The sequence below is a fragment of the Sturnira hondurensis genome, unplaced genomic scaffold (assembly GCF_014824575.4).
Source record: "Sturnira hondurensis isolate 20B ecotype Veracruz unplaced genomic scaffold, ASM1482457v3 Scaffold0015596, whole genome shotgun sequence".
Lineage (NCBI taxonomy): Eukaryota > Metazoa > Chordata > Mammalia > Chiroptera > Phyllostomidae > Sturnira > Sturnira hondurensis.
The window spans coordinates 24,463,585-24,748,353 of NW_028088227.1; the positions used below are offsets into that span (position 1 = coordinate 24,463,585).

At 53.1% G+C, this 284,769-nt stretch overlaps 5 protein-coding genes across 11 annotated transcripts in view; 3 read left to right on the forward strand and 2 right to left on the reverse strand.

The window, feature by feature from the left end:
• POFUT2 (protein O-fucosyltransferase 2) overlaps nucleotides 1-2,199 on the forward strand; it is a 14,684-nt gene extending 12,485 nt beyond the window's left edge. The window contains exon 9 of the mRNA XM_037065218.1: nucleotides 1,030-2,199. Coding sequence (XP_036921113.1) covers nucleotides 1,030-1,183 — 154 coding nt within the window. The 3' untranslated portion in view covers nucleotides 1,184-2,199. The remainder of the gene's footprint in view (nucleotides 1-1,029) is intronic.
• Nucleotides 2,200-19,746: 17,547 nt separating this feature from the next.
• Nucleotides 19,747-124,721, reverse strand: ADARB1 (adenosine deaminase RNA specific B1). 7 transcript variants are annotated; one of them, XM_037065220.1, is made up of 11 exons: nucleotides 124,615-124,721; nucleotides 81,625-81,777; nucleotides 54,013-54,087; nucleotides 49,492-50,426; nucleotides 45,983-46,097; nucleotides 43,682-43,850; nucleotides 42,899-43,047; nucleotides 41,667-41,835; nucleotides 32,525-32,706; nucleotides 24,266-24,444; nucleotides 19,747-23,485 (listed from the first exon to the last, which is right to left on the reverse strand). In XM_037065220.1, the coding sequence occupies exons 3-11, from the start codon at nucleotides 54,038-54,040 to the stop codon at nucleotides 23,306-23,308; spliced, it is 2,106 nt and encodes a 701-aa protein (XP_036921115.1). In that variant the 5' UTR covers nucleotides 54,041-54,087; nucleotides 81,625-81,777; nucleotides 124,615-124,721; the 3' UTR covers nucleotides 19,747-23,305. The 7 variants fall into 7 exon arrangements, 6 of the variants coding, with proteins under 6 accessions (XP_036921115.1, XP_036921116.1, XP_036921117.1 ...); XM_037065221.1 differs by lacking the exon at nucleotides 124,615-124,721 and adding an exon at nucleotides 93,677-93,910; XM_037065222.1 differs by lacking the exons at nucleotides 81,625-81,777; nucleotides 124,615-124,721 and adding an exon at nucleotides 81,541-81,598.
• Nucleotides 124,722-192,205: 67,484 nt separating this feature from the next.
• Nucleotides 192,206-224,464, reverse strand: SLX9 (SLX9 ribosome biogenesis factor). Its single transcript, XM_037065226.1, has 6 exons — nucleotides 224,193-224,464; nucleotides 220,522-220,630; nucleotides 206,376-206,444; nucleotides 194,656-194,806; nucleotides 193,540-193,608; nucleotides 192,206-192,510 (listed from the first exon to the last, which is right to left on the reverse strand). The coding sequence occupies exons 1-6, from the start codon at nucleotides 224,328-224,330 to the stop codon at nucleotides 192,387-192,389; spliced, it is 660 nt and encodes a 219-aa protein (XP_036921121.1). The 5' UTR covers nucleotides 224,331-224,464; the 3' UTR covers nucleotides 192,206-192,386.
• Nucleotides 224,465-234,782: 10,318 nt separating this feature from the next.
• Nucleotides 234,783-261,370, forward strand: ITGB2 (integrin subunit beta 2). Its single transcript, XM_037065227.1, has 16 exons — nucleotides 234,783-234,940; nucleotides 245,436-245,496; nucleotides 245,764-245,852; nucleotides 248,366-248,546; nucleotides 248,761-248,931; nucleotides 249,619-249,860; nucleotides 250,858-251,013; nucleotides 252,586-252,681; nucleotides 254,916-255,005; nucleotides 255,899-256,039; nucleotides 257,355-257,542; nucleotides 257,628-257,872; nucleotides 258,031-258,250; nucleotides 258,656-258,885; nucleotides 260,596-260,762; nucleotides 260,978-261,370. The coding sequence occupies exons 2-16, from the start codon at nucleotides 245,439-245,441 to the stop codon at nucleotides 261,038-261,040; spliced, it is 2,337 nt and encodes a 778-aa protein (XP_036921122.1). The 5' UTR covers nucleotides 234,783-234,940; nucleotides 245,436-245,438; the 3' UTR covers nucleotides 261,041-261,370.
• A 1,566-nt stretch (nucleotides 261,371-262,936) lies between these two features.
• PTTG1IP (PTTG1 interacting protein) overlaps nucleotides 262,937-284,769 on the forward strand; it is a 24,298-nt gene continuing 2,465 nt past the window's right edge. The window contains exons 1-5 of the mRNA XM_037065228.1: nucleotides 262,937-263,121; nucleotides 270,258-270,310; nucleotides 277,030-277,138; nucleotides 280,855-281,029; nucleotides 282,030-282,076. Coding sequence (XP_036921123.1) covers nucleotides 263,007-263,121; nucleotides 270,258-270,310; nucleotides 277,030-277,138; nucleotides 280,855-281,029; nucleotides 282,030-282,076 — 499 coding nt within the window. The 5' untranslated portion in view covers nucleotides 262,937-263,006. The remainder of the gene's footprint in view (nucleotides 263,122-270,257; nucleotides 270,311-277,029; nucleotides 277,139-280,854; nucleotides 281,030-282,029; nucleotides 282,077-284,769) is intronic.

Below are 284,769 nucleotides of genomic sequence, written 5' to 3' on the forward strand. Positions count from 1 at the left end.
CTGCTTTACCCAAAGCCACCCCTCTACCTGACGTTGTCAGAAGAGGGCCAGTGCGGCCCACCCCCATTCCCAGTGCTGCCTGCCAGGAGCAGCCCCTCCTGGGTCAAGTCCTTGGAGACTGGGCCCAGGATGTGCTGAGTCGGAAAGCGCTCGCCCGTCTGCCCAAGGGAGAGTGGGTCCTGGGTCTCCCTGTGGGTCCCTCTGAGGACTCCTCTGCCCGTTGGTGCTGGGAGGAGGTCAGAAAGAACACTGCGGTAAAGTGGAAATTAAAAGTGGAGTAGCGAGATTTCCTTCTGTCCTTGGGGTTCTCAGACCCCTGGGTGGCTGTGCGTGTCTGGCTTTCGTGGGTCGGCACGTGCATCTGTCCTTGGGCGTGCTGGGTGCTGTAGGAAAGGCCCAGGGACGCCCTTCTCCAGGGCAGGAGGCCCTTTTCCTCTGCTGGGCAGGTGGCGTTGTGGGGCGGGCTCCACCCCGGCAGGGATGGGGCTGGGTTGGGGCTGAGAGACTCGGCCTGTACCTTGGCCAGCCCCCTCCCCTCAGGCTTCTGAGCCAGAGCCTGACAGCCCTGTCTCCTCAGCCCCCAGAGTTCTGTGGATGTTTTGCACTTAGTGCTTCCGCCCCCTGCCTTCCACAGACCCAAACCTGGAGGACGCCTTGCAGGGCCAACTCTGTGCCTTTGTCCCCAGACAGCCATGTTGGAGGGCGCTGGCGGCTGCAGGTGATTTCTTCCCAGCACCCCAGCCTTGCTAGTGGTTCTGAGCCCACGCCTGTTGGAGCCAGAATCTAGCAGGTGTTTCGAGTCTGCCCCCTGCGGGGCTGTCTGTCTCCTGAGCACCCAAGACTCAGCCAGGTCCCACCAGCCTAGCCTGTGGGCTCCTCCAGCTTCTGCTCCATCCTGCCAGCCCTGGCCACTTGGCCGTGATGGCAGCCACAGAGTGCCAGGACCTGAGGGCTGGGCAGGTGTCTGAGGGTCTTTGGGCACATGACCAGTTCCATGCAACTCTGGTGACCCCCGCTGTTGCTTTGCAGGTTCTTCATTGGCACCTCTGTCTCCACGTTCTCCTTTCGGATTCATGAGGAAAGAGAGATCCTAGGGCTGGACCCCAAGACCACGTACAACCGCTTCTGTGGGGACCAGGAGAAGGTGTGCGAGCAGCCCACGCACTGGAAGATAGCGTACTAAGCTGGCGCCTTGGGGGCCCCATGCCTTGCACCCGTTTTACACACAGTGTACTTACTGGCTTCCCATAAGGACACAAGTCACCGTGGGGTCGCTCCTGCCCCTGGCCAGCAGCTAGACAGGCAAACCATCAGGACTCAGGGTCTCAGGCCCAAAGGCCACACATGTGGGCACAGTGCGCCACCTCGCAAGCCACAGTGTGTGCCACGCTGCCCCCGTGGAGGGGCAGAGGCCCTTGGAGGGCTGTCAAGGCCCTTGGATTTGGTGTGACTTGGGTCTGCGGGTCAGTCATTGTAACTCCTGTTCCGGCCCCCAGAGCAGAGCCCTTGGTTCTGCCCTTTTGTCCTGAGTGTGACCTCATGTGAGCTGGAAGGAGGTGAACCGCTGCCTGGCAGAGCCAGGGTGGGGGCTGTGAGGTGATCCCTCCCTCTCAGAGTGCTAGAAAGTTCCACGGCAGGTCTTGAGTGATTTGGCCTGGTCATGCAGAAACTAGTCCATCTTCACACCGTTGTCCAGGTGGCTGCCTGTGCATTGCGACTGTCACTGCAACACTCGTGGACGGGGTGGCAGCACTTGTCCGAGAAGCCCCCCCCCCTTGCTGGCAGGGGTGCGACTGGGCGGGGCCTGGCAGGCAAGCTGCTGTCCTCAGGCTCCGCCCTTCCCCAGGAGCCGGTTTCAAGGCCTCAGCCTGCTGCCACTGGTGGGCACGCCCCCAGGCACATGGGTCGGCCCCACCCTGTCCCTTCTAACTGGGAACCCTGACTAAAGGGACACCTGGGCAAACAGCGGTGGACAGCGAGCACATGCCGTCTGAAGGGTGGGCACACGGGACCCTTCTGCTGAGCCTGGCAGCTGGGACATGATGGGGTCGAGGCCCACGGCCTGGGTGCTCTGTCTCCTTCCCAAGCTTCTGAAGTCTGCCCTGAACACTCACAGGGGTCCAGAGGTGTCAGCTGTGCAGGGTGAAATGATGAAATATTTATTCTATCTCCATTTGTATGTTCAAATATTAATAAAATAAATTTTCTAGAAAGCTGGAATCCTGAGGTACTCCCTCAGGGCTGCTGGGAGGGCCCTGCCATCTGTACCCCCCTTTTTTCTGCTGTCTGCACCTCGCCGACAAATTCCCCTCTGGCACCCTGCTCCCATCCCCCGACCTGGGGCCTCGGTGCCAGGTGGTCCACACACTGGGTTGGCAGAGGATAGACTTCTGGGAGCCTGAGAGTGAGCATTCTGATGGTGGGGACATGGGAACGCAAGTTAGAACTGGGAGTGGGGGCTGCTGGGAGGGAAACCTGCGCTCCAGGGGAAGGGTCACAAGCACCACCCGTTAGAGGGTGTTGCACACAAAGAACCAACTCTGCCTGCAGGGCCGGCTGGCGCAGGATGAGCACACAGGCCCCTGCTCCAGGTGGGGGGTGGGGGTGTCAGAGCTCCAAGAGGGTGGATGAGGCCGGTCACTGTACCTGTGCTGTGACGTCTGCGACAAGACAGCCGTGCCTGGATCTTCTGGTGGAGAGGCTTTGAGGAGCAGGAACAGTTGGGCAAAGGCCTTGAAGGCTGGGTCAGGCAGCAGCAAGCAGCTCCTGGCAGCCCAGGCAGTGATGCATGGGGCAGCATGGGGCAGCATGGGGCAGGGAGGCGGTCATGGATCCCCAGGCCAGCAGAAAGGGGGCTGGCCAGGAAGCAGAGGAAGGGGCCAGAGAGGGACAGGAAGGTCACCAGGAGTCCCCACAGGGTCCAAGCCAAGCTGGACTCTGGTGAGAGACGTTGGACAAGTTCAGCCACTCCCTCTGCAGGAGGGGAGGGCAAGGAGGCTCAGATGCCCCAGGTCCTGGATCCACGGTGGTTTCCTGAGCCAGGGGTCGGAGCAAACTGAGGGGCCTCATGAGACTCTCCAGCCCACAGCCCCTCAGTTCACCCCTTTTCCTGGGACACTTGGAGGCTGCGACTCCCACCAGGAGGAGGGAGCCTTGGCAAGGGGGCAGAGCCCTTCCCACCTCCCCTGTGGCACCATCCCCTTCCCTGCTTCCCCCCCCTCCCCAGGCAGCGCCTCCTCCCACTGATCCTGACAAACGCACTAATCATCCATTTTCAACAATTTCCATCTAATCTTTGAAAAACAAAGGTGGGCCACTGAATGCAGACATTGGAACTTTGGAGGCCTCATCTCTGCTGGCCCTGGACCTGCTGGCTGGGTTGAATGACATCACAGAGAAGGGCCTGCACTTTGGGGGTTTGATATTCTAATCATTTGGTGACCTCGAAAGAAGTCAGCAGCTCTAGTGAGGGGGCCTGACCTCAGAGATAAAGGTTCCCTCCGCCCAGGTGAGCCCTACCCTCCTGCCTTCCCTGTTCTCTGTAATCAAACCGGGTCCTTGTTCAGGGAGGCAGTGACACAGCCAATTAACTCTGGATGCACTGTGACCAGGGATGAGAGAAACCCAGCACTCAGCCATCCTGTACAACCACGCAGGGAGCTAATAACCAAACTGGTGGCCCTGGGCCCCGAGGAGCATCCTGTGTGCATGAGGATGCGGTGCTGGGCTGGGAGCTCCCGTCCACATGCTGACCCCATGAGGCCTCTGGAAGCTCCAGGACAACCAACTCAGGGGAAAGAGCCAGGGACTGAGCTACTCCCCAAGTGAACGGCTCTGCGGCAGGATGGAGTCCCTGGCCCTCAAGATGCCCAAGAGAAGGCCAGACACCCACACAGCTAGGGTTGTGGGCAGCCGTGCCTGGGCCTTCTCCAGCGACGGGTTCTCTGGTTTTGGACACCCAGCTCTTTTCAAATCTATGCGTCAGTCAAGAGAACAGAAACCTGACCGAGCTGCTCAACAGTCACTGAGCGCACACACAACTCCCCCGGCTCAAGAGCCAGGCTGACCACCTTCAGGCACAGCTGGATTTAGAGGTGTGAACTGCATGGCTGGGACCAGATTCATGCTCACCTTTGCTCTGCTGTCTCCTGGTGAGCCCCATTCCTGGAAGGTCTGTCATCCCAGTGACAAGATGGATACCCTCGGCAACAGCGACTCTCTCTCGTGTCCCATCTCTAAGTCCAGCAGGTGAGAGCGTCACCGTCTGGACAAATAGTAGGAGCCAGTCATGTCTGACTCCAAACGTGTCCTGGGCACTGTCTGTGGAGTGAGGCCCCCTCCCAGGCGAGGCAGCAGAGCAGGGGAGGGGAGTTCCCCCTGGCTGAACAGCTGAGCTCTGCACCTCAGGGTGCAGTACTGGGACCCCCGCTCAGTACTTGTGGGGTCCCATCACATGTCTGAGGACCCTGGCAGCCCTTTCCACACCTCTGCCCCCCACCCACACAAGCACATCCGGGCTCTAACCAGAGTGGAGACCCTTCAGGACCCTATTTCCTACCTTCCAGACCAGTCACAGTGGGTGGGACTCACCCAGGCACCAGAGCACCCTGACATCAGGCTGGGAGCAGTTGAAGACAGTTTTGTGTCCCAAGCACTTTCTTGGCATTTGACACTCTCGTGAGAAACGTGAGCAGCCCGGCAAACAAATCACCAGCAGAAAGGGAAGGGCTCAATTGCTGCTGTGTCACAGAACCAGCGGCCCCTGAGCTGTAGAGACACCCCCACACACGCCTGGAACCCATCCTGTGGGGTCAGTGGAGCAGGAACCCACAGCCCTGGCGGACCGCTGCCTCTCCCTGCGCCTACCCACGCATGCAGGTGATTTCCCCGGCTTTCTCATTTGGGAAAGCTGAGGCTCTGAGAACTAAAATTAGGTAATCCGTGTGCATGGGTGAACAAGCTCACATGGTGTGGCTTTGGAGCCCACGGGAGCTGCCTGAGGTCAGAGCACGCAGGCAGGTGCGAGGCCGGTGCGCCTGCAGTTACAGGTCCTGCAGCAGCCAGCACAGGTGGAGGCAGCGGGGCTGGGGCAAGTTCCAACCGGGATCTCCACATCCCCAGACTGAGCACATTAGAGGAAAAATGCAGACACCTGCGAGTAAATAAGGGCAAGAAAAATGTAACTGATTAGGACGTTGCTCAGGTGACATTATTTTTCTTTCCTGATGTCTGACGGTATGCTTACAACGTGCGCAGTGAGCAAGTAACACAAAGAAAACAGCGCCTTCTTGTGCATCAGAACAGGCCTTCCTGCTGACAGACTCAGCCCCACACAGTAAGAAGTTACCCCCCCAGCCCCTTTCTGGGTCCCCTTGTGCAGGGCACAAGCTGCCTCGGTACAAGCCGCTGTCCTGCAGAGCCAAAGTGGGGTGGGGCTCGGCCTCCACTCCCCGCCCACAGGCTCCTGCCCGAGGCTGCTGAAGCGGCATTCGATTTCATGCAACTCCCTAAACTAACATCACAGATTATTTAAGATTAGTTTTGAAGACTTCCAGCCAAGATGGAGGCGTAGGTAGACACAGTGCGCCTCCTTGCACAACCAAAACAAGGGCAACAACAAATTTAAAAACAAAAAACAACCAGAACTGCCAGAAAATCGAACTGTATGGAAGTCCTACAACTAAGGAGTTAAAGAAGAAACACTCACCCAGACCAGTGGGAGGGGTGGAAATGAGCAGCTGGGCGGAGAGGATTCAAGGGAAGGTGGCGGCTTGTGGACCCTGTGGTCCTACATTCACATGCAGATAAACCAGGAGGAACAACTGGGGAGTGAAACAGACCCCACAAACCAGGGTTCCGGCGCAAGGAAATAAAGCCTCAAAGCCTCTGACCGAATAAACCTGTGGGGTTTGTGGTGGTGGGAGAGACTTCCAGCCTCATAGGAGCATTTGTTGGAGAGACCCACAGGGTCCTAGAACATACACAAACCCACCCACCTGGGCATCAGCACCAGAAGGGCCCAGTTTGCTTGTGGGTAGTGGGGGAAGTGACTGAAGTCCGGTAGAGAGCTGAACAAGTGACACTGTTCCCTCTTAGACCCCTCCCCCACATGCAGCATCACAGTGCAGCCCCATGGGTGGCCCCGCCCTGGTGAACACCTAAGGGTTCACCCCTTACTACGTAACTGGTGCACCAAGCCAAAAAACCTGGACCCAGTGAAAGAACAGATCAAAGCTCCAGAAAAAACACAACTAAGTGAAGAAGAGATAGCCAACCTGTCAGAGGCACAGTTCAAAACACCGGTAATCAGGATGCTCACAGAATTTGTTGAATTTGGCCACAAATTAGAGGAAAACATGAAGGCTATGCTAAGTGAAATAAAGGAAAATGTACAAGAAACCAACAGTGTTGGGAAGGGAACTGGAGCTTGAATTAACAGTGTGGGGCAGAAGGAAGAAACATTCAGCCAGAATGGAATGAAGAAACAAGATTTCAAAAAAAAAAATGAGGAGAGGCTTAGGAACCTCCAGGACATCTTTAAACATTCCAACATCCAAATCATAGAGGTGCCAGAAGGAAAAGAGGAAGAGCAAGAAATTGAAAACTTATTTGAACAAATAATGAAGGAGCACTTCCCCAATCTGAAAAAGGACATAGATTTTCAGGAAGTCCAGGAAGCACAGAGTCCCAAAGAAGCTGGACCCAAGGAGGAACACACCAAGGCACATCATCATTAGCCAAGATTAAAATGAAGGAGAGAATCCTAGAAGCAGCAAGAGATAAGGGGACAGTCACCTACAAAGGAGTGCCTATAAGACTGTCAGCTGATTTCTCAAAAGAGACCTTGCAGGCAAGAAGGGACTAGAAGGAAGTAATTGAAGTCGTGAAAGGCAAAGACCTACATCCAAGAATACTCTATCCAGCAAAGCTCTCATTTAGAATGGAAGGGCAGATAAAGTGCTTCCCAGATAAGTCAAGTTAAATGAGTTCATCATCACCAAGCCCTTATTATATGAAATGTTAAAAGGACTTATCTAAGAAAAAGAAGATAAAAAACAGAAGCAGTAAAATGACAACAAACTCACAACTATCAACAACCGAACCTAAAAAAATGAAATAAGCAAACAACTAGAAAAGGAACAGATTTACAGAAATGGAGATCACATGGAGGGTTATCAGAGGGGAGGTGGAGGGGGGAGAATGGGGGAAAAGGTACAGGGAATAAGAAGCATAAATGGTAGCTACAAAATAGGGGGAGGGTAAGAATAGTATAGGAATTATAGAAGCCAAAGAACTTATATATACGACCCATGAACATGAACTAAGGGCGGGGAGGGAGGGAATGCAGGTGGGAGGGGTACACAGGGCAGAGGGGGATAAAGGGGGGGGGGAAATAGGACAACTGTAATAGCGTAATCAATGAAATATATTTTTTAAAAGATTAATTTTATTTTTAGTGAAATGACTTTGGGTGCTTTAAGCCCCCAAAGAAGAGAAAAATATCAGCTTTCCCGGTGTATTTGTGACTCGGGTGGCACTTCTAAGGGGGGAGGAGGGGCTGGACAGGTCTGTGCCACACCCCACGGGGGTTTGGTGGGAGAGGTGTGGGCTTTGGGTCTCCAGCAAGGTCACTAATGTTGTGTGAGGCAGACCCTCAGATGACCTGTGACTGCTCTGTGGCCCATCTGGCTCAGCACCAAGGAGGTTTCCCAAGAACTGTCCCCTCCCCCCACTGCGTTCCGTGGTGGAGCCCTTAGGAGGGTGGCATCACCTTCTCGTAGTTTCTTCTGTATGGCCTGATGGTCCCTCGTACCGCCTCCACACCTCATGGTACCCTGCTTTTGAGAGTGGGCCAGGCCGGGCCTCCTGCTGACAAGAGGGCCTCGTGAAAGTGGCAGGCGTTTCTGCCACACCGGGTCCCAGAAGACCCTGACCTCTCTCTGCCTCTGTCCCCCTGTCTTTCCCTTTTCCCCTCCCCCTTTCTCCCCCTCGCTCCCCTGCTGCACCTGGCTGGCCGCCCCATGGAGAGGCCCAGCTGGGGAGGAGCGCAGGCTGGTCATCCGCTCACAAGGAGCTGAGTCCCCAGTCCAACCGCTGGGAGGACTTGAAACCCAGCAACCTCCCCTGAGTCACTGGACCAGATCCTGCCCGGGGACCTGAGTTGGCCTGGCCCAGCGACCACCCCGAAGGCGGGTCCTGATGCCCAGGTCCTGGCCCACAGATGCTGGCTTGATCCCTAAATTTTGGGGTGTGCAGCAGTAGACACTTAACACACTGTGCTCACTTGCTGGACAAGAACAGTGATAAAATGTGGGAAAATGTGGGCATCCTAGGCAGCTGTGCCCCAGGGCACTTTGGGGTGCAGCGGCAGATGGCCTCNGAAACCCAGCAACCTCCACTGAGTCACTGGACCAGATCCTGCCCGGGGACCTGAGTTGGCCTGGCCCAGCGACCACCCCAAAGGCGGGTCCTGATGCCCAGGTCCTGGCCCACAGATGCTGGCTTGATCCCTAAATTTTGGGGTGTGCAGCAGTAGACACTTAACACACTGTGCTCACTTGCTGGACAAGAACAGTGATAAAATGTGGGAAAATGTGGGCATCCTAGGCAGCTGTGCCCCAGGGCACTTTGGGGTGCAGCGGCAGATGGCCTCCAGCCTCTTCTCCAGTGCTCAGGTTGAGGGGTGCATAGGAGGCTGTGGATGTAAACCCGGATCTGCTGCTGGCCATCCAGCATGACCTGGGACCTATGTCCTGAGCCAGGTGACCATATTCTGTCCCTGCCCCCCAACCACACATAAAGCTCAAGTTCACTGGGCTTGACCTGGAGACAAACAAGCTCTTCCCTGCGGGAGTGACAGCTGGCAGCCCTGTAGGCCTTGCCACTCAGGGCAATGCATCGTCCGCCCTGGAGCCCAGAGTGTTCTTGGGGCTCCCACCCTGGCGGGCAGCAGGGAGCCCCCAGGAGCCCCTCACTGCTGTGCGGTCAGAACTGGCCCTGAGCCTGACCAGCCTGGTGCTGTCTGGGTTGCTCATTCTGTGCCCTGTCCCCTGTCCTGGTGAGGCAGGGGGAGCCCCAGCCATGGAGCCTGAAGGTGACACAGAGGCCACTCTCATGGAGCAGAGTTTGGGCCACATGCGGAGACACGTGAGAGAAACCACGGGTGGGAGCAGAGGAGGGCCCTCTGCCAGAAGGAGGGCCAGCTGTCCCCAGGGAGGGCCGGCCCAGCAGCCCCCCAAAGTCAGCAGACGGTCTGCGGACTCGGTAACCGGGTTTCCGCATCCCGGGGGGTGAGTGGCTGTGAAGTCGCACCATGCTGCTGGCTCCCGGTGCCATCTGTCCCCCAGGCCATCCTATCGCTCCTCGAGGCCACATTAGCTGACTAATGAAGGCTGATGCTGCGAGAAATGGCCCGTGACAAATTAAATCTCTCATTTCTATTAAGAGGCCTTTTTAGGACAAACCAGGTCGGCTTCATGTCCCTCATGGCTGGGCCTGGGCAGCCTTGGCTCTGCGCACAATGGACAAATACGTGAATACCATGGTATCATCCACCTGTCCTCCCGAGTAGGCAGGAGAGATCCCCTGACACTGTCAGCCCACCTTTGGGAGGCAGCAATGGGCCCCCCGTGGCTAGCACTTGGTAGAGCAGGCACCCCCGATGACACGCAGGCACGATGTCCCCTCACCAAGTTCCATGGTGTCTAGCACAGGTTGGACCAGGGGTCTGGGCTCGAGTGCCCCTTCCACTGCCCTCCAGGACCCTTGGCTTCCTGGGGGTGTCGAGGACCAACAAGTAAGGACAGGAGTGATGCAGTGTCAGCGACATGGCGCTAAGTCAGGGAAGGACTCAGGAGCCTCTGGAGACCGTGGTTTGTAGAACAAGTGATATTTTGCTGTCAGGACGAATACGGAGTGGGGAAGACACCCAGAGAGGAGACAGCTGTTTGCTGCCCATGCCCAGAGAGAAGAGGGTGGACCTGGAAAGATGGCGAAGCCATTCTGGTCCTCTGTGAACATGGGGGCAGGGGGTGGCTGGCCTGGGAAGGGCAAGAGGAGGGAGGGAGCTGTCTGAGACAGTGGCTAAAACCTGAAGGTACCCAGTGAATAGTCTGGGGACTCTTGGACACAGGCTGAGCCTGGGAGAGGTTACGGGGAGCCCCAGAGGCCAGAGATGACAGAGAAATAGGCGTCATCCAGGAGTCACGCAGGATGCAGCTCTGACCCTGAAGGCCAAGCCATGGGCTTTCCTGGGTTGACAAGGTGCAGGCAGGGAGCCAGGTCACTGGAAAGGGGAAGGGATGTGAGTTCCGTGAGCCTTGCTCTGGGTCAAGGGGCAAAGAAAAGAAGAAGCTCCACACCACCCCGTCTCGCTGAACCTCTAACCCCAAGCTGTCCTCATGAGGGTTTAGGGTTCAAAGTATACATGTGCACACACACACACACACAAACACACACACACACACAAAACACTATTCCCAGTGGCACCTCAGGTCCTGGCGAAAAGGCAGGCAGACCCTCTGGAGGAGCCCACCCACCCTCGATCCCCAGAATTCCCAACCAGCAAGCCTGAATCCCCAGCACGGAACCCACAGGCAGGTGAGGGCCGGCGCCCAGGTGCACGAGTAGGCCCAGACACCTGGGGCAGAGTCACACTCTGCAGATGCACAGATAATGGGGACAGGATGGAAGGTGACTGACTGGCATCTTCACAGAAATGAAAGAGGGTGTTGAAGTACGACAAAGGACCAAGACACTATCAAAAATGAAATACAACGTCTGGAAATGAAAAATGGTTGAAATTAGAGATGCAACGTTCAGATAGCAGATTCAACACCCCCGCAAAACCCACGGGTGAACTGAGTGCTAAGTGAGATGATCGCCCCCATTAGGGAGCACAGGAAGCCAGAAAGAAGATGAAGGGGACGTGAAGGGACATGGGGAGAACGCATGGGCCTCGTTGCTCTCACAGGGGTCCCAGGGGAGAGGCCGGAGCTCGTTAGGGCAGGCTGTGCTGGGGGAGGTGTGAGCGATGGGGGTTCCCAGACGTCGATTCTAGCATTCCGAAGGCCCAGTGAACCCCTGCAGCCAAAATCACAAAAGACCCTGGAGAGTGACTGGGAAACTGCCCAAGCACAAAGACAGAGGAGGCCCTACGAGTCCCCGAGAGTCGGGGTGACTGCTCTGATGATCCACAGAACCACGGGACGCGAGCTAGCGCCTGCGCAGCTGCGGAGGCTGCACGTGGGAGTGATCGGGACAAACCTGGAGCCAGCGACGGTTGGCCTGGACTTCTGTCACTAACAGAACTCTCTCAAGAATCAGAGCACAGTACAGATTTTTCCAGGCAAAGGAAAACCATAAGCAGATCTCACTGCAGGAGGTGGTGAACCTTAAAGGAGAACCAGAATAAAGACAGAAAATAATTGCAAAGATGCAAAAAGAGAAACAGAGGCGAGGAAACCACAGCCAATAGGGATATGAAACAGACTCTAAGCAGTAACAATAATGGCATCTACTTCGTGGGTTGAAACGGGGTGGGACAAGCCGTGGGCAGTGGCCATGGGCAGCCCTGGGCAGGTGTGTGCAGTGATAAGGATCTCAAACACCACAGGACATTAGGCAAGGATCAAGAGATTGAACTGCTTCAGACCTTTTAAGGTAAATAGTTGATTAAAAATTCAGATCCCCACCCCACATGACAGCAATAGAGTCTAACTCTCCAAGTAGTTTGAAGGGCAGAGAGTGGAATGAGGGAAAAAATTGTAAATCAAACAAAAGGCAAGAAAGGAGAAAAAACGTGGGAGAAGGAGACTCAAGCAAACATAATATAAAAAGGTAGAAGAAAACCTGCGCACATCGGATCCCCGTGCCTGTGAGCAGATGCAGCGTCCGACCGAAAGACACGATTAGTCCGATTTCCTGGAGTGGAGTCAGATGCCGCCTGCAGAGACCGAACACGCAGCCGGGGGCAGCAGAGAGCGGGGGGCCTGTCCTGCCCCGAGTGCGAGTCTCCAGGTCCCTCTGTGGATGATGCCGTGAGCCCAGCAGTGATCGCAGGCTTTCAGAGCCACGAGGGCGGTGGGTCCTCACACAAGTCAGGCTTTAAGCAGCAGGGTTTCGGTAGGTCAGAAGTCCTTGTCACGATGTCCACGTGGCTCTCACATCTTCCAGACTCGCAACAGCGCGTGGTTCCCCCCGCGTGTCGACGCTCCACCTCCCCTCCTGCCTCTGTGCTTGGGGACCCAGGTGACACCACTAGCACCCCCCAAAGAGCCCAGGACAGCCTCCTGTTTCAGATTAGGTGCTCACCTACTTACCTCTGCTCTGTCCCTTTTGCCATGAAGGTCACGTATTCCTGGGCATCTCCCTCCTAGCCGCCGATCTTGGCCTGGAGGCTGCCGGCCACACCTGGGGCCTGACAAGTGGTTCCCGACAGTTTCCAGAGGGACAGACCTGGACCACTGCCCCGTGTCAGGTTCTCACCCAGGGGAGTCATGGACCTTCCCCTGTAGGGGGCGGTGACACCAGCTTGGGGGTTTTGTCCTAAATACATAGCAAAACATGATTTCCAAGCAGGGTTCCCTCCTTCCACCATCAAAGCGCACCCTCGTCAGTGGCATGTGTTCTTGGTGCCATGCTGGCGGCCAGGGCACTGGGGGGAGTGCTGTGCTCCTGCCTGGCCCCCTTTGCCGCTCCGGCATGGCATGCACACCAGGGAGAAGTGGCTCCGCACACCCGCCTGCCAGGCAGGTGTGGGCCGACTTGCTGACGTCTGTCACAGCTCTCTGATGGAGAGGCTAGCGCTGGACACGCAGCACGGGGCCCAGGGAACACGGTCGTCACCCCGACGGGTCCACGCTGAGTGCCAGCTGCACACTGGAGCTGCGTGCATCTCCAAGCCTGGATTCTGGACCTCTCTGTTGTCATGAGGATGAGAACCCACGGAAGGCACTTCCCGGGTGCCAGGAGCTTAGAAAAGAGCTCAGTCAGTGTCGGCGAGTGGGTATTATTATCACAAATAATCAATCACCTGAAGCTAAGCTTTTCGACAAGTCCATGGTGGTAAAAGGGAAAATCACGGTCACTCACTGACTAAGGTGACAGACCCAGCGGGCGACGTCCGTCCTGCCCAGCAGCCACATGAATCTGCTTCTTCCTCTTGTGAGGTCCCTCATCCGCCCAAGCACAGGGAGTGTTTGTGAATGTCTGCGTGGCCCGAAAGTCTTGATTCTTTCTGAACCAACTCGAACACAGCCCCTTGGTGAATAGCGCTTATGACTATTGTTGTCGTCAGTTTTGCTAACGTGCCGCCCAAGTCCTGAAGAGGTGACCCCAGCAGTCCTGTAGGCAGGGACTTAGCTGGGGAAAACACCTCGCCCGAAGCGAAGCCACGGACGTAACCATGGCAGCGTAATCGGAATAAAAAGGAGGGTCAGACTGAGGGCGGAAGAGTGGGGAGGCATCAGGGAGACCGCGGCACTTTCCTCATCACCTAGACAGCAGGCAGTGTGGAGATGCCATGGAGTCACGGGGCACAGAGGCGGGTGTTTGGGTTGAAATAAAGGGAAAAGGAACATGTCAGAATAGGATAAACCACCTTTAGAACGTGAGTCGGTGTGTGGAGCACGTGGGTGGCTTGTGAAAAGGAGCTGACTTTTAGCTCGCTCTTCAATATTTCTGGTTTCTTATTTCGAAAATCTCAGGCTTTCCCACGATCCCATCGTCACGTGCGGTGATGCCTCCGTGAGATAATTCTCAGCACTAAGAAGTCCCACGCAGTTGGAGGGGCGAGGACTCTCCAGGGCACTGACTCTGCCCCCACGACCCCTCGGGGCTCCCCCACAGAGGCGTGTGTGGCACAGGAGCCCAGCAGCCTCCGTGACCAGCTCCTGCCCACGCAGAGCCAGAGAGGACTCAAGAAAGGCAAACTCACAACGTCGGCCTGAAAAAGCAAGCAGGAAGGCAGAAACTCTGCCACCTGCAGCGTCACACAATTAACTCTGGCTCCGGAGAGAAATAAGTGGGGCTGCAGCCATGCTTGCCGCCCCATTACCCCCACCATTAGAGCCCACGGCCCATCCCCAGTCCCTTAAATAACAGATTCCCCCGCACTCATCCACCCCGAGGTCCACTGAGCGCTGCCAGGAATTGGCTCTGCTGGTTAGCTTCCCCAGAGTTCCGGCTTGTTGGTCAGACAGGACCGAGGAGGCCCACCGCACCCCGCTCATTTGTCGTCTCGAAATGTCCCTGCACGGAGGATCAGCGGGTGCACATGGGGCCTGAGGAGGGGCCTGGTCTACTCCAGTTCCAGCGTCTCCATTTGTGCCTCCTGCTCTCCCCGCTTCAGTACACATACCTGAAGGTCCTGCTGCTTCACCTGGACAAGGTCCTCCCAGGGGAGGGGTGACCATCTGGCCACACCACCCAGGTTCACATCCACTGGATGCTGGTTCCATGGCCCAGTGTGACTTCTTCGAGCGACAGGCATTATGAATGCAGCGTGCCGGTGCCCTTTCTCCTGCTTTCGACTGCCCGGTGTTTTAGAGCATTGGTGATCGGTCATGAAGAAGAGGGTTCCTGTGGCCTTTTGAGGGCAGGGATGGAGGCGGATGGGGTGTGTGGAGGGTGCACCCCAGGACACTGCTGAGTGCCACTGTGAAGGCCTGAGCTTGGCCCGGGGAGAGCCAGGGTCAGGGAAGGTCTGAAAACCTGCTGGGGATGGGCCTACACCTGCCACCAAAGCCAGCTGCCCACTGCTTCCTCTGACCACCATTGGGGCCACAGGCTGTAGCTGGGGGCCGACAGCCCACCACTCTCAAAGGGACAGAGCCTATGACCCCTCCTCTGCCCCATGACCTCCACCCGGAGCTTTATGTGACTTTATCCTGGGGTGTCAGGGCCAGGGCTGGGGAGATTGGGTGGGAGATTTTGAGGGAAGTAGGGGCGTGGGGGTTGGGAACACAATCAGCGTGTGCTGCTTCCAAAAATGTGAGGTTTTAGATTACCCAGAAATCAATGACCTGTAACGGTGTCGACGCCCCAGCCCAGCAGTTGTGCCCTGGCCGCGCGCAGGGGCCAGCGCACAGATGGGTATCTGCACAAACCCCCTGCACCTCCTGCTCTTCCTGCCCCTCTTCAGACACCGTGGCTGCCAGGCAGACCAGCGCACGCCCCTCCTGCCGCAGCTGGACCTGGGGAGACGCTGCTCTGCAGCACAGAGGACGGGGGAACCCACAGTGGCTGTGATGAGCCCAGGGATGCAGCCCAGGGCAGCTGATTTTGTGGGCAAACGCTGATCAGTGGAAGGCAGGCACCAAGAAGGGGTCAGGCAGACACAGCTCCCCTCCCCCTCCCTCCCTCGGGCTCCCCAGGCGTCCTTTTCTCCCAGCAGCCTGTCCTGAGAAGTCTTATGTGCCCAGTGGATGCAGCTGCCAAACTGGGTGATTCCAGCTCCTCCCGAAGCAGCAGCGGGCTCAGCGAGACTCCCCTGGCGCCGAGCACACCCCTTCCTGTGTCACTTCGCCGTCCCCCACTCTCTCTCGTCCCTGCCTCAGCCTCTGTTTCCTGGGGAACCCTGGCTGCGACACGTCTGCACCACAGGGACGGGGGAAGGGGAACAGCTGTGGGACTTCCCTTTCTTACGGATGGCAGATCGGACGCCCCAAACGACTCTTCTGAAGACAATAATTGGGGAGCTGAATTAAAAGAACACTTACAAAATATATCACTAATCTTTCATGAAAACAAAGAAGTTGCAAAACCCTAAACAGGGGAAAATCAGAACTCCCAGGAGGCAACGAGGTAAAAACCAGCTTTCAGAGGAGGGCGGTTCTCCAGTGCTCTGTGGATCATGAGTTACTCTGACAACACACGGGCTCGGGGAGAGGAGATGAGGCCTCGGGTTTTCCCGAGGTGGGAAATGCGGGCGCGGACACGTCATGGAGCTGAGACCTCACATAATGAGCGGAAACCCGCACACAGAAGTTGACAGACGCACAAAAAATGTTCCTGCCTCGGCCCTGACATTGGGGAAGGAAAACACAAACTCCCCTGAGAATTCGTAAACCGAAGAAACTCAATGAAGTTGCTGATTTAAACTCCCGCTAACTGTGTGGTCCCAATTTTAAGCTGATTGCTTACAAAAATGGGCCCATACTGGTGGCATCTCCCAGCAGCAAATGCAAATATTTTTGGGAAAAAAGTCAAGTCAAAAACTCAAAGAATTTCAACCAACTACACATCCAAAGCAGACACAGGTTGATGTTCAAAAGTCATAAGAACAAAGGAAACCAGCCACTATAAAATCCAGTCGCTAAATAACAATTCTATGTGGCTGAAGAGAGAAACAGTGAACTGGAAAACATATCCAAAGAAATTACACCAGATCTCCATCCAGAGAAACAAAGAGACAGGAAACGTAAACGGTGCTAAACCGCAGAGGATGAAAATAGAGAATCAGCTGTGTGTATAATAATATTTTTGAAGGGAGTGATGGAATAGAGTCAACATTTCAAGAGACAATGGCTGAGAATTTTTCAGGTAGTTTAAAGATGCCTGGAAGATCCAATGAGCTCAATACATCAAAAGGAAAATAAATAAGAATAAATTTATATGTACATGTGAAAGAGAAGAAACCAAGGCAAAGAGAAGATGAGGCCTGTTGGTGCCCCGCACGCCTGTACGAGCCTGGGGACAGGGATCCCAGGACCGTTGGGTTTGGTGGACAGCCCATACTGGCTACCCAGGTGTGAGGTGACCAACCTCACTGCAGACAGAGCCTGAGCAAAGGCCCCGGGGCACCAGGAGGCATAGGGCTGCCATGGGCTCCAGTGTCCCCATGAACCCTGGCCCCGCACCCCACAAGATGCATGTCCCCCGTCACCACCAAGAATCCATGCCTCCTCCCCTCCCCAAGCCCAATGTCCTTGCACCCCACATGCCCTGTGGGTCTTTCCAGCCCCTTTCCCTGCTCGCCCCACCCCTACACCACACACCCAACCCCGGAGCCTCCTGAGCCCTCCTCCTCCGACCGTGTCACATTGGGTCACCCGCTACCTGAGTGTCCATTCCCCTGTTGCCTGTACTGTCTGAAATCCCCAGAGAAAATGAGAGTTACCCCCTCAAGGTGGGATCTGGAAACACTCCAGAGACAAGCACGGCCATGACCACAGGACCTGCATGTCTTCTTCTTATGAGGACATTTCCCTGGGGTTTTGGCTACTGGCTCAGGCGGTGTGTAGGAGGAAGGTAAGACCTCAGTGCCCTGGGAGCCTGGGGTTGGGGCTCACAGTCACTCCTCATCCCTTGGGTCCCGTGTCACCCTCTGCTGCTGCAGGAGGAGACAAGTTCACAGTCCTGGGGGGTGGGATCAGGCAGGGGAAGCAACTGCCAGAGGCTGACTGACCCCCAGACTTGGCCCCGTGCCCCCACAGGGCCTTGGAAGGGCCCCGATGTTGCTCGGGAAGACACCTGCACCTAGTGGGTGCTGGTACCTGCTAGACCCCAGGTCCCCACCCCCCATATCCACATATCTGAGCATGTAAGGTTGTCAATTTTATGGATATGAGGATGCAGCACGCACTTCATAGATAATAATAACACATCAGACATGCTATCAATTCCACAGAGCTACTGGGTCCCAGAGTGGCTCCGTCGTTCCGTGGGATGCTGGTGTCCACAGCCAGCGCAGGGCGGAGCCCAACGGACCACTGTGCCCTCAGAGCAGCGTTGGGGCACGCGTCACCCGCCTCAGGTGCTGGCAAAGCCACAGGACGCGTGTTGGAGCTGTGCTGGGCCCACGGGGGACTCTCTTCCTCCCCTGGGTGGTAGTTTTCCGATGTAAGAACGTTATCAAGTTTTCGTGACATTCACAATGTCGTCGGGAGACAATCACAGCAACAGATCGGGCCTGAGCAGGCATCTGTGGGGTGCCAAGACTGCTTCCCGGGTGCTGTCGTGAGGGTGCCGCAGACAGGGAGAGGGCGCCCAGCACTGGGTGGCCCTCACACAATGACACAGAAGGCAGGAAGTACAGCAGGATGAGTGGAAGTGATGAGTTCTGAGCATTCACTCATTATGTTTGTTAATATAATTGTGAGTTTGTGTAATGTGATTTTAAACAATGACTGCGCCTGGCTACTGCTCCCAAATTTCCGGAACTTCAGCCTCAGCGCCCTACATTGCTGCTGGACAGAGCCCCCCTCCGCCACTGCCCTCTGCCTTTACTGATATTTTTTAAAATCCTCACCCGAGGACATGCTTATTGATTTTTAGAGAGAGGGGAAGGGAGGGAGAGACAGAAAGGGAGAAAAATATCGATGTGAGAGAGAAACATCGGGTGGCTGCCTCCCCCAACCCCCCACATGCACCCTGACCAGGGACCAAATCTGCAACCTAGGCACGTGCCCTGCCTGACCAGGGGCAATCAAACCCAAAGCTTTCAGTTTACAGGACGATGCTCAACCCACTGAGCCACACCAGCCAGGGCTGATATTATTAACTAATATTCAGTGTTTAATGTTACATTTTAGTTAACAATTATTAAATAATTTAATGATTTATCCCATAATTTGTCTTCCAGCCTCCAAACCTCCCCGGAGAAGCCGTTCCTTCCCTCCCAAGGTTCCCCTGCACATCGGTCCGTCCGGCATGTTCATCTCGGTCCTTCCCCAGGAGAACTAGAGCTCCTCGAGGGTGGGGTCTCTGTCGGGCTCGGAGATCCACTGCAGGGCAGACGTGGACAGCTGCGCCCCGACAGGAAGTCTGGGCGCCACCGAAGACACCACGGAACCTGGACTAAACCCGTAAGATGCTGCCCGCCCTGCCGCCGACTATTCTCTGACGCCTAAGTTGTTCTTTTAATGCAACATGTTTTCGTTTTTCTGTCACTTTTATTGTGTGAGAAGAAAGAACAGATTCAAAATGGACACAACAGAGAAAATTATTTGCCTGTGATGGGACTGCTTTTTATTTGCATGGGGCTTTGGACTTTCCATAACATTTTCACGTCTGCTTTTCATTTAATTGTGGATACACTGATAAATACGTAAGTAAAAGAAAAGAGAAATAAACCAAAAATCACTCCAAATCCCATCTTCCAGGCACTGTGACCAGACTCGGCCCCCACCGCTCCCTGCCCTGGGCGGGCACACCTGCCTGGTGCGTCCATGCCTCCTCATGACCACAGGATCCTCACAAACGCCGCCCCGTGGCCGGGCCCCCTTGGTTTGCTGTGAGTTGGTCCTAAACAACACGGCTTTAGCTTGCCACTTGGTACCTGTGTTTCTTCCCCAGGCCCGAATGCCCTGTCGACCTGGCCCTCCCTGGGCGCAGAACTTGTCCGCCGGGTCCTCCCTGGGTCCAAATGCCCAGTCCTCCTGGTTCACGGTGTTGTTGGTGTTTACATTTTTCCTGTGTCCCCCCACCCCCTCCATGTCATCCTCATGTGTCCTACAGGTAACTGGCCGTATGTCATCATCCCTCTTTGTGGAAGGGACCCAGCAGGGGCAGCCCTCACTGTTCTCTGCACACCTTATATCTGGGAGCTGCTGACATGCTCAGGAAAATGGTGGAAAAGCCAAGAATCTGAGGGGGGAGGGGACCCAGAAAGCCTGTCCCCAGATGGGGAAGTGTGGGTACAGCACAGCTGACTGGACCAGACGGCGACTGACCCTGGGCCTGGCCTGTCGGTGGACCAAGGAGAGCAGGAACCAGGAGGGAGAGAAACTCTCAGCAACACCGTGGTAGTGAAATGCCTTGTTTTATTGAGGACACTGCAAACCCTTTGTCTACATGACAGCGTCTCATGCTCCGTCCCACTGGTCTCGGTGCGCGAGGAGCTCATGCGGGCGGTGACGTGTGGTATATACATCAATATACATACAAGGACACTGGGGAGTGTGTCTTAGCGACGGTTTCCTGGCTGAATGACATTCACAAAGAGTGTCCGAATTCTGAAGTCAGATTAAAAGCATACAACCTCAAGTCTGGAGAAGCCAACGGCTTTCAGGGCCCACCCCACCAACATTCCAGGGATCGTGCCATTCACGGTCACGTCCAGAAGGACACCCTCAGTCCCTCCTGCCCCTCAGCCCGCACTGGAGCCCCAACAGTGAGCAGGGAAGTGCAGCCCACGTCGCCAGAACAGGATGCCAAGTCACAGTCAGGTCGGGCCCTGACCTCTCCCCACCCTCCCATCGTGTGGACATACTGTGTGCTGTAGGCTGGCTTCAGGCCATGGAGAGGGGCCACAGGACACGCCTGGGACAAGGACACACAAAACTGGACACGCACAGTCACAAGGACTCTGCCCTTCCCCATTTATACAGTTGGGGTGGTGAAAAGAAATCTTTTGAGAGATCTCACGGAATTTACAGATGGAAAAGCCAATTTTCTTTCTCTTGCTGGATCAAATGTTATGCCTGGGTCGGACCTTATGTTTTGGTGTGAATATTTTAGAAATGAGAAGATGCACCCGTGTTGTATTTTGATTTTGGTTCTCACGAGGAAAGGAGCTCGCTGCCTCCCCACAGCAGTCCCTGGCCTGGTGCTCAGACTGGTGCTGGGCAGGGTGAGAGCCGGCCCCTCGGAGAGACTGCCTAGCACCCTGCACAGGTAGCACTGCCTTTACAAAGTGGTTCTACAGCCTGCAGAGCAGTGACAGTATATGAATAAAATAAATTCCAGAGAAATCACCTTGTGAGATGTTGGCTTGGACATTGTAAAACAATTGTTTTGATCACAATAAAAATCTCCAAAATAGAAAAAGATGATGAAATGAATGAAGACCCAGAATCAAAACTGCAGTTCTTTGGTGTCCTTGCCTGAGAGGAGGTGAAAGCTGACCCGAGTAGGGGGCAGGGATGAGCCACGTGGCTAGGACGATGTCCCCCGACCTGGGCCCGACCTGGGAGAGCCTGGCTCATGTTCCAAATGTGCCACCCCAGCTGAGCCTTCTCTTCACTCCACCTTCCCGCCAGCAGGACGGCTGCCCAGTGGCCTGGAGTGGACAGTGACCGGCTTTCCCAAGGAGCTGACACTCCGGGGTGGCTGACACAAGACAGCGGAACCCCTCCTGACCCTCACTCGTCAAGGGTCCTCACACTTAACATTTTGCTCAAAAAGCCAAGTCCCTGGTTGTCGCAACTTTTCTGTGACATCTCTGTAGTCCAGGTGGAGGACATCAGGGGCAGACTAACGCCCGAGGACACGGGGCTGTGTGCCTAATGCACGGTGAGCTCAGGAAGAAGGGGCGGGTTAAAGTGCTGGGTCTCCTGCAGGAGTGGGTCAGCCCTCCCTGTCCTGCTCTCAGATGAGTGTTCCGGCCGCCCTGCCCAGAGGCAGACTGTCCTGTGCAGGCCCCCTGGCCAACCCCTGCCCCGGCCTCCTGCCCTCCTCCCAGCAACCACGGGTCAGACCTGGGAGCTTTCAGAGCACAGCCCTGCCCTGGCTGGTCTCACACTTGGCCCAGGAAAGGTGCACAGCTCAGGAGCCACGGGGAACACACACAGTAGGGCATCCGTTCACCTGGGGCTGGAGAGAGACTCACGCTGACTTCAACCATCCCCAGTGGAAGGGAAGGCCAGGCACACGGGACAGTACATGTCTATGGAATGGATTTCCACTGGGCTTTGTCATCAAAATCCATCTTTTTTAAAAACTAAGTCCATCTCCCAATCCCCATTAGAAAAAATACCATTTTTAGAGAAGAATAAAAACACAGGGCCTCTCACGATGTTCTTCTGGGCACAGGAAAGCCTGCTCTGGGGAGGGGCCGGAAGCCCCAGACTCCCTTCCTGTGATGCGGAAGGGATGCCAGTGCGTGGCACCCAGACCGTAGTCCACAGGGACGGGGCCCTGAGACTGCCCTCTCACCGGCTCAGGATGAGCAACTGCCCCGCGTGAGCGGGAGGCCGGGGCAGGCGGTGCCCGTCCCAGAACCTGGTAGGTCCCAGGCCTGAGTGACCTGTCCCCAGGACACACGCCCTGAGATGTGACCACCACAGGCTCCAAACTCTGCTCTTGCTCCTCACGTCCTGGGCCTGCAAGGACACGGGACACCAGGTATACACCTTGATGCTGCACAGGCGACACCCTGGACTTTGCTGCAGGGTGCAGTGTGCCTGTGTCTGCCCATGGCACAGTGGTACCCTGCGCAGCCATAAATCAGCCAGGGCTGGAGTGTTCTCTCCATCTGCTCTGCTCTGGCCCTGAGTGGAAGCGACAGGTAGCTGGTCCAGGTCTCCAGGCACAGGCTGGGCGGCGCCCAGGCCTCGACCTGCCTGATCCCCTTGCTCAGCTGCCCTGGGCCATCCTGTGTGCTGTGGGGTATTGGGCAAAGCCCCTGGGTCCCCCCCAGATACAGCAGCACCCCCCTGCCATGACTACGCTCACAGCCTGTCATGTTGCCAGCTTTCAGCCTGAATACTGATTTTTTCAAACATGTCTTTGATAAAGCTGGAAAGAATTTAGAAATAAGTCTAAGTGGTGTTTTCCAAAATGAACATCTATGACTTAATTCTCATTTGGTCCCATGAAGACCTCTGGATGGTCACTCAGGTCCATCGGGCCCCCAGGGAGGAGCGGGGGTCAGGCTGACTGTTGTGCGGTAGCCCGATGCACGCCCGCTAGGCCCCAAGGTTAAATACTGTTTCAGAACCCAAAGGAATGCCACACTTATATCTGGTTATTTAGAAGTAACCAAGAAAAGTTGTCTGTGATGTGATTCTGTGAGGGAAACAGAAGCTTCTGGAAGAATGGAGGCTACAGGGACCTGGCCAGACACCGTGGGGCCACCTCCGCAGCTGCCAAGGACCCGCCTGCAGGGGGCAGTGTTGGGAAGTGTGGATATGGGGACTTTAGGTTTCTTTGTCCTACCCCTGCTTTCTCTTTTCCTGCACACACACATATATATATATATATAAATGGTTTTTTGCAATTAAAATAATGTGGCATAAGGGTGACCTGACATAATTACTTCTTATTTTATAAATCATGTTCCTAGCTCTGAATAAATTATTTATTCAAGAATTTCACACAAAGTAGTTGCTATTTCCTAAGCTTCAGGAAGCCCTACTCAGTAGAACTCGATTTCTATCGTAAACTGAGATTGAACGCTGTCACCAGCAACTGGACAGGGACAGGGTGCTGTGGAGGTGCCGGAGGGGGCCTCCGGCCCGGCCAGCCCACCCCGCCCTGGCTGCGCACCTGCCCCGGCTGTGTGCCCACCCCCGCTGCAGACAGGAGGTTCTGGAGACAGGCCCGACACTCGGCACCCCCAGGTCCCCCCACCCCCCGCCGGTGGTCAGGGTGTGAGAGAGAACTGGTCCTGCTCCGTGGGCTTCTCCACCCAGGCGCCCAGCCCCGCCTTGATGAACGCCCGGAACAGGCAGGCCTTGGCCGCCTGGTACTCCTTCGCCACCAGCTTGGACTCATGGTACATATTGGGTTTGGTGACCCTGGAGCGCAGTAAGTGGGAGGGGACCTGTGTGAAGACAAAGAACAAGTACAACCATTTAAGAAGTAACAGTAGAAGCTAAAGCTCAAGACCATGGTCAAAAATGATAATTAGTCCTGGGCTGGCTTATGGGGGTGGGGCCCCCACATGCAGAGGCCTCCCGCAGAGGGACTGTCCTCAAACAGAGTGGCCTGGGCGCCCCGTCCGAGGGGCTGTGCTCCCACCCCAAGGAGCAGCCTTGAGGACACACAGGCAATACTCCTGGCCACCTGCAAACAGTTGAGTCTAATGTCCACTCCCAACATTGTAGCTATTCGGAAACCACGGTGTCGTGTACTGGTGATCACTGGGGCACCACCCCACGCCCGCTGGCTACCTCATGTGTGCGCTGCTGCAACTTGTCTATTCCTCCACGTCCAGTTCAAGGCCAGCTTCATAACAAACGATACAGACTTGACTCATAAGTCAATGAAAAATAGTAATATATTGATTTACTACATGAGGTTTTATTTGGTGAAAAGGGGGCCCTGCTGCTGCTACTGCGGAGAGGTCTGAAATCCTTCCTGGCTTAACCGAGCCCAGCAATGCCTGTCCTCTGGGCGCCTGCGCTTTGAGGTGACAGAAGGTCCTGGCAGGAAGGGTAGGTAGGGACACACTGCCTCTGAGGCTGAGCCGCTTTAAATTTGAAAGACCAGGGCTGGACTTTGGGCTGCACGGCACCAGAAGGAGCAGGTCTGGAAGGGCCGTGTGGATGGTGGCGGGGCTGCGACAGGGACAAGCGTGGGGGTGGGGCGGGCGCCTCAGTACCTTGCCGTGCACACGCATCCAGCGACAGTACAACGCGTGCTTACACAGGCGTGACGCTCGGCCCAGCTCATCCTTGCCCGTCGTGGCGTTGATGACCTCGACGGCCGCGTCGCCCACCGTCCAGTTGACGCTGAAGTTGGGTGCCTTCCCCGGCTGCCGTGCTTCTGCGTTGCTGATGCCTGGAGGGGAGGGACGAGCGAGGTGATGCAGAGGCCTTCATGACAAGGACCAGGCGGATTCGCACCGGTCCAGTGCCACCTCCTGCTGCCCAGAAATGCGCTGTCTGTTGAGAGGTGGGTGGAAGGCCCACAGAGCCGAGAACTGTGTGACCTCACAACACTTCTAACTCACTCGGGCAACAGGTCGGGAAAGCGGGGCGGCCCCTTCAGGACGGCAAGCCACACGTCTGACCTCAGGCCCTGACGCCGCGGCCACCCTCTTGCACACCCGACACCCAAGATGCAAGGTCCAACCTCTTCCCATGTTTTCTTACTGCATTTCAACACTTTCTGGAACCCAATGCTTCCCTTATTTTTGTGCATCCGCTCCAGGCCACGATTCTGCTTGGCGTGCCTGCGAGTCCAGGTGCCACGCAGGCTAAGAGCAGCTCAGCCTGGTTTCCTCTCTGACAGGGGAGGTACCGACGAGTTCCACGCCCACGCGGCCGGCGCCCCTGCCTTTTCTACTCTCGCTTTGTAGCACGTCCAGTTTTGGAGCAAAGTGACTTGGACAGGCAGCAAGTCTGGATTCAATGAGTCAGGGCCACTTTGGAGCCGAGTCGTGTGACAGACTTGAGAGGACAAAGTGTTAATTCATCACCAAGTCTGGCACTCAAGGGAGAGCCCCAGCATCGAATGGGGTCTCTGTCCCGACTTCAGGCAATCACTCTAAACCACACCGCTACGAGGCGGGGTCACCAGTGAGACGGAACAGTAGGATCGACTGGCTCCCAAGGAGGCGGAGGCTGAGAAGTCCCACATCCTGCCCTGTGTGAGCCGGGGACACAGGGCAGCCTGTGGTGGAGCTCTGCCCGAGTCCCCAGGCTGAGAACTGGGGGCCGGCAGTGTGAGTCCCAGCCAGCAGGGGACTGTGAGAAGAGGTGGCCCAGCTTTGTCAGCCAGCCAGGAAAAAGGGGGGGAGCTCTGCATGTGCCGGCCTTGGTGGCCCATGGGTGCTTGGGCGAGCACCCACCCCGGGAGGCAGTTTGCTTTACGGAGTGTGCCCGCCGGGTGCTGACCTCCTCTGCAGACACCCCTAGCTCCCCCAGAGAGAACGCGTGTTCTGGGCGCCGTGGCCGGTCAGGAGGACGGTGAAAACTGGCCATCGCAGGCCTCAGCTTCCTGTGGTTCGAACTCAACCCCTCCTCTCCTGAACGGCTCTCTGGGCATCCTGGAGTTTCTGTCCCCTTAGTACCCGTCGTCCTCTCACCGTTTAAAGACCCCTCAGCCCCTCAGACTGTGGTGAGAACACGCGCACTTTCTTCCCAGTTGTCCCGTCATTGCACCAGGTTTACTCCTTCGGATCCCACGGTTTCCCTTCTCAGATGCCCGCCTCACTTTGCTAGAGCATCTGGGTATTTTTTCCCTCCAAAAGTATACACTAGAGATAGATCCTCTGAATCCCTGAATAGAATCCGATCATCGTCCCTTTATGCCTGACCGCTATCTGATTAGACAGAAAATGCTACACTAAACACAGCTTCCCCTCGGATGGAAGTCACTCGTCACTCGGCACGGCTCCTGTGCGCTGCGGAGCACCACGCTCTGGAGGCCCACAGAGAGGGGACAGGAAGGGACCTCTCACACACCGATTCTGCTCGGCACTTGGTCTCAGGTACTCAGTGGAACTGCGTCGTTCACAAGTGGTCAGTGCTCGTACTATGTCACAGTCCTTGTGAGTCTGGACTGCTGTGTGATCAGGTCATTGTCAAGGGTCACTGCTGAATGACACTCCAGCCTCAGAGCTATCACACTGTGCACTACAACCAGAAAAGGTCAATTAACTGCCTGAAAAAGTAAGGCACTAACAGTACAAATATTGTTTGTATTTTAAGCTAAATAAGTGGAAAAATGAAGAAAATAAGGCAGAAAGAAAACAGCTAGCTTGGGCCTCCAACGCTAACCACACGCTTTTTCTGGGGGAGACTTATCCCCAACGGTCAGGAGAGCACCCTTCTCCGAGTCCCAGGGGCAGACACCCCCGAGGGGCCTGACACCGAGAGGACTGGGGTAAGGAGCCAATCACAGGCACAGTGGTGCAGAAACCAGGGAGAGCAGGACCCACAAGGCCTCAAACGAGAGTCTCTGTTGCTGTGAATCACGGGAGCCAAAACTCCCAGAACAAAAACACAGGGGAACCGAACTGGCCTAAGGCAGGTACAAAGCCCGCACTCTGCTCTTCCCATTCGGACTTCCCTCGCACAGGCATTCTCCACGAGCGCCTCCCCCATGATGGGCAATCAAAGCGAATTATATGCGTAATGATTACTGACGGACACTCAGGCCACCGTGGCTTCCTGCTACAGAAGTTCTCTGTCATGTGTTTATTGACCCTGAAAATGTGTCATTTACACTCTCTATTGAAAGTGACCTCTATCCTGCAAACAGAGACCTGAGCAGGAGCTAAAGCATAAGGACCCTGGTGTGCAGCACCTGACAGCGATGGTGACACTGGCCATCCGCCCGGGCCTCCCAGACCCTCAGCGTCTCTGGCCCCTCGGGCCCCCAAAGCTGTGAAACCACCTGCCACTGAAGCCAGGAGCAGAGCGCCCTCCAGACCTCCACCCCGATTTCCGCCAAGGACTGCAAGCCCTGAGCTGAGGAGGGAAGTGACTGGACCCCGTCCGGCGGTGAGCGGCGGCAGGGACCGGGCAGCAGGGACCGGGCAGCAGGCTGCGCCCTCGCTCTCTCGGCCTCCCCGCCGCTTCGCCAGGCCCAGACAGGTGCCAAGGGCTCTGCACAGGGGACCACTGGCCAAATAAGACTTCCTTCGAAGCTGAAACCCTGGGGTTTTGAAACACAATGTCGGGAAGGAGCCTGAGTCTTGGTCCAGAAAGTGAAGGGTGCGCTACTGGCCACCTGGCCTGGAGAACCCTGTGTCATGAGGAAGCAGGGCATCCAGCAGGGCCCTCACCCAGCCTGCACGGCCAAGACCACACAGGACTGGGTGCATTTAACCGGAAGTCCCTACCTGGCTGACAACACCCCTGGGGTGACAGAAGAGGGGAGTGCGTATGCCCTGGACGTGGTTTGCAGACAAATCCCAGCACAACAACTGTTACTGCTGAGAAAATCAGTCCAATAGGTAACGCCCCTTTATCATCAAAGACGCCTCTACAGAATGTTCAAATGAACAAACACAGGCAAACCACATCCTAGAACCTGAGTCTACAGGCAGTTTAAGGTCTTTTGGGCCAAAAAGTTTGGCCAGCCCAGCAGTTTTTTTTCCGTTCAGTTTTTTCCGTAAAATAAGAGACACGTTTTTCATTTTCACCAATAACTTTACTGATTTGGAAATATTTTGAGTATATCAGCTGTCTCTCACATAGCAGAATATTGATTGTTTCCAATTACTGTCTCAATTTGATCACTATCAAGTTTAACTGGTCTTCCTGACCGTGGGCATCGTCCAGTTGAGCACGAAACTTTGCAAACCACTTGACGTGTTCGATCAGTCACAGCACCTCCTCCATCCACTGCACAAATCTTTTTTTTGCATCTCGGTTGCATTTTTAGCTTTCTTGAAATAATAAAGCATAATATGCCAAAAAAGTTTTTTATTTTCTTCCATCTTCAATGTTAAAATAGCTACACAAAAATTCACCAGTTTCGATAATTTTTTTAATGTACGCCAATATGACAGCTGTCACAACACAATCTACCAACAGTTTTTTGAACAAAGTTAAAGACAGCTAAGTGCTACCAGAGCCATCTTACGGAAAAAAACCGAACGAACTTTTTGGTCAGCCCTCTATTTTCTAGGGCTCCAGCCACCAGGAAGTTCTTCCCTGGGACACAGGAGACGTGAAAGCCCAGACAGCGGGTCCTCGCAGAATGAAGACGCCAAGCAGGTGGGGGCTGCGAGTGTGTGGCTGTGACACACGCCAGCAGGTCCAGGACACTGACCGACCTGGACAGCAACTGCCCCTGTGAGCAGAATGCCCGTGTGTGGCTGTGACCGGGAAGGTCAGCTTCCTCAGAGAGCGGGGCAGACAGAAGGGATGGCAAAGGACACGTGACACAGGAGAAACTGGACCAAGACTTGCAAACAAGATGCTGCAAAAGCAGGAGCACGAGACGAAAACGGGAGAAAGTCTCTCCGACCTGGAGGCGAGGTGGTCCAGGGGGAAGCATTCAGAGGAGTCGGGGGAAGGGGAGAAATGCAGCCCCACTCCTGGCCTTACTCTGGGGAAAGTCTGAATTTTAAGGGAAAAAGATAAATTTAATACTACCAGAGAGAAAACAAAATGGGAATCTTTCGGAAGCAGAGAAGATTGAGGTGGCTCTGAGCCCAAGAGATCAGGGAGGGTGATGGCAGCTTCTGGGGGAGCACCCGGCTCGGCTGCTGCAGACCCCAGATGCCGGGTGAGGGTGGCACAGGGGTGGGGGCACCGCCCGGGGGGGCCCTTCTAAGTCCACCAAAACAGCCACCCCCTCTGTCCCAGCCAACTGACCCTGAACGCATAGCGACTGGGGAAGAACCGTGGCCCCGTACGTCTGTCCAAACTATCACTGACAGTCCTGTGGGGAAAGCGTTTGGGAGGACTTTCTAAACCGCAAGGTGATGCCGCCAGAATTCACGAGGATGAGGTGGGAAGACAGGACGGGGAAGCCTTCCTGGGCGTCCAGCTCCTCTCAGGCCGGGGTTGTTATCAATACCGATTAATGCTTGATACTGAATTTTTAAAGTGCTCATTTGTTTAAAAATTAAGGGGCAACACTGGGTAAAAAAGAAGTGAGATTCAGAATTCCCCAACCACAGGTCCAGGAAGAGAAAAAGCCACTGTAATCCAGACAACAAAGGGGCAGGAAAAAATCGGTGGGAAGGTTAAACAGAAGACAGGCACGATGAAAGGAAGGTTTTGTACCGTGGGCCGAACCTGGTCCACTCCGCCCCGCCCCGCCCCTCCAACATCGCTCTGTTCAAGGAGGGCCTGTGGTACGACTCCTGCTTCTAAACACAGGAAAAGGGTCCCCGCCATTTGGGGGCCCACTCCTGCCTGGAAAACACACACCTTCTCTCATCCTCATTCATATTTACAGTCCCCCCTCTTCCCCGTGTAAGGAAGGCTTTGTGATGCAGACACAAGCGTCCGAGTTTTACCAACTGCTAAAAATGGGGACATGGCTTTCCTCGGCAGGGGCACGTGGCTTCTCTCTGGTGCCAGCAAGGGCTCCCTGCCCCGTCTTCCCAGAGATCCTGCAGCTCAGACGGCTTCGTTAGGATGCGCTCCCCGTGCCGCCCTGTTGGTCAGTATTTTGTGGCCAGGGTGGCAGTAAAACCAGCTCTGGGGGAGCCGCCCCTGTGGCCCCAGGGCAGCCTGCCTGTCACCAGGCCCTGGGACAGTCGAGACCCCTGGCCTTGCTTCTGGACTTCTCTGCAGCACCTGGACAGCAAACGGGGCCTGTTGAGAATCAGGCTTGGGGACCAACAGATGGGAATCAGAGGCTGGAGCTGCTCTGAAACCAGCGGGCACAGATGTGAAAGTGACCTGGGCAGAAGACGCCAGCGCGTCTGCAGGGCTTCCACTTCCCGAGTGCCAGGGAAGGGAGGGCGGGTGTGCGCGGCAAAGGCCCACACGGCCGCAGCTCCCCTCCACGGGCCTCTCTTAAAGTGAGACCTGCTTTTCATGCTGAGGTAACATGAAACCCCTGATTTGGCCTAGACAGCTTTTTAAAAATAGTCCAACACTACATTTTTTATTAAAGGCCTATCTGATTTGCTTGGTTTTTAGGTGATCTTGTTTTAGTTGATTTAGTTATCCTCTGGGCTGAATTTGCGACCCTTCTTGCCCTTCCTAGGACCCTGCGGTTCTCTGGGCAACACTGTGCATCGTTCCCATTCTAACATGGATGCGACTTCTGTGACGGAACAGCCCGACGAGCATGGGGCCAATTGTGGTGAACATGTGTGCATGCTGCGGAGGCACAGGCGGAGGACTGAAGGGGCCAACCCCCGTGTCCCGGCCACAGGAGTGTGACCTCCCACATTGAGACACCTGGGTTCTCCCACCAGATCCTCGCACTCGATTCCCTCTGTCTGTGAGGACAGTGGATTTCCACGGCCCGGGCAGCCCCCCTGCAGCCCACCCACGAGGGAGGGCCTCTCTGCCTCTCCACCTCCCTTGCCCCCCCCCCGCCCCTGCTGCCCCATCCTGCTGCGTTGCCCCCTGAGGACCTCACAGGAGTGCCCTGCATGTAGGTGTCTTCCCCAAACCAACCTGCTGTGCCAATTTGAGCTCTCTTCAAGGAAAAACAACAGCAAAACCCCACTGTTTCCAAAACAAAGCATCTATCCAAGGTAAAAGACCTCAAACAGTTTGCATTTCAAAATAGACTGTGAAGCCGTAAGCTGCCAGCCCCTGGCTCAGCAATTGAGAAGCACTCTGCTCCCTGGACCTTGAGCGCTGCCCCGTCCTTCATAGAATTCTAACACTCGCCCAGAGGACCACGGAGGGCACCTGGTCTGTCCCCGTCACTAGGCACAGGGAGAAACTGAGGCACGACGCTTTCGGCTCGGACTTAGGCTCTGGCTGCCTGCCACGTGGGATCAGCGCAGCCCGACTGACCGTGGGGCTGGGGGCTCCAGGCTTTGGGGTTTGCGGTGATACAGGGACAGGAGAATAAAGGGCGGGCCCTTCTACTTGGCTATTTACCTCCTCCTGTTAAAAAACGCGCAGAACGCGGGCCGATGACTGAGGTCTCTCTTGCAAAGGCCACTTTCAGCACCTTTTTATAGCCATCCGTGCGCCTCACAGACATCGGATGGTAAAGATAATCTGACTTTTATAAATGAACTCACGTTCCAGTGTCTTAGAACATTCCTTCAGCAAAATGACCCTGTCCCCTCGGCCTCCCGCCATGGGCGTGGTCCCAATGGCACCCCTCTGCTGAGCGGCCCCCACAGCCACGCACGTCACGCAGTGTTCTAAGTGTCTACGAATCTCAGAGACAGGTGACAGCTGAGGTTAGACAAAGCCCTCAGGTGCAGAATACGGACAGTAAACAGGGAGAACCATTTTCTGACTCACAGGACACCCATACGTCCACACACAGCCAGACACGGACACTCTGCAGATTCCAGGACGTGCTGTGGGTATGGCTGCTGCCGTTTCAACTTCCCACAGTCGAGTTTATCACACTCCACCCTTCTCCTTAGCAAGCAAGGGTCAAGGTCAGGGAGCTGGAAGACCCGATCTGGGACAGCCTGGTTTTCTCCACGTGCTCTCGGAGGTGAGCTGTGCCTCCGGGAAGCCTGGCTGCCCACGTGCTGCGGCCAGAGCACGTGCACACTGGGACTTGTGGTTAGTTCAGGGTTGTGAGTTTAGTTCTGAGTTTAAAAAATAAGTGAAATGATGTTTCCAATGGGATACAAGTACCTTAATTGTGTCCTTTAAAATAAGGGTGAACTGAGAAGTTAGGACACTTGAATTCAAAAGCTCTTGTTCACTTTGCAGTTAGCCACTGAAATTCTAAAAGAAAAACAACAAACTGGTAACAATGGGTACCCAGGGCAGGTGCAAAATGTCCCTGACACACAGTTTGTCACTGTCCCCACGGTCACATCCCTGACACATGGGCCTGTCAAGGGCACATTTCAATTACATGACCAACCTCCTGATAGCAAACTGGGCTGGAGGACCCAGGGCAGGCCACCAGCTGCACAGGGGCTGGCTCTACAGTGGCAGCTGGTCACCGTGCCCACGCATCCTGGTGGCCTGGCCCAGCTTGACCTCAGACAGCCAATGAGCATGTATGATTTCCACAGCATCTGTCAGTCTCTCCATAGAGACAGGAGGACACACCCACACGAAGGCCACACCCAGGCTGCCCATCCTTTCCCAGTGGTGAGAGCGAACCTTGCAACGGTGGGACTCACTGAGCAGCCCTCCCAGGCCATGGGATGGCCCCTCCCTCCCTCCCTCCCTCCAGAGCGGCTCCTCCACAGGCAGCTTCCCTGGGGGGTTTTCACTCACACGACCTGCACCCCACACAGGACGTCTGTCTGAGAGGGATGAGCGTGCACTCGGGGGGTACTTGCCGCTGAGCAGAGGCTTGTTGAGGGTGTACAGAGCGGGCAGGTCTTCTATGTTCGAGATCCGCTGGTACATGGCTCTGGAGAGGTGGTCCCCGTGGTAGAGGCTGCCCAGGATGATGCTGGAGAAGTAGATGGGCTCCACGAAGATGCTGAGCAGGGAGCCCTGGATGCCCACCACGTTCCACCTGCAGGCAGAGGGACACGCCTCAGCGGGGGCTCCACGCCTGTTGCAGCCCTGACGCCCACCTGCCCCGTGCATAGATGCCCTGTTAATTCTGCGCAATGCTGGCCAATTAAAAAGAGAGGACCTAGAAATAACCGACTTAGCAGTTTAGAATGTTTAAGAGAAAAATTGACTTAAACATCACTTTAGCTGTGGAATGACTTTTTGCCACAACACACTTACTGAAGGTTAGTTCTAACAGTATCCTTGAGGCACATTTCTTGTGAGAAAAATCAAAAGGGAAAGTAAATATTTTATCATTTCCAATAAAAATGATCGCTCTGGAGTCTCTGAGGACAGTAAACTGTCCTTTTCCTCTCCTTTGACCAAATCTTGGAGTCAAGCTCCATTTAGCATGTGGAGGCAAGAGCCAGCCACGCCTGGCAGGGCAGGGCACTCTCCCTGCCACTGGCCAGTCCCCAGGCGTGGCAGTGGGGACCCTGCTCACAGCGCTGGGAGAGGCGGTGGCTACTGGGCTTTGCTAAACCAGCCGTTCCCGACACTGATGACCCCGGCGTTTGTTCGAGCTTGACTCACACTGCCCCTCAGACACGCCGCCGCCCTCACTCTCTCCAGCCCCACAAACAGAGGAGGGACACTACACGGCCTGGGGAGTCCGCGCCCCGTGGGGCGTCTGCACCCTGGCCCCCTCGGCACCAGGCACCGAGCCCACAGGGCAGAGACGACACAGCCTGCATGTTCCTGGAGCTCGGTGGCTATTTGGATGTGGACAAGCCGTGAAAAGGTGAACACGTGAACTGAGAATTAAAACTTGAGATGAAATCAATTTGGTGGGGAGCGAGGTCCTATGAAAAAGCAGAAGAGGGGTGCTGACTGCAGGGAGGGCTCTGAGAGGGTGGCCCTGAACTCAGCCCCTGGGGGGCAGGTGAGGCAGAGGCAGGTGGCCCACCCAGACCCAGGGTGGCAGGTGGGCGGGGGACAGGACAAGGGAGAGGGCAGGGCCAGGCAGCCCCTCAGGGTATACAGGCTCCTGAAGGCCTTTTAAGAAGGCGGTGGCGCCACCTGGTTTAATGGAGGTGTTTTCCCGAGAGGGTCTGACCCAGTGCTTTTTGGGAAGCATCCTATCAGCAGTGTGGGAAGGTTTGGTGGGATGACTGGGGGGTGGCCGCAAGGGAGCCGCCTCTGTAGTGCTGGTCAGAGGTGGGGGGCAGCGAAATGAGGCTGATTCACAAACAATAGTGCTCCCCCCTGTCCACTCTCAGCATTGGCCACCAGCTGCCCAATCTCTGGCCTTGGTGGAGAGTGGGAGGTGGTGCTGGGTGGTCAGAGCTGTGAATGAACAGCGTCTGCATGAGCCCTGCCGTAAGTCCCGGTCCACCTAGCTCAAGCCAAATTCAGTCACACTCTCCTCCTCGTCCCTGTCACTGGCCAGTGGCCAGCAAACCTGAGAGATCTCCTTTCAGAATGGACCCAGGAGCCACCCACAACTTCATCCTCTCCCACAGTCCCCAGCCCTGTACCCTCCCCTACAGCAGCCACCTGACCTGCAAAAACACAGGCCACACCAGGTCACGCCTTTGCACGAAAACCCCCATACTCCATCTTCATTCCCACAGCCGCCAGCCTGTCTGTCCCGCCCCCTCCCCCTTCCCCCGCCAGCCCAGCCACAGCACCTCCCATGTTCGGGCCATCAGGGCCTTTGATGCCCCCTTGAGGTACTATCTTCAGGTCCTTCATCCCAGCACACAGTCCCCTGATGGCTCCTGGCCACAGTCTCCCCACCTTGGACTCTGCAGAAAGTCCCTGGGACCCTGTCCCAGGCTCCTCCTGTGCCAACTTCCTGCATTACCCGCAGGCCTTCTTTTTATTACCTGTCCCCCACCCACCCTGCCAGTAAGAAAGCTCCTGGAGGGAGGGACTGGTTGTCTGTGGCACCCACTGCTCTGCTCCAACACTCACACCGTGTACCTCGTACACACAGGTCAAGAAATACGTGCTCAGCCGACAAACCCTGCAATCCCTACAACGCGTTCCTCCCGCCCCCTCAAACAAAAACAGAAACACGGTTTCCTATTGTACAAGAGAAAGCACGCCATGCCTGGATGCCTACCAAAGCCACAGGGCACCCTTCTACGCAAATTCAGAGTGCATGTGTGGATGTAGGCCGCCCTTCGGCTGAATCCAGCCTCGCGGGCTCACTTTAAAAGAGTGATTGAGCTCCGCTTGTTTCAAGTCATTAGTTCCGAACACACACTTGGAAAGAGAATTCCAGGAGCTTCTGACTGCTCTGCAGAGGGCCCGCTGGGAAGCAGTGTGCACACCCGCCACCACTGCTGACAGGCTCCCACCAAAGGGCCTTACAAAGGGCAGCAAGGGCCAGACTTCATTCACCAGGGGTAAAAACGCCCAGTGAGGGCCGGGGGGCTCTGTGGCAGCCAAGGGCCTTGTACTGCTGAATCAGGCTCCACACTGTTGAATGCTCCCAGTGAGCCTGTGCGAAGATGGGGAATTTGGCACAGACGGCCGAAGCCCCCTCCCTGGGAAGGCTGCAGGGTCCACAGCAGTTTGCCATGACACTCACCGGGGGGCAGAACTGCACGGGTGCTGAGGAGTGTTCCCTCAGCCCTGCCGGGCTCGCTACCAGGCCTCTCTCTCCTTCATCTTCCTTATGCCGTTTCCTAGCGGACAGGGTCCAGAGTGCTGCCACGTGGGAATGTCCCTGGATCCGTCAAGGGCCTGGCTCCGCCCTTAGAGGCTGAGTACATCAGCAGCCGGTGGCCAGTCAGACCAGAGTCACAGGGCAGCTCCAACCCAGCACAGTCTCCACGGCCACTGGCCCAGAACATCAGGACTGGGTCAGCTGCCCCAACATTTGTCCCTGCCTCCAACCTGGGACCACCCAGAGAGAGCCCGGATGCCCCCCACCAGAGGAGGCCTCACTTCTGGCTAGCCGACCCACAGACTCCGTGCAACACACATGAGCCGAGCCCCCTCCCTAACTAGAGCTGCACCCCCCACTCACCCACATAGAGGGGGCAGGCCCCCTGCTACAGCAGCTCTGAATGAATAAGCTGTCTGCCCTCAGGCAGGCAGTCTCTGCTCCCTCCCACAGTGCACAGGGGCCAAGGTCACCAGGTCTGAGACCCTGGTGCCTTCCCACAGCCCAGTTGACGCAACTCACCATGAGATGGTCAACCCACTCTCACCCACGCCGCCTGGGGGGGTGGTAGCTGCCTTCAGCCAAATGGCCCACCCAGCTGGTGACCCCAGCAGTAGCGCTGCACCTCCTTCCCTTTCCCCTCCCCCTGGCCGTCACCGCCAAGCCTGCCCTCTGCCGCTGCCCCCATTTCCTGCCCCTCAGGCAGGGACATACGGGACACTGCTCTGTCCCTCTGTAAGAGACACAGGACATCTCGCCCAGCACCTGTCCACAGCCTCTCATCCGTGACAGCCACTCAGGAGGCTGTTCATTTCACTCCCTCAGGACAGGACAGGAGGGCTGCGGACGGCAGGCAGAGTTCTGGCCGCCAACGCTGCTTCTGGGCCATGGCCGTTCTGTTGTCTGGCCATGGCCATGGCCATCTGTTGGTTGATAGCAAATAGTAAGCCCTTTTCAACCTCACCTGGGTTTATGCAAATGAGGTGACTCTAGGAGGATGGGGGCCAGTTGCAAGGGGAACTCACCATGGAATCAGAGCAGGGGGAGAGGAAATGGGATCGGGTTGATCACTAATGACCAATGACCCACTCAGCTGTGGCTGTGTGACAGCAATCTGCCCAAAGCCCGACCCAAGGGGCCGGGGAGCTTCCGGAGCACAGGAAGAGCCCTGCATCCCATCCCCCAGGCACCTCTTCCACAGGCCTGTTCCTGACTCGAGTCCTTTACAACAAAATGGTAAATTAAGTTACTGTACTCCCAGAGTTCTAGGAGCCATCCTAGCCATGCCATCGAGCCTGAAGAGGGTCAAGGGAACCAGGATCTGCAGCCCAGTCAGACAGAAGTGGGCGCCTACGCAGTCTCACGGGACTGCGCCATAGCCTGTGGGCCTGCGCTGACCCCAGCGCCATCAGAATCGGCCTGGCTTGTAGAACTGGAGAGCTGTGTGGCGCAGGACCCATATGCCTGGTGCTGGAGGGGCTGGGAGGAGCAGGCCATGGCCATGGTCGCCGTGTTTCCCTTCTAGGGGCAACCTTCCCCCTTTCATCCTGGCTCGTCCTGGCTTTTCCCTCTGATGCCGCGCCGGCAGGATGCAGTGGGAGGCGCAGAGCATGGGTCGCACATCTGAGTTTGACTTGCGTCCATGTGTGACCCTCATTGCACTGAGAAACAGGGCCCCCAGCCAAGCCCCTGCCGGCAACACCCCTGTGTGACGAGCGTGGGGGCCTGCTTTATAATCCGGGTTACCTACTGCTTACGCAAATCTGAAACTCTTCCCAATACTGGCTTTTCTCTCAACTCTTTCTATGGCAGTTTTGGCAAATAAGTTTTAAAATTTAAGTTTAGTCCCATTTATTCACGTTTTCTTCGTAATTTGGCTTTCTGTGCCTGCAAAGTGGAAGCCATAAAAACTGCCAGGCACCACTCTTTACCCAGGTCCTTACTCACCGGGAACGTACCTCTGCAGCTGACAGAGGGCTCGTCTTTGTTCATATGGACAGTTTGTCCGCCAGTTCATCTCCCTGGTGAGCCCCGACTGCAGCAGAGGCTGCGGCTGCTGCCCCTCAGTCTCTTCCTTCTTTTGAGCAAGAGCCTCAACCCCGCTATTCCGGACGGCACCCTGTGCGCAGAGCGGGGGGCTTGCCCACCGCCCCCCAACCCCCACCGCCTGTCCTTCCCCATCCCACTACTGGGGACCAGACCTGGTGCTTGCGGACTTGGCCCCGTCGGGAGACCCTGAGGACAGCAGACACACGCCACATGGCACGGGAAGGAGGGACCGGGCCTCTGGGTGACGGTGCACTCACCACAGCAGCTCTGGACACCCAGCTTTCGCACTGAGTCTTCTGTGAGGGAGACGTAAACCTGCATGTCGTTTACGTTCCTCTCAGACGCGGGCAAACGTCACCCTAAGTGGTGTGTCACGCACCAACAGGCCTCCTTCTGGACCCGCGTTCGTGCCACCACCCTCTGCCAAGGGCCACCCTGTGTTCCACAGGCACTTTTCCACCTGAGGGTTGGGATCAGGTTTCCAGGTGCCATGAAGGATGGCGAGACTTTGAGCAAAACTACATTCAAGTTTCGGATGTGGAAGGAATTGACGGAGTTATTCGGAATGCACCGCTGGCTTGGTTTGCTACACTTGAGATCACGTGTGTACGTACGTTTGATAACTGAGGACAGCTCGTCACCTGGTTTCCCTTACTGTCCTTGTCTGGTTCAGACGTAGAGGTGCTGGTCACCCCACAGCATGTGCTGGGACCCACCTTTCCCTACTGTTCCAACCTCTAGAGAGGACCTTACGGGGCAGGGACTACTGGCCCCCAGGGGTGTGGAGACCTCATGTGGGGCCCAGCCGGGTGGGCAGTTTCCTCTCCCTATACCTGCCTCCTTTTTCTGAATTCTTCAATATTTCCTCCCCGCTCAGACTGGTAATATTGAAGAATATTTTTGGGGGTGACTGGTTTCATTTTTTAATGACTATAATTCTATTCCAAATTTCTACCTATGCTTCAGGCAGTTTTAGAAATGTACACCTCTCTGAAAACTTAAAATTTCATCTGAGTTTGGCAATACTGGCAATGAAGTTGCCAATTGTCTAATTCTCCGTTACAGGCACCTGCAGCCTAATTCAGCCTCCACTGGTCTTGCCGTTCTCCCATCGTGGTTCTTGGCCAAGGCTGCCAGAGCTCCGTCGATTCCACTCCCCTGTCCAGAGACTGGCCCTGGTCGCCACTCCTGGCTGGTATCTCGGCTTCCTCCTTTCTCCTCAGTTGGGTTTGTTCTGTTGTTCTCTTTCTAGCCAACCCACTGCTGCGGCGCTTTTGTCACTCACTGATGGTCACTGTCTAGGCTCCACTGTGACCCCCTTCTCCTGTGAGTCCCCGAGGTGTCACTGACATGCAACATGCCGCACACAGTGGAGCAAAAGACGCAGTGAGTCTGCCATCTGGACACACCCAGGAGACCATCACCCCAAACTCTCCTCACACCTTGTCCCATTCCTTCTTTACTGTCCCTTCTTACTCTGGTCCCCACCCCAGGCCACCGCTGGTCTGCTTTCTGTCACTGCAGATGGGTTTGCGTGTTCTAGACATGTGCATGAGTGGGACCACACAGTGAGTGCTTTTTTGGGGTCTGGTTTCTTTCCCTCTAGGATAACTGTTTTGGGATTTGTCCACGTCATCTGTGTATCAGATGATGAGGAGGATGAGGAGGAGGATCTGTCTGAGTGGCACCCCCCGCATGGGGCAGCCGTCATTTGTTCAGCCCCGAACCACTGGGGCCACTTGGACCGATTCAGGTTTTGGACATCGCAAAGAAAGTCGGACACGGGTCACTATACATCTGCCCAAATCCATGGGATGCACGCCACCATGAGTGACCTTGATGTAAACTGTGGGTGTGGGGTGGTTATCCTGTGTCAGTGCAAACTCACCGACTGTCACGGTCTCTCTGTGGGGAGCAGGTGGTCGCAGAAGGTCGTGTATGTGTGGGGGGTGGATAGAGAGGACACGGAAATCCCTGTGCCTCCGTCTTAATTTTGTTGTGCATCTAAGACTGGTCACAAAACATCTTTAAAAATGTGTAAGACGGTAATTTTACATCGTGTGTTTTACCACAGTAAAAAGAAATCCATGGTGTTTCTCTACACCAGCAATAATCACACAGAATGCAGAGCAGCTAACGAGGTAATCATCACACTAACAACACAGAGAGCCTGAAGTTCTAGGAATTAATCTGTCAAAAACTGCCTAACATCTTTGTGAAAAACTGTACATCACATAAAGGAAAAAGTTTAAATATGGAGAGATACACAATATTCATGGATGGACTGATTTAACTTTATGCCAATTCTTTCCAAATCAATCAGTAACTTCAATGTAGTTCCCTATGAAATGTCAGCGAGACAACCGAGACATCTGACAAGCTGACTCTGAAACATGTACGGAAGGACAGAGGTTCCCAAAGAGCTACCAGAGGTCTGAAAAAACAAAAAAGGGGTAGAGAATGACAGTCTTACCTGACCAGACCTTGAAACATATCAAAATGCCAGAAAAACTAGGGAATGTGTGCAATGACGGCGAACTGCAGGCTGAGACAGAGCTGCGGGTCTGGGGACAGGCCCAGCCTCGTGGGGGCTCAGCGCACAACCAAGGTGCCTTCGCAGATCCGCGAGCAAATACAGATCGTTCAGTGGGTGGGGCTGGGAAAACGGGCCCACTGAATCAGAACAAGAAAGCGAAATTATTCCTGACAATGCAAATGTATTAAAGGCCTATGTGTGAAAGTCAAATGATAAAGGTCTTAGAAAGAAGTACAGGAGGGTATTTTTATGCCCTTAATTTGAGAAGGAACTTCTTAGGTAAGATCCTAAAAGTGAAGATCACGGGTGACACATTCATGGATGAAATTACAACCAAATTAGGGGTTTCTATTGAATAAAAGATGGCACAAAATCAAGAAGGACTCGGAGAAGACACTGAATCACCTCCAACTGCTAAGGATTACAGCACGAACTAAAAAAGGAACTTCTGCAACCCAGATGAAAAAACATGCAATCCAAAAGCCAAACGATGGGGTGTAAATGGGGGAAATTCAGAGGAGCAAGACGGGCAGCTGAGATGTGCAACGCTCCTTGTGGGAAGAGAAACGTAAACTAAAACCACGAGACACTGGTTAGAAACACAGGGGAGCTGACCTCACGTGCGCTGAGGTCAGTGCAGCTGGTGGGACTGTCTGGGCACGCCCGCTAGCACGGTGTGACGGTCAACCCGTAGCCAACCTCTGGGGCGCAAGGCCTCTAAGGCGCTGCATGTAGGGGGCTTCAAGGCTGCACAGGGAAGGGAGTTTGAGGAAATCCTCATATCCACCATGAGGACACGGACACGACGTAGCCATAACTGGGGCATACTAGTAACCCACCGGCTGCTCACGACCGCATCAGGAAGAGTCCCCCCGACACGGGGGTGAGTGAAAATACAAGGCGCCAGGCTGCGTGTCCCTGAGCTTCCCCGCTGGAGGCCAGTGGAGAAAGTCACGACAAAGGCTTGTGAACAACCGAGATGTGTGCACACACGTGTGTCAGCCCTGACAGCTGTTGGGGGGGCGCGCAGCCAGGAGTCCACTCCCAACGGGCCATGGGGAGTTCGGAGGGGGAGGAGATTCTCATTCTACATGCTTCTCTATCCTTTCACTTTTTTCAAATAAACGTTCGTTGAAAGATAAAGAACTATGGGAACGGAGGCCAGCATCTGAAGGAATGGGGTTTTCTGAACATGGATGCAGGCTCCTGAAAGAATGGCGCTCCCTGGGGGTGCAAACTCCATGGTGCCTGCAGTGCCCGCCCTGGACCTGCCCACCAGCAGCAGTGTTTGGAGCAAAACGCCTGTGATGGGCGCCAGGTTGTTTGTAAAGGGAAATGCCAGCTACCCAAACACTAACTCAATGGTGGATGTGAGCATCACAGTCTCACCTACGACGAACGAAGAACTGCGCCTTCTCTGGGAAACAATTGTTTTAAAATGTTGTCACAGCGCAACATGTCAGTTCACCCTGGAAGCCACATGTAACAGTAATAACCAAGGGCAAGGGGCAGCCTGGAGCCTCCTGGGTAAAGCCCACCTCCATCCCTCGAAGGGTCCTGGAGCCCCTCTAGAGTCTTAACGAATGCCGGGGAACACTGGGGACAAGACCCAACTGATCTGAAAGCCAGCAGGGCTGACTGGCACACTGAGAAGGGCCTGGGCACGAGCAGGGGTGAGCGGTGCAGAGGGCGAGCCGAGGGTCCCGGGGGCCCTTACCGTGCCATCTTGTCGCTGCAGGACATGGTGAGCAGCCTCTCCCCCTGCAGCACCCCGTCCCAGGTCTGGATGCTCGCGTTCGAGCGCACTGGGATGGTGCCCTCCCCGGACTCTATCTTCGTCCGCAGCTGTCCTCTGGCTTTGCGGTTCGGGTGTCTGTCTGCTGGTTCTGAGAGAAATGGGAGAAGGAAACCGTCTGTTTCACTCACTGAGAAACACAGCGGACTCCACCCCGCGGGTTTACAACGCAGTTTACGTCTGTGCACACGGCTGTATTCTGTATCCACGGGACCTATGCGGGGCGTAAGTATACGAGGTTGGACAGGAAGGATGTAACACAAGCCAAGTTCACCGAAGTGGCCTTGTGAGGGGTTGGGAGGAAAGAGGGCTTCTTTTTATTGACCAAAGTGATCGGTTTCTATCATTAAAAAGCAGTGGAAGCAAATAGGATAGCAAAGTGCTAACATTTGTTAATTCTTGGTGTTGGATATCTGAGTGTTTATTATATTTCCTCATTTTTAAAAATTTATTAAATTTCCCAAAACCCCCCACAGGGGTGCAGAAATAAGCTCACAGGAAGTACGTGCCAACATCCACAGTGATTGCCTCTGGGTCATATGAACCTGGGTGACTAAATTTTCCTTCTTATTTTAAAAATATTTACCAACTTCTGACAGTGGGGATGTGCTGCTTCTATAATCGAGGAACAACGTAATCAAATGTTCCATTTGCAATAAATAATGTTTAAGCTTGGGAGAAGAGATGAAGGCACCAACTCGCGCAAAACCAAAAAGAACTGACACGAGCGCAGAGACGGGTGGGGAAGTGGGATAGGACGGGGCCTCCTTTTTCATTGGTCAAACGTTGGGAGTCCCAGCCGAATGCTCCAATTACACAGTGATTAAGTTAAAACCCATCGGAAATATGGAAGAAGATGTACATCGCTGATTTAGAGACACATTATCCAAATTCAAGTGCTGAAAGCAAATCCGATCTGATATCCTCACTCCATTCCAATTTCTTAGTTTATGAGAGTCAACATTTTTCATACAATAAAACTTTCTAATTAATTATTCATTGAAAAGTAAAACCTTATGCTTTTATATATTCCTCAGATCCACAATTAAGGCTGACATTAAAAAAAGGATACTAATGTAAGTTTATTGTTTTGTCTGTTGCTACACGGCCATGACGTTTGAAACACTGCCGACTGCCAGGAAACCTGGTCGCACCTTCCAGGATTGGTTCGTGTGGAGAGAAAATCCTGGCGTCCCCACAGGGAGAGGTGCTGATGTACAGATGGAACTGGACACTGTCCTTCAGCTTGAAGCCTCCCCGCTCAGACTTCTGGAAGATGGACTTCTTCTGATCATCTTTGTTACTGAAAGGAAGCAAGTCACAAAATAAACTTTCTAGCTGTGTGTGGTCAAAATCCAGTCTCTCCCAGCTCACTGCGATTTCAAAGGACCACGTTTTCAAAGGGGTACAGAGAAGCTTGGGCTGGGATCTTTACTTTACATGCTTATGATAATTCACACAATTCCTGTCTGCTCAACAATGGGCATGTCATTGAAATGCCAGTGTTTCTCCTTTCTTTCCCATTGATGACTCCAAACAGTGACCATGTGCAGAGATGGCTTTGTAGAGAAAAGCAGTTCAGACACATGACGGGCTGACTTTAGGCATGGTGACCAGAATAAAATGACCACGTTTACCAGGCAGTGGAGTTCTGTTGATGTCTGATTGTGTGAAACACAGCACAGAGTCACGCACAGATCTGACATCTGTGATGCTGTGTGTGTGCATGTACACACGTGTGCATGTAATTGTGTGCGCGCTAATTCAGCCAACTCTATTTGTAGCTGGAGCATCATGGGAAAATGGGGTCCAACCTTGCTGTTGCCAACAGAGCTACCATTTTGAGAATTTTCCAGTGAACGTTTTGCGGTGTTTTCTGATGCGGGGGGAACACTTTTTAAAACAGCTTCCTCTACTTACTTACTTACTAGACTTACTTTAGGTAAAGCTCAAGCTGTGTGTAAAGGAATCTAAGCAAGGACCTCCGAGATATGATCTCTGCGTGGCAGTCATTCAAAGCAAGGCCACGGTCACTCATGTACTCGCCGTTAATACATTTCGTTCCCGTGGAAACACATATCACCTTGGCATCTTTAACGTCTGTGCCTGGAAAACAAGAGAGACCGTTTCTCTAAGTCACCGTCCCACACCCACCTGCACCCCCAGGGCCTGAGTGTCCCCCACGAGGGTGCCTTGAAGGGCAGTCAGCTCCTGTTCACAGCTGCCCCTGCCCCCGCAACTGCAGGCCTCCCAGGGGACGAGCACTGAGAGACTCCTGGACGTCAACTGTCCTCACGATTCAGTGTGAAGGCTCTAAACTTAAGCAAGTTGTTTCCTCTGGAATGGAATAGTTTTTTCTTGAACAGTCCATGTTGGACACAAATAGGAAGTGCTATGTGAAAGTAGACTAAATGGTCTAGTTCTTGACATTGAACTTAACGTGGAGCACTACAGAGGCACTGAGGAAGGGACGAGGGGAAAACAAGTCCCTCACGACATGCAGTTGGGAGTCCGGGGCACCATCTCACTGTGCTGCCGGGAAACCCTCCACCCCCAGGAGCCTCCAGAAGAGTGAGTCTGTCAACAGACCACCTACTGCGGACTCACTGCCAAGGCNTAGGAAGTGCTATGTGAAAGTAGACTAAATGGTCTAGTTCTTGACATTGAACTTAACGTGGAGCACTAGAGGCACTGAGGAAGGGACGAGGGGAAAACAAGTCCCTCACGACATGCAGTTGGGAGTCCGGGGCACCATCTCACTGTGCTGCCGGGAAACCCTCCACCCCCAGGAGCCTCCAGAAGAGCGAGTCTGTCAACAGACCACCTACTGCGGACTCACTGCCAAGGCCCTGACCGCCACGGGCATAAACTGCACTACCAGCAGCCACAGAACGGCAGGGCACCCCGAGGCGGGCAGTGAGCTGGGTGTACCAGGTGAGGTATTCTCGCTCCCTTCCCATGATCTGAAGGTACATACTACCTCTGCCTCCATTTTGCAGAGCAGGAAGCTCAGGCAGAGGGGTCAATAACCTTCCCAAGGTCATTCAGTGAGCGAGGCCACCTGAGGTCAGAACCCCGAGCCCAGGGCTGCCCAGTCCTGCCTGCAGACGTAAACTGCAGCTCTGAGCAGCCTCCGAAGGAGGCTTCATGCTGAGGTGCAAGTGCTGCCCTGAGGTCAGCTGCGTCTTCCAAGGTGGCGGGAAGAGCTGGGGCACAGCACATACCGCGTCCGTGTCTGTGGAGGAGCCACAGAGCCTGGTGGGAACTGCTGTCTCAGCCACTCACTGTTCAGTTATATAAGTTGCACGAGTAAGGGGAAAAGAGGGAGGAGAACAGAGGCGCCAACATTGCAGAACACCTGAAACCCACACTACGGATCAAAGCTCTGCACCCTGCCCCAGACACAAGCTCAGCCGTGCCAACGCCCACACAACATGGCTGCAATGTAAGAGTCGTCACGCTTCTCCCGTGCATGGGGGCCCAATGCGCAGATTACAGAAGGGGGTCCTCTCCCCACTGGGTCAGAGAACTACCTCCAGAGGGGCGGGCATTGCAGCCACCTCCACTAGAGCAGGGCTTTGCTCCCTGCCATCGGACACAGACCTGCCATTCCGGGCCCCTCACTCCCTGGCCTCCAGGGCCTGTTTCCTGCACACGCTGTGCATGCTGCCAGCAGAGAGGGGCCCATGTGACAGACAGTGGGGGTCCTTTCTCCATGTCCCTGCCTGCCCCACTGCGGGGGTCCAGGCACCAGTCAGGTGGAGGCTTCCTGTTCCTGGGACTCGCCCATGGAGATGCAGCAGGAGGCCCCACTCCTGGGTGTGGGGCGGGGTCCTGGGGAACGGCCAGACAAGCTGAGCTGGTGGCCCCTGCCACCTCAGACCGTGCTTTCTTCACCACAGACTGGTGACTCAAGCTAGAGCACCCCCTCCCCCACAGTCACACAGAAACCCGCCTGGCAGCACCAGCAGTAACTGCCAGTCCAGATGCGCCCTACTTTCCGGTGCGGCAGGAATCAATGTCTCCTGCAGTTCTCTAAGCAGCTCCAGACCAGGGCTGTGGGAATCCAGTACTAACAGACTGCTTCCCCGAACAAAAAGAACTCAGGTTGAAAGGATGGATGTTTGGAAAATATGTAAGTACGGCTCCCACACTTGCAGGTGGCAGACATTCTGAAGAAGGACGACAAAACGATTTTGCTGTCAGAGTCAGAGATCTGTACAGGGCAAGATGTTTACCTGTCGTCATGACGATTCCAGCAAGAACCTTCCTGCGCGCATGCGGGGAGGAGAAGTTGTCCGTCAGGTCCCCAAACTTATCCAGAACCAGGCGGGCCACAGCGTCCGCTAACACCTGAGGACCACAGAGGGGGTTAGGTGCCTGCACCTGCCTGCAAACGCCAACACGAGCTCTCCCTTCAGAGGGTAACGGCACTGATGGCTCCTCTTCTGGAGAGTCCATCCCACAGCGAAGCTGGCAAATGAGTGCGTGCGTGCATTTGCTCCAAAACATTCAATGGAAACACACACCCACGGAGCATGCAAAGGCCATGGATGGAATCTTTCGACAGCGTCTGGAGGACGTGGACGGCCTGGGCGTGGGTGTGTGAGGCACCCCCTGCTGCCCCTCCCATCTCCACAAGGCACTGGCCCCAGACTCTGATGAGGACGCTGAGGTGTAGGGTGGCTACAGTGCCTTCCTGGGATCATCTGCCTCTCCACTCCAATGCTCTGAGAGTGTCCAGCTCAGGCTGGCAAGGCCGGGAGCCCACTCTTGGGTGAGCCACCCGGTGTCTGGGGCAGGAGAAAGGGGCAGTTAGAAGCACGATCCAACTAAAGAATCATAAGCTTTGGGCAGCGCCTCCCCCTTGAAGGTCCCCGCCCATCAGGTGCCTCGTTATTTCAACACCGGAGGCAAACCACCCCGGCTCAGTCGTGCTCTCGGAATCCAGCACTGACCAGAGCCTGCAGGGCAGCGGTCACTGGATCGAGTGACAGCAGGACACTCCGGGAAAGGTGCTCAGTGAGGCCTGGAACACTGTGGCTGGTGTGTGACCAGCCCGACAGCACCTGTGCTACGAGTAGAGCTCCAGAAGCTGACCTCTCTGTTAGGTTTGGGGCGGGTCTACTTTTATGACTCACGATTTATCGTGATAATGTGGACCCTTTGAGTCCCAGGAAGTGGTGCATAACCATGCGCGTGTAAGAGCCACACTGGACCTACACGCCCTCAATCTCACACTTGCCTTGATAATCAAATGGCCCAATCTAGTGTCCCCTCCTTGGCTCTTAATACAACACTCTCAAAATGAATAAGAAAGGCACTCATCCTAAATGATGACTTGTTTGGGAAAAGCACAGTTGTCAGGAAATTTTGCTCCCGTCACTGCGCCAGCAAATTCCAGTGAGCCCCAGGGGGAGTGGGCTGAAGGGCCAGGCGGGGCCCCAGGGCCTCACCTGCACCTGGCAGAGGCCTCGATGCTGCAGAAGTGAGCCCAGAGCCCAGAGAAGACCACAGACAGAAGGCGGGGGTGCAGCCACACACAGCGAGGGTACCAAAGACAAAGGACGACACTTTCCAACTCACACAGAAGGAAACACAACGAGACATTAAAGACAGAGCGTGTAAAAGTCTCTTTTCATAACAGTTAGGCGTATCCGCACATTTTCAGAGAAAAACACAAGAGTCGCATCCGAGTTCAGATGGAGGTTGGGCACTTCCGCACACACCTACTTACTTGTTCGATGCCACTGTTTGCACACGGACAGTAATTCCACCCCCTTAACGAGGTTACTACCTCACTCTCTATGGGTAATGAAACCCCTCTCCCTCCAAATGTGGTGGTGGAGATGATGACAAGGCCATGTGCTCCTAAACCACACCCCCACACCCCCACAGGCCCCTGGCACCCCCTCCTGCAGTGACACTCAGGCGGAGAGGCGCTGCGGCTTGGCTGGGCCACTGCACTAACGTGTACTGCTCACAAGGTGTTTCGTACTCGCCATGTGGTCAATGGCGCCCAGTTTTTAAACTCTCTAGTGCCACTGTGAAAACCGTGAAGGGAAAGGATCCCACGATCAGTGACGATCAGTGACATCTGACCTAAGCAGCTCCACTTCCTCAGGCCTCACAGGCCAGGGAGCACAGAAGTCCTGAAACTGCCACTCAGCACCTGCAGAACCTGCAAGTGGTGTGGGCGGGGCTGGCGCTAGGGCGGCCCCTCCCCCTACGCCCTTCCCCGCAGGACTCCCACACATGCCCTCCCCACAGATGCTGCGCAGGCCCAGCCCCCCCAGGCCAGGGGCTCTGGTCACCTCCGCTCCACTGAGCCCAGCCTGGGGGTGGGGCTGCGAGTGCACACGTGTGCACATGTGCACACTCACAGACCCCTCTGCCTCCCCTCTGCCGGGTTCCCCATCTGTACTGCACAAGCTGGCACCTGGGAGGCAGAGCACTCAGTAGGCTTCGTTCTCTTACCCACGGCCCTGCTCCCATTTGGGGAACAGAGGTCAAGTCAGGTGTTGTTCTGAATTCAAGCTGACATAGTTCAGCAAATAGTAAACCTGAAAACTAAAAAAAACACTTGGGAATGAGCGCCACTGATCTGTAAGACTACAAATGGCCTAAGAGCAAGAGGTCAAGATTGGACGCAATTATTCGGTTCATAAAAAAACAGCACGGTACTACTTCCTAAGGGCGCTGCATGACGTTGCTTTAAAAATAAAATAAATTTCCTCCTCTTCCTTGGTGGTCTCCGGGGGCATCTGCACCCAGGTCACTCCAACTGGTTCGAAGGAGAAAACAGGCTGACATTTGAGGTCTTTCTGAGAGAATACAGACCATCCTGCCTATCAATACCAAGTCCTTCATCTTTCTGATCAAACCGCTACATATTTTGTTCATACTGAATAGTGCTTTGACAAGAAGAGATAAGCAGACAAGAAGGACAGGTTTTCTCCCTGAAAGACTGGTTTTTACAGCAGACCAGAGAATTTAGAATTTCTAAGAAAAGAAGCAATAAACATGCAGAGGTATAGGATTTGGAGAGGATACTACATGTACCTTCCCCTTTAGCTTCCTCCTCCACATACACCGATCTGGGCCCCCCTGAACATTTCCCTGTGTTCACCCTGATATTAGCGGTGTGGGGGTCCAAGACCAAACGTAAGAGTGGCTGTCCACTCTGGCCAGGCAGGAGGGAGCCTGTATGAATCTCAAGTGATGAATGCCAGGCACAGAGAGACCCAGATGCCTGGTGGGCCTGGAGCACTTGCTACACTCTGACACGTGCTCCCTACTGCCATGGGCTCGGGAACGTGGCCACCAGCCAGTCCTGCTGCAGCCCAGAGCCCCGCCACCCCTAGGTTTCAGGAGCTGACAGGCCAACTCGCTGCTCTCGCACCCCCAATCCCAGTGGGACTTCAGAAAAGCCCCCGGGCTGGGGCAGGTTTCGTGTCTGGAACACCTGGGTTGCCACAGGGAGGGGACCGTGGTCTGCCTTTCCGGGTGAAGCTCAGCACGGACCGGGCTGACCGCACTGCCCTCGCACCCCCGCCCTGTGCTGCGACAGCCTCAGGCCGGCTGCTCAGGGACAACATGGCCAGCACCATCTAGGAGAGCCTGTGCAGCAGCCACACCTACTGGTCACTGTGGTGAGGACAGTGGCGGAGGATGGAAAGTTAACAGTGGCAATGAAACCGAGTTCTGTCTAACAGCATGACTGGGTCGTGACCGAACTTTTCCTCACCTGGGGCAAGTGCAACTGGAGGCCCTCACTGAGGATAGGCTGGCGAGAGGGCGTCTGATCCAGGTGCAGATTGAAAATGCTGGCCAGGGCAGACTGCGCGGCCCGGGCCTTGGCGAGCTTTTTGTTCCTTCCTGAGCCTTCGAAGAACTGGCCGTCCACGACCACGGACATGACAAAGTTCTTGGCGTGGCTCTCCCCGCTCTCCGAGAGGAAGTCGTACTTCAGACCCGGGCGCAGCTCGTTCAGGATCATCACGGGGTTCTTCCCGCTGGGCAGCGGGAATGGTGGGAGGGCCGGGAGGGGAGGCTGGACAAGGCTGGCGGGCACTGGGGACGCGGACAAGCTGAGGTCCCCGCTGGAGCTGAAGGAGTCGTCGCCATTGGAGCCCATGTAAAATGGCACTTCTGACCTGTCTGGCGTCTCGAAGCCATTGAAGAGCGTGTCGGGGAAGTCGGCCTGGTCGGAGGTGAAGTCCGTGTTGGCGGACAGGCCCCGCCCCATGGCCAGGTGGGCCTCGGAGGCGTTGGGGAACTGGACGAAAGAGCGCAAGGCCTTCTCGGCTGCGTGCAGCTTGGCCTTCTTCTTGGTGGGGCCAGAGCCCTCGAACACCTGCCCGTTCACCTCCACGGACATGACGAAGAGAGGTGCATGCACGGGCCCCGTCTGGGACAGCAGTGAGTACTGCAGGCCGGGCTTGATCTCGTTCAGCTGCATCAGCGCGTTCTTGGGCAGGGCTGGCCCCGGCGCCCTCCTCCTCTTCTTCAGGCGGAACTTGGCATGCCCATTGCTGCCCTCGTCCAGGGGCCGCTTCCTGCTGGCGGTGCTGCCGCCCCCGTTGGGGAGCAGGCAGCCATCAGCCAGCCCCGGCGTGCTGCCGTCCCCAGGGGGCCCGCGGCCCACGCTGCCGCTGTCCTTAGCCTCTGTGCTGCTGGAACCTGCGGTGCCCAGAAAGAGCAACTTACAACGCCTTCGTTGCAGGATCTTGTAAATGCAAAATTTATGGATTCCTTTATCTCTCTTTGTAACTGGGTAAGTGATGTGTGTCTTATGTTGTCCCTGCTGCCTGTCCAGGAGGGGCTTCGTCTTTAACCCCCAACTCGGGGCCTGGACTGACCTGGGCCAGTCGACACCTCACTGAACAACGACTCCTACCATCTCTATTTATTGTCACCAACTGCTTTTGCACTAACAGGTGAATTTTAAAATCACTTTTATGAGAATATTCTGGAGCATCGAAGTGTGGCATGATAGATGTGTCCAGAAGACCTCACATGAGTCAGGCCAGCCTTGGTTCTGACAAGTGCTGAGTTAGCCAGGCACTTCCCCCTCCAGGGGCACTTACTCTCTCAGTCGGCTCTGAACTGCGGCCTCTCGCAGAGGAGGAAACGTGTTTAAAAGCAGCATTTACAGGCTGATTGATTTTCTAGGCTCAAAATATTCGGTCAGTTTGTGCAGTTATTTGATTTAGTTCATGAACCAATCTTAGAAATCTGCTTATGTAATTATGTAAAGTACCCTGGCTACTTAAAAATGATTTCTGAAGGATATAGCTTCACTCCTAGTATTCATTTAAATTTTTTTACTATATGCGGGGACTGATTTACCTCTGAATCCTCAATATATTCCACAATAGAAAAAAAATGTGTAAGAGCAAGATGTAAATTGAAGCTGCAGGAAGGCTATAACTTCGAAACTAAAGCTAGAAATTTTGTCTTTTAAACATTTTTTAAAGCAAACCTTGATGGATTTACGAATGACTTGGTTGTTCAACCTTTTAAAGGCAGCTTATATTTATGATTAATAAAGATAATTTAGTCCCCTATAAGTTCATGGCCAAATAAATACAATTTTCATTCCAAAAAGGGGTGTAGGAAGCACTTACTCTCCCCTTCATGTTTACCAAGCTTTTTGAAAAAGAACAGTAACCGACTCCCATCTCCGCGGCTTGGCCCCCGGGGCCACCTGGCGCGTGAAGCGCGGGAGTGTTGATCGTAGGCCGTCTAGGTGTGGACGTGGTGGAATTTAAAGGCCTGCAACTAGCTTCAACTAGCTTCCGAAACCCACACTGTGTCTTGTGAGTAGTCAAAGTAGCTTTTACAACGTAAACCAACTTAGAGGTGCCCAGTGTAGTGGCTGGAGTCTATTTCGACAGCATAATATAAAATCAGACTCTCATCACGCTGAGCAAACCTCATCGGCTCTACCCACGGGAGGCCTTAACGTGACAGAAAGTCTGGGCCGTCGGCTGCCAACGCCACAGTGGATTTCCTGTGCATTTCCTCAGCTGTCGGCATTCAGCCCGGAGGTAAAGAATGGCCCTGGCTCAAACACGGCCCATGGGAGACCAGACGCTGGTGGGCAGCAGAGATCAAGACGGGTACGCTTTCTCTGCAGACGGCCCTGCTCCCGGGTCATGACACACACACACCACTTCCCCCAGTTGACAAAGCTGACGGAATAGACACTAAATTTTCATTTATAACATCCTCCAGCAAAAGCTCGATAGGTTACTCCTTTCGGTGCTCAGAGGGAACAAAAGGTGAGAAGGGCAGGGCAAGACAGGTTAGATGAACGGACGGCGAGGACGTCACACAGGTGGCTGCTGACACGCCGGTGCGTCTGCCAAACAGAACTAGCGATACAGACAATCAGCTCATCGTAAATACATTCTGACAGGCACTTAACCAAATATTTATGTCCTCAAACAACCAAATGCTTCCCTTTAAGAAATTAAAATAATCGGTATTGGATTGACAATCTTGTGATTATAGGGAAAGTACACTTTTTTATAACATAGTTCATAGAAATTCTAAGTTCTCATTTGCTTCCGAAGCACTGAAATACTACTTGTATTCTATCTCATTAAAAATGCTACCAAATAAAGAGAAAACAGTAAAAGTGGAGGAAGACCTCCCCACTACCACACTTCTTCCTAGTCACTTTCTCTTCACATACCATGCTACTTTGGTTCATGAGTGTAACTGTTAATCATGATAACATTTTTTGTCGCTTTCATTGCTAAGTTTCAGCACTTAAACCGGCAGCTTATCTGTATAGAAAAATTACTCAGAAGAATTCTTTATCTAAATTAGCACAGGATAAGTCTGGAGACAGGTATACAATCTGCACTCTGTGACATTTCCACCCAAACCAGATGACTGCTGCCGAGGTGACAGCCCCCAGTCCGCACAGAAAGGAGGCTGGGGGACACGTGCACACACGCTCTTCACGGGGAACAGTGCGCAGGCGGAACTGGAGACGGCAGGTGGAACGGGCCGGTAAAAACAGAGGGCTGGTTCCAGAGGACGTCAAGAGTAGGCTATGATGGCGACCAGGCAGCTGGAGGCTATGCACAGGTCGGCAGGAGGACAGGCACAGTGCCATGTGCTTCTGCAACACGACTGGCCAGTTTCTCATGCTGGTGTCCATCCCAGCGGCACTGACTCCAGCCAGAGAGAGCACCTACTGAGCATTTCCCATGACTAAGAACCAGCCCCCCATCCCATCCATGACTGAACTCATGGAGCAGCCTGTGTGCAAGGCAGGCCGTTCTGCCGCATGAACCTCTGGGTTCCCTGTGTAACCGAGCCAACTCCAAGGCCTCAGATGGTCGGTTTGGGTGAAGCCACAGAGGAAGGGACTGCGCTGTGCTCTGGTCACAGATGACCACTCTTACTGAAATGTCACTCATCATTTAGACCTGCATGTTCTCTCTCGGCAGCAACCGAACACCAACAGGTAGGAGAGGCCATAGGCACATGTGCCGGGAAAAGGATATCTTCGTAGCAACTGCCCTGCTACAAGCTCCTGACATCTGTGGGCACATTTAAGCCTTATTTAAATGCACTGCTCTCTGGGTTTACAGATAAAACAGAAGAGAAGTGCATTCACTGGACTTTTCACAGACAGCAGCGTGGAGAGGAGGAGCTGGCACAGCCCTGAACCTCTCCGTCACCTCCGTCCCTCCACCCTGGAGAGGACAATGTGGGAAGGAAAAGGGCCCACGGTGTTTCAGGCCACACAGGTCCCAAGGCTCACAAAAGTCTGAGAACTTACACTCAGCGGATTCCCATGAGTCATTCCCCTCACAATGTGGGAGAACCCACTGTATTTGAACAGAAAATGCATGCACTGTTATTTCAGATGGCCAGGTACTTAAATCCATCTCAAAGATCATTTTAGATTTGCATGGAATGATCTGTCACCGTGACAACCAGGCTGTGACTAAGCATGAAGCACACAGCTTTATGAGACGTGTGCCTAGAGGCACACCACCCTCCCAGTTAAGGGTGCCATGGCCAGGACGATGACCAGGAGTAAGAACCCTACACGCGTGGCTGCGAGGGAGAGGCCCACAGTAAAGAGAGCATGTATCACAAATTGAAAACATGCCACTGCTTGGAGCCCGTATCACAGGAAGACTGCCCTCCCCCAAACTGGCGCTTTGAAATGAAGTCCCAGAAACACCAGGGCTAATGGAAAACCAGCTACTTCAGACTACATGGCAGGCCTAGGTCTTACTCAGCTGTTCTTCATCTTCTAGATCCATGGCAAAGTGCTTGGGAGGCTTTCTTGACTGGCGGAGACTGCTTCTGTCTGAAAGACAGCAAGAAAGTCACACTTAGTGCGTCCATCACACGTGCAACGTGGGGTGAGTCTCCTGTGCAGAAACGCCAACACAGCTGCACACGAAAAAGGACGCATGAAACAAGGGCAGTCCGTCTGCGGCCAGGATAGGATGTGCGGGTGCTCCCGCCCTGTCAGCATGGCTCACCACGGGGCCCCCACGGGCTCTGCCGCAGGCAGGGGTGGCCTTGACTGCAGGAGCCAGGGCCCTGGGGAGCTCCACACCAGGGAGAAAGGCGACAGTGTTCACATCTCGATCTCTCCTGGACAAGGGACGAAGGTCACATTGCAGCGGACGGCCAAGGAGCCCAAAGAGGACTCTGGCCCGCCTGCCATCCAGTCTTTGCCCTGGCCAACTTCCGGTTTGGGTCCGAAAGTAAAGCTGCAAAGAAAAAGAAGTGCCCACGGTGTTTCACTTCATCATTCCTGTTTCCTCTTGAGTCGCATCTCAAATGGATGAATATAAAAAGCATGGAATTGTTAAAATCTCATTGTACTTTTTAGCCAAGAGTAATATTATTTTATTAGTAGAAAAAATAACAGGAAATCCTCAGAAACAATTACTCCAATGATCTAATTCTTAACAAACTTCAGAGTTTCCTTTTCCTAAATAGTAAGGCTATGCTTTGCAAAATTTTACCAATATGCAATCTATAATTAATGATCCCATCAAACTGTAATTGATGAAAAAGAAGACTTGCAAATTTTGTAGCCACATGTTGCTTTGTATACAAATAAAATTGATATTACAAATCACTAAAATGAAAATTCATTATTAAGAAGATGGCGACTAAAATGTGCTAAAGCATGCATTTATCTTATAAACATCTCTCTCATGCATCAAATGTCTAAAATATATATCGTTTTCATGACAACCATTTGTTAATAGTGTTGAATCTCACTGTATATCTGGTAAATTTGTTGCTAAAAGTTCAATGAGTTTCTATTTAGAATCCATTATTCAAGAGAGTATTCCAGATAGTTTTAAAAGCATTATTACTTTATGTTCATTAATTATATATGTATATGTTTTCTGGAAACCTACTCTGTGCAAAGCACAGTGGGGACATGACAAGGACTTGAAATGAATCAGACAGATCCTGTGGTGGAGAAATTAAAATATAACCGCCACCTGGAGAGCTGATTATAACCAGGAATTCTTGTTAATTATCTTAGGTGTGGAACTGGGACCTACCTTCTAGTAATACTAAAGTATTCAGAGATAAAATGGCAATATCTGGGATGTATTATTGTATCATAATCCGGGGGGGGGGAAGCGGATGGTGTAGAGCTGAAACCGAGGGCTGGCCATTGCTCAGGCTGGCTGGCGGCAGGTGGGCTCATTAGGCAATGCTGGATTTGAATGTGTTTTACAATTCCCATTACTGAACATTTGTATTTATTTACTTATTTTTAGAGAGAGGGGAAGGGAGGGAGAAAGAGAGAGAACATTGATAACAGAGAGAAACATGGATCGGTTGGCTCTGGTACATGCCCTGACCGAGGACTAAATCCACAACCCAAGCATGTGCCCTGACTGGGAATCAAACTGGTGACCTTTCAGTTTGTGGGAAGATGCCTAACCCACTGACCCACACTGGTCAGGGACCATTACAGAAAGTTTTAATAAGGAGCGATTTCCTTGAGGTCTAGAATGGGAGGTACGAAGTGGCAGGCCTGTGAGACTACTGCACGCCCTCGGCAAGACACAGGTGCTCCGAGGGCCTCTGAGCTGCGGGACAGGTCGGAAGACAGGCAGGTGGTGGTGATGCTGAGCCTGAAGGAGAGGGTGGGCAGGTGCACCATGACGACAGGAGACAGGGGTGTGTAGGGAAAAAACCTGGAGGCTGTGTGAGAAAACCAAACTGTCAATTCGGGAAACAACACAATTGTTCTAATCACTCTGCTGACCCCTGGTTCCGAAACAGGCAGCAAGGACTTGTGCAGGGGGGAGGGGGGTGCAGACGTCCTCCTCCCTTCCCCCCTCAGTACAACTGAAGACCCTGACACCACGAATAAAGGTGAAAGGAGAAAGGCAGACCTGCTGGGACCCGAGGGATGACACAGCATGGGTCCCTTGGTCTTCTGCGTCATGACCCCAGACTTGGAGCTGAAGGAGCCAGCAACCTGGAAACATCAATGGGCACAAACCAAAACACCCCAGCAAATGCTGGTCTCTCTGGCAAAGAACCGGGAGAGGTCCCTCCCGTAGGACAGGAAGTAACAGAACAACCTTACCCAGCCACACCCCCACCCTCCCATTCTGCAAGGCAGCATCAGGGAGAACTCACAGGGGGCTGGACTTCCACCCCCACCTGTATCATGGCAGTGAGGCGACCCTTCCAGCTGCCCTGGGGCATCAGAGGAGGCCCAGTGGAGTTAGGACTGTCCCCCACCCCCCACCTAGCAGTGTCGATAGAGCCATGGAGGGGTAGCAGAGGCCTGGTGGGGCACCTGAGTTGGCGTTCCCCCTCCCCTAACAGAGCAGCATGAGTGAAAACCATCTAACACAAAGGTTAAAGTAAGATGCAGAGCCTTGTAACATAACATGTGCAAGGTTTCAATCGAAAGTCATACCAACAGCCAAGAAGACCTCAAATTGCACGAAAAAAGGCAATGGACAGATGCCAACCCGGGGAGTCGGGAGTGGCCTCAAGCAGCCATCAGGAAGAGCGGGGAGGACCCGCTGTGCCCGACAGCCACACGCACTGGGCAGCGTTCGTCACCAAGACAGCACGGTATTGCGAGGGACACACAGATGGAGCCCAGCAGACAGAGCCCAGGGACAGGCCCACACGGCCCGGCTGGGGGCAGCTGGCAACAGATGGCGCTGCAGCCACCAGGCAGGGAGTCTCACGCCAGCTCCAACCTGCACTCGAGAGGGGCCAGGGGCTGGAGTGTGAAACGTGCACGATCAAACCTGGATGGGACTCACAGGAGGACACCCTGGGGGCCAGGGGCTCAGCTGGTGTCGCCCAGGTAGAGTAGACACCAAAAGCACAAACTGTAGTCTAAATTGGCTTTGCTGATGAATTGGACCTCATCAAAAGCAGGCATCTTTGCTCTGCTAAAGACCCTGCTAAGGAGATGAAAAGACAAGCTACCGACTGGGAAAATAGCTAAAAACCACACATTCCACAAATGGAACACACAAGGAATTCTCCCAACTCAACAGTAAGACAAATAATCCAACTAGAAAATGGGCGTAGGACATGAAGAGACATTTCACTGAAGAGGATATTCAGATGGAAGAAAAGCCCATGAAAAGTGGTCAGTATCGTCAGCCAGCAGGGAAACAGAGCTTACAGCCCTGTGAGCCACCGTGGCGTGCCACGAGCGGCCGGAGCGAGAAGCATGACAACCCCGAACGCCGGCCAGGGAGCAGAAAACCTGGGTCCCTCCTGCGCTGCCGGTGGGGATGTAAATGGTGTGGCCTCTCTGGAAAGTTTGGGAGTTTTTTAAAAAACTAAACACTGGTGTTTAACCCAGAGAAATGAAGACTTAAGTTCACATAAAAAAATGTGCATGAATGTTTATAGCAGTGTCATTCACAACAGCCCCAAACTGGAAACAACCCAGGCACCCTGCAACAGGTGAGTGGTCGAACGCCCCACAGTCCATCCACGCTGAGGAACATGACTCGAACCTCTGGAAAAGGACCAAACCTCTGACACTCACAGCCATTTGGGTGAATCTCCATAGATGAGGCTGCAGGAAAAAGGTCCCAGGACTGGGGCTGCAGTCCAGAAGTCACCTACTGCGTGGTCCCCTTACATGGCATTCTTGAAATGGGAGAAGAGAACAGGTGAGTGGCTGCCAGGTGTCAGAGGGTAAGGGTGTGGCTAGAAAAGCACGGGAGAGTAACCCAGGTGGTAACAGAATGTTCTGGACCACAACTGTACCCAGGTCTGCATTCTGACTGACGCCGTGCTGTGTCAAGCAAACATGGTTCTCTCTGCATTATTTCTTAGGGCCACGCACAGATCGACATGACCTCCAAAGAGAAAGTTTAATTAGAAGCAGGCAAAAGGCACAGATACACAGCAGGTAATCAGTGAGGGCTGTGCCGAGCAAGCTGGCATGCCTGGAGGTCAGAGGTGAGGAAGAACACGCTGCCCGTGACAATGACAGTGAGTCTGAGCCCGGGGAGGAGCCGGCCCTAATGGAGCTCACCCAATTTGCGGAGTGCCTTGTTTTCCTGCTCTTACATATTAAAATTCTTAAAAGGACACGGAAATGTCTCACAGTGGGAAATTATCAAACCGCGCACAGCGGCAGGCGGGCCGTGCGCAGGGAGAACGGAGGCCTGAAAGCTCCTGCTGATCAGGGTCCCACCTCCCACAAATGCCAACTCTCGTACCAAAGGTTATAAAACAAAGCAAAACAGCAAGTGCCTGCACTGTAGAGCACTTCACACAACCGCTTTGCTCTCATTCCGAAAGCACTGCTTACAGCCTGAACTATAAACACACCAGGTTTAAAACCCCATCGAGAACCCAACATGGAACAAAGTTCCAGGAATGACCAATTAAAGAAAAGCTTTATTTGGTAGCAATATTCAAACAATTTCTTCACTTTTCAGCATGCTCATAAAGCCAGAAGAAGTAAGCTAAACTTGGGAGGCAGCCAAGTATGAAAAAAGCCACTAAACCTGGCCTCAGAAGACCTGAGGTTGATGTTTAACTTGATTGCAGTTCCAGTTACAACTTTTCTTTTTTAATCGAACTGAACAAGTGGATTCTAAGGTTGACATGGAAGAACAGACAGGTGTGAGTGTCTGGGGAAAACGCCGGTGGAAGGAGTGACGAGGTGGGGCCAGCACTCCCAACCACAGCTGATGGGCCCTGACACCCAGACAGTGCACGGGCCCGCGGACTGAGGACACAAAGGCCTGACCTGGACCGTAGCACGTTCAGAATCACACTGTTTGGATGAAGGTGCCTCCAGGTCAGTGACACCAGGAGGCACCTGTAACGAACCGGATGGGGGATGTGGGACCACAAGGAAGAAGATGAGGCTGGTCCACAGTGTCACTCATTAGCACATTAGTGCCACTTCAGTTCTCCACGGGTCACTTTTCAAGTTACAGGATTCACTGGCGATATTTTTTTCATTAAGTGGGCAGTGGGTACCTGTTACCTGCTGTGTTATTCTTTCTACCTATGTAGGTGCTTCTGTTGTAAAGTGAAGTATAAACATTAAGACAAAGATCGTGTCCCCCGACTTCCGACTGTGCTCCTTCGGTCTGCGGAGGAGGACCTGCACCCAGCGCCCTCTTTCCACTCCGCCCCTTCCTTTCGTGAAAAAAGATATTCTGGAATAAAATATAAAGAACATGAATTGTTTATGGTAAGGTGCATCAGAACTTGAATACTGTCTATTGTGCTGGTGAAACGTACTATCTTTAGGAATTCACTAAAATTTTACAGATTAAAAAGTGTTGAAGACAAACAGTCACCTTGATTAAAATTACTAGCAATTACTACTAGATTTAATCCATGTTAGTCTCAAAAAGTGGTCTTGAGAAACATTTTACATATTTTTATACTTGTTACATGTTTTATTTTTAATAGCCAACACTGCAAATTTTTAAAAAGAAGTGTTAAATGGAGACAATTACTGTTGATTCTTTAGTATAAATCAAACAACACGCTAAAGGCTAGATTAACCCTGTAGCTACAGTGAAACACTGAGTGATGATGTGATTATTTATTTAGCAAAGGCAACTGAAGTACAGAATCCTTACTTTATTTAAAAGAAAATAATCCAATTCAGTATTATTTATTTATTTATGTAAATTTCTTTAAAAAATTTTTATAAAGATTTTATTTATTTATCTTTCGAGGGGAAGGGAAGGAGAGAGGGAGAGAAATATCAATGTACAGTTGCCTCTTGTGCATCCCCTGCTGGGAACTGGCTTGCAACCCAGGCATGTGCCCCGACTGGGAATCGAACCACAATTCTTTGGTTCGCAGGCCTGAGCTCAATCCACTGAGCTATACCAGCCAGGGCCGATTCAGTATTATTTGAACAAATTATCACTAAAGCATTCACAGCTATCAATTTATTATATTTTACAATGAAATAGTTTCTTTTCAAGGAAACCATCCAAGTAATGGGTGTTCAGTTTGCTTGCCCATTAGGGGTTTGTGCACCAGCCAGAGCAGACCATATGCAGCAAATAAAGTACGTGCACCACTTTTAGCAAAAATGTTTCTTCCAGTGAAATGCAACATACGATAACTAAAATAAGCATAGCTGTCAACAAGAAACTCCTGAAACTAACAAGCAATTGTAGCAAGATTGCAGAATACAAGGGAAATATAAAAAGGTGCATTGCTTTCCTATATAAGAGCAGTGAACAAGTGGACTTTGAAAGGAAAATGTCAGACTGCTTACATTAGCATCCCAAAAGTTCAATACTTAGAAATCAAACAAAACATGTAAAGACCCACACGAGGAAAACTACGAAACACCGATGAGAGAAATGAAAGAAATGCAGAGACATCCACGTTCATGGACGGGAAGACTCAACGTGGTCCAGATGTCAGTTCTTCCCAAGTCGGCCCACAGACTCAGGGCCATCTCCATCAAAATCCCAGCGAGTTACTCTGTGGCTGTCGACAGCAGATTCTGAAGTACCTGGTGGAGAGGCCAAGACCAGCAGAGCCGACAAGACATCTGCAAGAGTCACCTGCTGAGCACGATTCTGATTACGTCTCCCCAGCAGCCATGACGGCTCTTTCATGTGGGCTACGAATGCCCTGCTGGACTCACCTGTGCCTGTGGCCCACCAGCCGACTGCTGTCAGGATGGCAGACGGGAGCCAGGGTGACGACAGTCCTGGAGGAGCCCACTCCAGTTTCTAGCTATGTGGCACTGGGTGCAGTTCTCAAGGGCCATGAGCCATGCTTCCATCAGTAACGTCTCAGGGGCTGGGGGGCTGCAGGGCTGCGGAGGTAGGGGGCATGGGGGTGGGGAGCCCCTGCATACAGCAAGCGCACCTGAGCACCAGCTGCCAGTGTGACTGTAGTGCGGAGCAGGGCCAGCACGGGCAGCTGCACGCTTCTCCACGTCCCTGGTCATGGGTGGCTGTTCCTGATAAATCAAAACTCCAGACTCGGCGGATGGGACAAAAAACCAACACTGACTGAAAACCTAGAGGGTGCAACCCCAGGAAGCAAACGCAGGCTAACTAATTCTGCCCAGTTGTTTGAAGCTTCAGTCCCACGGAGGATATTAGAAACCTTGGTACTTATAACTCAGGAGAATTAAAGTGATTCTTAAAGAAGTACACTTCCAAAATCACGTTTCAACTTGTTCTCTGGCCGCTCCCCTTCCCAGTGCACATGGCTGGTGGGCTCTGCACAGAACAACGTGAGGACAACGAACCAGAGTTTCGTCTGCGGACATACACACAATGGGGAGGACCAAACTCGGCACATTCTCTCTGAGCAGAAGGCCTGCCGAAAGACTAGGAACCAAAGGACTAGGAACCAAAGGACTAGGAACCAAAAGACTAGGTGGCAAACAAAAGTCCTCTTACTTCTGATAAAAGCCCACAATACTATGAGTTTGAGTCACATCCAGGAAGATGTTGAGTAACACTCCAGACGCATGAAATCTAAAATCTTCTGCATATATTTAATTAACTACACTGAGCACCAAATAGAACCGAGCTATTGGGAAGGTTCACAAAGCATGATCAGCATGTCTCTCTCTCTCACACTCACACACACACACACACACACACACACACTTGAGACAACTGGAAGCTGTGCAGTCAGGTCTGGACATGCCGTGAGCGGCACAGATTCGGACACAATAGTGAACAGACTGATACAGCAACAGAGAGAGCGAAAACACAGAAAGCAACTTCTTTGGGTTAAAACCACCGACAGAACTGGGCTTTGTGCCTGAGCCCCGACCCTTCACTCCCGCCTCCTCGCTCTGCTCCCTGTGGGAATGACTCGGGTCTCAAAGTGGAAGACAGCCCCCCAGTCCAGGATGCTCTCTCCGGTCAACTCTGACCCAGGCCACTGGATGAAGGACCACGTGTTCCCCTGCACACCTCAAGGGCTCTGGACACCCCCGTGTCAGAAGGCAGCACCTTCTAGAAGAGCCTGGCCCCAGGCACCCGGCGACCTCCCCGTGCCCTATCTGAACGTGAGTTGTGTTTCAACAGCCAACTATAGTTGACAGCAGAAAGACGGTATCCAACTTAAAAAATTGGTAAACGAATGTGAACAAAATTGCTAAAAATATAAACGCAAAGGGGCTTCAATAAGCTCACTGCCTAGTAAGCAGACAGAACTGTCAGCTGTCAGACTGACAGAGCTGAGTCGCAGGTTCATCCCCCACGGGAGGCGCTGTGCTCCTCCTGGTGTGGGGGGCACCGCTTCCAGGCCTGGCCCACAGCCTCCTGTAAACGGGCGGGGGCAGTGGGGTGCAGTGGTATTCTCCCTCACCTCCCTTCCACTGAGTGGTGTGGGCCACCGCAGGGTGACTCCAGAACAAAAGACCTGGTCCCTGAGTGATCACAAGAGCCTGCCCTGTCAGCAAGCTGGGCTTGCTTCTTACTCAGTCACTGCCCATCCTGTCCTGTCCCCTCCCCCTCCTCGTGCCTGTGCACGTAAATCCACACGTAAATCCACACGTGTGTGCGTGCTCTCTCTTCTTGCTGCACCTCCTGCCCCAGCACAGCAGGCTGGGCGATATCCACCTTCAGAACCAGACCCAGATTTGCTTACCCTTTCCACTGTCGACCTGGAGGGCTTTGCCCCCCTGGGACACATCTCCAGCAGAGGGAGCTTGTCCCAGGGAGCAGGGTCCTCAGCTGTGCTGTGAACCCATCCCAACCTGGGTCTCCTGTTTATAACCTGTTGTTTCCAGGGGTTGAGGGAGGCCAGCAACTTCCCTGACTCGTGCTCCTCCGGACAGACATGGCACCCTCCCTTCCTGCCAGGGACTGGGAAGACCTCCTCTTCCCTGATGTTACACAGCATGGAAGCAAGACTTCATCGCCACAACTTCGACACACAGCTCCACGCATGCATCTCTCTACTGGCACTCCAGGGGGCCCATTCCAAAGCGAATCCCAAATCTGAAAGCTGGGGCTGCCCCTCTGCTGTGGCAATCCCGTCCCCACCCCCATCCCGTGCATGCCCAAACCCCCGGTGCCAGCACACAGAAAGCTCCAGTGGGTACTTGTTGGATGAATAGACGGATGGACGAATGCTGGATGGGTAGATGGGCGAATGGGGCAGGTGAATGAACAAATGGATGGGTAAGTGGATGGATGGAGAGATACACGACCTCCCATCCTATACGTCCAGCACGTGACCATGCTCTGCACCTCACAAGGAGGCATCTCTCGGCAACATGAGACCAGGGAGAAAGCTGGCACGACAGTTGCCGGCTCCCTCAGGTGCCACCTGCGCTGCCCCACGGCCAGCCGCATCCCCCCACTCTCCAGAGAGCAGACAGCACGCCACCTTCGGTGCCCGCCCTCCCGCCGCACTCAGAGGCAGCACACCCCCACGGGTCTGCAATGCTGCAAAGGGTCCCCCACCACATTCACTTCCCTATCCTGGAAACCGGGGGATTCCAGCCTCAGACTGCAGCCCAGTCCAGAGTTGGTGCCCAGGTGATGGTGGTCTTCACAAGGTACACGGAATGACTGGGCACACTGGGCACAGCAAGGGGCATGGGAATGACTGTCCCACCAGGGACAGAGTGCCCCAGGGAGTGCCACACAGGAGCTCAGTTACACAACAGTGGCGGGGGGAGCGCCTTTGCATGTTGCCCACCACTCTCCCCTCCCACATTCTCTAACCACAACAGTGGAGGAGCAGGCAGCTGCCCCTGGACAGGCTGGACCAGGGAAGGCGGCTGGGTGGGGTCTGAGCATCCCTGGCAGCGTGACCTGGCCCACCCGCAGGCCCACCCGCAGGTGCACCTCGGGTCTCCGCTGGCGGTATCTGCCAGGGCAGCACTGTCGCTGATAGAGGGCCTGGCCAGTGCCTGGCTTGTACACTGTTCTCTGTCAACCGTAACTTCCTGGTGACTCTGCTGCTCCACCTGAGTCTCACCCACAGTCCACAGTGGAAGGGCTGGCTGCGTGGATAACTCAGGGTTGAGGGAAGTCCCCGACAACCCACTGCCACCGAAGCAGACAGTGACCTGCCGCTGCACTGTCCTTGGCCCGTGAGAATCGTGGGAAGGCTCACACCACGCCGGTCTGCGAAAAGCTCAGAGCACATGATGTGCGGCACCCTGAAGTTATACAATTAAAAGACTACACTCCACACCTCATAACAGCGTGCCACGCTGGTATAAACAGGATGGCCAGTCGTGATAAACTGCTTTTTATCAGTGTTGAAGGCATTTTTGTTAAGCACACAGTATAGATAAGAACAGGCACCGACAGACGACGCTGCACTGTTTTAACAGGTCTCACTAAACTGCACTCAGACGTGTCCAGTGAACACAATCTTCGATGCACAGGCTCAACTGCTACACCTTGTAACTCTCACCAAGTGTCACAAAAAGGCAACATACTTGAGAAAGGCTTACTTTCGGAGGCAGAAATTTTGAACCCTTTTTCTTCTCATGGCATACATAAAGTAATTACTAAAACTCTTTAGCACACCAAAAATATATATTTTTTTCCTATTTGACAGAAAACTAGGCACAACTGAGAATCACTCACACTGGTCGGCTACTGCTGTGTTGGCTCTTGTCATTTTTTCACTTGACCGTCTAGGGGAAAGGAGGTCAGTGCCCCTGACTAAATGGTCGGGAATCACACATTTTAAAAATCCTTGAGGCACCCCCGTGTACCACAGCACACCGGTTAAAACCCGCCTAAACCTGCCGTTCCGGAGCACTGGAAGACATTTTCAGCCTGTCTACAGGAGAGGGACGCAAACCACTTGAATTACAGTGAGTTCCGAAAGGACAGTGACAGAGTTTTCCTTGTAACACTCAATACCTTCTCCAACATAAATATTTAGTGATGAGGGATGAACTAAAAAAAGTGGTGGCCATTCTAAATTTAGGGAATTTGACCAAAATTTCTAGTAGTTCTGCTTTTGCCCATCTTATCTTCTGCTGCTTGCCTTGGTGGTGTCCTGCTTTTTAATGCCTAATGGAGGAACCAAAACTCATCGACGCTGCAGCCAGAGATGAGAGTTGGAGCTGAATCCCAGGGACTGCTGTGAAAGGTGCACAAAAACCCAGGGGCGGGGGGCTGGGGCCCCAACACCCACGTCCCTTCCAGAAGCACCTTTCGTCCTGGGCTCACAGTGAGCACGGTGCCCACAAAGGTCTCGGGGTCGTGATGCTGTCACCACTCCCAGACACAGGTCCCACCGGGCACAGTCTTCTCTGTTATATTTAGCAAGATGCTATTTTCCTAAGATTGCTGACTCTGAAACAGATTTCTTTTCAGGAAGTCACTCTAAAAACTGGGGCTCATTTTTATTTCCTGAGGGCTGACAGTCTCCTGCCACTGAACATCCCAGTGTTCAGTCCTGTCAGGTGGCGGGTACATGACACCCCCGAACGAGGCTCACCCCCTACACCGCTGCAGCCCCTCAGCCAAGCCCCTCCGCACCCAGCACGGTTTCAGTGAGTTACTGTATTCTATACACATACGGCAAACTCACAGCACCTTTTAAAGCAGCAATTTGCCCCCCAAAGCCAGCAGTGTATAATTTTTATAGTCATGGACAACTTTTCAGTCTAGTGTCAAGAAAATACAATCAATTTTAATGTCTTAAAACATTAAGTTGAATTAAAAGTCTGAAATTACCTGAAGTGTTGAATGTAAAGAACTCACTGTCCGTGTTTTTGGAAGGAAAATGTTTTAACAATGGTTGCCACAGTCTCATTTTCTTCAGCAGGAGGAATTTTTTTATCGTTAGAAAAGTCATCAATGAACAGTGGCAGCCAAGGGCAAACCGTTATAAAGCAAAGCTACAAACTTTTACAGTTTCACAAATACCTTCTAAAAAATACCTTAAACTTGGAAGCCAAAATGATTTGTATTCATGTTTATAGACACGATTTTAAGTCTGCCTAAAATTTAAGCCAGGCTGTCTAAAATTCTAGAAAATGCCAACAGAGGAGAAGCACTTTAAAAGGGAAAATAGGAACTTAACTAGCAGCGATGCTGATCCCCGAGGCTGCAACCTCACAAAAGCATTCTCGCACTGCATTTAAAATCCAAAACTTCACATTCTAGAATAAAAGCGAACCCATCACCTCTCCTCTCCGAGCGTTTCTTGCGCCTCCTTTTATAGCGACGTCCCATGATGCTGAAGAAGGTCCCCATGGAGAAAGCCCCAGTGCCGAGGGAGGCCATCCAGCCGAGCCAACGCCAGCCGCCAGCCTGAGCTCATTCCGTGTCCCTCTCGTGTGACTCGCCTCAGCAGCGCTGCCGAAGCGACAGCGGCCAGCCTCCTGCCGGCACGTGGGGCCGCTCCTCCTCAGTTGGGGCTCATTCATCAACCTCAGAATCAGGGCGCTCGCTCCAACACCACCCACAGGGACATGTGACAGTTAACCCTTCAGGGCTGTCCTGGGCACAACACCAGGAGCAGAGAGGAAAGATATGCTGGGGATGCTTCCAGGGAAACAGGAGTCTCCCGAGTCCCGTCCAAGTGAAGAGCCCCCGTCATCTTTACTAGAGACAGTGCCTGAAATGATGACGTGAAAGTATCAGTGAGCGAGCACCACTCACCAAGTAACTGGCAGCAGACACAGCTGCCGCACCCCGCACAGTGACCAGCCAGTGCCCAGAGGCGCTGCTGAGAGCGAGGGAGCCGATGAGGACTCGCATGGGCCTGTGTCCACCCGCCCCCCTGCCCCGGGTCGCCTCCGCCCACCTTTGTCCCCAGGAGCCAGTCTCACGGCTGGCCCTTCACCACAGCACAGGACGTGGCCCCCACCACATGCTGCGCTCGGGGCGAAGGCAGACCTGGCCCCTCTACACGGGCCACCGAGCTTGGGGCATGACAGCACAGCCAGTGGGACCAGCCGGCAGCAGGGCCTGCATACCACACCCACACATGCATGCACATGTGCACATGCACACCCATGAACACACACACATGCTCACATGCACGCTCACACGTGCACACACCTCACAGCACCTGGTAACTGCAGCTTGGGCTCCAGCACTCAGGCACAGCGCAGCCCACGGTGCTCACACCCCCTGGCCCAGATAGACGCTCTCCCTTTGGTCAGGGGCCAGATGAGTGTTTTAGACTTTGTAGCCATATGTCTCTATTGCTTACAGATTCAACAAGGCTGGCATGGCCTTGGGTTGGGAGGGGAGACAAGCTTCTGGCAAAGACTGCCACTGTGTCCAGATGGACTCCTTCAGGATGCAAAAAAACGCCTTCTGGCCCTGGCTGGTGTAGCTCAGTGGATTGAGCACAAGCCTGTGAACCAGAGGATCACGGTTCGATTCCCAGTCAGGGCACATGCCTGGGTTGCAGGCTGGTTCTCTGCAGGCCAGTTTCCAGCAAAGGACACACGAAAGGCAACCATACATTGATGCTTCTCTCCCTCTCTCCTTCCCCTCTAAAGATTAATAAATAAATAAAATTTAAAAAACCCGCCTTCTTTCTTATAGCATCTGAGCTTGTGACCTGGGCCCAGGGGGGACAGCAACACTCCACAGTGCCAGGACAGAGCTGTGCTGTGAGTCCTGCAGACCATCCCATGAAGCCCCCAGGTGGTCAGCCCTGGTAGGACAGAGCCCCGGGGCTACACTCAGGGAAGAGGAGGAGGCAGATGCCAGGACACAGTGGAGCCCTGCATCAGGCTCCTGCAAGACACCGAAGGGATCTGGGGGCAGGACAAAGAAACAGAGGCCTAAGGAGGCAGGGAGGGGAGCAGGCGCACAGTCCCGGGACGTCAGGTCCCGGTGGGGAGGGCAGGACCAACACCACAGGTGGGCAGAGCTCCCTGGGCTCTGCGGCCATGGGCACACCCTGCCCCCTTCTGCTGCTTCTGTGCTTTTACTGTGCCCCCAAAGGCTTGGCCTGAAGTATCCACGGCACCCCATTTTGGTAAAAGCAGCACTTGAACAACATCAGATAATGCCTCCTCTCTGCCTCCTGACATACCACGCTTTCCACTATGTCCCCAACAGAGGATTTCAAAGGCAACCACGGGAATCAGAACCAGGAAACCAAAAGGAAACTGCTGAAAAGGAAACCATAAATGTTCCCACTTACTTCAAATGAGAAACAAGAAAACCTATTTTAGAATAGAGTCACTTACTGCATTTAAAAACTGTGTCTGGGGATCTCCATGGGTTTCTTTATTACTTACTCCCTTGCCATGTATCAGAGCAAGTCATGTCCCTGACTGGGAACGTGGCCCCGCACTGCGCCTATCCAGGCAGGAGACAGAGGGGGCGCCGGGAGCTGAGCTCTGCAGCGGTGGGCGAGCTGGCTCACTGGGAAGGGTCAGGGCCTCTGGCCTCTAAGGAGACATAGGCTGGACCATGCAGCCAGCAAGACTGGTCCCAGGGGCCCCTAACGGGGACCGAACCCAGGAAGAACAGTATGAGGAACGGAGCCGGAACCCCCCAGAGCGCTCTTCTCCAGGAGAAAGAGTTGTACCTCCAGAGTCCCGTGCAGCCCAGAGCAAAACAAAGGAGGATGTAAAAAAAAGGGTGGGTGTTGAAAAGCTGTCTGGGCGCTGGATTCTGTATGATGAAAGGATTCTGGGGAAATAATGCCTCAAGAAGTCAGAGAAAAATAAGGAACATTCCCCAGCTGCTGGAGACACTACCGTTTCTGAAAAAATAACGTCTCTTGGCATTAGAGTTTCGTTTGGGTTTGGTTCCTCCAGGAGGCTGGGCTTGGTCTCTAGTTCAGGCCATTTGGAAAGAGGTGGCGAAGAGGCCAGGCCGCCCCCGGGGGCTGGCTGTGCTCTCTGCACCCCTGGCCCCACGGGGGCAGCCCTGGGTGAGGCCACCACCAACGGAGACCCAGTTGCTGAGGTGACTCACAGCTTTCCTATCCGCCTTCTTGAAATGAGAAGATTATAATTTCTCCACCTCCTTCATAACCCTGTCCTAAAAGAAACAGAACATTTGACATCAAGACATATCACAATTTATAACCAGTGTATTCATAAAAAGAAAAACTTGCAAAGTGTATGTAAACCTGGTAAGTCAAGGAGGAGTGAGGATGGCTGCCTGGACTGACTCAAGGGCACCTGCCGCAGCAGCGGAAAGTCAGCCATGCTGGCTGCGTGCTGGCCTGTCACACGACTAACAAAACCTGATCATGTGCAGCGCTTCTTAGGAATCCATCCGATGAGATGGTGCTTGAGTGAAAATACACTTCACGAGAGATTCTGTCAGGTAACCCAGGGATCACAGCCGACGTTGCAGAAGACACACCGGCAAGTCTTCATGACAGGAGGCCCTCTGCCGGGTCGTCTGCTGGTGGGTCTGTCCTGGGCGACGTGCCCCAGTCACCAGTGGAGGCCCTGTGCCAGCTGTGCCTTCTGAGAGTCCACCCCTCACAGGCAGATCACGTTGGTTACATTTCCCTTTCCTTGGTGCTCTACCATTGGGGGCCTTGTCGTCCTGGAGGGACTGCCCCTCCCAGGCTAGCCATTCTTAGGGACAGCAGAGGGCCCGGCCAGCAGTGGGTCGTGGGTCCTTCTCCTTATCTACCTTTCATGCCCCATGCTGACGTTTCCCCTGCCCTAAATCAACCTGGGCCCACTACTGGGCACCGAGGGGCCACCTTTATTGCTCAAAGACCACCAGAATCACTCAAACCGGCCAATCCTGAGCGTCTACCCTGCCCTGCTTTTCCTGAAGGAGCCCCAACTAATGCATCTAGTCTAGGCCTTCCCCTCACTCCTTTCTGCCTCCTGACCACACCCGGTGCTCCCTATGTGGTGTGGTGGGCCCCTCCTGCAGGGACATGCAAGTGACAAAGTCTTCTTCCAGTGGCTTTGGCCTCTCCCTGGTGCCACTCAGGCACTTCCTTTAGAGCTATGGCGCCGGGGCCCCAACGAGAGTTCGGTGCGGATCTGAAGACCCGCTGGGTCTGAGGATGCCAAGTCAGACCCCTCGGGTTCTGGTTAACTGAAGGGCACGCAGCCGCACGCAGAGATGAGCTCGTTTCCAACCACGCCCTGCAATTCTGCTTGGTATGAGCTCACCTTAATAAGTCAGATAAGCATGCCAGTTACATGTACTTTGCTTTCATCCCACTAAGTGATCGTCTCTTTTTCTCCTCATCGAGTGACACAACCCAAGGCACAGTAGACCTTCCAAACATAATAAATGCCGTATTTCTTGCTTTCTTGAAAATCAGAGCAATTCGGATCTCGTAGCAGGACGAGGCTCGCAGACAGCCCGTCCGCAGCATCCGCTCTGACCGCAGGTGTTGACCTCAGTCACTCCATGGAAGTCACCAGAGCGGAGGCCCCGTCCTAACCCTGCACCCATCACCATCTTCCCCTCCCCCCTTCCCAGCCTCGCTCCTACCTGCAGGCCTATTTCAGAGACACGTAAAAATAGAACGCCTGCATTCAGGAAAGTCGAGGGACACGCAGCAGAACGGCAAGGATTTAACGCAGCGGATCTGGCTTCTAGGACCATTAAATTGACAGTTTATAACGGAAAAAAATACTTTAATGCTCTTTTTTCCCACTTTAGAAGTATATCAATTTCCGACTTCAGCTGTCATGTCTTTGCAAGTTAATAACTACTGAATTCTAGGAGGATGTCATAAATAGCCACATGCCATTTAGCATCTGACAATCCTGGTATCTAATTAATTTTATTTTTATCTATGTCCTCAGAGTAAAGATTCCAAAATTTAATGTTCCTAGAATATTAATTTAGGATAAAATTCTTAAAAACTATTTTTCCACTCTCACCAGAAGAAAAAAAAAGCTTATTCCATTAAAATTCTAAACTCTGAGTCAGTTATTCATTAATTATTTACATGTAATCCACACATGGGAAACTGTAACAATACCTAATTTAATACTAAAGTAGCCCAGCCCTGGCCGGGTGGTTCGGTGGTTGGCATGTGGTCCCATGCACCAAAAGCTTGCAGGTTCAATCCCCAGTCAGGGCACACAGCTAAGTTGTGGGTTCGATCCCCAGGTGGGGTACGTACGGGGAGAGGGGACAATCAGTTGATGATTTTCTGCCTCATCAATGTCTCTCTCTCCAAATCAATAAACATATCTTCTTGTGAGGATTAAAAATAATAATAAAATAAAACACCCCAGAAGTACCTGTTAATAAGACACAGAGCAAACATTCATTCATCCAACTAACAGTGACCGAGCCCCACCAGGTGCCAGGCTGGCTGCGAGGGCTTGGGATGCGTCGGTGAGCGAAGGGCAGTGAGGTCTCTTTGCAGGAGGCCCCATGCTAACGAGGGTATGAAGGACAACCATCTGTGTCTGAGCAATGACATGACCCGGTCACATGTCTGAGGAGGTGGGTGCAACAGGGGGAGTGCTGGGCAGGAGGCGGGGGCAGGGGGCTTTGCGTTTTGAGGGGAGCCGTGATGGAACCAGACAAAGGCGGTGAGACAGCAACTCCGACACCAGGAAGAGCATTCTTAGAACACAGAAGGGCCAAGAGCCTGAGCAGCGCCCAGCAGCCCCAGGAACAGCTGGGAGGCCAGGCAAAGGCAAAGGCAAAGGCAAAGGCTGGGAGGTCCTGCAGGGGCTGGTTGGTGGGGCTTCCTGGGCCAGTGCCAGGACATCGTGATGGTCACTCTGCACAGGAGTTTTAGGTTGGTTCTGGCCTCAGGTCCCTGGGGAAGAATAGCTATGGGGACAGGGCTGAGGAAGGCAGACTGGTCAGGAATGGCTAACCAGGCAGGGACAGAGCCCGGTGGGTCAGAGCACCGAAGGCAGCAGGGAAGGTGAGAAATAAGATGACTCTGGGTGTGTTCTAACAGCTCCCCGATGGCATAGGTGTGGGCAGGAGAGGACGGACAGCCCTGGCTTAGGGGCTGAGAGGCTGAAGGACGGAGCTGCTGAAACAGGAACTGCCAGTGCGCTGGGGAGTCAGGGGCTGGGTGTGCCATCTGCTGTTGGAGATGTCTGTGAATCGCCAAAACAAGACACTGGTAGACCCGGACCTGAGTGTGGACGGCACAAGGAAGCTCTGGGCTGGGGAGGACGTGTGAGACTCATCCCCCGCACAGAGGTGAGAGGGAGGAGATTCCCAAGTGACGGGCACAGACAGAGCTGGGCACAGACAGAGCCGGGCGTGCACGGGGAAGTGCACTGCTGCTGGGAAGCTGGGAAGGGAAAGCCGGGCAGGGAAAGCCGGGCAGGGTGCCTGTGAGGGAGCAGCCGCTGGGGCAGTGTGTGGTGTGAGTGTACTACGTGGCCTGCCAACCACGACGCGTGCACTGGCTTCCTCAGTCTCTATAAGGGGAGGCTGAGACGGCCGCACAAGGGGCAGCCCAGACACGGCTACCACTCGTCTTACAGCCTCGGGTCTCCGTGAGCGGGGCCTCGTTGTGCACCACCGGGCGGCTGTGCCGCGGCCAGGAGAACAGCCCCGTGGTAGCCAGCACAGACCCAGGGCAGGCGCTCCTGGTGGAACATCGCTCTGCCTCCCACCGGCTGGGGGACCTGGAAAAAGTTCCTGTCCTCATGACCCCCAATTCCTCTTCAGTACAACACGGTGACAGTCACAGCACAAACCTCAGGCTTGTGGGGAGAGTCACGTGAGGACACAGTAGCCACCTGGGCTCTAGCTGTGGTCACAGCATCAGCACCAGCACTTCATGAAGGTGAGCCCGACAGCCAGAGAGGCGAGGTGGCTTGTCCAAGGTCATGTCCAAGGTCACGCCCCAGGCCAGCAGCAGAATGCTACGGAATCCAGGGCCCTCCACAGCCCTCCCTCTCCTACAGGGCTGCCCGATGAATACACAACTACTCAGGTGTATTTTTTTTAGTGTGTTAAGATTCCTCACAACTTTTAAAGTCAAAATAACATGTGTATTTCTTTAAATAAACACGTTTCTGTTTTCCATATTAAAATGATTTCAAATATACAGGCTAAGTCTAGTTTTCAGCTTACTTGCAACATTTCTCCAATCAAGATCACAAATTTGATTAGGCTTACTTCACTCTTTTAAGGTGACTTTACCAAGGAATTTTGGATTACAGTCAAAATCTACATTTCTCAAATAAGTATAGCAGGTATCGGATTTAGGGAAAAAAAGAAGGGGGACAAAAGGCTCTTAATTTGAAGGCCCTATAATTAGTTCCAATAGCCTAAAGTGACCTAAAGTGAGAAAACAGTCACACACTATGGCAGACAGGTGGCTGAGGTGGCCCAGAGACAGCTATGGTGGCCACTGATAGCTCAGGGGCCCACAGATGGCTCAGGGGGCCCACAGATGGCTCAGGGGGCCCACAGATGGCTCAGGTGGCCCACAGATGGCTCAGGGGCCCACAGATGGCTCAGGGGGCCCACAGATGGCTCAGGGGGCCCACAGATGGTTCAGGGGCCCACAGATGGTTCAGGGGGCACACAGATGGCTCAGGGGGCCCACAGATGGTTCAGGGACCCACAGATGGTTCAGGGGCCCACAGATGGCTCAGGGGGCACACAGATGGCTCAGGGGGCCCACAGATGGTTCAGGGGCCCACAGATGGTTCAGGGGCCCACAGATGGCTCAGGGGGCACACAGATGGCTCAGGGGGCCCACAGATGGCTCAGGGGGCCCACAGATGGTTCAGGGGCATGCAGATGGATGCTGGCAATGGAGGACAACTCAGATCTGTGAGGCTGTGGGCTACACAGGGAGAGCTCTGGTTCCTACTAATGGACTGAGGGGAAATCTGGAAAAATACTATTAAAAGTCTGGCCATAATAAGGGAGACAAATCAGAATAGGAAAAAAAGGCCTNGATGGTTCAGGGGCCCACAGATGGCTCAGGGGCCCACAGATGGCTCAGGGGGCCCACAGATGGTTCAGGGGGCCCACAGATGGTTCAGGGGCCCACAGATGGCTCAGGGGGCCCACAGATGGCTCAGGGGGTCCACAGATGGCTCAGGGGCCCACAGATGGCTCAGGGGGCCCACAGATGGCTCAGGGGGCCCACAGATGGTTCAGGGGGCCCACAGATGGCTCAGAGGGCACACAGATGGTTCAGGGGCCCACAGATGGTTCAGGGGGCCCACAGATGGCTCAGGGGGCACACAGATGGTTCAGGGGCATGCAGATAGATGCTGGCAATGGAGGACAACTCAGATCTGTGAGGCTGTGGGCTACACAGGGAGAGCTCTGGTTCCTACTAATGGACTGAGGGGAAATCTGGAAAAATACTATTAAAAGTCTGGCCATAATAAGGGAGACAAATCAGAATAGGAAAAAAAGGCCTGAACATAAATTTCGAACTAAACTAAATTGATAGCCACAGTTTAAATGGGTACTTCTTTCAGGATTAATTTTGAATCATCCTTTAAAAACAATGTTTACTACAACTGACTATTAAAAACAGAATAGAACATAAACCTTTTCAAATGCAAAGTAAAACCAGCTGGTCCTTCAAAGATGACAACGTAGTTTTTGCTCATTCTAGAGCAGAAAACCTTTGGGTGACTTCTTCTACTGTAAATAATCCCAGGGGGCGTTTAATGGAAAATGTGCAGATTAAAGAAACAGGACAAACACATGTCTGCGCAGGGATGTGCACACAGGATAAACACATGTCTGTGTAGGGATGTGCAAAGAGAACAAACACATGTTTGTACAGGGATGTGCAAACAGGGCAAACACATGTCTGTACAGGGATGTGCAAACAGGGCAAACACATGTCTGTACAGGGATGTGCAAAGAGAACACACACGTCTGTACAGGGATGTGCAAACAGGGCAAGATGGTCGGTTGGGTTCAAACAAAAACTGAAACAAGACTAACTGGAGAAAAGAGTGAGCTGACAGGAACCAGGACAACATGGACGGACCGCCCTGGTGGGGATGAGGCACAGCGTGGGTCTAAAGGCCAGAACACTACAACGGGAGGGGCAGAAGAAACTGGAGGGCCAGGACAGAAGAAACTCCCCCCAAATCGAAGTCTGAATGTGCCACCAACTGGACACTCGTGTGCACCAAATAGGGGACAAAAAGCACGAAAATGCAGTTTTCTCAGCAATATCACCAAAATGGAATCCCAAGTGCATCTAGACTAAAGCATGACTGGGGAGTTCAAGTCCGGCAGGCGGACAGCATGGACTCAGACCAAGTTCTAGGAGAAGGAGAGCATGACGACCAACTGGGTCCCCACAGGCTGTTCTGCAGCTCCAAGGAGTGTGCTCACCCACCCCCCCACCCCTGGCCGGGCCACAAAATGCAGGGGCCTGGAGTGCTGCGTCCCATCTCCACAGACCCAAGTGCAACAGCGTGACCTTGAGTTGCACCCCACTCCCAGATCTCTATCCCCCAAACCAAACTGCCCAGAGCCTGGGGAAGGGTGCAGGAATGGGGGACAAGCACCCTGAGGCTCCCAGGCGAGCTGGGTACTGCCCTGGGCCAGCCCGGCGAAGGGGGGTCTGTGGCAGGTCCCTCGCTTGGTTTGGCAAGAGAAAGCTCCACTGGCCATGGTTCCCCTTCCCTCTAAAGCGCCAGCCTCCCGGGCCCTGGCGGGCAGAATCTGGGCGAAGACTTTAGCCCCTGGCTTACACCATGCGTCTTGGCAGCTGCTCAGCCAGCTGCAACCATCTAGGACCCTGTTCCCACACTGCTGCTCGGTCAGGCTAAGAAGACAGGTGGGGGAGGGGGCAGAAGACAAAAGCAGGGATATGGTTCGAGGCCAGTGAGGGGTAACAGATGCAGGGTGAGAGTTCACAGAAGACAGACTTTAAAACTTCAATATTTATATTATTCCTTTGCTTTATAGTGGCAGCAAAGACCAAACACATATACAAATTTTAGTTAATTTTCAAACTGTATACTTAAACTTGGCCACCTTATTATACACTAATTAAAACTGGCAGCCTGTCATGGCATATTTATAACTTGTCAGTGTAGGCTATTTGCCTTTTATCTTAATTATTTTTTATTTGAAGTGCTAAGCTGAAATAGAAGAACCATAAAATGTGACACGTAAACTATATAAGCAGAAGTAATAATTTTTCCTTTTTATTGAATTTTTGGGGTGACAAAGGTTAACAAAATCACACAGGTGTCAGGTGCACAGTTCTACAACACACCTGCTGTGAACCACGCCGTGTGTTCACCAGCCCGAGTCAAGGTAATAATTTCTGAAAAAGTGGAACAGATGTATGAATTGTTCCTTTCAATTCCATAATGCAGTCAGCCCCCTCCAGAGACTTCATTTATTACAATTAAATTTAAAAATTATCTGATAAAATTTCATTCACAAATGAGCTCAGTCACTGAACTAAACCAGCTGCCAGTGTCAGATGGGCCCTTCAAAACGGTGCGAATACAGCCAGTGAGCAAGCGCTTTCTGAAGGAACCTGGTATCTGGGTTGCTCAGAAACACAGAGTGCGGGTGTTTCCTTAGAGCGACCTCCTCATCCTCTTAACTCGGTCCCACAGCGCCACCTACTGTCTGAAGTTGTCCTCTCGAGTGCCCCAAAGACAGGCTCTCCCCGCTGAGCCTGCTGTGAGCTTGGGCCTGTCCCCATCTCGGGGCCTGGGTGTTCTGTCCAGCCCACACAACGTCCAGGCAAATCAACATCAGGCAGGCCACTCTGGACGTGGGACAAGAGGGCACATGCGTGGGCAAGAGGGCAATTCTGGGATGAAACAGACGTGTGCTACCGGCAAACATCTGCCAGAATACATGAATCCGTACACTTAAAAAGGGCGAGTTTTATAATTTATTGTGTGTAAATAATACCATCAAAAATCCAGCTTGAAAAACAAAAATCCCAGAACAAAACCATGAGCAAACCATAGCCTCAATCTGAAATGAACTAGACCAACACAGATCTGAAGGAAAATGAAGGAATGTATATTCCAAAAGCAGAAGGAAAAAGCTACAAAAGACTGGGGAGAAAGTAAAGAGCAGGTGGTCTTCTCTCAAGTGAGAAAGCAGAGGCCTAGCACGAATATTCATGGTCACAGGTAAAGCAGATTCATGCTCGTTGTCACCGTGGCTGCTGTCACTGCACCAATGAGGAGACTGGTCAGCTGGCCTGGGACATGGTGCTCATGGGGAGGGCCAGGCCTGCAGCCATTCTCCCTCTCTGCTCCACCACCCAGGCAACGTGAGGACACAGGAGAAGACAAAACTGAACCAGAAGGCATGATCCCATGACAACGGAAATCACATGTGAGTGACTCTTGGCAAGCGAGGGCGCTAAAAGGAAAGTCGTGCTGATGGGCTCCTCTGCCCGAAGAGGTGTCCTGGTGTGGGACACAGAGGAGGAACTATGATCGCATGCGTCCCACCTGGTTCTGTGATGACAAACTGTTACGGATCACGGCAGTAACACAGATGCCGTTTGTGGGTCTGAAACTGATTGAACTCTGGGTACAAAATAAAATGAAGTGTTCTACTTTGATAACATGAAAAGAAGCAGAAAAACAAACCTGAGGGAAACGGAACAGTGCAGGGGGAGAAGAGGTGACGAGCACGGTGGGGCAAGTGCTCCCACATGACCAACAGGGTAGGGAGCCGGGAGATGTCTGAGGTCCAGGGGATGAGGACAGGTAAGCATGCACAGTCCTGAGATAACCAGCAGAGGAATGAGGCTGCCTGTCCTGGCTGGCTGACCCAGTGACCCGCCTCTTTTGTGACTACAGCTGGATGACCAACACAGTTCTGGCCAGTGAGATGTAAGTGAATATATAATGGAGGCTTCCTGAATGCTCCAATAAAAAGGACAAACATGGGCTGCACTGTCTCTTCCTTCCCAGTTGTTCCTGCCTTGAATGTAGATGTGATGACTGGAGCTGTGGCAGCAACACTGCAACCATGAGGGAATAGTTACGAGAATTGCAGAGACACTGGCCCAGACTCCTAACGTGGTTGTGCTCTGATTTAACACTAGTAAAAATCTACTTTTGCATTACCTACAGTGAAACAAATAAACAAATCCCCGATTGTTTAAAATGTGACTGTAGGGCATGTTTTCCATTGCTTTCAGCTAAAAGGACTCCTAACTGACACAGGAGCAGATGGGAGAAAAGGAGAAGTATAAATGAGCTAAATCCTCCTCTATCTGAACTGAAAGTCAACAGATAATGTCTAAAACTTACAAATCAAAAAGTATGTTATCTGGAAACGAGAAGCATGAAAGGGACTGCTGTCTGTGAACCTACATCCACTCCTCCCTTCTTCGGAGAGGCAGCACACCCGCATTTCTGGTCACCTTACAAGCAGTCACGGTCACACATCTAAAGGTAGATCCACTGGGATGAAAACAGAAGTGTCCCATGACAGCTCCTGGGAACCTTCTGAAGAACAGCACGCATGTGGCTTTGTGATACTCTCTCCAGCACACGTCCCGACTGTGCATGAGTTCACACGTCACAGGTGGAACACCAGGACAGAAGGAGTGCGGGGCACTCACTGCCGGAACGCCACTCCAGCCCCGTCTGCTAAGCAGACAGCACTGTGAGGGGCAGCCTCTTCTCTGCCCCATGCCGTGCCTCTGATCCCTATAGCCGGTCCCAACACGGACCAATCCAGAAACACAAAGAGCCACGACCCTTTAAAACCAACCAGCAAGGCCTCTAAGGGAGGTAAGGGCTCGGGACCATTGCTATTTACCAAAGGCCCTTCTAAATTATGGGATTTGTCTGACTTTGAAGGTGTCACTTTAATAAAAATGAAAATAAAACATAGGTCTGGTCTCTCCCCTCACCCCCCCACACCCACCCAAGGCCTCTCCCCTCCACGCCCCCTCCCACAGCCACAGCCCCTCCCTGGCCCACCAGGCTACTGAAGGCACCTCCTGACCCTGTTCCGCAGCCGCTACTATCCCGTGCTCACCTCCCCATGAGACCACCTGGATGATACAGGCTCATCTTTCAAGACTGGGTTCCACCTCACCCCACGAAGTTCACCACCCTGCCTCCAGAACAAGCCACCTGTCTCCCCACTGCTGACACAGCGTGAGCAGACACCACATCCCTGAGCCCACCAGACTGTCCATGTTGAGGCCAAAGACTATGTCTGCCTGGGAAGTGCCGGTGGAAGAAGAGACCTCTACCCCTTCCTCTAGCGGCTTCAAGAGTGTGGATCTCCCACCACAAGGTGAGGATGTGACGGAGGGGCCACATCGAATGCTCACGCCCACACCTGCAGGTCATGTGGCTGTGCAGCTGGGCAGGTGTGCTGCAGCCAGTGGTGGTACATGTCTGCTGGGCATGGCTGGGCTGGGCTGGGCTGACGGGGTGGTCGGGCCATCTTCCAGAACTCTCTATTGCACACCAGGGGCACAGGAACCGTCTGTGAGAGGGCACTCCTGTGTTTCCACAAACCCCTTCTGCAGAGGAAGCCTGCGGAGAAACTGAGAGGCAGCAAGGGCGGACGGAGGATGCCAGACTTCCCTGCACCCACAAACCACTCTCCTTGTTTTTCACCCATCCGCCTGAGGTTTCTGCACCCATCACCTTATTTTCAGTGGTGACCAGACACAAAACAGCTAGAAGAAAATTACCAACAGACTCCTAAGAACAACACATGGATGGTTTGCACCGAACACTTTAAAGGCAATTGAGTTGCTGTGCCCCCTGCTGTTCCATGTCAACTAGCTTCCCAGGCCTGTGACCACCAGCAGGTGGCTGTGTGTCCCCAATGCCCTTAGGGCCGGAGAAGAGGAGACAGGCCAGGCCCCACATCTCATCACAGTGGTGACCCCTCCTGGGTCCTCGCTCCAATGCCTCTTCCTCAGAGAATCCCCACCCCTCCTTCCCCTGGTCTCTCTCCTGGGCAACACCATCCCATGGTGACAGTTGCGACTGTTCTCTGCCCACCAGCTGTTCTAACCCCGGTCCTGAGGCCTGGTCAGTGCTTGCCACAGGCGCTCGGCACGCGTGTCGGACAAAGTGAAGGGTAGGTCCAGGGTGCTGCATCGGCCTTTCCTGTAGGTCGAGACAGGCCCCCTGGACTGCAGTTCCTAGCGGGACAAACGCCAAAGCTCTGAACCCACTCCAGCAGACGCACCTCCATCTACCTGTACCTTCCCACGTCACCTTCCCTGCATCGGTGTGTCTGCAGCCCACCTGGGACATGCCCCCTGTCTCAGCTTGGGTGGAGGCCCCAAGCTAGACAAGAGTGTTTAGGGCCCCCCCCTTGAAAAACAGGTGCCCCCCACGTACACTGAACACACCAGGAGACTTCGAACCCTGCTCTGTGGTCCCTACGTTGGCACCCACATGAGGCAGATGAAAGGAGGCCAGAGCAGAACCACCAGGACCCTGGTGCTGGCCTCCCTACAAAGAGCCCTCCACCTGCCACCCTCCCCACAGCCCTGCAGGTAGCGTGGAGTCAGGAGCAGACATGACTCATCACGTCGTCACTGTAGCCCTCGCCTGTGCTTTCTCAGCATGTGCTTCAGACACGGCTTTGGCCTAAGGACTTTTTCTATGGCTATAAGGACAACTCATTCGTGCAGAAGTATATGAACACTTCATTTCTCCAAAGCACGTTTACCCTGCATAAAAGTACCTGCTCCTCCACATAACTCATTGGTTCGTGTCTGAGGCCTGCTACATGGAGGTGGTCACAACCACACTTCACTCAGCAGCACTGTCCCCTTCAGGCCCACGCCAGCCCCAGGATCCCAGCCTTCGATAAAGAGAGTTACAGAGGAGCTCATTTCATATGACCGATCAAGGTACAAGAAGATCTGTGGCTGAAAATGAACTCCACCCCAGGGCACAAGGCCGGGACAAAGTAACCTCACAGGTGCCCCTCACAATCTCACTGCCAGGGTACCAGAGAAAGAGCATTAGCAGAGGATGGAGCAGACTTCTTTCACAGGTCTCCCTGGGAACCAGTTCCCCCACATTCCTGGCATTTACAGGCTCAGAAACCAGCGGGGCCTTTCCAGGCACAAACTCAACCCTGCCAGAGGTCAGATGGGGGCTTATCTTCACCCCCCACATTTGCCTCAGCTTCTCTCAAAAGCAGATGCTGAATCACGGAATAGTCAGCAAAGGTAAGTACTTAAAGAAGTTTCCTAATCACCTCTAAGGAAATGACTTACGGTAAAAGGCTGGAAGGAGGCACCAACTCCCTCCACCCTGAGGCCAGAGGCAGCACCAGCTGCAGAGCCCCAGGAGGGCAGCAGTGCTCAGGCCTGCAGGGCGGCGGCGGTGGTGGGCGGGGGAGGGGGGGCACTTGTGAGCCATCGCAACAGAATCCACGGCGACAGTAACCTCTGCCGGGGGTGATTCAACAAAACTCACTTTAGAGGGCACGACGGGTTTACATTGGACAGAATTCACTGTTCACCAGGCAAACGTTAGCAGTGCTTGCAGGTTCTCGCCTACCCTGGAATCAGCTCAGCTCCTGGGTCCACTGGGGTCTGAGGGCCAGGCCTCCGTGGACGAGTGCAGGACTGAGGTCATCAGAACATATGCGTGGCCAGTGTGTTTCTTCAGCTGCTTCTCCAGGTCTCCACGCCCAACCTGAGAGACTTCACTCTGTGTAATAAAAAGATTTACATTATTCAGATTAATTTAACTCAGTATTAGATGCTTTTCACCCTTTCAGAGGTGAACTCGGATAATAAAGAATTAAAAATCTCTCTAAATACAAGTTTAAATAATTTTTAATGTATTCCTATGTTTTTTAAGGCTGATCCACAATAATTGATCACATCTTTATCCCACCTGCCAGGACAGGCAGATGCAGCGGGAACACCCACAATGCATTTCTGCTCCCAACACACGAGAGCCAACAGGCACCAAGCACAGGCCAAGGAATGTGCCCCCAGGCCAGGCCTGTGCGAGCTTCACTTCTGCAATGTGAGTGTGCGCGTGAGTGCAGACAGAACCGCACAGGCCCAGGCCTCTCCCGACCTCTGCTGCCCAGGCCGAAGAGCCCAGGGCCACGCACACCCCAGCACAGGGCCGGGACACTACGTCTGCAGGTCATTCCCTATCTGCGTAAGGACGGTTTCAACCAGCGAGTCACTAAGGAGAACGTTTCCACAGGCTCATATACTTCCAAAACCTGTGTAAGTGTTACGACTCTTTTCTCTTCAATAAACTAACTGACGTCCTGATGAAGGGAAGTCCTCTGGGCACTAACGTGGGTTGCAGGAGCCAGTGAGTGGTCACTGGGGACTGAAGCTGGAGTGCAGCTGAGGTGCATCTGAGAGGGCAGGAGCACCTGCTGTGCACAGTCCAGTCACCAGGACGTTCCCCCGGGCCAGAGCCCCTGACACAATCCCAGCCCTCATGGGTGGAACCGACCCGTTTCAAGGCCCTTCCACATCTCCCAGCTCTGACTGCTTGGACTCACCCACGCCGTGTGCCAGGGCTCTGCTAGGGCCATCCCAGTGGTGATGGGACTGAGGAGTTGCCACACAGTTAACCCCATGACAACTGACAAGGGCCACCTGCCGGCCACCTGCCGGCCACCTGTGGTAGACAAGAGGAGCACTCACACTCCACAGGAACAGAGGGTGACAAGAGTGTGAGAAAAGTCAGAGCAGTGGAGGCTGTAACCTTGCAAACGAGAGTCAGAGAGAAACTGTGGAGGAAGCGACACAGGGGCCGGAGGCTGGTCAGTCAGCGACTGAGCGCTGTGGTCCTGCCGCCCTCTCGACTTGCCCGGATCTGCCAGGTGAAACTGGCCCTAAAAACAGCCCCCTTAGAACCTGAAAAGGGGGACGCAGAGGTAGGGTGGGACAAGCAGAAAGCCCCAAGAGCTGGGCAGCTCTGTGGCCCCCAGCTCCTGACACACTCAGGTGGGCGACCCAGCCCCGCACCTTTCCAGAGCCTTCTTCTGCTGAATGCTCCCCAGTTCAGGACATCTCCCCCTGAAAATAGTGTGACCCCAACTTAGTCAAACTGGAGAGGCTTCTACAATAGGTTCCCAGTTGACGATCTCCTGACACAAGGAGTTTCAAATGCCAGGGCCATGCTGGTTAAAACAGGGGCCATGTAAGACTGCACACGCCTAGCACTAATAGCAAGCATAGAACTAGTTGTGTTAAAATAGATGTATCACTCAGCACCGGGTGGACTGATTGGCTGTGCCAGTAATAATCATATTAAGTGAAGCAACTGTGTTTCCTTTTAAGTGATATTTATCATTATAATTTAATTAGATTGGAATTAAGGCTTCACTCTGCCAAAAAATAAGTGCTCTCATTTCCTACCTTGCCGCTGCATGAATCCATTACATGGGTGTGCAGTTAAACAAAGATTTCAACGGGGCAGATTCTCTGATGCTTAGAGACACCGATTATTCCAAGATACAGAGACTTGATATGCTCAAGACAAGTGAACAACAGGTAAATAATCAATGAGTGGAAGGTAGCTAAGACAAAGAAGCCTACTTCCTAATTTCTCACAGTGGCTTCTACTTCAAGTGCTTAATTAGTACGAAGAATAGGTACCCACCGCGGAAGGATGGAAGCCGGCGGGCAGCAGCGAGGGGATGCAAGTGGGGCCAGAGTCACCGAGCCTTGGGGCACAGGGGGGTAGGCAGGTGCCCCTTGGCTGAGATGCTGGGTGAGAGGGAGGATGGAAGGCCTCTCAGCAGAAGGTGACAGGAACAAACTCTGCCTAAGAGAGAAAACCTAGTCTGTTTTCAGGAAGACAGCTCTGACGGCCAGGGGGTTGGGACCAGAGGCTGGGAAGAAGTTTGGGTGGCAGAGCGGGAGGGCACAGGGATGGCAGGGACTGGCAACATCAGGCGTATCTCGGGGGGTGTGAAGGGCTGGACTTGGTGGCTAACAGTCCGAGTGGAGAAATGAAACCAAGCCTGGGCAACTCCAAGGACCCCAGCTCCGTGCTGGGGGTGATGGGATGTGACGGCCAACGTGAGAAAGTCAGAAACAGGGAACTGCGGAAGAGGGCGATTTTCAACTGTCCTGACTATAAAGACCTCCAAAGCACATGAGCTGTTGTCATTGCTGCTTCAGCTTCGACAATGGCAGCACCTGCCCTGGTTAATGGAAGGCAGGACTGTGAGGCGTTGGCAGGGGACGGTGAGACCCCAACTGGGCAGAGAGAAAAAGCTGCCAACCTAGAATTCTAGACCCCACAAAAGCCTCTTTGCAATGACAAGTAGGATGATTCCAGCCGAGAAACTTTGCTAGCAGCAGACCCTCACTAGGGGAAGTCCTAAAAGACACAGAAGGAAAGTGACCCTGGAGAGTCAGAACAGAAGAGAATGAAGATGAGAGCAAGTGGCGTGTGGGCGTGCAGACCTCACAGACCGTTTGGGGGGAGGGAGGGGACACCCCTAGCACGAGGCCGGACCGCCTAGAGAGGAGGCCGGCCAACGATGTTCAGGGATTACAAATTAGTGGTCAGCGTCTCTTATGAGCAGAGACACAAAAACTTAAATCTAATGCTGTATAAAAGACAGGCCTTCACAGCCAGGTTAAACATGTACACCCAAGACTGCACAGTTGGCTGAGTGTTTGGGAATAATCACTGTGCTCTACCGAGAGCGGCTTTTCCCGTTCAAGAGTGCTCTAACTTAGACTCCTCGATAATCCAAGTTGGTATTTTCCCTAAATCTCCATTTGTACAACGAACCCGACACAGTTTTTAAAGAAGTTCATTCCACCTCTGAGAAGTAACTGTAAATGGGGAACATAAAGGAGCTGATGAATTGAAATGTTTTTGCCACTCATGGAAATAGAGACCAAGTGCATAAAGTGACTACACCTTCCTTCCTTGCGGGGGAGAAGGCAATCCAGCTTAGAAGGTGCACCAGAGCGTGGGGGCGACCGGGTACGGTGCCCTTCGAAGGTTCTAGCACGGCCATCAGGGAGTTACCGTAAGTAGAGCCAAAGGGTAAGGCAAGAGGGCACCCCTGGCCGCTGCAGCCCCTGGGAGTTTGTTTCCACAGAGGGAAGGCCACCTGGTGAGGGCCATGGGGACAGAAACAGCTGCGCTCCAGCCGTAACCGGGGCAGGTGTTCACTGAGGGGTCGTGGAGTCCACGAAAACAGTAAAATTACACACGATATGGTGCTGATGCGCCCAGGGCACCCGTCTGGTGAAAATGTAATAGCTTCACTCAGATGCTCAGAAAAGTCTCTGGCCTCCACCGGTTTAGCAGAGAAGCCCAAAGCCAGCCCCCCAGGGGCTGTGAGCTAACCCCGAACTCAGCCCTTCCTTTCCCTGGCGCTTAACCAACAAGAGTTCACAGCCTTTCTTTTTCCAATACAACTACAGCTACTCAATGGTAGCCTATCAAGTGAATTATCAAGGGGCACGAAAATTCAGAATTCACAAACCAGACCTGGGGTGTTACTGGAGTTGACAGGTCTAATTCCGTCCCAAGAAGTGTGGCTTCCACACTCGGCAGCGGAGTCGGCCCCGCGCTCGCTTGCACGGCGAGGCCACGGACCCGCAGCTGCTAAAAGGATAGTGCCTCACCAACAACTGCTTTTGTTGATCGTGGATTTCAGCCACCACCGTTCTTACTTGTATAATTATGTTAGTTTTGTTTCATCATTGACACTAGTTTAATATGGGCTGTTTGTGGGCACAGTGATGAAAATTTCATCTCTTTGTGAACCACAGTTTTTCAATACGTAAACTTAATAGTATCATAAACAGTATCATAAATCATCTCCACACTTACTGCCAAATAGATATACAGAACCGCCCCACCCCCGCCCACTTTCTGTGGGGAACTGACATTTCATTTACCAGCACTGAGCTGGCTCAGGGAACGTGTGACTTAACTAACTTGCAACGCACTATCGAGGGAAGAGTAAAAACACTACCCGAGCTCTTTCTAAGTTTACGGGGCACCCGGATGTGCTATCACTGACTTGCACTCCCTGACGGCTGGAGTTTGCTGCCCACCAAGCAGACCGCCAATTCTCTCCAGCAGCTACTTGAAATGGTGGGGCCCAGGGGCGCCCTCGGCAGTGGGACTTTGGGGGACTGCAGTGTGCTCACCGCGCAGACTAAGATGCACGCATTCTAACTAGTGAGGTGGTTATGTCACATAAAATCAGCTTTTTTAATCTTCACCTGAGAGTACATTTATTGATTTTAGAGAGAGAAGGAGAGAAACATCGATCAGTTGCCTCCCATACACACCCCACAGGGGATCGAACCCGCAACCTAGGTATGTACCGTGATTAAACCAGCAAACTTTTGGAGTGCACGATGATGCTGCAGTCAACTGAGCCACCCAGCCTGGGCTGAAGTCAGAATTTTTAACAAAACTTTCTTCCGCTATGAAAGGAAAACGGTAAAATGCAACAGCCAGTCCCGCGATGAGGGAGGCGCCATCTGCGCTGATGTACACACGTGATGAAAAGGGTTTGTCGCAGAGTGATGACAGGTCAGACCCGTGCACGATGCAGGAGGCCCGGCTGCGTACCAGACACCGCACGGGCGCACCAGAATCCTGTCTGTGTCACCGACATCCCATTTACAGAACATGCACCGATTCGTGTGCGCCCGTCCGTGGTTTGCCTGTGCATCCCCCCCACACAGCACTTCCATGGCCCCGAAGCTGGCCTGGAAAGTGAGCGCAGGTATCCCAAGAACGAGCCAGCGTGCCCAGAGACGGTGCCCTGGAAGCGGAGAGGGGCTGCAAGCGCTGGAATAAAGATGGAGGGCCCTGGAGGGAGAAACCCAGGAGCTATGACATGCTGCCTGCTCCTTGAGGTGTCCTCGGGACATGGACAGGAAACACCGCCCATGAAGCCTGTGCTGAAGTGCTACCAAACAGTAGAAGTCAAAAGACAGACTGCTCCTCCAGGTGCCATCGTCCTGGGTTCCTTTGTACCACATCTGTCCCAGGACCTGGAGGGGTCTGTGGAAGCGTGGACAGGAGCTGCAGTCTATTGGGTGGGGTTGTACATGAGGGGAGGTCCCCCCCCAAACCAAAATTATCTTCTGGAGGGCGGGCCCCTTGAAGGACAGGCTTCCCCACTAGGTGTGTTTTCTAGGAACCCATCTGCATCAGTGCACCAGCGGGCACTGTTGTGAGAGGCTGCGTTCAGCCTCAGTGAATTTTTTAAAAGACTCTTTCAACACATTTGCCCATGTCTCGACAGGTGATTTACGAGTGCACCCGCCCACACCAGTTCCACAGTTTTTGACCAAAAATGGCAAGATCCCTGTGCCCCACCGTCCCTACTCACCAGATCTCGCCCCAGTGACTTTCTTTGTTTCCCCAGATTAAAAAAGCCCTGAAAGGGAAACAGTTTGCTGAGGGCAGGAACACTAAAGGCATCAAAGTCAACAAGTTCAAAAACTGTTCTGTGCAGTGGAAAAACCCCTCGATAGGTGCACTGTGTCAGATGCAGGGCACTTTGAAGGTGACTAAAGTTAAACATGCAGGAATAAATACACAGCTTTTTATAGATAAGCCCGTTTCCATGGGGCGCCCCCTCACACACAGAAAAAAGACTCGAAGGATGCACACAACACGTCCCCGGCGCTCGCTGTGAGGCGACGGAGCGCCCAGGGCCTCCCCCTTCCCAGCTGTGCACCTGCGCCGCGCACACAGTCCCTGCCGAGCCCATTTTGTTCCTGAACAAAATGGAAAATTTCTGAGTTTTTAAAAAACTCAGAAATGGAAGACGTGCTTTTGAGTTGAGGCAGAGCACAGATGCTGGGGAGAGAGCCTCTGCCCAGACACAGGCCTGCCAGGTGCCCCCCCTCTCCGCCCCTTAGACGAGGCTGATTCCCAGGCTGATCCCCTTTATAAGGTAAAAACCCAGCTCAGTCAGCAGCTGCTCCTGTGCTGATGCCCGAGAGGAGCCTTGTCCTGGGGACACTGACTGATGCAGGAGAGGACACCTCAACCAGCAGCCCTCAAAGCATTCACCTTTCCTGCCCAGTGCCCACCTCACGCAAAGGGTTTGGTCTCCACCAGCAAAAATGCACATTCCTTATGCAAAGGGTGATAACGGTGAAATCACTTAATGACCAAATACGTATCACTTAAGCTTTGGGCTTTGCATAAAAGAATAAAGTCCCCTGAAGGACAAGTCGGCATCCCCAGTATTTAACTGGGCGAGGCCCTGGCCCCAGACTGCGGGGAGGGCCGGGCCGCGGCACTGTGTTACATAACAGCACTGCAGACCACACAGCAGCCTTTCAGAGCAGGCGAGTAATTCCTTACCTGCGTTACAGACAAAAGCAGAAAAAGCACATGACTTCTGCAAGAATTCTTGGGCTTCACGGATCAAAATTTTTAAAAAATGTCTCAACCACGAAACTTACATAGTAAATGTTGAAAACCCAGGGTGCAGGAGCAGGTGGGGGGATCACAATGAAAGCATCCTCACAGGACACTAGGACCTCAGCCGTGACCTGACTGCAAGGTAAACGGCACACCAGCAGTGGGGCTGGACTGTCGGTGGTCTCTGGCTCTTGCTGGTCAGGCACTGGCTGGCTGACGCTGAGCTACGGCAAAGCTGTGAACAGCCCTGGCTACCAAAGGCCCGACAAGGACAACGTGTGCACAGGGCTTCAATCCATGACAGCGGGCACCCCAAGACCATGCACCTCGTCTCCTGCTCACCAACAGATGAGGTCAACCCCAAAGCAGGGGTTTTTGTGTTTCTGGGATGAAGAAATGGAACCGAGTCCCAAATACTGTTTGTCCCCAGATGATGGGTCACATTAACCCCTTCGTGGACCTTTACAAAACTAGCCTGTGAGCTGGTAGAGGGCTTTAGAAGTGGGAGAATCGCCCCCCACAAACGAGCACCCTGCTGTGTTGTTCCCCACAGAAGCTCACAGGCCCACTCCCTGGAGAGCCAGCGCACCAGCCTCTAAGCAGAACAGTGTGACCATCTCCCCAGGTTAGGGACAAAGCCCCTGAGTTGACCATTGTGCCCAAGGCCTCCTCCTGGAAACCTGGGTTAGTAACAGAGCCACCCACACGGGGCTGCACCGAGGACTGAATAGAACAATCCAGGCGAAGGAGTCTGCGCAGCCCCCAGCACAGAGCAAGAGCTCAGCAAATGCTGGCTGCGCCGGTGGCAACGGGATGCACCCGGGGCAACCAGGGGAGAAGACTGACCCCCACGCCAATACGACCAAGTCACTGCGCTGACTGGAGAGCCCAGGTATGCGCTTAACCAACAAAAATTAAGTGATGCTGAATAGCCCGTCAGTTTTTTATTTCTTTATTTCTAGAGAGGGGAAAGGAGGGAGAAAGGGAGCGAAATATCGATCGGTTGTCTCTGTCCATGCCCCAGCTGGGGATCAAACCCACAACCTAGGCATGTGCTCTGACCAGGAATTGAACCGATGACCTTTCCCTAAGCCACGCCAGTCAAGGCCTGAATAGTCATCGTCTTCTTCTTTTTTAAAAGATTTTATTTGTTTTTAGAGAAAGGGGAAAGGAGGGAGAAAAAGGGAGAAAAACATCAATGTGTGAGAGAAAACATCGATCGGTTGCCTCCTGCACACCCCCAGCTGGGGACCTGGCCCGCAACCCAGGCCTGTGTCCTGACTGGCAACCAGTGACTTTTCGGTTTTCGGGAAGAGGCCCAACGCACTGAGCCACACCAGCCAGGGCCTGGACAGCTTGACGTTTGTTCCAGCACTGTCCTACTGAAGTCCCACCGTCCTACTGTCACCCTTGTTTTCCCCACGTGCTCCATCTCCTCCAGGGGGACCTCGCAAACGCAGCCTGTGGGCTCTCCACCCACTGCCCAGTCCAGACCGCCCTCTGCCCGGTGAGGAGAGGTGGCCGCGTCCTCCCACCTCTGAATAAAATGAGCGTCATCCAGAGATGAATCCTGGGGTCACCTGTGACCTCCACGGAGAAGTGTCAACAACGATCAACTGATCAATCGTCAATCAATTTATCTGTCACGGGTCCAGCAATGAGAGAGGTGATATTCTTGTCCTCCTGACACACCCGATGAGTGCGCTGCCTTCCTCCTGTTATTCTTGCATCACCCGTGTGTTTGACCTCAAAGGCCGTCAGCCTTTTAAGGGCAGGGAGCAAGAAAACCTCCAAGTGCCCTCAGGCCCAAGCCACTGCCTAAAAAGAACGCGCCCACGAAGCACCTCTGGGGTCTGGAGCCCCCCAATCCCACACTCACTGAAAGAGCGCTGGATGCCACCACCCGTTAGACCCTGGCTCTCCTCAACATTTAAAAATCTCTGCTGCTCTGGCAGTGTTTAGAGTACTCTTAACTAACTATTTATCTTCCTTTATGTGGTGTCTGTATGTGACTGACTAACCATAACAGTGGGTTGCTTACAAGAATAAAAGCCTGCTGTGACTTCCAACTCGAAGTCCTTGAAAAATGTATAAAGCGGTTCACTAAACATTCTTTGCACATGTCCAGGAAGGGCTAACGGGGCTGTAGCTGTGCCGATGGCCAGGAGCTCACTCGAACAGCGTCTAACATTAAGGACCTCTTGCTCGGCGGCTCCTGCGGCGGGGCCCCCTAAGTCGGCATGCTGCGCTGCTCAGCTGCGCTGCTCAGAACCCCGCCTGCCCTGGGCCGCTTCCAGGCAGAATCAGAACAGTCGTAAGAGGCAACGTTCTGAAGGCACTTCCTCCGCTCGGCACCCGCTACAGAGCAGCAAGGGAAGGGCTGAGGGCACAGTGAGTAACACTCTACAAAATATTTTTCAGTTTTATCATCGCATTTTACTCCCCCAAAGAGCCCCAGGGAAGGCAAGTAGATTCTGTTTTTTCAAAGATGAATAAAACTAAACAGAGTCAAAAGACGAGGCGTGAAATACTTAGACATTCTGCTCCCCCTCCAGCCATCTCCCCACGCCCCAGGGAGCCCCGTCCAGCAGTGCCACAGGGGACGCACAAGAGAGCCCTCTGCCCTGTGGCCCAAGGGACACATTCTGCCCCTTACCACTCATAGTTCCTCCTTCACTCTCCCCAGATGGTCTCAGACTTCGGGATCATAACACCAGGGTCATGACCCAGTCTGCCTAGGACATCCAGTTTTCCTTGTTGTCTGACAGCAACTAGTAATGACAGACCTTTCTGCTCTCAAAAGTGTCCCCTTCAAGCAGTAAATTACAGGGTCACCTACTTTAACACAGCCTGTGTCCCCAAACTGGACGAGAGAGGGTCTGCCAAGGCGGCTGGCTCCTCATCTCCCTACCTCACACCAGGCAGGTCACCCCAGAGGAATGTGGGCCACCCACAGCCCAGCCCCTTATTTCTGTCTGGCTGCCCTGAGAACAGAACCGTCTCTCACAGAGCAGCTCTTCCCAGGCACTAATGGCAGAGAAGAGCTGGCACCCCATCCCCGCCCAGATGCCCGGGAGCAAGCAGAGAAGAGACTGTGGGAGACTCAGCGGGTGGGGAAGAGGCTGCCCAAAGCGTCCACGTGTCTCCAGGGAACTTGCCACACACGTCCATTAAGGTTATGAAGTATTTATCCCTTTTTAAAAACAAAATGAAAGAGGTAACCCCAGAGAAGTCACCTGTGATAGAATTCAGAAATGAGACAATTTCTTTAACTTACAAGGGGAAAAGCGGTTTTTTAAGAAAACAAAAGACGCACGTGTGGCCTGAGGTGCTGCAGACAGCACCGCCCCATACCCATTTCTTCCCTGGGGCCCAGGCTCTAAGCTGGGCACTTTAAAAGGCACTTCCAAATAGGAAGTCCAAGTGGTCCCTAACGTAACAGGAAGCGCTTGATCATCAGCAGTCGGGGAAATGAAAACTGGAACTGCAGAGAAACACTGCAGAGCACCCACAGAATGGCAAAGCTTAGGACGCCAATCAGAGCCCATCTGGAGGGGCGCCCACAGCACCCGGGGGCCCCGGCCTGGCACTGCCCACTGGTGTGGAGGTACACATGCCTGCGGCCTGAAGGCCCGCACTTTTTCATCCAAGGTTGTGTATCAGAACGGCCATGGTGGTTTTACTCACATTGCCCAGATGCCCAAATATCCATCAGCAGACTGAATAAATGCACAGTGCGATCAAGCAGTGGAATACTACCCAGCGGTAACATAAACTCTGACCCTCCAGGGGGGCTCACAGACACCATGTTGAACTAAAGAAAACACAGAAAAATGCATTCTTACAACACACGTGTATACAGTTCAAACCTACGGAGCAGGCAGGCAGGCCCACCGCCCCTGGCGCACCACAGATAGGAGCTCAGAGGACAAACCCATGGGCTCTAGCCCCCCGCCCGTGTGGGGGCCCAGGGACAGAGGTGCTGTTTCCAGCCTGGGCAGAGGTCCCGCAGAAGCCGGCTTTGTGCCAGCCCACTGAGCTGCACACTTGAGCTCTGCACACTTCTCAGTGTGCACTGCTCCCCAATGAGGTTAAACACGGAAGCCCACAAGTCCCTGCTGCTGAGCGGGAAGGGGCAAGAGCCAGAGCAGGAGGGGCCTGGAGATGCAGCACCGTCACCTCCAGAGGCTGCTCGGGAAAGAGCGTCACGAGAACCAGGATGGGGACAGAGGTCTCAGCACAGGAGCTTCCAGAAGAATAAAGCCTGGGAGGTGCACGGCTTGCTCTGGAGAATGAGGCCGGAGAGCAATCTGCTGTCGTAACGCTGTCCGCAAGATGCGATTGAACATGCTTATTTGTTACCTTTGAAAGTAATGGCAAAAAATTAATTACCTACTCGGAGTAAATGAACCCCGATAGCAACTGTAACTAGAAGCATCGAAGGCGCAGTGAACGCCAGCACCTCCAACCACAGGGATGGGCAGGTGCTTACAAATACCTGAATCAGTCCTCAAGCTGCTACAGGCGGGCAGTTAAATCTCCCACAAATTAAAATAGACTCCTGTCAGTGACGAGTACTTCGTTCAGTTACTGAAGGAGAAAAAAAATCAAACAGTGAACAAGTCCTGCCCACTCTCGCCTCACCCGGCTCACCGACAAACGCTCTGCACAAGCCCCCTGCCCCAGGTCCCTGCTTGGGAAACCAGCCGAGCCGTCTGGAAAACACGGCCATCCTTGGGACAGATGGGTACTGTTTTCTAGAATGGCTGAAAAGGGAATTAGTGGGCATTTTATAGAATAAACAGATTAACATTTTAAAGTTTGTTTCATGAACCGAAAATGTCAGCCACGCTGCCCCGAGGTTAATCCCACCTTGTAGAGAGTCTGTTATTAAAAGTGACTTCTTGTCAAGGAAGAAAATTATGCAAAAAAATCTCACATTTTCCTTTCAAAATCTGAAATAGAAAAGGTCAAGTAAAAATAAACACAAAGCCAACTAATTTGAGCTTCTCCCTGCACTAATAGAGCAGAAAGTTAAAAATAAGAGGCCTGGACTCCTCAGAAAAAGGGTTGCAGGACAGAAATATGTGCTCACATTTGACTTCCAAGCAGCTAATTATAACCGTCTACAGCTGCTCTCAGCGCTCCACTAAATATTATCTATAGAGACAGAAAAACAGAGAAAAACTGCTCACAGTACCTCTGGGAACTACAGATTGACAGACAACTTCACACACGAGTTCTTTCTTCACTTCTACTGTGGAAGTGCAGGGATAACTTCACGAGGAAATGAGCTGTTTTTGCATGAGCAGGTTTGAGTTGGCTTTTCTGCCGCTTGTCGCCAAAGGCATGCTGAGCGTCACCCCAACACTGGTCTGGCAAGCAAATCTGGCAACAGCCAAAAGGCGCCCTGCTGGGCCAAAAACACGGTGTTCGCCCCCGGACTCTGCACCAGCGTGTCCATGCCAGGAGGGAGCCCAGCCCAGTGGCGAGCAGGAGTGCAGTCCTCACGTGTGTGCACACGTGCCCACACCCACACCTGCAAGCACACACACGTGCACAGTGGGAGCAGCACAGACCAGTGACTCACACGTGACCTCTAGAGCCCACGTGCCTGGCTGGCCCTGGTGAGCCCTGTGCTGTCTCGGGAAGCTGCTCAGGCTTTTTGCCCCAGTTCACGCAGCGATAAACCAGAGCAGGAGGCCAGCAATGCCCATTCCCTATGGCTGGAGAGTGGACGGGCTGGCAGGTACACAGCTGCACCAAATGGCAGCCTGCGTGCCAGCTGCATGCCTGTGCATGCCTGAGGTTGCAACCCCAAGACCGCCACAGAGGTTACTGGACAGCTGAGATGACTACTGTTTTCTTTTTCTTGTGTCTTTTGTCTGAATTTTTCACACTGACACACACAGTTTCACAACAGAAAGAGAGCAGTGGGGGAATCGATGCTACACGTGGGAAAGGCAGGAGGGGAGCCAGGGGACTGCACCGCCCTGCCCGACCTGTGTTCTCGCCTCCCATCGGTGTCACCCCCAACTTCTTCCTGGCCCTGTGAGGTCCCTTACCACAGCCACCACTGCAGCCATGCAGCTGTGCAAATGGATTTCTATTTTGTTTCATTGTAAACAGACATGCATGGCTAATGGCACCACTTTAAATGTTTCTTTAATTCTTTTTTTAAAAAGGTATTTTTTAAAACATTCTATTTATTTAGTTTTAGAGAGGTAGGGAAGGAGAAAGAGGGGGAGAGAAACATCAACGTGTGGTTGCCTCTCACGTGTCCCCTACTGGGGACCTGGCCTACAACCCAGGCATGTGCTCTGACTGGGAATCGAACCAGTGACCCTTTGCTTCACAGGCCTGTGCTCAATCCACTGAACTACACCAGCCAGGGCTAAATGTTCCTTTAATTCTTAAAGCAGCTTGGGGAGGTAGCTATGGTCTTAGGGTACCACACAGGTCTGCAGTCTCCTCGCAGGGCCACCTCCCAGTAAGGCGAGGCGACCTCTGGTCTCCACACCATCCCCCAAATGCAATGAGGCCTGGAAGCCTCACACACAGAGAGCAGGAAGATGCTCATCAGGGGGAGAATGACCCTCCTGACCGACTTGTGCCAGCACAGCATTTAAAGCACAGGACTACTCATGCCAGGGTGGCACAGCCCTGAGGGCCTACACAACCAGACCCAGGGCAGTCCAGGGCGCCCCAGCAGCAGGATGAGCACCTAAATGGGCAGGACATCCTTTAAATGGTGTAAGTGCCACAGCAGAGGGAGGAGACAGGCTGGCGCTCGCCAGCTGGGCCCCTGATACAGTGACAGGCTTTCTCTCACACAAAAATGCTCCTAACGGGTCTGGTCAGCAGAAGAGGGGCTCAGGGGGCCGAGTGCGTGGGACTTCACAGGTAAAGGGGGACCCGGTAGTTAGCGAGCAAACCTCCCTTGGTGCAGTATCAGGCCCCAGTGGGCGCTGGGCACTAGCTGCACCTGACGCTGTCCCACTGCTGAGACCTCCCTGAGGCAAGGCTGTCCCCCACCCACGTGAGAACCAAGGCCTCGGGAGCCCACCGGCACTGGCAGGACCAACATGGGGCCTCCTGCCCAAGGCCTGCGAGCAGCATCAGCTCATCTGTTTCATTGTCCCCTGTACCATTGTCATCTCTGCGTAGAAGCCACTGGAGCAGAGCAAAGACTGTATTCTTAAGTCCACATGAGGAACCATGAAAAATCAGTTTGTAAATCAAATCAAGTCAGCCTCTGCCAGCGCCCGGCCCAGAGAACACAGCGTACTGTCAGCAGGGGGTGTCTGCTGAGATGTGGCAGCTGGGGGCCAGGCCTGCGGCGCCGGGACAGAAGGTTCTGGCACAGTCCTGAGCATGAAGCTGGCTCTGCTGCCTCCATCCCCTTGTCTGTGTGTCTCCTCATCTCCGTCTGACTTTCAGTTCAGATGCCATGGACAGACTTGCCCAAGTGAGGCCAACACTCTACAGCCATGTACACAGCTCACCTTCCACCAAGGGCCCAGCTGGTGGATGGCCTGGTGACAGTGATCGTATGGGCAGCATCAACAGACCACCGCCCTCCCCCGGAACTTCCTCCCCTCTCAGACACCAAGAGCGAGACCCAGAGTGACCACCCAGCTGCCCGAAGAGAACAGGCAGCGGAGGAGAAACCCCTAGATCTGATAGGCCCAGGTGTGGGTGAGGCGTGGGGTTCAGAGGGAAGACAAGCAGCCTGGAGTGTCCACGGGAGCCCTCATGTTCGAGGGCACCCACTGCTGTGCACATAGGTTCCCAAGTGCCACTGACTCCACAGGATCAGCACCCAGGACCTAGGAGAAGTGGGGGCAGAGCTGTCATCGCATCATTGTCCAGGCCATTTCAGAGGGCACTGCGAGTGAGCTCTGAGTACACAACCATGAACTCCAGTGGTCTGGAGAGCTGAAAAGGCCCCACCGCCTGCTTCTAACGCATCCTTTCCAACTAAGCACGTGCAGTAGGGACAGCTCTGAAAGAACTCTGACGCCTGAGTTTCTGCCCGTCTGATGCCTGAGAACTGGTGTCTCGGGGAAGGGCTGTGTGCATGTGTGCATGCACGTGCCCCGTCCGCTCATACCCTTTCTCTGTCTTCCTACAGGACCTAGGTCTTCACACCTGCCTCCCACCCTGTGATTTTTTAAATATTTATGATATGTTGCAAAAAGTTTTTTTCTCACAATTGATCTTTCTGTCTTCTGACCTTACTTACAATGTTTTGTTGTTTTGTTTTTGATCAGATAGTTTTCCATTGTTGCAGTATTTTTTAAAAATATTTTATTTATTTTTAGACAGAGGGGAAGAGAGGGTGAAAGAGAGGGAGAGAAACATCATGCGCCCCCAACTGGGGACCTGGCCTGCAACCCAAGCATGTGCCCTCACTGGGAATCAAACCAGCGACCCTTTGGTTCGCAGGGTGGCACTCAATCCACTGCCCCACACCAGGCAGGGCTGCAGTACTTTTTAAAGTAGTCAAATTTGACCGTTTTTCCTTTTGTTGAGCCTGAATTTTGAGTCACACTTTTAAAAGCCTTCCCTGACACCTGGATGGTTCCGCCTTTTGCACTTGGCTCTCCGACCCATCTGGGGCACGCGGCCTCACGTGCTGGAAGGTGGAAATCTAATGGCTGCCCCCCATGACTCCGCTGTCCCAAATCCTTATGAAGAAGCCCATCTTGACCCGGGACTTGAGGGGCCACCTGAACCATGCCCGTACCAGAACTCCACCTGGCCCGGGCTCATTCTGAGCTCCCTGTTCATTGCGAGTGACTGCCTGGGCATCATCACTGCGCCGCGTCACTGCAGACTTCATTTACTGCAAGCTTCACTGTCCGCGGGCCGTCTCCATTCCCAGCCCATCCTCTTCTGAGTTTTCTAGGACTCCCACATGCTTGTTTTCTATGTCGATTTTATAATCTACACCTTCGGTCCAAGAGAAAAAAATGACTTGTGTTTGTATTTTTAAGGAATGGCATTACATTTGTGAGTTAATTTGGAGAAAACTGCCACCTTAAAGACGCTACCACACCCTAACCAGGAACAGGCATATCCTCCTGCTGGAGGCCACCTTTGTGTCTTTCTCGGGAATTCCTTCAGGATCGCCTTCACCTCTGTGTAGAACACCCCTTACTGTGATCGCCCCGAGTGCACTATCTCTATAGTTGTTGCTGGGAACGAGGCCGTCACCTTCACGGTGTCTCCCGGTTATTTGTCGTGCACACGACCCTTACTCAGGGTGTTCACATGTTCATTCTGAACTTCTGCCACCATCTGAGTGGTTTTCGTCACTGACCCTCTGGCTGTGACCTCCCATGGGGCGGACACTGTCAGGCAGCATGGACGCAGGGCACCCCCATGGCAGGCAGGCCCCTGGACAGCACTGCGACTGGGGGAGGGGGGCGCTGGGCCCATAGCAAACCAAGACCATTTACCTCTTTGAGCCAGAACTGTATATCTTTGTTTTTGCTCACTGTTTCCCCAGCCTGTCCGGTGGGAACTTTAGGGTCCTCTTTTATCGTTTTTAATCAAACCACACGCCTGTGTTTTGTGCAGCTTCTGCTCCTGGCCCTTCCCCGAGGCCTGCGAGGCCAACACCACTCTTGCTCCGGGAGTCCAGCTTGGCGGGGGGGGGGGGGGGGGGGGGGGGGGGGGGGGGNGGGGGGAGGGGGTGGTGGTGCGCGGGGGGGATGACAGGCAGCACCCAGAAACGGGCTCTGCCACGTTTGTTCCAACAAAGTCTCCTTCAGCCTCTGGGTCTCATGTAAACCTCTGAGAAGACTCCTCTCGCCATAAACAACAAAACTTCCACCTACAACAAGTGGGGTGACTGACATTCATGGGCCCCCAAGAAAAGATTTTTAGACACCTAAATGTGACTGTTTGGTAGAGTTTGAAGTGGATAGAAAACACATTTCTAAATCCTACGTCGTTACGGCGGCACCCCAGCAGTCGCACGTCCTGCCCAGCACATCTCACATGTGCATCACCTCCACTCGCATGTGACCCCACCTTGCCGACCTCTGGCTTGGGGTGCCTTCCCCTAGAAGGACCTGAACCCGCCACAGACAGCACTAAGCACAGCTTGTAAAAGTAAGGTAGGCTAAACTACTTTTATGTTGCTAGGAAAATTTACTTTTTATCGATCTGTTGTTTTGACTAACTCTCCAGCCACTCCTAGGAGAGGACAAGACAAGGGGCAACAACACCGAAGGCCTGGGGCTTCCCACACACGGGAAACGCACCCCAGGCATCGTGGCACTCACGTCGCTGCAGCCCTCTCGTCTCCAGTGCGTGTCGTTAGGGTGGCTTTAGAGAAATGACAACGCACATGTTTGGAATAAGAAGCTAATGTGACTGCATGTGCACTTAATGTATCATGGAACATTAAACACAACTACAGCCCACACTGAACACAGACAGCTTTGGTAAGTGCCGTGAAGGGGCTGTAAACCTGCTGGCAACACAGCCCAGTGGAGAAAGGAACCGGTAAAAACCTCCCAAGGAAGTTAATAAGCCTGTTGTTACAGGATACAATTGCAATAAAGACAAAGAAAGGAATTAATACTGCTGTGGAAAAAGGGGGGAAAAAAACCAAAACAAAAGCAAACAGCTTTGAAAGCCTGGAATCCTACTGATAACACTTGAGAATCTAAGAACGACTTCGTCAACAGGTTGAGGAGCAAAGAACCCCAACACGAAATGGCATCGAGGCCGCGCTTTTCCCACAGAGGGATTTCTGCTCAGGCCGCCGAGAGTCCTCCACAGTCGCCTTACGGAACAAAGACACGGGTATCACCGGAAAAAGAGACTGAAAGAGCAAAGCAGCCGACTCGAGTCAACATTCCTACACAGGGCCTACTATAAAAAGCAAGTCGCCCAACGAGTTCAGAAGCCCTGGGCAGTGGCGAGCTTCATGCGCTTCTGACCACAGGTGAATGCCATTTCCAGGTCCTGTGTGTTCCCATGGCCCTCTCTGTTTCCATTAAAAAGGCCGGCTCCCACCCCGGCCAAGCGGCTCAGTTGGTTGGAACACAGTCCCACACACCGGAGGGTTGCAGGTTCAGTTCCTGGTCAGGGCCCACGCCCAGGCTGTGGGCTTGATCCCCAGTGGGGCACGTGGGGGAGGAGCTGATCCATGTTTCTCTTTCTTTCTTCCTTTCTCTCTCTCTCTCCCGCCACTCCTTTTCTCTCCCTCTAAAATCAGCAAATACATCTTCAGGTGAGGGGTTTTTTTTGTTTGTTTGTTTTTAAAAGGCCAGCTCTTGAAACACTTGGACATATTGGAATGAATGAAGTTTTAATTTGTATGATGTTTGAAATAATTCAGCATTTCCTTAAAGCTAATCCTCATGGGCTGTCTCATTTAATTTGCCCTGATCAGCGCAGCTCAGTTGGTTGGGCATCATGCCACAAAGTGAAAGGTCACCAGTTCGATTCCCAGTCAGGGCACCTGCCTGGGTTGTGGGGTTCGGTCCCTGGTTGAGGCACATACGAGAGGCAACGGATGGATGTGTCTCTCACACTGATGTTTCTCTCCCTCTTTTTCCCTCCCTTCCTCTCTCTCCAAAAATAAATAAATAAAATCTTTTAAAATTAAAAAAATAATAGACATTTAATTTCTTGCGATCTGAGAACCACAATACTGCAGGACAGCGGACGGGCAACCGGTTGGGAGCAGCTGACAATAACGGAGGGACCGAGCGGTGCGCCCCTCATCAGACGTCAAAGTCCGCAGTGACACCAAACACTCCTCTAAAACAATCTCAACAGCGCGGTCAGATATGAGAAACACAGGGGGGGATGGTGCATCTAAGACGGGACAGAAGAGTCACTGGGGAAGGCAAGCCACCCTCACCCACCTCGCCCTTCCCTTTCCTCGCACGGACAGGACCGTTAGGAGTCTCCTTGGCTCTGCCCTGCTCCCCAACTCCATGCTCACAATGTGTGAGTCTCCCTGGGGAGCATTTCCCCTGAGGGGAAACACCAACTGTGTGTTCATGTCACACAACACAGGAGGCCCCTGTGGCCAGAGCCACCCCAGAGAGACCCAGGGGAGAGTGGGTGCGGCGCGGCTCCGGGAGGCCTCCCGGGCCAGCTGCCAGGGCAGCAGCTGCCATCCGTAACCTCACACCCCGACAAGGCACAGTCCTTGCTCCCCAAAACACCCACTTGTCACTTCTGATGCTTCCTCTGTTTTGAGCCCTTGGCAATGTCCCCTGTGACCCTGCATTGGACTTGGCCAAAACGGACAACCTTGACTTTGCTCCAGTTAACTGCTGACAAGCGTGGAGGGAGTTTGACCACAGAGCTCTCGGAGACCCCTCTCCTTGGAAACACCTCCACTCCCAGTCCATCCCTCCATGTCCCCTCACGTCCCCAAGTGGCAGTCATGATGGTCCCTGCCCTGACCCAGCTGTGCCTTCATTGTCCCATCTTCCCTCTCCTTTCTGCAGCCTGACTCTCCCCAGGGGTCCAAGGCAATAAGGAGGCATAGTGGTCAAGGGCCCCTCTCCTCTGGCCTGGCTCCCCCCTGCACCACCGAATGGCACCTAACTCTTCACAGAGGGGGCTGCACCCACATACAGTGACCCGTTAAACCCCAACTAAATGCATCCTCAACGCAGCCTCCTCTCAGCTGCATCGCTAAGATGTCCATGGCCACCCTGCACGGGAGGCCAGGGAGGGAGGCACGGATGGAGATGGCGGTAGTCCCAACTGACTGGAGTTAAAAGGCCCCACTTTGAAAAAGTGTATGAACACGTGTGACCTAGTGACGATGCTGCCCAGGAGGGACCCTTGCCGGTGAAGTCCGTGGAGATCCCCAGTCACAAAGACCTTGACCTCGCCCAGGAGGGCTTGCTGGCAACGTGAGCCTTGCTCACTGAGAAACCAAAAGATGCACCCTTTTTGGGGCAACATGCCAAGGCAACAAAGCTACACAGAACACCAAGAGAACCACCAACACGGATGTCGGGATGGCACTTAGGGCAGGGGATGAGGACACGTAAGGGGCTTCTGAGGCATTAATAGCTTATAAAAAACACTCTTGTTTAAAATAGACCTTAGCCCTGGCTGGTGTGGCTCAGTGGATTGAACACTGGCCTGTGAACCAAAGGATCACCAGTTCAATTCCCAGTCAGGGCACATGCCTGGGTTATGGGCCAGGTCCTGAATTGGGGGCATGTGAGAGGCAACCACACATTGATGTTTCTCTCCCTCTTTCTCCCTCCCTTCCCCTCTCTATAAAAATAATAAAATATTTTTAAAAATACTATTTCTGAGAACCATTTTATATTTTATAAAAACTGAAACGACAGCACAGAGATTTCCCACATACCCACATTCAGTTTGCCCAGTTAACGTCTTATGTTAGCATGGTACACCTGCCACGATTAATGAACGCACTATTATTAACTAAGCTGACAGGCTATAGTGCAACCAGATTTCCTCAGATTTCACTTACTGTCCCTTTTCCATCCCAGGACACCACTCGGTCATCATGTCCCCTCAGCTCTCCTGTGGGCTGCACAGCTTCTGACTTTCCTTCGTGACCCTGATGACCTCGGCAGTTTGGAGGAGGGCCAGTCAGGCACGCTGCAGGAGGCCCCTGCACCGGGATCAGCACGATGCTGCCTCATGATGGACTGGGGACACGGGGTCTGGGAGGGGGGCCACAGAGGCAAGTGTCACGGCATCACATCCCAAGAGTGCCTTTACCGACAGGACCTGTCACCGCTGGCAGTGGCCGCGGTTCCCAGGAGGAGGTGTGTCTGTCATTCCGCACTCCCCATTAAGGGCCAAGTTACCCTTCGAAGTCTAGCACAAGAAGTGTTACACACTCACAAATCCTCAGGGAAACATTAAGAAAAAATGATTGGGTGATGTCCCAGGTACACGAGAAACACTTTTCACAATTTCTAGCATTTTTACAGCAAGGCCTCCGGGTGTGTACTTCAGAAGGAGTCACCTAGGGCCACGGAACCCGGGGTACAGGGAAGGGTGGGCATCAGAGGCCCCTGAGCCCAGAGCCACTGGGCAGGCCCTGGGTGGGCAGTACTTGTTTTGTTGGGGACATGATGTCCCTGGATTGGGGTCCATCATTTGTGTCCCACACAAAGACACCCAACCTGATCTACGAGCCTAAAATGCTAAGAATAACCTGGCCTTGTCCCCAATCCCCAGGCAAAGGCACGAGGCTCCAGGACAAGGTGGCAGCTCCTGACCTCCTGAGAGACCCCATTCAGGAGGCACTCTGCCAGGAGCCAGCCCCGCGCATCCCAGCACTCGGTGTCCACAGACACCGTCACGAGGCTTCACAGTCAGCCCTCATGGTAATGAGGTTGGTATACCCAGTTTGCAGATGGATGTACTAAACTGAGGCCTGGGTTAAATCACACGGCTGCAGAGAGGCAGGGCCAGGATGACTCAAAGCCAACCATCTGGTTCCAGAGACCAAACCACCACGTCCTCGGCTGCATCTCCACAGAAGACAAGCGTACACTTCCCCAAGCAGGGGGGGCAGGGCCATCTCTGCGGCACAGTCACCTGACAGAAGAGCAGCACAGGGAAGGCACGAGGTGGGAACAGGCAAGGCAGGTGCAGGAGCCCAGGAGGTCGGGAGCTGTATCCACGCAGACTGGGGTCAGAGGGAGGAGGCTGTGGCCTGGAGCACCTGTGGGAGGTGGTCAGGGCGGCTAGAGACAGGTGAGAGAGAGCCCGATTGAGCAGGGTGCTGATGGCTTAGGGGGAGTGAGTTTTATTTCAGGCAAAGGTGAGCAAGCCCAGGGGTAAGACAGTGACCTCTGGTGTGTCGTGGAGGCGCTAAAACACGAGGGAAGATCCAGGGCCGGCTGCAAGAGCGTCTGTGGAGGCCAAAGGAGGGGTGGCGCTGGGCTGCGGGGCAGCAGGGGCAGCCCGGCCTCCAGGGGGAGGGCGAACTCGGGACAGCAGGCACAAAGTGTGCTGGGGACTGGATGTGACAGTGACGAGCCCAGGACGACTGCCAGGTTTCTAGCAGACGGGGGTGCTGGTGACATTCGCTGCCACAAGGAAGGGTACAAAATTTAGGGAAATGAAGTGGTTGTTTCCAGATGTTCTGCTGGGACACAGGGGAGATGTCAGCCCAGAGAGGGGGTGCAGCATGTGGCCTGCAGGCCTGGGCCCGAAGCGCCAAGGGAGCTGGAAAGGGAAAAGCAAAAGCCAGTGACCTGTCCAGATGCCTGCACTGCCACAGTCTGGGGGCAGACTCAGGCAGCAAAGGTGCAAGTCAGACCTACGGCTCCATCCCTCTGGCCACTGTGCTGGTTCCCTGCAAAGCACTGTCCTCCATCCTGCTGCCCAGGCCACCACCCAGGTCAAGGGCACCGCCCTGACGTCCAAAGTCCCCGCCTGCCTTCACTCTTCACTCTCCTCCTGAAGTCTTGCTCTTTCGCCCTGTGCAGAGAATGCAGCTCAGTCACTCTCCCCTGTAGAGGGAGCCCAGGTCACTGCAGGAGGGACAGCAGGGCCTGCCCAGCCAGTCTCCTGCTCTCCTGGTCTTCCTTGGGCCCACCCACAGCAACCACACACTCAGGTCTCTGCACAAAAGAGGCCTGTCCCTGCCAAGGCTTGTCCCCAGGTGCATACGTAAGTCTAATTTGCCATAACAGACTAGCAGGTCCCTATGGCCACAGACAGCCCAGTCTCTGCCTATTCTTATTTAAAACGGGGCCTGCCCCCACTCTCCACCCCCCTGCCTGTGCTGTGTGGGGCTCTCTCCAGTGCTCCAGAACCTGGGACACTAAGACGTGGCTGCTAAATAAAGCCCCCCGCCCCACACCAACACTGTTAAAGCCTCCGCAATGGCATGCAAGAGCCCCTGCAGATGTGGCCATGGGGGGCCCGTTCGGCCCTGCCCACCACACACCTCACCTTCCTCACACAGCCTGATGCTGTGGAACACAGACCCTGTCCAGACGTCCTGGTGGCCATGTGGCATTCGTCCAGAGAATGAAACAGAAGCTAGGGGTTTCCTGAAACACTTTCCCGATGGAGACACCACCCCTTCCTGCTTCCCCTCCTTTCTGGAACATCGGGCTAGAGTCGGGACAGCTGCCACCATACCCAAAGGGACAGCACAAGGATGACCAGCAGAGTAGACACAGGGTCTGGAAGCCACTGCTACAGCCCCAGACTGCCCACTGCTTAGTACAAGGCCGCAGGAGTCGAAAGACAGCCACACCAGCCAGGAGTCCTGCTACAAGGCAACCCCGAATCAGACCCAGATGGGGAGGATGCCTGGGCACGGGTCCTGCAGACAGGGTGGCCACAGGCCTGGAGCCCCGCAGTGACCAGGCCTGCCCAGGCTTTCAAACACTCAGGTGCCAGGGAGGAGGGCAGACAACACAGGGCCACATAAGGGCTCCTTAACCTGGGGACATGGACAAGAATGACACAGGGAGGCAGGGAGAGACAGCCTGCCCAAGAAGACAGCATCTGATGGCTGAATGAACACCTGAGGGTGACTCTGACCCGAACCCAGGACCGACAGACACCAACCCGGGGTGGGGGAGGGGCTGTACAGAGCAGCAAACAGAGAACCCAGAGGGGACAGGCCAGAGAGGGGCTGTGACCTTTCTCCTGAGGAAATTCACTTCTCCCGTTGTGATGGGAAGTCACTGAAGGGGTCAAGCAGGGGATGTGCCCTAGAAAGATGACTCAGTGACCACACAAAAGGGGGACCACCTGGGAGCAAGTCTGGATCAGGGGAAGCCAGTGAGGACCCCTGGGTACAGGGGGTTCTGCAGAGAAGACCGGAACCCACGAGGGGGGGAGGAGCTGGCAGCCTCACCCAACACTGGAGTGAGGGTGGGAGAGGGGGGTGAGGATGGCTGTGGCCATGCAGGAAGCAGGGATGGAGCGATGGGGGGCGGGGGGACACGAGAGCAGCTTTGAGCTGGCGCTCGCTGTACCATGTCTGGGGCTAGGGCTGCAGAACAAACTGGTGGGAGAGGCCTGGGCACCCAGAGGGCAGGCAGCAGCCTTTGGGCTAAGAACAGGCAAGGTGGGGAGAAGGAGGGGGAAAACAAAGCCCGGCCCTAAGGTGCCTCATGGGGCAGATAAGTTGTGTACCTAGAGTTAGAGCCAGGGGAGCAGAGACTCATTAAGTCTGGACAGTCTTTTAAAAATCAGGAGGCCTTGCTCAAGGCCTCCCCACCAGGGCCTCACTGCCCTGACCAGAGTCCCGGGGCCGAGCAGGGCCACCCATACCCTGCAGACCAGCTGCCTGGCCACCCCCCCCCCCCCCCAGCTGCAGGACACCAAGGCCAGGCCAAGAGACGGTGGGTTTTCTGGGATGCAGCTGTGTAGAGGCAATGACAGGCTTCAGCCTCAGGCTGTGAACCCCCTGCACCATCACCCACGGGACGGGAACTCATTGCAGAGCTGCAGAACAGAGTGCAATGGGTGGCAGGAAAGTGCTGCAGATGGCACTGCAGGCTCGGCACCCGGGATGCCAGCTTCTCTCTTCCCTCGTCCAAGATGTCAGTGAGCACTTCTGGAAACCTGTCGACAGGAGCACTGAGCTGACCTGAAACGGCCACAGCTGGTCCTGAGGCCGAGCGCTGGGAGGGACAGCTGCCCAGAACATGCCCTGGAGAGTCGGGAGAGCACAGCCCCCTGGTGGCCCCTCAGGGCCTACCCCCCAGGGGCGTGAGTGTGTGGCCCCTGGGGGAGCGTGCTGTGCTGCTTCCTTCCTCCCGAGATTATCTGGAGCCTTGATTTCCTGGTTTTCCCTGTGACGACCGTGTAAATACTGTGTGTTGGGGGTGGGGGTGGGGGGAGCTGAGACTCATCCAAAGGGTTTCAACAGCCTAGGAACAGATGGCCCCGCTGACCCCCAGAGAAAAGGACAAAGATTTCTTCGGCGTTCGAAAGCAGATGTGACACTAATATTGACATCTTTGGGACCTAGGACCTGTCTTTGAAAAGTAGAAAATACAAATGTGTGGTGGTGAATCACACCTATTTTATAGGGTTGGAAGGCTCTACCTACTAAAACAGCTTTTAAATAATCACTCGGGTAAAGAGTTTGATTTAAGCCGTTAGGGGCCCCACTGACTTGCTCTGCCTCACTCGCTCTGTGTTTCGGTACAGTCCCTAACTGGTTCATTACTCCCACATTTGGAGAAAGATGTTCCGTTTCTTGCTCTTCCGTGATACTATTAGCATCAGTCTGACCTATAAATCTAAGTGCAGATCAATAAGATGTATTATTTTTTTTAATCCAACAGGAGCACAGCAATGGAAAAGTGAGTTTGACAGGGCTCCTGAATGCTAAGATATAAAGCAGGGGTTTCACACTCCTTTTCACTGGGGGCTGCAACAGCCTCACGGATGCCTTCGAAGGGCTGAGAATTTAATTTTAGGACTGTATACCTGTCATTACTCCTTAACTAGGGGCAAGGAGCTCGGCCCTGCCGCTGGGTAGAAACGAGGTGCCAGACAGATAAAACGAGGTAGAGGCCAGATCCGGCTCTCGGGCCTTGTGTTCGCCACCCATGATGTAAAGGTAATTTTTGAGGATTCAACCCTTAGACTGACTTGATCCTATAATTATTACTTCCAAAGGTCAAGTTCCAAGGTATAACTATACCGTAAAAAAAAAAAATAATGTGCATTCCCATTAAATCTTTTTGATGTTATTATTTATGCCCCTCTCCCAGCCAGTTGCAACGTGGCCAGAAGAGTTAAGGGGGCCAGCTGAGGCGAATTCACCAGGAGAGGACAGGGGCTGCCTGGTCCCCGAAGGGCCTTAGAAGTCTCTCTCCATCCTCAGAGCCTACAGGGACCTGGCTGGTAAAAAGGGAGTTGGGCAGGATCCGAATTAGAAAAGGGAGTGTGCTGGTGGCTTTGGATCTCGGCTGAGGGCCAGGGCTCACCTTCTGGACCGACGGACCCCCGCAGAGTGAACCGTGCTTCCGCCAAAGGCTCCCCTCTGCAGACGGCTGACCTGGGCCTGGGAGCCAAGCCCCACTCAGGCTGCTGTTCACATACTCTGTTCTCCCACAGTCTCCTCCGGGAATGAGGAAGGCCGATCTCTGTGGTCTTTCAAATTGTCTGAATAAATCAGAACCATTTTCTCTTATTAAAATAAAACACTGACTTCTAAATTAAAGACGTTAACTTTGCGCAGGATTTAAAGAGCAGAAATCCAAATCTGTTTGGCGGAGACACGAGCAGATGGGTTCCTGAGGCCCGCTGGCCTGCATCCACACTTCCCAGCTACCCTCCACGACACTCCGCCTGGTCCTCCAGCTCCTCCCCCCCACCCCAGGCAGACCCACCACTCTCCTGGGACCACGATGCCCTGCACAGTGGGGACCTGAGTCCCATCTCCTCCGCCTGACTCCAAAGCACACCGCAAAGACATAACTGTGCTGTTCAGTTATGAACATAACTTGGGGAGCTGGCTCCGGCCCCTCGGAGCCACCAAGCTGCCAGAAGGCAGAGCCCCATGCATCCTAGAGCCGTCTGGAGCCAGACGGAGACATGCTGGTGGGGAGCAGCCCGGAACTGCCCTGGCAGACCATACGCTCATCCACGGCTCCTCCTTAGGTGACAGTCCACGCATTGGAAGGAGGGTCACTTCACCGAACGCTTCCAGTCACTCTGCTCTCACACCCTCTCAAAGCACTAGCCTTTCCTAATGTAAAAGCCACCAGTCCCAATTCCTCTGCCTTTTCCTCATGAAAATTTGGTCGAAGCAGAAATACAGTTAAGCTAAACATCAGCTAGTATAGAAGCAGGAAATTTCAGAATTGAAGCAGTGGGAAAAACTGGGCTTATTTCAGGTTGACTTAAGAGAATGCCGGGAAAACACAAATGGGTGTCTGAGACGGAGAAAACTGTCAAGGACAGCTGAATAGGGAAAACACCGGACTTAAAGATATATCAGAACCTGTGTGCCATGAAGGGGTTACTTTATTCACTGCTACTTACCCCTTTGGGATCCGAAGTGCGGGATACACAGTAGATATTCAAAAAACGTCTGTCAAATGACAGTGTAAGTAATGCATGAGAAATACTGTCATTTACATCGGGGAAGACAAAGAGCTGCATGAATGTAAGATACTAGCAACAGCTCAGATTTAAGGATTTACCATCACAGACCTGCACTGTTTTTTTTACACACAATTGCGGGTCATGGACCCATGGGTCAGATGCCCAGTCTGTCACTTAAAATCACTCCAAGCTCTGTGTTTACTATTTACAATATCAGTGGAATGGCCGAGGTAGTTCTTAGCGGAAAATGAACAGCTGTCAATGCACAGAGTAGAAAACAGGAATGACTTGAAAATAAATACACCAGGTCTTCGCGCCAGGAGCCCATGGTGGCCCTGGGGAGGACCGGGTGCTGACTTGGGCACGATGAAGCCTCTGGTGGACACGGGAGATGGTGACGCAGACGTGGAAGTCACCAGGTTGCACACCGGGGTCCAGCGGTAGCTGGTACCAGCGCAGGAAAAAGGACCGTGACATTTTTCAGGAGTTTTGTGAAGCAGCTGTCAGCTCACTGGTAGTTGAAAACAGGCAGGGTGAGAATACTTTTGCCATGAAAACTGACCGGCACGCAGAGCCGGGCTCGTACGCCTGCACCCGCAGGAGAGCCAGCCGTCGCTCACGTACCAGCCCGCCATTGCGGACACTGCACAGTGTGCCAGCCGCGGTCAGAAAAGGCTAGGGCGGAGCAGGGAGAGGCGGGCTCCTTTTTAAAAAGAAGAGGTATTAAAATAAATAACAAGCTTAATTTTCGGTGTGTTACAAGTCGAGTTTTTCCTGAGAACGAAACAATGTTTAGCAACAGGAAATGTACTTAAGAACTTGACTATGCTCGCAGGTTGGAGGGAGACACAGGATCATCTCCACAGATCCAACGCAGACCAAGCACAGAGGAGCATTCTGCTGCTGTTCATCACAAAGTTCACTGTAAAACTCTCGGCACACTGGGAAGGGGACTTGCTTAACTAGACAAAGGGGGGGTGGTGTTCCCACAACAAAGTTTCCCGATGAGGAAACGTAAAGGCATTTGCATGCAAGTTAGAACAAGAGAAGCACCACTAATCACACTGCTGTTTAAACACTGCACTCGGCCAGACACCAAAATCTCCAGCCAATGAATAAGGGGAAAAGTGGAAATACTTTTTAAAAAATTTTATTTATTTATTTTAGAGAGATGGGGAAGGGAGGAAGGAAGAGAGGGAAACATTAATGTATGGTTGCCTCTAGCACACCCTATACTGGGGATGTGGCCTGCAACCCACACATGTGCCCTGACTGGGAATCAAACTGGTGATGCTTTGTTTCGCAAGCCTGCACTCAATCCACTGAGCTACACCAGCCAGGGCCAAGGAGAAACAATTTGACCTTCTACCTGAAACTACGAGACACGTGACAATCTCTGGACATAATCAACACACAAAATCAATAGTTTTCCTACACAGCAATGACGAGCAAATGTAATTGAAGAAAGAATTTAGTATTTGATGAAAGTGGCATTTCTGACCACCAGGCAAAGGGCAGACCACACAATGAGAGTGGCAACTGGCCGGCCAATGGAAAATACATCGGATCCTGACCTCAGGCTGTACAGAAGCCGATTTCACATAGGTCAGTGATAAGCTAAACAAGGAACCCAGAAGATGAAACTGCTTGAAGAAGTAAAAGAAGAATGGCCCTGGGGTAGGGAAATGTTCTTAGCCAAGACTCAAACATGAAGTCTCTAAGGAAAAGACTGACTGCTCTGAAAACATAAAAATTAAAAAGTTCCCTTTGGAAAAAATGAAATCAAACAAAAGATCCAGGACAACCTGGGAAAACACCAGTAGCCACATGAGAGGTCCCCAATCTGGAGCCGCCAGGTCACAGTGCTCCTCCGGGAGCGGGGCAGGTCACCCTGGGCCCCACGTGAGGAGCATGCCCCCCAACGCACACCAGTGCTCCACACTAGGCCCTGGGGGGCCTGACGGCCCAGTGTGAACGCAGTGGAGGCCTCTCCCTGAAGATGACTTGGAATCCCCCTCAGCCTGGCGAGGAGATGGGCCACAGCCATGCAGCCACCTTGGTTCCACGGGCACCCTGCCGTGCCCCACGAGTGCATTCTTTCTCAACTCCCTGTCCTGAAGGTGAGACTAGCAGAGAGTGGGAACCAGCCCAGAGTGCCCACCACCCTGCCCCAGCTTCTCCTAGTGCTCACGCCCCACAGAACCACCAACCAGTTGTCAAAGTTAGGAAACGGGTCAGTGTCAGCTCAAGGTCAGACCCCGTTCGAATCGCCCGGTTTCCCAGTGATGACCCGAGTGTCCCAGGACCTTGCCCTAAGCCCAGGTTGCATTTCGAGGCCGTGTCTCCTTAGGCTCCTCTAAGCGGAGACTGTCCCTCCATCCTTGCCTGTCGGCTGCTGGGAGAACACTGGCCAGGCATTTGGCAGGATGTCCTCTCCTAGAGTCCGGCAGCTTTTTCCCGGGATGACACCATGAGAGTGGATCCGTGATGAGAATACTGGGGAGGTAAGGTGCCGTGTGGTGTCAGAGAGCACCTGACTGCGACCTGTGTTGTCACAGGTGTTGTTAGCCTGGGTCGCCTGGGGAGGTAGCGTGTGCTGGCTCTCTCTACTCTAAAGTTACTGTTTTTCCCCTCCTCATAAATAAATAACTTGGGGAAAAGATACTATGAGACTGGGCAAATATCCTGTTTCTCCTCAAATTTTCACTCACGGATGTTAGCATTGGCGCCTGGGTCTCGCCTGAAGTGGCTTTTCTGTGGTGTCAAGCCTGATGGTGACTTTCGATTTACTCATTCCTTCTACATGGATGAGCTGAAATTCTTCCATGGGGAAGAGCTGGCCCCTCCCCCTCACTCCCTCACTGATTTACCCAACTACTTACTCACACCCGCATGGAGTGAGGGAGGTTCACTCGTCCCGTGGACTGCAAACCAGTACTGTTACTACTGGCTCCTGCACTCCCTCCGGCCCAGCGTGGCCATCGCTCCCCCTCCCGCTGGCCCGCTGCCCTCGGCCGCCCCGCCCTTTCCAGCACTTCCTTCCTTTCAGCACCAGCAGGTGCTCCCCCCGCACCTTCCCCCAGCAGCCTGGCTTCTCTCCACGAGAGAATGACGTGGGGTGCACTCCTGCCACCAGCCCGCTCAGGGGACAGAGCCAGGGCATGCATGGGGACATCCCCGCTTCTCTGTGCACCCGCTACCCACGTGTGCCGCGCTGCACCAGGCTCACGCCGACTCCCGGCTGCCACCCACCATGGGCCCGTGGGTCTCCTCCTTTCCTTAGCGAAACTTCTTCCTGGCTCTCACGGTGCTGGAATCTGCTGTTGGTCGGCCCTCGTGCACGAGGAGGCCTACACAGCTGCGGGTGCCCAATGGGAGACACAGGCCTGTGAGCACAGTGCGTGCACCATCCTTTTGTCTTTCCGCTTCTAATCTCATCTCAATATTCTTTTCCAAAACACAGTGCCCACCCCTTGGCTGTGGCTCTGTCACTGTTTTCACCAACGCCAAGGCTTGTTTCTGCTTCTGTTCTGTTTTGGGTCCCCTGCCAATGCCAGCGGATGTTAACACACTTCTCCTGGGGCCTGTGGGGAGTCACTGCAGTTCCCAGAGCAGAGCAGCCACACAGGTCCCCATCCCTCCGGCTGCATGGGTCCCTTCCCTGGGCACCGCCCACCCTGGGCGTATCCAGTTTCTCTAGCTCTGGCTCACCCCTCCTGTGTAGGCACGCGTGGGTTTTCTCACACGTCTTCTCACGTGAAGGGCTGCACGCTAGATGCTCTCGGGCGCTCCCCTTGCCCACTTCCTGGCGCTGGGAGTCGCTTCGTGTTGGCTCACAGGGACTAGGCTCCTCTGCACAGCACTGCACTGTGTGGCCCTCAGAGCGGACTCACCCTCTCTTGCACACACGACTGCGTGACTTACGCGTGTGTTTTCAGGGTGCCAGAGGTACGTCCTCAGGTGCATCCCCAGAAGTGGAACTGCTGGGTCACCACCTAAGTGCGTTTGGGGTGCTGCAGTCGGGACATGATTTCTAACATGCCCGGTAGGACTTTGCTGGCTTCCTCCCCTGATGGGCGAGACAAAAATCAAACACTGGGAAAGCATTCACCTGTTGGGTACCGAACGGCGTGCACCACATGGAGGGAGCCATCATAAGACTGCGTGTGTGACGTTATGACCGTGACGTGCCATGCTGGAGGCGACAGGTCCGCACCGTTCAGGGAGCTCCAGGCACATCCCAGAGACACGCCTGAAGTCTAACACACGCTTTTCACCAGCACTATCGACACCAAAGGAACGTGTTTACTCCAAGCTCACAGTTGCACGAGAACTTGCCCACACAAAGGTGCATTTGCACCATGACTCCTCACCGTCACAAAGTGGACACAACTCAAAGGCCATTCCCAGGGAGGGACAAACAAGGGCTGCCCGGCATGCTCCCAGCAACCAACGGGAGCGAGCAGCAGATCATGCTGCCCATGGGCGTGCCCCAAACAGGTGAAGCGGAAGGAGCCTGACTCAAAAGACACCGTGGCGCCTGATCCCACTCACGTGCAATGCCCAGAAAGGGCAAACACGTGGCTGCCGTGGAATGGGTGTTCACAAACAGGCACACGAACATCCTGAGGTGACGGAAAGGTCCCAGAGCTGGACTGTGGTCATGGCTGCGCAACTGCGAAATTCACAAAAGTCTCTGAACTGTCTACTCGCAGCGGGCGAATGCATGGCAGGAGTTTAAACATGAGAAACAAACCCTCCTTACAGCACCCCTCCCACCTTGTTTCCCGCCCACGTCTTCCCAGGCAACTGGAAAGACGAACACCCAGACCACAACTGATCTTACGAGCAACCTGTATTATTCCCTTCAACTCTCAGTACGGCTGGAAAAGCACACAGTGGATTCGGCCATGTGACTGCACGCAGGCCAGCATGGTGTGCCACCCAGTGCTGCTCTGTCCGACGAGTCCCACGCACCTTCCCCAGACTGCGTCGTGGCTTGAGGCTCGGTGACCTAAAAGGAGAGCCTTCCTTCCCTGCTGCAAGGGCTCTTGGTAAGAAACACTGCCGCTCACCAAGCACCCCCTTCCTGCCTGTGCCCTGCCCGCCCAGAGCTGACCCACACGGGGAGACTCTAACGGCAGCTGGGGGGACGAAGGGCACAGCGCACAGTGCTTTGGGCTCTGAAATATCCTGAAGGTTTACAAAGCACCTGCCTCTTTCGTGGGGATACCATCAATTCCCTTCATAGCTTCATTAGAGGCATAACATTAAAGATGAGAAAGTCTCAGTGTGGAGTCATCAAATGTGTCACTCACGCATGTGCACGTGGGCGGAAACCATCTACTATGTGACACCAAAAGAACACACCAGAGAAAACCCAGAGGAGGAGTCAGAAGGTGAGGTCTGACCCTGCTCTGCACTTAGGTGACACGGTGCCTCACCGTCAACAGGACCCAAGCTCTCGTCCTGACACACAGGTTCTCATCTCACCGCTCCCGAAAACCGGCCGAGACGCGGTGGCAGTGACTTTCTCCACAGGGTGAACCCCACGTCCTCCTGGCCTAAGACTCTCAGCCTCAACCCCAAACCTGCTTCTGTCTGCAGCAAATAGTTAGTTCCCCACTGTTTGCTGTCTGTGCCGCTCATTTCCTGGAACTGTTCATCTAAAAGATGATTACATGAGGCTCTTCAAATGTTTAGATGGCTTTTTAGTGACAAAGTTTTAATATAGTAAGAAAGGAAAGATAAACCTTTAAAGTAGTTCGCCAAAGAATGCTGTATTATAACAGGCATATTGCAGAACCTAAGGCCGATGACTGACTCAAGAACAATAACTGTTATTTTGGGTAGATTCCTAACCCGAAAAGGAATCAGATTCAAATGATCACTACTAACAAGTATGCATCTGATGCGACTGACTTCATTCCTATCTAGATAGAGTGGATATACACAGTCAAATCCCTGCTATTTAAGCTGCGGCCTGCGCATGTCTCGAAACCACTTTCTGCATTTAGATGTGACGTCAGGCTGTTGGCGCTCCAGCCAGATCCCAGTGAAGTATCTGAGTGAAGTCTGTTTTCCGTCATTCTTGCACTGGTGGCCACTGGGTACCCCCAGACTCCCCTCCTCTACTTGGAGACACCCCCCTGAGGAGGGTCCCATCCTATGCAGGGCCTAGAAATGGAATCCCTGTCCTCTCTCAGCCAGGGCACGCATAAGGCACACACAGGACCTCACCTTGGAAGAGAAACCTGAGTGAGCAGGTACCTGGCGGAATCCATTTCTGAAAGGGGAAGAAGCTGAAACGACGGAGACCTGGGTGCCAGGAGGTGACCTTGGGCAGGGGATGCGCACAGCACCCATGCTTGGTGCGCGTGGTCCCCACCTTGAGGAAACGGCCCTCGGCTGCACCAACAGGATGGGAAGCTCCCTGCCATCCCTGAGTAAACTCCTGTCATCACAGAAACCAGCTCACCCTAAGCCAGTGGACACTGGGAGAGAGAGAGAACTTGCACACAGGGTTACCAACCAAAACACGCAGAGGAAACCAGATGTGTGTGCGCTGCCCTAAGTGAAGGCCTAGAATACAAGGCAACTGTCAAGCGACTCTCCAGCCTGGCTGATTTGTGTGTTGGCCACCTGTTTCCAACTCTACAACACTACGGGAGGGAGCTGACGAAATGCCACTCCCCACCGAGTCACCTGCAGTTGGTACGACGTGCTCTAGACGTACACACGGAAAACAGTGCCTGCTTCACTAGTTCCCACCAACACGGTCTAGTGCCCCAGGCCTGAGAAGACACAGAGGGCCACCTGGACTCCCCTGAGTCTCCCGCTTCTCAGAGTCAGGCCCACCACTGCGCCCCCAGATCCTCCATCACGCACCTCACCTCTTCAGGCAGAGCCACCGGGTCCACGGGAGGTGACACGATGCTGGTGCAAGTGTTGGCCTCTCATGGACTGTAAGTAGCCGTGAACTGAGGTGGCATCACCGCACTGGGCCCAGGGCTGCACACAGGCGCTGCAATAAAACCTTCTGCACAACCGACTGCATCACCCCTGAACCCCTCAGAACTTGCTGCTTCCCTCCTGCGGACAGAGCGAGTCTTCCGGAAATGCAAGGTGACTCAGACACTACCGACTCAGCGGCCTGGTTTCACAGGGTAGGGACCTGTGGCAGAGCCCGGAGTCGGCAAGTTCGGGCAGGGCTGGGATTAAATCTCCAGGTTCCTGCATGGGAACTTCTCCCGTCTGCTCCTCCACCACAGGGCTTACAAAGCCACAAGGTTTAAATCCTATACGCCTCCACAGTGGAATCAAGTAGCTTTCCTTTCATTTGGCTGCTTTTCCGAAACTTTCTAGAATTATTTAAAGCATTCTCATTTTTGTCAAGATGGAGTTACAACTGTTATTTCTGACTATTATGGACACTGTTACTACTTAAGAGAATGTATTTCAATGACATGTCACCCGAAAGGGGTTGAAATGGGAATGGCAGGACTGTTTTCAGTAGATCCATTCACTAGACTGCACTTTACGGTTTCAGAACAACTCTGGGCGCTCAGCAAATGTTTCTATTCTACAAAGAAAAGCACGGAACTCCAGCGACAACACAGACATGTGGGCATAAATACATGGCTGATGTTCCAGGCACAATAGAAGGGGCAGGTGCTGAGGCAGAAAAGCACATGTTTCAGAGGCAAAGAGCCCCAGTTTGGGTTCCACCATTCACTACCAACATAAAAAGTAAGAAGTCATTCATTCATTCATTCATTCAACAAACATTGCCAAGTGCCTGCTATATGCTAGGCTTTGTTCTGAGCCCAAGGATGTCGACACACTGCAAGACCCCTGCCTTTTGGGGCTCCTACTCTGCAAGCTGGCAGGCTGATGTGGGGGTGGGAGGGAGACAACAGAGACAGCAGGGCACACAGTGCGAGAGCAGTTGAGGGTGCAGAGGACAGCAGCCCAGGAGACAGCGGAGAGGATGGCAGGAGAGGAAGCCCCTGGGAGGATGCTGACATGGGGCAGTTACCAGGTTCTGAGCTGCAGGGTGGTTGTCTACCCTCCACTTAAGCCTCTTCTCTGGCTACTGGTCCAAAACCAGCAGGAGAGGAGACCTGTGACAAGCTGACTCAGGTAAGCCTGGCAGGTCTCCTTGTCAGTAAGAGCAGATGATGGTGACCCCACGTAAACTGACCTCCGGAGGTCCGCATGAGGAGCAACCTAGACCACACTGGTCCATCATGCTGGACCCAGAGCCCGAGCTTAATATACGTAGCACAGCACTTTCCCGCTCTCTCAGGAGGTCACTGAATCTCTCAGGTCAGCTCCTGATCTGAAAGCCGGGTGGCAAACCCTCTACCTAAGACTCGCAGGGAACAAGTGACATCAGCACAAGGACACCTGTTAGTGACAGCTACACCTAACAGAGGGTGAAACATTCCTACCTGTCTGTTTTACAAACAGTACTTCTTTTGTTATCTATCTTATAGACCACAAGTGGCAAATGCAAGGCCCTTGGGCCAAATCCTGCCCTCCACCGTGTTTTATCTGGCCCAGCACCTTATCTCTACCCAGTAGCAGCGCCAAGCTCTTGCTTAACCATTAAGGAGCAGTTACATGTATACAGTCCTAAAGTTACATTCGGCCCTTTGAAGGCAGCCTCGAGGCTCATGTGGCCCCTGGTGAAAATGAGTTTGACATCCCTGCTCTAGACCATCTGCGGGTATAGGTAAACATTCTGCACATCCCACACTGGGAATAAGTGATTTGCAGATCCAAACAGAACCTAATATAAAGTGATAATGCCTATAACTGAAGAATCGGCCTCAGACCCTCTGGTCCTCAGTGTGCAGACAGTCCCGAGTCCTACGGGCAGCTGCTCCTGCTCGCTCCAGTCCCCTTGCTCCTCCCCAGACCCAACCCACCATCAGCCCTGTTGACTCCACCCAGGACACAGAAGGCCTGGTGCTCTGTTCTCCAGCTTCTCCACCCACTTCTCTGGCCCCCCTCATCCTTTCCTTCAAACTCTTCCCGAGACCCACGAGACCCTGCATGGCCAGGCCGCGCATGTCTCTCAATGTCACGTTACACGGCACCCCTAGTTCATGGCGGACTGGACAATGGCTCTGTCCTCAGCAACTCCAACCAATAGGGTTCCTGAAGACTCCTTGTCTCTTCTCCAGGCCCAAAGAGCTCACTCTGTCCCTCAGGCCTCAGCCCAGCACCCTCTCCCGAGAGGCCTTCCCCACACTCCAGGCCTCTAGCAGGAGCAGCCCTCTGACACCACCCACCCAGGCCTTCATTTCTTCACCCAATCCACAGACAGGCTAATGGTAGGTGCAATGTGTGCCTTCGCCCTTGCTTAGTCTCCCCAGCTGGGTGGGTCCTTGGCTCCAAGGGGCAGAGATCTCCTCTGCAGTGACATGGAGCCAAGGCCCTGGGTGAGACTGTCCACTGAGGCACGAAGTGAAGTGAAAGTGAGCCCCGAGTGACGGAAAGCGCCAGATGACGAACTGAAGATGAGGGAGGGAGAGGGCTTTACACTTCATCACACTTGGGGAGCTAATGAGAAAACTCATCATTCCTATTTCAACCCTAAGAAACTCCAACCCTAAGAAAATCAAATAAGCACAAACAATGCAAAGGGACACACAAGGAAGGTATCTTGTCATTTCAACTGAGGACTTTAAGTGAGCGCTGCTGCCCCGGAGGCATGCCTGCCTGGCAACCGCACGGCCCTCCCCCTCCCCAGAGGTGGGGGCGTTGTCCAGGATGCAACACTGGCGTTTCCTGCTAGATCCTTCAAGACTTGCCAATCAGCAGCCAAGTCTTGCTAGTCCTCTAGTAAAAGTGCCAAATTCTGAGTAAGGTAATGAGACTTTCAGGGACACGTGAGTTTTTTAATAAAGAAAATACCGTGTCCACGGGTACCCTTCTGGAAGGGCGCCCCAAGGCGTGTTTAGCACCACGAGCTACTCAGGCCCTGGATCCCGAGTCCTGGCGCCCAGTGCCCAGGTCCGCTGCACGGAACACAAACTGCATGTCACGTTATGCCCTCTCTCAGAAGGCAAGGTTTGCAGAAGGCAAGGTCTCCAGAAACCCTCTCGAAGGGAATCAAGGTGCCCATGCGCCAAGTCCCAACTGGCTCCAGGGCCTCCGGTCTCCGCTCCCCCAGCCGTCCCCTAGCACCTTCTCGAGGACTTTGCTCTGCAGTCATCCCCTTTCTGGGCATATTAGAAAATTGTCCTCCTCCATGGACAATTAGCCCACAAACATGCCATAATGGCTCTCATTTAAAACAAAATCCTCTGAGTCCACCCCACTTCCCTCCCCCTCGCCCCCAGCTACTGTCCCATTACTCTGTCCCCTCTCAATGCAGCTCTACTGCATGTTCTTTCTCCCTTCCTCACACCCACCCCCTCTCCCGGCCACAAGGCCACCTGTCTCTTGCAAGAGCTGGAACTAACCAGCCCTCAGCCCTGGGCTCTAGACCCTCAGCCCTTAGACCCACAGCCCGGCCTCCAGTTTCAAACACCAGCAATAAGCAAATTACTGTCAAATGTACCTATATGGCCCCAACATCTTCTTGAGGTCAACCCTAAATTATCCAAACACCTGTACTCAGGTGCCTAAGCCTAAAAGCAAATGAAACCCTCTGAAGTCCGGCAGGTGAGGCACATTTTAGGCACTTTACCTGAGCTCAGTTTATCCACCCAGCGAGCGGGGGAGACCTGCTGCTAATCTTCTTCCTAAGGCATGGGTGGGAAATCCAAAGCCCAGAAGTTGTAATACAGCCTGCTCGAGACCACACATCTGGGGCACCGCAGGACAAGGACCCGACCATGAGCTCAAGGCATGGTCTGTGGGGACAACCGAGGAACTGCCTCCCGAGTCTGAAGCTCATAGGGACACTTGGCTCTCCATCCCCACCAGAGACATCCCCACCTCACAATGACCAGCCACCTGTCCATCCAACAACCCTGGGGTCCTTCTGGAATGTCCCTCTCACAGGGTCTACTGGTCATCCTGATGGACTCGTCTGCTACACAGGCCACAATCCTCTGCACTAAGGGTGTACCCCACATTCTAACCACAGGGACACTGGAGTGCCGGCATTGGAGGCAGGTCACCAGGGTGCCAGCCACGGCAAGTGCAGTCCCTCTGTGCTTGCACACGCTCGGCTGTACCTTTGGAGGCATGACAGGGCAGCAGAACTGTCAAGAGTCGGTCAGCAAGTCACTTCAGGACCGGAAACTTCTCCCTAACACCTGCTAGTGAGACCCAGAAAGCACCCAGACCTGCTGGCTACGTGCAGGAGCTGGGACGGCTCCCGGGGACGGCAGGGCTGAGGGCTCGGGCACAGGAGCACTCGGTCACGGCACAGTAGGCAGCACGTCAAAGCTGACTTGGAGGAATCGATTCTAGACATGAAGACATTTTGGAATTACTTTATTTCACTCATACTCTCCTCTTTCATGAAGGCACAAGAGAAGTGTGACTTTAAAAGTCTGTACACCCAGTGCTGGCTGGTGTGGCTCAGTGGACTGGGCGCCAGCCTGAGGACTGAAAGGTCTCCCGTTCATTCCCCCAAGCAGGGCACATGCCTGGGTTGCCGGCCGGTCCCCAGCTGGGGACATGCGAGAGACAACCAATCGATGTTTCTCTCCCTCTCTTCTTCCCTTCCTTCAAATAAAAATAAAATCTTAAAATGAAAAAAAAAAGTCTGTACTTCCAGTGAGTATAAGTAAAAGCTAAGGGATGAGAGAGCATGTGTCCGACTAACCAGCAGCAGCCCCTGTGATAGGACAAACAGTAAGGCTTCGACTCACCAGCAATGCCGTCTCACAGTGCTGGGACACAGCAAGCAGATCTGGCCACCTCTGTCCTGGTCTGAGCCCTGGTCTGAGCCCTGGTCTGAGCCCTGAGTGGCCATGGTCCCCGGTGCCCCTGCTGTTCCCTCCTGCCTGCGGCTGGGAGGTGGGAAGAGGTGCTCGGGGCAGTCCTGTCTTTGTCACGTATCCGTGGCCTCTCTGTGCCTAGTTTTACCCACTGAAGACACACAATGGTGCCTGCCTGTCGGATGATCGGGCGATTAAGTAATATATATGGAGTACGTAAGTGGCCTGGCACGTCATGAGCCCCCAACACACGTTAGCTACACAACAGCCAGAGCGAGTCTCTTTAAAGATAAATCAGATCATGTCACTCCCTCATTCAAAACTCTTTAATGTCAACTAGGAAGGAAGGAAAGGAGGGAAAAAGGGAGGGAAGGAGGGAGGCAGACAGAAAGGCAGCCCTTCCAAGGCTTCCCATCCCACAGAGGTGAACATCGAAATTCCTAACCTCAGCCCTCTGTACCGCCCCCCAACTAGTCTCGCTGCCTGCCACCGACCCCTGCCATCAGCAGCACAGGACAACACAGGGCCCCAAGCTCAGGCTCCAGAGTTCCTGCTGCCTGCACCAGGCCCCTGGGCAGCACCAGCTCCCCCCATCTTCTGAGCTCCCTCTCAGACCCCTGCCCCCCCCCAACACACACTGCCCAGCCTGGCCTTAGGACTTCAGGACTTATGACTTAATGTCTCCTCCTCCCCCATAATGTGAACCCCACTCAGTGGGCAGGAGCTACCCATGCTGTGCTAGCTCCCAGGTCTCCCGCGCCCAGAACAATACCTGGCACGTGGTACATCCCCGTGAGGGGACCCTGCAAGTGAAACAAAACCACCCTAGCAGCAAGCAGGGCTTCGCTGCACTGCCAGTAAAAATACCAGGCACCTCGGAGCAGCTTCCGGCCCCCCTGCCCCTGCGTGTCTTCCTCTGAAATTCATCACAAAGACGGGAAGCCTAGAACCAAAGTCCTTTTCTTTGTACACCCCTAGAACTCCTCCCATACGTGCGGTGGAGAAGAGCCTCCTGCACACTCATCAGATTTCACAAGAGGTGAGGATTCAAACGGCGGGGGCCCAACAGCAAGTACTGCAGTGAGGCCGGGTGAGGCCCTCCGCTGGCCACTGCGCCTGCCCTCCCCACACTCCACGCGAAGCACCCGGCGAAGGACTCACTCGGGGAGTGAGGAAATCGAAAGACTCCAGTGCACAATTTGTAAACAAAACCCTCACGACTGGCCTTTCCTACCTCACATACTATGAACATATTTTAAAGGGTTTCTCTGAACACCACCAGGTTTCAGAAACACCGTTTGGTGTCTGTCACCAAATTAGAGATTTAGAAATTTACATTTTAGAAAATGACACACACCAAAAACCCCATTCAGTTCCCCATAAAAGTGGACCTCTCTAAGCTTTTCAGCTTCATACTAAAGACCTATAATTTTTCTCCAAGTTTTTAATAAGCTGGAAAGTGTATAAGTTCACCTATTAATCTCCAAAGTGTACTTTCTAGCTATCGTCTACCTATTGAAATAACAGGCCTCTGTCCCAAGTACTGATACAGCTGTCACAACACTCAGGGGAATAAAGCCCAGCTCTTAATAAGCCTTATAGCAAAGGAATTTTGGTGATTAATAAAAAGCGATTAGCAGGTTTTGCTGCACCCATGTATAAAAACGTCCCCCTGTGGCACTATGTGTTATAGCAAATACTAAAAACAACATTAAGACCCAGATACAACTGTGCATACACCATTCTGACTACTGCGGGGATAACACGCAGTCACAGCAGCTGGAGAAGGTGAGCGGCTGGGTATGGAGTGAAGTCAGGTTTTATCATCTTTTTGTACCTTCAGACTGTACTGTGTGCGTGCTATTTTTAAATCTACAAAAAATCTGTAATGCTATACACTTAAACATTTTATAACTAAAATTGTAAATACTATCTGAAAGATGCAGTGCCACAAAAGTGCTTAACAAAACAAATTGCCAGCTTTGGAGCTTTTTTGATCTCTGCCTATCCGGTTCATGTCTGTGTCCCCTGGCCAAAGGCAGGAGGGCCTAGCACACAGTAGGCCAAGGGCAAGTATTAACCAAATGTATTAAGTTTGCTTTATTCACTCACAGACAAATGTAAGTTAAAAGAATTTTCTTATTCCAAAAATCAAAAAGCGCTTGGACTGCTATTACGACATATAAATTCACAAAGGGGTGAATTAGCCTTATGAGTCCAGAAGTTTTTGTCAGTGATGTCATTAGCTAATTTTCTCTTCGCTCCCAGTACTGACTCCCTGAGCACATCAAACCTCGGATATGTGTGTGCTGAATTGCTCAGGGCAGGACCAGTCTTCTCTTCCCCACTGCCCCCTGCAGAAAAGCCTCCTCTCTTTCCTTCCAGTTATCTCTTCAAATTTGTTGAAGATGTAGCTGAATGCATTCAGTCTCGGGAACCCTCAGACATCTAACAGGCATTACTCAAAGACCGTGCATTCCTTTCAAAGCTGGCAGGCATCCTTGACCTCCACCTCCGGGCAGAATGGGGCACCCAGCTCTGTGCGTCTCATCAGCTCTTGACTAGGTGCCCAAGAGAGAGGATCCTGCCCTCTGAAAGGAACCAGCACAGCAAGGCAGCTAATTCTCTTACCCAGGGCAAAGCACTATCACTCAACTTTTTGCCTTCTCCCCTTCTCCCTTTCCCCTTTGGGCAGCCCTCAGAGAGCAGAGGAACAAGTAGCCGCAGACCCAGAGAAAAGATGGTAATCAAAGACATGTTGCAGGAACTGTTCTGAAGACAGCCCAGTGTCTTGGAAAACGCAGCTCTAGATGGCACCTTTCAAAGGCATTCCACGCATGAGCCAATTTAAAAGGGAACAAAAAGGATTAAATACTTTTATTCCCAAAACTTAATGATGGATGGATCCTCTTAATCAGAGGACTAAGAGTAAAGAGGCAAGTTTGACATCAGGCCACTTTTCATTACACCTCGAGAATGGAACGCTAACCACTATGGATTGTGTAAGAAGGAAACAAAATGCCTTCATCATAAGTAAAACCAAAACGGGTTGGCTAAAAATATTAACTGCGAACCAAACAAAACGGTGCGGGTCTCCCACGGATATATTGGGGCTAGAACACGTTTTATGTTATCCGACATGTAAATCGGGACTCCAACACGATTTAGCGTCCACAGCCCAATTTGACACCTTCCCTCCGACCCATCCACAACCCGGTAATTTTCCCACTGCAGATGTGAACACGTCAGAAGTCATCTCGGGCCCCGAATCGTCCCAGATTGCTCCGGATTGCTCCAGACGTCCGGCACTAGCGGGAACTTCCCCGCCCTCAACCGCCCGATGCACAGAGCATCCCGCTCGGACACGACGCCCTCCGGAGCGCGTGACCTTACCCTGGACGCAGCATCCCTCCCCGGGGGCTCCCGCTGGTCTCCCCTTGGCTCAGAGCATCCGGAACAGACACGGCGCCCTCGGGAAGGGACGCGGGGCCAACCGCGGCGGAGCCTTATCCCGGGGGCGCAGCCTCATCCTGGGCGTACAGCCTCATCCTAGGGCGCAGCCTTATTTCGGACACACAGCCTCCCCTCACCCCGGACGCAGCCTCATCCCCGGCCGAAGCCTTCCCTCCCTGAGGCAGAGAATCCAGAGCAGACGCGGCACTCCCAGGGTGGGGACAGGGTTGTCCCCCGCGCAGTCTCCCCTCCACGGGGGCACAGATTCATCCCGGGGCGCAGCTTCATCCAGGGATGCAGCCCCCGATCCCTCAGGCGCAGCCGCATCCCAGGGCGCAGTCTCCCCTTCATTCGGAGGCGCAGATTCCCCTTCTCCGGGCGCAGCCTCGTCCCGAGGCGCAGTACCCCCTCCATCCCCGGGCGCAGCCACCTCTCTCGCAGCGCAGAGCATCCGGCTCAGACGCGGAGCCCCAGGGAGGAGACTCGGGCCGTCCCGGGCTCAGCTCCATCCTGGGGTGCTGTCTCCCTACCCCGGCGACCCGGCCTGTAGCCCCTCCGGACACGCAGCCAGCAACACTGCGTCCCGCTGGAGCCGCACTCCCAGCCTGGCCTCCCCACCTGCTCCGCGGCGCTTACATAAACGCGGCTCCGGCAGTTCGTGTCCGCCCTAGGTGTCGGACCCCCGCCCGCCCACGTCTCATCTCACCTCGGCCGAGGGCTGCTCTGCTCTGCGCGCCACGCCGGGGCTCGCACCGCTCCGCCGCCCGGGGCTGCGGCGCGCGGGCCGTGGCCTGGCGCGGCCCCGAGCGCGCCCCCGTGCGCGGCCCGACTGGGCCGCCGCAACAGCCTCCGCCTCCGTCCACCCGCCCCCGGCCGCGCGCACGCCGGGGAGCGACGCCCGGACGCAGGACGTGCGTGTGTGCGTGCACGCGCGGCGCCGAGGAGACCTCTGCCAGTGGTCGGCCAAGGCTGGGGAGACCGAGCAAGGCTGGGGATGGAAAAGGGGGGACCTGCAGGGGTGAGGGTGACCTAGTTTGGGTAGCTGGGAGACCGGAGATTCCAGGGGAGGTCCCGCTGTGGACTCGATGTGCAAACCTGTTCCGGCTGGTCCACGTTCCCGAGAGCCCTGGGTGTGCAGTGTGAAATCGCGGTCCCCGCACTCCAGGGGGCTTCTGGGTTCCCTGTGGCACTCTCAGTGACATCAGAAGCAAGTTCAAATTACCAAAGTTGTGGTTGTTGAGTTGGCTGGTTTTGATAGTAAACACACTTTAAAACCTTTTTACGCTGCATACAGTAAACTTACTTTGATACTATATGGTTATACCAAGAAACGTTTACATGCAATAAGCATATGTGGAAATGCATTTCTGAAGACTGGAATAACTCAAGGCTGCAATTCCATTCAGAACAGAAAATAAAGTTTAATCAGGAAAAACTTGAGCTGAGAGTGGAAGAGTGGGTAATAAGCCACAAGCAGTTGGTGTTTTGGTGATTCACTGGGAGAACTCAAGGATGTCAACCTTAAAAAAAAAAGCCAGTTATTTTATCAGGAAAGTGGGTTTATTCGGGAATATCAGAGGTATTGCATTTCCGGACTGCAAATTCTGGGGGAATCGTAGGCAAGTCCAGAGAACAAAGGAGAACAGTGTTACTCAGTAGGGAAAAAGAAGGAAGTCCATTGGAGGGGAATGAGAGTTAAGGGTGGTGGTGACTTCTCATTGGCTGAGTGTGGTGGTCTCTCATTGGCTGGGCTGTTGCTGAGTCAGAAAAAAACCTTCCTTCTGCCTCCATAGTAAAGTGGGTTGTTTCCTGTTGGGGACTGCAAGGTAGCTTCTTCCTGCTGGAATCTGCAGATTGCACTGAGTGGTATATGAGGGCTCCCTATTTCAGGGCTTCCCACCCCAATGTTAATGAGGTTTCCTTATTCATTTTTACAGAGGGTGGAGAGAGGGTCAGAGCACACTAAACCTGGTGCGGGGTTGGGGCTGTGGGTGTAGAGGCGGTGGGTGTAGAGGCTGTATTCCCAAGTCCCATCCGGCTGCTGCCACTTCTCTGCGGTGGGGCCTTAGGCATTTGTCAGGACCTCTGCCTGTTTCCTGAAGTGTGCGATGGAGAAGACTCACGGGAGGAGAGCACAGTATGGAGCCGGGGACTTGGTCAGTGCTCCATCGGTGTGAACTACTCCTCTTATTCAGGAGTCGTGTAACAACTGAACGTGACACAGAAACTCAGTGATCAGAGCATAAATTAACCACAGGGGAAAGTGTTACAGAAGGCCAGTCACCTGCCTCGGGTTGCTGTCTGAGGGAAAGGAAAAACCTGTCTTTGCGGTCAGCCAGCGAAAGAGCCCATCACCCTGCCTGAGGGCCAAGTGCCAGCTACAGTATCCAAGGGCCACTGGTTGACAACTAAGTAAAAATCGAGACTTCTGGGACACCCTCTAGGGAGTCATCCTGAATAAGGGAGAAGGTGCACGAGGACCTCATTTGGGCGTAGAGCAGTCATTTGCTCACGATCCCAACCGTTCAGCTCTGCTTTTGGAGGGTGTGGGCTGGGCCTTCTCAGATGGGCCCCAGTCAGGGACCACGGATGGGCCATGTGTCACCCACGGTCAGCAGGCTGGCTGGGGTTTTCCTCATGGTGGCAAAGCTCAGTGCACAGGGCTTTCCCAGCCTCTGCACCGTATTTACTGAAGTCTCATTGACCAAAGCAAGTCACAAAGGGATGTATGACTCGGGGAAGCCCATCCCTGTGGCCATCTTCTACCAGCCTTCATTTAGTGTCGTTTAACTCAGGGAAAGGCACGTGATTGCCCTTCATTTGGAGCCGAAGGTGTGAATCTCGTCCTCTCCCGCAGCATCAGTGGAGAACAGGTACGGTATGACCAGGCCCCTTCATGCTGCTCCTGTCAGCTGCTCTGGTGACCAGTAAGAAGCCCAGGATGGCGCCTTGCAATTGTACTTCCTCAGATGCCCTTATGTCCAGAAACAAGCTTATAATGGCCTTCCCTGACTTGGGTGGATAGCACACAGAACATGCCTCCGTGTGCTGATCAGGTGGTAACACGGAAGTGGAAAGAGGATGTTTGGTGGAAATAGATTGAAGGAGACCCGGTAGTAGGTTGAGTGAAGGGGTGTGGGGAGGGAAGGATCAGGACTCACCCAGGAATCTGGCTGCATGTGCTGGAGGTGATGGTGCCACATAACGAGGTGGGAGAAGCCAGGAGACCCTTCTGGCCGTGTTGAGCCTGCCCTGCCATTCAGACATCCAATGGCTGTGTTGGGAAGAGAACTGGATGTGAAAGATGGGTGTCCACAAACAAGAATAGTACTGGGGACGCACATTTGAGAGCCATGAAAATAGAAACAGTCACCTAAATAGAGAGGAGGGAGAGGAGAGGACTTGGGCCCAAACCCAAAGAACATCAGCCATCAGAGTGTGAGGCACACAGTGAGTGAACAGAGGAGCCTGGGAGAACCCAGGGAGGTGCGAGGGACCCAACGGGAGAGAGTGTTTCAAAAAGAAAAGTCAGTAAAATGATAAGAGTACAAGCGGAGTGAGGAGAGAAAATCCACTGCATGTGGCAGAAGTCACTGTGACTAAAAATTCAGGGACTGCCAGTGACAGAACTGACCAAAAGAGGGAATGCTCCCCATCGCGAATGCTGAGGCTGATGTAACCTTGACTTCAGAATCTTAAGGGGGAAAAGTAGGGGTCAACCACTCTCATAAACAAAATCTAAACAAGTTATCATAAAGTCCTAAAAGAGCATGCAGCAAAACAAAATCCAGTAATATATAAAATGCTATCAAGAATATGTGACCAAGAATATAACTCTGGCTTAACACTTACGAATCTATGAATGTGAATTGCTGCATCAGCACGTTGGAGAACACCTGCGTGATCCTCAACAGATGCAAAAAATAAAAAAGCTTCTAATAAGACCCAGCACCACTCATACTGAGAAAAGCAAGCTCTTAGGAAAGCAGGACTAGAAGGGAACTTCCTTAACCTGATTAAGGATGCCTATCGCCGCCTAAAACAAACCTCAGACCCATGGTGAGCATTAGGAACACCCTGCATTGGGAGCAGAAGAAGTATGTTCTGCATTACAGTACAGCCTAAACAACAGGCGCCACACGATAATGGGGAAAAAGGAAAATCACAGGTAATACCATTACATGTGCAGAAAATCAAAAATAATCTCAAGCTCAGTTATTAGATTTAATAAAACTCTAGCAAGATTGCTGAGTATAAAGTCCGCACACACGCAAACCAATTTCTATACATCAGCAACAAATAACCTGTAATTTAGAAAAATCCTGTTTACAAAACTGCAACCAAAGTTTGAGTTAAGAAGACATCCAACAAAAGAAGTGCATGACCATTGAGGAGAAAAGTCTTTTTAAACAATTATTGAAAGTGCAAGAGAATGTAGAGACAATTGGGTTTTTTTAAAGATTTTATCTATGTATCTTTAGAGGGGAAAGGAAGGAGAGAAGGAGAGAAATATCAATGTATGGTTGCCTCTCATGAGTCCCCCTCTGGGAACTGGCCTGCAACCTAGGCATGTGCCCTGACTGGGAATTGAACCACGACCGTGTGGTTTGCAGGCCCAAGCTCAATCCACTGAGCTACATCAGCCAGGGCTAGAGATAATTGTTTTAATAAATACAAAGACCTCGGTGTCACAAAGATGTCACATCTCCCTGAATTACCCGAAGAGTTAGTGGAATTCTGACAAACTTGCCAACAGGGTTCTGATGGATGTCGACTGCTTCTAAAAATATAACAGGAAGGCCAAGCACGGGAGGAGCCAAGACACTCCCTCCTAAAGAAGAAGGAGCGGGACTTGCATCAGCAAATATGAAGACATACTTTAAGTTACAGTCAATCAAGCCATTTGTTACCAGCCCAAGGATGGACAAATTGACTAATGAAACACCATAAAAGTCCAGAAACAGACCACACACTTTTTTATACGTGTCAGATGAGGCGCTGCACATTAGTGGGGGAAGGAATGACTTCAGTAAGTGATGCTGGGACACTTGTTTCTCCATTTGGGGAGAAAATGGGATAGGTAGGTACCTTGCACACTACTCATGACTCCGTCCAGATGAATTAAGAGAGACAAAACTTTTAAACTCTTAAAATATAGGCAACTATCTTCATGACCTTGAGGAGGGAAGGTTTCTTTTTTTAAATATTTTATTTATTTTTAGAGAGATGGGAAGGGAAGGAGAAAGTGGGAGAGAAACATCAATGTGTGGTTGCCTCTCAAGTATCCACTGCTGGGGACCTGGCCCGCAACCCAGGCATGTGCCCTGACTGGGAATCGAACCAGCGACCCTTTGCTTCACAGGCCCACACTCAATCCACTGAGCTACACCAGCCAGGGCAGAAGGTTTCTTAAGATAGAAAAAGTGCTAACCACACAAGGCCAATAAATTTGATCATATTAAAGTTAAGAACATCTGTTTGGTGTAAGATGTAATAAAGTAAAACGGCACAACAAATAGGGAGAAGATATTTGCAATATGGATAACTGTCCGATGATCTGTACCCAGGATGTGTAAAGAACTGCATACCCAGTAAGAAAAGGCAAACAATTTAATGGAAAAATGGACACAGCAGAGGAAGCGTGAATGGCCATGGCGGATCGGCACATGAGAAAATGTTTGGCCTCCTCAGTAACGGGAAAATGCAAGTTCTGATAACAATAATGCTCTTTTACACCTACTGTGTTGGCAGTCATTTAAAGGACTGACAATATCAAGTGTTGGGGGGGAAATGGGTCACAAGAATTCTTAACACTGCCAATGGGAGCCTAATTGGCAGCCACTTTGGAAAACCCTTGTCTCATAAAATCAAGTGTTTGTGTAACTGCACTAGCCAACAAGCTCTCTCCTAAGCACACACTCAGGAAATGTGCTTCCATGGGGAATCAGGGGACAGGCCAGAGCCGTGTGTAATGGCCATGCTTACAATATCCAGCTACCCACTCACAGGGGAAAGACAAACTCACTAGGGTAAACCCACGCACTGTGTACGTTGCGGAATGGTGACTGACATTCAGTGACTCAATCACAGCAACACCTGTCGACGGTGAATCTTGGAAGTAAAATGCTGGCTGAGAAATACTCCACTTTATAGTGCCTAGAAACAGGACGAACGAAGCCTGAGAAAGAAGGCTTAGGAACACACACAGCCTGTCTATATAGGATGTCTACATGTATAATGTATGCTGTGTCCACATGTATACAATGCACACATATATACACACCTTTGCACACATGATACACTTATGAGTAAAGGAGTGATAAGCGGAGTTTCAGGTGAAGGCCTCCACCCTCAGGAAGACGGTGGGGAATGGGTGGGGGAGAGCCCGCAGACCACGGTTATAGAAGACAGCCACGGTCCGAGGAAGGAGAGGCCAGGTACGACGCTTTATAAATTACCTGTATAACCTTATAGTAAGTCAAATAGCATATTAAGTGTATGTTAAAATGTCCGTTTTAAAGGAAGAAGAAAGATTGGCAAGACAAGAATCAGGCAGGGAGAGGTCCCCAGCGAGGTATCCAAGTTGACAACACTGTGGTCCTGGCACAAGAGCCCCTAAGTGGGATGCAGGGACCCCCGGGGGTTTGAGCACCACTGAGCATGTGTTTGCTGTCTCGCGCTGGGTGGGCAAAGCCCCTTTGCTCCATATTCTCTTCACCAAACACCCAGAGAAATTGCACAGGGCCCCGTGCACCATTGCAGTGCTCTGAGGGGAGGCTTATTTTGGTGGGGGGGCTCCCCAGAGAGCTGGCAGCTGAACCGCTGCCTAGGGCCTGGCATGTCCCTCTGCCCATGCCTCTGAGGCCTGTGTGCCCAATGCTTCCCGGGAGCCCTCAGCCCTCCAGCACCCCTCTCTGCTCTGCTCCCCCACCCCCATCGCCACAGGTGCCCTGCTCAAGGCTGAGCAGTGGAAGGCACTGGAGGATATGGGAGAAGCAAGTCTCTTTTTAGAGGGAAGGTTCAACAACAACAACAAAATCTTGGGAAAGTATCTCACATTTGTCATCCTCCTCTGGTGGGTATAGGCTGGGAGAACACATCGGTGAAGGTGCAGGGTCACCGCAGCCCCGCGTGGACCCAGGCAAGGGCACAGAATGGGGTGGCAGGTTGGGGAGGGGGGCCTGGGTGGCCCAGCTGGTGCAGGCCCAAAGCGAGTCCCAGGGCCCCTCCTGTCCAGGGCCCAGGATGTCAGGGAGACGTGGGCACACATTCCGGAAAGATGAGAGCATTCATGGTCCATGCGGGTTCCTTTGAATGGCAGGCATGCTTAAGCTCAGTCAGTTCTGCTTTCTAGAATTCCACTTCTATTTTTGGTGGAATATAAAAGCTTTGACTATTTCCCAAAATGGAAAGACATATTTCTTCCTTGACTGTCATAATATCTTGGTTGCCCATTAAATAAGCCCATTCCATCTGTGGGCCCAGGGTGAGCCTCCATCCTGATTCCCTGAGCGGGGGCTGGCTGAGTACCTCACGCACAGACAGCTTTCCCGAGCCAGACGTGTATTTTAGTTCGGTTTTTCATGCTTGGTATTGAGCACATATACCAACAGGCAGCTTTGGAGGAGGACAGCAGATGTGCCCACCATTCTGTAACTGAGGATTCCAGGGAAGCCCCTCTGTGAGGATGCCAGGCCTCAGGTCACAGGTCTGACCCCCCACCCCCCGCCCCAGGAAGAAGGGAGAAGAGGAGGGGGATGAGCAGAGGGGAGGGGAGGGGAGTGAGAGTCTGCCCTCTCCTGCACCGCCCTAAAAGTGTGTGGTGGGCTCTGGGCACTGCTGTTATAAGTGGGGATGGGGAGTTTGACAGGCTATTTCGGGAAACAGTGAGCAAATGTGCCCAGCTTCGCTCAGGCCCACTGACGTGTCTGCCTCTCTCACAACTGGTTGATTGACAAAAAGATTTGAGCTTAATTATTTTTAAAACTTTTCTAGAAAGTAACCGAAACTTGTTAACATATTTATTAAAATAGCAATTATTCTATGTTCCACCCAGAAAGAGCCTGCAGCAAATTTGCCTGCATTTCTCAGCGACGTCCGGGCACCTGACCCCAGCTCCACTGGACCTTCTCCTGTTGATCATCGACCCATTGCACTGGCAGCCAGTTTACACACAGCAAAGTGCAAGTACCCCTGAGGCCCAGCAGGATGACTGGTGGCCATCTACACATGCTATAACCGGTACCCCAGTCACCTTAGAGTGACTACCCCCACCCCCAGAGAGTCCCTTTCAAGTCAGGCCAAGAGGAAACCATTGTTGTGATTTCTGACCTATAGCAGGTCTATTTCTGGACTCCATTCTGTTCCATCGACCACTTGTCTTCACGGTTGCCTTGGTTCCTGTAGCTTCACAGCAGACGGAGCTGCCGTCTGCCAGTCCCCCAGGCTCCTGGGCAGCACTGCAGGGGATCCTGAGAGCCTTTTGTGTCTCCACCACTCTTTCAGAATCAGCTTCTTATTTTCCAAAAAAAAAAAAAAAGGCCTGCTGGGATTTTGATGTGGACAGTAGTGATCGGTAGGTTATCTTGGGGAGAATACACGCTTAAATGGGCTGAGTCTTCCCTCCCTGGAAGTGGCATGCATCGCTGTTCATTCACTGCTTTCATTTCTCTTGGCAGCATCCTTTAGAGTTTTTTAAGTAAAGGTCTTTTGTTAAAGTCACTCCAGATACCTTATGTTTGTTGCTCCTACTGTAAATAGTGTTTTTAAATTTAATTTTCCTGTTTGTCTTGCTGGCATATAGAAGTGTGATTGGTTTGGGGTGTTGATTTTGTATCTTTGCCCTTGCTCTGTTCAGTTACCAATGCATAGATGTTACATTTTGTGGGTTCTTTAGCATTTTCTACATCTATGTCTATAACCATCTTGTTTATGAACAGACACAGTTTTACTTCCTCCTCTCTGTATGCTTCCTATTCTTTTTCTTGCCTTATTGCACTGGCCAAGACAGTGATACAAGGCTGCAGATGGCATTCTTGCTGAGCCCACACCACTGAGCTAATGGGGCGGTAGAACAGACAGTGCAGAAGCCCCAGGAAACCACAAGAAAAAGGTAATAGAGGATTTTCCTTTTGGGGTTTGGCTGCCTTCTCAAATTTCATTAAAGAGCAAGCCCTGGAAGGATAGCACCTACTTGTAGAATTCATGAGAACCAGGACAGCTATGCAATATTCAGACCCAGTGAAAAACGAAAATGTGGGCACCATTTTCAAAACACAAGACAAAAGCCCTTTCCTTTCTTTGGAAGTCTGTGTCTGTGTCTCTCTTCCTCTCCCTCTCTTTTTCTCTCTGTCCACGTCATGGTGTTTTCAACCTGCGGTATGGGGCCATGCTCCCTGGGGAATGGGAATACAAGCTTGCAGGGCAAATACAGACCCCCACAGGCACCAGGGACCCCACTCTACCATTCAGCATTCCGGAATCATGTGCCCATTTCCACCCCTTCCCAGACCTGTGTGCAGGCCTCCCACAGAGCAGAGGTGGCAGTGGTCGCTGAGCAGGGGTGGGCAGGTGGTGAGGGATGGGGTCACTTTGAGTCCAGGTTCCAAGCCCAGAACATGCTCCATTTTCAGAACACAAGTTCAACCACACAATTACTAAAATGTCAAGATAGTAACCACAAGAGCATCAAAATTGCAAGCAGGGTCCTCCTAGTGGTATGGACCCTCCTGGGTGTGGACCTCCCTGAACGTGACCCCCTGAATGTCACGTTCATCGTCCACTCACTTCCCTACATACACGGGCCTGTTTCCGGCTCTCTCTCCTGTCCTGGTTTGTTGTTCATGCCCCTGACAGGGAATGTTGAGCCGTAGCGGGGGCTGGCTCCAACCCAGAACCCCCTTTTTTAGGGTGTTATGGATACATTCAGAAATTATTTCTTGTGACAAAGATGTATTTATGGAGCATTTAGCAGTCCTCAAATTCACACCATTTCTTTTTCTTCTATTATGTTCGAAGACAATCTTTACTTCCCTTTCCTCTGCCTTCCCTGTTCCTCTGGTGGTGTGCATGAGCCGCCCCACCCGAAACAACTAAGGAGTTTTTCTGGCTACGCAGTTGCCAATGACATTTTCTGTTCATTATTGCTTTCTCTTTTGTAACTTTTGGAATTGTTGCGTGTATCCCTCCTATGGAGAACCGCCAAGTCATTATTCTAAAAGAGGATTTAAAAGGAAGGAGCCGTACACTCTCATAGTTTTGGGGGGGCAGGCAGAAGCCAGTGGCAGTCTACACATTGGTGCTCGGTGCACTAATAGTGCCTAAAAATATATCTGATTTGCATCTATGACAAAGAAATGTTTTATGGGAAAGCCACTTTTGTTTCAGAATTTCTGGGACAGCTGATGGCCCTGCTCTGCTGAAACCGGCCGTTTGTCCAGTGTTTCCTTCCATTCAGCCGCAGGGCAAGTCTGTCCTTCCATGAATAGAAGCCAAAAGGTGCAGGAAGAGAGATAAACGTCAGCAAAGGGAGCAGCCTCTGCCCCACGCGGTAGCTTTTGGGTTTTGTCTTCCTTTCTACAACAAAGAAGTGGCCTTTTGTTTTGTTTTGGTTTTTCTCATGACTAATTTGAGGTCCTGGTTATTCAAGAGATGTAAGTGGATGACTTGAATCTGGGTGGGAGAGGGGTTTCCTCCACAGGCCCCGCGTGTGGGAGTGCGGTGGTCTCGGTGCTGCCGCACGCAGAGGAGGCTTTTTGTGCCTGGCTATGCTAATCCTGCTCAAGACACTTGGCAGATCCTAGTCTAAAAATACCCTCCCCATCACAGCAGCCCTTGTTCGGCAGGGCCCTTAGGTTGCTGACATCTGGTTAAGGAAGGGCAGGCACCGACCTCACTGTGGTGTGGTGGCTGCTGGGCCTGTAGCCCGGGATGCTGGACACTCCCATGCAGCGTGGCAGCCACTGCCCCGGAGGCTTGTGCGGGGAAGTAGGGCGGCCTCACACCACCCTTGGCTCCTGGAATCCTCCCCCAGTATTGTCTCAGCTCTGCAGCAGCTTCCTTTCCAGAGTCATGGGTGCTGCCACACTGGCCAGTTTCTATGCGGTGTCTCCCCACATCTCCCAGGGGCTCAGGACCCCCATGTTGTTGGAAAAGACTCTCTGGGGAAGTTCTGAAAGGTGTACTTTCCTGCCTCACCTGAGGGTCACCTTGGGTTCACGGCGCTTCCTGAGCGTGTGCCCTCACCGTAACCCACTGGCAAGGTGTGAACGAAGGACGGACAAGCGTGGCTTCCCTTCCTGCCCTGCCAGTCCTGCCAGCTTCCCAGGCGGCAACCCCTTCAGAATTGTTCTTCCTCTCCACTGCATTCACCCGTTTCCATCCTGGAACACGAGGCCACCAGGCCTGATGGGAGACTCTGCTCACCTGCAGCCCCCGGTTCCTCCTGCCCTGGGAAGGCTAGGACCTCGTGTAATGACCGGCAGGGTGTGAGTTAAGGATGTGGCTTCCAGCCACTCCCTGTGGCTGGGACCCTCCCCGAGAGCCGCCCTGACCTCTGAAGCTTCTGAGGCTGGCTCTTGGTTTAGACGGCTCCTCACTGAGAGCTTCCATCCAGACTGGGGAGAACCCTCCCCTCGTACAGCCAAACTGGCAGGCGATGATGCTGTACCTTCCCACACAGGAGATGTGATGGCTGATTTCACATGTCAACTTGACTGGGCCACAGGGGGCCAGATATGTAGCTCAGCATCCCTCTGGGTCTGTCTGTGAGGGTGTTTCTGGACTAGCATTTAAACAGGTAGACTGAGTAAGCAGATCACCCTTCCCACTGTGGGTGGGCCTCAACCAATCAGGTGACATTTTGAGGGGAGCAAAAAAGACTGACCTCTCCCAAGTTAGAAGGATTCTCCTGCCTGATAGCATTTGAATGGGGACATTGCCTTCTCCTCTTTCAACTGGAACTAGACCATCGACTCTCTTGAGTCTCCAGCCTGCCAGCTCAGCCTACAGGTCAGGCTTCATAACTGCATGAGCTAATGCTTTGTAAAAAATCTCTTCCCATATATACATCTGTTGGTCCCATTTCTCTGGAGAGCCCTGAGGAATATAGGCATGCTGGTCTGGAGTTCCAGGGGCCAGTGTAGCCGTACACCTGGGTTATCACCATAGCAAGATGACATCCCCGGGGAGTGGCTGTAGGAGGAGCAAAAGGGTGCAGGGAGGAGGTCAGGGCAGATGAGGGGGGTGGGGATGGGGGCAGGGGTGACATTCAGCACGGGTGCCGTGCTGGGACCTGCATCGTCTCTGCGGTCAGCACATAGAAACGCTTTCCTGCCCTATGACACTTCATCCCTAGTGTCCAGTTCTTTCCCTACAGACAGCAGAGTTACGAGGACCTGACGCCACTTCCTCTGTGTCCGCCAGCGGTGGCTGACAGGAGGAAGGCACGTAGGCTCATTCGGAGTCTGACAGTGTGGGAATTTCCGCCAGCTCTATATCGTTGAGCTCATCCCTTTATGATGACAAATTGAGCAGAAGCCTACAGCCCATCAACCCCCCTGCCCCCCAGCGGCCCGTGTCCAGCTCAGTCCATGCGCTGTGGCTGCATTAAAGCTCCTGGCCACCCGCCTGTCTGGTTATGCTCGAGGCTCCGGTCCATTCCCATCTAGGCCGTGGAGCTCAGTTGGCACCCAGAGCGTATTTCTCTGTTTAATGGGCAGTCTCTGGACGGGCCTGACTCTCCTTCTAGGTTTCCCCTCCTTGGGACACCATCTTTGCCAACCGTTTTCCTACCATGAGGCCGCTAGTCCCCAGGACCCACTCACGTGCCCCTCCACAGTCCAGGCCCGGCGTCTCGCCATGGGAGGGATGGTTGTGGAAATGTAAGTTCCAGTTGTACCATTAGCTTCCAGTTGTGTCCAGTGCAGCCAACTTGGACCTGATGACTTGGAGAAATTCCAAAAAAGAGCTTATAAAATATTAACTTGTGATCATATGCAATGAAACAACCACATATCTTCATTAAATTGAGATTAGGCTCTACAAAAATAATGTTTCTATAGTGCTCATTGTGTGTCAGATGCTAATAGAAGTATATACTTTATATGTATTTGCTTTTTGATCCCGAAAACAACCCATGAGTTTCCCATGATTATGATTCCCACTTGCAGGTGTGTAGATTTAGGTACCAGGAGGCAGAGCGCACCCTGGGGTGGTGCAGCCAGCAGGTGGGCTGGGCCCCAGTCCATCACTGCGGCACCAGCAGCAGCCTTCCGCTCAGGCACAGAGGGGTACAGGGTGCTGGTCTCCCACTCACATGTTCCCTGTGGACAGAGAATTCACCTCGCCCCATGAGCCCAAATAAGCACCTAGCATTTACAAAGCTGATTGTAAAGGCAAATACACAGACGCACACACACTCCCTCACAGCAATAACGGAAGAGACAGCATAAATCAGAATGGGAAGAAAAACTGAAAGACTGAAACAAAACCACAGTAACAAAAGCACTGAGCGACAAAGCAAGACGGTGATTGACAGACTGGGAGAAAGCTTTGCAATGCACACAGCAAACAAGGGGTTAACATCTTGAGAGTTATAGAATGTTTGTTCATCCATTAGGAAAAGACAAACTGAAAATAAAAATTAAAAAAAAAGCCCTGGTGAAAGGACGGCTGGCAGTTAACAGGAAGAGCAAGTGGTCAGTGGCCATGAAAATCGGGGAACACTGCTGCAGCAACTGCAAATTCAAGGGCTACCAGGTGAGCAAATACTAAAACAATGTGGGAGGGGGCAGGGGGACTTTCGGGAGATTGGAGCTTTTGTCACTTGTCTCTGGGGGTTACTGTTCTGTCCCCTACCCAAAACCTCAAAACACAGTCCAACTTCTTAGAACTTGTCCTGAGAATATAAGAGATATTCCCTAAAATATATGCACAACAATTTTTCACAATGTTCTTATAAAAGCTGAAATCTGAGCAATTTAGACGTTCAACAGCGAAGAATTAGTCAGTAAATTGCGTCTATTCAAGCAACATCATTCTATGCAACTCCCATTTCCTGACCTTGAAAACTGACGGTGATGTAATTAGTAAATGGAAACTCTATATGACAGATCATATATTACAGCTCATAGCAGACAACATGCATAGTTTTCTATGTTCATATACGCACCAGTATATGAGGCATTTTTCTGTGCAATCATGTTGTGGGTGTCTTTTCGTTTATTCATTTTATTTTATTCTATTTTTGCCAGGAATATGTGCAGTTCATACACTAAAAGTGGAAAAAGTGCTTCCCATGGTATGAGCAGACTCCATATTCCGTTTCTTAGTTCTCGGGTCTCTGGAAAATGCGGTTTGGAACAGCCGAGCCTCGGCAGTCTTGCTGCCACCCTGGCACCTGCTCGGAGCTCTGCCCAGCAGCAGAGCCTTCTGGAAGGAAAGGCCTTGCAAGCTCCCTTTGCTGGAAGAGTCTGCAGTTAATTAAGAGCTCTCCTGTGATCACATCTGTGTGGAGTCTGGTTGCTCAGGCCCTCGGAACACCTGCCAGGTACCCAGACACCCTGGGGGTGGAATGTGCTGGAAGTGTGGCCACAGGCCATGGCAGGAGCTCTAGCACAGGATGGATAGAAAACAGGGAGTGTGAGCTGAGTCTCGGCAATGGCAGTGGGGATGACAAAGATGACGACCTGGTGCTGGGAACAGAAACTCCGTGTCTGGGAATGATGTTTCTGGGGAGTTAAAGCCACAGAAGAGAAGCTAGTACCATGAAATAAACAGAAAATCCAGAAATGTCAGCAAGGTCTCGGGATAAAGGAATAAAAGGAACTGTTACAATCGGCTGGGTGTGGGGGGTGGGCTAGCTGCTATAACCAGTCATCACGGAAGTGCTTCATTGGCTCAAACGCAAGACAAGTGTGGTCCTTGCTCCTGGGAAAGTCAAAATAGGTTCATTTGATGGGGCAGAGAGGGTGAGGGCAGTGGGGCGGGGTGTGGGGCTTAAGTGGAACCGAGGGTCCCTTCCCTACTCAGCCCTCAGGGACCAGGCTGCCATCTTCCACAAGGGACTTGCCAGCTCACTGGGCTCCTCCCTTCCGACCAGCTGTGAGGAGGAAGTGAGCAGGGGGGCGAGGACCTCTGGAAGCACCACTTCTCCCCAGCTGGTTCGCCAGCCCACTGGCACACGGAGGCTGGAAGGTGCCATCAGAGTGTAGACCAGGACAGATGACAGGGTCTGTAAAGCAGCAGGTGGCATCTGCGTGCATTAATAGTTAATTATTGATTATGTTGACACTTGAGAAGTTGCAATGTTTTCTACAATACAAATGATTAAGAAAATTTGCATGTGGCAATGACAGATATAAATTCATGAGATGCCTTCTTATTAGATGCAGTGGGTCACTTTAACTTTGGCACTGAAAGCAAGAAGCCAGGGCATTTCTAGACCCACAAACCTGCCATTTATCAATTTCTTTTTTCCTTTAAAGAGCAAATATACAGACTTCCAGTCAAGATGGTGGTGTAGGCAGACAGGGCTCACCTCTTCCCACAACCACACCAAAATTACAACTGAAATATAGAACAGCCATCACTCAGAACTGTCAAAAATCAAGCTGAACGGAATTCTGACAACCATGGAATTGAAGAAACCACATCCATCCAGACTGGCAGGAGGGGCACAGAAGTGGAACAGGCTGCTCCCTCACCCACGTGTAAGGAGTAAGGAGTCCCAGCCCCACACCAGGACCCCCAGCGCAGGGTTCCAGTGCCAGGAAGATAAGTCCCCACAACTTCTGGCTACAAAAATCATTGGGGATTGAGTAGTTGGACGAAAGTTCTGGAGCCCCAAGCTGCTCTTCTTAAAGAACCCACACAAGGACTCACTCCTCTGAGCCCCAGCACCAGGTGGCAGCTCGAAAGGCACCAGTGTCATACAGCGAAGAACTGAACCATCTCGCTTCAAGGCAAGCAGAGGCCATTGTCCCTTTTCTAAACCTTCCCACCACAGGGCCAGTGAGCTGATGCCATATTTGAGACTCCATCAATCTGGCTAACACTGTTTGACCCACCTTGGAGATCCCTAGAAACTCTGACCCACCTAACTTGTAAGCCCACCCAAGCTGCTTTTCCATATGAATGGCTGGTCTTGACTCATACTTCGCAACTTCCTAAATCCTCTCGAACAACAACAGCTGGTTTCAGTGAGCCCTGGGCCCAGCACTAGCAGGAACAAACCTAGATTCATAGATTGGTTTCACCCGGGAATCTCCAAGCCCAGCAGAAACAGCAGCTACCTCAGATTGCTTTATAGATCAGTCAGGGTGGTCCCAGGGAAAACACGGGTAGAGTCTGAACTTGGCCTGCACCACCTAGGAAACACCAGGGCCAGTGCATCCAGCAGACAGCCACAGACCACTTGGGAGCACCAACTCCCTGCCCCTGCACAGCTGATCCTCCACAGATGGTGGAGATTGGTGGTCAGTGGTCATAGCCAATCCTTGCAGCTGACTGGCCTGAGTAAATCCTTCCCATTGATATGCCAAGAGCAGCCAAGGCTCAACTACAAGAGGAGGGTGTACTCAGCCCACAGGGAAGGTACACCTCAAGTACCCAGCTTGGGTGATAGGGGAGATTGTGCCACTGGATCCTACAGGACACCTACTATATCAGGCCACTCTACAAAGACACAGAGTCAAAGCAGCTCTTCCTAATACATAGAAACAAACACAGGGAGGCTGCCAAAATGAGAAGACAAAGAAATGTGGCCTAAATGAAAACAGAGATCAAGACCCCAGGAAAAAAAGCTAAATAAAATGGAGATAAGCAATCTATTAGATGCAGAGTTCAAAACACTGGTTATAAGGATGCTCAAGGAACTTGGTGAGGGTCTCAGCAGCATAAAAAAGATCCATTCAGAAACAACAGACACATTAATTGAAATAAGGAACAATTTACAGGGAAACAACAACAGAGTGGATGAAGCCGAGAATTAAATCAGTGATTTGGAACATAAGAAAGAAAAAACAACCAATGGGAACAACAAGAAGAAAACGGAATCCAAAAAAAATGAGGATAGTATCAGCAGCCTCTGGGACAACTTCAAGAGGTCAAACATTTGCATCATAGGGGTGCCAGAAGGAGAAGAGAAAGAGCAAGAAATTGGAAATCTATTTGAAAGAATAATGAAAGAAAACTTTTCTAATTTGGTGAAGGAAATAAACATGCAAGTCCAGGAAGCACAGAGAGTCCCAAACAAGATGGATGCCAAGAGGCCCCCTCCAAGACACATCATGATGAAAACGCCAAAGGTTAAAGAGAAAGAGAGAATGTTAAAAGCAGCCAGAGAAAAAAGTTAGTTACCTACAGGGGAGTCTTCATAAGACTGTCAGCTGATTTCTCAAAAGAAACTTTGCAGGCTAGCAGGGATTGGCAAGAAATATTCAAAGTCATAAAAAGAAGGAACCTACAGCCAAGATCGCTCCACTCAGCAAAGCTATCATTTAGAATTGAAGGGCAGATAAAGAGCTTCCCAGACAAGAAAAAAACTAAAGGAGTTCATCATCACCAAACCATTATTATATGAAATGTTAAAGGAACTTATTTTAAAAAAAGAAGATCAAAACTATGAACAATCAAATGGCAAAAAAAAAAACCCCCACATATCTATCAACAATTGAATCTAAAAAACAAACTAAGCAAAACAAGAAGAATAGAGACAGACTCCTGGATACGGAGAGCATTTTGGTGGTTGCCAGATGGGGGTGGGGTGTGGGTGAATGGGAGTAGAGGTGAGGGGATTAAAAAGGACAAGTAGGTAGTTACAGAATAGCCATGGGGGTGTAAAGTGCAGTACAGGAAATGGAGTAGCCAAAGAACTTGTACACATGACCCATGGACATGAACAATGGTTGGGAGTAGGGGTTGCTGGGTAGAGAGAGGCAAAGGGGGGAACATCTGGACAACTCTAATGCTATAATCAAAATATAACTTTAAAAACATTAAAAAATGAGAATATTACAAAAATAAAATAAGAGAGCAAATATAAGTAGTATAGTTATCTTATGGATGTACAGAGAAACATAATGATTTTAGACTCACAAATTACCGCAAGTATTTATGTGGTCCTTTTCAACAAAAATTAATGTAGATATCAAAAATGTTGAAGATTTTGTTTCTAAAAAGAGCTTTTGTGCTAACATTGCACATCTTTGAATGGCTTTTAATTTTTTAAACACATTTTCCTGTTTTTCGTCCAATGTGTGTTTTCTGGAATTTTATTTTTGATCCCTGTACAACTTCGCTCTGACCACACTTATTTTTCCGAATTCTTTTGTAATCGAATACTGTATTTCCAGTTTGTATCAAAACTATGTGAAAGTTACTTCGACCAAGAAGTCCCAGACGGGCTACTGCGTGGCCTCGTGTGCAGGATGCACCCGACTCCTGCCCAGATGCTCCTGGTGCTTCCTGAAACTGGGCTGGGGTAGGGGATGGGCAGGACAGTGTGTTGTTGCCCTTAGAAACGCCAACATCTAGAAATGAAGAGAAGAAACCATCCCTCTTATCTTAGCGGCCCCCCAGTTGAAGGACATCTCATGGGAAATCCTGATCAGAAAAAGGAACCTTTAGCTTGGAAGCATAATAATGACCTTATTAATTGATAACAATTTCCCCTCAACATATTTTTAAATATGGAAAAACCCCAAATTATAAAATGTTAAAGTGCAGCTATTGAATATGGAATTTCCCTTGCAAATTATTTCTCACCAAAGGGATATGTCGCCCGGTGGTGGGAATCTATTTCAGGGGCTTACTTTCTTCTCCAGTGGAATGCCTGGCGTCCGCAACCAGATGGGGAAAGCCAGGTCATGGTTTTACTGTAGCAGGCAGCCAATTCCTCAGTCTGAGGAGTTTTAAAATCTTGAAATGTATTCTGCAGAAAAATCTTAAACGTCAACCATCCAACCTCACATTGGCCTGAGGAACTTGACCTTTAGCAAAGAAAAAAAGCAACTCCTATTTTATTGAGCTCCTCTGAGAGTACAATTACACAATCGTACTATGGAAGTGGCTTTTTTGTTGTTACAGCTTCTGGCTACCAGCCTCAGCCACCACTGCTTTGGATACAAAATCAAAAAGACCAGCAGGGATGGAGTGGTATACACACTGGCAATGTCTCTAACTCTCATCACTTTCTGTAAGTCTTACAGTTGGGGAGTGTCAGTCCTCCAACTTTGTTGTTCTTCATTATGGAATTGGCTGCTCTGAAACTTACCTTTCCCTGTGAACTATAGAATCAGTTTGTCAATAGCCCAAAGTAACCTCGCTGCGTTTTTTACTGGGCTTGCAATGAATCTATAGATCAAGCTATGAAGAACTGACAAGTTGACAGTATTGCCTTTCTGTCCACGAATATGGCATATTTCATCATTTATTTAGCTCTTTGGTTTTTTCCGCCCAAGCTTTGCAGTTTTTCTCGTATAGATCTTATACATATTTTGTTAGGTTTACACTTAAATAGTTCATTTTGGGGGCACTAATGAAAATGGTATTTTGTTTTGAATTTCAAATTCCACTTGATCATGGCTGGCCTATTGGAAAACAATTGATGTTTGTATATTGATCTTGTCCACTGAAACCTTCCTAGAATCACTATAACCTCCAGGAAGGTTTGTTTATTTTTTTTTTAGTCACTTGGATTTTCTACATAGACACTTAAATGTTATCCACGAACAGTTTTATTTCTCCTTTCCCAATCTCTATACCTTTCGTTTTCCTTTCTGATCTTACTGCATTAGGTAAGATTTCTGGCATGGTGTTAAAGGAAGTGAGAAGAGAAATTCTTGACTTCTACCTGGTCTTCCTATAGAAGCTTTAGGTTTCTCACCATGAAGTATGATGTCAGTTGCAGCATTTTTGTAGATATTCTTTATCAAGTTGGAAGAGTTCTCCCATCCAAGTACTAACCAGGCCCGACCCTGCTTAGCTTCCAAGATCAGACGAGATCGGGCACGTTCAGGGTGGTATGGCCATAGACTGGAGAGTTCTCTTCTATTTCTAGTTGACTAGGACTTTATACATTGTTGGATTTGCTTTGCTAATATTTTATTGAGGATATTTGCATCTATGTTCATGAGAGATATTGGTCTGTCGTTTTCTTATAATGTCTTTGTTTTTGTTATTAAAGTAATGCTGGCCTCATGAAATGAATTAAAAATAATTCCCTCTTTTTCTATGTTCTGAAAGATTATAGAAAATTTGTATAATTTCTTTCCTAAATGTTTGGTAGAATTTGCCAGGAACCTATCTGGGCCTGGTACTTTCTGTTCTGGAAGGTTATTAGTTCTTCATTCAATTTCTTCAATAGATAAAGGTCCATTCAAATTGTCTATTTCTTCTTGTGTGAGTTTTGGCAAGGAATTAATCCTTTTCACCTAGGACACCAGATTTGTGAGCATAGAATTGTTTGTAGTATTCTTTTATTCTCATTTTGATGCCTATGGAATCTACTGATGTCTTCTCTCTCACTTCTGATATTAGTGACTTGTGTCCTCTCTATATTCTTAATTACTTAATTGGCTACAGGCTTATTGATTTTGTTGGTCTTTTCAGAGAAACAGCTTTTGGTTTTGTTGATTTGATCTATTAACTCCCCGTTTTCAATTTCACTGATTTCTGTTCTCATTTTTATGATTTATTTTCTCCTGCCTACTTTGGATAACTTGCTGTTCTCTTTCTAGTTTCCTAAGACAGAAGCTTAGGCATCTGATTTTGGATCTTTTATCTTATCTGATAGACACATTCAATGTCATAAACTTTTTCCAGTAGTGCTTTTGCTGCTTTGCACAAGTTCTGGTAAGCTGTGTTTTCATTTTCATTTATCTAAAAATATTTCAAATTTCTCTTAAAAATATCTTTTTTGACCCATCTGTTGTTTGGAAGTGTGTTTTTAAATCTCCATGTATTTTGGGATTTTTTCCAGTTATCTTTCTATTATTGATTTCTAGTTTAATTCCACTGTGGTCTGAGGGCAGATATGATATGATTTCTACTCTTTTAAATATGTTAGTTAACGTGTGTTCTTGCCCCAGAACGTGGCCTCCCTTGGGGAACGTTCCATGTGAATTTGAGAAGAATGTGTGTCCTGCTGTTGTTGGATGAAGCAGTCAGTAGATGTCAAGTGTATCTACTTGATGGATGGTGTTGTTGAGTTCAGCTGTGACCTTGCTGATTTTCTGCCTGCTGGAGGCTCCATTTTTGTAGCCCATTATGTGAATCACTGTTACCAGTGCGCTGTGTTCCTATGGCTACTGTTGTGATTCTCTATTAATCTTCAGCTTCCAGTGCTTTGACTATGATTTGCTTAGATTTGGTTTTCTCTGTATTTATTTTGCTTAGGGTTTGCTGAGCTTCCTAGATCTACAAATGTATGTTCTCCACGAAAATTAAAAAATTATAAGCTGTTATTTCTCTCCCTTCCTTCTCTGACTATAATTAAATGCACACTAGACTTTTTAAACATTACCTCCAGGCCTTTGAGATGCACTTCATTATCTAAATCTTTTTCTGTCTCTAGTCTCCTGATTGGACAAGCACATTAAAAGGGGATTAATGACATTATGTGTCTGAAGCCCTGTCAACTAAGGCCTTCCCTGAGACTGGGGATTGGGAAATACAGGAAATCCACCCCATGCCACCCCTCCTTCCAATGTCCTCTCCCCCTGCTCCCAGTCTGCCTGATCTGGGTCACTACCCAGCGCCCTCATGGAGGTCACCTATCATCTGAGCTATACCTGTCACTGGGACAGGAATGGACAGAGCAGGAGCTGCCTGGACAAGACTAGAAGCAGAGCCTGCTAAATTTCTCCTTTTGTTCACAATTTCACAACAAAAATATTTTAAAATATTATAGTAAAATGAGGGGGGCGGAAACCCAGCCATGGTCTGAAATTGCGAAGAGAGGAATCACATTCCCTGATCGAATCTTTCATAAGTCCACATTCCAGTTTCTTCAGATGCAAATGAACAGCTCCCATTTTATTTTTAATGTTGAAGACCGTTTACTGATTTATAGTTAGACTGACAACTAAGCCATCTCTGTACCGACGACAGTAAAGCCCTTTCTGCAGCTCGGGTGGCGGTGTCGGGCGGACTCCCTCGGGCACTGTCACATCCACTCAGGGCTCAGCATTCCCAGGGAAGCCACGGCTGGGACAGGAAAGGGCATTTGGTAGTCACCCTGCTTTGTGGCCTCATGTGCCCTGTTGGGGTAGATGGAATCTGTCTAGTTATTTTCCACATTCCTTTGGCTGGGTGTTATATTCACTTAAAAAAGAAAAAAAAGAAGAAAGGAAAAAAAGCCCCAAAGCTGAACATCCCCACCTCCAGCATCGCAATGCTCCCCCAGAGCCCAGGCCCTGTCGGTCACACAGGTCGACGTTCTGGCCCCCGCCTGCTTCTCACGGCCTCACCAGCACAGGGTGAGCCCGCTCCATCCTCTCCCAGGTCTCCCCTCCTCTCCAGTCAAAGTGGTGGTGTCTACTTCCGAGAAGCGCTGCCTTGTAACCATGCTCAGGGATTCGGAGAAGGATTTTTGCTCTTGGCTTTGGGCTGACCCCGAGTCTCAGGGGAGGAAATGGCCCTCTACGAGCCCTTGAGCACTTCCACCTGCCAGAGGCCAGGGTGTTAGCTTCCCCCAGGGTGGGTGGGTGGTCCTGGCATGCAGGGTCCTTGAGTGCTAAACCAGGCCGAGAGAGGCAGTTACACAGGCGACTTTCTGTAGCGCTGCCCTTGCACCGACACATGCCCCCCAGAGACAACCGAGTGATGAGATGTGCAAAGGCCATCAGCCAGGTGACAGTTCCCTTTGCTGACTGGGACAATCCCTGTGGATGCTGAAATATGTCTAGAGGGTGACACGGCCTCAGGCCCACCTTACTAGACCCGTGCCCCCTTACCTTACCAAAGGCTACCTATAAAATTGCTCAGGCAGGGCTTCCAGTTACATGAATGAAATAGTCTAGTTAAAAGTATCAACTTGAAAAGTTATTTGTTGCACCTTTGCTTTTTTTTTAGATTTTCTTCACCTTTTTAGATTTTTACAATCCTTTTTTAAAAATGTTTTATTTATTTATTTTTAGACAGAGGGGAAGGGAGGGAGAAAGAGAGGAAGAGGAACATCCATGTGTGGTTGCCTCTCATGTGCCCCCTACTGGGGATCTGGCCCACAACCCAGGCATGTGCCCTGACTGGGAATCAAACCAGCAACCCTCTGGTTTGCAGGTCAATACTCAATCCACTGAGCCACACCAGCCAGGGCTAGATTTTTACAATCATTTTATTGTAACATAAAACATGGAATAACAAAACCACCCCAAACAAGCACAGCTGAATGAACTGTCAACAGAGTGCCCATGACCTAGAATTTGGCCAACCCCCAGAAGCCCTCACAGGCTCCACCACCTTCTTCCCTCTGTAGCCATGACCCTGACTTTCATAGTTCCTGCACCTGTCTAGTGTGTCAACCAGTGATGGACTAGACACTGTAGTTGGGTCTTGCCTGTACTGCTTTATAACGTGGTGTATCTTCCAGGTATCTTTGAGCCTATAGGACCTCCCTCTGTTCCCAAACTGATCGACCTGCCCCATGGCCAGGGGCACCCTCATGGTGCTGCTCAGCATGCCTCTCTGTCTCCTGCGCGTTGCCAGGTAAATGAGGAGCAAGGAGAGACTCAGGTCCCTCTCTTTGCCAGGGGTCCAGGGAGCAGGGCAGGTTGGGTTTCTGTGGGACAGCAGCAGCCATTGACTCTTAACACTTACGTCTTTAAAACTCGTTGGGTTTACAGGGTGGTGATAGTCTCACTTTATTATTCCATTACCACTTGTTAGTTGTAAGGCCATCATTAAGAGACACTTCTCTCTACCAGTATCTGGTTGTGCAGTGACTTTTTCCTTCACTTACCAGTTTTCAAAGAAAGAAATTGTTACACTATTTCTCTGGCAATGATGCGTTCCTGGTATTTATACTATTATGAATTTGTGGAATTGTATGATGGGTTTTAGACCATTCCCATGTTCACTATTGAAGCTCAAGTTGTCCCAGTAAGAACCTCTTCAAATGGCTCCTGACTCCTTTTTCACAATACGTAGTTTAGTTTCTTTGATGCTTATAGACAAGTTGCAAAGCTAGGACCGAGAGTGTCCACAGGCCCCGTGCCCAGCGCCCCCAGAGTGAAGGTTTTGCTGCAGCACATTGGTCATGACTAACAGACCAGTATTGTTACACTGAGTTCACGCATTCCTTAGATTTCCTCAGTTCTTACTTAATGTACCCCCCCTCCCCAGGATACTACCCTGCATTTTGTCATTACGTCTCCTGAGGTTCCTCTTGCTGTGACACTTTCTCAGACTATCCTTGTTTCAATGACCTTGACAGCTTAGGGAGCACTGGGCAGGCACCTTGCAGAGAGTGTCCGTCAGCGCGGGTTTGTCTGCTGTCCCCCTGCGTCCTCCTGGTGGGACCCCTGTGGGTATCCTAACGTCTGCTCAGAAAAGCCCTCACTCTCCTCTCTTCCCCGTGGAACTTGACTTAGGTATGGGTGGGCTTCTCTTCTTTCGTTTACAATTATAGACTGTTCCATCCAAAAGAAATTCAACTAGAATCCCGGGGGACTTCGCGATATTCATAGATAATTTTGCAGAGAATGGAGAGCATTATGGCATTAACTATTCCACCCAGGGGCATATGGTAACTCCATTTAATCACATCTTTTATTAATAAGTTAAAATATTTTTCTTCTTAGAAGCCTTGTGTATTCTTTGTCGGGGCAAATCCTAGAGTGGTCATAATTTTTGCTGCTATTTGAATGGGACCTTTCAACTTGTATTTTCCAGTTGATCACTTACTCTCCAGTGTACTTTCTAGTTTATTCGTAGAGAGACTTCGATTCAGCTTGCCAGTCGGTCTCATACCCAGTGACTGTGCCGCAGTCTGCATGCTAACAACAGTCATGTAACTATTCTGTCAGCTTCCACCGCAGATGACGCATTCCTTGTAATGAGTTTCACTTCCCCCTTTCTGATCCCTCTTTACCTGATTTCCTTTTCTTTCTCCAGGTGTGAGCCAGGACTCGCCCCTGCTACACGGGTGGCGCTGGGCATCCTGGGCTTTCCCCTCCCCTCACCCCTCAGGCTGAAAGGGGAGGGGCTTCCTCCTTACTCACAATGTTTGCTGCAGGTACTTGAGAGATGCACTTGATCAGGTTAAGGACTCTTCCTATTTCTAGTTCCAGCCCCACCCGTTGGCCTCTGCCCCTGGTCTGGGTCAGCGCTGGCGCCTCTGACTCGGCCCCAGCCGGAGAGGGCCAAGGGGGATCCAGAAACAGAGGCCGGATTTGAACGACTTTTCCCAATTTTATCTTCCCACAGCTCTGGCTGCCCCTCAGCCCCAGACCGTAGTCACCACAGTATGCACGCATGCACCCCCGTGCATGTACACACTGCATGTGTTCACACATGAACACATGCACACAGCCACGTGCACACACAAGTTCACTGTCAGCCTTTTGACCCACTAGGTCCTGGACTAGGTCCTGGTCAAGGCCCAAAATGTCAAGAGGCACCAAACACTTAGGAATCATGAGTTTTAATCATGATAAATAATATTTTAATGTAATATTTCACAAGAGCAAATTAGAGAAAAAGAATCCCTGAAGAACAAAATATCAACACAGTGGATGAAAGCGGGAGCCATGTTTACTGACCCCTTGGCCTCAGGCCCCAGTCGGGTACTGGGCCCCGCTGGGCTCTCCGGGCTTCTCCACTGCACATTTCTAGGTGACAAAACATTCCCATGACAGTTCCCCAGGGCTGTTTGGGACAGCAGCCAGCAGCAGCCTGGGCCAGCCCAACATCTTGGCAGGGCTCAGAGCCCGGTTTAATTCTCCTGGTTTCTTTCTCCTAAAGTGGATTTCTGGGAAAGGGGACCAGAAGGGTAAGAGGGAGGGGCTATTGTTCCTTCTCCGTCACCCCAGGAGACTCATTCTGAATTGGCCATGGCAGCCTCCCAAAGGGGACTCAACAGTCACCACAAAACATCACCAGCATGAACGGTTCTGCCATTGGTGAGATTCCGGACTCACCGTGGCCAAGTGATTTTTCAATTACTTATAATTTTGTTATTTGTTTCCTCTTTCTTCCCAGAATCCCCGGGTTGAGGTTGTGGGGGTAGGGGGGGGCACTCTCAGAGAAGACCAGACAAATGAGCAATTTCAACTTTTAAGTCTTGGCTGTTTTTAATTTATCTGTAGGCAAAGACAAAACGCTTGAAGACACTTTTAAAGTGCAAGCAAGGAATTCATCACCTGACGTCAATTTAAAAATGAAGGAAAGTAATTCAGTTAAACTCTAAAATGTGAATCCAGACAGAAAACTGCAGGCTGAAAATAAACATTTGTGGAGCCTTAAAATTAGAGCGACTGTGTGAGGGCTGTTTTCACCTTAATCACCACCTTCCTACACACAAATAGAGAGGCCTCTGTCCCAGCCGGCACAGAAAAGACACACACTCCCAATGCCTTCGCCATCAAGACAAGAATCTGGCAGCTCCCAGAAGCCATCTCTGGCTACTGTGCTCAGCGCTCGGCCACCTGAGAGCTATGTATCCCACTATGTATCAGGCACAAGATGGGTTCTCACCTTTTTTTCCAAATAAAATCTTAGCCCAAGAAATCAACTCTGAGGGAGAGCTCTCAGGGTAGTCTCCTCCCCCACCCAACAGGCTGGCTCCTGCATCACCTGTCACCCCGTCCCCTCCAGAGCCCAGGGTGACCCTAGCATCCTGGAGTTTTGGGAAGTGCCCATGGGTACTGCATGGGAAGGCAGCCCTGGAGGGGTGGGGCCAGGGGTCAGCGAGCCCCAGCCCCCTCCAGGAGGGCATGCACACCGGGGCTGTGGGCACAGGTGAGGGCAGATGCCACTGCTTCTTCCTCCCTTCCCCTCCTCCTCCCCTTCCCCGCTCCTCCTCTCTCATTAGCTGTAGTATTACTATCACATTTTCTAGGCTTACACTACTTACATCCCTTTTTATTTCAAGGAATGTAAACCTCTGCTTCACATTTCAGGTTTGGAGCTGCCGGCAGCATCCTTATTGTTCTCAGCTTGGTCACGCAGCAAAGAGGAGACGAAAAGTAGCACTGTCCCGGGCCCACCACTCACGCGGGTGTTTCTAGAGGGAATGTGTGCGTCAAGGAGAGGCAGACACCCTACTCCTGTCCGCGCCCCCCTGGAGTAACTCTGAGGTATGAGCACCTCCTGTCCAGTGAGTCACCAACACAGAGGTGGCCCTGGCCCTCAGACTGTGGCTGAGGGGGAATCTGCAGGTGACTCAAGAAGTGCGGCCAGGCTGTCACCCATGACGGAGAGCAGAGCAAGCCTCACATTTGGTCAGGTCCTTGCTCAAACTGACCACCTGTCACAGAACCTCTCTGGTTAGCTCCCTGGGCCGGAAAGGTCATTTCCCCTGTAGCTTCTCTGGCCAGCACAGAAAAAAGATTTACAATTTAATTATTTTTTTTAAGTGACCATCAGGCCCGAATGATCTATCTGTTCCGGGTTCGCTCCGGAAAGCAAGGCTTGTGTCCCTGCTGTCCTAATTTCCATTGTCCCAGAAAGGGCTGTGACTCTCACTTCAGACCATGACCTTGAGAAGTGCATGTCTTTTCATGCTCTGATTTGAGTCATGACATGGCCATATGTCACTGGGGGCAGACGCCTGAGCCTGGAGCACAGGCAGGCTCTGTCACCTCCCCGCTCTGTAGGTTCTTGCCACACTGAGTCAGCTTCCTAGTTGGATATCGACGCATTTGGTTAAGTTGCGTTTATCTCAGAGTTTCTAATCACATTTTCTTTTTTCTTGATGACAGAAATATGTCCCCAGCCAACTCACTTTGCTTCTTAATTATTCTGTTGTTGAAAGGACTCTGCCTGCGTCGGAAGACGGCGCTGGGAGCCCCTGACCCCTGTCTCACGTGGATGCTGCCATCTGGACCTGGGCCACATCCATTGGCCCAGATCCCTCTCTGCGCCCTTGTTCTTGGGGTGGGGCCGCTTCAGCTCAGGTCCCATGTCTCCCTTTTTCTTCCAAATTTTGTTTGGAGTTGGTGGGAGTGCGTCTGCGCCTTTGCACCTCTGCGCCCATCTCTGTTTTGCTGTCTGTCTTGGTAGCCTGTTGGGCTGTGAACAGAATTCTGGGTCCTAAATCCCTGCTCATCAGAAGCCCGAAGGCCCTTGCACAGAAATCGAACATCAGCGATGCCGATGCCGGCAGGTTCCTTCCTTTGTAGGTAGCTTGTTTTTCCTCCCGCCAAGCTTCAGAGTCTTCTTGTGCGGCAGGTTCCAAAACTCCCCCAGGTGTGTCTGGCGCGGGCATTCTGTCCTCACTCTGCTCAGGACGCTGGGGGCCCTCAGTCTAACCATGTCTCTTCAACGAGGAAAAATTTTCTTCCATTAATTCTTTTAGTATTTTCTGCCCTAGATTTTCCATTTTTCTCCTTCTGAAACTGCTATCAAGGAGTCTTCTGAGTACCTGAATTAAAACTCCACACCTATTCACTTTTCCTCCATTTGGCCACATCTCTGTTTATTTGCTCTGCATTTGGGAAATTTGTCCCTCTCTCTCTTCCAGCCTGCCCACTGACTTTTCACTTTGAAAATCACGTTTCCAATTCAAATCCGCATATAAGCGGACTCACACACTTCAACTGTAGTTATGACTTGTGCATCGTGTGATTATCTCTAATGGGCTTTTTAAAGAAATTAAATCTCTGAAAATACAAAACAACTGGAAAATGTTCTTTGTGAATATTAAATGACATAAAAATGTATTATCTCAAGTGACTTTCAAGTGCAGTATTTTGACTATATGTTCCTGATGGGGAATATTCTAAGGACTCGGAGAATCACATAGAAACCTTAGCTTGCCTTCGCCAGCCACAGTGCCGTTTGCGGCCTCGGTTCTGTCATTTTGAAACGGTTGTGGATAAACTGTAGGGTAAGCAAATGAGTAATTAAGTCACTGCTGTTAATAACCAAGACTTCCAACACAAGATAAGAAAGACACCCTTGGATACCCATATAAAATCAATGAAATGACATAAAACTCTTTATAGTAAATTTGAATATAATAGTATCAAGGACTCTTGCTTTCTTTCTCTTAAAAGTAGATGCCTTTCCTAAATCGGTCTCTGCCGAAACAGCATGCAAGCCAATGGTGACCTGGTAGCAACAGGCATGCTGAGCACCCAAACCGTGGTCTCTGAGAACCGCTCCTTCGTCTGAGAGGAGGCCTTCTCGGAGAAATGGCCGTCTCAGGCTTGGAACAGGAAACACGCCCGAAGAGCCTGACAGATGACAGGGGTAGGGCTCGGAGCCTTTGGGGGAGCTCTCAGCGTGGCATCCGACCCACGAAGGGCAGGTGGGCTACAGCTCGGACTGGGGACTCAAGGGTGCACCATGTGCCACACAGGGTGAAGGTCTCACACCCTCTGGGGACCCTGGTACTCGGTGCAAATTGAGGGAAGTGTCTTCTATTTCTAACCACTGTTAGTCTGGGAGACACAGCCTGTCCATGCAGGCCTAGTTATGTGACTCTCTAGGCAGGAGTGAGGGGTGAGGGTGGGGGCACTCTGCATTTCCTGCCATCTCATTCTCACAGGGCCATTCCCACCTCAGAAAGGGTGAAGATCTGGGAAGCTGTGTGACTGAAATCAAGACTCCAGTTCAAGGGCTCAGTCTTTCCCTGGGCTCCGTTCAGAATGGCAGACACTGTGACACTAACCATGAACTTGTGGTGAATGAAGATGACCTGGGCCACTCCAGCAGATGTGGGAGCAGCTATCTGCGGGGATCTGGGCGTGACCCAAAAGCACCCTGATCCCAGCTCAGTGGCTGATAATGACAACAGGAGGCCAGGCACAGGTGTAGAAGGCCCCGGCTGAGGCCGAAGCCGCCTGGCTCAGCTCCGTCCAGGCTGTCATCCTGCCTGGAGGGAAGGGCTCCCCCAATGTGCCCCTCTGCAGTCTGTGACCCCCAGGAATACGCAAGGGCCCAGAGCGGCTGCCTGCTGCCTGCCCAGCTGCCTGCACAAGTGGGTGGTTTCTGGTCTGCAACCCATCACCCTGGAGTAGGGGGTGGTCCCCACTCACAAAGCAGCCCCTCCGGTGGGGAACTGTGCCCCGGCCTGCGGAGTGGCCTGCCATCTGGTCTCAGCAGAGCCTTGTTCCTCCTGGCTGGTGTTGGAGGCTCTGGCCCACAGGCAGCTCGTGTTCCCCGTGTGGAGTGGCGAACCCCTCTTTAGACAGGAGGGCTCTGGGACTTGCATGGGGTCGAGGGACATAGTTCTCATCTTAAAGTTGGCCCATCTTAAAAAATCCAAATCCTATCAAGCATCACATTCCTAAAGCTAAAAATAAAAGTGCAGCCCGACATTTCTTAAGACACGAATGTCCTGGCCAAGAACTTTCGTGGCTGCAAATCTCACTGCCGAGCAAGACTCAGACAGGAAAATAAATCACCATGCTCCCCAATAGACGTGAGGGACCGCCCTTTGCCGCCGCTGACCTCCTGTGAACTCAGCCTGTCCCCTCACATGTCTGTGGCCGTGATGAGGAGTCCTCAGACACAGGCCACAGCATGTCGTCGGCAAGCAGGGCTCTGAGCTCGGGCATCACTTGGGCCTGGCTCGACCAGAGTCCCCCTCGCCCACTGCAGACCTGGCAACAGCCCCACCATGGGGGCCTCAAGGATGCCCCAAATCCTAGAACAAGTTCGGCTCACAGTGTGTCGCAAAATCTCACAGTAGCAGCACCAGTGGTGGCCAGCCTTCCGGCCCATGATGGGGCTGCGTCCGGCTTTACGTCCCCCTGGCCCTCTCCAGCTCTCACTGAAATCAGCAGAAGGGCCAGGGGCCTCTGCATGGGAAGCAGGAAGTTCATCTCCCATGGAAGACATTACTCAGAGTTTCTAGACCAAATGCACCGCCCAGCGTGATGGAGGGAGCATGCTGACCCCGTAATTCCTTGCACATGGTGATGTGGAGGGGTTCAGGGGAGGCCCCCCAGGTTCACCCCAAGTGGGGGTGGGGGACAAGGAGAGGAGACAGCAAAGGATTTCCCAGACAGTCCCACTCCTTTCCTGGCCTGGCAGGTATGGGGAATGTCACCCCACAGTGGGGCCAGGGTCGACTCTGGACGCTGCTGCTCTGTCTTCCACGGACTGAGTCTTGTCTCCCATGAGAGAGGACCAGCCAACAGTGGAGCCTGAAGGATCTGACACCCCAGCTCCAGCACCAGCCACACACTCTGCTTGAGCCACCCTCTCGGGAAGGGAGGGGCAGGAACTCGCATATGGAAGAGGAGGTGGCCCATCAGGGATGTAGGACTAGGACCCCTGACTCGGCTCCTCCGGGACACAGGAGCAGGGCTCTGAAAACCCACCTGTGCACCTGACACGACTCAAAGGAGCTCGGATCTAGAATGTGACTGCTGATGGCCGTGGGCAGCAGTCGCTCTGAGGGGAGGACAAGGTCTTGAAGAGAAGGGCTTGTTGCAGTGAATAACTTAGGGCAGCTTCGTCACCGCAGAAAAACAAGCCCAGGAATTTGGAGACACTCAGAAATCCTCCCAAGACTCAAAAGACAGATGTCAAAAGATGGATGTGACAAGGGACCGAGAGACCCAGAGACCAGGCCAGGAAGAGGGCACATGCTGTGATGCGTGCAGACAGGGCAGGCAAAGGAGGGGACACCCAGAGACGGACAACCCTCCTGTGTACTCAGAGACGAACGGACGTCTTCAGAGTGGAGGAAGGGCTGCTGTGAACAGAAGAACTGATTATAAAAAATGACAGAGAGGGAGAGACAGACAAAGAAAGAGAGACCAATACAGACACAGAGGGAGACTGACAGAGAGAGTGGCGGAGACTGACGTAGTTTAAAAGATATGGAATAAAGAAACACCAGAAGCATGTTGCTGGTGATAAGGGACAAATCTGCAAGGGGTCAGGCCCGGCTTGCTTCCGGGGCCTCTGCACAGCAGCGTCAGCAGACCAGGGGGGAGGCACGGGAGCCCCCCTGGGGCCCCCCAGTGTGTTTAGAGATGTGCCTGACCAGGGTAAACCCCAAGACAAATTCTGCAGGAGGTGGAGGGGGGCCCAGTTGCCTCCCCAACAAGATGGAGTCAGTGTCCCAGGAGAGAGGCACAAATCCACCATCAGATCCTTAGAAGGACTGGGGAGAACCTCGGCCCCTGCCTGACATCCATCACCTTCCAGCTCTGTTTATTAAAGGTTCTGCTCTAGAGAAATTTCAAATTCTTAGGCAATCAAATGGGACCCACTAGTTCTATGACACTCGGCTTGGGACCACATGGAAACCCTTCACCACTACACGATCTTACCCCATTACCCTAACCGGTTCTATTGGTCCACAGTTTCAGTTGTACATTCGGACCCTTAAATATAAGACTCATCTGGGGCCTGGCACCTGTGACCTCTCACCTTCTCTGAGAGACACACGCAAACTGCCGTCTGCTCGGCAGTTGTTTGGATCCCTACAGGGCCCTCGGCAGCAGCCCCGAAACAGCTCCACGGTGTGGGAGGGTGGATGACCCAGTACTCCACAGGACCCAGTGCCTATAGGGTACAGGGTCCATGGGCCAGAGCAAGCTGGAGCTGAAGGGGGGCAAGGACTGGAAGTGTTGGCTTGGTTACCAGGGGGGCCCGTCCCTTGGTCTGTGACCAGGGGCTAGGCACACTGAGGGGCAATGGGAGCCGGTACAGGCTCAGAGAGGAGGGGGTGTGGGGACCCTCCGTGGCAGAAACAGGCCTGAAGATGGGGCTGCAGCTGAGGGGTAGAACATGGCCTGTGAAGGAAGGAGCAGTGTGGGGGGTTCCCCTATGAGAAGGCCGGGGTGCGGAGTTTTCTGGGTGAGGTCACATTTGTGGATCCAGGCACGGAGTGGGACAGGCTGCCCAGGGTCCTGCCAAGGCTAAACCTGAATAAAGGGTTCTCTGCATTTCTCCCTGTCCGAGCCCTCTGGCTTTGACAGAGCCTTGCACCCCAAGTTCAGGCTCCTGTGGACATGCACCTGCCTGATTACCATAGGGCCGGTTGTGTGAGGGACTGGGCTCATCTCTTGTCCCTGCTAACCACTGACCCCATGAAGCTGCTCAGAGACGGGGTCTCAGTGTCTGAGCCCGAACACACATTCCCCAAGAACTGGGCACCGCAAACCCCTGTGATATGAGGTCTAATTTCTCCTGGTGAGTTCCAGCAGGGGTTCGTGGACCGGTGAGAGGCCTTTCATGGTGGGGTCTCAGGCACCATCTGTCACCACAGCCTCCTCCCCCAGAGAGGCTGTGCTGATGTCACTTGGGACAGAAGGAGCGAGGACAAGGGTGCAAGGCAGCCCTGGAGGAGCTGGGGCCGGGAAGACAGCAAACGGACAGGCAGCAGCGGTAGTTGTCCTGCAGCAGCGGCCCCAGACCCTGCGGGGTGGAGGATGGACAGCCGGGGCTCCCTCCTGGCTCTGGCTCTGGCTCCCACCAGGAGCGCTCGCCTCGGAGCATCTCTCCGGCTATAAATACATATGTGAGTCAGAGGAGCAAGCGCTTCCAGCCAGGCAGGAGGCCTCTCCCAGCAACAGTGTCACAGCCTGCGTGAGGGTCTGGGCCCCTTTGCTAGCCGGCATGGCCCACTTTCCAGTTTAGATGGAGAATAATTAACAAAGGAAGGATTTCTGTCTCCTTGCCCGACACTCACTGGACTGGAGAGGCTAAGTGCATGCCCTGTGCCCTTGTGGGAGCTAAGAGGACCCCAGAAGGTTCATCAGGGCAGGGTGGTGCTTCAGAGCGCAGGGCTGGCTCCCTCGCCACTCTGCAGGCATGGGACCCCCACTTGAAGAGGGCCCCGGTGTCTGTCTCTATCCCTTCCACCCACTTCCTTTCTCCAGATGTTACGTCCTTCCATAGAAAACCAATGGAGTCTTGGTGCGTCCTGGTCCCACTGTCAGGAGCTCGAGCCCATCCAACACTGATGCAGCCGGGCGTTTCAGGTCAGGCAGGTGCCAAGACCCCGGATGGGCCTGGACAGAGCTGGCCTTGGCCCCCCCACTCACTCCGCCCCACCCTGTCTTTCCTTCCTCTCCCTCCTTCCTCCAGGCTGTAGCAACACAATGGAACTCCAATGTCCAGTCACAGGGACTGGTTCCACAGAGACCCTGACCTCCTACCCTTGACCTGCTAGGCAGCTGATAAGTAGGAGGTGGGCAGAGCCTGGTTTTCAGGTCCCACAGCCTTCGGGGTCTCAGGCAGTGGGAACCTTGGATTCCATGGCCTCTTGCTCCTACACTACATGAGCAACTTGCAGAACTTAGAAAACACTTGGGCGCCCCGTCTGTCAGGTGTCCCATGTCTTAAGGGTTTGGAGAAACAGCTATTTCCTGTCCACACCTCTCCCTGGGTCAACCTCCCCACAACCCTGCAAGTGCCATTTAGACAAAACCCTACATCCCAGACAGACTTTTAAGTCAGTTGGGACTGTGTGCACATGCACATGCTGTGGGCTGATGGTGGGGAAAGCATCAGAAAGTAAAATAAAGTAAAAATAAAATAAAATAAAGCAAAATAAAATAAAATGCCAGCATTATCTCTTATGGGCTCACAATGTCCTGTATTCTCCATAGTCGACACCCTCACTCACAGGCAGCCGGCCCAGCATACAGGTTTCCCACGCCCTGCCCGCTGCCTCTGCCGGGTCCTCCTTGCTGGCTCTCCCCCTGGATGAGGGACACCTGTCCACAGGCAGCCCCCACACCTCCCACCAGATTTCCTTCTCCACCCTCCAGACGACACCCCACGCCAGTCGAACGGGTGGGTGTGCCCCCGGGTCTCCGGACGTGGATTCTGCTGCCTTGTGGCCAAGGGCTCGACAGCTGCTTAGAAACGCAGCCTCCAGCCCCAGGATCAGAGGCAGAACCTGCATTTTAACAGAACTCCAGCCATTCGCACACTTGCTGAATCATGCGGGTTTCAGCGGTTCACCTGTCACGGCTCTAGAAATGCCTACCTCTTCCCGGCGGCGGGAAAGGAACATTTAGGGAGAGGCAGAAGCACCTGCCATAGCTTTGGGGGACAAACTTTGTAATTTCAAAGTAGCTTTGCTAGTTTCTGAAAGTCAAGTTGCCTGGCGCCTACCGCAGCTGACTCATAAGGCCACCGTGTCTCGTGACTGCACCCGGAGGGGCATGATCTGTCCCTGGTGACACCTTCACCCTTGAGTTTGCCCTTTGCTCCTTTCAACAGTTTCAAATGGGGCAATAGCTGCCAGGCTTGCGGAAGCCCACCACTCGCTCCCTGGGCCAGTTCACGAGGAAGGCGAGACACAAAAGCAGAGCATTCGCACCCTAGGAGGCGAAGTGGGGACAGGCCAGGTTGGGACCAGAGCCTGGTGGGAACAGGCAGCCTCAAACAATGGGCTCAGCACCCCCAAGGCAAGTCAGGTGAGGTGACCGGCCCAGGCCCTGCAGGGCCCTGAGCAGAGAAGCTGCTTATGAAATGCAGGCTTGTTGGAGGAGAGGGGTCTTTCATGGTGGGGGACTTGGGATGCTGGCCACTCAGCCGGGAAGAATTTGCTGCCCTAGGGCGTGCTGAATGCCACCTTTGTCAGGCAACGCCATCTCATTAGTTCCATTTTTTGAGCTGTCACATGCAGCAGTTTCTGCCCATCTGGGGCCTCATTATACTCCTGGGGAGAGAACAAGGCCAGTGAACTCCCCTCCTGGGCACAAGCTCAGACACGTCTGTTCGGTGGGGGGGGCTAGGGGACCCGTGGCCAGGCTGTACTTCAGATGAGGGGCTATTAAACCAGTTCTTGGGGACATCAGCTGCGTCCTTGGACAGGAACCAGATACAGCCTGGCCTTAACGGGGTGGGGGGCAGGCAGGCAACCCTGGACTCTGTTTTCAATATTAAGTCCTGAAACGGGGAAGTCAGCACATCCCCAAACACCGAGTGCCCCAGGGCTGTGGAGGGTGCGCACTGCCCCTCAGTGAGTGTGGAGCCTTTTCCCTCCAAACCCTGGGCCAGGCCCCGAGGCGGGTGGGCAGCAGCCAGAGACAGGGCCCTGCACCGGGCGGCTCAGTCCTCCCTCCTCTGTGGGACTCCTGTCTACTCCATCTCTACATGTCCACTCTTATTCTAATGTCCTGGGCTTTAAGACTTCACGTGTGCACTCGGCTTCCCTGTGGGGCTGGTGGGGCTGCAATACCTCCCACAGGGGCCGGGATTGGGCAGCTGGACACATGAGGGTAGCCAGCCAGCCAGCAGGCCACCAAAAACTCACCATCTCACTCATGAGCCTGGACCAAGCAGGATGCTGGGCACTCAGGCCCCTTTCAGATCCAACCTACTCAGGAGAGCCCAGCCCTGTGCTCCTCAGGGGCTGCCAACAGAGCCCCTCGCTCCAGAGCACGTGGCCCATTGCCATGCTGGCCCCAGCCTTAACCTACACCCAGGACAGCTGCCACCTGGCTGCAGCCCACAGGCTCCCAGGGCAGACACCCTTCCTGCTGGGCCTGCAGTGGGGCAGATGGTCTTTTACAAAAGGCCCATGGGTTATAGTTCCCTCATCTCTCCCCCTCCGCCTCCTCTGCCAGCCCCTTCCACCTCTGAGCGTCCCCGTGTCCCCACGCTGCCTCTCGGTCCCCTGTGCTCTGCTGCAGCAGGCGAAGCCCCCACGTGCTCACTGCTTAAATGCAATGCCTGCGCTGTAGCATGACACGGGGTTCATTTGTCTGGCAGGTGCTTATCACATTCCAGAGTGTGTGACAGACCCCTCAGGTTTGGACCCCTCTGACAGGGTGCTGTCTGGCCTCAGTGGGACCTGCAGTTGGTGCCCAGGCTCTGAGGGCACCTACTAGGCTCTGGTCTGCACGGCCAGGTTGCTCCTGAGCACTTGAGCTAAAAATACAACTGCTGAAGACACGGCAAATCACAACTGTGCCCTGCAAATGTGCAGAAAGCCTCCTGACAATACACGGTCCGGTGGCAAAACAGCTGGCCCAGCGTCTGCTCTTTCGGTGACATTGAAATGAGAGCGGTCATGCTGCGTCTCGCATCCTGGGTCAGAGTCGTGACCAACCACTTCTGTCACTCCCTGGCCTCCTTCCCTGGTCCAGCACAGGGGCTGGCAGCTGGGCAGGCTTTGGATGTCGGTGGCATGGCATAGGTCCTGGGGGGAGGGGGATGACCTCTGGTCCTGGCCCCGGCCACCCCTCTACCCCCCGTCTGGGCTCTCCTCTCAGTTCAAAGTGATTGTCCCTGGGCCCCTGGGCTCATTCTCCATGTGCTCTGGATTCCAGAATCCAGGTGACAGGTAAATCTGACAATATACTCTGGCCAGTGGGGTGGAAGTGGTCAATATCCTCTCAAGTAATGTTCAACCAGAGCGGACATACTTCCTTTTCATGGAGCTTTCTCCGGTTGGCTGGAATATAGATACGATGGCCTGCACTTGGGCAGCCACCTGAGACTATGAGTTACCAATTTTATCTTGGTGGATAGACATCACATGTATCGTCCTAGATAGCCTACTTTCTAGGTTTAACTGTACACATTTGCTACTTTCTTTCCCAATTATCATGGATTCTTCACGTTCTCCATGTTTTTGTTTTGGCTGAATTAGAAATCATGTCTTCGGATCTATCCTCCATTTCACTAGTCCTTCCTTTAACAGCATCTAACTGCAACTAGAGCAATCCACTGATTACTGAATCTTTATTGTTTTAATTTTATTTTTAATCCTTGAAGCTTTATCTCCAGGTATTACATTTTTTTCATTTCTAGAAACTCTATGTGGTCTTTCTCAGTTTGGCTTGGTCACAATTTTTGTGGTCACATATGCTCTTTATTCACATGTTAAATCCCTTTAATTTAGTTAGGCACACCTAGCTTCCTGGGTGTTCTGTCCCGAAAACCCCACAATCTGAGTGTTTGTGAGTCCCATTCTGTTGCCTGCGAGCTTTATGGTTTTTCACTATGATTTCATGTGTCTTGAACTTCGACCTGTGGGAGCCCCTGGACGTTGGACTGAGGTTGGGTTTTCCTGCAAACACTACTCACCTGAGACCACTTCAGTTGAACTTCTGTTCAATTGAGGGTACCTTAGGTACCGTAATTTGGGATGCCCCCATCATGAGGGTCAGCCGGTGGTCACAGATCTCAAGAGAGACATTTTCCTCTCCACTCAAGGCCAAAAGTAGAGACAGACATTCCCCTGGGTGGTGGGCATTGGGGAGCTGCTCTGATTCATCTTTACATGGAGGGTGTGGCCCCTCGTGTGGCAGGGGTCTCCCATGGACTGCCCTCCTCCATTCGGCTTTGAGTGGTGTCATCTCCCAGCTGGGCCTCTGGGCCAAGTTCAAGTCAAATTTGCCATCCAGCAAATGTGCCCCAGGTACAGGGCGTCCCCCAGCTCCCCTGGCTCCTATGCACACGCAGGTTCGGCCTGTTAGTGTTCATTCCTCACCTGCCAGCTCACACCAGCGTCTGAGAAAACATCGCTCATGTTTTATTCAGCACTTTTGCTTCCAGGGGAGTGATGGGCAGAGAACCAAGTCCCCAGATCTGCCAGAAATAGCAGTCCTCTCTGTGTGTGTTTAAGGTCCCTGGTGCCAGAGGGCTCCCCTGCCTGGACCTGGGGTGGGTGAGGGAGGTGGGGGGATGCCCCTGCTGCCCACAGACGACCTGCGCGCCAGCGCCCAGGTGGGGCTGGTGGAATCAAGGTTGCTCCAAGGAGAAGCGCTCTTTATGGTCGCCAGATGAGCAGGTGGAAAGGTCTGTCTCATGTGGCGTGTGCACAGTGCAAGTCCAGCCTTACTTTATAAAGTGTCCACATTGTTTGTGGTGTGGGTGTTTTTGTCATTGTTCCCACCTCACAGCATTTGGGTGGTCTGGCCCTGGGTCCCCGATGGGCTGCATGCCTGCTGCTGGGACCCCCTCTGTGAGGAACAGATGCTCACCCAGCCTCGGCCTCTCTGTCCCCAGACAGCCCCATGAGTCATGAAATGACCTTGCGTCATCAGCAAAGGCAACTGGACAAAAAGCCCTGTGTTGGGCCGAAGTGGACAGAGCCGCTGTTTGCTGGGAGGCAACTAGGTGAGGAGGGAGCCACAGCGATCCAGGGAGAGGCCTCCCTACCTGAGAGATCTGAAAGGCACAGCCCCAAGATGCAGAGGAGTGCAGCCAGGGCGGCGGGGTGCTCAGCGATGAAAATAAAACCGTTTCCTCACACACAGCGCTGGTTGTTTACAGGCACTTCACGTGCACTTTTGTCTGCATCCCTCCTTGCTGTTCTGTAAGGCTTTGCTAGCATGCCTGTTTTGCAGACCCCATGAGTCCCGCTGTCGCGCCAGCCCCAGCCAGCCCCAGGGTCATGTCCCCCAGGTGGGCAATCTCAGCGGCCTCTTTCCTCTTCGTTCCATTGGAGGACACTCACTGGCTGGGTTTGGACCCAAAGAGGCCACGTGTGTGTCTGGGCTATCTTGGCTGAGGGCTGCCTGCTAGGTCCAGTTGGCCATGCACCTGTCCAGTCCTTGTCCTGAGTCCTGTGTGTCCAGGGTCACCAGTCTAGGCAGGTACAGTCTATTGGCTGTGGCTTTATAATTTTTGGACACTTATGCTGCCCCCAGTTGAGTGTGGCTGAGTTTGGGGGAGTGGGAGATCCCAGGCTGGCTGGCCGAGGGAGGGGGGTGTCAGGAGTGGGGATTCTCAGGCTCCCCCGGCATTGGCCCCTCAGGTCCCCTGGGCATGGCTCTTTCCCAGGTTGGTGGGAAATCCATCCTGGCTCTCTCCCACAGCTGCCACTTACCTTTGGTGGTCCAGGAGTGTCAGCCAGGACCCCAGGACACGAGCAGAGGGACCCCCTTTCTCCTACACTCTTCCCCACAAGCCTGACCATGGCTAAGGGGCCCTGAGCCTCCTTCTTGGGCCTTTGGCCTGGGCCTCCTGAAGTGGAGGAGGCAGGGTAGGGGCCAGCCACCCATGAGCCTGGCCCAGGGTCCGGTGCATGGCCAGGGCTCATCTTTATGCCTCCTAGAAGTCACCTGTCCTCCTGGGGATGGGAGCAGCAGCCCCTCCTCCCAGGCTGTGTGACAAGGAGTTTTGCATGTTTGGTGGGACCAGGATAGAGCAGGACCTTCCCTTGGTGAGAAGCATCCAGACATGAGTGGTGGGCATGTCCTTGGCCCTCCCACAAGTCCCAAAACCCTGATTCCTACGGGGACTTCTCCCTACTCTCACCTACTGAAATTTTCTTGGGCTGACCCTACCTCCTCTGCTCAAGTGGTGGATACTGCCCTGCCCTGGCCTATCAGTGCACTCTACCCCTGGCCCCACCACTGCGATTGGCTCAGGATGAACATATGACTCAATCCTAGCCAATGGGCTTCCTCCCTTGGATTTTAGCTGGAACCAGGAGGAAAGAGGTGCTTTCTGCTAGAACTGCGCCCCCGCCCCCTGGGATCGGGGAGAGAACTCTGGGGCTGGCAGAGGCCTCTGCGAATGAGGTTGACAGGAAGTTACCAGAACCAAGAGGAGAAGCAGAGAGATGACTCCTGGGATGAAGGCACAGTCATCCCATGTGGGCTTAGCTAGTTACAGCACCCTTGCTTCTGGTGTGAGGGTCCAGGACCTCGTGATCCTGCCATGACAGGTCAGAGTGGTGGTGTCCAGACCTCCCCTCCGGGTTTGGGGCACACGAAAACATTAGTGGGTGCAGGACAGTGTGGTCTGTAAACCGCCAGAGCACTCCGCAACTGGCAGTGATTCTCCCTGGCTGAAGCAAGTGCCAGGTTCTTTCCAATCACACAACGAATGCGTATCTATTATGGGAAAGGGAAACGTACAGGCAGGTGAAACAAAATCATTAAGGCCATCCAGTATTCCAAAGTGGCGACGGCTGGGGGTTTGCTCTGCCCTTTCTAGACATTTTCCTGTGCAAAAATCACACCTGTCACGTCCGTGTATCTATAGAAGCGGGCCTCTGTTCTGTGTAATAACCCACTGTTTTCACTCTAACATATTGTGCACAGTTTCTGCGGCAGCAGCGCTACGAGGCAGCCATCATTTTTAGGGGCTTCATGGATTTCACTGTGGAAGTTGATGCTAATTTACAGAAAATCCATTGTTATCAGGCACTTGAGTCTGTTGCTTTGCTTCGTTTTCACTTGGAACGTCTTATCTGTACCTACATCAGTTTGCAGAGTTAAGTAATTAATTCCTCGGAGTTAATGATAGACATGAAATTGCATGTGTTTACTGGTCGATGTGTCTTGTAAGTCACCGGACGGTGGCCTGTGAAGCTGCGGGACGGCGGGCTCCCAGGTTCCCAGGCTCCGGGGCCCGGCGTACTTTGTCGCGACATTAAGACTCCACCCATCTCAAGGGTGAAATACTTATGTGGTTTGCCATTAGAATATGCAGTTCTTAGATTTCTAAGCATTTTTATAGAGTTGCTGACTAATTGTGTTTCTCTTTTGGGAGACATTTTGCCTCTTTAAATTGGGGGTATGTCTCTGTGTGACTCCCTCAGGACCAGATCCTCAGTCAAGGATTTGCCCCTCAGTAGTTCATGTGGGAGGTGGTCCCAGGACCCTCCCAGGGTGAGAGGCAATGAGCTGGAAAGAGAAGGCAACAAGCAGGGGTGTCTTATAAGCCACCTGCCTCTGTCCCCTTGAAATAGAACATCCCTCCCATCTATCCTTCCCACCCCCACCCCTCCGAATGGCCTTGATGTTCTTGTCAACAATCACTTGACCATAGATGTGAGGGCTTATTTCTGGGTCTCTGTGCTATTCCATTGGTTTATCCATTTGTCCTCACCACAGTTTCATCACTGCAGCTTTGTAGTAAGTTTTGAAACCAGGAAGTGTCATCCCTCCACCAGTCCTCTTCTAAGTATGCCTAGAAAACTGTTGTATGCCCTGTGAGAATGCTCACACACTCCCAGCCCCTGCCCCGGCTCCATCTTGCTGGCCCAGCCTCCCCACAAACAGGACAGGGGAAGGGAGACGGAGTCCTTCCCTCCAGTAAAGATGTAGTCGAGGGAGCGGGTCTGGGCTGTCTGTGTACCTCAGAGACGATGAGGCGCTGCAGACCTGGCACATGGACCCGACCCACCGGGGACTCACGGGCCACCGCAGTGGTCCCTGCATCTCTCCTGGGCCAGGTGCTCGCTGTTCCCAGTGGACCAGCGCTGCCTGTTCCATCTCACACGTTGCTTTCTCACCTTTAACTACAGAAGCCCAGTCACTCATACCATGGCCAGCACAGTTCCCTGCCTCACTGTCTCATTGTCCTGTCCTCCTGTCCCCTCTTGCTGGGGCATGTGCTGTGTGGCCCCCGGGTATCTCACCAGCCTATTTCCATTGTACCCGTGTCTCCATGAGCCTCAGGTGTGTGGCCTTCTCTCTGTGCCGTGGTTGGCACCCACATGATGGTCAGGGCAGATGTCATGTCCCATCAGCATCACGTTTTGTCATCTCTTCCACTAAATACGCAGATGCTAGTCAGTGCTTTCGGTTTCTAGATACCACTCCATGGAATGTCATCCACAGTGAATCAAGCCGTCCAAGGTCCCGCCCACAGAGGTCCTCAGTGGCCAGAGGCGGTGAGTGAGTGAGCTGACAGGTTGTAGGAGGAAAGTATCCAGAGAAAGATGGAGACAGCTGAGATGACCAGTGGTGCTGGGTAGGCTGGGCGGGGGGTGAGGCTGTATGTGGGGGCCTGGGAAGAGCATCTGAGAGGCCACATGAGAGCAGACAGCTGAAGGAAGAGGACCAGGTGCTGGGAGCGCTTAACTGCAGGAGTACAGTCAGGATAGGGGTGCAAGGTCAGAGGGGATGGCAGGGGGGCAGGGGGCAGGTTCTCCTGGGAAGTGGCAGCCCTGGGAAGGGGCCCCTCCAGCTGTTGTACCAGAATGGGGGTGGGTTCCAGGACAGAGGAGCGGTAGCTCGGCCTTGGAGCCGGTGGTGGCAGTGGGGAGGTTCCTGGGACAAGGGCAGTGGCAGCAGGGAGGGTTCTGTGTCTGGTTTTGAAACTGGAGCCAGTGTTTGGTTTCTCTGTTGTCAGGCTGTCTCCAGCAGCTACTGCATGGCACGGCCGTGAGTGCCCGCCAGTCCCAGCTTTGGGAGAGGCGCCCAGAGCAGAACTGCTGACGTCTGATGTGCAGGCTCCGAGCGCCCTGGGCCCCACAGCCCTGCCCACTGGCTCTAGCCTTTCCTCGCCAGCCGGGCTTGACGCCAAGTCTCAGACATACTCTGGACACCACGTGGAGGCTGTCCTTGGTTCTGACCGCTGACCTTTCTGGATGCACCTTGCTACCTGCCTGCACCACCCCCTCCTACTCACAGCATCACCAGCACCCCTGGGAGCTGGTTGAAACTCTGCCTCTTGGCTTCCCTGACTCACTGCATCCAATCCCCATGGAGCCCAGGAGACCCACACGTTACCTCTAAGAAGCTGTGGTCCACACCTGACACTGAGAGCCACCTCATTGTTGACAAACACTCAGGTGAGCTGATAAAGGTTGGACAGGACTCGCCCCCTGAGAGGAGCAGGTGTGGCCCTCTGGGCTCTTGTTAAGGCCCCTCGCATTTCCCAGCTCCCTGGAGCCCATAGGTCATGTCTCGGCCTCTCCCGATGGCCAATGTCCTCTGTCAGGTCCCAAGGCTGGCACTCCTGGGTCCTGAGGCAGTGCCAGGACATCTGCAGAGCCCTGATGAAGGCCATTGACAGGAAAGCGGCCCCCAGGACAGCGACACCCTAACCTCTAGAACCTGTGAGTTTGTTAGCTTGTGTGGCAAAGGGGAGTGAAGGCTGCCCTCAGCAGACCTGGTGTGGGACACCGTTCTGGATCATGGGGATGGTACTGAGTCTGCGAGAGGCAGGCAGGAGAGAGGGATGTGATGTGAGGTGAGGAGGACTTGGCCCCATGTGGCTGGCCTTGAGATGGAGGAGGAAGCATGAGCCAAGGAACTCCACAGCCTCTGGGACCAGAAGAGGCAGGGAACAGAGCCTGGCCTGGAGCCTCTGGAAGGAGCCTGCCCCGCCCACACCTCGTGGCAGCCCAGTGGGACTGTCCCGACTTCCGGCCCCCAGCCTGTTCTGGCTGTTGCGGGAAACTCAGAGTCATCGATCTGCGCTCTCCCGTCTCGCAGTCCAGACTGACCAGCTGGAGGCCCCACAGTTGACCTCTGCTTGGGGAATCCCTTCTCGCCTGGGACCGCCCCCCCAACATTCCCCCACAAACCCAGCTCAGCCCAAACACGCCTGCTTGAGCCATGATGCAGGGCAGCCCCCAACCCCTGGCCTGGACCCCCTAGGTTCTCAGTTGGCAACCATGAAAATGACCAGCTTTGAGGATGGGGACTGGTAGCAATGGTGGCATTTTAAACCCTGGGAGCCCCTACCTCCAGCAGTCCACAGCCTTCGGGAAAGGGTTACATGCTGAAAACACTTTGATGACCACGCAGACCACCCCCCGACATACAGGGGGATATCCGGGCCCCAGATGGTGCCCACGTTTACTCTGTCCCTTGATCAAGCCCACAGCCCAGCGCCAACATCACAAATGTCCATGGGACAAGTGTCCATGGACTGGGCTGCTCTAAGTGGTCACTGCCGGCCACAGAGGCATGAGGCTGAAGGCTGTGCTGAGACCGGGCGCCTGGCATAGGCTTCCCTTGGGCTGCTCCTGGGAAGTGAAGCACAGACTAGCCTAGGAAAGCAGCTGAGCTGCTATTTGGGGGGAAAGTTAATTTTATTTTACTGTCTTCCTGTCCAGAGTGCATTCCATGCTGTATCTTTTCTGATGTCATCTTAGGTCTCACTACGATGTCAGACTGCTCTTTATAAAGGCACCACAGGGTGTCAAGGCCACTGTCCACAGCCTTCCTCCAACCCTGCAGCCCCGGTCTCTCTGTCTCTGGAATTGAGGGATCCAGAGGGACCGAGCACTGGACAGCGTCAGCCACTGTCTCAGCCCGAGGGCCGGTACTGGCAAACCACGCTCCCCAAGGCCCAGCCAGCTGCCTCCTCCTCAGAGCCTGTCCCCCCGACCCCTGCCCTGTCCCTGGCAGCAGTGGCCCATGCTCAGGGCCCCTCGGGTCAGCTTCACGGCTGGGCGCAGGGTGGGAACGGAGCCCCTGGGTGTTCTGCCCACAAAAACAGTGGTGACCGATGGCATCAGCTGTGACAGAGCTGGGCTTGTGGGAGCCAGAGCTGAGCCTTCTTCCCAGGGCCGCCCACCAGGATGCCAGGAGCCTGGGGGCCCAAAAATGTCTGGGAATGTCCAATATCAGCTGGGGGTGAGAGTTTCCAGAAAGCCTGAGGCGCAGCTCGCCTCCAGGAAAACAGTCACAGATAAGGCCGGCGCACTGGCCTTCCGGTCCCGCTGCCGACTCTGGCACTGCCAGCGCCCCACACAGGGACCCGGTGCCAGGGCCAAGTGGAGACTGGAGGCTGGAGGGAACCTTCCACGGCCAGGCCCAACTCACAGGGGGGACAGGGGATCCAGTGGGGGCGGGACCCTGCCCAGCCCTCACCGCATACCCCGTCCATGTGTCCCCACCGAATCCCGTGGGGGTCCCTGATCCTTATCTGGAAGCAAAGGGTTTGCTGACAAACTGCAGCCTGTGCAGCCAGTGGAGGACAGGGGCCCGGGGGGCGCCCACTTTCAGTTTGTCACAGCCACTGCCACACGTAGCATAAAAGCGGAAACAGCACTAAGGAGAAAACCCTCGGTCCCTGCCCAGCCCCTGCCACCTGCAGTTGCCCTCCCCCGGCCGCCCCCCACCATCCTCCTACCCTGGCCCCTGCTCCCCAGCCCACATTGTCTTCCTCCTGGCAATAGGGGTCACCCAGGCCACAGGGGCAGTGCCTGAAGAGGGCAGTTCCACACTGCCATGCAAAGGAAGGCCGAGCCCCCCGCTAACCACTCCCAGCCCTCTCCCCACCCCACCCCAGCTCACAGACCCCCACAGGCTCAGGTGCCAGCTGGCCTTGGTGACCTGCGAGCCCGAAGGTGGTCAGGATGGAGCAATTCAGGGCCAGCATGAAGGACCGGGCCACGGAAACTGGAGAAGCAGCCATTGCCGAGAAGGGGCTGGGGCCACAGCCTGGCCAAGAGCTGCCAACAGCCCAGAATAGGGGCCCCCAATGTTTCTATCTCGGTCTCTCAGTGGCTACTGGCAAAGGGGATGGCAGCCCATTAGCTGTTCACCTCTCACAGTGGGGGCGGGGGTCCATGGCCGCCTGGGGCTGCAGTCTCCCAACCCTCTGTGGAGGAGAGGCCCCACCATCACTACCCCGGCTGCCTCCAGAGGATGACTCGTGAAGGCCAACACTTCGGGGACTTGGGGACAGGGAGGAAAGGTGCTGGAAGAACTGGCCCAGCCTTGTTCTGGTCCCAGGAGAGAGACGTGCGCCTGGCCTTACTTGGGGAAGAACACCTGCTTTACCTCCTGGAGGGGTATGCTCACTCCCACCCTCACCAGCTGCGACCCCCACCACCCCCTGCAGGGGCTTCACCCAAGTGGCTGGGTTGTCCTCCCCCTGCAAGCCCTGACTGGAGCTGGGCCGACAGGAGTGGAAGGCTCCAGGAAGTGGCCTAGACAACATTCCTTGGTAAGCCCCTGGGCCCAGTCCAGGTCCTGCCATGTGGCTGGAGACACACTCTGCCACTGCCTGGGGCCGCGGAAGCCCCCCTGCCCCGCCTCACCCGCGCCTGCCAGGCCCCCTCCGGTGCTGCCACGTGCAACACCCCACTCCTGGTACCCCCTTCCACGTGTCTACATACTTCTGACCACAAACCCGGGTCCACTCTAGGCATGTCTCCCACCAGCTCAGACAAGCAAACAAGGGCCCTCAGCTGGTGCAACAGAGACATGAAGGGGACTCTGCTCTGGGCCCTGCTAAGTCAGCAGGCCCTGTTCCCCCCACACCAGGGTGTTCTGCCCTCCAGGATGGCGCAGAGGTGCAGAGGTGCCCCTACAGCTGGCACGCTCTGTGGACAGAGGGCGCTTCTTCCCCGGGAAGGCTCTGATGACTGCGCTCAGGGCACATGACCCTCCCTGACCCAATCTCTGCCCGGGACCAGCATCCGGCCTGCCTCACACACCCATGTCTGAGAGAGAACGGGGGTTCCCAGCTACCTGTCAGGCAGATAAAAGACTTAAGGACACCACAGTCCTCATGGCTGCATGCTTCCCTGAGTGGAACCTGGGAGAGATGAGTGTGTGGCCACGGGGACTGGGACACACACCTGGCAGAGTGTGGCATGTCCAGGGAAAATGGCAGGCAAGTATAAATGGACAGATGCTCATGTCGTGAAGTTCAAACACAGTGCCAGAGGACATAAACAGTGTGGTCCCACACATATCTGAAATGCCACACGATAAAGTAAATATCAAGGGATTCTGTCTGAGTGGTTGGAATACCAGAGAGTTTTAATATCTTCCTTTGGCCAATCTGCACTTTCTCCAATTTCTAAAGAGAACGCACACACATTTTGTAACAAAAGGGGGAAGCAAAGCTACTGATAACACCTTGGGGTGTCCTGGCCCCGCCCGAGCTTTCACAGGAGCAGCCAGAATGGGCACCTTCCCGGGGAAGCCGTAACTCTGCTCTGCACCCGTGACACGTGGGCTGCAGTGGGCAATGGAGCTGCTTGCCTGCTAACTGGCTGTCCTCCCAGGTGGGTGAGGCAGGGCCTCCAGAGCAGCCCAGGGGGCTTCACAGAGACCCATCTCCACCAGTGGTGGGCCCAGGCCTGCCCCTGGCTGTGGGGTCCCCTGCTCCCTGATTTACCTGGCTGAACTAGCTGTACCACTTGAACCCGAGGGCAGGTTCCCCACGACTGTCCCTTGCACAGTCACCAATCAGCTGCTGAGATGAGTCGGCAGGGCCCAGCCATCCCTGACCCCAATGGCCCCCAACAGCGGGGGGTCTGGCTGTCTCAACAGAACCGCTCCCAGCTGCACACACTGGCTCCCCCTGGCCCCACAGTCCCTTCCACGCCTCAGACGCCCTGAACCCTAGCGGCCCCGGGCTGCTGCCCAGAGTCTCTCCCAGGATCGCCGCGGCCGTTCCTCGTGGCCTCTGCTTGCCAGCACTTAGCGGTCCTTTCAGGAAAATAAAAACTCAGAACCCAAGTATTGATCTCCTGGGAGGCTTTGTCCATTTCCTGATGAATAATTCACCTGAAAGCAGATCCACTGCTCACAGTTAAGATTTACATCAAACAAATGGATGCAGATACTTAATCTGACGGAGGGACCACGTGTGGCCTCGGCGGCCAGCTCGCACTGCTCCTGGTCAGAGCGACTCAGGGGGGCCACTGGCCAGAGCCCCAGCTGCGCTGATGGTGGATGAGGCCAAGCCTGAGGCTGGTCCTTCAACATCTGGCCCCTTGGCTTCACAGGGTGACAGCCCTGGGGACACGCTGGCTCCTGGGAGACAGGCAGAGTTCACGCAGCCTGCCCACAAAGACAAAGCAAAGGGGTGTCTGCCTCAGAGCTCTCTGATGAACACGTCACCACTGTGCTCCACGGAGACCTCCACTTCCAGCCCAGAGAGAACGACAGGACTGGGTTCACTTTCCTGCCTGAAACCACCGAAAAATCTGACAACACCTGTGAGACCAGAGTTTTCAAGGTGCTAGACATCAGGCTGCAAAGAGCCACGAAGCCCAAGAGATGGGAACAGATGAGGTGAGTGCCCCGCTGGCTTCCTGGGGAGAGTTTACAGGCCACAGTACACAGAGGGGACCCCGGTGGAGCCTGGTGGGCATCCTGAATTGGGGATGCTGAGAATTGGGGAAACCAAGGCAGTTACAGTTTGTAGGACAGAGAACCAGAGAGAAGCACACTGCATTGAGGGTTTCCCCAAGTACACAGCAGAGGGCCGATCACCAAACTCCATTTGTAGTTAAAGACCTTCCCACAAATTCAACCCCAGGCCCAGATGGCTGCCCTGGGGAATTCCATCAGACAGTCAAGGACGAACTAGTCGCAATTCCCCACGAACACTTTCACAGGACTGACAAGACAGAAATAATTCCCAAGTCATTCTAGGAGACCAGCATCTTCCTGACACAAAATCAGACATAATATTACAAGAGAAAAATGCAGACAAATATCTCTGATGACATAGATAAAATTCTAAACAAACATTTATTAAGTGGAATCCAACAGTATGAAAAGAGATAAGACATCAGAACAAAGTGGAGTTCAGCCCAAGAATTCAGGGTTGATTTAACATTCAAAATCCAATCAACATAACTCACCATATTAACAAACCAAAAGAAAAGCAGTATGATAATCTCAGTAGACAGAAAAAGCACATGACAAAATCCAACCTTCATTCTGATAAAAATTCTCAGCAAACTAGAAACAGAAGGGAACTTCCTCTGCTTGATAAAGGGTGTTCACAAAATATCTTCAGTTGACATCATACTTCCTGCTGAGGCTGAACACTTTCCGTCTAAGATCAGGGACCAGAGAAGGATGTCTGCTCTTCCCACCTCCATTTAGTACTCCAGCCACAGGGGTTAGGAACAACAACAAAAAAAGAAAATGAAAAGCAGTGATTGCAAAAGAAGAAGTAAAACTATATTTGCAGATGACACATTCATCTATGCAAAAAAAATTTAATGGAATCTACAAAAAAAGCCACTAGAGCTAATGGGTGAGTTGAGCAGTTTACAGGATCAGTATCAGTATCCAAAACTCAGCTGTATTTTCTCCGCAGCAGCAATGAACAGCTGAACACTGAGAAGAATGATGCCATTGAGAACGATGCCATTTATAATTAAATTAAAAAAGTGAAATACTGATGGATAAATCAGAAAAAAAGATGCAAAAAGATTTAGACACATCAAACAACAAAACAATGCTGAAAATGTCAAAAAAGGACCTTAAAAAATAGGAAATTTTCCTGTCTTCATGGGTGGGAACACTCAACAGTCTTTAGATATCAGTTCTCCTTAGACTGATCTGCAGATTCAACAGAATGCCAACTGAAGTCCCAGAAGCTGCTCCTGCTTTTTGGGGGGTAGAATTTGACAAACTTATTCTAAAATCCATAAGGAAATGCAAAGGACACGTAATAGAACAATTCTGAAAGAGAAAGACAGAGTTGGAGAATTTACACGACCTGACTCCAAGACTTAATAAAAACTGGTACCAAGAGAGGTCGTTTATGTCCATACAGCCCAGACACATGGACAGCCGAGCCTTGACAAAAAGGCACAGTCTGTCCGTGGAGGAAGGGGAGTCTTTTAAACAAATGCTACAGGAACACCTGGCTAGCCATCTGGGGAAAAATAAGTATTTATCTATACCCTGCACCAAATACGAAAATCAACTCAAAATGGACCATGGGTCTAAATGTAAAACCTGATACCATAAAACTTCTAGAAGGAAACATAGGAGGAAATCTGCGTGACTTCTGGGTCAGGCAAAGATTTTGTAGATTAATCCCAGAAGTAAGATCCTTAAAAGAACAAATTGATAAACTAGACTTCATCCAAATGTAAAACTTCTGTTCTTCAAAAAGGCTCTATTTAGATAAAGAAAGACATGCCACAAACTTGAAGAAAATATTTGGAAACTATGTGTCTGATACGATGTGTATTCAAATATATAAAGAACCCAAAACTCAATAAGATGAAAATTAATGCCTCTTTTCAAACATGAACAAAAAATTTGAATAGACAATTCAACAAAGAGCACATGCAGATAATGAGTAAAAGCACACAGAAGATGGAGGCGTAGGTAGAAACACTGTGCCTCCTCACATAAGCAAAGGAGGACAACAATGTAAAAACAAAAATGACCAGAACTGACAGAAAATAGAACTGTATGGAAGTCTGACAACCAAAGAGTTAAAGAAGCCACGTTCAGCCAGATAGGTAAGAGGGGCAGAAGAACTTGTGGCAAGGTGGTGGCTGGTGGAGCGTGCAGTCCCACATTCACGAGCAGATAAACTGGGATAAACAACTGGGGAGTGGGACAATCTGTGCAACCCAGGGCCCCAGCACCAGGAAATAAAGGCTCAAACCACTGACTGAAAACACCTGTGGGGGTTGAGATGGCAGGAGAGACTCCCAGCCTCACAGGAGAGTTGGTTGGAGAGACCCACCGGGTCCTAGAATGTACACAAACTGCCCACCAGGGAATCAGCACCAGAAGGGCCTGATTTGCTTGTGGGAAGAGCAGGGAGTGACTTAAATCTGGCAGAGAGCAGAGCAAATGCCATTGTTCTCTCTCAGACCCCTCCCCCACATGCAGCATCATAACACAGCAACATGGGTTGCCCTGCCCAGGTGAATACCTAAGGCTCCGCCCCTTATACATAACAGATGCAACAAGACAAAAAAATGACCCAAACAAAAGGACAGATCAAAACTCCAGAAAAAATACAACTAAGCGACCAAGAGAAAGCCAACCTATCAGATGCACAGTTCAAAGCACTGGTAATCAAGATGCTCACAGAATTGGTTGAATTTGGTTGCAAATTAGATGAAAAAAAGAAGGCTTCACTAAGTAAAATGAACAAAATGCACACAGAATCAATACTCATGGGAAGGAAACTAAAATCAAGGGAGTGGACCAGAAGGAAGAAAGAAACAACCAAACAGAAAAGAATGAAGAAACAAGGATTCAAAAACATGAGGAGAGCCTTAGGAACCTCCGTGGCATCTTTAAATGTTCCAACATCCAAATTATAGGGGTACCAGAAGGAGAAGAGGAAGAGCAACAAGTGGAAAAGTTATCTGAACAAATAATAAACAAGAACTTCCCCAATCTGGCAAAGGAAATAGACTTCCAGGAAGTCCAGAAAGCTCAGAGAGTCCCAAAGAAGCTGGACCCATGAAGGAACACACCAAGGCACATCATAATTACATTACCCAAGATTAAAATGAAGGAGAGAATCTTAGAAACAAGAGAAAACGAGACAGTTACTAACAAAGGAATTCCCATAAAACTCTCAGCTTACTTCTCAAAAGAGACCTTACAGGCAATAAGAGGCTGGAAAGAAGTATTCCAAGTCAAGAAAGGCCAGTACCTACACCCAAGATTACTGTATCCAGCAAAGTTTTATTTAGAATAGAACGGCAGATAAAGTGCTTCTCAGATAAGGTCAAGTTAAAGGAGTTCATCATCACTAAGCCCTTGTTATGTGAAATGTTAACAAGATTTATCTAAGAAAAAGAAGATAAAAAATATGAACAGTAAAATGACAGCAAAATCAAAATTATTAACAACCACACCTAAAACAAAAACAAAAGCAAACTAAGCAAACAACTAGAACAGGAACAGAACCACAGAAGTGGAGATCACATGGAGGGTTATCAGTAGGGGAATGGGAGAGGGAGGGGGAGAGAGAGGGAAAAGGTACAGAGAATAAGTAGCATAGATAATAGGCAGAAAATAGACAGGGGAAGGATAAGAATAGTATGGGAAATGTAGATGCCAAAGAACTTATGTGTACGACCCATGGACATGAACTAAAGAGGGGAAATGTGGGTGGGAGGGGGTGTGCAGGGCAGAGGGGAGTGAAGGAGGGGAAATGGGACAACTGTAATAGCAACATCAATAAAATATATATTTTTAAAAAGCACATAAAAATGCTCAGTATCATTAGTCATCAGAGAAATTAAAACCACAATGAAATACCAGTGTCTCTCTATTAGAATAGCTTAAAATGACGGTCTCAAGTGCTGGGGAGAATGTGGAGCAACCCACACACTGCTGATGAGAATGTATACCATCTTTTGAAAACAGTTTGACAATTTCCTAAAAAGTTAAACACATATCTCCCATATGATCCAGCCATTTTACCCCCTAAAAGAAATGAAAGCACATATCCAAACACAGACTTGTACATAAATGTCCATAGAAATTTTATGTGTAAAAGCCACAATCTAGAAGCAACTCACATGTCCACCAACAGGGCGATGGATAAACCAACTGTAGTGTACACATACAATGGAATCCTAATCAGCAAATAAGTAGGAATGAAACACTGAGTCACACAGCAGCATAGACGGACCTCAAAGTAATGATGCTGAGAGACAGAATGATTCCACTTATGTAAGACTGCAGGAAATGCAAACTGATCTACAGTGACAGAAAGCAGGTCAGTGGTTGCCAGGAGACAGAGGGCGCTACAGAGGGCAGAGGGAGGATCACAGAGGGGCACAAGGAGATTTTGGGTTTCAGGGTTTGACATGTCATTGTTCTGATTGTGGTAATGGTTTCATAGGTGTGTACATATGTCAAATCTTGTCAAACTGTGCACTTTAGATGTGTGTAGTTTATCATATGTCAATATTACATCTATAAAGCTGTTTTTAACATTCTGAATAATTATATCAGTAAAATGGTAGAACAGGAACATCCGAAGAGCCTCTTGGTCATGAAAGCAATGAGAACACTGGCAAAAGCAATCAGATTCAACTTTTTCAGCACTCTAGAAATTAACCAAAGACTTGAAATGAGAAAGGTTTATTCAAGAAACAGCTGAATCTTGGTAAGAACAGCATGCTTTGGTACACCCTGTTCCCACCTGCCCACCCTGTCTCCACAGTAGCCTCAAAGACTGCCAGCTGCCCAGCTGAGTGGTGCGGGTGCACCCCAGCACACATGCAGAGTTCCTCAGCAAAGTCTGAGAAATGCATTGGTTCCAGGAATTCAAGGAAATCTCTGTTCAGTCATTGGCTAGCCACTAAACTAATTGAAGGAAGACTGCAGTGGCCATGCATGACAAAGAATACATGACAATTATAGAATCAGTTCAGAAAATCACTAAACAGACATCAGCAAAACAACAAATAACAACAACAGACCTCGTGAAGGGGGGAGAATCTGACTTCCAAGTGCTGCCACGTTATAGCATTCAAAGTGTCCAGTTTTTTTTTAAAAAAGAGAGGTATGCAAAGAAGCAAGAAAGTATGTCTTATGCAAGGAAAAAAGCAACCAATAGAAACTGTCCTGGGGCAGCCCAGATATTAAAATTCCTAGACAGAGACTTTAATCTGCTATTTTAAATATGTTCAATGAACTGAAGGAAACCACATATAAAGAACTAAAAGAAAGTATGAGAACAACATATCACCAAATAGAAAATGCCAATAAAGCGATAGAAGTTATTAAAAGAATGAAATAGAAATTCTGGTGTTGAGAAGTACAATAACTGTTATGAAAAACTCTGTGGGGGCTCACGAGCATGTCTGAGCCAACAGAAGAAACAATCAGCAAACCTGAAGACAGGTCTGCCTATCCAGTCTGAAGAACGGAGCAAACCCAGAACAAAGAACAGGGAGCAGAGTTCTTTGCTCCCAGACCTGTCTCAGCCCTGCGGGACACTTACATGCCGAAATACACATAATGGGAAATAGGCATAATGGGAAATACACATACACAGAAGTAGAGAAAAAGAGCAAAGCTAATATTTGAAAAAACAATGGACACCTGGACACATCATAATCAAACTATGCAAAGTCCAAGAAAGAGATTTTAAAGTAGCAAAAGAGAAATGACTCGTCATCACATACAAGATCAAAAGCTGGTTTCTCATCAGAACCCTCAGAGGCCAGAAGACAGCAGGAGGCCATATTCGAAGTGTGGAGCTATAAAGACCGTCAACTGGGAATTCTATATATAGAAAAACTGTCCCCAGAAATGAGAAAGAGATTGCGAGGAAACAAATTAAGAGGGAAAACAATAAAATTACTATTTTATTTATATTTTTACTGTAAGCAAGTAAAATGAAAATACATACATATTTTAACAAAATGAACAAAAATAAGCAAAATGTGAGCGAATTCATTGCCAGCGAATCTGCCCTGCAAGAAATACTAAGGAGACGTCTTCAGGCTGAAAGGAAAGGACACTACATGGTCACTGGAAGCAACATAAAGAAATTTAGAAACTGGTACAGGTAACAGAAAATAGTATAAATGTATTTTTCATTTGTGAACTCAAACAGTTCGTTACCATTTGACCCAGCAATTCCACCTGGAGGCAAACACCCAAGAGAATGTCCACACAAAACCTCGTCTGTGGATTTTTGTCACAGCATTATTCATAATAGTGAGAAGGTGAAAACAAGCCAAGTGTCTACCCACTGACGAATGGATAAACCAAAGGGGGTCTCTCCATGCAGTGGAATATTATTCAGCCACGAAAAGGAGTGTGCTAACATGTTACAACATGGACGAGCCTCGGACACTTTGTGCTAAGCGAAAAGAAGCCACACGTAAAAGACCACATACGATATGAGTCTGTTCATTTAGGATGCCCGGAATAGAGAAATCCACAGAGACAGCGGGGGAATCATGGCTGAAGGGCTCAGAGGGGAGGAGAGGGGGAGGGAGTGCTGACAGGCACAGGGTTCTGTCTGGGGGTGCCGAAAAGCCCTGGAATGAGACAGTGCTGGTGGTCACGCGATGCGTGCGAGTGCGCTCAGTGACACTGAAACACACACACCTTCAGGTGATTCCCAAGACAGGTATATTATACTTCAAATTTCTAAAATGCCGTAAGAGGTGATTTTTTGAAAGTAGGTAACAATGATGAAGGGATGCTCTGGTGGCAGGTCATGTCCACTCTGCTTGGAGGTCCCTGGGGATGGCTGTTGCGCCTGAGATTGGGGGAGTGATCTAGCTGTGCACCCAGGCCTACAGGCTGTGTGTGGGGGCTCGCCCAGGGGCACAGAGGGGCCCGTAGAGCCGGTCTCCCCTGCGGCTCTCAAGGAACAGCCTGGCCAGGTCCTGACCCCGGACACCCTTGTGCCGAGAGCCCTGGCATCCTGCCACGGCAGTGACAGTGTCTGGCAGGCTCCCAGCCCTCCCTCTGCCCTCCGAGGCCGTTTTGCTCGCATCTGCCATTGATTTCTGACTCTAAGGATTCTGTGTTTATACTGTGGTGAGGCGAGCGTGTTCCTGCAGGAAATTCTAGAAACTACCCTTTGGGGTGAGGAAGGAGGGCTGGGCATCCCCACCCCTTGGTAACTGTGCCCCAAGCCTGGAGAGCCTGACTTCCATCCTGGATACCTTGTGCGAGGGGTTTTGGGGTGCCAGACTGGGGGGATGTGAGATAGGAGTCCAGGCCTATAGTCCAGCCCCTCATCTTCCAAGACGGAACCGAAGGCAGCTCAGCCAGGTTTGCAGCACTGGGCAGAGTCAGCCTTGAATCCAAGCCCCCGGCTCCTGCTCACGGGAAAGTGGACAAGAGGACAGCGAATTCCTGCATTTTAGGAAATCATCTACATGACTCTTACCTACTGGAGCACATAGTTCCTTGGTTGTCATATCTTCGTTCTGGGTCGCACCTGATTTTCCTGACCTCTACAAATTCTATTCTGTCTGGCATGACCATGGCTAGGGCCGCCTCCAGAACTCTCATGTGCTGGCCCAGCTTGTGACCCCTTCTCTTCTGCCCCTAGCAGTGCCCCTGGAGGCTCCCACCTGCCCTGAGGGGCACCTCTTTGGCCTCAGCGGGATGCCAGCCCCTGCTGGCCCCTTCTAGGCAGGGCTCCCAGCCAGGTGCCTCCTGCTCCACCTGCCTGCTCCCAGCCCTATGAACTTGGCCCCACCATGGTCTCTCACTCCTCCACAGACTCATTTTGTCAACACGGGGGCTGTGGTAGAATGGAGGGTTTCCACCTGCGACCCTGTCTGACCCCAGAGCAGTGAGGCGGGAATGTGGGGTGGGAGATGCAACAGGCTCGGTGGGCTGGGTGGGAGACACTTACAGGAGCAGGGTCAGGCTCAGACCCTTCCCCACCCCGAGCTGGCAGACTGCTCTCCAAACCTGGGGGCGCTGACTCTGTCACCCTCCAATGCCCCTGACCTGAGGCACCATAAATAAAGGACACTTGAACGCCCTTTTCCGATGACTGGGCCATGTAGCAGGCAGGGGCAGAGGGGGCCTAAGGTGAAGGTCAGCTTCCCTTGGGCCTTCAGTGGTGTGACTGTGACCTCTGGGTCCAATATGGGGTGTTAGAGGGGGCCAGAGTGAGCTCCTGAGTTGGGGTGCAGCAGTATGAGCCGGGCAGCCCCTCACTGCCCAAGGAGGGGCTATGGGCCAGCAGGGGCTGCATCCCGCCAACCTCCAAGGCCACCTCTCCCACCCTCTGTCTCTTCTCCATCTTCAAGTGGCCTCTGCCTCCCTTATAGGGACACTTGTGACGGCACTTAGGGCCCACCCAGATAATCCAGGATCATCTCCTTACTTTGAAATCCTTCATTTAATCGCACCTTTTGCCACACAGGTGCTACTCTCAGAAGTCAGAAATGAGGAAGTGCAGGCACCTGTGGGGCCTTTCCGTCTGATACACAGTTGATTTTCTAAACTGACTCCTGCACAGAGGAAGGAGGCTGCTTAAACTTCTGTAATAGCACCTTACTGACCTTTTGTATCAGTCCTCCTATTTTTCAGCCAACTCTCTAGGGCATTTACCGTGAGCAGGGGTCCAGCCTGCAGCAGGGAGGCACCGTCACTGGTCTTCAGCTGTGGCATCGCTGCCACTCCTGGCCTGTGTCTGAAGCCCCCTGGGGGTTTTACCATTGGATAAGACGGTAGAGAAGAGAGCAGCCAGCCGCCCTGGGGACTCACCCCCCGGAAGAGGCGGAGTTCGTGTTAGCCCCTTAAAGGTTCTGGTAGGTCCTGCTGCAGAGCCAGTTCTCGACCTTGCCCCCAGCCTGCGTCTCCCGAACTGCTCTGGCGAAGACCCCCATCTTCACATACTAGCTGGCGCCGGCCCCCAGCCTGTAAGGCCGACCCCGGGCGGAGCTGCTGTGGTGGCGTAGATGGTGCATCACAGAGGCCGGCCTGCAGACTCGGGCTTTCCTTCAGGCAGCAGGTCTTTGAAGCCCTTCCCCCTCCTCGGCTGCACTCCCAGTGGGGAGGGGATAGGGGGGAGTCTTAGCATCTGCACACCCAGTGTGGGGGTGGGGGGGCTTTAGCAGCTGTCAGTACTGAGCCCTGAAAAGTGAGGATGGATGGGAGAGGCCATCAGAAGTGGGACGCTGTGGCCCTGCCCAGCTGGAGCCAGTCCTGATGGCACCACAGCTGTGAGGGCAACAGGGACAAGCGGTCCCTAAGCAGCCTCCACCGGACTCAGTCCTGGCAGGGAGGGCTCACCACCTGCGTGTGAGGCCTGGGGGCTCCATGCAGACCCAGCCCGGGACAGGCCCTTACAGATGAGACTCCCTGTGGCCTGGCCCCTCCTCAGATCAGGCCCTTGGCCTCTGCACAGCCATCACCCCTACACAGCCTTGGAGACCAGAGATGCCAGCAGCCAGGTAAGGCTGCTTAGCCCCTCTTATGGGCTGAGCTGTGTCCCCAAAATCCTATGTGGCAGCCCTGGCCCCCAGCACCTAGAATGTGACTATATTTGGAGGTACGGTCTTTACAGAGGTGATGAAGGTAAATGGAGGTCACTAGGGTGGGACCTGATCCACCCTAACTGGTGTCCTTCTGAGTTCAGGACACAGACACACAGAGAGGGACGGCCATGTGAGGACACAGGAGAAGACGTCGTCTACAGCCCAAGGAGAGGCTGTGGAAGGAACCAGCCCTGTGACACCTCCAGGACTGGGAGCCAATGAACATCTGCTGTTGAAGCCCCAGCCCTGTGCCTGGTCTGTGTTGTTTGGTGGTGGCCTTGAGCTCTAACTGGCATAAGATGGACAAGGCACTGATTATCTTCTTAATAAACAGGAATAACCGTGAGTTGCTGTTGATTGCGCCATTTAGCCATTTGGAGGTTTGGGGACTACCCAGGCGGCACCGCAGGCCCTGGCCCAGCCTGACCCTGGCTCCCACCCCAACTCCAGGCCAAGCGGCCCTCCACACACTCAGAGCTCCTGCATCACATTGTAGTCGGGTCTCCTCTCTCCCAGGAGAGGGCTTATGTGCCCAAACACCAAACCAAAGGCTTCTCCAAGAAGCACCCAACTTGGTTCAAAACAGCATTCGAGCTGCCTGCCCAGCCCATCTCTGTTCCCAAGCCCTTTCCCACATGGCAGGAGGTTGGGGGGGGGGGGCAGGGGTCAGCATGGGCTCCCCCAGCACCCAGGGAGCCCAATGTAGGGACCAGAGCCGAACTTTTGCTACCTCTGTGCCTTCCTGCAGGCTGAGTGGGTCCCGGGACACCAGCAGGGTAGTGCATGGCGTAAGGGGAATATGGTGGGCAGAGGTCAGCAGTCCCCCGATGTCCCCAGCCCTGTGCAGGGAATGGAAGTGCTGGTGAGTCCTACGAGTCTCCTCTTGGCCTCCTGGGCAAAGCTGCTGTGCCAGGAGCCACCGGGAGGCACAGCCTGAAGCGGGTCGGGTCTCCTCCACAAGGGGGGGTTTCGTCACACTGCAGCCATACTGCCCCCCCATCCCAGGAGCTCGCCCAGGGGTGGGGATAGCTCACGGACCACCCTGTGGGGGGCGCCCCCTTCATCCGGGCTGGAGGAATTGCCTGTTCTCAGGGAGCAGATGGCCCCAGAGCCCCCAGGGGCATTCCTGGCCTGAGGAGGAGGAGGACAGGGAGGGGACTCTCCAGCACAGGTGGTAAAGTGCGGGGACAGCTCCCTCCACCGCCTCCACCAGCAGCCCTGCCTCAGTCCTCCACCCTCTTCGAAGCTGGAAACACAGACTAAAAATAAAAGGTGTTTCTCCTGGAGGCGCCAAGCTTGCGATGCCGCCCCCACCACAGTCAGCTCCTGCTGGGCTGCACGGGGCACTGCCCTGAAAAGGGCTTCTGGGGACCATAGGACCCACAGAGAAGGAACCGAAGGACACTAGGGACCAAAGGACAGGACGTAGACCTTGGCCCAGCGGCTCTGGTATCCCTCCTCTAGGGCCCACAGTCTGCCTCCTCAGGAGCCCTGAGGGCCTCTCCACCCCCCAACCTGGGCCCAGAAGACTTCTAATACAGCTGCACATGAGGCTCACAGGGAAGTGGGACTCACATCTGGATGTCTGTTCCCAGCCAAGCCCCAGGGGATCAGGACCTCAGGGCCAGGGCTGCCTGTGTGAAGGGGGAGCTGCAGCCTTGGTGCCAGGTAGGTGTGGGACTCAAGGGCACCAGGCAGGGCAGCCCCTCGCTCACGCTCCCGGGGCCACAGATGTCCTTGCAGCCTGGGACTCAGCGAAGAGCACAGTGCTTTGCAGGACAGATCATAACCCTTGGCTCATCCCTCCCCATCACTGCTACCTGGGCCCCCCATGCAGAAGGTCCAAGGACAGCTGGGTTGCGCTCCATTTCCACAGCTGGTTTCCAGCTGCCTGGGGCTGCAGCCTCAGCAGACAAACCCAGGGTGGAGCAGAGCAGGCCTGCTGGTCTGACCTGTGGGAAGAGGTCAAATGCCTGGAAGCTGCAGGGTGCGGGCCAAGCCTCGGTCTCTTCNCTTGGCTCATCCCTCCCCATCACTGCTACCTGGGCCCCCCATGCAGAAGGTCCAAGGACAGCTGGGTTGCGCTCCACAACTGGTTTCCAGCTGCCTGGGGCTGCAGCCTCAGCAGACAAACCCAGGGTGGAGCAGAGCAGGCCTGCTGGTCTGACCTGTGGGAAGAGGTCAAATGCCTGGAAGCTGCAGGGTGCGGGCCAAGCCTCGGTCTCTTCAGCAGGGTTGAAGGTTAGAAAAAACACCCATTTTTCTAAAGAACGTCTTACATGAGTCCCAACAGGTCCTTGGCCAGGACCCTGCAGGACACTGTCCTCTGCTGGGAGGCCACCAGCACTTCCTCCCTGCAAGGCAAGGTCCAGGGTGGGGGCCACAGCCCCATGTCTGAAGGGCAAGGCCCTCTCACTCTACATCAGGGCCTGGCTTGGAGGGACCATGGAGGCAGAGTCCCCTCTAAGGAGCTGGTTTTGGGAGCAGGTGCCTGAGGCAGACCCTGTGGCCTCAGGCTGAGGGACCACCGTCCCTACCAGAGTCTGCATGTCCTCTGGTGCTCCATGTGGCCCCAGCTCTGACAAGACCAGGCTCCAGGCCACCTATTTCCAGATGTCACCTTGGGTTCCCACTCTGCCCTTCTCTGGCCCCAGGGGACAGGCTGGCAGAGCTGAGGGCAGAGCCAGGCCCGACCTGTTCCAGGGTCTGACTGCAGGATTAGGCCCCTGGGGCCCAGACTACAGCCCTGCACCTGCAGGCTGACACGTGCAGGGCCTTTGTGACTGCAGAGCTAAGCCCAGCCACCTCCCTGTACAACCAGGTGGCAGCCAGCTGTCCCAGGTGTGGCATCCAGCTGTCCCAGGTGTGGCAGCCAGCGATTCTTGACACCCCCCCACCACCACCCACGGAGAGATAGGCTGCTCCTGCTGCTTCTGGAAAGTGTTTGCAATTGGGATCCTGGAAACACCATCTGGTTCAACAGGCCCTGCCCTGGCCTGCCAGTCAGAGGTTGTGGGGGCACCGGGACCCAAGGCAGAAGGGAGAGGCCACTATGCTCTGTCCTCCAGGCTGAGACCAGGCTGTGGATAGGGAGATGGAGGAATGGCGGCATCTCTCAGAGAAAATACCACCGGAACTGACTTATCTGCCACCAACCTGCAGCAGATGCTTACTCCACAGGTCACTTCTCAAGAAAATGACTACTTTGAGCCAGGAGTTCAAGTTCAAAAACAAGAGAGGCCCATGTGCACATGCATCGATGCACACACAATGGGTACATGCACACATGAATGCACACAGGCACAAACCTGTGGCCCTGTGTGAGCACTGTAGTGTGCTTGCAGGAAAATCGGCTCGACACCTCACAATCGGTGGACAAATATATAAGCTGTTAATAAAGCCTCACACCTGGACATCAAACAGAAATGGTGTCTAGAACATGGAGGAATGTTCTAGAATCCATGCAGGATTCGTGGGCACATGTCTCCCCCGTCACTGACCAGCAAGGTGCAACAGCTGTCCCCAACCATTCCTTCTTTTCCCCAGGTGCCCCAGCCCTCCCAACCCACAGCCCATAGCCTTGGAGACACAGGCCAACACCTTGGTCACCACACTCCAGCAGGCAGCACCCTGTGGGAGGGACCCAGGTCTCCTGTGGCCCAGTCATGATCTGCTTCACTCACACAGGACCTGCGTTGCTGCCGTGTTGGGAGGGGCCACATGGAAAGGCAGGGCAAATGTTCCTGTGAGCTGTGGCCTGGGCCTCAGGCTCCACTCAGTGGGTGAGGTGACCCACCTCCCTGGAGCACGGGCAGTGATGACGCCTGCTCTGTGGGGCCGAGAGGGTCCACGGGCACTGAGCAGAGAGCCCATCGCCTACTCCCCATCACTCCTACTAAGACCCGGGCCATGGAGAGCGTCCAGGCTGTATTTCACCCCTTTTCAGTCCCACAGCAAGTGGTGACTCTGCGGCAGCCTTTGGAGCTTGGGGCACACGGGCTCCTGTCTGGAATGACAGCAGTAATGCTGTGAGGCTCGTGGAATGCGATGCTCCACGGCGCTGAGGTCCCACTCGCATTTTTCTAGGTGCACATAGTGGAAACAGAACCAAAATATTATTACAAGGCTAAGTTCTGTTTTATAGCCGCCGTTAATATATGACAGTCTTGTTTTCGTTTCATCTAAACACTTTCCCTCTGGGCAGCTGCTTGTCTTTCTGTTCACAGGCAAAGGACAGTGGCGCTCAGGGGCCATGTGTTCAACTAGGAGAGGAGCCACAGACATAGGCATGGGGTCCCCCAGCTGCAGTGTTGCCCCCAGCAATGCTCTGGAGAGACCCCTGCTTTCTCCTGCCAAGGGGTGTGGCGCTGGCTGAGCAAGATCTGTTCTTGGGGTTGGGAGAGAGGAGAGGTATGCCATCTCCTTCAGTGCTGGGGGTCCCTCCCTGTGCTTCTGGAGCTGCTGGGTAGCCTACAGGTCCTTGAGATGTCTGTGGTCAACTCTCTCGGACAGAACAGAGAAGGTGGGGCCCCAGACCCCACCCTGGCAAGGCTGTGGCAGGTACTCTTGGGCACCAGCCCCAGCCTCAGACCCCCACTCAGCTGGCCACCTTCCCAGCCCACTGCCCCACTGTGGCTCCCCGGGCACCCAGATGCGCAGGCATCAGAACCTCTGGTCCTCTTTCCAAACCTGAGACCACTCGGCTGTGAGAAATGACCCCCTGGAGCAGCCAAGGCCCCTGACCCCCTGCACCATCCCGGAAGCCCAGCTTCCTACCGCTCTGTCCAGATCCTTCGCCTCGGTAGAAACGGGGCCCGCCGCCTGCCCTTTCCCAGCACCACTGAGAGGCGTGGGGAGTCCCTGGCTGGCCAATCAGTCTCAGGGGGAAAAAGGTCAGGACATGCGTCACACTGACACACAGCAACACAGTGCTCTACGAGGAGAAACATTCGTAGAACCGTCACTGTCCCAGTGTTGGGGGGGAGAGGCTGAGACAGAGGGGCTGCCAGGTGGGAGCCCACAGTCACTGGACCCAGGGCTCCTCGTAGAGCAAGGACTACTTTTTTGGCAGTCGCCCAGGCAGAAAGGTCAGGTCGCGAGACTCCTGCGCAAGCAGCTCCCAGGGCCAGTAGGTCTCAGTTACCCGGGTCCTAAATTGTGCCATTTTCCTGTCTGCCAGACCCGCCACTCCTCTCACATTTTTCCCACATGTTCCTCCTGCTTCCTTGGGCTTCAGGCTTCATCTTATTTTTCTTCTCTACAGTCTGGAAGCGAACACTTAGCTCATGTACTATTTATTCTCTCTTGCACATAATGAAAACATTTGAGACGTAAGTTCCCTCCAACTACGTTTTTGGCTGCCTCCTGAATGCGCTGCATAGCGTATTCTGTCCTGGCGTTTTCCAAATGTGCTGTCTTGTGCCGTCGCCTCCTCTCGGACGACGGTCACTTGGAAACATCTGTCAAGCTGTCTACTGACCTCAGTGTGACGGAGGGCCTTCCGCTGCCCCGGGCGCGGTGGAGAGTCGTCATTCCCGTGGCGGTGCTCAGTGTCTATCTGTGCATGTGGCTGCTGCACATGGGCACCTGTCCCGTGAGCGGCCTGCACAGGGGACAGCAGAGGACAGGGTGGAAACCACAGTGGAGGCTCCTCTTCTGTTGCTCCCTGGAGGCCTGACTTACTGTTTCCCCCGTAGAATTCTCATTTCTCAATACTTCTGGCCTGACTTGTGGATGGCACCTCTCCTGACCTCAGAATGGACATCATCATCTCTGTTCGAACCAGAGGGGATGCGTATCTTTCGCCATGTGCCAGGTTGTGCCACTGAAACAAACACTCCCACCAGAGCCAATGTCGACTTCTCGCTCCTACAAGTCCTCTGTGAGATGGCTGGGGCCCTGGTCTGAATGGTCCTCACACNAGTGGAGGCTCCTCTTCTGTTGCTCCCTGGAGGCCTGACTTACTGTTTCCCCCATAGAATTCTCATTTCTCAATACTTCTGGCCTGACTTGTGGATGGCACCTCTCCTGACCTCAGAATGGACAGTGACCCTTCCGGCATCATCATCTCTGTTCGAACCAGAGGGGATGCGTATCTTTCGCCATGTGCCAGGTTGTGCCACTGAAACAAACACTCCCACCAGAGCCAATGTCGACTTCTCGCTCCTACAAGTCCTCTGTGAGATGGCTGGGGCCCTGGTCTGAATGGTCCTCACACCAGAACCCAGCCCTGGCCACCACCTGAAGTATTGCTGGTCACCACATGAGCACGGGACAGCATGTGCTGCTCCTAGAAGCCGCCCCAAATTGCCACATGTCACACACATGTACTTTTTGTCAACAGATCAAGTGCATGGCTGTGCCTGACCACAGGGGGAGCAGAGGGTGCAGGCCCACCCTGAGCCTGGAAGTGCCAAGCCACTCAGCAAGTAGAAAGTCAATCACACCACTCACGCACACATCCACATGCTTGCACACTTGGGAGCATACACAACTACACACAAGAACACCCATGTTTGCACACACATACACATGTGCATGTGTGCATGCACGCCACGACTGATGTGCTCCCAGGACTGCGGGTCAGCATCACCAAACACAGCCCCTCATCTGAGGGGGGGTCTCTGAGCACAGGGCAGTGAGTCAGCTATGCGGGCACCTTGGGGAACCTGATCCCCACAGAGCAGCCATCGGCTCAGCCGCACAGAAGCCACCCTTCCCAGGGTGCCGTCCCTCTCCCTCCCCTCCATATCGTCCTGCATTTAACCCCAGTACTGTTCTCTCCAACCATTCCTGTTTGGGAGTCGGGCTGCCCGGGATCCCCACTGGGCTGGTGTAGGGACATGAGGTTGTCCTGGGAACCAGGGCAGTGAGGACATGGTGCTGGACACAGCATTATGTTCATTATTATCCACTCAAGTTTTGCATCTGGCAGTGGGATTATTTTTTCTCATCCACATAAGCCAAGGGCCCAGGGCCCAAGTGCCTGGCCAGGGCCCCCAGCTGGGGCATGGGGAGGACCTCGGCTTCTCTGGCCCCCAAACATGGCCCAGGCATCCTCATCCAGGGTGAGGGGCAACCCAGGCTTCAGGGCCAAACCTGGACACCCCTACAGGTGTAACAATGCGCTGTCTTTAAGTGGGAATTACCCAGAATTAGACAAAACTGTGACTCCCAGCTCTCCAGCACTATTGAGAAGGGAGGTTTGTGTTTTTTTTAGTAGACTTGATATTTTGGCATCGTAATATTTTACGTAATTCCAGAAAATCCAATGTTTAAGAAGCGATCTCTAAAAAGCAAATGAGACGAGAGAAGCCAGCTGACTGTGCGGACCAGCGGCAGTCCAAGGCAGGTGTTCCAAGGGCCTTGAACACGGTGCAGTGACACCGACCGCCGCCAAGAAAACAAGACGCTCCCAAGAGGTGGAGGCAGGCAGGCCGAGGGGACATCTGATGACACTGGGACACGGTTGTCCATCGCACCTGGTCTGGTGCTGGGTCTGTGGTCGGGCTCCCAGGAGCCCTGCCTGTGGAGATGCCCGCGGAAGCCGGGCAGGTGGGGGGAGCGATGCCTGGGGCTCCGGGGTGGGGGCGGGGTGGGCGGGCCTGCCGGCTGTGAGCACACAGCTGCCTTCAACTCCTCTGTGGTTTCTGAGCACCTGACATTTGTACAACAAAGAGCTAAAAAAAAAATGCCACTCAGATGTGTTTTGAAACTGAGGAGTAAAGAATTATTTTTGGAAGCGATGTCCATATGGCCAAAGGGTCTGCTTTCTGAGGAGCCTGTGGGCCAGGCCCCCTGGCAGCAGGCCTGCACTTGGTCTAAGGCTGCCACAGCAATGCAAAGCTGACCCCACACTAGCCCTTCCACAGGCTGGGGAGGGGTCGGAGAAGGGAAGACTGGGAGCAGGTCACACCTGTGCGCCATGAGTGTCTTCTCATCAGGCAAGTGAAACAGAGGCAGTGAGTGACCCCAGTGTCCCTGAGGCCCAGTCAGAAGGCCCAGCTCCTAGATGCCCCCAACCCAAGGTGGGGCCCCAAATACACCTGGAGAGAACCCAGGTCTCTCTGCATGCATGAGATGGACTGAAGACAGGTCATGACAGGCCAGGGGACAAGGGGCACATCAGCCCAAAGTGGAGGCAGGGCTTGGGTCCCTGGGGCCCAGGGCACCTGTAGGAGGCAGAGGGAAGGCTTGTTCCCATGGAAGCCCCGCAGCCAAAGGGCTGATTGGTACTGGATTCTCTAATTAAACATTGTTATGTAATTAGAATCTGCTCCCCAGCCCAGGAGAAGAGCTGAGGTGGGAGTTATCACTGCTGGGCCAAAGCCCAGGCACCAAAGGCAGGGAGGAGGCTTGTTGGGAGGGGGCTGGTCCAGGGAAAACCACTCCTCCCAGGGCACCCTGAGCCCTGTGCTGACCTGCACTGAGGGCAGAGACCAAGTGTGTAAGTGGGGGTCCTGGGGCATCAGGAAGCTTGGGGGCATCATCAGGACGAGCACCAACGGCTCCCAGGGCCAGGTCTCCACTCAGCCTGTCATGGGGGGCTCTCCTTCTCCAGGCCTCAGTTTCCCCTCTGGAGAGAAGGTCCCATCCAGGGCCCAGCTTTTCTGGCTCCCAGAGCCTCCCCTTAGGTGTGGGGACCAGAGTGACAAGGAGGGATACGGCTCCAGGCTGTCAGGTGGTCTCCAGAGACTCTATGGTCCGAGTGCCTTTGCGGCCCCAGAAAACACGTTTGGGCTCAGAAATACACGTAACCACTGTTTTGGTGCCAAGAATCCTACAATCAAGATTTCCCCAATCTTAAGGAAAACATAAGAAACACGAACGAACATCAGGAATATATGTGAAATTCTCATTTTAACCTATGTTATTTGACCATCCTCAGAAGAAAAACAGGTTAGCTGAGTCTCTTTGACTTGAAATTAAGAAGATTCTCCCTCCACACAGACCCAGAAGCAGGGACCAGCTGCCCTAAGAACGCGACATCAGAGAAAGGCCCGGAAGGCTGGCGCCCTGCTGTCCCCACCCAGCAGCTGGCTCTCCTGACATCCTGGAAGCAGGCACCCTGGAAAACCCTGGTCATCGGGCGAGAGCTGTGGGAGCGTGGAGGGGCCGCACCCCCACACCTCAGTCCCACGACCTCAGCCCCGGCTGCCGGCATTGGCCTTATCACTGCACAAGGAACGTCCCAGAAGTAGCAGAGGTGCTGTCTGTACAAAACCTGGCTTTGAGGGGCACACCTACCAGGCCTGACTTACCCCAGCAACTGATGCCGTGTGGCTACCACCCACCCTCTCCATCTGGGAAGAACCTCAGGACACCGGTGCTTAGAGCACAAAGAGGGTCTGAGTCCCTCTGAGGGCCAGCTCATGGCAGCGCCGGGGCCAGGTGGGCGCTGGGAGGGGGCCAAGTTGGACCCTGTCACAGCCATCAGTCCAATCATCCAGCTGTCTGAGGATGGGACCCACACCCAAGCCAAGGCTCTGAGGTGATTCCAGAAACCAGTGACGGGGTTCCTCGAGCAGTGGACCGAGCAGTGGACCCCAGGGCCCTCCCTCTGCTTGAGATGCACATCCTCCAATGCCCTCAAAGGCCACAGGCAGCTAGTCCCTGCCTGGCACAAACCCCATGCCCGAGACCCGGGAAAGGCCCACACTCCCTTTCACATCCTCAGACCGAGGGCGTAAGCCACTATTTCTGCAGCCTGACCTTTGAACCTGGGACCCGCAACAACGGTAGCTGTCTCGCTCTCAGGACAGCCAGGGCACAGAAGGAAGCACCATCCCATGGCCTGAACTCATACAGCATTTATTGACCCCCTGGGAGGGGCGGGTGAGGGGTGGTCTGCCCCACCAGTCCTAACAAGTGACAGTCGAGGAGGCTGCCCTCCAGGTTCAGGGTGGCAACGGTGAGGAGTAGGCCCTCTCTGGCACCTGTTCGTCCCCGGAGCTCACAGCATGTCCCGGACCAGGTTAGAGGAGGACGCTGCCATCCAGCTGCATCTGTCGGGCCAGCTGTTGCCCGATAGCCAGTAGGGGGCTGGCTCTGTACGCTGGATCGGCCAGCAGGTCCCGGAAGCGGGTCCTTTCTTCTTCACTGAAAGAATTGAGGTCAGAGGTCAGCAGATCCATGTGCCTAAAACAGTGGGGAGAGCATTTTGCACCCAGGACCTGCCTGAACTGGGCCACCCCACACCTAGGCATCACAGTGCAGGCTGAACCGTGGAGTGAACAGGACAAGGGGTGGGGAGTGAGGAAGGCAGCCTGAGCCCCCCAAGCAGGGGCAGAGGCAGCCTTCTGGGTCAGGCCAAGGGGGCCTAGGGCTGAGCAGGGTTTGGGGCAGGAGAGAAGAGGCTGCCCTGGGGCCTCTTCATCATTATAATGACCCAGGAGCCACTGTGCCCTGACACCTGACTGTGACAAGGAGCTACTATTAAAGGCAAGAGGCTACCAAACACAGGGAGGCGGCAGTCTGCACGCTCCCAGCAGACAGCCTTACATAAGAGGCCCCCGCCCTCCAGCGCTGCCAAAGCAGACTCGGCCACTGCAGAAATGAAGGGCCCGGAGTTCTGCGCCCCTCACAGGCCCTGGGCCAGCTCTGCTCACAAAGGAGCACCATGGCGACAGAGGCAGCACCTGCTGCCCTCCCAGTGGAGAGAGTCTGGCGTCAGGAGGAGTAGGTGGGAGACCAGCCTGTGCTCCGTCCCTGCCCATATAACCATGGGCAAGGCCACACCAGGCCACACCAGGCCAGGACCCAGCTTTCCTGGCTGTTAATGGGAAAACTTGAACTCCACTGGGCAAGTGACTGCTTTAGGCAGGTGTCAGCACCTAGGACAGCACCTCCCCCCAACCCCAAAAGGACCTGGGCCCAAGGGCAAGCCCCAAGAGGTGGCAGCAGCTGCTCCCCACACTACCCCAAGGGAAGGGGCTTCCTGGCCCCACTGCAAACAGGCTGCTTCTCCCCAAGCAGGCTCTGCCCCAGAGCTAGCCCTGGCCAAGCTGCCCACCGCACCCCAGTGGACTGAGGTTGGGGGACCTGGCCAGAACCTAACAGCCCTGGGGGTGGGGTGGGAGGGAAGATGGGAGCACCAGGGCCTCGTTCTGGCATGGGTGGCGCACTCACAGGAGCTGGAGCCTCTGCACTGCACTCATCCGGCTCAGTTCGGCTGGCCGGGGCTTGCTGCTGGCTCGGCTGTGGACAGAGAAGTCAGGTCAGTGCCACACACGTTCACCTGGTCCGCCAAGGGCACTTCTCTGCAGCTGCAGCCACAGGAAGGCCTCAGGAGGCCACTGGGACCAGCACCCCTCTCCCTAGGTGAGACTCTGGGAGCACAAGGGGGCGGGAGGGGAGAAAACTGCCAAGTCTTGGCCAACCCCTAAACTCACCCCTAGGCCAGGAGGCTGGAGCTTTAACTGATACTTCTTTTTGAAACAGGAATGGAAAACCTTTTGGTCCACCCAGGACCACTCCTGCACCCTGCTTCCCATCACCCCGGCTCAGCCTGACTTGGCACCTACTCTGCTCCAGGACGCTGCTCCACTCCTCCTGCCACTGACCCTGTCCCTGTGTCGTCCTGGGCATGGTGCAGCTCTGCTGGAGCCTGCACTCGCAGAGCTGGGGCTCAGGACTACCCCCCGCTCTAGCCGGAGCCCCCAGAAGGTGACCATGTGCTAGAAGGTCCAGGAAAAAGGGTCAGCATGGCCCTACCAGCCAGAAGCCTCATGCTCTGGAGCCCCACCCCTACCCCCCACTAAAAGGTAGAATGGCAGGCGGGCAGAGGCCTCCCACAGCCCCTTCCAGTCCCAAGGCGGCAGAGACAAACCCAGGAGGCTCTTCAGTGTCCACGGGGTCTAGAGTCGTTCAAGCCCCCCCTGAAGGGTGGGAGGCAAGAGGAGGCAGGACTCTGACCCAGCCTCAGGGTCTGGGCCCTGGTGGGCAGCTGGCCCTGAGGCTGTTGGGGCTACTGGGGCCTGCCCAGATAGGCCTGATAGCCACCTGAACAGGCTCCCCCTGAGTTTAGGACACTGTGGTCAAAGCTAGGCTGGTAAACCTCTCAACCCCACGGCATTGGGTGTGGCATTCGTACACCAGCCCCCTGCAGCCCCTGACACCCCAATAGACATGGGCTTCAGCCTGCTTGCAAGCGTGTTCAGTGGGGAGCCCCTGGCTGGGCCGACTCACTCACAGCTTGGCCATCACAGCCCCGAACTCTCCAAGTGGCTGAAGGTGGACACTCACCCTCGGGTCTGTGGTCGCCTAGCACTGACTTCCAGGTCCAGCAGCTCAGGGAGGGCATCCCGAAGGGGCTGCAGGTCCCCCACCACCACTGTGGCCCGCCTCTTCCGCTCCGCCTTGAGCTTCTGCTCAGCCAGCTTTATGGCTTCAATCTCTGTGGAAGGGGGACAGGGGTCAGAGAGGGGGCTGAAGGCCGAGGAGCCCAGCCATCTGAGCCCAAGCCTGGGCCCGTGCTCTTCCCTCCCGCTTCCTGCCACAGGCAGGCCACACATGTCCGTGCTCCTGGCACCTGCGAGCCTCCCTGGGAACTGGGGTGTGGGGCGGGCCAGCTCTGAGCTATCGTCACCCCTTGTCAGAGGTGCACTTTTCAATTCCAGGGCTGCTGACCACTGGAGTGCAGGCACTGCGGACTTCTCCTCTTGGAAAAAAAATTCAGGCCAGGGCTCTCAGTGGGTCGGGGGAGCCACACAGACCCAGAGAGGTTGGCGGGTATGTTACACACTCCTCCACTCCCCCAGTGCCTCCTGGGGGTGCACATGAAGGGAGAACCCCACCCACTCGGGGTGGGTGACAGCTCGGGGTCAGCAGTGGGGTTCCTAACACTGAAACAGGGAGGGGACTATGCCCGGGGAGGTCTCAGAAGGCTCCACACGGACCCTGGGAAGGGGCCCAGGGCCAGGGGAAGGGGTGGCGGAGCACAGCAGGGTGTAGAAGAGCCCCGGGATGAGGCTGCAGTGGGCGGCAGGGCAGCGGCCTGGGCCCTGGAGAAGAGGTTCGGGCAGGGCCTCACCAGGGCACAGCCTTACAATTTGATTTCCATTTAAACATGTACTTCAAAACTGCCAATAAAACACACAAGCACGTGATTTCCACAGTGTGGCTTGTGGGAAATGCTGGCATACAGATCTTGAACACAGGTCCCCCTTCCCCAGAGCCAGCGGCCAGGTCAGGGGTTCGAACACCAGCCCGGGCCCCACGGGCAGCCTAGGCAGACACAGGGCACGGCCAAAGGCTGCTATGCTCACTGAACCTGGGCTAACTGACCGGGCAGCTGGCTCTGCACCAGATTTCTCTCAAACAGAAAAAAAGGGTCTGCCACTAAGACCACCTGGAAACCAGGGCAGCGATGGGCTTGGGGTGAGATCTGGCTTCCCAGCCACCTCATCCTGGTGCGCTGGGCTGTAAATGACGTGGTACGGCTCTGAATCACATCCAAACAGGGAACGAAAAGCCCCTTCCTGACATAGGCCCAGGACAATTCACAGCCAGCTCCTCACAGAACATAGGATGCCCCCAGAGGAGAGGCAGCCAGGGGCCCAGCGGGCCAGTAGCAGGCTGCTCCCTCTGTGCGTTCTGGGGACCCCCGAGGCCAGCCAGGCCCTTCAGAGCACAGGGCCACCATCAGCCCCACAGGGAGGATGCAGGAGGCAGTGAGTGGCATGGCAGTGATGGGCAGAACAGTGATGGCCACCAGATGCAGAGCAGGCCGTGACAAAACAGGGACCTGGAAGGGGAGCCCCATGCCTGAGGACAGATGCAGGACAGCCCCCTGATTAATGCAGAGAAAGCGTGAGTGGCACCAGGCCCCGGCACGTGTGAAAGACACGTGGTGAGTGAGGACCCTAACAGGCATTTCAAGAGGCGAATTTCCAGAAACTGACACCATTCATCTCCTGCCAGGGAGGAGTGCTTGGCAGGCTTCCCGAAGGCCAGCTCTCCCAGCTCGCAGCTGAGGCAGCGAGGCCTGCCCTGACACCCCTGGCTGCCCAGAGCCAGCTCTGGAAGGCCCACCTGGTGTAGAGTGGGTAGTTCTCCTGGCCCCAGATAGCTGAGTTCAGGGACAGACTGCCCAACCTCCCAGGTCCTTGTGCAGCGAACCCCATACTATCCCTCAGAGCCCCGGGGTTATTAGACTTCATAAACTGACCACTCAGGTCCTCCCATCCTTCCAGGCGGAGGGTAGGCCGTTTGCCCAGCACCTTATCACACCAAATGCCTCTTCCTAAAGAGCTTAAGCAACTAAGGAGGGATCGGGGCAGGTGGCAGGTGCTGAGGTGGCCAGGGTGGGGGCCTCAGGGTGGGGAAGGAGACAAAAGGAGCAGTGCTCCGAAGTCACTGCACCTTTACCAGCTGGATTGGCAGATTCGGTAACAACACCGCACCAGGACCAAAGACCACAAGCAGCAAAGCAGATACCACGGCTCCCAGGAAGACGGACACAAACGCTAAACCGATCAAAGCCAAAGCATGTTAAATTAACACGTGATGTCCAACTATGGAGTGTCCAAAGCCTGCAAGGACAGCTCACGTGGGGACATCAGCCAGACAGTCCACTGCAGCAGCTGCTTCAAGGGGAAGGCCATCAGTCACCCAAAGTACCAAAACAATCCAACAGAACTCACTACCCACTCATGATAAAAATGACAAGGAAACCATGAACGGAAGGAACTGCCCCAACCTGACACAGAGGACCGACCAGACACGCCTGTAGCAGGCATCGCACCTGTGGTGAAACCAGGCCACACTCAGTCATGAAGCAGAGGAAAAGGACAACTGGGACCCTGTGCCCATCCCCGCGGCGGCACGGGGCCAAGGGAGGGACGGTGGACGGGTTGACCTCAGCCTGGGAGGTCAACCAGCTGCTGTGACAAATGCGGGAGCCGGCCTGGCCTCCCCACCAACCCACAAGTCTGACACATGTCACACCCAACAGGGGTCTTCAATGAACCTGAGACGCTCATTCTAAATCGCATTTTTTAAAAAGCCATAAATGCATAAGAATAGCCAAAACAGTTCCAAAAAAAACAAGCAACCAAAGAGCTGGCCTCCCAGTTGTTAAAGCAAACTAGGAAACGACAGAACTTCAGACAGACCCACATGCGAGAGGGCTTCGCAGGGAGGCCTCAACTTGAAACAGTGCGACCACAGGCCAGCCCTCCCTCCCTCCCTTCTTCCTGCTACTCCTAAAATTAATTACACAAGAATTAATCATGGCGAATCAAAGAGAAATTAAAGGCCAAAAAACACAGGGAGAGCTGTTCAACCCCACCTGAAATCAAGGAAAATGACAATGGTGAATGCCATCTGTCACCTGTCAGGGTGACAGATTTTACTGTCTAAAAACACCAAGTGTGAGGGATCTGGGGACAGTGTGGACAGGGAGCCTGAACGCCGGAGAACAACGGGGTAAGGACAGCCAGGCAGAGCAGTACACGCCACCACCCAGCCTCCTGGACCCACAGGGCGCCCCATGCGCCCTGAGAGCTGGGCTGTCTGGTAGGCCCCACCTCACAGCTCTGGGTGCTGGGGAAGCATGTGAATGGGAGGAAGGGGGGTGGGCATTCCAGCGGGAGGACTGACGGGCACAGGCCCTGGGCAGGAACTGCACGCAGCAAGGTGCGAGAGCTAGACCCACGGGTGAAAACCCACACACTCCCGCACACCGTGTACTCTAAGCCCCATGCCCCAGCGTGAGTGCACAAGTGAAGAGAAAGGCCTTGTAGTTTAACCTCACACAACTATCCAGTGCTTGCTCCTGGGCAGAAAACCAGATGCAAGTTTGGTGGCTTTATCAGTTTTCCTTGAAGAGTTTCACAACTGATTACTTATTTGCAATAAAACATTACTCTGTCCTCAGATGTGGATTTCCTTCTATTCCAGCCTGCAAGGGGAGGGAGTGCCAAAGATGGGGAGAAGCGTGAATTTAAGGGCTGCTGGCTCTGCCCTGTGCCCCACAGAACCCACCACCCCTTCTGGCAGAGAGAACGGTGGCGGGAGGAAGGAGGGCGAGCTTGAGCAAGTTCTCCCCCTGCTGCCCCTCCGCCCCTGCTCTCCTTCTAGGGATGGGACTCCTCCCTTTGCCCCGCAGGCCAGGTAGGTCCTGGTTTCCCAGGACCCTGGGGTCTCATCATCCTCACTGCACCCCCCCACACCTCTGTACCTAAGCTGTGCATAGCCCCTTCATTCGCTTCTCTCCAGGAAACCCCTTCGGAGGGTGCTGGGCTGGCCCACATGCTGACATCTGTCCCCCTGGAAGCAGGGTTTCATGGCCAGCCTACTGAAGAGCAAAGGGGGACAGAAAAAGTCCCTTCTGTCAACTTTGTGCTTTAAAGCAACAGGTTCTGAAGCAATGGAGGTTGGAGAGGACCCCCAGCCAGGGCCTGGCTGGGGGCAGGGGAGGCTGTGTCCTGCCCCCACATTCCCCCCCAGGGCCCGCTGCAGGAAGGGCCCCACAGACTGACAGGCTTCACCCTAAGCGGGTTAATTTAAAACCAGCTGGAGGTGCAACTAAGGAAGCAAAACAGGGCTTTCAGTCAAGACGGCAGCGTAGGTAAGCACGGTACTCGCCTCCTCCCACAACCACATCGGAATTACAACTCAACTATGAATCACCACCACTCAGAACCACCTGAAACCTCGCAGAACCGAAGTCCTATAAGTGGGGACGGACAAAAGGAGCCACACTGAGACTGGCAGGAGAGGGGGAGGGTGCTGAACGGGCTGGCCCGACCCCCACGTGTAACGGTTGCAAATCCGGAGGGCTATCTCAGCTGTGGGGGCCCCTTGTAGAGCAGGGGGTCCCAGCCCCACACCAGGCTCCTTCCCAGGGATCCAGTGCTGGGGAGAGAAGTCCCCGTAACTCCTCTCTGAAAACCAGCAGAGACTGTGGCTGAGACAGGGGGCTTCTGGAGTCCCCAGTGTCCCTCTCAAAGGGCCCACATGCTGACTTCTTCAGACTCACTCCCTCTGAGCTCCAGTGCTGGGGCAGCACTTAAAAGGTGCCAGGGACATACAGTGGGGAGGCTGGATTGTCCAACAAGGGCTGGACAAAGGCAGCTTTTCCCTGGACACAATGCTGGCAGAGGCCATTGTTCCTTTGCTGAGCCCTCCCCCAACAGAGCCAGCAGCGGGAGCCGTATGTGAGTTTTCATCAGCCTAGGTAACACTGTGTACCCTGTCTTGGTGATTCCCTGAGACCCCGCCCCACCCAACCTGTCCGGCCACCCAAGCCCCAAAGTTCCCAATGGTTTTTACAATACATACCAATGGTTTGCCTTGGCTCATGCTTCAGACCTTTCTGAAATTTCCCCAAGGCTCACAAACCTCAAACAGGCAGCACCTGGCCTCGACATGCCCTGCACCTATCCTGAGTGGCCCCAGGCCAGCACTAGCCACAGCCGTTATTGGTTTGTAACATGGCGTCTCCTAGGAACTTCAAGCCCAAACAAGTAGCAGCTGTCTGCAGATCACTCTGTAGCTCACACTGGGTGGCCCTGGGCAGGGCGCAGGCAGCAGCTGATCTTGGTCTGCTCCAGACCAAGAGGCTCCAGAGCCAGTGCAACCAGCAGACAGCTTCAGACCACACCAAAGCACCCACCAACCACCTCCACAAGTGGCCTACTCAACGGACAAACTCACTGGGCACCAGCGCCCCACTGAAGGGCAACCAGCTCCACAGGGTGGGCCCTGCACAGCAGACCCTCCAGTGAGGTCACAGCCATCCTTGGTACCGATCGGCCTGGGGGTAAATCCCTCCCACTGGTGTGCTGTTGGCTCAACGACAATGGGAACATGCACACAGCCCACATCAGGGTGCACCTGACACACCCAGCTTGGGTGACAGGGAGGCTGTGCCCCTGGGTCCTACAGGGAACCTATTACATAAAGCAACTCTACCAGGCCCATGAGACGTAGCAGCTCTACACAATACACAGAAACAAACACAGGGAGGCTGCCAAAATGAGCGGACAAATACACCTATTCCACGTGAAAGAACAGAACAAAACTCCAGGAAAGAACCGAACAAAATGGAGACAAGCAAGCTACTAGATGTCAAGTTCAAAACACTGGCTGCGAGGTGCTCAGTGAGGTCAGGGGACGAGTACAAGGACTTCGTGAGAAATTCAGCAGAGACACCGGAAATACAAAACTGAGACAGAAAACACACAGAAGAACCAGCGGACGATGGCGAATACGACAACTGAAACGAAGGATACGCTAAAGGGAATCAGTAGGACAAATGAAGAGGATCAAATCTGGAAGAAAAGGAAGCAGAAAACACCCCCCAATGAAAACAAAAAAAAGAGAGAGGGAATAATTAAAAAAATGAAGATAGTTTAAGGAGTCTCTGAGAACACTTCAAGCATACCGACATTTGTATCATGAGGGTGCCAAGGAAAAGAGAAAGAGCAAGGAGTTAAAAACCAATTTTAAAAAATGACAGAAACAATTTTCCTAACCTGGCAATGGAAATAGACTTGTAAGTCCAGGACCTGCAGAGTCTCAAAGAAGATGAACCCAAAGAGGTCCTTCCTGTCACAACGCATCATAATTAAAATGGCAAAAGTTAAAGACAAAAAGAATCTGAAAAGCAGCAAGAGAAAGGCAGTTAGGTATCTTTAAGGGAGCTGATTTCTCAACAGAAACTTTGCAAGCCAGGAAGGATTGACAAGAAATATTCACCTGGCTGGTGTAGCTCAGTGGATTGAGTGCGGGCCTGCGAACCAGAGGATCGCGGTTCGATTCCCAGTCAGGGCACATGCCAGGGGTGCAGGCCAGTTCCCAGCAGGGGACTCACAGGCAACCATACATTGATGTTTCTCTCCTTTTCTCCTTCCCTTCTCCTCTAAAGATAAATAAATAAAAATCTAAAATTAAAAAAAATTTTAAAAAGAAATATTCAAAGTGATGAAAAGCAAGGACCTCAACCAAGATTCCTCTACAAGGAAAGCTATCATTTAGAATTGAGGACAGATAAAGAGCTTCCCAGACAAGAAAGAGCAAAAGGAGTTCATCACCCCAAACAAGTATTATAAGAAATGTTAAAGGGTCTTCTTTAAGAAGAAGAGATAAAAAATATGAACAATAAAATAGCAATAAACACAAACCTATCAACAATTATTTTAAAAGCAAATGCATTAAATATTCTAATCAAAAGATAAATGGTGGCTGAATGGGTAACAAAACAAGACCCTTACATAAGCCGTCCACAAGACACTCACTTTGCACTGAAAGACACATAATGACTAAAAGCAAAAGGATGGGAAAAATAAAAAAGTTCAGGTAGCAATACTCATACCAGACAAAATAGGCTTGGAGACAAAGAAGGACCCAGCAATTCCACGCCTGAGTATTTGCCTGAAGAAACCCAAACCACTAAGTCGAAAAGACCCCCACACCCAGATGCTCACTGCAGCAGCACTCACGACGGCCAAGGTGCGGAGGCAGCCTGAGTGCGCCACGGAGGAATGAAGCGGTACACACACACACACACACACACACGACAGAACGTGACACCACCACAAAACGGAATGAACTTTTGCCACCTGCACCGCCATGGGGGGACCGAGAGGGTACTGCGCTGAATGCAATTAAGAGAAAGACAAATGTCCCATGATTTCACTTATATGTGGATTCTAAAAAAATTAATAAATAAGCAGAACAGGACAGACTCACAGAGAACATTTTGAGGGCTGCCAGACACGGGTGGGAGTTGGGCGGAAAAGGCGGAGGAATCAAAGAGCCGAGGTGGCCGCCGCAGAAGGGTCACGGGGGAAGCTCAGCGTGGGGAACGCAGTCCACAGCACTGTGCTAACTACGTGTGGTGCCCAGGGAACGACAGGTTTATTAGGGTGATGACTTTGTAAGTTCTATAAATGTGTCATCACTCGGTTGTACACCTGACACTAATATAATATTGTACGGCAACCGTAGTTGACAACTAAAAAATTATTAAAAAAACCAAAAACGTAGCACAGGCAAATCAGGACTCTAAACCAACCACCCTGGCCATGCTGAGCATGGGAAATTCCTATGGGCTGAGACCTGTGTCTCCACGTGGTGCCGGGGAGGGCTGCTGCCAGCCCCCTGAAAGCTCCCCCATGTCCCGCGGCAGAATTCGGAAGAGGAGCAACAAGAGCTCGTCCTTGTCATCCCTCCTTACCATCCAGCCCACGTTTGCTCGTCGCCTACAAAAACCTGAAGGAGGTTACACATCAACAGGGCACAAAACAGAATGCGTGACGTCAGGCTGCCCTCTGCGCCACGTGGCCTGGGGTCTCCCTCGGGAACAAGGCACGCTGGGAGCACAGCAGCAGGGCCCTGAGCCCCGGCTGGCAAGACCGGGACAGTTCTCAACAGTTTTCATCGCTGCGCCCAAGTTTGAGTCAGTAAGATGAGAAGACCCCAAATCAAAGTTTGGGAGAAGATATAAAACTCTCTATTTTAAGTGGCATGAGTATTAATGTAGAAAATTCTAAGGGAGTTACAAAATAACTACTGGAACTAATATGATTTTAAAAGGTCAAAAGATACAAGGTTAGTATTTAAAAAAACACTTTTATATACTAGTAGAAAACTGGAAAATGCGGTTTATGAGGATTCCATTTATAACAGCTTCAAATACTATAAAACAGCAATAAGCTTATCGAAAAGAAACCATGTGAGTCCTCTCCCTACACATTGGTGACACAAACTCTGAGGGGGAGCCCAAAACCCTGGAATCTATTTATTAAAAACTGTATTTATTCTCACATGTTTAAACTTCAGCCACCTTCAAAGTCATTTCCATCTGATGCAATACACCTATCAAGAGGTTTTTTTCCAATGCTCAAAACAGTTTCTGAAATCGTCAATTTGATGCCTTTTAGTGTTTCTGCCATCTTTTGTTTAACCTCTGCCACACCAGCAAAACATTTCCCTTTGAGGACTTCTTTTATCTGGGGAAACAAAAAGGAGTCGCTCGGGCCCTGGCTCGTGTGGCTCAGTGGTTCAGTGTTGTTTTGTGAACCAAAAGGTCACTGGTTTGATTCCTGGTCAAAGCACATGCCTGGGTTGTGGGCCAGGTCCCCCGTTGGGGAGTGGAAGAGACAACCAATGGATATTTCTCTCTCTTTCTCCTTCCCTTTCCCTCTCTCTAAAAATAAATAAAATCTTTAAAAGCAAAAAAAGTCACTTGAGGCGAGATCAGATGAATAGGAAGGTGGGACATGAGGGTCACACTGTTTTTGGTCAAAAACTGCTGAATACAGCACAGTGTGGGCAGGTGCTCTTCTAAATCACCCATCAGGAAATGGGCAAACGAACTGAAAGAGTCTGCAAAAAAGAAACTCACTGAAGCTGAATGCAGCCTCTCACAACAGAGCCAGCTGGTACCCTGATACAGATGGGTTCCTAGAACATGCACCCAGCAGGGGAGGCCTGTCCTACCAGGGGCCCACCCTCCAGAAGATAATCCCAGGTTTTTCTGGTTGCCTCCTCACAAAGAAAATCTACGTAACTGGGGAGATATACCATGTCCATGGACTTGAAGAGTCCATATTGTTAAAGTGGAAATTCTCCCAAAGGTGGTCAGCAGACTCAAAGCAATCTCAGTCGTAACCCCAACAGGACTTTTGTTGGTATTTGCTAAGGTACAAGAAACTGCAGGGGCCACCTGATTTGTCACAAGGACGCCAAAGCCTTCATAACAAACACGATGAACAACTGGAAACCCACATGGGAAAAAAACCCCACACCACAGACAAACATGAATTCAAGATGGATCTGAAACCTAAATATAAAAAGCCAAAACCATAAAGGTTTTTTAGAAGAACAGGAAGTCACAGCCTGAGAGAAAATTATTTGCGTAACACACACCTGACCAAGGACAGGTGTGTGGGACGTGAGACGTCTCAGAGCTCGACTGTGAAAAGGCCAAGAGCCTCGGGAGCCCTCGAGTGAAGAGGAAGCACAGCGGGCAGTTAAGACACGCAGGTGTTGGTTCTGGCGACGGACGCTGACCCCACAGGAGCTGCCGTTCTGTGCTCAGCCACCACCGCAGGCCAGCAAAGCCGAGCCCCAGCCAGAGCTCCCAGCGTCACTGCTGGGGGTGCAAATGTACAGCCACTTTAGAGAAACATCTGGTAGTTGCTGGTAAAACTAAACATACAAGTACCCTATGACCCAGCGTTCCATTCTCAAGTATTTACCCAAGAGAAATGAAAACATAAATCCACAAAAAGACTTGTAAAGAATGTTCACAGCAGCCTTAGTCATAGCAGCTAAAAGAGAAAAAAGACCAGGTGTCCATCAGTAGGAAAGTGGGCACCAAATACTATGTCCATATAAAGAAACGCTTCTCAGCAACAGAGCGTCATGGACCACGGCCACATGCAACACGATGAATTTCAAAAACACAGAAAGGGCACAGGCTGCACAGCTCCTGTCACGTGACATCCACAGCAGTGACCCAAACGGATGACCCAGACAGAGCAGGAGGTGCTCAGTCCTGAGCAGCGTGGGCTTCCTGGGGGTGAGGAGGTTCTGCAGTGAAAGGGTCACAGCTGCACACGCGTGTGCAACTGTCATAATCCTTCAATGACACACCTAAGAGTTGCGTGTCACTGCATTAAATTTTATCTAGAAATAAAAATACAAAGGACCATAAACAAATACTGAACCTAGCAAGGTTGTCTGGGAGAAGGGAAACTGATGTCTGTGCTTACTTTGGAAAGTGCAGATAGATAAAGCCAGGGTTGGCAGGTGGACAGGCAGACAGGGACAGACAGATGAACAGATACGTGACAAAGAAATGTGAAAAATCACAGCACATACAACTGTGTACGGTACATAATACCCGATGGTGGCAGTGAACCCTGTGTTACGGGTTTGTGCATCTACCACGCCGTCTGAGGGTGCACACGTCCTCCTTAAAGAAGTCCGCTGTGAAACGGGTAGCCGCGTTCCTTGGCAGTGGCCTCACGCACCTCGTGTTTACCTCGCCCCCTGACCGCGCCATTCCTCTGGAGCTTGATCTCACTCAGCTGGTTACTACGCGGGCTTGTGGCCCAGGAGCAGCAGGCTGCGCTGGGAAGCCCGGGTGTGTGGGTGAGTGTAACTGCCTCCGTGACGTTCTCCCACCTTTCTCGGAACGCAGCTCGTGACTGTATTTTCAGTCGGGTTGGCTGAATCTGCAAGCAGAGAGCCAACTGTATTCTGACTTAATTTTGTAAGTTAGCAGAACTACACTAAAAATACAACAGTACAAAAAAAATTACAGAACAATCTTCACAAGAAAATCTTCAGAAAAACAGCAAACATTCAGCATCGTGAAAAATAAATATGTTTTCCAAAACAAAACTACTAGGAAGAGGGGCATTCTCTGTCATGTGACATTTAGCTGGAGCGCAGGAGGAACTCCACCACTGGGGACAGGCACCTGGGGAGAAGGGCCCCGCCGACCCTCAAAGACCCAGAGCCAGAAGTCCTGGGACGACACAGAGAAAGAACCGCGGTTGCCCGAATGCCCCGTGCAGGTGTATGTGCCTGGTGGTCTGAAAGGGCTCATGCCGGAGGGACATGATCTCACCTGCCCCTTTAGACAGTTCCGTCCCCTAAATGACTCACGACCAGCATGTGCACTTCTGTAACTACAAAGTCATCACAGGACCAACCACGTCGTGTCTACACACAAGAAGCTGAGTGCAGCACCTTCTCGAGACCATTTTCTTAAGGAGAAATCAAGGCTCTGCAGAAGCTCACACAGGGCCGCCTCCTCGGGGGTCATCTGCTTGTCACATCACAGGCCATCGCAGGCATGCTGCCAAGGCCTCGGCCAACCCCTTGAGTGTGGCCCGCCCTGATCCTTGACAAGGGGCCGTGAGTCAGACAGAGAACACAGAGCCTGTGCCGCCCTAGCCGTGAGTGAGCCAAGTCACTGCCCGGGACCCAAGAGATGCACTTACTCTGCAGCCACCGCTCATGCCTCAGCTTCCGCTTCTCCTTCTTGGGCAAAACTGCCTTCGCCTCGGCACCTGAGGACAGAACACATGTGCGGTGAGCAGAGCACCCCGTTCCCGCAGGACAGAGCCTGAAGCCCCCCCACCCACAAAGCCTGGGAGCAGAACTGGGCGGGCTCTGTCCCGCTGCCCCATGGGCCACCGTGCCCACAGCAGCTGGTTGTACCAGGAGGTGAGGCGGTCTCGGCCTCTCCCAGTCCCCAGGGAAAGACGGAGAGGCGGCTCCTGCGGCGCTGGGGACACCACGCTGCACATAGGCACAAAGTCAGGGGGGTGCCCTATGCACAGATGTCCCTCTGAAGCGAGGGCCTGGCTTTTACCACAGACTGCCCCGGGAAGCCCAGGCAGGCCTCCACCTACCCCCTCCCTACCCCAACCCAAGGTCAACCTTCAGGACAGCTGCGGCACAAGCGTGCTGCCCAGAGAGGGCCACATAGCTTGAAGAGGACCCATGAGCAAGTGAGAACTGGGTGGGCGTCTCACAGCACCTGGGGTCCCCTTCTGCTGAGCCCAGGACCTGGGCTCACAGTGCCCAACTTCCTGGATGTCTCTGCACAGGTGCTGCTGGAAGCCCAGAGGACTCAGGTGAGTACCGTCCAAGCAACAGGTGGTCCTGCATCGTGTCCCTGAACCAACCAGAGTAACCCACTCCCTTCAGATGCGCCTTCTCCCAGAGCCCCCTGTCCGCCCTCGCCTGCCTGCACAGGGCTGTGTCCCCAGCCCCAGCTGCCGGTGTCAGGGTGTGGAGTACAACACACGCCTTCTGCCCTGTTCCCTGGGACAGCTCTGTCATCAAGTCACGGGCCACCCACGGCCCTTCACACTGCCCGCCCCATCCCCACAGCAGCTGTGCCACCCCCCAAGCACCATCTGCTCGCTCTTGGTGGTGACTCCAACCCCCAGCTCTGCAGCCTCCCCTCCGTCACCACCCTGTCCTCACCACCCATGGCCTATCTCACACCTCTGTTCTCAGGGCTGAACTCTGTCCCGGAATTTGCATGCTGAAGCCCTATTCCCAGTGCCTCAGAACCGGCAGTACTGGGGGAGAAGGTCTTTAATGAGGCAATTAAGGTGAAATGAGGCCATGTGGGTGGGTTCCAATCCACTAAGACTGGTGTCCCTATAACAAGAGGAGATCAGGACAAAGACACGCACAGAGGGCTGACAATGCAAGGATGCAGGGAGGAGACAGCCGTCCATCTACACACCAAGGAGAGAGGCCGCAGGAGTACCCAGCTGTCTGAGACCTTGACCTGAGACTTCTGTGCTTCAGGACTGGGAGAAGTCAATGTCTGTTGTTTGAGCCACCCGGACTGTGGCTTTGGTACGGCCGCCCGAGCTGACCGAGACACTCATCTCCTCTGGAGTACCAGCACGGTGCGTCCCGCACTCAGTCAGTCCCGCGCCTCCCCTCCCCACCCCTTCCTCGCCTGCCCACTGCCCATAAGAAAGCACAGCAATGCTTGCCACCAGGTGTCAAGGCCCCATCACACTCACTGGCCTGTGACTCTTGCTAGCTACCTGAAGACATATGACGACAGTTAGCACTGGGCATATTTATGTCAGTGACCTCACGAGTCCCACTTTACAGGTAAAAAAGCAAGGCTCGGGGGTGCCAGGTCATGGGGAACTGCTGTGGACCAGGCCTGGAACAGAGTATGGGCCCACAGCCACCAGGCCTCCAGAGCAGTGTCCTCAGGCTGAGCCCTGCTGAGGCTTCACCAGCAGCCCTGGGACCAGGCCACTGGAGGGGCACTGGGAACTTGGGATCTGGGGCTTTATTCCCCCAAGTAAACCAGGAACCAAGGTGTGGATGTAGGTGCCGCACCTCAGAGCACCCAGATGACACCCACAGCCCCGACTGCAAAACACAGAGCATCTTGGGCCTGCTTCTCTGATCCCCAGGCTGCTGCCCCCTTTTCAGCAGGCAGAGGGTGGGAAGCCAGATACAGGACCCCTTGTCTTCAGACAGGCACACTCAGGCAGAAGGGCCGAGGTGCAGCATGGCGCCCACTGCACTGGGCGTGAGCTGTTGCACCACGCCAACCACGCCTGAGTCCCAGCTGGCCAGAGATGGCCACGGTGTGCCTGATGGCATCATGTGGCTCCAAGAAGATGTGGGCAGTGCTGGCTAGTGCATCAGGTGACACTGGACTCTGCTTGAACAGGCTGGACACTCAGGCAGAGCCCAGCCCAAGGGCAGGAGGGGGAATGCACCGGAGAAGCGGATGCTACCAGGCTGGTGGGCGTACCATTCCAGAGGCACAAAGAGGACATGGTCCAACGACTGCCTGCCCAGCGTCAGGGTGTGGCAAGTGGGTGCTGCGCACTGGGAGGGCTGGGTCAGCGTCCCTGCTTCCACTTGCTCTTAAGCAGTGAGCTCCAAGCTTCCTCGGCCTTACTGGGTTCCCCAGAGACAAGGTGCGGAAAGACCAGGACTCTAGGCACAGTGCACGCCCTGACTCATCCTTCCCTCCCACAGGTGTTCTTGGCTGTTATAACAGGTCCACGGTGTCCGAGGAAAAACAACACAGAAGCAAGTCCTGTCAAGAGCCAGGTGGCAATCCTGCTCGCGTCAGAAACTTACACAAACCCCGGAGCGCATGACTTCACGGAAATCACAGCCCTCTGCCAAGAGAGGCCCATGTGCTGGGCCCCACGTTGTGCTTCCGGACATGCTGAAAGCCAGCACCGTAGCCCCACCGGCCACAGGGAGTGGACAAGGCGTCTGGCAGCATCTCTGAGGAATGACAGAGTGACTGCACACACTAGGGCAGGCCACGCCAGCCCGAGTGCTCAACCTGAACTCAGGCAGTACCGGGAAGGCAAAGAGCAAAACTCTCCAGAGCCTTGGATAAAAACAATGTTTACAACCACCAACGACAAGTGCTGGCGAGGACGTGGAGCAAAGAAAACCCCTGTGCACTGCTAGTGAGAACGCAGACTGGTGCAGCCACTGTAAAAGCAGTATGGAGATACCTCAACAAATTAAAAGTGGATCAGCCTTTTGACCCAGCGATCCCACTTCTGGGAATATATCCGAAGGAACTTAAAACACTAATCTGAAAGAACGTAAGCACCCCTAGGTTCACCGCACGTTATTTACAATCACCAAGATAAGGAAGCAGCCCATGACCACCAGTAGATGAGTAGGCAAAACAACTGTGGGGCATTTACAGAATGGAATACTACTCAGCCGTAAAAAAAAGAAGACCGCTTTCCCCTCTGTATCAGTATGGATGGACCTGGAGAACATGATGCTAAGTGAAATAAGCCCATTGGAGAAAGACAAATACCATATGATTTCACTCTTATGTGGAATCTAATGAACACACTGAACTAACGAGGAAAATGGGGACAGACTCACTGAGAACAGGGTGACAGCTAAAGGAGGTGGAGGGATTGAGCAAAAAGGAAAAAGGACTCAGGGACGTGGACGACAGTGTGGTGACTGCAGAGGGGAGCGGGTATAAGGGGACTAAATGGTAAGGGAAAAACAAATAGAATAAAAAATATTACTTGGAGAAAAACAAATTCAACCGCCTGAGTGAGCACAGGTGGGGAGGGTGGGCTGGCCACCCTGGGCCCTGCTCAGCAGACTGGGCTTCTCCCCAGTGCCTGAGCCCTGCCTGGTGCCCACGCCGAGGTGCCTGCATGGCTCTCGGGCACCAAAGGCAACCTCAGGCACGGACCAAAGTGGCACCTGGCACCCAGAGAGGAGGCTGGTGCAGACTCGGGCACAGGCTGCTCTCCCAAGAAAGCAGGAGGTAAAACACTCCTGTGCACGGCAGACCTGCGAGCTGTGGAGTCTGACTGTAGAGATGCACCTCGGGCAGCCGTCTGACCCAGCTGTGCCTCAGTGGGCAACCTCAGTGGTGCTGGTGAGGTCAGCAGCCCTCTGCTCTGCTCTCATAAAGGAGCCTCACGGAAAGAAGGCAAAGTTCCAGCAAGCAGACGCCTGTCTACCTGCCCCAGGACCACCTGTGCCCGGGCGGCCCATCCTGCTCTCCCAGTCCTCATCAAGCCACCACGGCTGCCACCAGTGTGGGATGGTCAGGGGACAGGAACTGGTTTCCCAGGTGGTGCGTTTCAGAAGGGCACGGGTATCACATGAGTATGTCCTAATGAAACTATAAGGAAAACCAGTACGTAATCAAACTTTCTACAAATGACGTCCACAATGCCGTGCGCAAAGGCGCTGGGGCACGCACGGCAGGTGAGGGAGAACTGCAAGCTATGGCTGACGTGACCGAGTCATGACATACAAAGGCATCTGCGCTACCGACGCTCTCCTCGCCACGAGAAACACAACCTAAGACACAGATTTGGGGGAAAATAAAGCAGAAATCATCCACGCCCCTCTGGAAGGTCCCAACAGATTAATATGCAAACAAAAAATAAAGCCACGAAAGCACTACAAAAAACACAGAAGAGTTACAAAACACAAAGAAAACACAGATTTGACTGCACACGGACTTAAAGCCTCAGCAGGAAAACAATGACGTGAACGAACGAATTTGAAAGGCACTACGGCAGGGGGCAGGCAAACTCTGCAGATGACAGAACAGGTCCTTCCTACGTAAAGGGCTCTTCCCAACCAGTAAGAAGCAGCTATGGGGAAAACGGAAAGGGGCACAAATGGGCCGCTCAGACAGAAACGGCCATTGAACGCTCATTCTAATTGCATGCTCTACAAACCAGACCCCACTGTCCATACTCCCTGTGGCAGAGACTTGTACCTGCACCCAGCTGGCAAGGACCAGTGGCAGACTCATGCGCACCAGGTGGAAGATCCGTGGGCAGCACCTTCACATGGCAAACTGGCACCGTCTACTGGCATTTTCAGTGTCTGCACATTTGCCTTAGCAATTCCACCACTATAGGTTTTTTAAAAGATTTTATTTATTTTTAGAGAGAGGGGAAGGGAAGGAGAAAGAGGGAGAGAGAAATATTAATGTGTGGTTGCCTCTCACATGCCCCCTACTGGGGACCTAGCCTGCAACCCAGGCATGTGCCCCGACTGGGAATTGAACCAGCGACCCTTTCTCAGTCCACTCAGCCACACCAAGCAGGGCCTTCAACACTATAGTTTCATCTGCAAACGTATTCACTCATGTTCATGGATGTGCAGTCCCATCATCCAACAAACCTCAATAGCTGGAAAAGGAAGGAGGCCACTGTGTGCTGACCATCACCGAGCCCAGGTGTGGGGAAGTGAGGGACAGGGCATGCCCGTGTGCAGAGAGGGGTGAGGGCAGAGACGCCTGCGGCGGTGAAGGCCACACCAAGGCCTGGCCCTCAGTTTTCACACTGACGTTCGCCATGTCCGTCCTACTACCGAGGAAGCAGTGGTGTGGGCATAAGCACAGGAGCCGTTGCTGGGTGAGCATCACAAGGACACCCTGGGGCGAGAGGACGGCCTAGGAGCACCAGGCAGCCAGACAAGCAGCTGGAACACAGGAAGGCTGGCCGCCTGCTCTGGGTGCAGCTGGAAACAAGTGGGCACCCACAGAGGGTGCAAGGACCATGCTCTGTTCGCTTTTCTCCATGTCCAGGTTTTCTTCATTACTTATACTTCGCCTTTGTAATTAGGTGGCCATTTAAAAAACCAAAGCTATAAAAAAAATGGGGATGAATTGCCCTCATCAGACAATGTCCTGGAAGGGAACTGGCAAGATTATGAACCCAACAGCCCTATCCACATGTTTTTCAAAACCCACCTGCCCGGCATTACTGCTAATGCACCCCTCTGTTGCAACAGCTGTCTCATAATGAACCCTTAGGTGCCCCAAACCGCTGAGCATGTCAGAAGGACAGACTCCAAACCCTAAGGCGGACTCCTCACAGAGCCATGCTGTGGTCTGGCAATTGCTGCAGCATTTGGAAGGCTGTGGGGTGACCTGTGGTTTCAGTTGTGTGGCCGAAAAGCTGGCTTCCTTCAGAGGTGACCCCAGGAGGACAGGTGGCCCCCCAATCGCCCAACCAACTGACGAGAAGGAAAAAGCAGCACCTTTGGGTGAACAAGAGGGCAGGAGCCCTCCTGAGGGTGCAGGAACCAGCCTCCAGTGCTCCCTGCTGGGCAGACTCTCCTGCCGCTGCCTGCCCCCCACCCCAGCCTGTTTCCCAATGCCCCCATCGCCTCCACCACCCCGCCTGTCTCTATCACCTTCTTGAGATTATTAACAGGAGGGATAGACCCAGGGTGAGCGTAGGCCCTATGAACCTGGCACCTCAGACCCGCCCACACTGCATCTCTCTCAGCACAAGGCATGCACACACGCCCTTGCAGGGGCCTATAGGCCGTGGGTCAGTCCTTCTGTACCCCACTGCCCAAAGCTGGGAAGAATTCACTGGGACATGAGCGGGTGCAGCCTGTGCAGCCTCTCCCAGTAGGGGAGAGGGGAATTCATGCACAGCGCAAGGGCCCACACACAGCCACAAGCAATGCCAGGTGGTCTGTCCAGAGCTGGCTCCTCCGACGCAGTAATTCCCCCTCCACACGCCCTACTCTAGTCAGTTCCCCTTTCACAACTGCCGGTGGGGTGGAGGTGAGGAAGGAGAGCTGTCTGGCAGAGTCTGTGCAACCCCCGACTGCAAGGATGGAGGAAAGCTGGGGAGAACCTTCGAAGGGTTTTTTAAAATATATTTTGATTATACCATTACAGTTGTTCTATTCCCCACCTTCATTCCCCTCCACCTGCACACTCCCTCCCCCACTATTCTCCCCCCCCTTAGTTTATAACCACGTGTCTCAAGTTCTTTAGATTCTATATTTCCCCTACTATTCTTGCCCTCCCCCCTATCTATTTTCTACCTACCATCTATGCTATTTTCTGTACCTTCTCCCCCTTCTCCTCCTCCCACTCCCTCCATGTTGCTAACCCTCCATGCGTTCTTCATTTCTATGCTTCCACTCCTGATCTAGCTGTCCTCTTGGTTTGCTTTTGTTTTAGGTGTGGTTGTTAATAACTGTGAGTTTGCTGTCCTTTCACTGTTAATATTTTTTATCTTCTTTTTCTTATATAAGTTTCTTTAACATTTCATATAATAAGGGCTTGGTGATGATGAACTCCTTGAACTTGACCTTATCTGAGAAGCACTTTATCTGTCCTTCCATTCTAAATGAAAGTTTTGCTGGATAAAGCAATCTTGGCTGTAGGTCTTTGGATTTCATGACTTGGAATACTTCTTTCCAGCCCCTTCTTGCCTGTAAGGTCTCTTTTGAGAAATCCGCTGACAGTCTGATGGGTACTCCTTTGTAGGTGACTGTCCCCTTATCCCTTGCTGCTTCTAGGATTCTCTCCTTCATTTTGGTCTTGGCTAATGTAATTATGATGTGCCTTGGTGTGTTCCTTCTTGGGTCCAACTTCTTTGGGACTCTCTGAGCTTCCTGGATTTCCTGGAAGTCTATTTCCTTTGCCAGACTGGGGAAGTTCTCCTTTATTATTTGTTCAAATAAGTTTTCCACTCATGGCTGTTTCTTTCCCCCTTCTGGTACCCCTATAATTCGGATGTTGGAACGTTTAAAGATGTCCTGGAGGTTCCTAAGCCTCTCCTCATTTTTTTGAATTCTCATTTCTTCATTCCTTTCTGGTGGGATGTTTTGTTCTTCCTTCTGGTCCATTCCATTGATTTGAGTCCCAGTTTCCTTTCCATCACTATTGGTTTCCTGTGCATCTCCCTTCATTTCAATTAGTTTAGCCTTCATGTTCCTCTAATTTGTGGCTTTGTTCCTCTAATTTGTGACTATAATCCACCAGTTCTGTGAGCATCCTGATAAACAGTGTCTTGAACTGTGCTTCTGAGAGGCTGGCAATTTCTCAGTCACTTAGTTATCGGCTCTGGGACTTTGAGTTCTTCTTGCTCCATCTTTTGGGCTGTTCATGCCTGTTACATAGCAGGATCGGAGCCCTAGGTGTTCACCAGGGTGGGGCCACTCAGTCTCGGGGTTGTGACACTGTATGTGGGGGCGGGGTCAATGAGGAGCAACGGTGTCCCTTCTGCCACCTCCCGCCACAGCCCCCACCGGTGCGGCAGCTGCCACTGTCACCTGGGCCTGCGCGTTTCGTCCCACTGCACGCGAGTGTGCCACCGCCGTCAGCCCTCACCCCCTGGGGCCTGCATGGTCCGTCTCACTGTGCGCGAATGTGCAACCACGGTCAGTCTGCCCCACACCCTGACTGGGTCTGGGCCACGCACGCCTAGGTCTGGGGATCTTTCCTGCCCCGACCCTGCTCCACTGCTGGTTCCGCCCCTCTTACCGTCCCGGTTGAACGGTTCGTTGTTGTCGGACTTCCATATAATTCAATTTTCTGTTTTTTGGCTGTGTCTTTGTTCTCCAAACCTTTGTTGTATTCAAACTTGGTTGTGGGAGAAGTCACAGTGTTTCCACCTATGCCTCCATCTTGGCGGAAGTCCTCTTGAAGGGGTCTTTGTGAAAACCTCTGAACAACCCCTGGAAGCCCTCCGGTTCCCCGTGTGCTGGAGCCTGGCCTTCCCAGCGCCTCTCCAGAGGCAGGATAGGCCTCTGTGATCTGAGTGTGGCTGGAGGAGACGCAGCTTTGCTGCCCTCTGCTGAGCAGCCCTGCACCTGCACCTGCTCTGGACTCGCACTTCAGAGGAAACCCCTGCGGTGGGTCAGAGGCACAGAAGGAGGAAACAGGGAAAGCGCAGTCACAGCTGCACAGGCCAAAGACAGAGAAGGCAGGTGCACGTGTCCCAGGTGTCCCTGTAGCGAAGTCCCTCCACTGTGGCCTCCTTGTCCACTCACCACAGCCACTTCCCCAACCTCTCCCACCAGAATCCCAGCAGACGCTCTTCCGGCGCAGTCCCCTGGAGCCTCCAAGACATCCAGCATGCTGGCAATGCTGAGCCTCTCCCCTCCTGTCCTTCTGCTCCTGTGCCCCTACGCAGGCCTGTCCTCCTGCAGGCCCTTCCCACCCTGCCCGCCTCTCCTGCACAAATCTGGGGCCCGGGATGGAGTACTGGTGCCACAACCCAGGTGCCTGTCTGAGAACTGGGCGGGCTTGTTCTCTGCAACTTCCCAGCACTAAAGGAATACAGGACTAGAAGTAGAATAGCAGGGAGTGACCTGTGTGGGGGAGGAACTCACTGCCACTCACCCTCAAGTCCCCATGCCAGAAAGGACACAGAGGATCCCGGAAGCTGCTCCACAGGCAAGTCCATGAGCCCAGGGGCTCTGACCCTCAGGGCAAAGCAAGGCTTGGCTGGTGGTGGCTGGGGGGTCATCCGCAAGGGCGAGGTAGGTTGGTGGTGGGTGAGGTTGTTCTACAGGGGTATTGCGGGGGCAGGGGGGCAGCCTCTACATTAGTGGTTCCCCCACAGGAAGCGTGGATCCCCTGCCTGCAAGGGAGACAGAAGGGAAACTAGGGGCAGACTGGGCACCAAAGGCCACAGGGCTCCAAAGGCTCCATGCAGAAACCCAGGAGCAGGCCACCGGCAGAGCAGGCCCCACGCGTCCTGAGGCTGCGGGGCCATGGGGGAGTACATCTGCTGGAGGAGGAGAGCACACATGAGCCCATGGCGGAAGCAAAACGGACGCTCACCCACCCGGGGGGAGGGCCCCACAACCAGCCCAGGCACCCCTATGAGTGGGCTCAGCCTCCCCCAGGGCGCACAGGCTGCGAGGCAGAGACACAGCAGCCGAGGCACGGGGAGCAGCTCTATTTGTGACTCAGCCCAGGGCGAAGGCCCAAAGAAGGGATGTGTCTGCACTAATCCAGGCAGACAGGCGCCCTCGCCTTGCCCAGGAGATCACTGAGCAGCCAGAACATGAGTCATTGGATGCCACTTTCCACACGACCTGCCCCTGTCCCAGGCCACCAGGCCCAGCTCAGGCCTAGGGACCATTAGGCCCATTGTTCCCCAGCCAGATCCAGGCACTGGCCAATAAGGAGGCCAGACTGAATGAACAGCTGCTGAAGAGGGAGGCAACTAGGGAGTACTTGGGTGAGCACAGCGCAGAACCACACGGCCTGTCTGGGCTCCAGGATCTTCACAAAGATGAGAGATGAGAGGGCTGCTGTGTTCCTGTAGCTGCCAAGCAGGACCCACTAGGCCCTGGGCCAGGGTTCCGCACTTGGTGGCATCACAGGCCCTGAAGGGTGTGTGAGAACAAGGCTCACCAGGTCTGGGATGAGGCCCCGAGGTGCTAGTGCTCACTGGGGCAGCCCCAAGGTGGGTGCAGAGCTCCGGCTCCTCTCTCTGTGCAGGCGGAGCTACGACCACGTCCTGCAGAGAAGCACCAGCAGTACCAGAGGGAGGGTCCAGGGGCCTTCCCATTCCCAGCTGGGGCCTCACAGCTCTGTGGGGCCAGAGCCCACAAGGGGTCTTGGCTTCTCCCAGCACTGCATCCTTGTCTGTGAAAGGGGACACAGCGGACCAGACCCTCACTGACACAGGAGTACCGCTGGGTACCACGGCCTGAGAAGCCCAAAAGGATCCGCCGGGGAGGCCCACGCAGCACACCCGCCAGCCGGTGCCACACTCATCTGACATGCAAGGAAGTACCGGTCCTGGGAAGCTACACAGATGCCCCCAAATCCAACAGTCGACAAGGTACAACACCAGGTCTCCCACTCAGGTTTGTGACTGTAAACTAATGGTCTGTCCCCTCCGCTCCCTGCAAACTGCTCGGGGACACTGGCTGTGTACAGGTGGCTTTTCCTGCTGGGTGCACATACCATCAACAGGCAAGGCAAAACGCCAACCTGGACCAACAAGGCAGGGCCCACCCTACAGGCAGAAGGCAGCCTTGGCCCCAGACGCCCCAGGGGAGGCGGGAAGGAGAGAAGGCCCAAGGTGACAGGTAGGAGAGGCGAGAACAGCCACCACTGGAAACTGTCAGAAGACGGCTTTGTAGCTCTCTGATGGAATACCCATCTCAGCAATTTAAAAACCCCTAATTTTTGTATGAAATGATAAATAACTAACCACGATAATGCATAAAGTGCTTATTCAAGGTTAAGAAAGGCAATCAAAACTGCCCCAAATGCCCAGACAAGCTGTAAAAGAATCCGTGAACACAGACAACTGTTTGATCACATTGCTCACCAAAGAAACTTCTGAAAAATGAGGACTGCCCGCATACCCTCTCCATGGGAAGTTCTGTGGCCATGAAGGTGAGTGAGGCTTCGACCTTCCCTCACAAACACCTTCCCCCGTTCATTCCCCCGCATATTTCCCTTCCCATGGTTCGGGCCCTGCAAGACTGTAAATGCACTGCTCTTTGCTAAGATGCTACAGAAGCCAGGTCCTCATCACCCCTTTGAGCTTCTCATCACTGCTGTTTCGCCCACATTACAGGCACTGCACACAGCAATAAACTGCTTTTCTCTTGTTGATCTGTCTTTTATGAATCTAATTTGCAGGCTCCCTAGGAGGGCAGGGGAAAAAATGTCTGCTCTCTGCAGTTTCAACGCACAAAGAATGGCAAGTAGAGTCAGATACACCTCCCCAGTGAGGTAACAAAAACCCAGAGCAATGATGCAAATAAACATTACCCCGCAAAAGATGCCTGATGTATGAGGTCAATCCAAAGAGTGTCTAGCCATGTAATATAAAAACAGAAATATTTATTGTAGAAGGTACAAGAAACACTGTACACAGGACAATGACACCTCAATCCCTTCAATGTAGGCTCCTCAGGACCTCACACACTTCTCCCAAACACCATCAGCTGCCCCATCATATTTTCCTGAATCTCACTGACAGTCTGAAATCTCTTCCCTTTCAAAGGTGCTTTTAGTTTGGGGTAAAGCCAGTAGTCACAGGGAGCCAAATCTGGGCTGTCGTGGGGCTGAGTCACCTGGGTGATTTGATGTTTCACCCAAGACTCTGCACGAGACATGATGCAGAGTGCACACATGTTCTCATGATGAAGCTGCCAATCACCAGTTGCCATAGCTGTGGTCTTCTCAATCACCTGAATAGTTTCCATGGAGGAATTTTCAAGCTCAATGCAACGTTTGATGCAGATGCACCACTCTATTCACTCAGGCCTTTTGAATGTGACAGCCACACAGTACACATGCTCACTCAATGGGTCTAACACCCCCACTGACTAGTACAGTGAAGTCACTGTTCACACATGTGCATTCTGGTCCACTCTCCTTGGCTGCCAGGTTATACTGACATTGAGCAAACCGTTGTCATTATATTAACAGTGGCTGGACTTTTTCTGGATAGACCTCATACGTCAAGCCAATGAAATAGTCACATCTTACACCTCTATGCTGCATACCAACTGTAGATGGAAATCTGGAAAATGATACTAAAATCTGGGAGCTGCTTAGTCATCCAGCAAGAAGTCTGTACATATTTCACTAGAGGACCAACCATGAGAACACAAAGACGGACAAAGCAGTGAGACAAACAGGACAGCTACGTACAGGTTTAGAGATGAAACGTGTAGTGGGAAGGAAGTGCCGGTAAAGTACAGGAGGGAGAGAGACTAGGCCAAGCAGCCCGGCTCCCGAGACCTGGGGGCTCTTAACAAGGTTAGACACTTCTAGTATTTTATTTTATTTTAAATATATTTTATTGATTATGCCATTACAGTTGTCCCATTTCCCCTTCATTCCCCTCTACCCTGCACACCCCCTCCCCCATCATTCCCCCCTTTTCATTTATGTCCATGTATCACAAGTTCTTTAGATTCTGTATTTCCCCCACTATTCTTGCCCCCCCATCTATTTTCTACCTACCGTCTATGCTATTTATTCTCTATACCTTCTCCCCCCTTCTCCTCCTCCCACTCCCCTGTTGCTAACCCTCCATGTGATCTCCATTTCTATGGTTCCACTCCTGATCTAGCTGTCCTGTTAGTTTGCTTTTGTTTTAGGTGTGGTGGTTAATAACTGTGAGTTTGCTGTCCTTTCACTGTTCATATTTTTTATCTTCTTTTTCTTAGATAAGTCCCTTTAAATTTCATATAGTAAGGGCAGATAAAGTGCTTCTCAGATAAAGTCAAATTCAAGGAGTTCACCCTCACCTCTGGTATTTTAAATGCTCAACCACACACATGCAGCTCACACCTCAGCGGCAGCATTCAGGCTTCTCTCCAGACTGCATGGTGCACCCTCGCAGGGCTCCTCTGAGAGCTTACTGCACCCCAGGGCAGTGAAGGGCAGCAGAGCCGCTCTCCACCTCCAGGGATGCCCAGGTGAAAGCTCTGGCCAGGAGCTCGGCTGGATCAGAGAAACTCGAGCAAAAGGGTTGGGGGGGGGGGCCCTTGTTTGCACCGAGTTTTACGAAGAAGCTTTACAAGGCAATCACGAAGATGTGGGCACTGCATGTTTATTTGATATAAAGAAATGATGCTAACTTGCTCAGACATAGTAACAGCATTGTGGACAGCTTTTTTTAAGAGCCCTCGGAAATAAACAGTAACGAATCATGAAGGAAAGTGCTGGCTTCAAAATAATGCAGTGTGGGTGTGTTGGAGGTGGCCCATGGGCACATGGGATTTCTTTATAGCATTCTTTCTAGTTTAATAAANGCATTCAGGCTTCTCTCCAGACTGCACGGTGCACCCTCGCAGGGCTCCTCCGAGAGCTTACTGCACCCCAGGGCAGCGAAGGGCAGCAGAGCCGCTCTCCACCTCCAGGGATGCCCAGGTGAAAGCTCCGGCCAGGAGCTCGGCTGGATCAGAGAAACTCGAGCAAAAGGGTTGGGGGGGGGGGCCCTTGTTTGCACCGAGTTTTACGAAGAAGCTTTACAAGGCAATCACGAAGATGTGGGCACTGCATGTTTATTTGATATAAAGAAATGATGCTAACTTGCTCAGACATAGTAACAGCATTGTGGACAGCTTTTTTTAAGAGCCCTCGGAAATAAACACTAACGAATCATGAAGGAAAGTGCTGGCTTCAAAATAATGCAGTGTGGGTGTGTTGGAGGTGGCCCATGGGCACATGGGATTTCTTTATAGCATTCTTTCTAGTTTAATAAATCTTCAATTTTTCCACTAATAAAAAACTTTAAAAATGCATAGGCAATGGAAACTTGCCCTGACCCATGCACATGAATAACTCAAAGCCAGCCGGCACCATAAACACGCAAACCCGCTCACCTCTCCTGATGGAAGTAACGCTCTGTGTGTCCAGGTCCAGCTTCTGCACCAAGGTGCCGGGGTCAATTTGCGTCCTGGCAAAGATGTTGGTATTCACAAAAGCCCACTCCTAAAAATGAAAGAAAGAAGACCATGTAAGACTCACTGCATGGCCTCGTGGTGAAATGCAAGGCCCACCAAAATATAGGGAGACCCAAGGGCGAGGGCCTCAAGCTGTGTAGGGACTGGCCCAGGTACCCACAGAGGAGGACCCGGGGAACCTGTCCTCACTTCCCAGGTCCAGCAGGGGAGCCCAGGACCCTCAGCGCTCAGACCCCAGAGCCCTACAGCAACCCCTTCCTGCCCGCCTCAAACACCTGGGGGCTGGGCTCCTGGCTTAAGAACCATCTCAGACCAGACTCAGGAACTCCGCCCAAACCTTGCATCTTCTCACTCCTTCGGCACACTCCTGCTTTACATCCCCTCCTCCACCTCGGCACTGTCTCTCCCAGGTCTGCTTCCAACCCGCATTCTCCCCTACATCAGGGTTCAGAACCCTCCATGTCACTCTGTGCATCACACGTGCTCACCCAGAACCCACCTCCCATGCCCATTCAGCTCATTCCAGGGCCAAGTTCCCAGACAGGTACCTTGGGAGGGACTTCAGCACCCACCCCCAGGGGAGACACACACCAATGGACAGGAAGCAGATGGCACAGAAACTGGCCTGAACACCAAGATGGTGCCAGGCTAATGGGCCCACCCAGAGTGTCTGACAGAGAAGCCCTGGCTCTTGGGGACTTCCCAGGCGTGGTGAACAAGACACCTCGGAGAACTCACATGGGGAGCAGTGCTGGAGCCTGCGGGACACAGAGCAGAGGGGAAGGCCATTTCAGGTGACACCGCCCCACAAAGCGGAGCCCCCGGCCACATACGGAAGTCTGTACACGCTGACACTCAACTTCTCTCTGTCACTTCAGTGCTTTCAACGGTGTGCCCTTTATCTCATTACTTCACCTTCTGGAGCTTAATATAAATGGCACTGATGTTTTGCACAGTTTACATTGTCATCATGTGACCAGAAATCAGAATTCTGTTCAATTAGTCCACATTAAAGTTCAATGGCCACACTTTTTTTTAATGCAAAGTCTTCTTACTGCCTTTTGTCTCCAAGTCTGCCTCGTCTTGCTAAGGTTTTCTCTTCCCCTCTCTCCCACTTGGTGACTTACATCTTTCATGTTGCAGGCAAACCTGCTTTGTGGCCTCTGTCTAACGACTCTATTTCTGACCTCAGAGCAGTCCACTGCTGAGGCCCGCTCTGTCTGCCGACTCTCACGGTGGGCTGCTTCCTTGTCATTTTAATTGCAGTCTTGGGTCCGGCAGGATTTTATCTGCTGAGGGAATCCCACCTGACCTGGCCAGCACAGGAAATAAAAGCTGGGGTTGGGGGTGTGGCAGACCGTCTTCCCAACTACCATTTAACTTGTGAAAGTTGTAAGTCTTACTAACAACAGGAAGAATTTGTGGCATATCAGAAACTACCAGAGGAGCTTCAGCCCTTCCCCCATTTCCCAGTCTGTGCTTTCACGGGGGTGGAGGCAGCCAGCAAGTCCCTCACCCCATCAAGTTGCACAGACTCTATTTCAAGAAAGGCAGTGAGTCAAGGTTTCCTCCCCCTCCCCCTCCCCTCTCACTTGTTGGGCAGACACTCCACCCTAGGCAGGGAAGGTCTTGGGTCCTGGGTTCTGACTGTCCTTGCCCAGCTCTGTAGAGTGAAGCTACCGCCAAGCCAAGGATATTAGGGCTCACCTCCCACCTCCACTTGCAGACAGGGGTATCACCAGGGAGAAGCTGAAGCCGCCCCTGCCCTCTGAGGAGGGGACTGACTCTATCAGGACAGAATGATAAAAAGCCTGGGCTAAGGGTGGCATGGGACACTGGGAGCTGTGCAGACTGTGCAGCTCCCTGCACCACAGTGCTGGCAGCCAGCAGCCCCCTGGCGGCACACACAGTGTAACAGAGACAACACCACAAAGACAGCCAAGAGCCCTCCCGGGATCACAGTCCACCCTACAGTCCAGGCTGCACCCTCTCAGGAGCAACCACCCTAGGGTGGTTGGATGGGCACCCTAGAAAGCACGTCTGAGCAAACACCATGCAGGGTGAAGGGCCCAGGGCCCAGGGCCCAGGCATAAGCTCTGAGCCAGCGCTGGCTGAAGGATCCCAGGCGCTAGCCCAGGAGCCCCTGCAGGAGAGAACCTGTGATGGTCTGCAGGCCAAGAGGCTCTACGCCATGCTGGCTCAGGAGCAATCAAGGCAAAGTCAGAACTTCCAGTCCTTGATTGAAGGTGGGTCAAAAACAAACTCCCAACCGTGAAAACATCCTGTGGGCCTGGCACGCATCCAGTGGTGAAGGGCCGAAACCTAACTGGACAAGGGGCTTACCCCCACTCTGACCAATAGTGGCTTATACTGATCCAGGGAGCTGGGCACAAAGATTAAAACCACACAACAATACGAGCAAGGAGACCGAAGGCTGTATGCTGGCGGCTGCACCAGTTCAGAGCCAGGCCAATACACAAGTAAAGACCAGGCAAACAGCATCGGTCCCCTGGGCGTGCCACAATGCACTCCCCACATGTCCAGTTTAACACAGCAACCGAGTATGACCCACACAGAGAAACAGGAAAGTGTGACCAGGGTGGCTGTGGCCGCATTAAAGGGGCGCGCATGTTGGACTTACTAAGACTTCAAAACAACCGTGGCACGTGAGGCCACAGCTCTAAAAGGGACACTGTCTACAGAACTACAGTGGCGTACGATGCCGTCTCACCACACAGAGCCTATCAGGAAGAGACGCTATTAAAACATAAAGTTCGGAGTCAGAACATACAGTGGTCAAATTTCACTCCAGAGGTTCCACACTAGAGCGGAACGACCATTAGAAAGAATGAGCAAATTTGAAGACGGATGGAGATGATGCTGTCTGAAGAAAGGAGAGAAAAAGAAGAGAGCATGACAGAGAAATCAGTGGAAATAAGTTTACGGAATAGCCTTCAGACGTGAAGATGCAGGGAAACCTGCCTGAGACAGACTGACCAGGCCACCAGGGGAGCTCCACCCAATACGCACCTGACCTCGATCACAGAACACAGTCACTCACGCACCCCAACAGAGGAATCCTCCACGCAAAGCATCACGGTCCACAAGCCCAGCAGGAAAAGCTGTACGTGGCATCCCCTGCAAGAAACAGACTCCCCTGGGCCTCTGCCAATGAGAATCCATCATCACTCTACATTCTTCCTTTTCTTCGATGGCCTTTTGTTCAAAACAACCTCTCCAACTTCCTTCTTTTTTCTGTAAAATAACTCCTTTACTTTGTTGGACTTGCCTGTGGCTTTTGCTGTAGCTTGTTGTCCCGAATGTCCCAAGTTGCATTTTTTGCAGCCCAAGGCTCGGGGAAAGTCAACCTCTCATCCGCTATCTCAACATGAAATGAACCTGGAGGCCACCAAACGTCGCGGATCCAGAAGGCACGCAGGTGGGGAACCACAGGGCCGGAGCCAGCGCAAGAACCCCCAGGCGACACAGTGCGGTGCCCCAATCCACCCCCACCGACCCTGCCCCCATCCCAGCCATTCCCGTTCCACACACAGTCCAGCCGTCACGGCCGCCCGCGGCCCCTACTTTACCTTCTTCCCCACTCCGCCGGCCGAGGCCTGCGGTGGGGCAGTCTCCTGAGCCGGAGGCCCGAGGCCGGGCGCGGACTCCCCCGTGAGTCTCACTGCCGCCTGGTGTACGCGGGCTCGCAGCCCCCTCACTTTCCCCATGGCTCCGGTTGAAAACACAGCGGACCGGAAGCAGCGTGGTGCACCAAGTGGAACCTCCTGGAACCTGATCCTGCGCTCTCTGTGCCCGGGGGAAACTGGAGCCCAGATGCCCGGGTTCCGAGATCCTCCCCGAAGCTACACTGCCGCCGCTCGGAAGGGGCGTGGCCATGTATCCTCCCCGCCCCCTAAACGCTCCGCCTCCCAGCCAGACACGATCTAATTGCTGGAATCTAAGCAGCCTCCTTGTGATTTGGGTATGATAATGTGGCGCTAGATGGAGCAAGCTTGTTGAACACACACTAGTGTGTTTGTCACACGGCCCTTGTGCCTTTCATGAAGTCTCGGGGAGAAATAAAATCAGAGGGATGGGGCAGGGGCCTGCATATTATCAGAAGTGGTGACCTGGGAGATCTGTGACTGAATGTGGCTAAATCTAAGAGAAGCCCCAACAACCTTTACTTGAGCTAGTCTAGTCCATTTGTTTTATTAACTGTGATTGAACCTTTACTTTGTATCCATCCTGTATTACAACATTTCATTTATTCCTCAAAAGAAAATCCCTTTAGCCCTGGCAGGTGTGGCTCAATTGGTTAGAGTCTTGTCCTATAACCAAAAGGTTGCAGGTTCAATTCCCCATCAGGGCACATACCTAAGTTGTGGGTGCGTTCCTTGTCCAGGTGCAAGTGCAGGCTACCCCTGGTCTGGGTGCCCGTGCGGAAGGCAACTGATGGATGCTACTCTCTCACATCAATGTTTCTCTTTCTCCCTTCCTCCAAAGAGCAATGGTGTCATCTGTTCAAATGGGAAACATGCTGGAAAGCTCCGGAACCAGTACCTGAGTGAGCCTTGCTCTTTCAGGCTTCTGTGCATCCTCATTCAGGAAAACAAGAAAGCGAGCTTGAATGGATGTGACTTCCAAGGAGCCCTATTGTTCTGTTGGGGCCACTCAGGAGTCCATGCTCAGCCAGGACAGGACACACAGCACCCTCCTCCAGCCCCACCTAGGAGCCCACCCCACCTAGGAGCCCCAGCCAAAAAAAGTGGACTTTGGAGCGGAACAGCCCCACGCAAAGCTGGGCACCACTTCTCAGGAAGGGTGGAAAGGTGTTTGCCCTGGTGTGAGGTCTCCCTGCTGCGGGCAAGTCAACATTCTATTTTGGCTGTTACAGGCCTATTCAGAATGTACGGGAGCTGGCCTGTCCAGTCCGGAATGTCCAACATGGACAGGACATTTATAAATGATGAAGGCTCCTATGTACACCATCATGGACCCAAGCTGAGGCCAGAGAGAATGCTCCCAGAAGAACTCCTGAAGCCAGCGCCTGTCAGGGTGCCCCAGTGCTGGCATCTGCTCAGCTCCTCCCAGACCAAGCGGTTGAAAGGAGAGCTCAGCCTTCTCTGGAACCTCTGGGAAGTGAGGGTGCTGGGCCAGTAAGTGGGCTTTCTGGAATGTGGAGAAAGCCATGTTCACCCCAAGTCAAGTCCCCACCAATCCCATGGAGACCTATGACCTCTTTAAGGAAGTTTTAATCAGAAGTGTAAGAAACCTGGTTCCAATCAGTGCTATAAGGGCACAGCACCAGTCCCCAGCTGCACCGTGATAGAACAGAATGCAGAAATAATTTCTGCTGATGAAAGCCACGTGGGGTGAGCTATGGGCACAGCACACCGGCACAGAGACAAAACCCTGCCGGCATCTAGGACTGTCCTCCTGGCAGCCGACGCAGGACCGCTAGGGAACATCCCAGAAGCCCAACATTGCTGACATGATCTCTAACACACTGAATCCTCTGCATCCAACCATCCTGGTTTCCTGAGATATTCAAGGCAGGGAGACCCCACTTGGCTCCTGGCGGGTCCCCTGCTGGACCCAGCCAGTGACGTCAGCACCTGAGCAGCTCCAGGGGCCTGCGGGACAGCCTCAGCTTCAGGCGTCCCTTTTGCCTCCCTGTGCAATCCACGCTGTCTGGGTAAGAGGAAATGAATGTGAACTGCTCCAAAATGGACCTATGGCAACTTTACAAAAGTCTGGGATTCCTTTTCTCTCCGTCTGCCCTCTCGTCTGTGATCACCTGTCCACGCTCTCCACGCCACATCCTAATACTCTGACTCTTCTGTCTGCAGCCCAGGTCTTTCTCCTTATGCATCTGAAAGTTTCCTGGGAATCTCAGAGGGGGGTTCGCGTTCCCATCTGCCCCAGCCACATGTTCTTCTTCAGGAAAAATGGCACCAGTATCCAAGCATCAAAACAAAGGGAGGTGTCATTTTCACTAGCTCCCTGTCACATCCACTCTGACAGCTCCTTCCACTCCCCCGAATCCCACCCCACTGAGCTCCTGCCCGGGCCTTCTTTGGGTCTCCCTGCTTATTCACTCCACTCTGGGCCAGAATGGACACCCCCTCTGCTTACAGCACCCCTATCTACCCAGAGGGCCCCCCAGGCAATGATATCCCTGGAAAGGAAATCTTGGCCTTGACCCACCTAAAGCACACCCTCCTCCCCCAGCCCCCTGCTGTTCTGACCTTCCCAGCTCTCAGCCACGTTGACCGTCTGTCCCCTGAGCTGTCTGCCTCCACGAGGGTCCCCAGGACCTTGGTGGTCCCCTGTTCCCAATGCCTGGCTGGGGCTTCAGAGGTCATTGTTTTTTCTCTGACTCAATCTTTTGTCACCTGAGGGCGCTCATGGACCAAGAAGGATGCACTCTTTGCTGCTCTACCAAGCTGGGGACACAAAGGGAACTGACTCAGGGGTGCCAAAGGGTCTCAGTGACTGGCTGCTTCTCTTAGACACCAGGCCCATTGAGCCCCCACAGCACACGGACCACACAGGGTCTGTAGGGAGGTCTTCACACACAGGGGTCTGGAGGTCCTGTACTGTGGTGGGAAGATGGCTTCCGGGACATGCAAACACCCCCTGCGTCACACTGCTGTCCACCTGGTCCGGGGGCCCCCCCGCCAGGACTTCCTAGTGAAGGCTCTGCTGTCAGGTTCCCAAACTCCCAGGATGCACGTCAGGGCGCGTGATGACCCCTGAACAACAGAGCTGCTTCTCCCAACAGGATCAGCGATGGTCCTGGGACCTGGAGCTCTGGGCTCCGCTGCGTCCCAGGCTTGCCTGGCCCTGATCTAGTGCAGTAACAGTAGGTGCCCATGTGTTCAGCGTCAGGCCTTCCTTCCTGGGCTGCTTATGAGGGTTGGCATCAGCCTCTTGGGTGCGGCCCCCAGCCAGGTTAATGGGCTCCAGATGAGCCCTCCTCAGCCAGTGTGGACCTGTGGAAGGCAGAGGCTTGGTGAACAGGCCTTGGGGTGTCTGGTTAGGGGCAAAGTTCTGAGTCTAAGCCCCAGCCCTTCCTGCCCACTCCAGCCATGGTGCAATGGGGAAAGGAGGCAGCTTCCCCCCCTCCCACCTCCTATCTCCCACCCTCTTGGGGAATCTCCCTTGCTTCCCCTAGGAATCAACCATGGGCAGGAGGCACCTCGTTCCAGGGCGGCCCACTGAGACCTGCCTGAGTCTCAGCACTCAGTGGGCTTTGTCCACTGCGGTGGGTTGGGAGAACAAGGCAGGTGGCCAAGTCCCACTATCCTGTGCTAGGCCTGGTTCTGAGAGGGGTGCCCAGCACGCCCCCTAGCTGTCTCCCAGACAGAAGGGGGTAACAGGTGAGCAGCTGCCCACAGCAGGGTGGGGGCGGGTCGCCTGCACCTTGTGGAAACGCAGGCACCCAGAAGCACGTGCCTCTCAGTCCCACTGCTCGAAGGAGGCACCCTGGCCTTGGGGACCTAGGCTGCAGGTTGCCTCTAACCCCCTGGACCTTCAGCCTCTGACTTTGGTTTAGGGACATCCGGGCTTTAAAATGATCAGTTTGGGTCTATACTGGACAGGTTTTCATCTGAGCACCTGCCTAATTGGGCAGATTTCAGGGAATCACCACCCTGTTGGCACCTGGGGCGCTGAGGTGGGTGCCCAACCTGTGCGTCTCTGCACTAAGCAATGGGGAGTGGCCAGGCCCAGTGTCCATGCCCAGGAGCAAGTCAGGAAGTCGGATGCAACCTATTTGAATCTGTGGAATTCAGGCATTTGGAAACTCCTGGGGTCAAATACTGTGCCAGACTCGCCATGGAATCCCTGGGGCCATTTGGAGGAAGTGGGTGGGGCCAGAGGAAGAGGCTTAGCGGGGAGGTTGCCCAAGACACGATTTCAACAGTGAGCTCTGTCGCTCCAGGGCCCTTGGGGCCTGTTCCTGATGGGGGCCTGGCCTCGACACTTTCCAGGTGCCCCTCTACCTCCCACATTCTTCAGCTGCATTTCTTTCCTCTCCTTCCAACCCTCCACCAGCTCCTCACAGGGCAGGCATGTGGGGCGTAGATCCTTTTGGCTTTGTTCTGTCTCTGATCAACTTCATTTATCATAACACACTTTTCTGACTATAAAACTAGTAGTTGGCTATCACAGACAATTTGGAAAATATAGAAAACCGTTTTAAATGCTAAACCCCGGCTTGGTCCCCTTGCTCAGAGATGGCAGGGCACATGGGCCGGGCTGGACAGTGCAGAGGGGCAGCCCCGCCCAGTATGCATTTTCTCTCCCTGGGTCAGGCAGCCTGTTTAACTTGGAATTCTCATTGTCGCTCAAGTGCGAGAAAGATCAGGTCTTCCTGATAACCACCCAGCACGCAGCCCACAGCCTCAGCTCTATCTGCCCAGCCTGGCCTCCCACTCGTGGGTGACCTTCAGCAGGTCACTTCCTGAGCATGGATGAAGTCACACCCAGATGAGGACAAACGCTCCTTCCCCAGATCAGCCTCTGCCTCATCCGTGTTTAGCCAACATCAGGATGAGATCCCCTCTCTCCTCCTCCTCTGCCCTGCGTGATTTGCCAGGCTTGCTGGGCCAGCCCCGGGCACTTGGTCCTGACCCCCACCCCTCTGCCCTGCGTCCATGCTCTGCCGAGAGCCTCACATACTTCATCTCCGTGTCCCAAGAAGCAGAGCAGCACCCACAGTTTGCAGAGAGAAAAGGGTGCCTTTCCATAGCTGGCCTGCAGCCGTGCAGCCACCTGCCCAGTGAACACTCGCTGGGCGCCCAGAACTTCAGTCCAGACTTCCCAGAGCCCAGCCACAGGGCCACCAGTGCTCACATGCCCAGCTCCTTCCTGTGCCAGAAGCAGGAGAGACCCATGGGCCCCACCATGAGAGATGTGCTATTGTTCCTTAAGAAAGAAAAATATGAGGGAGAAGGAAGGTAAAAGACAGCCCCCAACCTGCAGGGGCTTTCCAGGGAAAGGATGGCAGGATCTTTCTGGAAAGGTCCTTCTGGGCTGAGAGGCTGTTTCTGGACTGGGACCCAGAGGCTGAGGGGAGGGAGCAGAGGAGGAGGGAGGTAGTCAGAGGCGGAGCCCTCCACCTGCAGGAGGGAGAAGAGGCCCTGTCCCAGCCCTGGTTTATCTGCAGGGACCAGGGCACCCGCCCTCGAGGATCTGAGAGAACAGGGGCCCCAGATGAGGTGTTTTGGTCTCCTCTGGGGAGGAGGAGACATCCTGAAACTGGCAGAAGAGGCCAGGAGAGAAGGTTTAGAAAAGAGGGTAGAGACCCTTGGGGTCCCCTGAGCATCTGGAGGTCTCTGTTCAGTCCCCCACCTCTGATGTCCTCTTCTTATTCTTCCCCAGTCCCAAGTGCTTTCCAGATGCAGGCCCGGTGGGGCCCGAGCTCCATGCTATGGTCCTGACTTTGTCCCTGGGCTGATGATGGGACCACCCAGGGTGTGTTAAACAGACACCCGGACTGACCTGAGGTCTGGGTCCAGGGGCCAGAGAAACCAAAAACCTGTGCTCTCTGCCCTTTCCAAAAAAGTTACTCTGCTTGGCCCCAGGGGGTCACCATGGCTAACGTCTGTGGATCACCTTCTCTGTGCCAGGAGATATTCTATGTCTTACCTGCTTACAACCTCACACACAGTGTCATAGCACAGTGGTCATCGTTCCCATCGGCCAATGAGGGGACTGAATTCCAGTGAGGCTGGGTGTCACCATGCCCTTCACCTCTGTCCAACTGATGTGCCACATGTGTGTGTAAAGTGTCACCTGGGGCCAGAAGAAGGGACAACTCCTCACAAGTTAAAAATGAGGCAGGGATAAATGAGGCCCTGGGGAAATAACATCTGGGATGGACCCTTCAGGCGGGGAAATAGGGGGCACAGGGAGGGCACTAGATGTTATTTGGGTGGGACAATGCAGGTGTGCCCAGGAACGAGTCAGGTAATTAGATCTGGCTCGAGCAAGGGGTCCCCAGTGGGAGGGAGGTTGGAAGTGGACTTTCTCTGTAGACCTTCCCAGGGACTGAGGCAGAGTGGTGCGAGAAGGAATCTCTGGACAGTCCTCCGAAACATCAGCCTTCCCCAAACCCACCTGCCCCTGGGGAAGGCATAGACGGGTGTTCCCTCCGCCCCCGGCCCAGGAAGGCCTTGGATGCCAGGCCTTACTCCATCCATATCCTCCCTACGTCATGCCCTCGATGCTCAGGGAAGGCCAGGGTCTCATCAGCCCCGTGTCTCCAGGAGGGAAGGGGGGAAATCATTGAACTCCTGTCTACGACATGCGAAGAACCCAATGCAGAAAAATTAAATTGCTCCCCCAGGTTCAAAAGTTAAAAAGTAGAAGCATAAAATCCAATGAAAAGAAATCTCTCTGTAAGTCCAAATAGGACCCTCCCCTCAATAAAAAGAAAAACAAAACAAAACCGAACACATATGCGGGATTTATCCAAAGCTCCATGGTCTCTGGGACCACATCTCACTCTTCCTCTCATTGTTTACATCTCTACATTTCCTGGTACCTGCTGCGGCCAGGCCCTTTGCAGGACTCTTTTGCATGTTCTCAGTTGTCCTCACAACATGGAAGGTGTGAGGGAAACTGAAGCCCAGGGAAGGAGAGGGACTCAGTGTCCGCAGGGTGCCACCACTCCTGGTAGGCCCAACCTTGGACCTCAAGTGTGAGCTCTCTCTGTAGCCTCAGCCTCCACGTCCCCCAGCCCGGCCCCGCCTTGGGGCAAGAGGAGCTTGGAAAGCACCTGTGAAACTGAGTCCCTTAGTTAGAAGCGGCAAACCTGCCTGATCAAGGCAGCCCAGACTTTCTGTGGGCACTCATCCCCAAAGATGTCCTGCATGGCTGTTCAGGATTGGTGGAAACCACAAACTGAGTGGGAAATGGCAATTTGATGAGTCCCAGGAAGGAGAGGGGTGACCTGAGCCTGGGTTACATTGCGGTGCCCCCTCCGACATACTGGAGCCCCAAGGTCAGTACGGCCTTCTGCTGAAGGGAGGGATTGGATTCCGGGGTGGGAAGGCGTTATGCCCGTCCTGTTCTGGCGGAGGAGGGTGAGTTCCCCAGCCCCCAGGCAGCCCGTTCCTCTCCGGACAGATATGGGATGGTCTGCTTGTCAGTGTGCGCTCAGCGCTGTCCTCGTTCTCACCACGTCAATGTCATGCATCCCTGAGTGAGCTGCGCTCACTGTAATCGCATTTCCTCTCTTCCCCAGCTTTCCTGCTCCCCCAGGGTTGATCATTCCTTCACTTTTTTGCCCACTGACCTTTAAATGTAAAGCCCTGTGTCTGCCTCCCAGCAGATCTGCTATACACTTTCCAGTGTTATTTTCCTCACAGTCAAGCCTCTCAGTTCATCTCTGCATTCTTATGAAGGTTGAGGGCCCCCTGCTCAGTCCAAAGGCCATTCCCGGACCTCCTGCCCCCCTGGCTGCTCTGACACCATCCTTTGGGGGAGTCAGGGAAGCAGGGGTACCATCTCTTCAGCTACTTCCCACGGAGGGAGGAGGGAGGGAGCCAAAAAGAGGAAGGACCAGGGGAAGTAGGCTTGGTAGGGGTGGTGACTTGGTGGGAGGTGTGGCTGGGCGTCCAGCCAGTGATCAGGATGGAGGTGGCTGGAAACTCCCAGACTCTGGCATCCCTTCCCTTCTTTCTAAGTCACCTTGGCTGCCCCTGTGTGGACATGACCGTGGAGGGATCTCCACGGCCCTGGGTGGGTCACTTCCTGCCTGTTGCTGTGGATCTGCAGGGCATGGAGTGAGAAAGAACTGTTTGGAGCAATGCCCTGAGGCCACACTATCTCCTGCTTTGCACCTCCAATCCCAGGGTGTGTGCCTGCTCGCCTACCCCAGCAGCTGCCTCTGCCACCCACTCTCTGTCTCAAGGGGGCAAAGGCATAACAGCTGAATTAGCACTGCAGGAGGAAGTTACTGGCAGGAAGAAATTAAAAAGAAAATAAAAGCAAAGATGAGGGAGTTTCAGAAAGAGACTAGGGCTGGGGTGCTGGGGGGGAAGCTGGCACTGAGGATACAGGTGTGAGAAGGGAGAGCGGAGAGCTGAGAAGACCCTGCCAGCAGCCTCCCGACCCCTGAATGCCCTCAAGTCCACCCAGGTAAGATTGTTTTCTGCCTTTGGGGTGATGGGTGATGTAGGGGGTGGGGCTGGACCCTAGGCCCCTCCTCTGATGGGCCCCTCCTCTCGGCTCACTCAGCCCTACCCACCAACACAGCATTACAGGCTACAGTGCCTGATGCTCCAACTTTCATCCCAGCATTGACTGGTGGCACAGCCCCCTCCACCACCGCCCTCCCCCTCCAGGGAATCTCTGTAAAGTGGGCCTGGGTCCCCTTGCCTCACATTCCCCGTTATGAAAATGCTTCCAATCTTTAAACCATCACAAAAGAGCCCCCTTTCTGAGCTCTTGAGCTCCCCAGCTGTGTGTTGCAGGCACACATCTGGGTGGGAGGTAGGACTAGGTCACCCGGGCCTGTGTTCAGCAGGGAGATAAAAACAGCCCTACTTCCTCTGAGCTCCTCCTCCTTTCTATACTCACCTGGCTGCCCGCTGTACCCCTACACCTGCATTACACTTCAGGGGACCCCTTCCATCCTTTTACCAGGGCTGCCTGGGACACGCTTGTCTCCTGACTAGGTGCTGATGTTCTGGTGCTGAAGCCACAGCTCGGGCTCTGTGGCTTCCGGAGGTCCACCCAGCTCAGCATTGGCCAAGCTTGGGGCGTCCTCCGCAATGCCTGGTGACATGCAGTCCACATTCGGAGGGCCTGAGTGAAAGTGGCTGACTTGGGGGAAAAAGGTTATTCCAGAATTCTGTCCCCAATCTCACCCATTCCTGCTTCGAAAGGCAAGCCTTGTCTCTTTTAACAGTTTACCTGATAGCATTTTTGCACTTCCTTTTTCATTTAATTTTGATAAAATGCACATAAAAGAAATTTAACCATTGAACAGTCTTTACCATTTGTGAGTGCACAATTCGGTATTGTTAAGTATATTCACACTGTTGTGCGACCAAAGTCTAGAACTTTTCCATCTTGCAGCCCTGAGACTCTGTGCCAATCAAACAACGTCATACACGTATGTAAAAGGAGACGGAATAGTTTGGTAAACTCGAATGTCCCCAAATCTGCTTTACTAATGATCAGCGCACGGCCTATCCTGTTTTGGTTACACCCCTCCCCGCTCTCCTCCATCCTCCCCTCCTGACTACTAGGAAGCAAGTTGAAAACATCATATCATGTCATCTGCAATATTTCAACATGTAAATCTAAAGGATGGGGACGCTTTATATAATCACAAAACCTTTGTTACACCTAAAATACTGACAGTGATATATAATTCGTGCAGGTGATTGGTCAACGTTTCTTAAATCTCGTAATCTATGGGATCTTCGCCATGTCTCTCTCTCTCTCTCTCTCTCTCTTTCCCCCTCTCCTCCCACCCCCACTTTATCTTGTGTAATTTCCTTGTTCTCTTCTATGTTCTGTGACGGAATCAGAGTAAACTAGTTACAGGACATTCTCCTCCCTCCCTGGAGAGACTCTTAATCGGGCCCTTTCTGAGACCTGGTTCTTTCCTTCTGTTGTCCGAGCATCTCCTCCTCTCTGTTCGTTCTTCTTTCTCCTCCACCCCCGTGGTCACATGGATGTTGAGCACCCACCTGACCGAGGGCTATGTCTTCCTCTTCCCATCTCCATGGGCCCTTGAGCTAATTACTCACCCGCTAGCTCTGGTTTATGTAAATTTTTTAATTTCCATAACCGAGTGTTCATCTCCCATGTCCCCATTTGCGCCTTCTCTGACAGGTTTACTGTTCTCCCTGGGTGCTCAGTCTGCAGGCCAGTCCCCTCTCCTGGGCACTCCCTCTATGCTTCCCTGTTCCCTGCAGGTCACAGGCACCTCCTCTGCAGCTGAGGCAGTCCCTCAGTGCCACCACGGTCCCTTCTTCTAGGTAGTTCTGCCTCCTTTCCGCCGTTCCGCTTCTCCCCGTGGCTTGCACAATGAATGGCACTTTCCAACATCTGCCTTGTAAGTGCGTTCCTCTGACACCCCCTCGAAAGTCCATATATAGCAGAGGGGCTGGGCCACACGTAGTGCAATCATCCACTTGCAACTACTTCCTCAGTCCCCTAACCTTAGAAGAGGAAGCACTGTGCCTTCATCAAAGTCTGGGCTGGCCAGTGTCCTCCCAGACGTGCCAGAGAGCCAGCCTGGTGAAGAGTGTGCAGAAGCTCCTGCCAGCGTAGCCAACGCCAGGCCGCGGCCTGCAGGACATCAAGCGGGGTGAGTGACAGACAGCAAGGCCCACGTGTCCAGGCTGCTCTTTCAGTGGAGAGCAGCCTGGTGCTGTGGCTCTTCCCTGCAGGGTGGCTACAGCCCTTCCCAAGGGGAGCAGCCCCAGTTGGCCCAGCCCCACAGGCGGCCCTGATGGCCTTGGTCCCTGTCGCCTGCCCTGCGACCATCCACTCCAGGCCCCCTTTTGCTGAGACCCTATGAGGGGAAGCACTGCAGCCACTGCAGGCAGAGCTATGTGCACTGATGGGAGCATCTGTCGTCGCCAAGGCCCCAGCATGATGGGAGGGACAGCATAGACCCCAGTCCTTGGCTTCTGGGTCTAGGGTCTCCCAACAGCCACAGACACTTGCTGAGCCCCTGAAATGAGGCCTGTGAGTCTGGCAGAGCCAGAGGAGGATGGGGGGAGGGGTAGGCAAGACCCCTGGCTGGGGGTGCAGCAAGGCCGGGCTGTGTAGGAGGGTGGTGGGGCTGAACCAGCTATGCCCGCCTCCTCCTGCCTGAGTCAGTCCCCACCTCCCCTCCTGCCCCCAAAGCTGCCTGGGCTGGTCTGTCTCCAGCAGAGTCTGAGTATCTGTCTGAGTGTGAGCGTGCATGTTTGGTGTGTGTGTGTCAGGGAGGTATGAGTTTGTGGTGTGTGTGAGTGAGTGTAGGTACGTAGGAACATGTGTGTTAGTGTGTGTGGTGTGTATGGATGTGTTAATGGGTGTATGTGTCTAAATGTAGGTGTATGGGGAGTATGTGGGAGGGTGTTGTATGAGTATGTTTGTGTGTAAATATCTGTGAGGTGTGTGTGTCCATGGCATATTTTTGTGCTGGTATGTCTGTCACTTCTCTCAGATTCTCAAAGGTTCACGAGATTGGACCTGAGGACATGAGAGTGCTGGGTGGCAGTGAGTTTTCAGGAGACAGGCATTAGTTGTGTGACCTAAACCAGTCTCCTGGAGGCCTGTCCCAGGGTCTCCTGGAAGTGGGGAACTAGAGCCTGGGGTCCACTGCGAGGCCCTCCTCGGTCCCACCTCCACTTCCCCTGAGGCCAATCCTTGTTCTCCTCCCCCGACTGTGGGAGTGTCTGTGTGTGCTGGGGACCCCACTGCTGTCCCCAGACAATCTCCCTGCACGTGAGCCCTCCTCCTTTGAGGGCACCTGGGACCACCAGGTACAGGGGGAGGGGCCACCATGACTGGAAGGGGAGAATGAGTTTTCCAATGGCTGAGGGCGCCGGCGCCTTGCACACAGTGAGGAGGCCAGATGCTGGGGAACTGGCAGAGAGGAGCTTCTGCGAAGCTCTGGGAGGTCCTTCGTGCCACAGCCACACTAGCGCAGGGCCCCCGCCCCACCGGCACTGCACACGGCCACTTCAGAACCCAGGACTGGCGTCCCCGTAGCGCTGAGGGTGTCTCTTTCCCAAATAGAGCTGGCATGGTGCCGGTTGAGCCCACATCTCTCTGTACCGCATCCTGTGCAGGGTCACAGGAGGGCCTTACTCTGTGGACGCCCAACCTCCAGGTGACCTTGGAAGAGTGACCAGGGGCAGGGTTTCTGTGAGAGTGAGCTCTGGGTCTGAGGTGTGCCACTGTTTCTTTTCCTAGCTGTGGAGCGAGTTGATCAGCACCTGGCAGAGGCACCTATGGACAAATGTGGGCGGGGGGCACTCGGGGCTGCCGCAGGGCTTTGTCCAACAGAGAAAATTGAGGCACTTCCCCGGGGGGCAGGCTGGGCAGCCAGACACCCATCCACCAGCCTCGGGTCTGCCCGCTGAGATCTGGGTGGGTTTACCTGCCCTGCAATTGCCAGCTTGCATGTGTGTAACAGGCCTTGAACAAGAGACAGTCACTACCTGGAGATTTCATATAGGGAGAGGGGGCAGCCCAGGGCCTGGCCAAAGTTCTGCAGAAGAGGCGCTGCTGTCCAGGGGAGGGGAGGGGCCCGTTTGCACCTCGTCCCACCCAGAAAGAGTGTGACATGAGCAGGATGCTTGGCTTCCCATCTGTGAAATGGGAGGGCCGGGCTGGGCCAGCCTGTAGCTTAAATTCCGACAGACTCTATAACCAAAGGCAGAATCCACACCTCACTCCCCAGGGGTGGAGGTGTAGGGGACAAATGGATAAGGAGTGTCTGTGTCCAGCCAGAGAGCAGGGCAGCAGGTAGGCTCCTGCCCTCGGACAGGGCAGCACCGAGCCTGTGGTGACACCATGCGACCCAGGCTGCGTGAGCAGGGCTCATCTTTCTGCTCTCCTGTCACTGTGTGAGTGTCCCACAGCCCTGCCTGAGGCAATGTCATGGGCAACTGGCTCCTTTTCGCAGGTGAGGACACTGCCTGCAACGGGTTGGCCGCACTTGTGTTCACCCAGGGAGTAGGGGTGCTGGCTACGCCAGGCCCCTCTGCCCAGCACAGGGCCCCCTTTCGGTGATATCCTGGTGACACCCACCAGACAGACCTGGCGGGCATGTTTGATGCCTGTTTCCCTTTGCACAAACTGGACCCAAAATGAGGCTGTCAAATGTGTTGTCATCTCAGCTCAGACCCTGCCTGTCACCATGAGACTGGTACCCCGATCCAGGGCATCTGCCCAAACACTCTACCAAAGGGAAGCAAGCAGCTGGTGGGGGGCAGGGCTCCCGAGTCTCAGTGGGCCCTGTGATCTTGAGCCACCTGTCACCAGCTCATGACTGCAGGGAGCTGGGCCTCCTCCCCATGTGTGGGCTTCCCACGAAGCTGGCTTTGCAGAACTCTGCGTTCAGCTCAGGCAGCTGGGCCAGAAGGGGAGAGGGGCGCTGCTCTGTGCTTAGAGAGGCAGGAAAGAGCCTCCGGCACCTTTTCTCAGGGCAGGGTGGGCTGTGGGTGAAGTGGGAGTTCTTGACAGGGCTGGTGGTTTCCAGTAGCTTCCACCGTTGGCGAGAGGGCACCTTAGTGATGGCGCAGGCAAGGTGAGGCTTGGCAGGTACAGCCAAGTCCTGGAGCCGCCCTGTCTGCAACCTGGGCAGGCCTTTCTGCTCCGACCCAGGGCTCCTCCCTCTACATTCAAGGGTGTTCATGTCACTCCTCCCAGCAGCCAAGAAGCAAGGCCCAGGAGAGTTCAAAAGCAGGCAGACCCAAGCTTCTTCGTGAGGACCTGACATGGGCCCCCACCCAGTGCAGAATCCACACAGCGCAGGTTCGAGAAGGGCAGCACGTGGGGCCATCTTGGCTCTGGGGGAGCTGTGGTGTCACAGAGCCCCTGGCTCTGATTTGGGGGGAAGAGGAGCGGGCTCAGAAGGGCCCTTGTGGCCTCTAGAACCTGCAGAGCAGGAAACCGCGCTGCGGCCGACCTTCCTCAGCAACAAGCTTGTTAAAAACACCTCTAGCAAGTTTCCCTGAGCCTGGACGCATATCTCGGTATCTGTAGCAGTTGGGGTTCTCCAAAGAAGCAGCGCCAATAGGAAGGGTGGTGTGTGTGTGTGTGTGTGCACGTACACGTGCACAGAAAGAGATTTAGTTTGAGGATTTAGCTCATGCAACCGTGGGACCTACTAAGTCAAGACCGCAGGGCAGGCCAGAAACCCAGGGAAGACTCAATGTGGCAGCTCGGGCTGGAAAGCCACCACTATGGCAATACTCCCTGTTCCTCCAGGGACCTCAGTCTTCTTAAGACCCTTTGATGGAGTGTGTAAGGCCCACCTATGCTACAGAGGGCAATTTGCTTTACTCCAAGTCCACGGATTTAAGGTCCATCTCATGTGAAGAAATACCCTCTCAGCAACATCTGGACCAGAGCTTGGCAAATACCTGGGTACTGTGGCCCAGCCAATTGGTACAGGAAAGTCGCCGTCATAGCATCCTTGGTTCTGTTTCATAAGGGAGGAATCTGAGGCTCAGTAGCTAAAATAGCTTGTCCGAAGGCCCTCAGCCGCTGAGGGCAGGTTTGAGAGTTCCGGCCCCGGGGCCAGGCTGATGTGGTTATTATGCCTGGGGAAGGCACCGGCCCTGCTGGGACCGTTGCACGGAACAGGGGCAGGCGAAGTTCACTCCCTGGTGGGTGGGGGTGAACCAAAACAATGAGTGCAGGGTGTAGCCAACAGCGTGGGTGCTAGAACACTGCCCAGTCTTGTTCCCAAGGGCCCCACTCTCCTGCTTGGCCATCTAGGCAAGGGCCGCTTTCCACTGGCAAAAGCGTCCCTGGAGGACTGGCTGTGTCTGCCCTGATCCCTTGCCTCCCTACAGGCCTCCCATAGCCATTGCCCTCCACCCAGGAGGTGCCACAGAGTCAGTCACGGCCTCTTTCCCTTTGGCAGGAGATGTGGAGTTGGGGTGGGGTTTGGGCCTCTTGGGTGCTCAGACCCAGCCCGTCTGAGATGCCGAGACCTCCATGCCCACGGGGTGCCATTCCACTGCCCTGGATGCTTCTGGGGAGAGGGTCACCCAAGTACCACACCCTGGATTGCCGATAGAAGTGGTCTAAGGGGTTTCCTGGGGTCTGAGGAGCTGAGACAGGGCCCGAGGCTGGCCTCATCGACAGCGAGACCTCACTGAGCCAGGGCTCTCGCCTAGGAGGGGCCGTGGGGACAGCAAGCCACCCCGGTGCCTTGGTGGGCATTGGGCTGCCTGGGAGCACCCTGAGCATGGGGCCCGGGTTCGCTCCCAGTGCTTCAGGGGCTGGGGGGCGCTCACAGAGTCAGCCCATGGGAGTAGCGCTTCTCCCTACCTTCATTTTAGGTTGTGTGGGTGTGGCCACGCTTGGCTTTTGCAGAAGCTTTGGGGTGTGATGGAAATTCAGTGGGAGTATTCAGGGAGGTCGGGGTTCTGTGAGGTCTTGGCAGGGGTCAGAATCCCAGAAGCTGAGCGGCAGCAGCCTGAGAGGAGAGACCAGCAAGCATGTGTTCAGTGAATGAATGAAGGAGGGCCCTGAGGTCAGTGGTCTCAGTTCTTCCCCCCACCACGGAGTCACCAACCCCCCTCAGAAGCTTCAGGACAACTGCTCAGCCACCAGCGAGTTTGGATTGTCTTAGGTGAATGAATATTTTAAAAATCATTGCATATGTTTATTGTAGGAAGTTTGGGAAATACAAACAGAATAATAAAGAAAATTGCGAATGCTTACAAGGGCGGCCCCCGGAGGCAAACCTCGACAGTTCTGGTACACAGACCAGTTTCCCACGCAGTCACTTTTTACCACAAAAACGGGGCCATTCACACCTTCTCATTGCACTGCAGGTTGCACTGGGTGGGTGTTAGGAATCTTAGAGACGTGTGCCACTGGACAGCTAGACCGGAAATTTGTTACCTCGATTGCTCTACCTGACCACTAGCCAGGGGGGCTTTCTATAAGTTTACTGACCATTGGCATCCCCTCCTTTGTGAAATGTCCATTGGCCCACAGCCTCTGCCGAGGCGTGCTTGCCTTTTTGCTATTAATTTCTAAGATCTCCTCGAAGAGGAAGATCACTACTCACCCTTTGCGTTAGATAGTAATTAAATATTTTCATCCATTCACTTATTTTGTGTCCCAGTTTGTTGTCTCAGAGTCATCGCTCTTTTTGCCCTCTTTTCCCTTTAGGTTTCGATGTAAGACAGACATTCATCTGTTTCTTCCACCTTTTTATTTTCTGAAACTGCGTTAATGTGCCTGTGGTGTGAGGGGCCCTGAGGGGGCGAGCCCCTGACAGCCAGGCGCCCGCCATGCAGTGCACCAGTGGGCCAAAGACCGACTGGCCGGGGTGGGGGGGGGGCTCGAACCCCATGAGCCAGGGTCACGGGGGCTCCAACCCCTGGCTTCTCAGTGTAGTCACAGCCCAGGAACTAACGCCACCAGCCCTGCCTGGTCAGACTCTGCCTTTCAAAGCGCCTCTGTGATTGTCACACATTTTCCCCTCCCAGTGGACTCGTTTTATGGCTTTCCCCCAGAAAATGGGTTTTGGTGTAATTATCCATCGTTGCTTTCATGTTTGCTTTCTGATTCACCAACTTCCGCCCTCGTTTCGTTGCCCTTTCACATCTGATCCTCCAGCCCTGGAAGGGAACTGTCTTTCCTCTGCATCCACCATTGGGGCACCTAGGGTGTCACCTTCACGTCCCCAAGGGGTCAAATGCGCCATGGCCCTGCACAGAGGGCATCTGCCTCACCTCCTCTTCCACAGCGTTTGGAAATATGTTGCATTTCCTCTCCGACTTAAGACAGCTCTTTTCAACCGGTGGGCCACAAGAATTTTTAAAGCGGGAAACACCTGACTATTTAGTCAGGGGCACTGCCCTCTTTTCCCTTAGATTGTCAAATAAAAAAAATGACAACAGCCAACACAACAGTAGCCGTCTGGTGTGAATGAATCAAAACTATACCTATTTTTTTGTCAGATTGGAAAAAAGTAGACATTTTTTGGTGTGCTGCGGTATTTTAGTGATTAGTTTGTGTGTGCCCCGAGAGGAAAAAGGTTGAAAATTGCTGACTTAGGAGATAGTCAGGGGGAGAGGGGCATAAGGGGAGCAAATGGTAATGAAAAAATACAATATTTTTTTTAAAAAGAGATAATAGCGTTTTAAAATTCCTAGTTAATGTATGGGGCGGGGCACGGGGAAGTCTTGTTTCATTCCGTCGTAAGCTGTGTCTGCTCCCGCATCAGCAGCAGTGAAAGTAATAGCTGTGACCACGTGCACAGGCACTTGGACTATGTCTTTGGGACTGGAGTTTTGGAGAACTGTAGGCTATGTCCTCCTCAGTCCTCGTGCCCTCTTAGTCCAATGGATGGGCCCGGACCCCCGAGGTGGGGGCGGGGCTCCCGCCCCCACTGGAGCAGAGCTGTGCTCGCTTCTCTTCTGTGTGTATGTAAAGCAGATGCAACCGATCATGTTCCGACACTGTGGTTTCAAACAGCTGAGGCCTCTTTTTCATCCATGGCAGACGTTTGCTTTTTTCTCCCCAAAACAGCCCTGACTCACCCACCCCCAAGTGAGCAGGGACCCCTACCTTCTCCTCCTCCTCCTCACCACCCCAAGAATGTCATCTATGCTCATGGCCACTTGGTTTGGGGACCTCTTGTAAGTCGGCACTCAGGTGGCTTTATTCCCTGACCCCAACAGGCAAGGGCAAACCCCCATGCCAAGTGCCGACGGTCAGCGGGGCCACAGCAGCTGGAGTGGCCTCCGCTGAGGGTCTGGACTTTGGCAAAACCTTCATCTCCGGCGGCGAGTCTGCACCAACACCAGCTCATCCTGACTCACAGGCTTTGCCTCCCACTGCTTCTTGCTCAAAGTTGTATTTCTCTTCTAATGTTCCCTTTTCTTTTCTGTCTCACCAAATATGGGTATTTTTTCATGTGTGTGTAGTTTAGAATATCTTCTTTTTCTTCTAATGCTCCTTCCGCATCTCAGAACCCAACTGTTTAGCATTTTGTTTGTGGTGAAGGGGGCCCCTCAGTAGCTGCCTTCACTGGATGCCGAGGAGAGGCTGCTGCACCCGGTCTTTTGGGAAGCCCGCTGGCACAGGGAACTTGGGGGTGCCACTTCCTACAGTTTCTGAAGATTGTGCTGTCTCTCCCCTAGTGGGCAGGGCCCGGGTCCTCACCAGCTGGTGGGGTCTGGGGTTCCTCAAACAGCCTAACTTAGGGTTTTGTACTTGAGCCTTGGTGATGGACGCTTCCTAGATCTGGGGAGATGGTGGCCTCGCTGGTGAAAGGCACTCAGCCCTCCAGCAGAAGGAAGGCAGGGGCTCTCCCTCCCAGCGCCCGCTCTGGCATGTGTTCTGCAGGCCTGGGCTCAGGCGGCCTGGCTGGAACCTGCGCCCTTCTTCTCCTTGCGCTGCCCTCTCCCCTCGGTTTAGCCCTGGGCCTCCCACTGGCCTGCTCACTCCCTGGCCAGCTGTCATCTCTGACCCCAGGGCCCTCAGGTGCAGAGGTCACTTCACACATGATCACAAGCTGAGCCTGTTCCATCCCCACCCCCCACCCCCCCGGGCAGGGGACAGGCCTGTAAACCCCTCCAATTGCACAGAGGCAACTGAGGCCGAGTGAGCCACTGAGGTAGGCCTGCCACCCAGGGGCAGGCCCTGCACAGTGTTGGCCCGGGGATCAGCCTCCAGGACAATGCCTAGAGGAGAGCTCGGTCTGTGAGCGTCAGGCTCACAGGCTGGATTTAGGCAAGGTCTTGGGCCTCTGAGGGTCAGTCCTGGCTGCCATGCTCAGCCACTGGGGCCCTGTGCCCCGAGGCCCAGCTAGGAGAGTCCTGCCCTGGCTCTGCTTGCCTGCAGCCAAGAGAACCACTGACTCCCAGGCTCCATGCTCTGCTCCTTCCCTCTGCCCACCGTCTGAGCTCCCAGAGCTGCATGTGTCCGGGTGTCCCACCCCCACTCGCCTGTGGGGCACACAGTGGTGGGGTCAGGCCATCCGCAGCGGCCATTCCCACTCTTGCTGCAAGTGAGAAGTAACATTTGGGGAGAGAGCAGCCCCACTACCCACCCCTCCCTGGCTTCCTGTGGTTCAGATACGGCCTTGTGGCCTGTGGGTCTTGCCCTAACAAAGATGCAGTCCACTCTCCGGGGGGGAAGTGCATCGAGTGTGACCATGCCCAGGTCTCCATCCTGCTGCTGCCCGGCCCTGAGGAGTTTATAAGCTGCTTGTGGTGAGGGTTGTGGGGGGGGGGGCAGTCAGGTCTGTGACCACAGACCAGGGGCAGAGCTGTGTGTGTAGGTCTTTTCCCCAAACCAGGGGATCCACTCACGTTGCCAGACCACAAGCATCGTTGGGGCATTTGGGGAGGGGTTCCCTCATCCTCTACTTGGAGCCACCTTAGCCTTAGAAGTGGGGGTGCTATCCTGGGGTCAACTGGACCTTGTGTCCTGGCGCAGTGTAGGTCAGCTGAGGATTCAGTGGGTGTCCTCAGGGCACCAGTCCAGCCGCCAAACTTAGGGGGACCCAGGTGGAAAGCTGAGGCTGGTCTTGGGCCTAAGCCCCATGCCCCACAATTGAAGGACCACAAAGGGCGGCCTGGAGTGAGCCAAAACTGCCTCCCTCGCTGGCTGCTCTTGTGACCCAGGAAGCCAGAGTAGACAGGGGTTCTGCTTTCGACACAATTGGGAAGAATTGAGGGTTCTGTTTTGACACTTCCGGGCCCTGAGTATTATCTTGGTGAGAAGCAGAGAGCAGGATCCCCTCCAAAAAGACAGAGACTTGGGGTTGGGTGGGAGAGGAAAAGGGAGGGCTGGATTACCCACGGTGTGCACCCAGAGACCCTTGGCAGGGACCGTGTGCACCCAGAGGCCTACAGGCCACAGCAGGGACCATGCAGTCCCCAGAATAGGCAGGCGAGCTCTGGGTTGGGGCCTCTGCCAACCGGGGTAGACCCACCCTGACCTGGAGCTCCAGGGCCACGCTGAGGGCCCACTTCCATTAGGCAGTATGTTGGGGGCAGGGCACCCACAGAGCCTCAGAGTCCGGGAGAACAGCTGGCATCCGAGTTACTTTCAGGGTGAGTTGTGCTGATTTTTGCTTCTGATAAAACATGGCCCCTTCCTGCCTGTGAACTCCTAGTTTCTTACTTCTCAACACCTTCTCCGCTTCCTTGATGTCACATAAAATGTCACAGTAAGCAACAGTGTTTTCAGACCGGGGGACCCACCCACTCAGGAAGCCCTGCTTCCCCTCCCCTGCTGTTCTGAAGGGCCACCGCTTCTTTGTGCCCAGCCGGGGTCTGCAGCCCCTGTGGCGGCCCCTTTCTGGTCCCTGCACGGTGGGCTGTGGCTTGGAAGACCCTGCCTCTGCCTCCGAGAACCAGAACAGAGTTCAAAGACCAGGCCTCAGACCCTGCCCCCATGATTGTGCCTCTGGGAGCATCAGCAGTCAGTGACCACGAAGTGACCAACTTCGCTGGATGCCCCGTCCACGCCTCAGCCCGGGCGCTGGGTGCGTCAGGACAGCGTCAGGAAAATGAAATGACAGCCCACTGCACCTAGTGCCCTGAGCAGGCGGGTGGCGGCTCTGCGTGACGCTCCCTCACTTCTTGGTGCGGGGCGCCCTCAGTGCTCAGGGATGGCCTCTCCTTCCAGTACTGCTTCTGCCACGCATTTGTGTGTGATCCGCACGTGTTTGTTTGTGACATGTGTGGTATATGTACACATGTGATTGTGTGTGCAGCATATGGCTCACAGGTGCCAGTGTGTGTGGTGTATATACATGCATGTGTGATGTGTGTGCTATGTGGGCATGCATGCACTTGTGTGCTATGTTTGATGTGGGCTGTTGGTATGTACCTACATGTGTGCCCTTGTGTGCTGCTGGCATGAGGCCCCCTCTCTGCTAGTCCCTGGAGGCCTGGTGGGCCCAGGGGTGTGGCAGCCACCTTGGGGGGCAGCCAGGGAGACAGACCGAGTTGGCCTCACCCAGATACTAAACATCCTCAGCAGCAGGGTCAGAGCCTCCTGGCTATGCATCTCCAGGCTGGCAAGGAGGGGCTCCATGGGCAGGAAACCCCAGACTCTGGAGTCTGAGGACCTGTCACTGAGGCCCCATCCCTCCACAGGAAATGCTGTGTCAGCGCTCCCTACTGCTCACCCTCTCCAGTCTGCTTTCCCTTGGGTCTGGTGAGTTCCGAGGGACATTCCTGGTGGGGAAGGGTGGAGCCTACCCTCACACCCTCCGGGAGGCCACTGCCTGTCTCCTGGCAGACACACACCCCCTGGCTGATCCCATCCCTCCCAGTCCTCCCGCTGACCCTCCTTTTCCTTCCATCTCCTGTGTGTGGGCTTGGTCATTTGTCCAACCATTCGTGTTCCCAGCCCCTCTTGCCTGCCAGACTCCACGTCGGGTCAGCAGTCCCACTCACAGAGCCTGTCTCATCTCGCCCCCAGTTCTTTCCCAGGAGTGCACCAAATTCAAGGTCAGCACCTGCCGGGACTGCATCGAGTCAGGGCCTGGCTGCGCCTGGTGCCAGAAGCTGGTAAGAGCTTCCTTCCTGGCTGGTCCTTCCCACTTGCACACCTCCCGGGCTGGACCCCCTTTCTCTGCCTCTGCAACTGCAGACACCCAGGACCATCGCCAGCCCCTTTCCTAGTGGGACAGGAGCAGAACACGGTAAAGGATCGTCTAACTCACAGAGAGACAGGCAGACCTGACACTGTCCTAGAAGCCAACCAGACAGTGAGACTGCACTAGGCTGGTCGAGGCCCTACGGCCTGGACCCCTGGAGGCAGGAGGCAGGAGGCAGGAGGCAGGAGGTGGGAGGCAGGGGGAGTTGCTTGCTGAAGAGGCCAGCTGCACACCTGTGTCCCCTACAGCCCAGGGCACATAGGGAGGTGAGGGGCAGTCCAGCTTTCAGAATACAACAAGGAGTGGAGAAGTTCCCTCCTGGGACCCTAATTCCCTCTTATTGTTTTAAGAGTGAGACCCCTGGGAAGAAAGGCAAAGGCCCAGGATAGCCAGGGGTTTTTCCCCCTGGTCAATATTATAATGCAGGAATACACGTTGCATTCACATGTCACATCTCTTTCGTCTCCTTGAATGTGGAACGTTCTTCACGCCCTTGACATGTCTGAAGCTTCAGGACAGCAGGGCTGTGTGCTGCCCCTCACTGTGGGTTTGTCTGCCAATTCCTCTCATTCTGTCCAGGTGGACATTTGGTGGGAGCCCCATACAAGGGGCTCATGCTGTCACTGCCCCACTATTGGTGACACTAGCTAGAACCGCTCTTGTCTAGCTTGTGCACCATGACGTCACTATTTCCCTTCGCATGGAGAAGTAATCTGTAGGGAGGTGCCCGAGGCCTGGAGACACTCTGCCCCATCAAGCCTCCACCGAGAACCTTGGCCTCCATCCCTGATTTGTGCCCAAATCAGCTGTCAATGAGATGGCTAGTTGACTCCTACTGGCTTCTGATGTCGGGAGAATCCCCACTCTCCATCTCTCTCTCGTAGGTAGGGACCCACTGATTTTTACTGTATTTGGTAGCTTATAAACTCTCATTGTTGTTTTGACATTTTCATGCTCACATTGTTCCCAAGTTGGCCATGGGACACCCGTCCAGGCTGGCTCTGTGACCTTGGCGGCCCCAGTCTCATTGTCCAGCCCTCTCTTACTCTCGGAAGTAAAAAGATCCCCTGGCCGTGGAGTCCATTCCTTCTCTGAGGCTTCCTGGTTCCCTCCCCTGAACGGCCTGACTCCACACACCTGTAAACAGGTGTCCTCGTTTTCTCAATCCTTCGACACACAGAAAGCTGTCTCTGGGTCGCCAGCCCACACCCCTGCCCCAAACAACCCATGGGACAAGTGGGTGCGGTCGGCGTTCCTCCTCTGAGGGGGGTGTCCTCTGAGGTGGGGGGTAGCCTCTCCTCTGTCCCCTCTCCTGTCCTCACCCCTGTCACCAAGCCCCTGCACCTAGCCAGCCTCCTGCCTGTCTGGTTACTCTCCATTGTGGAAGAGAGCAGAGATATAAATGTGATTTTTAGCAACTCCTGTGTTAGCACACCCTCCCTTGGGTGCAGCTGGCTGTGGCCCAGTGTCAGGACCCAACCAGTGTGACCTCTTCTTTCCTGCTGGTGTCAGAATCCACGGGGCATTTGTGGGGGCAACGGGTCACAAGGAAAGTACCTGGACCCAGGTCCTCTGCTCCCTACCGCCCCTTTCTGGATTGCGAGGGGCTTGGCCCAGAGCGCTGGCCTGGGGTCCAGGGTTCCGATGGTGTCCTGAAGTGCCTTGGGACTGCCACACAGTCTCAGAGGGGACGCCCACATTTCCTTGGGAGAGAGCCACCCCCCCCCCAACAAAGGCTCTGCTGACAGAGGACAGAAACCCCGGGCCAGAGGCTTGGGGCTCTCAGCTCTGGGCCGCGGAAGGTTCGCCCAACGCCCAGCCCGCTGGGCCGCAGGCCATTTTTCTTGTTGCTGCCGGCAGTGAGGCAGCCGCCCGCCCTACCTCCGCCGTGCCTGGGGGCCTCACGGAGGACCTGTCTGGGGCGGTGTCTCCCTGGGGGCTGTCCAGCCCCCTACCTCACCCCCATATTACAGGGATGCTTGCCTTGAACGCCAGAGCAGATGGGGAGGGTCCGCCTCCTCAGACTCTGAANGAGAGCCACCCCCCCCCCCAACAAAGGCTCTGCTGACAGAGGACAGAAACCCCGGGCCAGAGGCTCGGGGCTCTCAGCTCTGGGCCGCTGAAGGTTCGCCCAACGCCCAGCCCGCTGGGCCGCAGGCCATTTCTCTTGCTGCTGCAGGCAGTGAGGCAGCCGCCCGCCCTGCCTCCGCCGTGCCTGGGGGCCTCACGGAGGACCTGTCTGGGGCGGTGTCTCCCTGGGGGCTGTCCAGCCCCCTACCTCACCCCCATATTACAGGGATGCTTGCCTTGAACGCCAGAGCAGATGGGGAGGGTCCGCCTCCTCAGACTCTGAAGGTCAGCCCCACACCACTCCCAGCATGTGGGCCCTCCACATTTCTCCCCCCTCTTCCCGCTCCCCACCAGAACTTCACTGGGCAAGGGGAGCCTGACTCCGTCCGCTGTGACACGAGGGCGCAGCTGATATCCAGGGGCTGTGAGACGGATGACATCATGGACCCCACAAGCTTCGCCAAGACCACGGAGAACCAGCAGGGGGGCCAGAAGCAGCTGTTCCCACAGGGAGTGACGCTCCATCTGAGACCAGGTGGGCTTGGCCCCGCCTGAGCTCTGCGGCTGTGGTCCGGGTGTCTTTTAGCCCAGTGTCCCGTGCTCCATGTTAAAAAAAAGGGGGGGAACCCCATTCTGTTCCCCTCTGAGAAGGCAGTGCAAAGGCTCGGACAAGTCCTACAGCCGGCCACCTGCTTACACTGGCTTTGCCCGAGCCGGCTTGCCCCTCACGCTCCCCGTCTCTGTGGCAGGTCAGGAGGCCGTGTTCAACGTGACCTTCCGGCGTGCCAAGGGCTACCCCATCGACCTGTACTACCTGATGGACTTGTCCTACTCCATGCTGGATGACCTCATCAACGTCAAGAAGCTGGGGGGCGACCTACTCCGGGCCCTCAATGAAATCACCGAGTCTGGCCGTATTGGTGAGGGCCACACACCAACCTGCTGCCCCCACACCACCCCCACCCGTGTCCCAAGGGACAGGGTGCGGGGAGCTTTGCACAGTGTCCCTATTTGCATCCTCACCAAGGCTGTACCTGGGGGCTGGCTCTGCTGACACCCTCACCCCCCCCTTCCCTCTCCTCTCCTCCCTTCTCCTTTTGTTTGTTCTTCAGGATGTTTGAAAGACAACAGTCCTACAATGCTAGTTTTCAAAAAAATTAAAGACCACAAAAGTATACAGACTGCAGGGTAATCACACCTTTGATGAAATAATTGTGGCAAACCCACACAGCCCTGACCTCCCAGCAGAGGGGCCTCAGACCTTGGCAAGCAGGGACTCATTTATAAAGTGCAAGTCTCAGACACACACGTGTGTGAGGGAAATGGAACGTCCCACTCACATCTGCTCCCTCTGAGCTGTTGTATCTGTGTGGGGGGACACACACACATTCACACATACCTAATTATACATGTACACACACTTGGTCACATACCTGCACACTCACACACCCCATGGGCCATCTCACTTCCTCTCCTGACCTGTGCCAAGTAGGGAAACTGAGGCCCCATCCTCATGCTCCCCAGGTTTGTAGCCCTGCCCTCCCACCACCTGGTGCCACCTCTGCCTCCCCCACTCACCCACCCCCGCTCCCACCTCTGCCCCTCAGGCTTCGGGTCCTTCGTGGACAAGACTGTGCTCCCCTTTGTCAATACGCACCCCGAGAAGCTGAAGAACCCGTGCCCCAATAAGGAGAAGCAGTGCCAGCCCCCGTTTGCCTTCAGGCATGTGCTGAAGCTTACCGACAACTCCAACCAGTTCCAGACAGAGGTTGGGAAGCAGCTGATTTCAGGAAACCTGGACGCCCCCGAGGGGGGGCTGGATGCCATGATGCAGGTCGCAGCATGTCCGGTAAGGCCCAGTCCTTGCTCTATCTGTCCCTGGGTCCCCCAGCCACAGGTTCCACCTTCACCTTGAACGTTCTTAGAAGACCCTCCAGTTACCCAGAGATGTCACTATCAATCTGTGACGTGGAGCACATCTTCTGAAGCCTACATGGGACTAAACGATCTTGTACAGCAAGATCACTGAGGGGCCGTATCCCGGCAGCTCCTAGAGCAGAGTCACCACTGACTTCCTTGCCCCTTGGGAAATAAGGGGTGTCCTCAGAGGCTCTCTCATGTCATGTGGCTTCAGTGGCCATATCTGGACTGCCCCTCACCCAGCAACCATCTCCTGCCCCTGACTGCCCCCTCACTCACAGAGTCCTGTCTGGTCGATCCACCCACTGGGTTCATGATGTCGATGGTACAACATCATCACCTCGTGCTTTTAACCTCGTAGTCCTGACCTGCAAACTGGCTTTTAATCCTCCAGCTTCTCTGCGGGTCCCTCCACACTGCTGCCCCTGTGTCACTGACACACACTTCATTTCTGTGTGATGTCACAGTGACAACAGGCCAGTTGCTGACGTGCCTGACTCTCTCATGCCCCACTTCGGGCCCTTGAGTTTCTTTCCTCCTGTGTCTGCAGTGTTTTTACATTGCGATAAGCTTTTCTACAAATATTTTCTTTGAGTCTTTGGGAATAGCCCCTGGGGATTTAATCCCTCAGAGGTTGTATATTTTTTCATATAAACATGCATGTCAGTTCCTCTCTGGGTCCCACATGTGCCCTGGACATTTGGGACCTTGTCGTCCTAGAGAAGCACCTCCAGCCCCAGGCACTGGAACCTGTAACACACTTGGGAACCAGAGTCAAGAAGCTGGTCCCAGCCTGCATCCTGTCTCTGGGGCAGCCTGCCCGAAAACCCTGGAGTCGGGAGACAGGTGTAGCACCTTGTCACCTGTCCTCTGTGAGAGCCCCACGAAGGAAATTGAGGCAGGTAACCCTGTCGTCTCCCTCGCAGAAGGAAATTGGCTGGCGCAACGTCACACGGCTGTTGGTGTTTGCGACCGACGATGGCTTCCACATTGCAGGCGATGGGAAGCTGGGAGCCATCCTGACCCCCAATGATGGCCGCTGCCACCTGGAGGACAACATGTACAAAAAAAGCAACGAGTTTGTGAGTGCCCCCTGTCCAGGGTCCTTGTTGGGAGGGGACACAGCACAAGGGACTGGCAAGGAAACACTGGGCCAAAGGGGAAAGTTCAGGGGTGTCTGTAGTTCTGTCCAGGGGGACTGGAGGCCAGAGTCATTCCAGGTTGGCTGAGAGAGCACTTCTCGGGGTTCAGAGGGATGCGCTGTCACAGAGGTCAGCCAGCGTCCACTCTGGGTGTGCAGCCAGTCCTGAACCGCTGGCTTTCACCTGGCCTGCTGTGAAACAGTGCTCTGCACCCCGAAATCCTAAACTCCGGGCACTACACAGCACCTCAGAGATGGTATAACTCAGGGGATCTTTGCCCAGAACGTGTAGGCTCCAGGGGAGGGTGTCGGTGGGTAAATTTCAGGGACCGTAACTTGGACAGGAGAAATGTGCCGTCTGAGGTTCCAGTGAGCCTCTGCTTGAGACTGAGACTGTCCCTCAATTATGAAAATAAGGTGCCCCATGGGGTGGGGTGTGAGCTCCTGCCCAATGCAAGTCAGAGGAGCCCCCGGCACCGCACAAGCACAGATGCCCCCACTACGTTCCCTCTCGTCTCCACTTTGCACATCGGGAGAGGTTTCTTCTTCCGTGCACTGATCAAAAGTACGTCACAACTTCCGCGTTTTCTTGTCAACTGATGGTTGTTGGTGCTATTTCATTGCCATTTCAATGCCAACAGGAATCACCAAGTTGGGATGCGGTGAAGGAAGAACCTTCAATTATGATAAAGCTGGGAGGTCCCCCGGGGGTGAGGCCCCTCAGCCCTGGTGCTGGGGCTGGCGCCCCTGGCTAGACAGCTCTGCTCTCCTCCAGTCTGCAGTGGTCCAGTCTGCTGAGGTGCCTTCCTCTGGTGCTAACACCTGTAGACAGGGAAACCCTGTCTTTGGAGGAAAGAGAAAAAGCCCTCCCCCACCAAGCTAGAGGAGAGCTGCCTTGTAGAGAGAGAAGTCCCTTTCCTTGATCATCAATTCTCATGCAAGTGAGGATTCCAAATTCTCAGTTTGATTGGTCCAGAAAGGCACTGTCCTAATTGGTCAGAATGAAACCGCTCTGATTGGTCAGTGAAGATGCCAGTGGGGCTCTAACTGTGCAGCACCAATTGGACCTGGTAAACCTCAGTCTTATTAGTCGGAATATGATTCCAGGAACTCCTTTATAAGGACTGCCTCAGATGGCAGGAAGCTCCGCACAGGTTTCTCTCTGAAGCGTGTCTTGCATGAGAGGTTCCTGTTCAGAAATGGCTTCCAGGTTCTGTTTTTAAATTTGAGCCCAGTTACACCTTCTTGCTAGTTATCTTTTCTATTCAGGGTCATCATTCTTAACTGTGTTGTAACATAACTGGTTTCCCTCACAATCCCATTACGTTACGTGTTTGTCCACGTCATTGAAAAGGGCCCTCGGGACAGTGCTGGCCAAGTGACAGTGCTTGGGACAGTGCTGGAAGGGCATGGACTCTGGCTCCTGCAGGCCTTTGTGCTGGGCAGTGTGGACGGTCAGCCTAGACAGCTGGTGCCGGCCTCCGCGCTGTCCAACCGGGCGTCTTCTCTCCAGGACTACCCATCGGTGGGCCAGCTGGCACACAAACTAGCTGAAAGCAACATCCAGCCCATCTTTGCTGTGACCAAGAAAATGGTGCAAACCTATGAAGTAAGTGGACTTAAGGTCTTGGGCAATAGGGTGGGACACGGACATTTCAATGTCATCACAGGCTGAGTTCTGCTTCTGCGTGCTGGGTGTGTGGGGCAGGCGGCCACATGGGGCCACGGGCTCAGGGGTGTGAACGCTGCTGTTGGGAAATCCGAAGCTTCTTCCTGCCATGTGACATCTCTGTGTGGACAAGAGAGGGTTGCTCCCCTTGAAATTTAGTGTATTTGCAGTGGACGTCTTCGCTTGGCTCGTTCTGGCTCCAATGTGGCGAGCGTTTTGAGCAGCAGATGCAGTGTTTTATTTAATGGAGACTCTAGCTTTTTATCCACATACATGGAATAGAAGCATTTTCACAAAGTCTAAGATGATATTTCAAGAAAGTTCACGAACATAAACATGTGGCTTGGGGGACTCACCAGGGAAGCACACCCATGTCACCAGCAGACCCTGAGGCCCAGCCAGTGGCTGTCCCTCCATGGAAGCTGACACTTCAACATCCCAAGATCACTTCCCTTTCTCCACCTCAGGAGCCCTGGTCCTTCCCGACTTTTCTGAATTACTGTCTTTACCACATTCTTCAGTAGCATGGAACTCTCACGGGGGATTGTTCCTCCTGTTCCTGCAGCAGCTTCACTCCATCTGTCCTCTTTCTGGTCACCATTGTGTGTGTTTGGAGTCCGGACAGCGTTTAGCTGGGGGACTCCTCTCACTCTGACGGGCATGAGACTCTCCTGGCCCCTCGCCATCCCTATGCCCTGTGCAGTGTTCTCCTGCCATCAGTGAGCCTGGCATGTCCTCTGCTCAGGAGGGGCGGGGCTGTTGATTGTGGCCAATGGTGAGACCAGCAGTTCCTGCTGTCACTTTTTCTGGACTCGAGAAAGGATGAGACTTTGCAGGGCACACAGAGAAGAGGGAGGGGGCTGGCAGTGGGAGCTGGCCAAGCCACAGGGACAGTGCCTTGGCTCCCTTCAGGGCTGTTGGCTGGTTGCAGCGGGTTCAAAGGCCGCCTGCATTAGCTGCATGGGCACCAGCAGGTCAAGACCTCGCAGCTACTGAGTTGACTGTATTATGAGATGTGACAGTCCCCTTCTCTTGGCAATTTATCATTAGCAGCAGGAGTTGAGCTCCAGAATACAGGGTGATGACAGGGTGCAAGCTGAGATGGGAACTTGAACCCCAAACTCTCCCCTCCCAGCAGCACAGATGAGGCCCTGGGCAGTTCACAGGCCTTTCTGAGATTGTTCCCTGACTCTCCTTCATGATGCTTATGAGAAAGGGGTGTCCAGGTGACCAGTGATCATAAGGGCAGTGGACACTGTACCCTCCTGGTGTTTCTGCAACATGGCCCCACAGGGTAGAGAGGACAGGACGTGGAAGCGCCCAGCTTTCCCAAGCCACAGTGGAGTCCCACTGCTGGAAGAAAGGGCAGTCGGGTGATGAAGGCCAGAGGGGCTTGGTGGCCAGGCTGTAACCATCCTTGTGAGCTCCATGGAGGTGACAGGACCTGATTCTGGGCAGTCACTGACGGGTTTTGAGGCGGGAAATTGGGCCAACCATCAATTCTATAGGACAAAATGTTAGAGCAATTGTCAATGAATGATGGCATGACCCTTGAACCAGGCTAAGGTGCATGTGGGGAAGAAGCGGTCCAAGCTGCCCTGCCAGCTGGCCCCGGGCCTGGCTGCATTACTGGTGCTTGGGCTTGCTACCCCATGGGCACAGCTGAACCAGCCGACCCTGGCCTGCTGGAGTGGACTATCTCGTTGTTTCTAACACAGTCATTATTAAAATCCAGCTATGTCAACTAACTGCAATGCCCCAAACTCACCCCTTCCTGAGGCCTTGGCATAGTCTCAATCACCCTCATGGTTTGCACCCATTATATCCACGTGGTGGGAACACTGCCTAACCATGGCAGGGCACATCTCTCTTCAGCTCTTTGTTCAGTGGTTATCAGTAGAGTGAAGTCCACCCAGGCAGATATTTACACCAAGGAAATTGCTGGATGCTACAACTCAGGGCGTTTTCCCCCGAGAGCCCGATGTTAACAGTTTACCAACACATCACTAACTACGCACTGCCTTAACTAAGTACTGTGAGATGTTGGGTAGGGGTTGTCTGAATCACTGTACAGGTGGGAAGGAACCCTCTGGGGTGCTGCAAACTGGTGGAGGCTGAGATTTCCATAGCCCCAGGGTTGCACTCATGACCCACCTGGTCTTCTTGCCCAACAGAAGCTCACGGAGATTATCCCCAAGTCTGCGGTCGGGGAGCTGTCGGATGACTCCAGCAATGTGGTCCAGCTCATTAAGAATGCCTACAATGTGAGTCGCTGGGTGTTCTTCTGGGGGCTGGACACTCTGGACAGATGCCAGCCCCCTGCAGGTCAACAAAAAGGTGGTCTGGAGGGGAGAGTCCATGCCTTGTATGGGCCACCCGCAGGCCTTGAGGACAAACTGACTCTGGACTTCCAACAGAGCCGGTGCGCCTTCTCTTGTTGATGGCACGGCATGTGTCATGTCGGACCCTTGCCAGTGCCTTCTCTGAAACACGTGCCCTAGGCCTCCTCCTCGGCCAAAGATTCTGATGGCTTCACTGAGCCAAGTTGTCTGGGAGCACCCTAAAAAATGCCAAAGCCATTCAATTTAGTCAAAACCCCACTGAGGAGGTTCTGATGGCTTCTTGTACGTTCTTGGAGCCCTATACTCCCAAAGCGGGTCCTCCTGAACCCCAGCTGCTGCCTACATGTGTTCCCATCTTTTCTGGGGTGGTGCACCAGTATTGGCTGACTCACTATCCCTCTGCCTATCTCTCTCTCTCTTTTTCCCTCTATCTCTCTCAGTCTCTTCCTCCTTATTTCTCTTTCTGACCATCTGTTTGTCTGTCTCACTCTCTCTGTGTCTTCAGTTTTTCAGCTCCTACCCGTGCCAGGCACTGAGGATTCAGTGGTGAGCAGGAAGGTCAAACCCCCATCCTCATGGGGCTGTGATCTGCCCCTATGGAGGTTCCTTCACTGACCTGTCTCGAGGGCAGAGCCATGGTGTTGGTGACCCCATCACCTGCTGTACAGGGCGCAGGACCAAGCACCTTCCCAGCTCTCAGTGCGCCTGTGGGTGAAAGGAGAGAAGGATGGGGAAGCGTGCAAAAGCCAAGACTTGGAACAGCCTGGAAACAGCAGGACGATCCTCCTTAATCAGCAGCCACTTTTTGCCCACAGAAACTTTCCTCCAGAGTCTTTCTGGACCACAACACCGTCCCAGACACGGTGAAAGTCACCTATGACTCATTCTGCAGTAACGGAGAACCACGGATGAACCAGCCCAGGGGGGACTGCGACGGTGTCCAGATCAATGTCCCGGTGAGGTTCCTTCCCAGCATTCTAGAGGGTGCTCTCCCAGTGACAGCTAGAAGGAGGTGCACCCAGGCAAAACAGAAAGCTCAGAAATAAGTCATGGACAGGAGCCGTGGTCCGCCCACCAGAGCTCCAGTTCCCTTCCTTTAGAAACCTCTTAGGCAAAATAGGATCCATGTAAGTTTATCTTCCTCTGAAGGAGCAGGTGGTGCGCTTAGCACCGTCCTTGGCACAGGGCATCCTTGTTGTCAACACCAAAGAAATCCCTGGTGTAGTCCTAGTGACCACAAGGTCAGCAGCGCCCCCTGGGAGCAGACACTGGAACAGCGCATCTCCTTAAAGCGTGTTCTTTCCACATATTACACATCTGGGTTGGTTTTCTTGATTTATGTTTTTGTTCTGTGTTTTGAAAACACATTAAAGCAGGGACCAAGCAGATAATTAGAAATAAACACTGACTTACTTCATTAATATTTTAAATTTATCATGACCATAACAATTACATTTTTCCTTTCACTGGCTGTGAACTAACATTCAGCAAAATACTTGCTGATATTGCATTTTTAAATATGATATTAGAATATCTTCAAACTTGTTACTTACTAAATGTTACATGAGAATTTTTACTGAAATATCTCCTTCTTGCATTGGTTGATTCACACGAGACTTTATTTCATCTTGTTGTTGGCTGATTGCTTCATCTACACACATGTTCCCTGCTATTTCTGCTCCATGTTAATGTATCATTTGGAAATTTGTTGAAACTGATTTGGGAGTGCCTTACTCTTGACCAGCTGGCGTTTCCTGAAGCTCAGGGCTGGTGTGCACTTCCAGCCAGAATGTGGCGGGCAGGAACCCTGCTCTGCTCCGGTCTGTCCTCTCAGGCATGATTTGGACCCTGTATTCAGGGTGAGAGCACAGTTCCCCACTCAGGCTTTAGGGTCTCCTATGGGACTCGGGCACGTTAGCATGTTGAACTTAGGGACAAAGTCTATGTCCCTTACAAAGTCACTTTAAAATCTCTTTGAACGCTTGTGCGGTACAAAGTACTCTGAAAACCACCTCCCCAGCCTAAGTGCAGGACAAGATGGCAGGCGCGGGGAGCCCCACAGGATCGCCATGCCGTGTTCTGGCATCTCCTCTTTTTCTCATCTCAAGCCCCAAGTTCCGGAGAAATCCTTTAGTGTTCCTTGTTCTCCCCCTGCCCCCACCTCCATCCACTCCCTCCAGGCACCCGAGAGGCCTATGCCCTCCCTGCCTGGAAGCAGGGTCCCAATCCCAGTGCCCTGGCCTCTCCTGAGCTCTGCCGTTCCGCACACAGGTCACCTTTCAGGTGAAGGTCACGGCCACAGAGTGCATTCAAGAGCAGTCATTTGTCATCCGGGCTCTGGGCTTCACAGACACAGTGACCGTGAGGCTACTTCCCCAGTGCGAGTGCCAGTGCAGAGACAGGAATCAGGACCGAAGCCACTGTGGTGACAAGGGCTCTGTGGAGTGCGGCATCTGCAGGTGAGCTGCCCCACCCCCAGAGCGGGAGCCACACACACAGCCGGGGTTCCGGGGAGGAGCCCTGAGTGCTGTCCCTCCTGTCCAGGTGCGATGCCGGCTACATTGGGAAGAACTGTGAGTGCCAGACGCAGGGCCGGAGCAGCCAGGAGCTAGAAGGCAGCTGCCGGAAAGACAACAGCTCCATCATTTGCTCAGGGCTGGGGGACTGCATCTGTGGGCAGTGCGTGTGCCACAGGAGTGACGTGCCCAACAAGGAGATCTTTGGGCAGTTCTGTGAATGTGACAATGTCAACTGTGAGCGCTACAATGGGAAAGTCTGTGGAGGCACTGGTGAGTTCTCTGGAGTGAGGGGCAGAGTGGGTGGTGGGGCAGACAGGCAGACCTTACGCCAGGAGCGGGTCCTGGGGCCAGGCCCTGGTGGGTGCAAGACCAAGCAGGGGTCTGGGGCTGGGCAGGGGTGACTGTGCTGCGGCCCCACTGTTTCCCAGACCGTGGTGAGTGCCGCTGTGGCAAGTGCCTCTGCAAACCGGGCTACGAGGGCTCGGCCTGCCAGTGCCAAAAGTCCGAAGAGGGCTGTCGGAACCTGCGGGGCTCCGTTTGCAGTGGCCGAGGCCAGTGCGTCTGCAACACGTGCCAGTGCGACCAGGGTTACCAGCCGCTCTTCTGTGAGGAATGCACAGTGTGCCCACAATTCTGCAGTGACTTCAAGTGAGTGCTCCCCCTGCTTGAAACCGGTGCACTTGTGAGCCCCCAGCAGAAATCTGCTGCCTGGCTGGGGCCCCAGGAGGAGATGGGGTCCGCCCTCCTCCAGTCTGCCGCACACCCGCTGCTGTCCTTCAGGTCCAAGAGCCACGCCATCTGGGGCCCCATCTGTCAGGCTTCCAGGTCCCAGGAGCTCTGCCCACCTCACTCCCCAGGAGCATCACCTCCCGCCCCAGCCACAAAGATCACACGGGCACCAGCGTCAGTCCCTGGGCAGCCAGAACCAGTCCCACCAGGGCCACCCTGGTGCCCAGACACCAGCACTCTCTCATAATGTTGCCCACACTCGCACACGCTTTCACACAATTTTACTCCCTTCGCACACATGCTCACGCAGTGGCCGCTCTGCAGGTCCTGTGCCGAGTGCCTGAAATTTGACAAGGGCCCCTACATGAAGAACTGCAGTGTGGCGTGTCAGAGACTGAAACTGCTGAGCAAGCCCCATGAGCGGAGTTCGTCGAGGAACCCCAAGCTGACCCGGAAGTGCAAGGAGCGTGACTCAGAAGACTGCTGGATGTCCTACACCCTGTGGCAGTTGGATGGGAGGGCCACACATGATATCCACGTGGAAGAGATTCGAGGTAAGTCCCCGCCAGATGGGACACGGGTGCCAGACCTTGAGTCACGGGGCCTCTGGTGATGGTGAACCTGCTGCACAGGGCCCTCTCCTCATGGAAAGGCAGGCCTGGCAGGGCCGTGCCAGCATCCAGGACTGTGGGCCTCCTGCCCTAGACTCCAGTCTCTGACCTCACCTTCTGGAATGTGAGGAGTAGGGGACAGCTTGTGCCCTAGCTCAAGGGGATGGGACCCTGCTGGAGGGACCATATGGCTCGAGCTGGTGATACCCCCAGGGATGCTGACCAAGGCCTGGATCCCTGTGTCCCAGAGTTGATCCAGGAACAGCTATGTGGCCAGTGGACAATTTGCATGCTCAGAGCTCGGCCCTGGTGCAGGGGAATCCAAGGCTCCCAAGAGACCAGGCATCCAGTTTCCCAAGTGCTGCTCCCTGTCCATTTGCTCGGCTCTGAATCTGTACCAGGCCTAGTAACAGTGCAGGGCGCAAAGACACCAACCTTGTCATCACAGATTCATGTGCCAAGGGGGTGGGAACCCCTTGTTAACACATCAGATTGGGGGGTGGAGGGCTGCAGCCAGGGGCACAGTTGCAAAGAGCATGTCCAGGGACACTTTCCGAGGTCACAGTTTAGAAGGTCTCTCAGAGGAGGATGCATTGCTTGTCAGACCAGTGATGAGATCGTCCATACATGGGGGACAGAGGGTGTACTGTCTGGGGCACTGGGTGCCTGTCGTTCAAGGGCCCTGTGAGTCCTGGGAGGCATTTGGGTCTCTTTCCAAACATAATAAGGAGCCCTTAGCAGAATTTCAGGAGAGCGAGGGACAATCTGAACTGCATTTTCAAAAATTGGACACAGACCTGTGGTGGGGAGTGGACATTTATCTGGGGGGCGCCTGCTAAACACAGGACTTCGAGGGACCAGCTGGATGCAGACCTGGAGGGGCTGCTGAGATCCAGGCGCTGAAGCTGGGAGATGGACAGGGTGGGCTGGGCTGGGTCATTGGGTCTATTGAGGACAGAGGAGGGAACTGCCCACTGATGGAACACAGGGTCCTAATCAGGAGAAATGAGGGACAGGTGCAGGATCCACTGGGAGCGGGGGGTTAGGTCAATATCAAGGAGTTACATTGGGTGACAGTGACAAAGGGTACGTGGAACGCTGGGACTTGTGGTAAACAGACCCCCATGGATGGCTTCAGGGCTTTATGCAAGCAGCATAGAGAGCCCACAAATTCCCAACAACTTCACCTTGTTCCCACCCAGAGAGGCTACTCACGTGGCTGCACGTGGGTCAGTGGTCCACCAAGGGCCCTTGCAGTACCGAGACCCACTCTCAGCTCCCTTCCCCACAGTGGGAGCCCTCCACGTGGCCTAGAAGGCTCTTCCTTGCACTGGAAGGCCCAGTGTTCACAGCAGCATCCCATCCATGCTCTGCCCTGGCTAGCTGGTAACTTAGGCCCTTCTTTCTTTGTAAACAAGAGTCCTCCCAGTTTCATTTGGAACTGCATGGCTTGGCCTTGACCCGGCCCTGCCCTGACCCAGACTGGGGGCTGGGTCAGGTTGTTTGCTCAACTACTGATGGCTATAAGCCAGATGGTGGGAAAGCTCTGTCCACCTGAGCACTATGCAGTGACCTGAAATAGGGGTACCTGGGGGGCCCAGTAGCTGGGGGGAGCCTGACACTGGGTATGTATGTGTTTCCTCCCCACCTTAGAGTGTCCAAAAGGCCCCAACGTAGCTGCCATCGTGGGGGGCACTGTGGCAGGAGTCGTGCTGATCGGTGTCCTCCTGCTGGTCATCTGGAAAGCTCTGACCCACCTTAGTGACCTCAGGGAGTACAAGCGCTTTGAGAAGGAGAAACTCAAGTCTCAGTGGAACAACGTGAGTGGTCGTCCCTGGGGGCCCTGGTCCTGCATGGGGGATCTCTCCATCGAGCCCTGTGTAACCTCCACACGTGGCTACTGCCTCCCCCCCCACCCCCCAACCATCCTTAGAGCTCCTGGTGCAAGCCCTGCCAATGGGACTCCAACCAGCAGGAAGGTCACCCTGCTCCTCCCTCCCCTGCACTCACAAGTCCAATTTGCTTTTCTTACCAGGATAACCCACTTTTCAAGAGTGCCACCACCACAGTCATGAACCCCAAATTTGCCGAGAGTTAGGGGCACTTGGTGAAGACAAGGCTCTCTGAGCCGAGAAGACGGAATCACCCACAAACCATGGCTCCCACATCAAGCCGACTGCAACCCCGCTCCGTTGACATGGCTGACAATGCCTGACAACTTTCTCTACTAACCAAAATTTTCTGGCCGTTATTTTTTGGCTCAGAGCGACAGGGCAAGATGATTATGTGGACTCCTCAGGAGACACTGTTGCCCTTTCTGATATGTATCACCTTTTAATACAGACTGGCAAAAGGGATCGCTGGGGTCTTATAGGCTTACATACATGTTTTCCTGTATAAAAATGAGGGTGGCAGTCTGATGAAAGGTCGTAAAAAATATTTATATTTGTACTTATCAGGGTATAAAATCACATCTGTTGATTATACTGTTCCCTAATCATGTATGTGTACAGGAAACATTAATAAACTTTCCTGGAGTCTCTATGGGAGCTTGTTCTGCAGGCTATGTCCTCCCTCCCCCATCCTACTCTCAACACACTTAAGGGGTCCATGACAACTTCAATCCCTGGCCCTCCCGGGGCTCGACTTTCTTGTCTCCTCTTTCATCTGTTGGCCATTCGTACAAGGCCTCTTTGGTCCCCATCCCTGCCTCACCCATAAGCAGCTTAAGCAGCCTTCAGAAGACATGGGGCAGCCCCAACAAAGGGGAGCCATGCAGAGCCTGGGCAGGGCAGAGCAAGCCCAGAAATGAACACGCCTTACCTCCTCTTCAGGGTTACAACTGCTCCCCCGGGGCGGGGGGGCGGGGGGGAGGATTGGGGGTGTGGGGGGCAAGTGAATTTAAAGTGAGTGGTTTTCCCCTAGCCATCTCGTGCAAGGAACCTGGAAGTCAGGGCTGACCTAGTGCCATCTGGCCAAGTGAATTTTCATTTTATTTGAGCCAAACTGACAACAGACCAGGAAGCAGTATCTCAAATGCTCTGGTGAAGGACAGTTTTGCAATTCTTTTTGTACTTTTGGAATTAAGGGGAAATGTAAAGAAGTTTACTTGAAGGTGGGAGAAAGCCAGGTGGGGAAACCTCTGATTGGATTTACAGGATAGTTACCCATTTCATGGGCTGCCTGGGAGGGGGGCGAGAGGAGGGGGGTGCTTAGCTTCTGAGGGGTCTGAAAAGAGAATTACTCTGGCATTTCAACGGTTAACCCAGATGCACAAGGACAATGCACAAGGCTAGCTTAAGGCACAGGTAATCTTTTACTAAAGAAGTTATATGCCTGTGGAGTGCCCCCCTCCACCTTGATCATGAGTCAGAGATTTGCGATCAGTTCATCCTGTGAGGTTACTTGCAGTCACTGATTTAATGTGGAACCCCTTTTTCCCTCCTGGCGGCGGGGTGGGGGCGGTGTTTGGGGAAGGAATGGTGGTGTGTGGATAAACAGCCAGAGATCAGGACGCTTAAAGCAGGCTCTGCAGAACTTGAGGGTTGGCGATGAATGGCCAGCGAGTGCGTCAGGGAACAGGGGTCCCGGGGACAGACGGGGGATGTGTCTTCCAGGTGGGGTCGGGCGACTATTTGCTCTGCGTGGCCCGCAGGACCAACCTATAGGAGGGCCGAGGCACAGTTAGTTCCTAGGGCCACATTCCAGAGCTCCTTCACCATTTAAGAGTCAAAACCGTGGCGCACCCCTTACAGTCGCGCAGGCTAATTAAAAGGCAGCAACCCCGGCACAGCCGCCACAGTTCAGCCGCGCAGGCGCACTGATCCACAGCTGGGGCCCTCGCCGCGGCGGCCATTCAGCTGCTCAGGCGCGCGAGCCCCGCCCGCGTCGCGCGCAGAGGCGGGGAGCTGGATTCACGAGAGAGGGCCTGAGGACTAGGGGCGGGCGAGCTGGTGCGGCTGCGCACTCGTGCTGGTGCCGCCCGCCCCGCCCTCTTCCGGCGCCAGACTTTTTCCAACACAAGCTTCCTGGCTGACTGACCGATCAGCAAGGCCGTAGGCACAATGGGCTCTGGCCTGGTCTACGGGCGGAGGATGCGCTGGGGGCTGCCTCTCGGCGGCGCCGCGCTGCTCCTGCTGCTCCTCCCGGCGGCCGTGGGGCAGAATTCTCCCGGAGTGGGTGAGGACGGCGGAGGGGGCTCCAGTCCTGAGGTGGGAGTGGGCGTGGGATTTGGGAGTCCGGTGCGGAAATCTAGGGGCCTCGGGGTCACAGCTACGCGGGGTCGCCGCTCCACTCCCAGTCCCGGGCCGCGGTTTGCGGAGGTGGAAGACTGGGGCCGCTCGAATGTCCGGTCCCGCGGGTCTAACCGCTGCTGGAGCATCTGGAGGTGGCAGGCCGTCCCTTTGTCTTGGTTCAGCTGCTGCTGCTGCCGCCGCCCCGCGCGGCTGTGCTGGGTGGTCCCAGTCCATGGCCCACGCTTTTCCGCTAAGTCTGCAGGGTCGTCCCGTCTCAGCCACTGTCATCTCACTGAGGCTCACCACGAACCTTGATCCTGTCGGAAACAGCTCTTGAATTTAGATTCGGAGTCGGGATTGCATTATTAGAACTGAAAAACCTGCTGGAGTTCCACAGCTGGTCGTGGCTGATGTCCTGGTGCCAAATCATTGAAGGCTGGGAGGGCTGGGGCTGGTGTCGCGGGCACTGCTCCACTGAGGAAGGTTACTCCGGGCCTTAGGTTGGGGCAGGAATTCGCAGTGCCATAGCGTCTGCCGCTTTGAAGCAAGCTGATTTCCCTTCTACATTCCGGAACAGGCCTACTACGCTCGTGGGCCTTCTGCATTGATTTATCCCGCTTGTTATTAACCACCTGTGTGTGCCGGGTCGGGACCATGGTGGTGACGCAGAGTTCCTCTCTATCCTTAAGAAACTGAGGTTTGGGGAGACTGACCAAGAAATAAGTTGTTAGAGTGCTGGGTGGGAGGGAGGGTAGGTGAGGGGAGCGATAGTGGAGGAAATTGCGAGACTTGAGGGCCAAAGGGTTGCAGAAATGGGTACCGTATTGCTGGAGGGTAGCCTCATGGGGGCTGGGTGAAGGGGGCGATAGCCCCAGGGCTTGCAACAAAATGGGGAAGGGTTTGAGCTGATGCTAGTGGCTTATCTGTTTCAGAAATGTTTCAAGCTGGCTGCTCTGCTGTGTGTGGAGTACCCATGTGACCACTGGTTGTGGGAAATAGAAGTCCCATCTTGAGCTAGAAGAGAGCAAATTCACACTCCTCTGCGTGTTAGTTTTGGGGCAGGCCTCTTAGTCTCTGTTTCAAGACCTTTATGAGTAGAATTGACCTGGGCCCAGCTTGAGGGGCCAGAATTTTTCTAACTCATGTTAGCCCAGGCTTTGTCAAAGTCTGTTTGGCACAGCAAACACCTTTTCTCTTTGTAACTGTTGCGTGTTTATTCCAGTGCCGGACCATTTGAGTTTCTTCTGATCAACTTCCTCATGTAATTCTCTGTGTGTGTTCGTGACATTTGTTAATAAGCAGTCCAGTGCACCGCAGAGGGAACTTTTGGTCTAAGTTATGTTCTCAGCCCGCATGGGGAATGGGACTTTTCAGCAAACAGAATGGATATCTGCCAAAAGAATCTGATTGTACAAGGATCTCTCAGTGGCTGAAGTTGTGTTTCAGGAAATGCCCTGAAGTGCTCAGGTATGAAACTAGAAATGTCATTATAGTATTTTAAATAAAAAATAACTCCTCTCGCCACATGACGTGCACTTACTATCAGCTCAATGGGAAGCTGCTCTCATTTGCCTTTGCTCATAGTAACCCCACTTTTTGTCTCCTGGATATGCCCCAAGTCTTGGGTCAGTGGGGGGCAAGCTGTTGTTTTTCTCCCCAGCGACACCTTCAAACGGGAGGAAAGGTGTCCTGTTGTTCAGGTGTTTACTGCCCAGGTGCCCCTGGGGTCTGCACTCAAGTGGAGAGGGGGCAGTGTTAGGGCACTGAGGCCCTCTCTTCCCACCAAGTATTTAATTAGTGTGAGATTGTCACTGCTTGTCATACTGTAGGAATGTGAATACAGTGTTTAAAACATTGTGTCTTCCTTGTAAGGATGTTAGTGTTCCCTGGAGTAGCAGAAGAGAATTATTATGAGGGATTGGCTCACATGATAATAGAGGCTGAGAAGTCCTATGATCTACAAGCTTCAGACCCGGGAAACCCGGTGGTGTGGCTCTAGTCCGAATAAGAGGGCCCGAGAACCGGGGCCACTAGTGATGTGAGTTGCAGCCCAGTCTGAAGGCCCAGGAGCCAGGAGCACTGGTGTCTCAGGGCCGGGGAAGAGAGAATTCCCAGCTTGAGCATTGAGAGAGCAAACTCACAGTCCTCTGCTTGTTAGTTTTGGGCCCATCAACAGACTGTGGTGGGTGGGCACCTGCTTTCCCCAGTGTACTGATTCAGGTGCTAATCTCTGAAACACCCCCACCGAGGACACCCAGAGGTAAGGTTTCACCAGCCTCTGAGTGTCCTTCAGTCCAATCAAGGTGATAAATAAAATTAACCCTCCCAGGGGTTAATTTTAAGCAGATAAGCAGTGTGTGAATTTTAAGCAGATATCACACCCGTCCCAAACCAACGATTTCTACTGCCTTTGTGTGCATTGCTGGAAGGGAGATGTGAGGAACCCACCAGGCATGGAAGATCTTAAGAACAGTTTCATTACATTGAAGAAATCTTCCTGTGTTCTAGGACCTCACTTGTATTGTGCATAGGGTCAGACTCCATCCCAGAGTTTCATCTGTACATCTGGGGCAGAAATGACGTCAGGCTGGTGTCCTCAATGGAGGCGTCCAAAGGAGCTTCGTGGGGCCACCCACCTGCTCCTGCTAGTGGGAGCTGGATTTGCAGGGGTCTGCAGCCCTCCTTCCCATTTCCCACCAAGAACTGGGGCCTTCTCAGCAGGGGACGGAGGGGTCCCTGTACGAGTGCACGTCTGTGGTTATGTACTACTGCAGTCTTCGCTCCTCTCTGTGGGCTAGGAAGGTGGGTAAGGCTTCTTTTTTTTTTAATCCTCCCTTGAGGATGTGTTTATTGATTTTAGAGAGGGGGGAGAGAGAGAAAAACATCGATTGGTTGCCTCCTACATGCACCTCGACCAGGGATCGAACCTGCAACTTAGGAATGTGTCCTGAGTGGCAATTGAACCTGCAGCCTTTTGGTGCATGGGACAACACTCAACCAACTGAGCTACCTGGCCAGGGCGGCCAGGGCTTTTTTGTCTAAGTGAATTTTCCACCCTCATTTCTCACGTGAAATGGACATTTCATGCCCTGTCATGTGCGGCGTGGGCAAAGTGCTTGAATGAGGGGCTTGTTTCACTGCAGGGACACAGCAGCTGTAGCTCTTTGGCTTGTAACCACGGGGCTGTAAATAATATACTTAATTTGCTTTCTCGTTTAAAAAATAACATACCTCTTTACACAAGCTAGTGTATGTCCTTTTGTACTTCATCAGTTGACTCACCCGAAACTTTAGGAAAGAACTCAGAAGTGGGTCATGGGTTAGTATATCCTACAGAAGAAACCTTTTTGGGGGTTTGTCTTTTAATTTCCAGAGTGAGACAAAGTTCTCTAATCATTGATGAATAGAATCTAAGTTGAAGATTTTCAGTCATCACATTTCAGAAGTCAGGGCACTCACATTCAGCAGTAGATTCAAGAAACAGCGTGGTTTTTTTGTTTGTTTGTTTGTTTTTACTTTCTCTGGCTCTGAACACACGGTTTTCTGTGTCCTGTGGTGAGATGAGATGACCGTGGTGCAATGAGATGCGGTACAGTGAGTGACTCGTGCAGAAGGCGAGAAGATTGGGTTGCTTTCAAGGGCAAGCAGAATGACGACCCTTCCCAGCTCTCAGCTTGTCGAACATGGATGTTTCGGCCTGTGTTGCAGACCTGCCCTGTCCCTGGCTGTGCTGGGGGCTCAGGAAGAGGGCTGGGCAGTTTCCTTGGCCTTCCCCTCCCATGCTTCTTGGTTGACTCATACTGGCCAGTAATCAGAGGCTCTGGGCTGGGCAAAGTTTCTGGTATGTGGTTTGGAGCATAGTTCTTTTAGTTCACGCAAGACCAGTTATCACCAAGGCTTTAAAAACAAAAACTCTTCTACCGCATCACCCTCGCTCCCTGCTGCGTCCTTTATTGTGGAAGTTCTCAGAAAGGACTGGAGAGTGGCCATGTTTGGCAGTGTTCAGGTTCCCGCTGAGCCTCCCCTGCCCAACTCTTTATTTAGAAAACTTTCAAAGCTGCAGAAGTCATTGCTGAAGAAATAACTAGAACAGTGAGCTTCTGAATCTCTTTCTGTTACGCAGCATTTGCCACGTCAGCTTTGCCGCTCCCTCTGTCTGCTTGCTTTGCTTTTAACCAGACTGAGAGTAAGTTGTGATGTGGCCTTTTACCACTGAATTCTTCAGGATGGGTCTCCTGAAAACAAGGACATTCTTTTATGCAACGGGTATAAGGACCAGCGTCTGAACAATTACCCAGTGATGTGATAACTTGAATGCTCGATTTAACATATGCCTCCTTGTACACAGTTTAACAGTATCCCAGTAATGTCTTAGGTTCCCCACCCTGCCCTCCAACCCCACCCAGGCTCACATAGTACATTTAGATATGTTTCTTAATCTCCCCTTTGGAATCGCTACTCAGTCCTCCGTTTTCAGAGAGCAGCTTTGTAGAAGGACCCTCTGGTTTCCTTTGATCTGGTCCTGATGCATTTCAACGGGATTCAGCTGCTCTGTCTGTCTGCCCTCACCCTCTGGGGGCACCTGCTGTTACTTTGTCCTATTATCATGTAGTCACAGATTGTACTGGTGATACTTTGATCACTTTCCAGGTGCTGTTTTCTCAAGATTAAGTGGCAATTAAACTGGGGAGGTGCCACCAATGGGTACAGTGGTCTTGGTGTCCCTGTTTACTGTGATGGTCACAAAGTTGAGATGCTGCCACCTTTGCTGGTTACCTGCTCTGTTTATTTACTTCATGTCAGTGTGAAACCATAGCCTATTCAAGAGGTCAGAGGCCACTGCTGTCACTCACTGGGATGTTGAAATTGTCCCAATTTGACTTAAAGTAGTTTAAAAACAAGCTTCAACATAAACTCAATAGCACACCACTAGAGGTGCTGAAAAGACTACTATTTAATAATAATCGCTACAAAATAATATGCAAAAGAATGGGTTTTTGTTTAAAAAATAGGATTTTTGTTTGGAGAAATGCAATGTAGAAGAACCCAACTGTTGAGTGGAAGAACCAACTATTTTAGAGTGAGTACCACTCAGCAAATACAGTGAACAGAAATTGTAACTGGAAGCTAAAGCTCTTTCCCCTACATTTTATTATGAAAATCATACAGCAAAGTTGAAAGGGCAGTACAGTGAACATTCATACCCAGCACTCAGCTTTTATCCTTCACATTTCACTGTGTTGCCTCTGTCCAGGTGTCTTCCCTGTGTTTCTCCGCGAAGGCATTTCCAAGTAAGGTACAAACGTCATGCATTTCTCTCGAGTGCTTCCTTGCGCATCATTAACTAGAGTTCAACATTTGTCTTTTTTTTTAGATTTTACTTATTTATTTTTAGAGAGAGGGGAAGGAGAAAGAGAGGGAGAGAAACGTCAATTGGTTGCATCATGCACATGCCCCAGCTGGGAACCAAACCTGTGACTCAGGCATGTGTCCTGACCAGGAGTCGAACCTGCAACCTTTGCCTTTGTGGGACAGCACCCAACCAACTGAGCCACACCGGCCAGGGTAAAATTTATCTTTTCTTGAGATAAATTGCACACAGGTCAAGTGCAGGAATAGTAAGTGTGCCATTGGATGGATTAAAAGATCTAACCTAAAAACAAAAGGCCTTTCAAAGTGAGGGGCAGTGAGCATTTGTCTGAGACCAATAAGAACAATTATTCTGGATGCACTTACCCAGGCAGAAGCCCAAGTGGCGTTCCCGTTGGGAGACGGAAGCAATGGGTACATGTGAGAAAGGGAAGGGGAACAGTTACATCAATAGCAGGGAGGCATTGATATTGGCGCAGACAACTTCATATAGTGACATTAATTCTCAGTAATGTTTTTAATTTCTGGTCCAGATGTCACAATATCTGCTTGCTTTGCAGACAGCAACTTTGCAGACAGTTGCTCAGGCCCAGTACACAGGTTATTGTTCTGTTTTAACATTCCTAAGATTTGGGAAGGAATACGTGCAAAACAGTTCTCCTAGCGTGGCAGCTCCATTTTCAAGTGGATTCATTTCGATCATTGTTCACAGACCCATCCTTGTTTTATTATACAGTGTCCTACTTTTTAATGGCTGAGCAGTGTTCTGTTGTATGTCTGCCAGTTTGTCCATCCTTTTGTACCCGGGCACCTGGGCTGTTTGCAGCTTTTGTCATTTGTAAATAAAGTTGCTATGAACACTCCTGTATGTCCTGTGGATGTTTGTTCTCATTTTTCCTGAGTGAGATACCCAAGAGTGGAATTGTGGAGTCAGGGTAGGCAAATGTATTTGGTTTATGGGGACGTGCCAGATCGTTTTTTCAAGTGGTGGAGCCACTTTGCACTCTCACAGAAACTCAAGTGAGAATCCCCATTTGCTCTGCAGCCTTGCCAGCATTTACTATTATCAGTCTTTAATTTTAGCCACATCAGTAGGTGTGAAGTGGTGTATTATCATGGTTTTAAGTTGCGGTTCCTGGCGATTAATGAGTTTGTGCAGAGCTCTTTTCAAAGTGTATGTTTGTTCTAAGGGATGGGGTGGGGTAAAGAGCAGCTGCCTGATTATATATTGGAAATGATTTACTCGTACACAGATTCTTGGTGTGGGGTTTAACCTCCCCCTGGAGCCTCAGGGAGGGTTTTGGTGTTGGGAGGGTCCTGGGCATTCTGTAGGACTGCAGCCAGCTTCTCACCTATGTGCTGGGAGCTGGGGCGACTGGCCAGAGGGCTGAAGCTCTGGCTGTAGTCACGTGGGCCTGGCTTTGATGTGTCCTTTGCTTCTAAAGAGTGTCGGCTGCTGAGCTGGTGGCCTCAGCCAGCTAGTGGTCCATGGTACCTGACCCTGTGGCTTACCTCGTGAGGGTATGCTGAGCCACCTTCCCCCAGAAGATCTCCATGGGTGCGACCTGTGTGCTGTTTTTTTGTACCTGCAGCAGGGCTCAGTAAGGCTCAGTGCCTGGAGAGGACCCGTGCGCCACTCACTAGTGCGCTCGCTGCCATCCTGGCTGATTCGCATGATTCTCAGTGATTCAGTTCTTCTTTTCTCCACAGCTTGTTCCCAGAACACAAACAGGACCTGTCAAGAGTGCCTGAAAAATGTCTCCGTAAGTAGCATGTGATTGGAAGCAGGGTCCGTTTCTCTACGGGAGGGTCCTTGGTGTGTGTTAAGGGAGACATGGGGCATTTTTGTGATGGATAGTAAATATTATTTTAGCCTTTCTCAGGCACCTCAGGCTGTCCTGTGAAGGCTGCAGATACCCCCCGAGCATCACGAATATGCATATTTAACTACTGAAACAGGTGTGGGTGTTTTAAAAGATGTGCACCAGGCCTGTGGTGGGGAGCATATGTGGGCTGGTAGGGAAGCCTCGGGCCTCCCAGAGGTGGCGGATGGGCACTGGTGAACGATGCTGTTCAGAATGGGGGTTGCAGGGACAGAGGAGCAGGTGGGACGAGTGCTGGGCCGAGGGGTCATAGTTACCCGTAATCAGTGACTGTTAACCTCTGACTAAGGCCCTGTGTTGGTGTCATTAGACCTTAGAGGCCTGTTGGGGACAGGGATTATGACTCTGTCTTGTGATGGGCCCTGACTGTCCGTAGCTCACTAGTAACAAGGTAAGCCTCACAGCCAGGATGTTTTGATGTTCCTGTTTTAAGTCCCTGTGTGACCATGAATAAGAGGGCAGCTGCTCTAGCAGAGGCCCCAGTCTCATGGGGGTACGCTCCAGGGGGACTACTGTCTTGGGATCTTACATGTGGATATGCTCAACGTGCCACCAGGGAGAAGTAAAGAATGACATGTGACACCGGGGAAACTTCCCATCATTTCTGGCTCATCACAGGGCTTGTGGGAACAACACTACTTTGTTAGGGTCCTGTGGCTGCCCCTCAGGCACTGACTTTTGGGGCGGCTCCTGATCCAGAAGCCCCTTGGCTGCGAGTGTGTGGCCTCATTTCACTGCAACACTGCATGGTCAGCACCAAGGACTCAAGGGAAGCTGACCCAGGGTAGGGATGGCTGAGAGAGAAAACACCCTTTGTGGGGCCTTGGCCTGGGGCTCTGGAAGAGGCTGTCTCTCCCCTCTGGTCGGGTCTTCACATGTATTGGAAATACACAGCCTGTGTTTGTCTTTCCCTGGCAGCGGGGTTTAAAGACACTGGACGGGTCAGGAAAGATGTGTCAGATAATTTCTGCTCCAAGACATGGGCCAAGCTTTTACAAAGCATTGGCACCCATATGGCAGTGTTGTGGGTTCCAAACTCGTCTTGTGGGTGATAGGGACTTGCTCGCCTCTGCCAAGTTAAACTTAACAAGTTAAGGACTTCTGCCAAGATGGAGGCGTAGGTGGAAACACTGTGCCTTCTCCCACAACCAAGTTTGAATACAACAAAGGTTTAGTAAACAAAGACACAGCCAAAGAACAGAAAATTGAACTATACGGAAGTCCAACAGCAATGAACCGTTCAACCGGGACTGGTAAGAGGGGCGGATCCAGCAGCGGAGCAGGGTCAGGCAGGAAAGATCCCCCGACCCAGGTGCGCAGGCAGCTGGGGTAGCAGCTCAGACCCAGTGAGGGTGCAGGGCAGGCTGACCACAGTCACACATTCGCACGCAGATAAACCAGCAGAGGAGTGAGCAGTGAGATGGACTACGCAGGCCCCAGCGGGCGAACCCAGTGAGTGCGCAAGGCGGTGGGCTGACTGTGGTAACACATTCATGTGCAGTGGGATGGACCGTGCGGGCCCAGTGGTGGGAGGCAGCGGAGGGGACCACCATTGCTTTCCTTTGACCCCACCCACACATACAGTGTCACAACCCTGAGACTGAGTGGCCCCACCCTGGTGAACACCTAGGGCTCCGTTCCTCATACCAAACAGGCACGAACAGTCCAAAATATGGCTCAAGAAGAACTCAAAGCCCCAGAGCCGATAATTCTAAGCGACCGAGAGATTGCCAGCCTCTCAGAAGCACAATTCAAGACACTGTTTATCAGGATGCTCACAGAACTGGTTGATTATAGTCACAAATTAGAGGAACATATGAAGGTGAAACTAATTGAAATGAAGAGAAATGCACAGGAAATCAATAGTGATGGAAAGGAAACTGGGACTCAAATCAATGGAGTGGACCAGAAGGAAGAACGAAACATCCAACCAGAAAAGAATGAAGAAACAAGAATTCAAAAAAATGAGGAGAGGCTTAAAAACTTCCAGGACATCTTTAAACGTTCCAACACCCGAATTATAGGGGTACCAGAAGGGGGAAAGAAAACAGCCATGAGTGGAAAACTTATTTGAACAAATAATAAAGGAGAACTTCCCCAGTCTGGCAAAGGAAATAGACTTCCAGGAAGTCCAGGAAGCTCAGAGAGTCCCAAAGAAGTTGGACCCAAGAAGGAACACACCAAGGCACATCATAATTTCATTAGCCAAGATTAAAATGAAGGAGAGAATCCTAGAAGCAGCAAGAGATAAGGGGACAGTCACCTACAAAGGAGTACCCATCAGACTGTCAGCGGATTTCTCAAAAGAGACCTTCCAGGCAAGAAGGGTCTGGAAAGAAGTATTCCAAGTCATGAAATCCAAAGACCTACAGCCAAGATTGCTTTATCTAGCAAAACTTTCATTTAGAATGGAAGGGCAGATAAAGTGCTTCTCAGATAAGGTCAAGTTCAAGGAGTTCATCATCACCAAGCCCTTATTATATGAAATGTTAAAGGGACTTATATAAGAAAAAGAAGATGAAAAATGTTAACAGTGAAAGGACAGCAAACTCACAGTTATTAACAACCACACTTAAAACAAAAGCAAACCAAGAGGACAGCTAGATCAGGAGTGGAACCACAGAAATGAAGAATACATGGAGGGTTAGCAACAGGGAGGTGGGAGGAGGAGAAGGGGGGAGAAGGTACAGAAAATAGCATAGAGGGTAGGTAGAAAATAGATAGGGGGAGGGCAAGAATAGTGGGGGAAATATAGAATCTAAAAACTTGAGACACGTGGTTATAAACTAAGGGGGGGAGAATGGTGGGGGAGGGAGTGTGCGGGTGGAGGGGAATGAAGGTGGGGAATAGAACAACTGTAATGGTATAATCAGTAAAATATATTTTAAAAAAGAACAACTGTAATGGTGTAATCAATATTAAAAAAAAACTTTCCAAGTTAAACTGGAAAGGACGACTTTCAGTCAAGATGGTGGTGCAGGTAAAGGTGGTGCTCGCCTCTTCTCACAACCACATCAAAATTATAACTAAAATGCAGAATAGCCATCATTCAGAACCACTTGAAATCTAGCTGAATGGAAGTCCTATGACTGGGGAATGAAAGAAAAAGCCGCATTGAGACTGGAAGGACAAATAGAGAAGTGGACCAGACTGGCCCAACACCCACATGTGGATAAAAATCAGGAGAGATATCTCAGTCGTGGAGGTCCTCCCTGAGGAGTGAGGGGTCCCAGCCCCACACCAGGCTCCCCAGCCTGGGGTTCTAGGGCCGGGAAAAGAAGTCTCCATAACTCCTGGCTGTAAAAATGGGTGGAGATTGAGACCCAGTGAGACAGAGGGCTCCTGGAATCCCAGGAAGTTCCTCTTAAAGGACCTGTGCGTGGACTTACTTGGACTCAGTCCTTCTGAGCTCCGTTACAGGGGCAGCAGTTCAAAGTGCACCAGAGACCTATGGGAAGTCTGATATCAGGACAAGAACTTGAGGGGTACCGCTTTCTCCCAGACAGAAGTAGTGGCAGAGGTCGTTGTTCCTTTCACGAGCCCTCCCCCACCCCAGAACCGGCAGGTTAGTGCCACATTTGAGACTCCATCAACCTGGTTCACACTGTTTGCCCCACTCTGGTGATTCCCTGAGGCCTCCACCTCACCCAAATTTCAGGCCCACCCAAGCTGTTTCCAGACAAAGAAATGTGTCCCAAATGAAAAAACAGAACAAAGTTTTAGAAAAAGAACTGAACAGAATGGAGACAAGCAATTTATCAGATGCAGGGTTCCAAACGCTGGTTATAGGGATGCTCAGTGAACTTAGAGGAAGAGTAGAACTCAGAAATTCAACAAAAGATATAGGAAACAAAAATGAAATAGAAAACATACAAAAGAACCAATCAGAAATGAAGATAATGATAACTGAAATGAAGGATCCATTATAGGGAATCAACAGTAGAATAGATGAAGCAGAGGATCAAGTCAGCAGTTTGGAAGATAAGGAAGTAGAAAACGCCCAGTGAGACCAGCGAAAGGAAAAGAATCCAAAAAAATGAGAATATTGTAAGGAGCTTCTGGGACAACTTCAAGCAAACCAACATTTGCATCATAGGGGTGCTGGAAGGAGAAGAGAGAGAGCAAGAAATTGAAAACCTATTTGAGAAAATAATGATGGAAACTTTCTTAATTTGGCGGAGGAAATAGACATACAAGTCCAGGAAGCACTGAGTCCCAAACATCCGAAGAAGCTACACCAGGACACATCATGATTAAGATGCCAAAGGTTAAAGGCAGAAGAGAAACTTAACAGCAGGAACAGAAGAGCAGGGAAGTTCCCATAAGACTGTCAGCTGATTTCTCAACAGAAACATTGCAGGCCAGAAAGAAGTGTCAAGAAATATTCAAAGTAGTGAAAAGCAGGAACCTACAGCCAAGATTCCTCTACTCAGCAAGCTGTCATCAGGAATCAAAGGACAAAGAGCTTCCCAGGCAAGAAAAAGCTGAAGGAGTTCATCACCACCAAACCAGTATTATATGAAATGTTAAAGGGGCTTCTTTAAAAAAGAAGGGGAAAAAAGGTCATATGGACAACAAAATGGCAATAAATACAATTTCTGTCAAAAGCTGAATCTGAAAACCAAGATCGAACAAGCAGGACAGAAACAGACTCAGACCGACAACATTTTGATGTTGCCAGATGGGAGGGTGTTGGAGGGGTGGGTGAAAAAGGTGAGGGTTGAAAAGTACAAATTGGTTGTTACAGGATAGTTACAGGTCAGTGCAGTACAGGGAAGTAGTTGGTATTTTCATAAGTGTGTGTGGCACGTCAGATGGGTGCGAGATTTATTGGATGGTCACTTAGTTCTGTAATGTCTGGTCACTGCAGTGTATGGCTGAAACGAACATAATAATGTATGTCAACTGTACGAGAAAAGTACAATTACTGGAAAAATAAGAAGATAAACTGGAAAGGAGGTTGTACTGCGGCTTCAGGTCTTAGCATTGACAACACCGAACTGGATAGGGTGGCTCTTGTCCTCAGGGTGACATTGCCTTTTGTTCAGCATCTGGGGTTTTTCTGTCGGGAGTCATTTCAGCTATAAAAATGGCTCAGGGTCTGCTGGCTTTGCGTTTCCCAGAGTACCTTTGTAGGGGTGTCCTGTGTAACCCTTGCCTCTCTGGGCAGGAGGCTGGGAAGGTGCAGGTCACAGTGGGACGGCACTTCAGCCGAAGTCCTACCCCGACTCTGCACCCGGGCAGATCAGCGCTGCAGTGTGCACATGGGCATGTGGGTGAAAGCAGGGGCGGCCCTCGAGTCTGGGAGTGCGCAAGAGTTTCCGAAAGGATGTGCGGTGCCTGGGAGGCCTGGCAGGAGCCTGCGCAGGTTGGAAGCAGGGCTGAAGGCGCCCTGCGTGCTGTTGGGGTCACTTGCATTGTTCTCCATGGCATATTCTCGTTGATCTAAACTGAAACAACCACCACAGCTCCTTGTGGCTCTCAGTAAAACCCTCATGTAAAAATGGGAAATTAGACATTTATAGCTTAAACTATTTGAAAATGGAAGATTTACCAAAAATTGTTAAGCCAGAACAAAACACTAAAATGTAAGATATTTTCAAACCCTTTATCCAACCCTTTATCCAAAATAAAAAAGGATTTTCTTGCTGTTTACTAAGTATGCTCAACCACTTTAAACACAACACACTGAAGTTGGTGTTATGTAAAGAGGTCTGGGGAAGCCCAGGCTTTGTTTTCATATTTTTGTAATAGCTGTTCACCGTAACCCGAGACAAAAAATAAAGTACCATGACTTTCTATTGTATTAAAAACTCAAAGGAAAAAAAGTCCATAAAACTATTACCCTTAAGATCTAAAATAAGCCAGGTCACGCTTCCCTTGTTGCTGCTGGCACGGGCCCCCCAACGCACTGGGGTGAAGGCAAGGTCCCCACCCCAGACGCCTCTCCCCTGACACTGTTGGGGATTCAGGAGTTTGTGTGAGGTTCCAGCTCTGAGGTCCTGGCAGGCACCTTTGAGCCTCAGTTGCACCCTCCTTCAGGGGGCCAGAGGTAGTTCTCACTTGCTGCACTTGTGGAGGTCTGAGGTGGGGTCTTAGCACAGTGGTAGCCGTGGTCACAGAGGATCTCTAACAAATACTTGTTAATGGGCTCCTGCAGATGGGCCGAGAGATCGCAGCCTGTATGTATCAGGAGGCGATGCCACAGCAGGGAAGGAGGTGAGGGGAGAGGCGGAGGATGTTTTAAGTAGGTTGCTCAGGGTAGGCCTCAGGAGGAGGTGAGGGGGCTACGTGTCTCTTGGGAGGGATGTTCAGGGCAGGGGCAGGGCATGCAAAGGCCCTGGGCAGAGAGCTGCCTGGCATTTTTCGGGACCAACACAGAGGCTGTGTGGCCATTCAGGGTGCCTAATGGGAGAGGTTTCCGTAACATGGTTCTTGGTGAGCAGTTGAGCCACTGTGTTGGGGTGGGGGCCAAGGCCATTATCATTCCCCAAGGGTGAGTGGATGGGGGTGGTTGATGGTTTAGGGGATTGAGTCCTGGGCAGTCTCGTTCGTTGGTGTTTGTGTTGAATTTCTAACATCTGATGTTTCTCTCTCAGTGTCTTTGGTGCAACACTGATAACACGTGCCTGGACTACCCAGTGACAAAAATCTTGCCACCTGCTTCTCTTTGTAAGCTGAGCTCTGCACGCTGGGGCGTGTGCTGGGGTAAGTGGTCATTTCATTGGCTTTGTGCAAAATCAGTGCAGGTTTGAAAACTCTGGTCTTGCTCATAACATAAGCCACCAGAAAACAAACCGCAGAGGTTCTTGATGCTCCAGGCAGGGAACTGGGGAGCCAGTGAGAGCTCGTGGTGTCTCACAAAGCAGCGGTGGGGTCCGTGGGGATCTGGAGGCTCGCGGACCTTCAGGCTGCAGCCTTGGTTCCGTGCTGGGCCTCCACACCCCTGGTGGGTGGTGAAGTGAGAGCTGTGGTTTGGATGCTTATGTAGATGGTGTCATGTGACACCTTGACATCTGCAGTTCCTATGGGGACCCCGACTTTCCAGCAAGGGAGACCCTGCTCAGCATGGGCATGGCCTTACCTTTTCTCGTGCATCCCTTTGTCTGTGTATAGTTGTTACAGGTGTTCTTTTGTTGGAAATTAGCCCTTGTGAGATTGAAATTGTTTTCTAGTTTGCCTTTCAAGTTAGCTGGTGGTGTGTGTTGCTATATGGAACTCAGTTTTAATGTAGTTAGGCGGGTTTATTAATCCTTTCTTTCATGGCTTCAGATTTGGGGTCATGCAGGGCCTCCTTTGAAACCTGCATGGAGGAACCATTGTTTCCTTAGGGCACTTCGATGCTTCACTCTGTGTGTCTGCAGCTTATTCCTTGTTTATCTGTCTGTTTTCTAACTGATTCCCATCGTAGAATCCATCGGCCTCCATTGGAAATAAATGCTTATGGTGTCGAGGCCCCGGGGAATCCAGGATTGTGTGTGTGTGTGTGTGTGTGCGCGTGCGCATGTGCGTGTGAGTGGTTGCAGGGTGCCTGCTGTGTGGGCATGCATGTGTATGTGCCTGTGCCCATGTGCACGGCTGCCGTTCTCTCTGCTGTCCTCATACCAGAAAGGCTTACTGGGCCTCACTGCCTCCGCTTCCGTATTGGTGGCTGTGTCCTGCGTGGATCCTGCTCTGGCCCATTGTTTCACAAAGCCTGCTCCTCCAGGGGACCCTGGGCGTGTTGAACATGAGTTGTTTGAGCTGAAGGTTTACTGCTAACCGGGTGCAAACATGTTAAGTCTCCCTCTCTCCCTCTGAGGACCACAGTCGGCAAGAGAAACACATGTGTATACACACACACACACACACACACACACATGTACATCTATTCAGAGGGCTTTGATCTAAGTACACAGGTGTCCCCCCTCAGGAGAACACTCGGACCGTTTCCAGCACTTACAGCGGTGCTATCCGGACCCAGGGGTGACTGCGTGACTGACTTGCCATCGGCATAGGTCAGCACTGCCTGTCCCTGCTCTCTGCGTGAAGGAAAGCCTGTCCTGCCTTCTCTGCCCTCATTCAGCAGTGCGTGTGTCGAAGGCCTTCTTCATGCCTCTGTGTGCCTGTTTGTCTGTGACTGGGCAGTGTTCATGGGTGTTCCCCATTCTGCTGCCGAGGGATGTTTGGGCTACATCCGCAGTGCTGCTGTGGGTGGCCTTGTGTTGGAGGAGCCAGTGTTCCTGCACAGGGCATTTACGTGGGTGTGGAATTGGTGCCTCACCGCATGCACTGTGTTTGGCCATAGTAGGTCTGCAAGCATCTTGCAGAGCCGAGTACCAGCTCATGCTCCTCTAAACAGTGTGGGACTTCCGGTTGTTCCACATCCCTGGCAGCACTTGGGCACTCGGTCATCTTCCTCTTAGACCCTCTGGTGGGTGTGAGTGGCACCTCACTGTGGTTTCAATGTGCATTTCTCTGAAGGATGTTGAGCTCCTGTCCAGGTGGTGTGCAGTTTTGATAATTCTCTTGTGAAATGGAAGCCCCTCCCTAGGGCCCATGGGGATGGTCAGCCACGACGCCTGGCACTGGACAGAAGAGATTCACAGCAGTTTACTCACCCCCTGTGGTCACAGCCCTGGGAAAGGGAGGGGACCTGGGAATGAGCTAGAGGCTGTGGGAGGAGGCTTTGCAATAACAAGAGGGCGTGGGGCCCGGTCCCACCAAAGATACGAGGCTTGAGCAATTGCGTGGGCGGACAGGGAAATGGCACCTGCCACTCAGGTATGAGTGGAAGTGCACCTGGTTCCCACAGTAAGGACGGTTGTCTGGCCAGGGGTCTAACCTGTGGGAGTGGGCCGGCAGGGGGACTTGTGTCTGGGCTACTTGAGACCCCCCTGGTTTCACCAGCTGTCAGAGCATGCTAAACACCAACGCTGGGCCTCAGCACAGTGCTTTTTAGTCTCAGTTTGGAATCCTCTCGTCCAGTTGAAGCAGAGTTGTTTTGGAGCTTTAATTGTATTGACCTTAGAAATCTATGTTTGCTTGGAGAAAAATAAGGTCTTTTGTCAATTTGAACCTTTGTTCAGAAGCAAGGGCCCCTCCTCCAGGTCACCCCTTACTCCTTTAGTGGAGTGTCACTTGCCACGCACACTGCTAACAGGGAAGGGAGCCCAGAGTTTTGCTTCCGGTCACGGCGTATCTGTTTTTATTTTACAACTGGGTTTAGCTGCTAGTCAGGAAAGCTCTTTTGGGGGTAGATGTATCTTAGAGCCAGCCATCTTACTGATCTCGTTGGTTTTTAAGGTTGATTATTACAGAGTTCTTGAATCAAAAATGACACCGTCTGCTAGTGAGGGTCTCCTTTCTATTGATACCTGTTACTTCTATTTCGTGCAGCCCTAGTGCTTCCAGAGCGGGTCAGAGAAGGAAAAAGCACGTGCTCAGAGCTCAGAACGATTTGGTCAGACGTCACGCCTAGTCCTGATTGTAAAACGATCGAGTAAGCCGTGGGCTGGCAGCCAGTCTGAATGTGTCATGGGCCCACACAGGCACGTGGCAGGGGGTTTGAGGGGCACAGACCGCTCGCCTGTCTGTCTCCGAGGCAGACACTCATCTTCCAAGCCTGACCCCAATCACAACCAGGAAACCGGTGAGGTTAGAGATCATCGGCTCTGTGTGGCAGGTAATTGCACCTCATTTTCAGGAAACAAATGGCGCCGCTCTGGGGTGCGCACAGCATGGAACCCGCTGTGGGCCAAGCGGCCATTCAGGCCTCTTCAGTGGCTGTTTTAATCAGATGATTCAAAAGCACATTCACAAAAGAAGTACCGATATTAGAGTTCAGATGAAATAGAAAAATAGTGACTGGTTTTACTTATAAATCCTTAAGAGAAGGTAAAAGATGGTAAAACTTGTCCTAAGTTTGTCTTTGTCTCGGAAGTTTTGTCTGGATGGAAAGTTACAAACTCCTTTAACGCTGTTGAGGCAGCCGCTTCCAAACCCCTGGGGAAGACCGCCTGTCCCGCTGCTTGCTGCGGTCAGAAGTTAGTGTCTGTGAGAAGTAAATGGAAGGCTCTTGACTTGACTTAAATAACCAAATAAGCCGCATCAGGCTTAAATTTTGTTCTGTGAGTTCCACAACATTAGAAGTTAAAATGTTTTAGGAGAGTCCAAATACATAACTGCATGTTCTCTTTCTGGTTTTGTTAACTTCCCTTGGGCCTGAAACCTCTTTTTGGTATCTGGTGGTGGGAAAGCTAGCCCAGAGTCCGGGCCCACTGGTTAGTGGGGGGTTGTTACATGGCGCAGCCCTGCGCTGAGAAAGGCCTGCTCCGTGGGTGCGGCCTCGCGCAGACGCAGCTCCCCGCACGGAGGGCCCACGGGAGGGCGTGCTGTTTCCCCGAGGGCTTTCCTGCGCTGACTCAGCCCCTTTGCACTTGCAGTGAATTTTGAGGCGTTGATTATCGCCATGTCGGTGATTGGGGGCCTCATCCTCCTGGCGGTCGCCGTGTGCTGCTGCTACTGCTGCTGCGGGAAGAAGAAGAGCCGGAAGCCAGACAAAAGCGAGGAGAAGGCCATGAGGGAGCAAGAAGAGAGGAGGATACGGCAGGAGGAAAGGTGAGGCCGCAGACTCATTCCCGCTGGGGAGAAGTTCCCTCCAAGGGGACTCAGATCGGGAGAGTGACATTGATAAGTCACGGGTCTTCTCCATCTTTTAAACTGTGATTGTGCAAGTGCCTGTGAGGTTTTCTAGGTGGCATTATAAAGGGTGAGAAGCTCTGTATGTGGGGACGAAGCCAGGGGCCACGGCCCTTCTTGGCGCAGGCCTGCCGCTTCCTTGTCTGTTTCCTGCAGTCTGTGACATCAGGGTAGCTGGGTGGCCGAACCTTCCTGCTTACGTCTTGGTGGTGGGTTCTCAATGATGCAGGGCAGGGGCCTTTGAAGATAGTTTGTCCAGCCTTCATTTATGAGCAAACCAAGGCTCAGAGAGTCCGGAAAGCGTTGGACTGGGTCTCTTGTCTGCCTGTGGCTGAACTGGGTCTCGTGCCGCCAGTGCTCATAAACAGCGCTTTCCTGATTGTGAAGCATTTCGGTGGGTGTGTGGTGCCATCATAGGATGGCCCTTGGTCACGGTCTCTACCTAATAAGGACACGGTTGTGGCTTGGGGAGGCGCTGACTTGTCAGATGGCAGCTGGCACGGCCTGAGTCTGGACAGGTTTCCAGGTCGTCACCTTGAAGTCACATGTCCTAGATAAAAACTAGCGTTGGCGTGTTCGGAGCCATCTTCAGGAACTAGCGTGAGGTTTTAACTGATCACTGCATTTTCTTTACGTGAGAAAAGAATTTTAAAAAATACAGTATCAGACATTTGAACTGTATTTGTGGAAAGGAAGACTGAATGACACATCACAAGCAGCTGCAGGAGGCTGTGCTCCGGTCACCTGGCCTGTCCCGTCCCAGTGGGAGTGTCACCTGATGGCCGAGCTCACCCCCACGCTGCTCATTCCGGCAGATAAGAACAAACCACAGCTTGTCCGCCGAGGGAAATGAAAGATGCCTCTTTTAAAATTACAGTGTATTTCAGTGCTGAACAAGGATTTTTTTCTTGTTTTTTAGGAGAGCAGAGATGAAGTCAAGGCACGATGAAATCAGGAAAAAATATGGTAAGAATCGACTGAATCTCTATTTCAGTTGGTGAGAAATTGCTGCTAATTTCATCTTGGTCATTGTTGGTGTCCCATGAAGTGTAACTGTAGGACTCGGGCTGTGGGCTCTCTGTGGGGACAGAAAGACATCTCACCCTGGCCGGCCGGGTCAGTCGGTCAGTGTGTCGCCCTGATACACCAAGGCTGTGGTCTCAGTCCCTGGTAATGAATGCGTAAATAGGTGGGACAGCAGATCGATGGTTCCTTCCATCCCTCTTCTTCCTCTGTCTCAAATCAAGAAATAAAAATGAAAGAAAAGAAAGAGATGTCTCTACTGGGAGAAGGTTATTCCAGGTGGTGCTGTTACGAACTAATTGCACTCAATGTCTTAACAGATGAAGACTTGGAATACTTTTATCCCAACCAAACTTCACCATACTTGTTGGCTCGTGAAGCATGGGCTGTCTCGGTTGTCTGCTCTCACCTCTTTCCTGTTCTGTGTCTGGTTTGCCGCCCAAAGGGGTGAGCCTGCAGATCTGCACGGGTGGGTCTGGGCTCCTCTGTGTGTTCCCCCGACCCCGGGTTTACCCCAGCTCCTGCAGTTTGAGCTGCGTTCCTTCTTTAAGGAGTCAGCCAAAACTGAGGCCATGCAATCCTTCTCCTCTTTCCTGGGTGCTTTGTTCTGGTTTGGTTTTGTTTGGAAACATTTTGGGGGAAGGGTCCGGGACTTTTCAGTGTTTGAGGACATTAGGTCTGCTCCTGACGTGTTCAGGTGGTTCACATCCGGTGGGCAACAGAGTGGTAATGCCCTTGCTCCCCGATTGCCCGGCATTGTGGGAGATGATGGGCGTGGACTTGCCTGGCCTGTCCTGAGGCAAGGCCTGCCCTGATGACAGCCATGGGGCCTCAAGTCCTGAGCCAGTTCCTCCTTTGTCCTTGTGACCTGGGGACCCTGTGACGTGGACTAGGCAGCTGTGCTAAGTACTAAATCTGATCAGGAACATGTCAAAATCTTCTCCGATTGCCCTAAACATTGTGGGTTTGATTCCCAGTCAGGGCACATACCTAGGTTGTAGGTTTAATCCCTGGTCCAGGAGCTTATGATCCTTGGTCCTGGCACATACAGGAGGCAACCAATCGGCGTTTCTCTCTCCTAGCCTCTCTCCCTTCTCTCTCTAAAAGCAATGAAAAAATGTCCTTGAGTGGCGATTAAAAAAAAACTTCTCTGACTAAAGTCCTCAGTGTGTGTAAGGAAACACTGATTCAGTGGTACTTTAGAGTCCTCCTCATGAAAGTAGTAAATCCTGAAGGCTCCGTTCCCTGACGGGGCTGCTGGTGCTCCGGGATGTGCATGCTGGTTCAGGTGGCCCACTGGCCGGACGTCCTTCTCAATGCCAGATGTCCTTTGTGTTGTGCGGCCTCTCCTGAAGGACACAAGTGGGTGCAGTGTACCCTGGCTCAGTGTCAGGCTGAGGTTGACCCTGGTGGCCTCCAAGTATTGGTTCTGGGCATGAGGCCACTGCCCCACCTTATGCTGCTGGGTCTCCTTTGATCGAGACAACCGTCTGACGGCTGGTAGAGCCTTTTCTTGTGTTTTCCCACCCCGTGGCCTCCTGGGTGCTCTCCATAGTCTTTCAGAGTCCTGTGAGGTCAAGGTCACCACTCTCTCTTCGCCCCTCAGCCTTCCATGCTCTCCCTGCCCACAGCATGGACCCTGAGTTGGGCCTTGTCCCACCCGGTGCAGGCAGTGACGGGCTCCTCTGTGGGCGTATTTCCTTTGTCCCGTGGCCTCGGTGTATTGCCCACTCCCCTGGTTCCTTTGCACGGGTGCTCCCCTTTGCCCACAGAGTGGTGGTGTACAGTCCTGTGGCTGGGGCAGTGGTTTTCCACAAAAATTAGAGACCTTGAAAGGAGCTTTGGGGCACCTAATTAACATGAACATAAATAAAAGACAAGGTGAGTGTGAGCATGCGCATACAGCCAAGCACTTTCTGTGGCCAAGGACAGTAGCATGTGAAACCTTGCACTTTGTGGTGCTCTGGCTCTCGGTGTGGCAGGGCCTGGTGGGTCTGGGACCAGAGCTCTGGGCTGTCACTGGAGGTGCCACTTTCTATAACAGTGCACTGAGCTGCTCTGTCTCTACTGTTTCCGTGGTGAGTGTGGCCTTTAATTGTGCTGATGAAGTTAACGCGTGTGCCAGTTTGTATGAAGTCCTTCGAATGTCCTGGACTTACCCGGAATAAGGCCCGGGGCTCCCAGTGGTGAGGGGAGGCAGCACACAAGTGCACTCAGTTCAGTCAGCGCACGGAGCACTAGGGCAGGCAAAACCCTGGTTTGGTTTTAGAAAGCATTTGGTTTCCAGGTCATGGAGCAGTTTTCCTCTGTTTACCCTCTGAACTAGAACCCGGCTGCAGCTGTTTCCTTTCTGCAACATGTCCGCAGCTAGACTGCTTGTACTTGGCATTTAGTACATGGTAGTTCTTGACCGAATCTGCACATTGCCTATGCAAGGCCCGAGGCTCCCGTCCTCCTCTGATACCGGCACCCTTGTTGCAGCCCCTGCCTCTTCTGCTACCCACCCACCCCCCTTGGTCTTATCTGTGCCCCTCCCTAAAAGACCCTGCAGCAAGCAAATCGTGGCAGTGGCTCCGGGTACTTCTGGTGTGTAGTGCAGGTTGTTAATGGGGGTTCCACATGCAAAGAGAAAACTC

Bases quoted from the DNA above. Each gene is read 5' to 3' on its own strand.
- ADARB1 (XM_037065220.1), bottom strand. From the start codon at position 54,040: ATGGATCTAGAAGATGAAGAACAGCTGA. The intron at 46,098-49,491 runs GTGAGGAAAAGT...TGTGGTCCTCAG, and splicing joins TCCAGTTGCACTTGCCCCAG to GTGTTAGCGGACGCTGTGGC. The intron at 23,486-24,265 runs GTACTGAGGCGC...GTCTTCACACAG, and splicing joins GGATGCGTGTGCACGGCAAG to GTCCCCTCCCACTTACTGCG.
- SLX9 (XM_037065226.1), bottom strand. From the start codon at position 224,330: ATGGGGAAAGTGAGGGGGCTGCGAGCCCGCGTACACCAGGCGGCAGTG. The intron at 220,631-224,192 runs GTAAAGTAGGGG...TTTCATTTTTAG, and splicing joins CCGGCGGAGTGGGGAAGAAG to GAGTGGGCTTTTGTGAATAC. The intron at 194,807-206,375 runs GTAAGTGCATCT...CCCCTTCCACAG, and splicing joins GCATGAGCGGTGGCTGCAGA to AGATTGAAGCCATAAAGCTG.
- ITGB2 (XM_037065227.1), top strand. From the start codon at position 245,439: ATGCTGTGTCAGCGCTCCCTACTGCTCACCCTCTCCAGTCTGCTTTCC. The intron at 245,853-248,365 runs GTAAGAGCTTCC...GCTCCCCACCAG, and splicing joins GCGCCTGGTGCCAGAAGCTG to AACTTCACTGGGCAAGGGGA. The intron at 249,861-250,857 runs GTAAGGCCCAGT...TCTCCCTCGCAG, and splicing joins TGCAGGTCGCAGCATGTCCG to AAGGAAATTGGCTGGCGCAA.